Below are 246273 nucleotides of genomic sequence, written 5' to 3'. Positions count from 1 at the left end.
TTCTCCGTCTCCCCTTAGACCAAACATCAACAAAAATACCCATGCAAAACGGGAGAAGAGAGAGAGAGAGAGAGAGAGAGAATTGCTATAGACAAACTACAATTTGTAAATTTAATGGTGGTCTGCCTCCTTTTCGTATTGAAATGGGTTGTTGCAACTGTTTTTGTTAAATCCGTTTTTCAAAATTGCAAAAATGTTTTATAGTAAGACAGCATTCTCGGACACGATGCAGGGCAAGACGGCAGAGAATTGTGATATATATCCCGATGGTACAACATCGAGATGGGAAAGTACGAAGTCATTTGTCTGTTCAAAAGGACGTTTGATTTTTATTGTATGTTGAAAACAGTCAGGAAAGTGATATGTCGAACCATGTTAACTACAGGGTATAGTACCAATGACAATCTAAACACGAGAAGTTACCAATTATAAAATAATGTTTCATGTCAATTTTTTTTACAGATTTAAATGGTACTGGTGTTTTAATCGGGGGATCAGATTAACAAGAAGAAGGCATATTTCGATGGATTAATAATATGCTAACACAGTACAATGGATGGGCAAGTAACAATGAACCTATCAACAGGTTGTGCCGAAGACAGCATGGTATTGTGGGGACCTTATAACTTTTACTGGGGAGACATTAGCTGTGGAGATGCCAGACCATTTCTTTGTGAAAGCTGATTCCTAAAATGTACATCACGTTTTCTCCATATAAGTTACAAAGTACAACTTAAATAATCAGATTATTTATTTATAGGCCTCCTATAGGAAACAGCGACCACGACATCCTAATGATTGATATAACATCAAATGCAAAGCAAACCAGGCGAAAGATTAAATATGGGGAACCACCTTGACACAGAATTTGGAAAGTTCAACAACAACCAATACCCCAGTATTAATACCATGTGGTCAACAATAAAACAACTAATCACAGAATCGATAGACAAACATATTCCAACCAAAAGAAGCCTGGCAAGACACGGCCATCCTTGGATGAATACTCAGTTGCGTCGATTAAGTAAACAGACACCAAAGCCAAACAGACTAAAGATGCAAAGGACTGGATGAGATACAAGAAAATCAAATCATACCTACAACGAGAATCCAGAAAGGCCCACACGAGCTTCATGCAGAACATCGTCAGTCAAGACCTCCATAAAAACCCTAAGAGATTTTGGTCGTATATTAAGAGCAGAAAACGAGACTACTGGCATAACAACGCTCAAGAACAAAGACGGATATCTCCACAGCGACACACCATCAAAAGCTGACATCCTGAACACACAATTCCAGTCTGTATTCACCAACGAAGATTACACAAGCATGCCAGACAAAGGTCCTAGCCCTCACCCAACAATGAATCCCATCCATATCAGTGAGAGGGGTGTAGTCAAACTACTCAAAGGATTGAGACCTTTTAAAGCCACAGGACCAGACGATATAACAGCACTCATACTAAAAAACTTGGCAGACCATCTAGCACCTTACCTTACGAAATTGTACCAGCTTTCTCTAGACCAAGGAACAATACCAGATGACTGGAGAAAAGCCAACATCGTAGCAGTGTACAAAAAGGAGAGCGACATGTTGCTGCTAATTACCACCCTGTTTCTCTAACCTCAATTGCCTGCAAACTACTAGAACACATAGTGCATAGCTCCATTATGGATCACTTCGACCGAAACCAGATCCAAACGGTCATGTGAATAGCAACTCCTTGTAACTGTGAACACCATAATGCAGCACATTGAGGATGGAGATCACACAGACATCATCCTATTAGATTTTTCTAAGGCATTTGATAAAGTGATGGATTTCTACAGAGTGAGAAATAACTCGCTTGTGTGGATTAGGCAGTTCTTGACCGACAGATCGCAGTCCGTGATACTCGAGAACCATAAGTCAGACCAACTCAACGTAGTATCCGGAGTACCACAAGGTACAGTCATGGGCCCCTTACTTTTCTTAGCATACAACAACGATCTCCCAGAAGCAACATCCTCTGACGCCAGACTGTTCGCAGACGACTGTCTCCTCTTCCGTCGCATCCGCAACAACAAAAAGCTGCAGCCCTCCAGAAGGACTTAACATCATTGGAAGACTGGTAGAGGAAGTGGTAGATGAGTTTCCACCCGGAAAAATGTACAGTCATTCAAGTCCCAGGAAAGCGTCAAATCCATCAGGTGACATACTCACTACATGAACAATCACTGGAAGTAGTTGATAGTGGGAAATACCTGGGATTAACCATCAACAAGGACGAAACATATCAACCAGACAACTGGGAAGGCCTCTAAGATGCTTGGTTTCCTGAGGAGAAATCTTGGCAGGTGCACCACCTCGACTAAAGCCACAACTTACACAGCCCTTGTTAGATCAGTCCTCAATTATGCGGCAACAGTGTTGGACCCGCACCAGATAACTACCATACGAGAAATAGAGCAAGTACAGCGATGAGCAGCCCGCTTTGCTTTCAACTGCTACCAAGACAACTCCCCAGACTGCGTAACAAAACTTTTAGACAACCTCCAATGGGAATCTCTCCAACACAGACGGTGGAAGCAGACTCTTGTCACCAACTGATTGCCATTGACCCAGAGAAGTTTTACACAGCCGGCGACAGCAGAACCCGAGGAAACCACAAACTTAGACAAACAAGGGCCAAGAAAGAGAAATACCAGCATTCCTTCTTCCCAAGATCAGTAAGATACTGGAACGGACTCCCATCACAAGTAATGGAGGCGGGATCCTTAGAAGAATTTAGGGCCAGATTGTGTACCATCCCCTGGAACCCTACACAGCACAAACTATGATAGACCACATCTAAACCTGTATATATTGTTACTAATTGTTAATATCTGTACATACTGTCCACCTTTGGACTTTTAAGTGCTTGCGGAGAGGTTTCCTATACGTTTGTGCATGTGCCCTAGTCAATGACACTCTAACAGAGGCCGACTCGTTAATGGGAAGAAGAAGAAGAAGAAGACTGCTCTGCATTTGCTGTCGTAATACCGCCGAGCGTCTAAACTCTTCTATACCCTGTTGCTGAGTGTAGCGACCAAACTATAAACAATCACAATAAAAAAAAAAAGTATGTATAATATTAGATATATGTGTCATTTACAGAATGATTTCCCATAAAGGCTCTTCATTTTCTGTCGTAATACCGCCGAGCGTCTAGAATGGGTTCTATACCCTGTAGCTGCACGTAAGTACCGATTCTCCTTCAGGGATACGAGGGCTAACTGAAAAGGATAGAGTAATTGGGAACTGCAACACTGTAGTGTTATTATTGTCTTCGTACCAGACCATCTTGTGAACCTACCCATTCAAATCATCAGAAATAGACGAAACTGGCTATAGGACAGTCATCAAGTATTTGCAACTGAATTAAAGAACTAAACCCAACACAGATACATGCCGATCCATAGTCTCCACTTTAGGGGGTGATATCGGCATGATCTCCACTTTAGGGGATAATGCCCCTTCCTTTTCCACAGTAAAAAAGTGGGCTGCGGAATTTAAGTGTGGCCTAGAGAGAGCCCTGGCGGTGACAGGCGTCCTGGAAGGCCATCAACAGCAACCATTCACGAAAACATTACCCGGGTGCATGAGATGGCGGTGGCTGATCGACGATTGAGAATTTGACATATTGCCAGTGCCGTGGACATGAAAGGGTTGAGCACATTATCGCCAACGAGTCAGGAATGACAAAAGTTTCTTCAATATAGGTGCCAAAGCTCTTGACTGCGGATCAGAAACGTGTCAGATTCCTGACGCCCCGTGACAATCTGCGCCGTTTTGAAACTAATCCCGTCAGACTTTCACCTGTTTTACAAAAATGAAAAAGGAACTAGCCGGTTGTCATTTCCCTAGTAATGATGACATCACGTACGCGGTGAACGTCTTTTTGAGTGTGGTTGAAAAAAAATTATAAAACAAAATGACAGGCTCGCGAGAAGTCAAACAAAAACTTCCCGAATCATCATCAATCTTACGCGTATAATAGCCTAAAAATACCCTGACAGATTTATGTTTATAACCGTGTGTCAACATCATTGGCAGCCAAAAGAAACGTCCAAAATCAATTCAAAGGTGAGCAAACCTTCACTGTCACCTGCTCCCGACGACTTTCTACCTTGCACACCGGTATTCACTTGGGTCATCAACCGCTTTATTTTCAAAAATTTGCATGCACATCGCGAGAATTTTTAAACAAAAAGTGACAGTGAAACGAAATCATGAGACTGGATGCCAAACCCGACGACGTGATCATAACGATTGCTGATGTCCCTCTTGCAGCTTCCTCATAACAATCCTCTCAGATTCGAAAGGATACATACCATTTTGTCAAAGCACGCATTTCGGAATGAAAATACGAGATTTAAAAATATATATATGTATATATAATATATAATCTATATAATATATAGAAAAGTGAGGTTTTTAGAAAGAAAAAAACTAATTTCATCTTAGCTAGCGCTTTCACCAACTCTGGGGATCATCAGGCATTTAATAATGAGATGGTATACAATTACATGACGTCATGGCGTTATTAATACATAATATACATGACAATTATAATATCAAATATAAATATTTTACAATATCAAATTCCAATATAAAATTATGCAGCATTTAATTTAGGGTGATACTTTTTAATAAAATGCCGTTCTTTATTTTCTAGCAAATTATTATCCGACCAATTGAGTTTATATAAGGGGAATACCCTAAATTTTCCCTTTCCACATGTATCTAGGTGTTCGCTTAGTGGAATCATTCTATCATTAGCAATGTGGGATCTGTGTAGGTTCATCCTTATGTTCAGTTGTGATTCGGTTTTGCCTATATACTCTTCATTATAACCTGGACATATTATCAAATATATCATATTTTTACTTTTACAGGTCATTAGATTGTTTAACTTTAAAGTGTACATTTCCATTAATTTTTACTGTTTTCCCTTCATAGACCTCAAACTTGAAGACATAAACCATGAACATTTAACTTTTACATCTATATATATAAAGCTGCTCTTTGGTAATATATAATTGAAATTAAAGATGGCAAAATAAAACTACATTTTCATGCTAACGTTTTAACCGCGATAGCGGCTCTTCAGGCAATTATTAAACAATAATTAAATTAACAATTAATTGAATTATTGTTTAATATTAAAAAATACGTTTCTTGACTTAATAGTCAATAAGCAACAATTGACCATTAATTTCATTAATTAACTTGCTTAATCTATCCCTTTATTATCTTCCATTCATTGTTCCTAAATTGTATTGTACCCATAATATACAACAGATTAACACACATGTATACATGTTTTTAGTCCGTTACCTATATACTATGTAACCATAGACAGTGGTAACTATAGCCAATTAAAATCACAGTGTTGCTATGTAAATATACTCTTCAAAAAAAGTAGGGGATATTCAGAAACAATAGAAAACAGTGGAAATGCACTGCTGTTTTTATTAGAGGTAACCAGTGTATGTTAATAACAGGCCAATTGCCTACACATGATTAATTATTAAACAATTAAATTAACAATTAATTGAATTATTGTTTAATATTAAAAAATACGTTTCTTGACTTAATAGTCAATAAGCAACAATTGACCATTAATTTCATTAATTAACTTGCTTAATCTATCCCTTTATTATCTTCCATTCATTGTTCCTAAATTGTATTGTACCCATAATATACAACAGATTAACACACATGTATACATGTTTTTAGTCCGTTACCTATATACTATGTAACCATAGACAGTGGTAACTATAGCCAATTAAAACCACAGTGTTACTATGTAAATATACTCTTCAAAAAAAAGTAGGGGATATTCAGAAACAATAGAAAACAGTGGAAATGCACTGCTGTTTTTATTAGAGGTAACCAGTGTATGTTAATAACAGGCCAATTGCCTACACATGAACATAAACAGTTCATATGGGCGGCTTATCTGGCGGCCCCATTTCACTCGCAAAGAGATACACCGTCAAAAGTGAAATTGGACGTTTTTGATTTTTGTCTTATTAATGAGTAATTGCTCCACCAATCCTCAGACATTCAGCAATTCGTCGTGGCATGCTCCTAATCAACCGTCCAATCACGATTTGGCGCAATCTGACCCACTCCTCTTGCAGTGCCACGGCCAATTCTTGCAGTGTTGTCGGTTGACGTTGACGTCGACTTCGACGAACACGTTTCCCGATCATGTCCCAGGCATGCTCTATAGGTGAAAGGTCAGGACTCATGGCTGGCCAAGACATATGGACACTATGGGGACGCTTGAGGTAGTCCTTCACGACACGAGCGCGGTGGGCACGGGCAATATCATCTTGAAAGATGAAACGTCGACCTGCACGTTGAGCAAAGGGCAGAACTATCGGTGCAAGTCCGTTCTGCCAGTCAGGGCATAACAGACCCACGTCACGCTGTCTGACGTTAACGTCAGGATGACGCTCATATACACGCCCCCAAACGCAAGAATGCATATCGGTGAAATCCAGAGTAAATCTGGACTCACCTGAGAACATTACACGCGCCCATCGACGATTACCCAAATTTTTACGCTTCCTACACCATTGAGCCTGTTTGCCATGTGCTGGCGAGTTAATGGAGGCACAACACGCGGGGTCGTCGCGCATGCAAATGGGCTGCATGTGGCCGATTTCTAATCGTTTGGGTTGTAACTTGAATTTCTGTAACTTGGTACAAGTTTAAAGAAAGCTGATTGGCCGCTTGTCCCCGATTTCGCAGGACCTGTGTAAGAATGTATCGATCCTGGGCTTATGTAGTGGCTCTAGGACGACCTGAACAAGGTCTATCATCAACATTGTGTGTTTGTTGGTACCGGTTCCACAGTCTGCTGATCACAGACTGTGACACATTAAACATGTTGGCTTCTGCTCGCCGTTTAGAACCCATTTGAAGCATGCCAATAGCACGTAGACGTTCAGCATGTTGAAGACGTCTCATTGCAAATTAAACGTAAGACACTAAAGCAAAGATACGCTAAACAGTAAAATCTTATGCAAGAACCGATAGGAAAGCAAACATGGATAGGATAAACCAGCACGCAGCAGTTTTCATCAACCCTTCCTTGAAGTGTCAAATTTGACAATGAACCCCTCCAAAGTGTTTGGCGCTATTGCGTGTCGCGCGTGCAACTCAGTGGTTCTGTTGGGGCGATAAGTTCTTCATCTGTGAACATACTCTCAAAGCATGTCAAGTGTCCATGACAATTTATCATATCACAACCTGCATAGGTATTTGCATTTCAATATCCCCTACTATGGTGTTCTTCTATATGCAATGACAGTATTTATGAATAGTTCCAAGACGGACGAAGGGTACTTTAAAATGTTAGAAATTATATCCAATCACAGATCTGTACTCACTTCATTTGGTACTCCATGTAGAGATGCCTATACAGATCTGCCCTTGTTATATTGGATACCTAAACTACATAAAAATCCCTACAAGCAACGTTTTATAGCAGGTTCATCCCGTTGTTCCACAAAACCACTTTCAAAAGTATTGACATCCATATTAACGGCAGTGAAAGAGGGTATTCAAAAATAATGTGACAAAATATACTCTCGTAGTGGTTTTAATCAAATGTGGATATTAAAAAATTCCAAAGAATTACTTGATGGTTTACAATCTAGATCACTTGCTTCAATCTCATCTATACAAACGTTTGACTTTTCTACCTTGTACACTAAAATTCCCCATAGTAAATTAAAAGCTCGGTTAAAAGACATTATTCACAGTGTCTTTTCATCTAAATCAGGAAATGTTAGATATCAATATTTAGTTGTTAATTACAATTCCACATATTTTGTCAAGAACCATAGTGATTCCAAAAATAAATTCACCGCCAACAAGATAATTCAGATGTTGGATTTTTTAATTGATAATATCTTTGTTGAATTTGGAGGGGAAATTTATCAGCAAGTGGTAGGTATCCCCAATGGCACCAACTGTGCACCTTTGCTTGCTGATTTGTTTCTCTATTCCTACGAAGCCGATTACATACAGGCACTTGTAAAATCAAATAAACGATTAGTCAGACATTTTAATTTCACTTACCGATATATCGATGATGTTCTATCACTGAATAATACAAAATTTAGTGATTATGTAGAATTCATATATCCTGATGAGCTCGAAATTAAAAACACTACTGACGGTGACAATCACGCTTCCTACTTGGATTTGCGTCTCGATTTTGACAATTGCCATAAAGTTAGTGTTAAATTGTACGATAAACGTGATGACTTTGACTTTCCGATTGTTAACTTTCCATTTATTAGTAGTAACATTCCAATATCACCAGCTTATGGAGTGTTTGTGTCTCAACTAATTCGTTACGCGAGAGCTTGTTCATTTTATTCTGATTTTTTAAGTAGATCGAGGCATTTGTCATCTAAGCTTCAACTACAGGGATACTTGCGAACTTAACTTATTAAAACCTTTAAAAAGTTTTATGGCCGTCATATTGACTTGATTGGTAAATATAAAATGTCTCTCTCGGCTATTATTCTATACTATTCAAAAAAAGTAGGGGATATTTGATTTTGGGGGCATAATACTAAAATATGCAAATGACTACGAAAAAAGTCACTATAGAACCTAACAGAAGAAACATTTCCAGTTACATGTGACGCCAAAACGCACCAATAGCTACCGCATGGAATGCAGGTGATGCTTGGGATCATCATGGGGGTCCAATCCAAGATTTTCACGACTCTGACTTTGAATGTTACAGTCATTGTGGCATTGAATTCCAGGGTGGAAACATCAGTTTAATTGTTTTAGTGACCAGAAAACAAATTTTGATATGCGTCGGCTTACCCAAAATGAAAGGTTACGTGCCCTTGGCATGCTACAGATCGGCACAACACAGGCGGTTGTGGCGCGGACGATGAATGTTTCTCAGTCTGTCATAAGCAGGCTATGGTCCAGATACCGTGATACACAATCTGTACAGGACAGACCACGCTCAGGTCGACCAAGGGCGACAACTCAAGCCCAGGATCGATTTATCCGTACCTTCTCCTTGAGAAATCGTGTCATCACAGCAAATCAGATCAGCGCTCGTCTTCAAACAGACACTGGTGTGAGAGTGAGTGGCCAGACGATTCGGAATCGACTGCATAGGGGTCACCTTCGCGCCCGACGTCCTCGCGTGATCCCTTGTTTGAGAGATCATCACATTCAGGCAAGACGTCGTTGGTGTAGGGATCGTCAACACTGGGATAATCGACGCTGGAGCAATGTGATGTTTTCAGATGAGTCAAGGTTCACTGTTGATTTTTTGGACAGACGTAGGAGGGTGTGGCGTCGTCGAAACGAGCGCTTCCAAGACGTTAACGTCATCAGACATGATCGATTTGGGGGTGGTTCTGTTATGGTGTGGGGAGGCATCACTGTTGCTGGAAGAACGGCTTTACATGTTGTTGCAGGGCGTGTTACAGGCCAGTACTACCGGGACAACATCTTGGCAGTCCATGTTGTGCCGTTCGCACGACGTCATGGCCGCCGTTTCATCTTCCAGGATGACAACGCAAGATGTCACAGGGCCAGGATCGTTACAGGTTACCTCCAACAACAGAACATCACCACATTACCTTGGCCAGCACTGAGTCCCGACCTCTCCCCCATCGAGCATGTCTGGGACATGCTTGGACAGAGGTTACGTCAACGTCAACAACGTCCTGCCAATGTCCAAGAACTTGCTGCTGCGTTGCAACAGGAATGGGACAATCTGGACCAAAATGACCTTAGACGTCTCATTAGGAGTATGCCACGTCGGATCAATGCTTGTTTGGCAAACAGAGGAGGATTTACCCGTTACTGACTTGGTTGTGATGCTGTGGTAACTTTGCTGTTTGACCAAGGGTATCATTTTACCTTTATAATGGTCAGTCTGTGCCTTACTTAGTCTAACGATCATTTGGAATAAATCGATGAATGTGAACTTCATTTCATTTTGTCATTTGTTTCTTCGTCAGTTTCATTAGGTGACTTTAATAACACTTAAAAATCAAATATCCCCTACTTTTTTTGAATAGTATAGATATATTTAATTGACGCGTATACTATCTCCCTGATAATGTCTGTCTACTACATCGTTAACACTGTTCATCACGTGCATTTTGCATACCGATACTCCATTGGCCAATCACGCTATTTTACCGAGATTTCGCCTAATAATTTGAATGCAGCTATGGCGGGTGTGGCGCCAGGCAGGGTATGCTTACTCTTCCGGACACCTGTTACCACTGTTTGTCGTGTATTTTGTACACGGTGAACAGTCCATATGCTGATTACACTATTTTGCCTTATTACACTATTTTGCCTATACCGTTTTTTTAGGACTTCGAATTTTGTCTAATGGTTTGGATTGTTCGTACATGGTTTTATTTTATTAAACCAGTGTTGAAATCATTTTGTGTCGGCATACCTTTTATCTTTTCATCGTTTACCGTGAAACAAAGTAGTGCAGCTTTCCGGTTGTGCTAATTAATTTGGATATATATATCCGTAGTAAGCGCAATAAAAAAGTCATTATTGATTATTGGATGATCTAAGGGACACGTTATATAACAGAGGCACGTGATAATCTCAATACTTCCCTTTATTTGAGTGAATACAGGTGGGAGCATTTCTTTTGCAATTTGTGGTTAGTCAAGCCATAAAATGGGCTAGATTGACTGGCCTATTTAGTCGATATCATTAACCGCGAAAATCTTGGTATGTCAGTTTGTTTTGTCGTGTTAGCATGACCTCATATCCCTAGTTATATAGTATTATTTATTACTAAGCCATATGGTTTGTATTACTACTCAATAAATATGTGTCACCTAGTTTTAAACGACATGCTTTCATCTTTTTTTTTTTATGATCCACGTAGAAGAAATGTTGGTGTCAGTTACTTGTCTGTCCATAGATTGGGTAATGGTAGTATATAAAAGACAATTAAATTTCCCCCAAATATCGCTTCAATTCACTTTATATTTTTCAATTGCCGGCTGAGCGGAGTGAGACTAATAAAAATACTTAAAGTAACAATTACATCATTTTAATCTTCGAATCTCGTTTAAAATTATACAAACTCGAAGAAAATCACAATCCCACAAAGTTTAGAATAATGTAGTCTTGTAGACATTGCAAACTTATACAGATTAGACAAATAAATTGATGAAGGCAATATAATGATAATTTGATGAAGGCAATATACATTTATTGTAAATCCCGACGTTAATCCAGAAAGGGGGTCCCTTTGTAGTGCAGATATAGAAAGCACTTCTTTTTCCCCCCGTTTACCCCTTGAAAATGATCACGGAGCCATGTTGGAATACACTGTCCCCGGGGTCAATCCCAAATATTTAGTTGACACATTCATTAATTGTAATTTTATCTTTTTTTATAAAGCAGAAAATTCTGATGATTGAATTTAGTCAAGGTTTTGATGTAGTGACACTATATACCTAGTTTCATGTCTTAAAGCATCGATCAAACTAGATGCTAAAAAATTTGTTAATCAATATGGTGCATTCCCCGACTGAAGAACAAAAGGGTTCACCCTCCCACGTCCTTATGCTTCACAGTTCACACCAAATTTGGTGGAAAAATCCGTTAAAAACCCCATGTTCCGGTACTGAGAGCGAAATGCTGAAAATCAATTTGGTTCATACTCTCATATCATAATGCTTCACACCAAATTTGGTGGAAAAATCCATTAAAAACTCCATCCTATATCGCGTTAAAGATGTTTTCGATAAAGGGGATAACTCCGGTACTGAGAGCGAAATGCTGAAAATCAGTTTGGTTCATACTCTTATCATAATGCTTCACACCAAAAGTGAAATAAATCCGATAAAAACGGTAGCCTCTACAGCGTTTACAAGTGCTGACAGACCGACATGGGCGACGATACGCCCATAATTATGGGGCGTACAAAATTGCAGCTTTATAGCACAAGCCGAAAATCAAGTCGCAATCTATGTCACGGAGAGTTTATTTACACAGGAATAAACTATCGCTTGACATGTAAACAACAAATTAATCATTTACAGTTTTTCTATGTATCTCTCATGGTAAACCGTTCTTCTTATCAACTGCTTCAATTTATAGCCTCATATAACATCCTTTCGTATTCAATGAAACTATCAGTAAGTTGTAAATGGTCTGTACTAACACATAATCCTGGAATATGTTTAACCAATTCTATCATTATGTAAAATTGATGGCCACAAAACATTAACAATTTGCCTGGAATTTGACAGTCCCGGGTCATGGGATTTCAGAAAACGTCCTTTAGGCGTACGGTCTAAGCTAATAAATACTTTCGAACGACTGTGAGTCTGACTACTACGGTGGTCTATATCAGACATAGGTTAATTTTTATACGCCCACATTTTCATGTGGACGTATTATGCCGTCGCCCCTGTCCGTCCGTCCGTCCACAATTGTTTGTGGACTCTCTACAGGTCACAATTCTTATCCGATTTCGACGAAACTTGAAATATAGGTTTATCCCCAAAAGATCTCGGCTGCTTTCGATATTGGCATGTATCGGATCGAAACTTCATGGATTATGTCCCCTGTTTGTACGAAAAATCACGTTTTTAGCTTGTGGACCCTATAGAGATCACAATTTGTATCCGATTTTGTTGAAACTTGAAATGTAAGTTTATAACCCAAAGATCTCGGTTCCTTTTGATATTCGTGCATATCGGACCGTAACTTCCTGAATTATGGCCCCTGATTGTACGAAAAATCACGTTTTTAGCTTGTGGACCCAATAGAAGTCATAATTTTTATCCGATTTAAAAAACCGTTCTATTATATCACCGTTACACCCTAAGGATGACTGAATTCGAATTTCGTGAAAATCGGCGAAAATTGACAGACAAAATGGCCGCCATTCCTTCCTAAATAGCGTAAGAATATGGTATATCAAGGTTGTGGAACCTATAGGGGTCACAATTTTTATCCGATTTTGTTGAAACTTGAAATGTAAGTTTATAACCCAAAGATCTCGGTTCTTTTCGATATTCGTGCATATCGGACCGTAACTTCCTGACTTATGACCCCTGATTGTACGAAAAATCACGTTTTTAGCTTGTGGACCCTATAGAAGTCATAATTTTTACCCGATTTAAAAAAACGTATTATTATATCACCGTTACATCCTAGGGACGACTGAATACGAATTTCGTGAAAATCGGCCCAAAATTGACAGACAAAATGGCCGCCGTCCGTTCTCAAATAGCGTAAGAAAATGGTATATCAAGGTTGTGGACCCTATAGAGGTCACAATTTTTATCAGATTTTGTTGAAACTTGAAATGTAAGTCTATAACCCAAAGATCTCGGTTCCTTTCGATATTCGCGCATATCGGACCGTAATTTCCTGAATTATGGCCCCTGATTGTACGAAAAATCGCCTTTTTAGCTTGTGGACCCTATAGAGGTCATAATTTTTATCCGATTTAAAAAAACGTATTATTATATCCCCGTTACACCCTAAGGACGACTGAGTTTGAATTTCATGAAAATCGGCCCAAAATTGACAGACAAAATGGCCGCCGTTCATTCTCAAATAGCGTAAAAATATGGTATATCAAGGTTGTGAGCCCTATAGTGGTCACAATTTTTATCCGACTTTGTTGAAACTTAAAATATAAGTTTATAACCCAAAGATCTCGGTTCCTTTCAATATTTGCCCATATCGGACTGTAACTTCCTGAATTATGGCCCCTGATTGTACGAAAAATCATGTTTTTAGCTTGTGGACACATTAGAGGTCATAATTTTTATCCGATTTAAAAAATCGTATTATTATATTACCGTTCGACCCTAAGGACAGTTGAGTTTGAATTTTGTGAAAATCGCCCCAAAATTGACAGACAAAATGGCCGCCGTTCGTTCTCAAATAGCGTAAAAGTATGGTATATCAGGGTTGTGGACCCTATAGAGGTCACAATTTTTATCCGATTTTGTTGAAACTTGAAATGTAAGTTTATAACACAAAGATCTCAGTTCCTTTCGATATATGCGCATATCGAATTGTAATTTCCTGAATTATGGCCCTTGATTGTAGGAAAAATCACTTTCTTGTTAGCTTGTTCTCTATCCATCTCTCGAAAATGTGGGCGTATCCTTCCTGGCAGCCGCTGGTTTTATTTTATTTTTAAAAAAATCTATATTACGATTTTTATTAATTAGTTTTTTTAAAATATTAGAGCGGGGTCGGGTACTTTCGGACAGTTAAGCCCACCTGTTCATAACCTCGTTATTTCTGAGTGGAAACTGAAAAAAAATACTTATATGAGATGTTACGAATGCGATTATACGAACTGGAAGCAAAAAATCCAGCTAAGTGGAGGCTCGCGTGTGCCGAATGAAGTTGAACTACACACGCGCATTCGGGTATTGTCGAACATGTCGGATGTATTCGGACAACATTTCGGGTCTATCCGGACATTTTTACTTTTTTAAAAAAAAAAAATTCTCGCACTCTAAATGTTTTATTTACACTGTAAGTTAATTCAGAGATTTTTAATTAGTTGTATACTGTACAAAAAAGTAGATTTTATTGAACAAATTTAACTGTACAATTGAATAAAGTAGATTTTAATGAATTTTTTTTTAACCAAGTAGCACAATTTAAAACAATTAGAATCTGCCTAACAAATCAATTTCATCTAGAATTTAATTCATTATATTAATACAACTCACTACCAATACAAATATTTTAACCATGCTGCCAGAAAGTTAGTAAATTAACAACAGTAATCGCACTCGAAGTATAAATTCTCGATCTCCTCCTCGTCGAAGCCCATCAAATCTATGATGTGTACACATCTACGATGAAACCACCGTGGACATTTGTTGCACCCTATCCACAAACTAGCGTCTTCCTCTTTGTATGGTAGATCACACCTGAAACACATATTTGCGTTGACCTCGGCTATATCATCACCTGAATCATCGTCAACGGAGAAACTTTCGCTTGAATCCGTGTCGTCGTTTAATTTACGTTTTTTGGTTTCTTTTTCAAGCTTCTGTAAGCGTTTTTTCTCTTCTCTCTCGTTCTTGTTTCTCTCTCTTTCTAGTTTCCTTTGTTCTTTAAGCTTCTCCTTTTCTATTCTTTTCTCCTCTCTCTCTCTCTTTCTCGCTATCTTGGAGGCAATTTCATCTTCTTTGTCCTGTTTTTTCTGCAATAACAAATTCCTAAACTTGTCACCGGTTATGGCTTTTGGAAGGGGGGTCCTCTTTGGGCCATTAACTTTAAGCGCGACTTGTGGTAATTGTAAATTCTGTTCAAACGCTGAAGAAACGAATGATGCAACTGGTCCAATAGGAATCGCGGTCCATTGTTCTACATTTCTTGAAGATGGTAGGGGTGTAATGTCGGCAGTTACGGTGAATGATGATGATGATGATGGCTGCAATGGAAGTGATGACAAGGGACCAAGAGGTGCTATGGATGCACCGGGTGGCGATGATGGTGCGTTGTTCGGAGATAGTAATGAAATGGAGGAAGTTGACGGCCCGACATTAGAAACAAGAGTTCTAGATGACGATGATGCGTGAAGGGGGGAATGTTGACGGTCCGACATTAGAAAAATGGGTAGTAGATGATGATGATGTGTTTTTCGGAAAAGTGGACGGTCTGACATTAGAAATATAAGTAGTACTAGTAGTTGATGATGATGATGATGATGATGCGTTTTTCGGAAAAGTGGGCGGTCTGACATTAGAAATATGAGTAGTACTAGTAGTTGATGATGATGATGATGCGTTTTTAGGAAACGTAGACGGGCTGACATTAGAAATATGAGTAGTACTAGTAGCTGATAATGTTGATGATGCTGTATATGCAGGACCAAATGAAGCTGCCAATGATGATGATGATGATGGATGCATGGATATTGGTGTTGATGAGTGCCCAGTAGAGGAGGATGGTGGAATAGGTTGCTGAGTATTTTGCCTTATAAATATCTTACTGGGGTCCATTTTTGAAGTTTTCAAAACCATTGACGGATCCATAGGAAAAAGGCCCGCATCCTTAAACCCCTTTACAGCGTTCTCAATTGTAGTAGCCCTGACCCAGGCCCCCTTGAAAGTTTGTGCAAAAAGCTGTTTTGTTACGACCTGGCCAATGTGATCGGATTGAAATTGGCGCACGGACTGTTTCCACATTTCTTTCAGGGTGCCAAAGAGACGTAAATCACAAGGTTGCATTAGATGCGAGGCGTGTTCCAGTAAGCAGTATAGAACTATACCATTCTCCCTGCAAAGATCACAGGCATCTAATGTAAGATGGGTAGAATGCCCATCGACAAAGAGGACAACGGGTCGACGGACACCTCTCTCTACCACTTCTGGTATGAACATATCCCGAAGCCAAGTAGAAAAGAGTTCGCTGTCCATCCACCCGTTCTCCGTCCTGCCAAATGATGCCTCTTCAAATCCCTCAAGAGGATTATACGAAAATCGCTGCCCGGGAAAAACAATCAGAGGCTTTATGTAGTGTCCCGCAGTACTCATGGCTGCCAAAACTGTTATTTGTGTTTTGTCTGACGAGGTGAAATTATAGATATTTTTTTGGCCTCGTTCTGCAAGAACTTTACATGTTTTTGAGCAAAGAGGGAAGCCGGATTCGTCCGCGTTGTACCACCTGCTCGGGTCGGCATATATAGTGCTGTCTTTTATTTCTATAGACATAAATTCATTGAAGTCATGAAACCACATAGTGACCTTTTCTGGAGTCAATAAAGCGCGCTCCTTACCAAGCTGCATTGTTGTACGGACAGATATATTTGGATGGCGTCTTATAAATCCATAATACCAGTCCTTGCCAGGCATATTATTTTTAAACGGGGTTATTCTTGTATCTTTGTCTAATATACTTTTAACCTTAGCTAAAAGTTCACACTTTGTCCTACCATACCCAATTTTGGACATATTGATGACCCATTCAGCCAAAATATTTTCTTCGTCAGGGGACAAAATGGTTCTTGGGATGGGAATTAAAGGAGTTTTTTCCTTTAATTTGTCATGCAGGGTGCTTTTAGGAATCCCATATGCAATAGCGGCCTTCCGCACCGACATGGTTTTATTGTTGACCATCTGCATAGCCATTTTCATCTCCCGATATGCATACCTTAATTTTAATTTTTTAGGATCTTTGAGTCTAATCTGATGGCTCATACTGAAAATTTTTTTTTAAAAAGACTAGCTATTGATATTTTTTTTTATTAATTTACAATTTTAATAAAGGATACGAAAAAGACAAACAAAAATATGAAGATATAGATCTACCAAAAATTAGATAAAAAAAAAAAATACGACGAAAAAAAAATTGCCCGGACAGACCCGATTGACTCGGAGTTGCGGAGTGTAAACTCGGACAAAGGATTGTATTCTAATCGAATGCACCCTAGCTTAGCCTCGTTTTCATAGCAAAGGACGGAACATAATGTAAACATAATTTATGAGAAAACAAGAATATAACAGTAAAGTAGTCCGTAGATGACTTATATTTATGATCTAGGAGCTTAGCGCATGCGCTTGCAGCAACTCAGGCGGAGTAATTTATGTTTGTTGACCAATTAAATACTAGCTCAGCAACAGCAGACGAATTTTCTCCGACGGTGAAGGTCACGAGAAAGACAGGTCGCGCATGTTGGACGCTTTTCGTCCAATCAGAATTGATTTAGGATTGACAGAAGATAACGTCCGAGTGGACCCGACAGTCCGAGGATACCCGACCCCGCTCTACGTAGTATAAAAACTATTGTTTTTGTAAAGATTATTATTAGTTTTAAAAACTATTGTTTTTGTAAAGATTATTATTAGTTTTTATATTTTTTTCTTCGGATTATTAAACCCTATACTCTCCGAAAGGTATTTAGTTCAAAAGGTGAATGAATAACTAAAACTTTAAAAAGGATAAAAGGAAGTGACGTCATCGACGAAAATAAACCAATATTAGACATCAAAGGATTTTTTTTTTTTTTTCAACCAATTTAAATGCGGTGTTCACCAATTTGTAGCCTCGTATGACCCAATTTTAATAAAATGGGGTTTAACGTCCTACTGTTCTGCTCCGAACTGGGAAATTTTCCCCGGACAGCGGAACCACGGCCTACTCTTATATATAGAATTCCAACTGCCAAGGGATCTTTTACGTGCACGCCAATGTGTACACGGGACTGCGGTTTCTCGTCCCATCCGAACTACTAGACAGCTGTCCTTGTCAGGCCCTCCGTCCTGCATCACTGACAAGGGGAAACCACGCCGGAAAATCTAGATGAACTTTCTCGGCCAATGCAGGGATCGAACACCCGACGTCAAGGCTAGCGGGCCAGCGTTTTACCCACTTAGCCACAGTAATCACTACCCAATTTTAAGCTCAAAAGTGAAAGAGTGAAAATTCTGAGCGTAACTCTTTTACTTTTGAAGATTTCGACTTGAAAGTTTCAGAATACATTACAAATGGGTGGATTAAGCCAGAAATGTCAACAAAAAATTTCCGATTATCTCCCCGTTGAAAATGAAGTCAGATTTTCAACTTCTTTAATTTGGCCATATTTAAAAATATTTGTCAGTCGTAGTCGTCTATCAACTTTTAAGAGCAATCTCATAAAGTTATAATTCGCCGGAAGTGCCACCATTTTGAAAATGTAAAGCAATCTCCAAAATCCTACTCGTCCTACAATTTGTATCCAATTTTCAATATCGTCATATTTTTGGGAAAGCATTCACAATTCGCAATTGATCGGCGCATTTAGAATTTTGATATTTGACCTAGATTTTTTTAAAGCGACGTCATAAAATTGATTTTTTTTTTTAAAAAGTGCAAGACTTTGAATCAGATAAAATGTCAATGACAAACGATAAATTGGGTCATTTGTGCATATTCTGAAAGTTTTATCAAAAACACAAATGTAAACAAATGTTCTGTGCAACTTTTTAAAAAATATTAATGTGATAGATTACGGTATAGCAGGGTACAGCACCTTTAATATTGGCTATGTTTACTTTAAATGTTTACCAAAATATATGTTTTTGGCTTCTGCACTGAAAATAAGACATTTGAGTATGTAATTGTTTGCCAACGAATTTATATAACATAACGTATCTATGAAACGATTGTATCACAATTTGATGATTTACAGGTGTCCTTAAAAACATGTGGGCCTTTTGGAAAATCAAATCTTACTTTTATTTTTTCAAGATAGCCGTGGTGGCTCTGTGAGTAAGGCACTGCCTCGCTAACCAGGAGGTATTGTCCGAGACAGTTCCTCATGGCAAGGTACAATGTTCAGTCGTTCAGATGGGACAAAAATTGCGATCCCGTATAATAAAAATAAAAAACTTTATTTAATGAGGCAACTTATTTAGTTTGCAAAAAAACTAATCTTCCATAAGTCCCTCCTAAGCTACAAAGACATATATACATGTAATATCAGGATAAATTCAAAATCATTTGAAATGCAATAGCATTTTAAAGTGGGAAGTTTGGGAAGTCACTCCTAAACTACAAAACATATACATTATACAAGTAAAATATAGAAGGAACACTATAATTGCACACAAAATAAGATAGAATGCAGTTGCAAGTTAAATATACATGAAAAATAATAAGTATGTCATCAGTTGAATATCATGGTTTCTTCAGTACTGAATATAAATGAGTTTTCAGTTTAATCTTAAAATTTTCAACATTTTTACACATCTTTATATCAAAAGGCAGATTGTTCCATAAAAGACATGCAGACTAATGAAAAGTACGTTTCATGGATTCCGTTTTGCATTTTTGAAGGAAAAGAGATTTACTGGTCTGTGAACGGAGCAAGTTATCAGTTTTGGAAACAAGAGATTTTTCAATAAAATAGGAGTTTAGATAAAGTGGAGTATTAAATGTAATAATTTTGAATGAAAATTTTATTATAAAGAATCCCCTGTGTAAGGGTAAGCCAACCGAGTTTAGTAAATAAAGAGGTGGACGGAGTTTCAATTGGTGCATCAAGAATAATTATTGCTGCCCTCTTTTGTAATTTTAAGAGAATGTTTAATCTACTTTGGTAGCATTCCCCCAAATAATAGAGCGATAATCAAATATTGGTAGTTTGTAACTATTATAAAACAAAATTCTTGTCTCGTAAGGTAAATGATCTTTTATCTTATTTAGGAGAAATACTTTTGCTTCAAGTTTTTTTTAGACATATCTGCTATCTGTGCTTCCCAATTAAGGTCTTGGTCAATTTGAATTCCAAGTAATTTTGCGGTAGTAACCGTCTCAATTTTCTCACCATGGAGTAATAAAGTTAGGTTTTTCTGATTTCTTTTGTGTTTTGATGAAATCAGCATTGATTTTGTTTTCGAAGGATTGATTACCATCCCGTTGTTTTCACACCATTTAGCAATCAAATAGAGATCATTTTGGAGATATTGGCAATGGATAAAATATTTTTGTGAGAACAATGCAGGGTACTATCATCAGCAAATTTTCACAAATTTTGATGAAACTTTAAATGTATGTTTGGTTCCTTTCCATATTCGTGCATATCGGATTGTAACTTCTTGGATTATAGCCCCTGATTGTACGGAAAATCGCGTTTTTAGCTTGTGTTTCCTCTAGAGGTTACAATTTTTCCGATTTATAAGGCATTCGAATATATCACCGTTACCCCATAACGGTTGAGTTCGCATTTCCTGAAAATCGGGCCTTAAAGTATGTAATACTCAGGCTAGATTTAAATCATAATGCCACCTGCGGATTTCGCCAAGGTCACGAGATGTAGCGCCAACCTTAACCCAAGATCTAGCCCTTACCCTAACCCATAATCCTCTGCAACAATCACGCGCCATAACCCTGTTTACATCTCGTGGTCTTGACGAAATCTGCCGGTGGCTTTAATATTTAGATCTGACCGTAATACCCAGGTTGTAGACCATCCGGCGGTTCGATTTTTTTTATCCAATTTTGATAAAACTTAAAATATATATTTATATCACTTGTTTTTGGGTGAGTTCAATTTTCTTACGCATCTGCCCCTGCCTTTTACACAAAATTTGAATTATGAAAGAAGTTTGTGGACCTTTCACGATGAACTTAAACTGTGTGTTAAGGATCAAAAGCACTTGGATGGGTTCGACTTTGGTAGCATCAGACCTTACCTTCTAGGGCTATAGACCCTGCTTTTCACGGAAAATTTGAAATATGTACGGATTTTGAGGCCTCCAGGGGGAGGAGGGGGAGGAGGGGGGGGGGCTAAAATTGTTGTCCAAATCTGATGAAACGTAAATGTATTACGGATCAAAAGGTCTTGAATGAGGGGGTAAGCCCTATTGATTTTACCTCTTCTCCATCCATTTCTTGCAAAATGTGGGCATATCTTGCATGGAAACCACTTGTTTTAACTGGTCATAACTGATAGCAGTGAATTAATTGATGGATAAAGGACACAAGGAAAGCGTATAAATATAACTCTATCCCGTCGTTTTTCTAATTACCCAATACGTCAAAGATACAATGGACGTGAGATGGACTTGAAATAAAGATCGGTTGTTCAGTTATCTAATCGCGACCCTAGCATACATGAATCGGTATAGAGCACAGCAGGGTTTTCTTCTTTTGAAATTCTACGTTATAGAAGTAAGTAGTGGGGGCCTGGGTACAGGCCCTCCCTTAGCAACGCACGTGCTTCCTTAGCAACGGTGTTGCGCATGTACAGACCACTTCCGGCCCCCTTAGCAACGACCACTTCCGGGGAAGGTGTCACTTCCGGTGATGACGTTACGTATGACACCACCCTTAGCAACGACCATTTTCGGTGATGACGTCATAATGACGTGATGTAATAGGGGATTTCCTCGGGGGATTCCCTTTTTCTCTCGCCCTTTCTCAGGGGTCCCCCTTTTCTCGTTTTCTCTTGCCCTTTCTTGGGGATTCCCTCCCCTTTCTCGTTTTCTCTCGCTCTTTCTCGGGGATTCCCTCCCCTTTTCTCGTTCTTTCTCGTCTTTTCTTGGGAGTTCCCTCACCCTTTCTTGGATTCTTGGCCCAGGGGGGTTCCCTTGGTCAGCCCTGGGGAGTTCCCCAGCACGCTTTCACGAATAACATTTTAATAACATTTTTAATAACATTTTAATAACATTTTTAATTATAGAACAATAGAACAAATCAACAATTAACAAGAACGTATTTATTGACATTTTTGAAAAAGAACAACACGTTTGTCCACCCAAACGATTTAAGGTGGAAAATGATTTTGAGCCCATTGGTTCACCAGCACATCATTTTGCCGGGTATTGGTGCCAAACAATTGCAGGCACCGTTTCGAATGGCAGATAAAAAATAAACAGTAATGTCCACACACAAAACTCGTTCAACTCCGTAACCATTGGGGTTGATGGGTAGTGGGTCCGTGACGTTGACTGAAATCGGCAAAGGCGTGTCCATAGGTCTCAAGTGGGCATCCGTAAGAATCGAAAAAATACAAGTGTCCAGGTCCTTCACACATAAACACGGTCCAGTGTGTGCCGGGGTCTTGTTCGTCGTCGGCATTGACAATGTAGGCTAGAGGATAGGTATGGGGTTGCAGCCGGTACAGGTGATTCCGGGACCAGACACCACCAAAAACGTCCGAATGATGACACAGATAAAGGACTACCAATCCATGATGACTCGGTGGTTACGATCGATTTCCAAGACATTGTCGTATTCGGCAAACAGCATAAGATTGAGAGCGCTAGTGGGGGCTAACGAGGGCTACCGAGAAGCATAGTTCTAGAGACTAGTTCTCGGTCGTTGGTCAAATCAAAACAAAACAGCGTGTAACCCTTGATATAATCGTGGAAACTGAGATCCAAATCTTCTCGGGTGTTGAGAACACCTACGCGATTCATTAAATCCATGTACGGTGTGATGGCCAATTTATCGCCAAAGTTGAGATCGGCATAATCATCCATGACTATTCCATCTATGGTCAATCGAATGTGCTTGAGGTTATGATGATGAAATCGGAACGGGTTCCTGGTATTATGTCCATCGTAAGCTCGGTTACTGACCAACCCCACAAATAGACGCGTGGGTAAAGTTTCGTTGATGAACAGTTTGTCCAGGACGTGACTGGTACGGTTACTCGGCACGACCACATCTCTGACGACCATGCGTTTCAAAGGATACTTGGCATTTTTGGAGTTGGTTGTTAATCCGTGTGTACGAGGTGGGAGAAAGAGTGACGAACGGAATTTCCAAATAAGCTCTGATGAAATCAATCTTATAGGGTCCTTTATTGTTGGTATGCATCAGGAAAAATTTAGAGGATTGTTTTTCCAAACCCAGACGTAGATCGACTTGGTCCACTAAGTACCTCTCTTGTAAAAACATATCTAAATGCAACCGTGATTGTAATTCCACCACCTGGCGAGATGCGTTTGTAGCGCTCCACCAACCCGGCATTGGCAGGTTCGGGGGCCTCTGCATTGACTTTGATGGGCGAGGATTGATCAAATTCGCCGGCTGTATCCTTGTGCTACAGGACTTGTCGGTCTAAATGGTTCGTCTTGGCTTGTTTTCCATAACTCGGTAAATTCTCTAGGTAAGCGTAATTAGGTAGAGGAGACGTGATCAACGTATCAGAAGCTTTTCCCAGCCTCAATTTCACATCTTTAAACAAAGAGTGCATCCAATTATTCACGGGACCCACGGGTTCGTCTGCCGGTGGATTGGTACCATCCTCTTTCACCACCTTGAGTTGCAGATGCAGGGTTGTATTGGCCAAATCGATGAAATCCGTACTGGCATTGTTCACCAGAAATTCAATCGGTCCATCGTGATTCAGATCGGGTGTGATGGCGTATTTTGGTTACTCGGGTAATGGCCGTGTGTGTGTCGGGCACTTGGAAAAATTGTTCCAGTTCATCGCGAGCACAAGGACATGAACCGTTACGCATTGCTGAAGCCATGATCGAAGATGTCTGGTCGTTGACGTTTGGCTCGTGAAATGACGCCAGTGGATTTTCCTTTCCTTTTTATGGAATTTTTGGTTTTGGGCGGTCTGGTGTCTATTTGTCGGCGTCGGTATTTGGGTGTTTTGGAGGACATGACATCGGCTAGTGTTTGTCGGAGACATGGTTTAATGGTGTGCTGGAACACATTCTTCAAACTCTGGCCCACACTTTGTTTTCTCGCTATCACACCAAGGGCTGCTTTTCCCAATTCTCCAAAAGTCTCTTTGATAAAAAAAAATTGGTCTTTAAGGCGTTCTTTCCAGCTTGCAGAAAGGGTTTCGCAATGTTCAGTAACCCCTGTAAATGCCCCGCATCCTTTTGCCACAAGACACCTCCCCGGTAGACGTTGATGGGCGTGGGCGTTTTCATGTTGGCGCCCTGTTGGCGTAACACACCACGATAAAGTTGCATTATGCTTTTTATCGGAAATGTAGTTTGACGACGACTTTATCTTTGGTGATGACACTTTGTGGCCAAGACCGTTTCTTATATAGAGGCCAATGGTGGTGATGCTGTCGTACTTGAAGGGCTGATAATGGATGACCGTCGGGCGATGATAACCGTGAGAACTTGGAAAGACATCCAGCAAAGGCGCCACCATATTCCCCACCCGTTGGGGTTCCAAGAGATCTGCATACAGATAAAACATGGTGTGTCCCACATTGATGTCAAAGGTGTCCGGGGCCACGATGACATCCCTCTGTTTGAAAGACGCTAAATGGTCCAATCGGGGCATAATCGTGGTATAAGTTTGAGATATTTAAAGCCGTCTTCCGTATTGATCTGCAACTTGACCTTTTTCGTGACTTCGTCCAACAACGAAGGATATGATCGGTTCTTCTTTGATCGCTTTGCTGTAGGCATCTATTTTGGCTTGATAATTCTTCTCGTGTTCTTTTTCGATTTCCGTGAGTTCGGGATTGTCCGGATGTCTTCGTTTAGGTTTGGCATGCAACGTTTCGAGCGTCAAATGAGCTTTAAACAAAGCGCGTAAAAGCGAATTTATCTCAGCCAACAAGTGCTGGAAACTGTTGTACGTTCCTCCAGGACGGGCTCTTCGACCATCTCCCATTTGTCATTCGTCGGTATGTTGTCTGGCCTGTGTACGTCTGGATTATAGGGTCCGATCATCACCATCATAAGACTAATTTCGCTACTTCCTTCCGAGAGATTGTTTCACGTCGTGAGAAACGACACGGAAGCCAATCCCAATCCAAATCTATGGGAGAATTCAGCAGCGTACGGTAACTGGACATTGTGTTGTCGGGATACACTTTCATGGAACTGTCACTAGGCAATGTAAGATAAAACTGGCGGGGATTTGTCATTTTTGGGGGTGGTATTGAGGGCTGGCGCCGGAAGCAGATAGCCATCGTTAAAGGACGCCAAGGACGAGAGATCAGATAAATCGGCCTGCCACTGATGATCTACACCGGCTACGACGGTGGATAAACGAGCGAAACATTTTCGTATGGGTTTATGCAAGGTGTACGTGCGTTGTCCCCGTAACCAGGCCCGGACACGTTTCAATGGAACCCTGGTAGCTTTCTATAAACGGGTGCCTTCCCTGAAACCCGCAGGATGTTTGGGGTCGTAATACACTCGAGCCATTTTCTTGTCCCACGGGTCTATTTATACTGTTTACACACTGGGTACACACTGTTTACAAGTCTTTATTTTGCAAGTTTTTTTTAAAACTTTACAGTGTTTAGTCTTTATTAAAACTTTACAGTTTTTACAAGTCTCTGAAGGGGATCCAACGTGGTGCTAATCTTCGACTGGTTTGAAGACGTTTCCCTTTTTGTTCTCGAGGGGTCGTCCAGCGCACCTCCAGGGGTGTACGTGTGGTCTGCTGGGGTGTCCTATGAGGCGGTGTCTTTTGTCCTTTGTTAAACCCCGGAGCTGGCGACACGGTTTTACGACTTCGCATTAAATCGTTGACGATATCGTAAGCATTCGTTCCTTTGATCACTTGACCATCACGTACCAATTTATAATTTTCGTTCCATTCCAAAGGTGTCTTTTCTTTGATGTGTTTTAACAATTGTTTGGCTTTAGAACGATACGTGGTAGGAACCGATTCCAGGATCGATTGCGAGACATCGGGTTCTTGTGGTGGTTGTGGTGAAGGTTGAGGCGGTGGTGGTGGTGGTGAAGGTTGCGGCGGTGGTTGCGGTGGTTGCGGTGATTGGGAGGTCGCGAGTTTCTTTTGCATCGTATGAAATCTTTCAAACAACTGGCTATACTTTTGCATTTTATCGGCATCGGGCATACGGGATTTCAAGACGGTATCCACCTCGGTCGACACTTCTTCCATGATACGACGAATAGGGTCCCGTTCCCACACGGGTTCGTACGGCTTCATTACCGTGACACTGGGTTCGTCCACCAGAACCAATTTCATTTTCATCGTCGTCGTTTCAGCTGCCGTTGTATACAGGGAAATATGCTTTTCCAAAGGGCCGAAGAACCCAATAAACGCCTTCGTTGATGCTACGAGGTTTTTGAGGTTCCCTAAGAACGCAACACAAGTTTTAGACGTTGCAAACGTTGTTTTTCGCGGGGTGTCAGAGGTAAGGTGCCTTGTAGTAAATTACCAATACACTCGGATAAACAATTTACCACGTCCCGGGGCGCTTGTCGAATCAGACGTTTTCGCCAAGCTGGAGATCCGTTCAATAGCACATTCAGAGAGGTAATACTGCGTGGTGACGTCTTGGTTTTTATACTGGAGGGCCTTTTATAGTAGTCTTAGGGGGTCTGGATACCAATCTGGATACCAATTTGGATAGGTAGTCCTACCGCACGACCCACGGCCTGACCGACGGTTTTCAGGACTGGAAGCACAAATTTGACAATTTCACCCCAAAATCCACCGCGTTGAACGATTCGTCGTTTTGTTCTCATGGGAGTTTTACGATTTGCCAAAAGAGTTAAAGATTCGGGTAACGGACTGGAGACCTGGCGACAATATTCAGAAAGAGTCTGAATAAAAGTATTAGGAGCATGTCTTAGGACTTGTTTCTGCGAGGGTTTGGGCAAGGCCCGTAGCGACCGAATGATGTTGAGAGATGGGTAGGGATTTGGTATTTATATCCTATTTATACCCTTTCTATCGTCGTCTTCTGACGGGTCTCCGGTTTTTTCTGGCCTTTTGAAAACGTTCTTTTCAACGGATCAAGATTCAAATCAGGATGCCTCTGAAAAATCCCTGTCCACCGGGTTTCGTGGTCATGTTCAATTTATCGTTGACAGATAAACCATCTCAAGTCAGTTGTTGCAATCTCTCTCGATTTCTTTCTACCCATCGTTCGTGTTGTTTGTGTAAGGGTCGTATATTTCATTTACTGACAGATGTTTCAAACGGTTAATAAAGCTCCTCATTCCTTTCAATTCCTGCCGTGGTGGTTGGCGGGGCGCTGGACGGCGTCTGGCGACACCATCGTCATCAAGACGTAGAGGTCGGCGCGGCGCAAGGCGACGTCGACGAGTGTCACTGTCCGTGACTGGAATCTGATGATGGCGTGGCACACGTACGGCTACGGGGGATAAACGTAGATCTGGAGCTAAATTGGCACCCACATTGCGCCGTCGGTTGGGTCCTGCGGTTTCTGTTGGTGTGGCGCCAAATGAATTTTGTCCTTTCCAGGCGGATGGTGGAAATCTAGCACGGGGTACTCCGGGAGGTGGATGACGACGAACGGTGTTCTTCACACGAGCCATGCTGACATCAAATAAAGGTGAACATCCCAGGAGCCTTTTTATACTTTTTTCACATAGACATGGGAAAGTTCTTCCTCCGGTAAGATACGTGTACGAAGACGTAGTTCATCGGGCGTATCGGGTTTCAGATCGATCAGTAAATAGCTGCGAGGGGTACTCGTGGCATCCGCAAAGGCTTCTTGCATAAATTGACCGTGTCCCGGATGCATTTGTCGGGCCAAGAAACTCATCTGCGAGGCAACGTGAAGATTTTTTTTTTTTAAAGAGGACCACATAGTGAGCATTTAAACTGATGGTCCTTGTTTAACAGATTTTGCACAATGTAAATTACGCTCACATTTCTATGATGACTTTTCTTGGTAAACCAACGTTCTAACGTATCGGTGTCTTCTCCTATCAAATCATCCACCACTAAACATTGGGGCCCTTGGACTTGATCCATCACTTCGTCCAAGTGGCCAACCCACGCGTATAGGTATAAGGAAACTGCTTGTAACTGTCTTGACATTCACCATAAGCCACGACGATGCGCTCAGAGGGAGTATCAAAGAGCGATGCTTGAAGAAACTTCTGCACAGAGACCTTTTTCCCCACACCCGTTGGCCCGCTCACTAACATCGTAATGGGGTGCTTGAATGACACGTTCATGGTGAAATAACTTTTCCCTTTTAAGACCGCCCCCTTTTATACTACCCCTGGCAAAAAAACAACAGACAAGATGTGTATGATAAAAAAAATTTATGTAACATTAATTTACAATCTATTTATTATACAAAATTTCAAAGAACTTTAAACATGTTGAACACATAACAAAGAACAGCAACCACTAACAAGCAAATAGCGAAGTCAAAAAGCACAAATGTTCATAACGGTAGTTCACAACGGTAGTTCACAACAGTGGTTCACAACGGTAAAGAGTATTCCATGCGCACCATATGCGCATACAGTCACGGAGATCGCGTCAGCACACGGAACCGATCATCTTTTGTAAATCGTCGTCGTCGACCCAGTCTTGGGCCTCTAGTAGAGTTAACACCAGGGGTGCCCATTCGCTGTTCATCCAAGGCGGTGGTGGTGGAGGAGGATGCTCTGTCATACCTCGATAGCCACCTGGAATGATGAGTGTATGGGCTAATCGTTGAGCATCTTCAGCCGTCAAGGAAATGGTAAACGGCGGCACATCGAGTTGAATCGGACAACGAACCAAATCTTGCTCCAATCTAGTTGCTGTCGTAGTACAAGGCTCGGACGTAGGACGGTGTAACGTCTTCTTTCTCTTTTCTAAATTTGCTTGAACCGTCGATAGAGTTCGCTGGCCTCTTCACACCAGTACCCGTTACGTTGATCGACGTTGAACAGTTTGTTGGCAAGGGTGCTAAACTCGTCGATGCTTTCGACGTTGAACAGTTTGCTTGCAAGGGTGCTAAAGTCATCGATGCTTTCTTGGGACTGTCTACAGGCAAACAATCCATGGCCAAATTCGTTACAGTTGAGACATCGGTGTTTAGCTTCTTTTTCTTGTTTTTTTGAGACTGGTAACGGGTCGACGGGTAAGGTTGGTAGCGTTGGGGACAGGTGAGAGCCCAGTGTCCAACTTGTTTGCATAGTTAACAGGTGTCGTAGCGTTTACCCGTGTTGACTTCTTTGGCTTCTCTCTGACTTTCTCCTTGACTTTCTCTTTGAGTTTCTCTTCTTTGAACTTCTCTCTGGGTGTTGACTTCTGTCGTTTCTCCTTGTGTGTTGACTTCTCTTTGTGTGTTGACTTCTCTTTGTGTATTGACTTCTCTCTGAGCTTCTCTCTGAGCTTCTCTCTGAGCTTCTCTCTGAGCTTCTGTTTGCGAGGTTGAGGCTGCGCGTTGTGGGTTGTACCAATGTCCATTGTTTCCACACCCGAAACAGTTGTTGGACTGTTTGGGGGGTTCTGGTGGTCGTTGAGTAACTCGGTCAGTAGCTCGGTGAGTGGCTCTTTGTGGACAGTCTCTCTACCAATGTCCATTGCTTCCACACCCAAAACAGTTGTTGGACTGTTGTTCTGATGATCGTTGAGTGGCTCGTTGAGGACAGTGTCTGTACCAATGTTTATTGCTTCCACACCCAAAACAGTTGTTTTTCTGATGATTGTAGAGTGGTTCGTTGAGTGGTTCGTTGAGGAGTTCGCTGAAGATCGTACTGTTGTTCATAGGTACCATAAGAAGTTTCCATACTACGTCTGTGTACTTGAGTAGCTGTCTCCAGAATGAAGTGCCGATGTTCTGGTTGGTGTTATATCCCCCCAAATCACGTGATCGATGACGTGGCATTCGCTCATTGGTCACAATAGACAACATCCAGATTGTTGAGCCGCGATTCATTGTTGCTTGTGTCATTTCTACTCCATACGTCTTGACTAAACGATCCAGTACATCAAAAATAATCCGATCTTCCTCGTACCAGGTGACGGCTTGACAACCTTGAGTCTTTTTGTAATAAGCAAAATTAATCCGATCTTCTTCGAACCAGGTAATGACTTGATAGCCTTGGCTCTTTTCATAATAGGCCTTGCAAAGGTGTGTAAGAGGGTACACCGTGTCCAACATATCACTTAACAACATATCTTCTCTATTCATGTTTTCTTCTGATCAAGGCCGTTTTGAAACCCGGTACCACTTCCCAGTGTTGTCGCAGAGCGTATTCTACATCGACTGTCCATTGGGGATCTACTTCCCATTCTTGTACCTGTTGTCGCGGCTCTTCCATAAAACTACCCAATACTTTCTCGACGTCCTCGTGGTTGTGGTCATCTAATACTTGATCTAGATGCATGTCGACGGGGTGTGATGTCTGGCCAGTGGTGGGACAGACTCCGAAACCCAGACAGGAATGATACCGTTGACTCGGGTGATTGTAGGCTCATCCAATGCAAAAAGTATATTGGTGGTGGTCTATAATGGGTAAATAACGATGACTGACGCTATACGTCAGCCATCTCTGCCTCATTTTCTTCCTGATGGTATCCATAAGGTAAAGTGTTGCTGGGTTGACCGTCTTTGTCTAATAACACAAAACGTTTGTTGTATACGATTTTATAAACGTTTTCTTCCACACGTGACCATGGACGTCGATCACGTGACCGCTCAATCTTGTGCGGATTGGTGACTGTGATTTTGTCTTGGGCTAAACCAAGGACCATCTGTTTCACGGTGTCGAAATTTAACAGTTGACTATTACGGTAGTTGAGCGTAAATCCTCTGATTTTACACACCGTTTCGCCGTTACTCGGTTGATAAGCGTAATTCATCGGTCAACCGGATACAAACTGACGTATCGACAGTGTGTCGGGTAATTCATTCTTCCATTCGCCTAACGAGCTTCCTTCCGGGGGGTTCCATTGATTGCGATCGTATTTTAAAATGACACTGTCCGTATCAGAGTAGCACACACGTTCTCCCAGTGGTTCCAATACCGAAAACAATTTCAACAGGGCTTGGGCTGTCACAAAAGCCGCCACCACGACGTTGGTAATGGGACATGATCTCACGGGTTCTTCTATTTCGATCTTTTCCACCATAATCATGTTTTCGTTCACGACTCGAACATCTTTGATGGTTTCGGTGACATCCATCATGAGTGGAAAGTAGTCGGCAGGGTCTGTCATGTACACTGTTTGGGTAAAATTGTCACGTTGTCCGAATTTTCCCCATAAAGTGTTCAATTGGAGCTTGCTAAAACTTCTCAGGCCTTTGTTGGGTATCATGGCTTCGTGATCTAGTTGAATGTCTTCGTACACGTCTTGGATGAAACGTCGTTTATCGTCGTCCGTGAAGCAATCGTCCGGATATCCACTAGCTTCCATCTTCTTTTTCAAGTAATGATCAATGTATCCAGCAAATAATCCTCCAGACTTGGATTGACTGTCGTACTGGCTCCATTAGCTCCAATACCACACTTCGTGCACGACGAGGACTTGATAACCCATCGCCACGGCCTTCTTTAATTCCAACGACACAAAGGTTACTACTCGTTCCTTCTGCTTGTGTGTACAGGCGACGTAGTGCGTGATCTCACTTTTCTGCATGTGTTGTTCCACGCAGCTCCGACATGGCGAAAAAGTGAGTTTGCCGTTGTATCGAAACGGGAGTACGGGGTGATAGAGTTGACGGGATGGAAGCACGGAACACTGAATGAGACCTCCAGTGTGATGATGTTTGGTTCCTTGAGAGGAAATTTACCGTCTTTACACACCCAAGGGTAAAGGGATACCACGTCCACGTATCGGATGCAACGGCTATGATTTGTGTAGACTTGCGAGATTTTCTTCCTCTGGGAACTGTACCGTGTACCGATAAATAGACAAACCATTTCCCCACGTCGTCCAACGTCCGAAACACCCATTCGCGTTGACCATTCCAGAAAGGATCACAGTAATCACAGGTGTCTGATGATGCCATGCAGAAATGACAATAGCACTGCGGCACATGTTCTCCCATATCTTGGGTGCACTCAAAATCATAAAACAGAAAATTTGTCAAATCTTTTTCTTGGAGTCTTGCTAACTCAGATCGATAGGCGATTTGAGTTTTGAATAGAACACCAACGGTCTCCGCGTTGATGCCATTTCTTACAAACAGAACACTCGTATTCGTGTTCGGCCAATGTCCTGTGTCTTTTCAGAATATCCCACTCTTTCCTGCACTGTGGACATTTCGTCCACCGTTGACAGATTGTTTGTGTTCCTGGTTGCCGGGGTTGTAGGTATCGTTAGTAACATATCAGATTCGGAAAACGTAGCGTCTTCCAAAAACGGGGGTCCCGACTGTTGGCAGCCGTGACACATGGCATGACAATCGTGTCGATCCGGATGATCGTAACCTTTCTGACAGGCCTCACAGAAATAGTTTCTTTCAAAAAAAGCAGGCATGGGCGTGATGACGTCATAATGATTGGCGTGATGGTATAAATGTAATACCTTAGGCCGACCACCCACGATCGTGTCGATCCGGATGATCGTAACCTTTCTGACAGGCCTCACAGAAATAGTTTCTTTCAAAAAAAGCAGGCATGGGCGTGATGACGTCATAATGATTGGCGTGATGGTATAAATGTAATACCTTAGGCCGACCACCCACGACTAATTTTGTTTTCCAAAGAGTTGTCGAGAATAAACATTGATCTCATATCCCTGCGGACCAAGCATACGTTGGTATTGTTCCCAGGTCTCGGGGCCACGACAGGCTTCGTAGGCAGCTCCTACCTCCTCAATTAAACGGTGGGTCTTTCGTGTCTGTCAGCTGCTGGGTCCACAATATTTGACTATTCTTCTTCTTTCTGCTTCCAATTCTGGAGTGTCGTTCTTGTTAGCATAGTGTTTGGCCACAATGGCTCTCATCCGTTTCAAATAGTCTTCTTTTTGATAATAGGCTGTCCCTTTCCATTAGGCGGGGCTACGTGACACACGTGTAACCTCAGGCGTTCATCCATCTTAAATTCTTCGTTGGATTGTAATATTCGGGCCAACGGATCCAATATATGATTTGGTCTGACATCCTGCCACGGTTGAAACGGTATCCATGCCGACGTCTTGAGTTCCGGGTGCGATACACTAAAGTCGTTGGGTTGACATCCAACCAAATTCCCAAGATCATTTAATATGTTATCAAAGGTATCATATAAAACTTCTGGAACGTCAGCTGGTAAAATCCGGTCCCAATTCTGATGAAAATCAATGTTGACATACAAACTTTCCGTGTGAAAACGTCTAGAGCGGCTCTGGTGTCCTAAACGTAGGGTGTAGCCTGGTGTGTTCGCCATTCGCACGTCTCACATGTCTTGTACTCTTTTTTACTGTCCATACTGTTAAAAGCTGACACGGTACCAGTTTTCGCGTCGTTCATAGCTTTTATAGCTTATAATTAGGCTTACAGTGAAGCCTAGCGATTTTTTGTCTTGTAATATTACAAAATCCAGGCTCTCTCACAGGTCCGCGATAAAAGGACAAATAGGCGTGTGAAGCTTACACTTCAATCATGGAAAATTCTCTCAAGCGAGAGAAGCGCTTTGTAAACGTATGGCAGGGGGAGTTTCAGCAACTCCTCTCTGAACAGTGTGCCGAGAGTTCGGCATGGGAGGCCGAGAAAGCGGCATGGCAGGCCGAGCTCCATCGATTGGAGGCCTTGGAGTTAGATGCTCACAGAGAGGAGTTGTTGGACCTCTATCGGCTACAGGCTGATGGAGTACTTCCCCTACCGCCACCCCCACCGCCTTACAGTCTATACCCTCGGCTGTAAGGCAGACCGGCCACCGGCCAACCAACGGCCCTTTTCAGGGCCACCAACTCATTCAGAAAGAGTTTTCATATTCTAATTGCAAACAAACAAAAACAAAAATCATATTAAAAATCATAATAAGATCCTATTTCGCCCATTCGTGTCCATTTTTTAAGATAATATACATATTATCGCCTAATATAGTATACATTTCAAATGTATTTTAAATGTATTTTAAATCTGTTTTCAAGAAGGGGGACTCTTTGCTCTCGGAAATTTCGATCCTGTTATTTTGCATAAAAGGCCGACCGATCGCGCTTTTCTATCATTCCACCATGGGGTCTTATATTATGTTGGAAGGAGAAGGAGGTGATGGACGGGGTGTTGGTCATTCCAGAGTGTGCAACACAAACTGTGCCAGATAGTGCAACACAAACTGTGCCAGAAACTGTACCAGAAACAGAGATCGCCCTTGAGCCAACGGATATTATAGTCATAAGTGATAGCGACGACGACGAGTGGTTAGTGGCCAGCGACCGTAGTTGGACACCAGCACAACCCTTCGGGCCACTGGTTCACTCCGAAGATCCATTCTGGGGATATACACCGACCACTTCACCGACACCATCGACACCCTTATACGACCCTTTTACTGATACGTGAACGCTGAAGACTTGGTACAAACCCAGCACGCGGACGAGGAGGACGCAAAGTTCATAAGGCGTATCCGCCTTGGTTAAGCGATTAACCAACCAAGGGCCACCCAACTTATTCAGAAAGAGTTTTCATATTCTATTTTGATTTTAAACAAAAAAAAACATCTAAAGCTAAACGTCCTTTCTTTAAGTTTGTTTTTGAGAAGGGGGGGGGGGGCTCGTTGTTCTCTATGAGGTCCGCTCTGAGGGGGCTCGGAAATTTCAACTCCATTTCCCTAATCCTGCTCTGTGTTCTAATCATATTTATCAAAAGGATGCTCTCTATGGGGTCCGCGCTAGGTGGGGGGGTGCTCTGAGATTTCGATCCTATTATTTTGCATAAAAGACCGGCCGACCGGTCATTTCATCATGGATTCTTTCAACATGCTCGAAGACTGGCTGATGGAAGAGGTGTTGCTAGAAGAAGACATGTTGGGAGTAACAGAGACAATAGAAGCCAACACGTCAGAAACTGGCTACGAGGCTGATGATGACGAGGGAACATACAGCGAAGATGAATGGATGTTCGGCGACGAGGAATGGCTGGTATCAGACCCATTCCTGACTGCAATGGCTGACGAGATGTATAGCGGGTTGTATGAGGAGGCGTTCAGGCCGAACGCCGCCTCTACGCTAGCTTGACCAACCACTCCACCGCCACCATCCATATTCCAACCATTTACCGATATGGAACGTTGAGGAGCTGGCACCAGCCCGACTCGGCCACGCCACCACCGACACCCCCGTCATGAGACATGTCCGCCAACGTCTCGGTTAGGCAGTCTTTCAACCAACGGCCCTTTTCAGGGCCACCAAATCATTCAGAAAGAATGTTCATATTCTATTTTGTTTATATCTTTTATAAGAACCTTTATAAGAACCTTTATAAGAACCTTTATGAGAACATTTATAAGAACCTTTATAAAAACCTTTATAATAATTCAAATGACATTTCTGTTAATATACAGTTCACATAATGTAAACTGGCATAATATGGTTGTATTTCTACATTACGTTTGATGTAATCTTACATAAGCCTTATATTCATATGCATTTAAGTTAACAAACCATGTGATATTCAAAGTATTTTAAGTATACTTATAACTGTAAATATATATATACTTTTAACAGTTTAATAGTGATCTTTTACGTGCACGCCAATGGGTACACGGAACCTCTGTCCCATCCGAACGACTAGACAGCTCTCCTTGTCCGGCCTGCAACACTGGCAAGGGGGGGGGGGGGGGCACACCGTAAAATCTGGATGAACTTTCTCGGCCAAAGCAGGTATCGAACACTCGACCTCCAGGCTAGCAAACCAGCGTCTTACCCACTTAGACACCGAGACCCCCCCCACCCCCATAAGTGGACTATAGACGAAAAGTAATGAGGCCTTAAAAAAAGGTCTATTAATGTTAAAGTTCTAAAGAGATGTACAATTACACGTTTCCTGTAAATTGTATGTAGCAGGAGTATCGCATGATCTACTCCAGGTCGGGGTTACACATAAACAGTCGAGACGAATTGACAACACAACAGTTTATTTCGGGACAATATATACACTTTACACTAAAACAAAACACTGAAAAGATACAAAACGATTAGTTACAAAAGTGAATTATTAAATGAGGTATATATTCTAATTATAACCACTGGAAATAAAAGACTAGCTGGATACACAGGACAATGGAAACTGGCTAAAATATTTAAAGAGAATATAACACCCTACTAAAATATTTAAAGGGAATATAACACCCTACTACACTATCCCCCCAGCACAAGAACTGGCGTCCCGACACGAACAGACTTAGCCAGTCTATGATCTACCTTAATAAAAGCAACATAATATATCCAAAATTATTAGCACAACCGTAAAGCTGCACTACTTTGTTTCACGGTAAACGATGAAACGATAAAAGGCATGCCGACAAAAACTGATTTCAACACTGGTTTAATAACATTTTAAAGTACTTTTTGTCCGTCTTGGGACTATTCATAAATATTCATTGTATAAGATGGACAATATAGTATATTTATACATATTTACATAGTAACACTGTGGTTTTAATTGGCTATAGTTACCATTGTCTATGGTTACATAGTATATCGTTAACTAATAGAAAACATGTACACACGTGTGTTAATCTGTAGTATATGGGTTCAATTTAAGAACAATGAGTGGAAGATAATCATGGGATAGATTTAAGAAAATTAATGAAGCTAATGGCCAATTGTTACTTATTGACTATTAAGTTGAGGAACGTGTTTTTTAATAAAATGGTTTTCCATTAATTTCCTTTTGGTGGTGTCATCGACTTTCATTTTATAAAAAGGGAAAATTTGGAATTTTACTTGTAGGTGTTGTGCACATTTAAAGATATGTCTATTTACAAATAAGGGCCCATTTTCAATATTACAATCCCGTCGATGGTTGCGTACTCTATCCCGTAGATGCGTGGACGTCTCCCCTATGTAGAAATTTAGACAAGCATTGCAAGTCAAGACATATATGAGATTTTTTGTGTCACAATTCATATTGTCGTTGACACTAAACGTACACTTATGAAAATTTTATTTGTTATTTGGCGTAATATGGTCGCAACATTTACATCGAAGATCCGCGCATTTAGATACATAAAAGCCGGTCCTTGTGATAGATGAGTGAATTTTGCTTTGGTTAGGAGGCGTTTCAGATTAGGTGGCTGTCTTTGTGATTTAATGAATTGAACATTATCAAATTTCGATCTGAGGTTGTCCTTTGATGCCAGGATTGCCCTGCTCTCGTACATTGTTTTAAAGAAGTTGGGATGTTGGGGGTTATGAGTAGCGACAAAGGTAATGATATTATCCGAACTGTCTTTTGCTTTAGTAGCCCTCAGTGTTTGGATATCAATTGCCAAAGCCTTATTTATCCCAACTTCTATTACCTCGAGGGGGTAGTACTGTTTCAATAAATTTCTTTTTAGCTCACCTAATCTGACAACCCGGAGGTCTTCATCTATCACAATAGTGCATAGTTTTCTAACTAAAGAAAAGGGTATATTATTTTTGGTATGGCGTGGGTGACATGATTTATATGAAAGATAGTTTTTGGTATCTGTTTCTTTAGAATACATATCCGTTATAAGGAGTTCTCCCCTTCGTTTCACTAGAACGTCCAAGAATGCGATTTGCAGATCGTTCGTTTCAATTGTGAATTTGATATTTAGATCTAAATCATTCAACTCACAAAACCAAAATCATAATCCATAAACAAATCCAAGTCGCCATCAAGTAAAACTGTAAGCAACTGACAATGAAATTGATAACCTAACTAACGATGCAGAAATGGACAATTATAAAAGTAGATATAGTCAATGAAAATCAAACCCAAACAGTATTCCTTAAAACCCAAGCATCAGATTTCATCCACCCCGGTGGCTTTCGTTGACGTTTTCCAGGAACAGGATCTTCCGACGAATTAGAATCAAGCTGTGAAAAAGAACTATCTGACACAATTGGAACAGAAATGTCCAGTGGTAAAATATCTGGAGCTTTATGCAAAGAAATATCAATATCAGTAGAACAATGATCATCAGAAACCAAATTACTATCATTAATATTAACCACAGACCCATTTGCATCAGAAGACTGAAAAACAACACTACCTGCATCACTGGTACTGACCTGACTTATAGGTTCATCAGAAATACTGCACTCAATTGACGAAGTAGTATCAAGTGACACTTTAGATCGGGGAGCTGGAATAGGGCGCCCTGACGAACAAATAGGTAAGAGAAGATTTCTGTGAAGGGTGCGTCTTTCGGAAGTTCCATCTTTTTAAACAATATACACTGGAATGTTGAAATCAGGCTGCGAAACGACAGTGTAACAAATATTCTCCCACTTATCAGTCAATTTATTTTTTCCTCGAATTTGAACGTTTCTTACCAAAACAATAATGTCTCCATTATGAAGGTTAGCGCCTTTAATTTTGCATCATAGTGAAACTTCTGTCTATGTTGAGCCTTTTCTATGGGTTGTCTAGCAATTTCATTAAGCAAATTGAATTTATCTTGCAGCTGAGAAGCAAATTGTGTATATGAAGAATTAGTATCAGAAGAATAATTGTCACCAAGAATTATACCCACAGGAAGTTTTGGGTCTCTGACAAACATTAGATAAAAAGGAGAATAAGAAGTGGACTCGTGTTTTGTAGAGTTATATACGTATACTCAAAATGAGACATAATCTTTCCAGTGAACATTCTGATCTTCTGTGAGTGTACCAAGCATATTTAATAAAGTTCTATTAAAACGCTCACATAACCCATTACCCATCGGATGATAATGTGTTGTTCTAGATTTATTTATATCTAAGATACTTGTTACATAGTGTGAGAGACAGTGGAAGGTTAAAGATTATAATTATCCTATGACCGCATGTGTAATAAACTCTCCACTGTTCTCTAATTGACCACACTATTGTTCATTTAATAAAGAACCAGATGCTGCCATATGTATCCTGGTCACGGCACCAAATTATGATTATAACATAGTTTGAGTTAATAGAAATAAAACATGATCTGGATGCAACATTTTATTCTAGCATACTAGATATACTATAAAGTCGTACCTGGTCAGCCGCCAAAGCTGTTCTCATTTACATGAAAAACCAAAGCCAATTTATACTAAATTCACTTTGATAACACGGGTAATTAATAATATGGAAGGATAGGGTGATTATATTTTTTTTGTTTGTTTCACAAACTGTTGGCAATGGAGGTATTGTTACATAGTGTGAGAGACAGTGGAAGGTTAAAGATTATAATTATCCTATGACCGCATGTGTAATAAACTCTCCACTGTTCTCTAATTGACCACACTATTGTTCATTTAATAAAGAACCAGATGCTGCCATATGTATACTGGTCAAGTTAGATAATCCGCTGATCACTAATGACGTTTACTAGCGTTAGCTGTCACACATCAATTGTTCTGAAGCCTGCCATATGCTTATAGTGAGATAATCTATCAATGACAAATGATTTAATTATGTAGTCTTTACATAAGTCCTTTTGTTCCATATTATTAATTACCCGTGTTATCAAAGTGAATTTAGTATAAATTGGCTTTGGTTTTTCATGTAAATGAGAACAGCTTTGGCGGCTGACCAGGTACGACTTTATAGTATATCTAGTATGCTAGAATAAAATGTTGCATCCAGATCATGTTTTATTTCTATTAACTCAAACTATGTTATATACTGCATACTTCTTTAATAATATTTGATTCAAAATTTCGACCCTGATCAGAATGAAGTCGTGATGGTAAGAAATGTTGTATCAAAATTTTAGCGGTCTGGTTTCTTGTTGGTACTGCTACAGGAAATTTTGTGAAATGATCAGTTATAATTAAAATATTCTCAATACCACCTTTAGATGGTTCCAAAGAAAGAAAATCAGTGCAGACTAGTTGTAAAGGTTCTGATATTGAAATACCGACTAAAGGAGCACGAATATTCCGTTGTGGAGACTTTCGACGGATAGATCTGTCATAATTTTCTACATCTCTAGACATATGTGGCCAATAAACTCGAGTACCCATATGACCCAAATTGTCATGAAGTGCAGAAAATTCCAGCTGACGAAGTGAAACAGGTGATACAATTTGTAGAATAGGGTCGGATGAAGATGAAGATAAGAACTTTCTATATAAAATATCATCTTTTATAATTAAGTTATCCCAGGAACGAAGTATAGCAGCTGTGTCCTCACAACACTATGAAAATCTGCTTGAATTATGAACTGAATCCCTACACTATCTTGTAAACTTTTGACTTATCCATTTAATTTGAATATTCCACAGGAACATCAATAATAGAAGAAACAAAACAATCTAGAACATTCTGACTAAAAGAAAAAGTTTCAATTTTACCAAGATCAACGTCAGTGAAATTAACTATAGCAGATACTACAGTATTATCTAGACTTGCAGCTGGAAGTCTTGATAAAGCATCAGCTGCAACATTATGTATACCAGGTAAATACTCTAATGAAAAATCATAAGCTGAAAGATCGGCTAACCATCTGTACCCCAGTAGCATCCAATTTAGCTGAAGAAAGAACATATGTTAATGGGTTGTTGCCTGTCTTTACTCTGAATTTGTTGCCATATAAATAATCATGAAATTTCTTGGTCACTGCTCATTTTAATGCTAGGAATTCAAGTTTATGAGCAAGATAATGTCTTTCGGTGCGGCTAGCGTAAGCAATTACACGCCTTCTTCCATCTTGAACTTGATACAATATTGCACCTAAACCGTGAGAACTGGCATCAGTGAAAAGTTGGAAAGGTAACGAAAAATCTGCATAAGCTAAAACTGGTGCTGAAGTTAAACATGAAATCAAGGTATCAAAAGCTTTCTGATGTTCTGGTAACCAATGAAAAGAATTTATTGCTGACTTTGAATATGTATATTTCTTGGAAGTGTGCTCACCAACAAGTAAATCAGTTAAAGGTTTAGCTATCCTTGAGTAATCTTTAATATATCTTCTAAAATATCCACAAAAACCTAAAAAGCTACGTATTTCAGAAACATTTGAAGAAATCGGCCAGTTTTTGAGTGTAGAAATTTTGTCAGGGTCAGCTTTTACACCATCTTCTGAAATAATATGTCCCAAATATTTTAATGAAGATTGTAGAAATTCACACTTAGATGGTTTTAATTTCAGATTATGCTTCCTGAGACGAGAAAATACAGACTCTATACGAGCAAGATATTCTTCGAATGTTTTGGAAAAAACAATAATGTCATCCATATATATAAAAGAATGAAATAGATGAATATCAGCCATACACCGCTCTAAACAACGCTGAAAAGAATTAGGCGCGTTGGTTAATCCGAAGGGTATAGCATTGAACTCACAAAAGCCGAAATTGCCAGATGTAAATGCTGTCTTGTGTTTATCCTCTTCAGACATTTCTATCTTCCAGTAACCACTGTTTAAATCTAATGAAGAAAAATATTTAGAACCATGAGGTGAATCAAGAGTCTCTTCTATCCTGGAAAGTGCATATGAATCATGGACTATTCTGGAATTGGGTTTCTTATAATCCACACAAATACGTAATGAACGATCTTTCTTTCGTACTAGAACTACTGGAGACGCAAAGGGGCTAGTTGAAGGACGAATGACATCTGCTTTGATCATATCATTAATGTGGTCTTTAACTTCTTGAAGCATTGAAGGTGGTATTCTGCGATGTCGTTGCTTAAAAGGGGTGTCATCAGTTAGTTGAATTCTGTGTTTAATAATATCAGTTCTGCCAAAATCTGTGTCGGACATACTGAAACCGTATTTATAACTATGTAAAAGATCTTTAAGTTGATTAGCTTCTTCTTCTATACATTTTGAATGAATAGACTGAAAATTAAACAAATCATCGAACGGCTTTACTGAAGAATTATTTGATGATAAAAATGGAGAATTATTGACGACGTCTACTTGCTTTACCAGGAATAGTAATGGGTCTGTCTGAAGAATTTGTGATGTTAATTCTCACTTTATTAGAAGGCTGTGTAAAATTACATTTAACTATACCAGGAACAACATGAAGAGAACCAGGAAGTGATATTTCATCTAACGCCATATAACATTTACCAGGTAATGGTTTAATTAATTTTGAACTACCAGCCACAAGCATTGGCGAATTTGCAGGAATCTTAACCGGATTTGAGCTTGACTTTAAAAAACAAGGAACTTTACTAGATTGATGAACGTGTGTAGTTAAAAGTGAAAATGTGTTACATAAACTTGAAAGAATATTTGTACCCACTAACATTGGAGTCTTAGCATTAAAATAAATGAAATGAAATGGAGTTTAACGTCCTACTGTTCTGCTTCGAACTGGGCTAATGAAGACGGGCATACGCCATACAGTGTGCTATGAGGCAAATTTTGCCCGGACAGCGGCACTACGACCTACTCTTATATCGAATTCCAACTGTCAAAGTATCTTTTACGTGCACTGCAATATGTACACGGGACCTCGGTTTTTCGTCCCATCCGAACGACTAGACAGCTATCCTTGTCAGGCCCTCCCGTCCTGCACCACTGACAAGGGAAAACCACGCCGGAAAATCCCGATGAACTTTCTCGGCCAATGCAGGTATCGGACATGCGACCGACAGGCTAGCGAGCCAGTGTCTTACCCACTCAGTCACCGTGGCCTCCGTACTTCAAACCTATTTAAGAGGTAATCGTAATTCATAAATACAGTATTTACGAAGTTATCTTTATTCGGGTAAGAATAACCGCTTCCAAAAAATAAAGAAATTATCAATTGTGTGTTGAGTAGAAATTTAACACCTTTTCGTTCTAACCTTGAATAAATGTAAAGTTCCTTTTATTGTATGTCCAAAGTACACGCACAGCAAGCGTGTCTGATCGAGCATTTAAATCGGTTAATATATTCATCGTCCCCGGATAAAATTAGATTACACAAGGATTGTAATAGACATAATGACGTGAAATGGTTATTTGCCCTTGATCACACTGCTTTACAGACAGTTAAAAATTCGGTCAGTGGGAATTCAGGTTTTAAATAGCAAATACTAATAGCTGGTCTACTTGATCGCTTTGTACAGGAATGTGCATTGATAGCGGGTTGTTTGGTGTCTATATCCTGTATATAAACTATATTCAGTGAGAATTAACACACTAACACGTTTCTTAACACCTATTACAGAAATAATCAATTTTTATTGCACTGCATTCGCTGGAAAGGGTAATAAATCTGAAACATCCGACTGAAACAATTGCCGAAAAGATAAATAACATGAATAAGTAACGTTGCGTTGTATTTAAAACATGAAAGCCTACCATAATTTAATTCAATAATGAGGAGTAAGTACCCCGGGAACCCTTATGTGCCAGGGGCAACGTAAAAGGTACACGAAAAGAACTATCGAGGGTTCTGTATAGGGTAATGATACAAACGGGTCGACAATTATTTAGGATTGTTTGACCGCCCCCCCCCCCAACAATTCCGCAAGAGCGACACCAATAGCTATAGAGAGAACGTAATCTCGGGTCAAATGACCACCAGAGAGAAAGTGAATCAGGAGTGACGCCATGGCACACTGACTATAGTTAGAAATGAAATCATATAATAATATATATATATATATATATATATATATATATAATATATATATATATATATATGTATGTATTTTGTCAACCGCCAGTCAAAATAAAGTGTTTAAATTAGTTTATTCCAATGTGTTGTTACCATTACTGATGTAACAAAACGATTTAAATTTTCGCTTTTAAATATCAATCGGGTATCGGTTTCTTTACAAATTCAATGTCGTTTTCTTGATATAATAGTTTAAACATAGATAATAAAAAGTGAATATATTGAGAATTTCAATCAAATAACTTTATTCTGAGCGAAGCTATAATAAATGTTTGAAGTTTTGACAAGGAATAACGTAAATACCCTCGATTGTCAAGTATCGTAGCTACCACAATAACTTTTAACAAAGATATGGCAGACATTTTCTAATCCACTCAATATCTAAGCCACCCGATGTTCTAGATAGTTGATTATGGGCGTGCTATGTCTAAATAGTAATTTATTTTACATGTGAAGCCAGAAAAGAACTACAATAGGCAGACGTAGCGCTTACATAATGAATATCAAAATTGTAGAACACAAAATCAATTTTATCTCAGCTTTAGAACTGGGCCCGGTTTCACAAAAGCTTAAATCTTCTTAAAATCGTCTTAGACTAAAATTCCATCCTAACTTAAGACAGATGCGTTTACAAAACGATTTTAAGCACTTTAGATAAAATCCACTAAAATAATATTTTAAGTTAAAATTTGATCTTAACTTTAAAGTAGTGGCGTTTCACAAAACTATTTTAGCGACAATTTTAACTAAAATCAATTTTAACTTAGGACAGCCGTCACCCTTTCCTAACTTAAAATCACGGCATAAGAAACATTGATTAGAGAGCTACGTTGTTAGATATTGCAATAATGTTAATATTGCCAATGGCCCGGGTGACATAATTTTAACATGCTATCATTGGCAAAAATAATTCTCATTCAATTTCTTTTCATTGCACGGGAAATATATAGCTGCGGCCCACCCGTTTATTTTATTGTAAGGCAATATAAGCAATTAGATGACACCCCAAATTAAAACCTCAAGAACAAAAATCCCTCAAAACCCACCCTGTAAACAAAACTTTTTGTTAATATTTTTTATATTAACATATGATTCAAGTATAAATACCATTTTCAAAAACAACAAAAAAAAAACCCCTAAAATAAATCTGAACCCACTTCATATATAATGTCTATAAAAAAAATTATCTTTGTAGGCCTAATATTGTTTAAAATTGCCAATTTGTTGGTATTAGAAGGCCTTCAGTCCTATAATAGGCCTACTAGACACGCCATTATGCAAAGTATTTACTCATATGGTTTGGGGGTTATGATGATTTGTAAAAAGATAACCAATAACCTCAAATGTGTTTATTGAAACATTTTATAGGCCTATTTGAAATTAAATTTTAATATCATGAATTCATATCACTTCTTAATAAAGGCGTTTGTTAATAACACAGCGTAAATCAGAGAAGTTTTGAATAGGAGTCAAGGGTATTTTATATTGGGGAAAAATCATTTTAATTTAGTAAGATAGATAGGCCATTATCCAATAAGGAGTATGAGACTTTGGCATTTTCAAAGTATTATTGAAAGGGTCCATGGGACTGACATTTCAAATCTAGGCATTGGCTATTTCGTGTATTAGTTTAAAAGTTGTTAAATACTTTTAAAATTCGACAATAATTTACAGTCTAGATTAATCGTTTGAGTCAGATATATCACATGTTTGTGACAATTCTCAATAGTTTCTGTTATTCAAAATACCATAAAACTACGAAATTCAAGCGATTTAGTTTATCGATACGCATTATTTCCCTTGAAGCCTGCGAGTAAATCAAAGGCCAAGGTCACGAAAGCGACATGCAAATTCAAGACCAACCCAACAGTAAATATCAAAATGAATAATACGCAATAAACTTATTTATTTCATCTCTCCAGGACTGTCTGGCCAATGTGCAGGCATTGCTACAAGGTATGAAACTCTCCTCATTGGTATTGTAACCGTTAGTTTAACCTGGCAACATTTTTCAGTTCCGAAGCGTTTATGCCCCCCTAAGTGCCCTCGCCAGAATTGTGCACTGCGCAGGCGCAAGCAATTTTAACTAAAATCTTTAAAAATTGGATTTTAAGTTACAATCGATCTTCGTGAAACGCATAAAATTTAAAATTTCATTTTGATTTTAGTCAAGATCTAATTTAGTGATTTTTGTTTAAGTTGCGTTAAACAGGGCCCTGTCCGTGGATCTAAATGGTTGTATAATCAAAGAGGTTTAGTAATTTTGAGTAAATGGATAATTTGAGCAAATCTAAATTTGTTAAAGGCTACTGTAACTTTTAAAATATTTTAAATCGGTGGTGAAAACCTATCAGTGTATTTAATAACACATCTTGTTTCAAGTTATCAGTAGATTATAGATCTAATTCAATTAATACTCGTTGAAATAAATAAATATGAAAAGCAGTTGAGGCTAAGTTAGCAGCTATGTCAATATGAAATATAAAATGTTGAGTTAAGAGTGACATATTTTAGTATAACCTAATTTTAAAAACTGCACAACGCTGCGCATGAACAGTTGTTTAAATAAGGCTAGAAGTAGACATAAATAGCTTCGAGTTTGTTCCTAGTTTAAGTAAAATGAATAGAATAACATGATTTCACTCAGACCCGATTTCTTAATCGCGGTTAAAGTACACATAGAGTTTACTTAGTGTATACGCATGGTCTGTATTGATAACTGATAGCAAGTGCCGGAGGACCGCACCACACCCAAACAGAGCCTATGACACAAACCTGCAGACAATGGGACATAAAAATTACATAGATTGCAAGCAATACGTAAAAACCAAATACATCAAATCAAGTGAATGGGTCCAGGGGCTAGTGGTAAGCGTCCACGGAGCTGTACCGTCCTGGGCCTGTAATGATAAAGACTTAACTCAATATGAAAATCAAACTAACAATAAAACAGAAAACCTTAGTAATGAACACAAGCAATACGTAATAGAAATGATGCGACCGGTATCGATCTTTACGGTATTGTCTGCTGAATGGAGTTTCTTGAAGGCGATAGTCTGCCAGTTAGAACGACAAAAAATTACCAATAATACTAATAATATGGGTGACTTCAAGGAAAATTTAGATTGGCAAAACCGTATTTAGTGCAGGTCTAGATTTGCAACTTTTTATGAAAATGTCTCAATGAATTATGAACGAATTTGAATGACATTGGTGTAAAGTGTATGTAATAAACACTGGCTTCGAGTACATCCCAAATTTATGTGCGGTTTTATGTGCGCTTTCAGGCAGAGTCTAAAATAAGGTTAAATTCTCAGAGCACGGATTTAGAAGCCGGTGAAGCCGACCGCCCGCGAGCGCCGCAGTCGCGAAGCGCGCCGGCTGGGGGTCTGGCCTCCCCCAGAAAATTTTGAAAATTGAGAGCTTGCAACCGGCATCTGTGGACTATTCTGGTGCAGTTTACATAGGAATTTATTTTGTCGCGAGCAGCTTTTTTCGCATGAAAACTCAGCACTAGGACGACAACACACACAGGAGATTTTAAGAAAGGTTGTACTTGCCCCGGGGTCGAACTGATCTGATCTAATCTGTGCAACTTACCACACCACAAGAACACAAGAAGAAACACCCAATTAGGGGTCAGGTGACATCGCTGACTACACTTTTTTCGAGCACTACACCATTTTTCAGAGCACGGTTTTCTTATTTTCGAAGCACGGATTTTTCATTTCGAGGCACGTTCGTGCTCCAAGGCACGTTATTTTAGGCCCTGCTTTCAGGTGAAATTCTATTAGTACATGTATATGTTATTGGCGGCGGTACAGATCAAGTTCGAGGTTCATCCTGTTTGATACCACGCGCTTTCCGCGGGTGAAAAGTTCGGTCTTATGTAAATGTAATGGGACCGTCGTTTCCATGTAAGTCGATGAGCGATTTCTTCGCTAGCATTGTTTTCTTGCGGGCGTTTTTTCTCTAGTGAAGTGTGCGGATGCGGATGGTTACATTCTGGCGTACAAGCACGGGTTCTCTTCCACTAAAGCTGCGTTCACACTGCATGCGCATTCAATGCGAATTCCGGAGGCCGGTCTCCGGAATTCGGATTGGTTTTTCCCGGGTTAAAAGCGGTGCGTCACATTACAGTTTACTCGGATTGAATTCAGAATGAAAAGCGCCACACTGAATGCGCAGTGAAGGTCAGTCGTATCCAAGATGGATGCGCCAGATATTCGTATTGGTGATCTTATGTTGCTTATGTTTAATTTCCTGAGTCAAGCAAGGCTACATCAGCAACGCCGGGTCTAAGATCTTCGACACCTTGCCATGCAGCGCCGGGCACGATTTCGTTGGCACCAAAATCAAATGCGTTTGCTATACAGTGTACATCAACTCTTGACTCTTTACTAACGAAGATAAATTTCATAATTGAAATATACTATTCAAAAAAAGTAGGGGATATTTGATTTTTAAGTGTTATTAAAGTCACCTAATGAAACTGACGAAGAAACAAATGACAAAATGAAATGAAGTTCACATTCATCGATTTATTCCAAATGATCGTTAGACTAAGTAAGGCACAGACTGACCATTATAAGGGTAAAATGATACCCGGGGTCAAACAGCAAAGTTACCACAGCATCACAACCAAGTCAGTAACGGGTAAATCCTCCTCTGTTTGCCAAACAAGCATTGATCCGACGTGGCATACTCCTAATGAGACGTCTAAGGTCATTTTGGTCCAGATTGTCCCATTCCTGTTGCAACGCACCAGCAAGTTCTTGGACATTGGCAGGACGTTGTTGACGTTGACGTAACCTCTGTCCAAGCATGTCCCAGACATGCTCGATGGGGGAGAGGTCGGGACTCAGTGCTGGCCAAGGTAATGTGGTGATGTTCTGTTGTTGGAGGTAACCTGTAACGATCCTGGCCCTGTGACATCTTGCGTTGTCATCCTGGAAGATGAAACGGCGGCCATGACGTCGTGCGAACGGCACAACATGGACTGCCAAGATGTTGTCCCGGTAGTACTGGCCTGTAACACGCCCTGCAACAACATGTAAAGCCGTTCTTCCAGCAACAGTGATGCCTCCCCACACCATAACAGAACCACCCCCAAATCGATTATGTCTGATGACGTTAACGTCTTGAAAGCGCTCGTTTCGACGACGCCACACCCTCCTACGTCTGTCCAAAAAATCAACAGTGAACCTTGACTCATCTGAAAACATCACATTGCTCCAGCGTCGATTATCCCAGTGTTGACGATCCCTACACCAACGACGTCTTGCCTGAATGTGATGATCTCTCAAACAAGGGATCACGCGAGGACGTCGGGCGCGAAGGTGACTCCTATGCAGTCGATTCCGAATCGTCTGGCCACTCACTCTCACACCAGTGTCTATTTGAAGACGAGCGCTGATCTGATTTGCTGTGATGACACGATTTCTCAAGGCCAAGGTACGGATAAATCGATCCTGGGCTTGAGTTGTCGCCCTTGGTCGACCTGAGCGTGGTCTGTCCTGTACAGATTGTGTATCACGGTATCTGGACCATAGCCTGCTTATGACAGACTGCGAAACATTCATCGTCCGCGCCACAACCGCCTGTGTTGTGCCGATCTGTAGCATGCCAAGGGCACGTAACCTTTCATTTTGGGTAAGCCGACGCATATCAAAATTTGTTTTCTGGTCACTAAAACAATTAAACTGATGTTTCCACCCTGGAATTCAATGCCACAATGACTGTAACATTCAAAGTCAGAGTCGTGCAAATCTTGGGTTGGACCCCCATGATGATCCCAAGCATCACCTGCATTCCATGCGGTAGCTATTGGTGCGTTTGGGCGTCACATGTAACTGGAAATGTTTCTTCTGTTAGGTTCTATAGTGACTTTTTCGTAGTCATTTGCATATTTTAGTATTATGCCCCCAAAATCAAATATCCCCTACTTTTTTTGAATAGTATATTATGAAATGGGGTTAAACTTCCTTCTGTTCTGGTCCGACTCGGCTTATAAAGACGGGAATTTTCCCAGGACAGCGACGCTACGGCCCACGCTTTTATCGAATTCCAACTATCAAGGGATTTTTTTACGTCCACGTCAATGTGTACACGCGAACTCTGTCTTTCGCCCCATCCAGACGACTAGAAAGCTGTCCTTGTCAGACCCTCCACCCTGCAACACTGACATGGGAAAACCACGCCGGAAAATCACGTTGAACCTTTTCGGTCAACACCGACCCCCAGACTAGGGAGCCAGCTTCTTACCCACTAAACCATCGTGACTCCCAGTTCATAACTGAACATACATAATGTAAAGCAATACATTTTGTTGTCATTTTTATCCAGCTATATGCAATACATGCTAGAGACTAGACTCGAGACGACTAAAGCTTACCTGCCCTGCCCCCAAGGTCTAGACCATGAATGGTCAGCTGTGATCTGAACACACCTATCTTTGTATTTGAAATGTGGTCGTGTATTGTCGTCGCCCCCGCCCGACGCTAGAGGCTAATGTTAATATCTAATTGACTTTAAATTTATGCACAGTGTTTAAGGTCATGGATGAAGAAGCAAATTGAATTTGAACGATATACGATAATTACTGCCAGAGTTATAGCTCATCATATTTATGCACAGTGTTTAAGGTGATGGATGACGAAGCCAATTGATTTTGAAGGATTTACGATAATTACTGCCAGATTTATGGCCCACGATATTAAATGTTAGTATAGGGCATGGCCCTTATTCACGAAAACTTAAACTAAGATACAATCGAAATTTTAAGAAATACTGCAATTCGAATGGCTGACCAGTAAAATCAATTTGCATATATCCAATGAAGTTGCAGTATTTCTTAAAATTTCGGTTGTAACTTAGTTTAAGTTTTCGTGAATAAGGGCCCAGAACTCTTAATCAGAATTTAGTGTGCTTCGTTGCCTGACAATCTATTGTTAGCTGGTTCTGTTACCGCAGCATTTGTTTCAGTGACGAAAGGGATGCAGATATGTAGACTACACCCCAACATGCCCGCAAAGTTATCGTTTCCGGTAAAATTGTAGATCTGAATCAAGCGTGCCACACTCAAATCTTGACTGCGAATAACTCGATTCATAATAATTGTTCCGGGTTAAATTCGGAAAAATATACGGATTCGTTAATTCAGATTCAGTTCGGTTTTTGTCGAATCGAGAGTGACGCCAAAGTCCGGAATAAGGCTTTATTCTGAATTCAATTCAGATTCAACCCCTAGTGTGAACGCAGCTTTTGTCAATCAACCGTTCTCGATAAGCGACTTCTTCGCTGGCGTTTTTTTCTCAATCAACCGCTCCTGTTCCTACAAATTCAGCATGCAAATGGACGATGTTTTGGGGCATGGTGTAATTATAAAAAGACGGCAACTGAATGTAAAGAATGTCGGGCTCCATGTTGTAAAGAGAAATCCTCACTTAAGAGAAATTACTGTCATTGTCTTTTTTTTTCATTATTGCTGCAAGGTGTATAACATATATTTGATGTGTAAGTTGCAACCTATTCCGATCTATGATGAATTCATATTTTACAGGGAAGTGTATTGCTTCACCATGGAAATGGGCTTACGTGGAGCTCAGCATATGGTGTGATTACCCCTGATCGCAATAACGTAAGATAGTATAATGCGGTTGAATCAGACTATTAGTGACAGCCACCGAAAGAGAGAAAAAATCCCTTCAGACAAGTATTTTGCAATATTTTGTCTCAAATGTATATTTGAGATGTGTTTTGGTAGTGTTGGCTTTCTTTCCATGCACCAGAAGGTGTATAACAAAATTTCAGTTGGGTAGTAAATCAAATAGAACATGACAATCTATACATACAGAAGCTGAAAGGGTGAACTGTGTTACCTACGTTGTTGAGCATTAATGGAAATAGATGCATATGTAATCGCAATGTTTCCAAAATAATGGAAATAGATCCATATGTAATTGTAATGTTTCCAAAAAGATCAAAGGGAATTTTATCTCCTTGAGTATTAACAAGGTTATGTAATAAAAGGACTTCATCAAAATATAATCGCTTATAACATCAAAAAGATCGGATGGTAGCTTGTATATGTCGTGGAATGAATAAAAGAGGCAGGAATCATCAGATCAAAAGACGTCTTCCTTTTACCAAGCCAACCCACCTTTTCACCGCCTAATGGTCTATTAATAATTCCACCGCCTTGAAATATCACCAGAAAACGTGACTAAATTACCATGCTAAACAGATTATTCAATTTATCTTCTTACCGACCTAGTGGTAATTGTTTAAAAAGGGTATCATAATCCACTTTAGTCAAGAAGTTACTATCAGAAATCAACACTTTATTACAATTCCATAAAGATAACATGCTAACGACGCTATCCGACTTTGTTAACAAGAAATAGTGGACCTAGTTATATCAGCTTGGGTGTCATAATACTGATAATTCTTTGGGAATAGAAATGAATGTTAAATGTCTTACATTTCTGCATGGAATTGGCTAGTTAAGCCGGACAGACGCTAGGCAGTTGACTATGGGGCAATTTAAGCCCCGATAGCTGCGTTACGGTCTAGTCTTATTTCAATTTCCAACTGTCTGTGTGTCTTTAACGTAAGTACGCCAGACCTCGTTTTATCGGCTCACGCGATCGACTAGGGGCTATTTCTTGTCAGGCCACCACTGACAGACAAACCAGACTAGAGAACAGATCTGGATTAAGTCAGTGTCATGCTAATCGAGCCACCTCTCCCAGAATAAATATATTAGGCTAATTTACTGACTATAATGTCGTCAATAGCAACTAGTTTCTCCGGACTTTGTTCAACGTATAAAACATATAGCATTGAAGTTAGAAACAAAAACACGAAAATTTAATGTTTTATTTTACTCATTTAAGATGAAAATAAATTCATGTTGGCTTTGCACAGTTCATGTGGTTTTTTTAAAGAACGTGAATTTAACAAACAAACCTTGACATACTTCAAAAATAATCTAAAAATATATTAACCAGAAAAGTTCAGTTCAAAAGGGGAGAAATGTTTTAAAATGCGGCTAAAGGTCTATAACTATTATTTATTAATTTATTATTTATTTGTCTATTTATTTATATATTTTTTTGTAGATATATACGCAACCAACATCACGATTCTAGCGAATGCTCATATATATATATTTACCCATTCACCAGTTTTAAATAAAGTGGGTTGGTTGAATAAGTCGGTGAAGATTTGATTGACACATGCATGTAAATATAGACCTATTATAATTACAGATATAAACCGGTAGATCAGCTGTTTAGCTGGGTAGTCAGCTGTTAGACGAGAGAGAAGAAGCCGGTAACTAGACCTCTTCAAGGATAAAATATGATGGCAGATGACATCCAACCGCCTCTCTTCTCTGATCCACTGGCTGATCCTATAGTAAAAATTACAGATGCTGCCAAAAAGTTAAAGGTAAATAGCTTATTTTTATATGTGAAATAATTTTAAGTAAGATCTAATGCAATTTATTTTTTAAATTTAATGTATTGTGGTTTAGACCTGTATTGGTTTTTGGCAAGTGGTCCCAAGAGAAAGTTTTATCAAAACAATATTTCATAAGATAATAAGTTGTATTTTATTATTTCAATACAAAAAGGTCGAACAAATGACACCCAAGATAGTTATTATTTTGTAGCTCTCTGTGGACATTTGTAGTGTAGCCACCCTTGTCCGTCGGCGAAGGCCCCAGCATTTACTACATAAATGAAGGGTTCTTAAAATCGATATACATTACATAAAAACTAAAATCATTCAAAAGAAATATTTTGGAATCTAATGAAAGTATTATGCCAACAGTTACTCAGAGAGTGTTTCGCAGCTCTGATGCTGTCTTTCAGGGTTTAAATGTAGCGTGTAGGCTATAGGCCGAAGTTTTCCACTGTCTCGGAATTTGGATCATGTGATCCTGAATGCAATCCTTAGCCGCGGAAGTTGCTGGGCCTTTACGAAAGGAATGTTCGCTATATCGAACCTAATGAAGTACAACTTTGAAATATGTCAAAAAAGTTTCTCTAGTCAAAGGCTTCATGTCGTCCGTAACGAATTAGACTCTGCCAGGAACAATCTTTCTCCGAAGGTCAAAATAATGCAGCATTTGTGACACTGGTTTAAATTTAACATTTTCATATATAGTAATTTGGATTCTCGGAGACATAAAAGTCATAAAGGAGCTATCTCCTGCAAAAATTACATCTTGTGGGCATAAGTTTATATTATAGTCAAACTTCCATCTTGTGGTATACTCACCAAACCGTAAGAATTCAAAGGCAAGATTTAATACAGCTAATAATAATTTGTCAATATAAGGAGAAAACAACCCCTCAATAAACGCCGTTACATAGAATAAAGTAGCTCAATTGTTACTGGTAACCATTTCTCACTGACAGGGGCCCGTACACGTTTAACAGCTCTTAACATGTAAAATAGTTTTTATCCACAGTGTACTGTCCCCTTGCTTTATATAATAAAATCTTATTGCTGCCATATTTGATCTAATTGAGGTATGAGCCAGATTTAACATAGAATGAAAAAATGCAATAAACTGAACAAATATATATTCATTAAAGGGGAATTACGTAAGATTTAGATAAATAGCTGGCAATTCTCGCTATATTTCAAAAATAGATAATGCAAAATGATATTGAAGATTTCATTCAAATTACTTTATTTTGAGCGAAGTTATCAATAATTATAGAGTGCATTGATCGTAACCACCGTACTGGTTATTCGAGTCTTACCCTCACTTCTTCATTTTAAAATTAATTCATTAAATGGCCAAAATGTTCTAATCTACTTAAAATCGGAGCCATCCGATGTCATCGAGGGTTAATTGTGGTCTTGGCATGTTAATAAATGTCTAATTGGTAAATTATATAACATTCAAGGCCCAAAGAAAGACATGCGATAGGCAGATTTAGCGCTTACATAATGTAACATTAAGAGTAAAGTTATATGAAATTAAAAAAAAAAACGTTTGAAACATTTAATACCAGATTCATAAGTTTGTAACGTAGCAGGGGGTAATGCTTGTTCCAGTGACCATTGACTTCATGAGCAAAGACTGACTGACAGATGATCACGATTTGAAACGCTGCAACTGTACACGAGTTAAATCGTGATAAAGCATCGGCTAGTTCGTTTTTGTATCCAGGTACATGTTTAGCATTAAAGGAAAAATTGTAACGCATGGCACACAAAGTTAACTTTCTGACTAACTGTAATTGCAACAGTAGTTGAATTATCGCAATAAAATGTAACTTTCTTTTTATCGCATAGCCTACCCCATAATATAGCAGCAAGCAATATAGGATAGAATTCTGATTTGAACAGAATAACTTGGCAGGCTAAGTGCCACTAAACCAATGTCCTTGATAAAAGCCCTCAATGCCTTTAGTGTTCGAGGTGTCTGTGTACAACTCTAAATCAGTGGTGGGAGTGAACCACTGATCAGAAAGAAACAAAAGAACGCCCTGGACGTACAACGCGAGCAGCAATTTAAGTATGTTTTGCCTAGTAACATTAGCATCATTACAAGGATGGTCTACGGTCAGGAAGTCACAAGTTTCGCCGAGTTTTTTTATAATGTGGACGTATTATGCCGTCGCCGCTGTGTGTGTGTCTGTTGGTCGCTTACAGGGCGCAGTTCTTTATGGATTGTCTTGAAACTTTGCATACTTATACCATAAGGATGATCTGATGGTTTTTGGTGCATGCCCTACCCCCAGGGGCAGAGGAACGCCCATTTTTGTATTTGTCACCTACGCCCATTTTCTCTTTGTTTCTTATACCCTAAGCATGACCTCTATTATTTTTTGCCGCATGCCTGACCCCCCCCCCCTCCCGGGGAAGAGCCATGCCCAATTCTTGTGTCTGTGTGTCGCCTACAGGCCACAATTCTTGACAGATCCTTTTGAAACTTTGCATACCTATTTTTATACCCTAAGGATGCTTTTTTAGGTGAATGCCCGACCCCCAGAAGAGTCACACCCATTTTTTCCATCTTTGTGTGTCTGCATGTTGCCCACAGCCCACAATTCTTAATAGATCATCTTGGAACTCAATAGCCTAAGGGTCGCAACTTTTGATTTTGGTGCATGTCCCGACCGCCAGGGGCAGAGCCACGCCCATTTTTTTAGTGTTTATCGTATACAGGCCGCAATTCATCTTGGAACTCGGCATATGTATTCCTTTTAGCCTAAGGACAGCAGCTATTGATTTTGGTGCATGCCCCGACCCCAAGGGCAGAGCCACGCCCATTTTTTTGTGTTTAGCGTCAGAAGGCCACAATTCTGAATGAATTATCTTGGAACTTGGTATACTTATTCCTTATATCCTATGGACGGCAACTATTGATTTTGGTGCATGATCCGACCCGCTTGGGTGGTGCCACACTCCTTTTTGTTAATATTTTGTCTGTAATATTTCGAACATGGGGGCGTCATGAGCCGCTATATGGGAATTGCCAAACGCACCTTGTGCTGCTGGTTGCAAAGCTTGTTGTTGTACTAGAATTCTAGAGGACTGGTCATGTAGCGACTGCAAAATTTGAGTAAGATTCCGGACATCGTTCTGCATTTCTTGAAAAGCGGTGCCCTCTTTGTTATTGTTGACTGTTATAATTCCCGTTTCCGGTTGATCAACTTCCGCTTTAACATCCTCAGATTCAGAACTACTCACATTCGCTGTAGGATTCATCTAGTAAATTTTCAACAAATCCTTTCTAGGCAAGCTGTTCGACAGAATAATGCCCAAATCTTCGAGATTACGTTTCAGCACATTAGTCGTGATATTCTCCGAGATATCTGCGCTGTTCCTCCGCCGAATTATTGTGTCGGCGTAACCCAACTCCAAACCCATCTTCTACCTGTGAAAAACCCGTTGGTCCGACGGTTTGTCGAAAACGCTTCATTTTTCTTAGTGACTAAGAGATGGTACAAAAATATGTAAGAAGGTTTCTCCAACATGATTTATGAGCGTGCCATTTGATTCGCGGCATAGGAAACTGTTCAGACGCCACAATACTATACACATGCTCAACTTTCTACCATGTGCTCATGTCGGTCCACGTGATGTAAACACTATTGACATTTTGCACCTAAACATTATTATTAAAATTACATTTCATCAATATTTTGTATACGAACAAAGCTAAGACATTTTAACATGGTCGTATCTGTCTGTCTGTCCGTCCTTCGTTCATTAAAATGAAGAAAACTATCTTCTTTCGTTTTTTTTCACGGGTGATATATTACCAGCCATTTAATCTAGATTATTATTGTGCAGATTGTTATAAGTTAATATTCTATATACCAAAATACGTATACTTAAAGATACTTTCCCGCGTACAAACTGGGTGATTTGATGATATATTTGGACTAAAAACATATTCAAACTAATTAATCTATCAACATTTCGCTTTAAATCCTTCTCAAAACCTTGTATTTGCGAGGAAATACCCCTGCTATAAAATAATCTATTACAAGAAGTCATGTTTGTGTGACGTGATTTGGCTGACGCGGTACCTAGCAACGGATGCAAAGCAGGGGGAGAATTTATTGCACATACAAGATTATGTCTTTAATCGCTGTCCATTTATCATAAATATCGAAGCCTGATTAATTCTCGGATTATCCACTACCCACGTCTATGTCCGTGGTTTTTATTTCAGAAACTGTTGTACGTTTAAGCTCACCATCAAGTTTATCAACATATACGTCAAGTGGTCACTACCGCTGAGAGGTCAGACAATCTTCGCGTGCATCCTTTGACGTCACTCGAGCAGACATCCCTAATCGTCGGGTTGCCGGTTAGGGAAACCCTTACATTGTTGTCCTGCATGTGCTCCATGGGCATTTTTCAGGGAATCCAGTATTTTTCTAGTAAGATTGTGTGTTTCTACTTTCCATGTATACCAAAATTGCCAAACTTTTATTGGAAATAACCACCAGATAAATACTTTGGCGGGTAAGTATCTTTAATTGATGCAAAACAAAATGGAGAAAAAGCAATTAATTTGTCCTTTGTCAGTGTGGAAATGGGCAAATTCGTTGTGGCATTGTTGCCTCCATAAAGACTAAACAGATTTGACCACATAGTTACAAGTTCCGATGCATTGATACCACTCTATGTTCTCTTCTTGGGAGCCCCGGATGTCCGGCTGCAAGTTCGCGTAGCCTACCGTTTTCTATCCATCTTGACAACAGTTTCAATTTCTATACCTGTTAGATCGTTATAATATTAAATAAATTATCCTCAGAGACATTAAGGTACATAAATACAGAGAAGACATAAACTTGACAGTTAGTAAATATCTCAAATTAATCAATATGCAAACGGTGAAGTAATATCAGGTGTTACCCAGCTACAAAAACTGCAATGATGGTATACAGGCATACTATAGGAATTCATAAAGCCTTCATAACAATATTAATTTGCTGCGTTACACCACCTTCCGTCCCAGGGATAGGTCCCCTTTCCGAAAACTTTCTGAACTCGGCACGAGCTTTAATTTATAAAAATATAATTCAAATATTGTGCGAAGCCTATAGAGGTTATGAGAGGAAGAATCTACTCCACAACCTCCCTTAAAGAGTTACATCCTGCTGCAACGGATTTATTTCAAATGTTGCGTAAAGCATTGGGGTCATGAGGGGAAGGACTGTATTGATATTCAGAATTCCGAGACCAATCGTAATGGAGTAAACTAACCCCCTACACGACGCGATGGAGGCTACAGTTTTTTTCAGATTGTTTTCAAATTAGGCGTTCAGCAAGGGCTTACAAGGGGTCGAACTCTATGTATATGCCTTCCACTCCGGAGTACCCGCCCCCCCTCCCGTCTTTTTCGGAAGACCGTATGAATTCGATAGAGACTATAATTTTTAACAGATTTTTTTTTGAGCTAGGGAACACGATATAGATCAGATCTTGAAGGCATAAGGGATCCTTGTTAAATTTGGTCAACATGTAAGTAAGAAATTTAAATGTATACATAACTTTTCTCGGTGGCTAGAATGGAATGAGGAGATGTTCAGTAGATATAGAATTGCTTAAAAATTAGACAAAAGTGGTCGAGACAAGTTTCATCACTAATTTACGATATGGGGAAGAATATGAGCATATTCCTTCAACCTGAATAATGATCAACCTTAATAATACATTAGATTTTAAGTGAAATTCTATTTACAATTTATTCCAAGAAGTTTTCTCCATCATCCACAATTTTAATCAATTGAAAGTATTCATAAGTTTACAGATCTAGCTAGTCTTAAATCTTGCTGTAGGGTACATAATATGGGGTATAGAATTGTTTTTCGGGTTGGGTTTTTTTTTTGGAATTACACATATTTATCTTAAGCCTTATATATATATAGTTAATCTATCTGGGGCAATAGCTAAAACACGTTGATCTTAACTCGACAATTCTCAGCAGACATAAATGTCAATAGGGACCCCATGTTATTCGTAAATTCTGCTGGTAGTTGTCCAGTCCGGAGTCATAAATGGCGATTATGAGGAAATTTTAATCATAAGTCAACATAATGCAGATCTGTAAACAAAGCAATAAATACAAGAGCATCGCTAACGCCGCAATATACGTCCACATTCCTGCTTAACTGGCGTGGTTTCGATTCCCCGGAGTACGTGACCTGTCCAACCTGGTGGTTTTTCTCCGGGTCCTCCGGTTTCCCCCCATTGCTAAAGACCCCTACGCGCAAGTGAATTATTGAAATAAAATTTAACCATATGTTAGTCCTGAAATGACCTAGTTTGTGTCGAGTGGACGTTAAACCCCATCTCTCTCTCTCTCTCTCTCTCTCTCTCACACACACACACCCCCACACACACACCCACACACATTTCTGCTTTGATTGATATGGTACTTTTTAAAATGAAGAGAATGAAATATAAAATGCAAAGAAGGCTAGGCGTTGGGTTTGTTTTGCCAAATTTAAAGACAAAATATTTTTTTAAAAAAAGTGGGTGCGACACTGCCCCAGGGGGTCCGGGCATGCACCAAAATAAATAGTCGATGTCTTTACGGTATAACATCCATAGTTGCCGTCCTTAGGGTATAAGGAATAAGAGTACCAAGTTCCAAGATACTCCATTCAGAATTGTGGCATTCAGGCGCTAAAGGCAAAAATTGAGCATGACTCTGTCCCTGGGGGTCGGGGTATTCAGCAAAATCATTAGTTGACACCCTTAGGCTATAAGGAATACATATCCCAAGTTCAAAGACGATCCATTAAGAATCGTGGCCTGTAGGCAACACACAGAGACACATATCACCAAAAAACAATTGGTGTCATCCTTAGAGTATAATGAATAGGTATGCAAAGTTTCATGGGGATCTGTTAAGAATTGCGACCTGTAGGCGAAACACAAGACACGCAAACATTTGGTGTGGCTCTGTCCCAGGAGGTCGAGCATGCACCAAAAATAATAGAGGTCAGCCTTAGGGTATAAGGAATAAGTATAAACAAGTTTTCAAGACGATCGATTAAGCATTGCGGGCTGTAAGTGACACACAGGCACACAAAAAGAAAATGGGCGTGGCTCTGCCCTGGGGGGGGGGGGGCATGCACCCCACACGATAGTGATGCCCCTTAGGGTACAAAGAATAAGTATGCAAAGTTTCAAGATGATACGTTAGAAAATGCGGCCTGTAGACGACAAACAAATAAATACAAGAAATAGGCGTGGCTCTGCCCCTCCCGTCTTCATTAGCCCAGGTTAGGAGCAGAACAGTAGGACGTTAAACTCCATTTCATTTCGGCTCTGCCCCTCGGGTTCGGGCATACACCAAAAACAATAGGGGTCGTCCTTGGGGTAGAAGGAATAAGTATGTAAAGTTTCAAGATGATCACTTAAGAATTGTGGCCTGTAGGCGACACACAGGCACACACACAGGGCAGACGACAACATAGAACAAAATCAGTGCTGATAGAAATTGAGACAAGCCAACAGTGTGGCTGATGTCCCCCGCCGAAATCCCAAAACAAATAGATGACACATATTAATTTATCGCACATTTACTTTTTTTCAAAAGTATCAAGCAATCAAACTGATTATCAACTATACACTTAGTTGCATCACTCTCTATCAGATAGAATCAAAGTTATCTTGTCCTAAAGCATCGACCAATGAAATTGATTAGCTCAGCTTAGCTTTAACTCGAAATGTTAAGCATTGAACTGAGTCAAGACATTCACCTAATGGACATCTACATCAAGTTTAAACAGTCTGTCTCAATTAAAAGCAGAGTTGTTATATTCCAATGTCTTGACCAATCAAATTGCTTATCGCTTCTTAGCCTAGGCCCCCTTGTCAGTTGTGCAGAACGGAGGGCCTGACAAGGACAGCTGTCTAGTCCTTCGGATGAGACGAAAAACCGAGGTCCCGTGTATACATTGGAATGCACGTAAAAGATCCCTTGGCAGTTGGAATTCGATATAAGAGTAGGCGATAGTGCCGCTGCCCGGGCAAAATTTCCCTCATAGCACACTGTATGGCGTATGTCCGTCTTCATTAGCCCAGTATAGGAGCAGAACAGTAGGACGTTAAACCCCATTTCATTTCATTTCATTTCTTAGCCTAGGCAGAAAATTCCCATCGTCATATTTAGTTAAGGTAATAATATAATGAATCTGTATTCGGGGTTTCATCACTCTCACTTAATTATACCAAGTTATCGTGCCCCAAAGCATCAACCAATCAGATTGCTTATCTCTGCTTGCCGTAAGCAGAAAATGTTTATTATCCAACTAGATCAAGGCATCCACCAAATGAACGCTTACACCAAGTTTGAACATTCTACCTCAATTAGACGGAGAGTTATTGTGTCCCAAAGTCTCGACCAATCAAATTGCTTATCGCTCTGCTTACCCTGAGCAGAAAGTGCTCATTATCGAACTTAGTCAAGGTATTGGTGTAATGAAACTATACATCAAGTTTCATCACTCTCACTTAATTAGAACTAAAGTTATTGTGTCCCAAAGTATCAACCAATCAAATTGCTTATCTCTGCTTACCCTAAGCAGAATATGCTCATCTTCGCACTCCATCAAGGTATTGACCTAATAAACACATACACCAAGTTTGAACATTCTAGCTCAATTTTACTCAAAAGTGTTTTCTAACCATTAACCATTAGAATTCTGCAAAATCTTCTCCCAAAGTCCACGAAATGGCATTTCGGGCACTCTAGATTCAAACATGTCCCCGACCCCCCTAGAAAGCTCGCACCTGCGGTGCTCGGCTCGTGGCTGCGTCACTCTTATTAAGAGCCTGTGCATAAGTCGGTCTCATTTTTGCCCCCCCCCCCTCTCAAACAGCATATAATCGGTGAAAATGATTTATGATTAAACATCCGAGGTGAACGTGAAAAACTACAACACATCTTCAGCAGAATTTAGACAGATCCATATTGCGAACAGACTATTAACCCCTCACATACCACTATCAACAAACAGGGCATCTAAAAAGTACCAATGGGATGTTAATTAATAGTTAAGATACGCATATATATTATTAAAATAAAATGGAAATAGAACAAAAGAAGAAAAAACAATTTGATGAAGTAAAAGAGAATAAAATATAATACAACATTTCAAATTCAACGATCTTTTTTACATAATGTAATATATACTCTTCAAAAAAGTAGGGGATATTGAAATGCAAATACCTATGCAGGCTGTGATATGATAAATAGTCATGGACACTTGACATGCTTTGAAAGTATGTTCACAGATGAAGAACTTATCGCCCCAACGCATCACTGGGCTGTACGTGTGACACGCAATAGCGCCATACACGTGGGGGGGGGGGGGGGTCATTGTCAAATTTGACACTTCAAGAAAGGGTTGATGAAAACTGCCGCGTGCTGGTTTATCCTATCCATGTTTGCTTTCCTATCGGTTCTTGCATAAGATTTACTGTTTTGCCTTACTTTGCTTTATGGTATCTTTGCTTTAGTGTGTTACGTTTAATTTGCAATGAGACGTCTTCAACATGATGAACGTCTACGTGCTATTGGCATGCTTCAAATGGGTTTTACACAGCGAGCAGTAGCCAGCATGCTTAATGTGTCACAGTCTGTGATCAACTGTGGAACCGGTACCAACAAACACACAATGTTGATGATAAACCTCGTTCAGGTCGTCCTAGAGCCACTACACAAGCCCAGGATCGATACATTCGTACACAGCTTCTGCGAAATCGAGGACAAACGGCCAATCAGCTTTCTGATTGTATATTGTTCAAGGAAGGGTCACTGGTGTGTACTAACGTGGCCACATCCTGGCACCGATAGTTCTACCCTTTGCTCAACGTGCAGGTCGACGTTTCATCTTTCAAGATGATAATGCCCGTGCCCACTGCGCTCGTATCGTGAATGACTACCTCCAGCGTTACCATATTGTCCATATGCCTTGGCCAGACATGAGTCCTGACCTTTCAATGATAGAGCATGCCTGGGACATGATCGGAAGACGTGTTCGTCGACGTCAACCGACAACAGTGCAGGAATTAGCCGTGGCACTGCAAGAGGAGTGGGTCAGATTGCTCCAAATCGTGATTGGACGGTTGATTGGGAGCATGCCACGACGAATTGCTGAATGTCTGAGGATTGGTGGAGCAATTACTCATTATTAAGACAAAAATCAAAAACGTTCATTTCACTTTTGACAGTGTATCTCTTTGCGAGTGAAATGGGGCCGTCAGATAAGCCGCCCGTATGAACTGTTTATGTTCATGTGTAGGCAATTGGCCGGTTATTAACATGCACTGATTACCTCTAATAAAAACAGCAGTGCATTTCCGCAGTTTTGTATTGTTTCTGAATATCCCATACTTTTTTTGAAGAGTTAATCCAGGAAGTTACGGTCCCGATATGCGCGAATATCGAAAGGAACCTAGATCTTTGGGTTGTTAATATACATGTTAAGCTTAATCAAAATCGGATAAAAATTGTGACCTCTGGTGTGATTTTTCGTACAACCAGCGGACATAATACATAAAGTTACGGTCCGATACATGCTAATGTCGAAAGAAACCGGGGTCTTTGGGAGATAAGTCTATATTTAAAGTCAAAATCGGATAAAAATTGTGACTTGTAGAGTGTCCACAAACAATTTTTGAACGAATGGACGTCGGGACGGACATGGGCGACGACAAAATCCGTCCACATGAAAATGCGGGTGTATCAAAAAGGATAATATAGCCAAACCAGGGCAAATTGTCTGGTCAGATCCTGGTAAGGATAGTGCGTGCGTAATATATCCACAGTTGGAAAGAAACTGCTAACGTTTGCCCATCAGTAATCAGACTATGAAGATGATTATAATCTTCAGAATCAACCTAACGATAGCCAGCCGTATGTGGCGAATAATACCAGAAGTGGTAGGACTAGAACTATGAGACGACCAAGGCTTTATAATTTTGTCAATTGTTATGGTGAATATTAACCGAATATTTGTGACATTTATATTGTTATACTCCCACATTTTCATGTAGACGTATATTGTCGTCGCCCCTGTCCGTCCGTCCACAATTTGTTTGTGGACACTCTACAGGTAATTGGCATGTATCGGACCGTAACTTCATGGATTATGGCCCCTGATTGTTCGAAAAATCACGTATTTAGTTTGTGGACACTCTAGAGATCAAATTTTGTATCCGATGTTAATGAAACTGGAAATGTATATTTAAAACCCAAGGAATTCGGTTCCCTTCGATATTCGCGCATTTCGGATCGGTTGTGCTCCCTCTAGAAATCACAATTTTTATCCAATATCACCGTTACACCATAATGGCGGTCGAGTTGGACTGTCGTGAAAATCTTTCTGAAACTGCCAGACAAAATGGCCGCTCCTCGTACGCAAATAGTGTAAATGGATGGTATGTCAAGGTACGTGGACCCTCTAGAAGTCACAATTTTTATCCGATTTTGATGAAACTTTAAATTTATGTTTATATCACAAAGATCCCGATTCCTTTCGATAATCACGCATATCGGAACGAACTTCTTGGATTATGGTCCCTGATTTTTCGAAATATCGCGTTTTTAGCTTGTGGACTAAAAGTCACAATTTGTATTCGATTTTAAAACCGTTTAAATACATCCCCTTTACACCCTAATGATGGTTGAATTCGAATTTCGTAAAAATCCGACCTTAACTGCCCGACAAATGGCCGCTCCTTGTACGCAAATGGTGTATAAGTATGTAATACCAAGTTTGTGGACCCTCTAGAAGTCACATTTTTTATGTTTATAACATAACCCAAAGATCTCGGTTCATTTCGATATTCGCACATGTCGGACCGTATCCGAAAGGTTGTTGGCCAAAATTGATAAGTACCCTTTAGTACCCTTTATGCCTTCAGGATATCTAATGTTTGCCGTGTTCACAAGCTAGAAAGCAATCGGTTAAAAACTGTATCCTTTTCGAGGAAGGGGCTCCGGAACGTTGACTATCGATAGGGTTGGACCTATCACGACCCCGCGTTCAAAGTTTTTTCAACAAGGGATTCTTGGGGGGGGGGGTCTCTCTTTTGGTCACACACGCCGAATATCGACAGGATTCCTCCTCTCATAACCCCAATACTTCCCATCAAATTTAAAAAAGGCCTTTAAAAACTGTAGTCTCGATCGCGCGCACAAGAGGGCAAACTCTGAAACGGAAGGTCGCAGAACGATGATTAGCATATAATTCCCTCTTCTAGCTTCCACATTCAAAATTTTCTCTGGCCTCTTCAATACCAAAGTTTATGTCGGTCGCTAACCGGTTTTAGATCTGTTAAAGTTTTAATATTTACAGCAGGTACAATATTTCCAATTTCTTGGGAGTGAGCCATTTTTTCTAAACACCTTCAGAACATTAAGTTCACTTTCCCATTCCACGTTGTTCACGACATTTTAACAGATTATGCACTTCACCCAGAGAAACTAGTAAACAGCCATAAAACCCGTCGCCTGTTGCGCCCCCCTCCCCCAAATAAACCCCTCGTTACCAATAGTTTCTAACGCCCCAAAATAATAACAGTGCTACCCCATACAAGATATACCTTAAACTCCCCAGTTTTCCTTCTCTTCTTAGCCGATTCTACAATTAGATCATTTTGTACAGAAATGTTCGTTAGATTTTCTCTCGTCGGCCCCACCCCAAAAGGTCGCACATCTGTTTATTGTCGACCGGGATCTGCTAGAAAAACTTATTTATGTCTACGGTTTCCCTATACTTCTTTATTATATCTATTAATTCTATTGTAAAACCATTTATCCAACATTGCCGCTCCTCCATCCTGCTGTTGATATCGTTGTATCTATAGCAGTGCACAGACAGACTGCGTCTTGACGAGTCGGTGACTTCCAACCAAGTAAAGAATAGCAACTAGAATTACGGTAACTCTTCAGGGTCCAGGGCGGATAATTCGATGATCAACACCAAATATGCACAAAGGCCTGTTTAAAAATATAGCCTCTATCGCGTTCACAATGATATTTCGAGCACGATCTCGGAGCACTGAATATGGATAGATCAACTTCGAATGGCTAGTTCTGTTATCTAGCGGTGGTAACTAACCCAGTGATTGATTTCCTATAAAAATTCGGTTCCGTCTAATTGGATATAATTTGCTTGACAATTTACATATTCAACAATCGACAAACAGTGAATCTTGATTATTGACTCACTGTATTACGCGATATTCTCTTGTTGCAGGTGCTTGGCTGCGTACTGGAATTAGGTTTGTTTGAGGAAATGGAACAGTCTTGTAACGGGGTGTCAGTTCCAACCCTGGCTATTAAACTTGCATACGACGAGGATGTGTTACAGAGAATAATGAACACGCTTGTCTGTTTACAATTACTCGAGAAGACAACAAATAATGGTATGATTTTATGACTTAATGGAATGTTAGTAAAAGTAACCAGCATCCAGTTTTGAATCCCTTATAATGTCATCAATAAAAGTCCCGGTTTTTTCATGTTCTCGTGGTGCATCATCCGAAAACGCACAGTATTTTTATGAAGTGCAATTTGTTTGATAATGAAAGAAAGAAACTGCTAATTCTCTGCGGAACTTTAGCATCATACATCTAAATATGCTTCTTTCGGTTGATTCTAAACACTGACAGTAACGTTTACATCTATACTTTATTATTGCAGGCTCTACTGTATATCGTAACACGCCTGCCACCAGTAAATATCTGATATTATCCAAGAAACCTACTCTGATACACTATGTAAATAGCGAGATCAAAATGGTTATGACAATGTATGATAATATTTCTACCGTTCTTCAAAGGGGTAAGTACCCATCATAATTGTATTCAGGGACTTCTGCTTTATATAACGCTTGAATAAAGAATGATTACGGATTTTAATAAATAGAACTGCGATTTTTTAAGGCAAGACCGACAACATCAGTGCAGCCTACGAAAGATCATATCGTTGTCAAAACATATGAACAGAACTAATTTAGAAACAAGGAACACACCACACGCTTGACTAAAGAATGATTACGGATTTCAATAAATAGAACTGTCTTTTTTTTAAGGCAAAACCGACAACTTAAGTGAAGCCTACGAACGAGGTAAAATGGATGAACTACACATCATATCGTTGTCAAAACAAATGAACAGAACTAATCTAGAAACAAAGAACATACCAACACAGGTTCCTCTTGACAAAAACCAAAATCCAGTTTCAACAAACGTAAAGCAAAAGAATCAACTTTCACCAATAAATTTTATGTTAGCAATGGATGGTATCATTACTCCCACAGCATCAGTGATTACCAAAGCTTTTGATCTCAGTGGACATAAAACACTCTTAGATCTTGGAGGTATTTATTACTGTACACTTTGAATTCATTTGGGAAGGGAGTAATATGACTATGGAGAATCCTACGTTATTCAACTGAAAATTTACACTTTTCTTTCTAAACATACAACTAACACTCAGAGAGTCAAGGCATTTTTTCTGTGAGGGTTTTCAAAATTACCATATAATTGCAGCCCAGAGAGTACCAAGCTGGTTGAACACGGACCACCCCATCGAACGAAAGATACGAAAATCTGGTTTAACTTATCATATATTTGAACTTAATAGAAACCTGGGGATTTTTACCGAAGTAAAAATTTATTAACCATATTCGATATTGAACAAACAGAAGTGATTAAGATTTAAAATTTGTTTAGGAGTTTATTGATAACTATACAGCAAAGATCTCTAAAGCTTTTTTTTTTTGAAACACACTTATCTCCCTTTAACTGAAAATGAATGTCATTAGCCCTATAAACTATAACCCCCCCCCCCCCCCTCCACCCGTAATGACTTCAAGACAATAACCAATAATAAATTATTTAGCTTGAATACATATCTGGTAACAGGTAAGACTAACTGTCCGAAACACTACCCATTAACGCAAATGAAAACAAAACAAAATAAATGTTTCCAATTCGTCTTTACAATACAACGAATCTGATTTCTGTACTCAACAACGAAGGTTGAGTATAAATCGCAAAACGTAACATGTCACTCTGAACTGTATGGCGCTAATATGACTACACTCAGATTCTGTGTCGATTGGTATGTTATTTATGACTGGACTCACAAGTTTGAGATTCGAGTTCTGCACTACATCTACTTGACTCGTTTTTGCATTAATTAAACCGCTCCTACTTTCGGATTCGACAAAAAGGTGGGATCATGTCACCAATTGTGATCTAATTTGGATGGGTACAATCCTAGATGCGATATTTTTAGACGTAGAACAATAAAACTGTTTGACGTATTCTTGAGCCAGTGATCCTGAATAATGTTATATTTTTGTAATTCGCGTATTAAACGTGTCCATCCACGTACACAGTTTCTGAAAATGTAACTTAAAACGAAGTACTATCGGAGTACTTATGGGGGTCGTAAAACCTTGACGCTACACTCAAAACTGATTGCTTAGTTATTTCACGTTTGTCTATCATTGATTTTACATGACAACGCCAGGGACAATGTGAATTGACAATATAGGGGGTTGTGTGGGCTCCATTAACAAGACAGGAATGGTCGTGCACGCCAGGCGTAGAACTCTTGTTGTTTAAAAAAAAAGCCCAGGAATGTGGTACCTCACTAGGAGGTAATTGAGACTGATAACAAATTTGTGGAAAAATTATTTTTTTCTAAGCTCAATATCGCGTTGAACTCTTGTTGCAAAAAACACCACAGACCAAAAACACAGAGAGATAAGGGGACTGGACAGAATGTTTTGTAATAATTTGATTTGTTTCAAGTCCAATATCTTGTGGAACTATTGTTGCAAAATACATCACAGACTAAGAACACTTTATCAAAATTACATTTCACAGACTTCAAGTCCAATATCTTGTTGAACTCTTGTGCAGAAAAATGCTATTTTAAGTACGGATCTACTAGTTCTTTAAGCACGTCATGGTGATTCTAGTGGGTGTACCTTATGATACCCTTATCCTTATTGCCTGGATGACGGCTTCAAGTTGCATCTCATGCCACCTGCGAAACGTAATATCTGAACAAGGGACAGCTGCTGCCACCCTCTTTATAATGATGATTCCAGTTCTGTACAAGGGGGAGGGAGTGGTCCATTGTCTATATCCGACGGCCAATGACATTTCATATGTGCTTCCGTGGATTAAATATGGACTCCTAGCAGGCCATAACCAGGCCTTCTCTGTCTGATGGAAGCTGAGTTGGCGGCTAATTACTTTGAAGAACATTACTGCCGAATGTATACAAAATCTGCTATATTTATGCTTCTGACAATTTCCATCTCTTTCGCACCATCTTCATAGACAATGGGTCGATATTGCAAGAACGCGATTTTAAAGACCCTATATAAATGTATACCAGATTCCCAAGTCAGTGTACATACTTCATTTTGAAAATAAGTGAAGGAGGTGGGGGGTCGTCAATCATTTGTATGGAAGATCAGTGTTATTAAAATAAATATTTATAGATAAACCTCGAAAATAAGTGAGACATTATTTGGTTCATTTTGTCAGGTGCCTTTATTGAACCTTTTGCACCCAATCCAACAACTGAAAATGGAGTATACACACGGGCCGCACTATCATTGCTTTCTAATCTTAACTACATTTCAGGTTGCTCCGGATATCTAACAAATGAATTTGTTCGGAACTACCCTGGTTTGAAAGGTGTAGTCTTTGATTTACCGGACACAGTTAAACTGGCAAAGACACTACAAGATGAGGATATGAAATCTCGTGTTACATATGTTGAGGGTACGTTACACTTTTGTTGCTTTCTTCTGCAGTAAAAGTTAAAAGTATGAAGTTATAAACACAGAAGAATGAGTATACCTCACCATTATCATGTCAGAATTATTCCCTTAGAACCCGTTAGACACTTGTATTTAGGGGATTCTTCCCACGAACAATAAGACTGATAGCTATGGTGGCTCGTTGAGTAGGGCGCTGGGACACTAATCAGTATATGAACTACATCTCTGCACCAACATGGATAACCAGGGTCCTCTCCATACACCACTGACAAAGGGAATCAAGACTGGAGCATCTCAAGGTAATTCCACGGCCACCAAAGTCGTCGAACGGGTACCTTCTGAGTAGTGAGTTGGACACGGTGGCTCAGTGAGTATAAATAGGGTACTCTAAAGTCACGTTTCAAAAGTTTGTTTGCCCAATATGTAATCTAGTGAATATAACTTGTCAATTTTGTGTGGACCGTCACCCCAGCCCAATGCAATTACAGATGTACCCGAATCTCATGGAAATCTTCACAACCGCCCCCTGCGACCACCGAGAACCACGCTGCAGTCTTTATGGAAATCAAAATGGCCGCCTTGGCGAAAACCAATCGATGAAAAGAATACCTTTTGTTTTGCTTGTTTTAAAGGAAAGGCACAGCATTCAACATAAGTGGGGCATATTTCGGTGTAGTTGGTCAATCAATTAACATTTATAAGAGTCAGATAGAAATGAAATGAAATGAAATGAAATGGGGTTTAACGTCCTACTGTTCTGCTCCTATACTGGGCTAAGGCCAAATCGGTTCAGTGGATAAGGTTCGGTCCCGGTGTTTTCCAGGGTGGGTTCCCCTTGCCAGTGGCACAGGACAAAAGGGCCTGGCAAAGGGCAATGTCTAGTCGTTCAAATGGGACGAAAACCAGAGTTCCCGTGTACGTAAATGGACCTTTAACAGTTGGAATTCGATATAAGAGTAGGCCATAGCGCCGCTGTCCGGGCAAAATTTCCCTAATAACAATGTTTGGCGTATGTCCGTCTTCATTAGCCCAGTCGGAGCAGAAAAGTAGGACGTTACACCCATTCCATTTCATTTCATGCTTCTAGGTCAGAGGAATCTGAAGGTGGTATTCTTCGAATCAAGCAAAAACTATACAATATACAAAATTAATGCTGTTTTGTCTACACTACACCCGCGGTGGCTATGTGAGTAAAACGTTGGCTCGCTAATCTGGAGGTCCCATGTTCGCCCCGGTGTTGGCCAAGAAAGATCATCGGGATTTTCAATTGTCAGTGGTGCAGGGCGGAGGGTCTGACAAGGAACAATGTATAATCGTTTGGATGGACGAAAAACCCAAGGACCCATGTACTCATTGCCGTGCACGTAAAATAACTCTTGAAAGATGGAATTCAAAATAAGAGTAGGCCGTACCGCCAAAAGTGCCCTCATAGGAAACTGAACGATTTATGCCCGTCTTCATTAGCTCAGTCGGAGCAGAAAAGTAGGACGCTGAACTCATTTCTACGCTACACAAAGCGGATTAAATAGATGCTGGAAATGGTCGAGACTACGTTTCAATCGAAACATCGGAGCTCAGAACTTGAAAATATCACGTAATGTCTCGGAGAGTCGTGTTTATTAGGTCACAAAATTTAGCTCATCGTATACAATTTTGGCAGCAACTCAGTTTTTATTCACCCACATTTTCGTGTGGACGTATATTGTCGTCGCCCCTGTCCGTTTGGACTTCCGTCCACAATTTGTTTGTGGACACTCTACAGGTCACAATTCTTATCCGATTTTGATAGGTTTATCTCCTTTCGATATTGGCATGTATCGGATCGAAACTTCGTGAATTATGGCAACTGATTGTACGAAAAAACACGTTTTTAGCTAGAGGTCACAATTTTCATGAGATTCTGATGAAACTTGAAAGCATGTTTATAACCCAAAGATATTGGTTCCTTTCGATATTTGCGCATATCGGATAGTAACTTCCTGAATTATGCTTGTGCTCCCTCTAGAGGTCACAATTTTTATCCGATTTAACAAAACGTTTGAATATAACACCGTTACACCCTAACAATTTTTATTCGATTTAAAAAAAAAAGTTTAAACGTATCACCGTTACACCCTAATGACGGTTGAGATCGAATTTCGTGAAAACCGGACCAAAACTGCCGGACAAAATAGCCGCCCCTCGTACGCAAATAGTGTAAAAAAAACATGTAATACCAAGGTTGTGGACTCTTAAGAAGTCACAATTTTTATCCAATTTTGATGAAACTTAAAATATATTGTTATATCCCAAATATCTCCGCCCATTTCGATATTCGCGTACTTCAGACCATAACTTCCTGGATCATGGCCCCTGATTGTTCGAAAAATCGCTTTTTTTTATCTTGTTCTCTGTCCATCTCTTGCAAAATGTGGGCGTATCTTGTCTGGCAACTGCTGGTTATATCTGAAACTTTCAGAGCTACTAAAAAGGCCCTTTTCACATTTTGACATGCAAATACCCTGTTAAATATTACATGGTCCGTTTAAAGTTTCCTATTCTGTTGTATTTAGGTGATTTCTTCAAAGATAATTTCCCTCAAGCTGACGTAATACTTTTAAGCCATATTATCCACAACTGGGAAAGGAACGGGGTTGATGTTATTCTGGGAAAAGCTTTCAGCCGACTACCATGTGGTAAGTTTTATCCGTTTTCCGTATATTTTACTTTTGATGGCCATTTTTTTACATTGATTTGTATGCGGCCACATTTTCATTTTGGCTTATTTTTGGGTTATTTTGTTTGTTTTTTGTTGGATATATTTGTTGTTTTTTTTTGGGTGGGGGGGTATTTTAATACGGACCGGGGTAGCGCGGAACACCTTGAAGGAGGTGTTACAATTTGATAAAAGCTTGTAAGAACATATACTATGCAAACTATAGTTGCGATGTCTAGATAACCATAAACGTTTGACATCCTCCTGTAGCTGCAGACATTATTAGTATATTGATGAAACTTAAATTTTGATTGGCGATTAAACTTACTTGGATTCTTACTTACTTTTTCAGGCGGGGCATTAATACTGGCAGAAAAGTTCTTAAACGAGGAGAAAACTGGGCCAGAGACGAGCGTGCTCTTTGATCTTTCCATGAGTTTAATGTGCAAAGGAAGAGAGAGAACTCAGACAGAATATAGACAGTTGCTTTTTAGTCACGGGTTCAGAAATATTGAAGCAAAAACAATTGAAGGTTTCAACTATCATGACATCATTATTGGTCGTAAACCATTTTAACATCGGAAAAATGTGCATGTTCTCTATTGTATAGTGGTTGTTTCATTTACCACTTATCAGCAGGTTCTCAAAATGTTTTAAAGAATACGTTAGATCTATTAAGTATTTTTTTGTTTCAATATCTGAATCGTTTAGCCGTATACAATTTTATTGAAAATGCAAATATTATTGTAAATCATCACAAATTCGCATCTCCATTCACATGGACAACAAGCTATCATATCAAATCCTCAAACTCCCCAAGCCAACTGAAAAAGACACCAGTTTCTACATAGGTACCCTAATCAAAGACGTCATCAATGCAAATGGTAAATCTCGGCCATCAGTACCTCTATGCGAAAGGATATGCCGACCAACAGAAAACCACATCAATCAGAGAACATCAGCCCAAACTCACCAATATTGACTTTGTTGTATCCGCACACCTTAAAAATAACCGACGCCATAGTGTTGCCTGGTCAGCAGTTAGAACATTAAATTTAACAACAGATATTAACCTGGGGTTGTTTAAAGCTTTGTTAATTTATAACGACTCGTTAACATGGAGTAATCGGATCGTAGAGACTTTAACGGAGAGAAAGTCTGTCGCTGGAAGCCCCGTTAACTTTAACATGTCGCTAACTTGCCGTTGTATTGTAGCACTATCCGTCCGGCTACATATCTTTTAGTTTTGGCCTGACAGTGTTTTCTCACGATTTCGAAATCGAATATGTAACAAATATGTAGCAGGAACAACAATAGTTTATCTGAACGTTTTTATGTTACATCAGTTAAGCAATAGTCTACATTATAATATTTAAAATTACACGTCTTTCTCTCAAACCCCTCCAAACACCAGAGCGAGTTAGCTGATGGAAACCTCTACATACTGGCTTTCTCAGAAACAATGGTTGTCTGGTGTCTTATCATTCGAGCCCTAAGCTCTCTCTTTTATAGGTGCCTACCCCTAATTGATTTACGTCATAGACTGACAACAGCTATATTTCACCATACCCTGCATACTGGCAAGGATTATTACCTAACTTTGTTAACAGATATGATATACATTTTATAACATAGAAACATGTAAATGACCAACATGTGTATTAAACATACATTATGCAAGAGCTAAATCTGTCTATCGCAGGTCTTTCTTTAGGCCTGAAATGTTATCTAAATTATTAATTAGACATTAATTAACCTCTCCAGCCCATAATCAACTCTAGATGGCATCGCTAGCCTGCGATCTTTAGTGGATTATCAGCCGATTTACTGCATAACTTTCCTTCGCGATTTAACGATTAAATGGATAATCGAGACTATGCTGTTTATCGTACTGACTTTAGTAATAATTATCGAACCTAGGCGAAAATTTCAAACGCTTTTTTCTCGGTTCTTAGTGGATCAATTTGAATGAAATTTTCAGCAAATTGCCTTTACATTATCTAGTTTTTAACTATTATAGTGAGAACTGCCAACTCGTTAAGGAATCTCCCATAATGTATCTTTAATCTATAGCTCAGTTAACGTATCAAAATAACCTGCATTACTTGCTAAATTTCTTGATTATGAATTTATAATCAATAATTTGTAAAGATAACAATATTGTTTCAGTCACCATATTGTTACAGTATTTAACGAAGTTGTTGAGCCCCGTTATCGGCTAACGATGGCATTTGTCGGCTCTTAGTCGAAGTATGCCCTTAGCAAACAGTCCTAAAATTCTAGAGTTGCGGTCAATCTCATTTTCTATAGGTTGAAATTATATAGTTTTCTACAGAGCGGCCCCAATCATTCTCCCGTTACTGTAATGCAGAACCTATAGTTTTTCCTACAGATTTATGGTAAAGTTTCTGTATAGTTTTCTATAGATTTTTTATAGTGTTTTCTGTAGGAAATTCTACAGTTATCTTTTGTCTTTATCAAGTTTTGTGTACAGACAATAATGTCCCACTATCTTCAGTTTCATCTATGAAGTACATTAAATTTAAAATTGAGCCAATAACCAATCAGTCTATTTGCTAGCGGATAATGAAATTGACTTTCCAGCAACAGAAATTTAATGGACAGTAATAAAGAATTCTACGACCAGTTAATCCAGAAATAGATGATTATAACTGATATTTATCCATTACATTTATTATTTCCAAATATCTTTATAACTATTTCCTAAATAATTTTATATATTACTTTTAATTGATACATAATTTATTGATTTTACTCAACTGAAATTCTACTGTGGTACAGTATCATGATAATTATAAACTGTAAAATAATTAATAAATATCCATAGCTTATAACCGAGTTTTAAAGTCACATTTTTACATACAAGAATGTTTTTATGATTTTACCCTTTTTATGCCTCCTTTATATGTAAATAATTGTGATTAAATCAACATGTCCATAATAGCCAATGTATTGGACGTTAAAATGGTAATAAACTACGACAACAATCAACACCTGTATCAGTATTATGTCTGAAAACGACTTATTGTAGAACCCTAGTCCAGATTAAATTACAGTAGTTTCCTTCCATAAAACTGCTGTGATTATTTTATTGTGTTTTAAAACAGTAGACTATATAATCAATCGAAAACTTATTATCCACATTTCGAAGCCACGAATGTAGTTTCTGATATATATACTCTTCAAAAAGTGTAGGGGATATTCAGAAACAATACAAACCTGCGGAAATGCACTGCTGTTTTTATTATAGGTAACCAGTGTATGTTAATAACAGACCAATTGCCTACATATGAACATAAACGGTTCATATGGGAGACTTATCTGACGGCCCCATTTCACTCGCAAAGAGATACACCGTGAAAAGTGAAAATGGACGTTTTTGATTTTTGTCTTAATAATGAGTAATTGCTCCACCAATCCTCAAACATTGAGCAATTCGTCGTGGCATGTTCCTAATCAGCCGTCCAATCAGGATTTGGGGCAATCTGACCCACTCCTCTTGCAGTGCCACGGCCAATTTTTGCAGTGTTGTCGGTTGACGTCGACGTCGACTAACACGTCTGTCGTGGTCAGGACTCATGGCTGGCCAAGGCATAATATGGTGACGCTGGAGGTAGTCATTCACGACACCGAGCGCGGTGGACACGGGCATTATCATCTTGAAAGATGAAACGTCGACGTGCACGTTGAGCAAAGGGCAGAACTATCGGTGCCATAATGTGGTCACGGTAGTACACACCAGTGACCCTTCATTGAACATTATACAAGTCCGTTCTGTATGGTGGCTGAAAGCGTCCATTTAGATCGGCGTGTTTCTAGATACAACGCGAGAGTCGCCGCTAAGCCAACACGACGACAAAAGCGCCGATCGGCGACTTTTTCGTCGTACTACCTTATCGGCGACCCGCGACTTTCACAACACGAGAGTTGCCGTTAAGCCACGCGCCGAAAAAATCGGCCCCTTTTTCGGCGCCTTTTTTGGCGACTTGCTTAACGGCGACTCTCGCCTCGGAAGTTTATAGTTAGTTACATGCGCAATGGCTACATTTTACTTGTATATATAAAATCAGAATGGAGGAGATTTTGGATGAGTTTGGGCTGTCGAGCTATATCAACTTTTTCAGTGACACTAGGGCAAATTAAAATTTATGAGTGTTACAGACATGTGTATCAAAACCTGTTTAGTTACACTGGAATTAGATTTAAAATGTACACGTTTTTATATCACTAAATATTTCCCCATAGATTTAATGTTAATTCTCGTATCTTAGACCGGCTCTAACTTTTTCTTAAAGTTTCGTTGGGTAGAACGCTTTCTGCCACAGATGGAGCAACATGTGGCAAATTCTTGCAAAAAAGCATGTATGGGGTTTACCATGAAAAACTTGAAATACACAAGCTGGAAGTAGGGACATGTAAACATGCCATTTTCGGCCCTACATTTCAACCTAGCCGACCTCTCAAAATCATGAATATTCACCAAAACCTGGCAGAAAATGTATTTTCAACCCCCTTTCTTCGATTCTACACCAAAAATCGCCATGCAAAAGGGGGAAAAGGGAAAGGGAGAGAAAGACTAAAAATAACTTTCGCCCTACATTGGTGGGTGACAGCGTAGAAATATTCGGTGATCTGTGTGCGTAAAATGTAGCCATTGCGCGTGTAACTAACTATAAACATCCGAGGCGAGAGTCGCCGTTAAGCAAGTCGCCGAAAAAGGCGCCGAAAAAAGCGCCGATTTTTTCGGCGACATTTTCGGCGCGTGGCTTAACGGCGACTCTCGTTTTGTGAAAGTCGCGGGTCGCCGATAAGGTCGTGCTGGCTTAACGGTGACTCTCGCGTTGTATCTAGAAACACGCCGATCTAAATGGACGCTTTCAGCCACCATAGTTCTGCCAGTCATGGTGATTCCTCCCCACACCATAACAGTCCCACGCCCGAATCTGTCATGCTGTCTGACGTTAACGTTAGCATGACGCTCATTTACACCTCCCAAACGCGATCACGCCTATCGATGAAATCCAGAGTAAATCTGGACTCATGTGAGGATCACTGGTATTTGACAAGCTCAAACTACATGTAGTTTTAAAGTTAGAGTATTGCCAAACCTACATGTTATATCATCTAGAAAGGCACTACTTCCTCCAAATTTATTATGGTGGCCATCTCTTAGATCTTCAATATTCCCGCCGAGAATAATGCTTGCAATACCATATTTGGAGGTAGTATGGTGCTTATCCAAAATGAAGAGCTAGCGTAGTAGAAAGTATTTCTTGCGCTTTTATGAAGAGCAAGGGTAGTAGGTTGTATTTATTGCTCCAAAGCTGCCTGGCTATAGTGATTTTCACACACACTAAGAAGTCAAAAAAGTAGTGTCCAAATGTCGTTTGGGAGCCACTGGGTAAGGTGTTGGCTCACTAATAAAAGAAGTTCCTAATTTTAAGGGTGCGAGCGTTAGACCAACAATAAACTCCCCACCCCAGCCCCTTAAAAATTGTGGACAAACAAAAATTTTGTAGTGTGATGTGTCACAAGTTTATAGGCTGGAGATTTTAAAAATAAGTAGGTCGAATTAAGATAAGGAAAAATAAAACGTGACAGGTTTGTCGCATTATAGTCAGTGATAATATATGCACCTACTAAAATGTTATATTTTATAGCCTCTATTTTGACTGTTTGGTTCGTCACCGTAGAGGTAAATGTCTATTTTTCTTGTCTTAAACACGTTAAAATCATTATTGAGATACCGGACATGATTTTTAAACGTTATGATGAAAATGGAGTTGAAAGAATAATGGGGTTTAACGTCCGCCCGACACAAACAAATTCATATCGGGACTATATGATTCAATTTTATTTCAATATTTCGCTTGTGCGTAGGGGTCTTTATCAGTGGGAGGACCCGGAGTTAACGCACGAGGATGGACAGGCGACCCTACGCCTTGCAACGTACAAGCGGGGAATCGAAACCACGCCATTTGACTCAATGGCAGACCTGATTATGAATCGCGCACGCGTTAACTATTCGGCCACCCACCCCCCCAAATGGTTTTGTACACGCCTTCCGACAATAAGGTTTAAATCTACATTAGAAAGTGTACAACAAAAGCATATATTGTTCAAGCTCTTATCATCATCATGGGTTTTACATTTCTTGAACCGATTTAATTATGTATATTTTAGGGAGACAACTCGTGGCATCCTACCAGCTGGGAACATTGTCGTACAAATGTTGATTGTAACAATACAAATGTGTTGTGTTGTTCTATCACACCAGCTTTAGGTAAACGTCAGATAGATTTCCCAGTTTACGTCAAATACTGTTTACCTTACAAGATAGAATCGGCACCATGGTGTGAGCTAAGATTGAAGTATGATCCGACCACACCCAACTACTATGGTTTATGTCCTTGCGGACCCGGATTGAAATGTTCACCTTCCAATGAACTTAATCCCATTCATTATCCACCAGAGAGATTTGGTAAATGTAAACCGGCTGTTTGAAGCTTTCGTAAACAATAAAATGCTTTCTTCTCTTTGTCATATTTTTTATGTGGACTCAATTGGGGTGAGCTAACGCTACCTTCCGTGTGGTCACTTTCGTTCGTCAACGTTTTATGAACGCTGATCAACTGGTTTTATTGTACTTGTAGAGTCGTTTTAAAGTTCAATTTGCATCTCCTCGTTTATTTTTTGACTTACGAAATCGGTAAATGGCGGTAGATTTTGGTTGAAGTTATGAGAACTCAGAAGGATTGTTCAATGGATATCGAGCACAGTTTAGAAATAGTGGAGATTTTGCGGGCCTACTGTCCAGAACGAAGCTGTTCTACTTATTCAACATCTCGCCCTACCACACCCCAAATCCAGTCTAATCCGAACTCCTCATTGCCAAACTGCGGATGCTACTATATACCGAAAATAATGTCGCATACGTCCTTTAGCGACAGAAAAATTTGTATTATGATGACCCAGCGTTGCTATTTTAATGGGGTTTTTTATGTTTAGAAAGAACTCTTGCGAAAATATATTTCCATTTAATACAATAAAAAAACATAACATCCTACACATTGAACGCATATAAATAAATAGAAACTCAGACAGTTGTTTTCAGTATGTGAATTCTGACATGATTGCGGTAACCATTATGACGTTATAGCAACATTATCTATGTATTTATGCAGAGACCGAAATCTGTCAAAATCCTTGGAGTTATCGTGGATAAAAATTCCATATTTGCAATTTTGTCGTTGTTGAATATAAGGGAAGTGGGAGGCTGTTAGGCGGACCAACACGGTTAAAATTAGCCAATGCTGTTATTTTTCACATTTAGACTATTGTAATAATCATTTAGGGAATTTGCGAAAAGCTGTCATCGGTTCTCTTCACTGCTAAAATGATTCTTGGACAAGCCAAATTTTTTTCCAATTCATATGAACTCTGAACAATTACATTTCTCCCAATACATGTCCGTGCTGAATATAAAATTATACTGTTTAAGTGTTTGAATAGTATTTCCCTCTGACTTCCAACCCAAATCGATCTTATATTTCCAAAACAAAACATAAATCTTTTGCTAACAGGTCTTTTAGCGTAGCCGGTCCAAAATTCTGGAATAAAATACCCAGTAGCCTAAGTGTACGGGTTGCATACCCCTCTCTAAGCCTGTCTGGCTGCCTGGACCCTTGTGTAGATTCAAAATACCTATGTGACTTTATCTAATAAGTTCGATCCAATAAATATCAGTATTTACTCCGGGTTATTAAAGTTGTAGAAACGCAGTTACATGTTTATAGCAAAAGAAATATCAGTACGTTGTAACACACAATACAGGCTAAACTATACCTCTTGATTTAAGAACAACATAAATAAATTCTAGACACCTTTCAAATAATATATACTTCAAACTTTTGTTTACATTATAAGTGGATGTCACACAAGCATGGATTGAGATATACAGGTATGGTTGTATGGTAGAATGGAAAGACTTTACCTTCAGGTGTGTTATAAGCCTCGAGCACCAGGATCTCGTTCTAGTGTCACGTACAAATTTATTGAAACAATACAAAAACATCTCGCTCGGTATAATTAGACATAAACGGAATATTGTAAAGTTTTATTGCTCATCTTGATATCTTTACATTGTAATAATGAGTCGATAATCCCTTATCCCTCCAAGGCACGTGTCAAGATTAAAACGTTGGTGTTAGAAATCATGAAAATGCGCAAATCTATTAATATTCTTTTCAAAAATTGTGTACGTAATGAATAATGTAAGTTTTAGAAAATTGAAACATGGCTAAAATTATTTTTTTTAAATCAGTTAAAGTATTTTGTCATGGTGTGGGTGGAAATATATTAATCCAGGAACCATTGCAATTAGACAATTCCGAGCACTTGCATCTAGATATAAAGCAATCGTTGTAATGGAGATCTTTCGCGTGACGGATGACTCTCAAGTACGAAGTAGTGTGTGTACGGAAAGCATAATCTACGTATTTTCCTTAATACGTTCTCTTTTTTTCGAAGACGGGGGTGTGGTGGGGTGGGTGGGGTTCAACTGAAAGTTTAATTTCAAGTATAAAAGTGATTGATATTTATTTTTTATTTTTTTAAAAAGGCGTCAATTACTTCTATAATGTTAGGGATTCGAAATTTACTTCATGCAGAAACGTTATTCAGTGGTTGATTTCACTCATATTGTCACTAGTAATTTGTGTGGTAAACATGTTCGAGTCTATAATCATCACTACCTATGGGATATTGACCTACCCAAATGCTAAAAAAGACGGCTGTCTCAATTTCTTGAAAACATTTAAAACATTCGGGGATACAAATAAAGGTAATGGTTTATGAAACATGCCCTGGTGGAATTCAGTTGAATAATGTCATTATCGTAATGGCGTCGCGTTGGTCCTCTTAATAAGCTCATTTCTAGTACAATGCTTAGTAATTGTTCGGTCAAATATTTCGATAATTTCTGCCCATGGCACAAAGCTTTTAATCGTTCTAGCTTCTAACTCAATATTGAAACAAGGATTTTTCATAATACAATAGTTACTCCCCACAATGCGTTTGTAGTGAACTCGTTGTCCAATACAAGGGCATTCAAGCTCCGTGCTAATTTACTTTTGTTCTACGTCAGTTAAGAACTTTGTGTTCACCTCACTAGCTTTATGAAGAACACCAATCCGCGCCCCGGGCCAAGATCAAAAATTATTTGGATAATATAATGTTGATCAGTCAACAACGGTCTGACGTTTTCATTCAAGTTAATATCTGTCGAGCTAATATTGGTTGAAATATACACCAATATTTGTACCAAAAATCGTAGACAGAACCTAAATTATAGAAAATGTTTTTTCAGTAAGCGCTAATATTTTCCAATATAATGTGTCTATTTGAGACAATATTTGATAAATCAGTGTTGATATTATTTTAATAATAAACAGTAACGTTGCTCTGTATAGGACACCAGACATCCACACAGATCTATAAATATACACATTTCGTCTTGAATATTTTAATTTCAGCTACTTCATAGAATACTGCACCTTTCTATTTTTAATTTTAGCTACTTCATCAATCTGTACCTTTCTATTTTTAATTTTAACAACTCCATCAAATATTCTACATTTCTATTTTTCGGACAATATCAAATATCAATATCGAAGTCTTCCAGTTACTTCCCGTAGATTAAATCTTTTTATTTTTTTTATTATTTTTTAAAATTAAAATCTAATTTCGATCCTTCTTAATACATTTTATGTATTCAAAATCTAAAGAATTCCCAAAAATGGTATTAACATGGCGCCAATTATAGTTAATCAAGTGATCAGCAGACGCTCTTAATCCCCATTATGAAATGATATTATAATAAAAAGAAAACTTTATCTCCAATTGTTTTTTTCTATAATGAAATGAGCAAGTTCATCAATGGATATATAGCGTCGGTGTCGTACACGGGGCATGGCTTGCTTACTGTTACTAATGTAATGATTGTAGTCTGTGGTCATAAAATCCTATCACATCTTAAAATCTCATAAATGTATTGTTAAAAAAAAATAAGGATATGAAAGGAAAACGTTCGTTCATTCAAACTATTTTAATCCCTGTGATGTACCGATAGGAATAAAATGGCGCCAATATTAGTGAATCAGTAGACGATCTTATACGGATTATGATCAAATATGTGACACAATGTTTTTTCGTTACTTATTATATAGGATCGTGCAATTTAAATAGATTATGAATTATGGCGGTGATTTTGATCTTGATGTAAATTTAACAAGGCTCGTTATGAGAATACGTCCATTTTGAATAGTCACATAAAGAGCAATTAAAATATACTATAATCCTGAAATAAGTAAATTATGATCAATAATCCTAAACTATTAGGAATTAACATGATGATGTCTGTTAATACGATTATGTAGATCAAAAGTGCCGTTAATCCAAATAAAATTCCGTATCTTGCTCTATCTAGAAAAATGCAAATTTGATCGGAAAATAGAACGCATATTATTACGTCCACTCTGTCAACTGCAACGAATATCGAATAAATTAATATAGTTGAATTGCAACCAATGTATGCTATTATTTTGGTTGGTGAAAATTACTCTTCCAATATTCATAGTTTCCCAATATATAACCACCCCACCCCTTCTCCTTCAAAACATAAAACAAACATTACACGAATACAACAACACAGGCGATTTAGAATCTGGTATGGTATGTTTACACGTATATTGAATTAAAAAGTACAGGGCGGGGGTAATGGGAAGAGCCTTTATTTTAGGTCGACATAAAATCAGTTATATCGCTAAATTGGGTTTTATCTGTAAGTGGATTTTCTTTAAATATTGTACGCTGAAACAGACTAAAATCTGAATGACAGCGATTTCTAATATGACAAAAAAAGTGAAATCGCTCATAAAGTGCCAACAACATGAATGTCAAAACAAATACAATATCCATAGTTACAAAATCCTTCTCACAGATGAACCCATTGAAGAGTGGTACCAGGTGTTCTGGAAAGGGTAAGCATACTTACCTCGCAGTAGATTATTGAAAGGTTTGAAAATAATAATTGTAGCATCGAGTGTAACAAAAACAAAACAGAATGTTTAATGTAGTAATGATTTTAAAAGGTGAAAAATTAATTAGATTATGAGAGTTAATATTTTACATCAAAGTTACCGCTAATGAATGGGCGACAGTTACAGGTATATTTATTAGGAAACATAATTGTATTAATTATGGAATCAGATATTGATTACGTATTTAAACTATTGTACAAGAGCAACAATATCCGCTTTTCACTCAATTTTAATGTTTATAAAATCGCATTGTTCATTTCGACAGTATGTCTCTTCTGTGTCTTATGGTATATTTGATATTCCATTCCAAAAAATATTATATTTCTAATTAATAAATCCTTAAAATACCCATCCCAATTTATAAACATCAAAGACTCCGGCGTATTTAATACTATTAATACGGGTTGCCAAATACATTTATTTCAGGTCAGGTACACAATATTGAAATAAGTTTATATCATTCACTTGTATAATTCTGGCATGAATTAGATGTTCTTGTATCTGAGACTGTCTATCAGTGAAATGTTGATATTTGGCATTTCCATCTTTGTAACTAGGTTACATGTTTGTCAAGTTGTGCCAACAATCAATTGATAGTGATAATTATATACTTATACATGATTTATGTAGAGTAATATATTACCTACATAATAACCCACGTTAATAGGCCTTTAAAATGGGTTTCATTATGCTTTTGAAATAAAATTAGCAGTCACAGTTCTATCGTTTCAGAAATTCGAAGTCATCTGATGAAGAACAATGTAACAATCGTCGTAATTTTAATTTCAAGTGAATGTTTTGTGTATACTCGTTAAAAAAAACTTGAGTTTTTAAGTAGGAAATTACTTAGTTATCACGTGGGTTATTATGTAGGTAATATATTACTCTACATAAATCGTGTATAAGTATATAATTATCACTAGCAATTGACTGTTGGGACAACTTGACAAACATGTCACCTATTTACAAAGATCGGAATGCAAAATATCAACATTTCGCTGATCGACAGTCTCAGATACAAGAAAAACCTTTACGCAACCACAAAACAACATCTTACATATGTGTTTGCTTCCAAATGTACCTTAACACCCCTAAAATTAGGTGACTGGAAGAATTGAAATGTACAGTAGGTATGTCTATGGATAAATTTCATCGCAGTGTTGATCGTTTGTGTCAGATAAAGAATCAAGGGCGTGAAATCCCCGCTGACACTAATATTGGACAATAATAGGTAAGGTGGCCGGCCATTCTTCTCTGCTGACGACTTGAACTATTTTATCAATTAAACAATTAGAGATTTATGTATAAAGTATGGTAGTGAGAGAAAAGCGGGTGTGAGATAGTCTATTCAATATCTCCAAAAGACTAATTTGTTAAATAAATAACGATAAGTAGTCATGATTACATTGTTGATGTACCGTGTCACCTGCAGGCTACATTCCATTTAAAGGAAGTGACATCATAATACACAGGGATTGTCGAAAAAAACAGGGTGGATTTTATAATGAAAAATTATTTCAAGGCACATCTATAACCTGGTTGTTATTAGCAATTTGTTGTTTTCCTCAATGTTACTAATATTGATTACGGGTGCGGGATACCATGTGTTTTGAGTGAACGACATATCTGAAAATATCAGATTCTTTGATTGTTTTAAGGGTGGACGTTACATAGTGGAAGGTGGACGGTGGGGCCAAGGTTTTTTTCTATCCGCATTGATTATACCAAAGATCAATCAGCAGGAAATCCTGTTTTAGCTTGATTTTATTGTGACGAATTTTAACACCATATTATAAAATGGCATTTTATTATATACAAGAATGTGTTTTTCTTTACACATTTTTTTGTTAGTCCTTCATGTGTAGGATAAAGCCCGAGACTGGGGAATGAAAGACTGAAGAAAATAACCAGAGAAAAAGAAAAACCGAGACCGGCAAGCCGAGGTTTTTCTTTCGTAGTGTTTTTCTGAAGTCTTTCTTCCCCAGCATATAACCGAAGTCGGGACTTTATCTTGCTTATAAACCGTTTATGTTTACATGTACGTAAAATGAGAATATCCAAGAATTACAGTAAGAAAAACCTTATTTCATGTTTTCTAATGGAAAATAACAAAATATCCTGGAAGAATAACTAGTTACAGGGTTAAAGAAAAATTTCCAGAAGAATAACCTCAAATTCCATTGTATATAATCAAATCCCAAGTTATTCCGGGCATAGAATATAACCCAAAGAGATTTACGGTTATAGGTTTATAAATGTAAATAAACTTAATTACACCAAACTGTCTATAATGTCATAAACAATGTAATAAATTGTAATAAATGAAAAGTAAATAGGGTTTAACGTCCTACTATTCTGCCCCGACTGGGCTAATGAAGACGGGCATACGCAAGACAGTGTGGTATGAGGGAAATTTTTCCCGGACAGCGGCACAACGGCCTACTCTTATATCGAACTCCATCCGCCACTGTGTACACGCGACCTGGGTTTTCGTCCTATCCGAACGACTATACGCTGTCCCTTGCCAGGACAATTGTAATAAACAACAACACCAAACAGAACTGGACTAACATCAAAATCTCTTAGTGCTGGCACAAGTAACAATTCACTTTTTTTTTCTTTTTTTTTTGTTAAAGGCTGATTTTCGGAAATTTTTTATTGGCGTGTAGCAACGATATTAGGGAATTTTCTTTTTTTTGTGGGGAGCGTGGGCTTTTTTAAATGGGCACATCGATTTACGTTTCAATGTTACAGCTCTGGTTTTCAAAATATGAGAGTATTGACCAAGATCCATTTACTTGGTTTGATGTAGTCGTTTGGTCCTCCAACATTTACGCTCAAAATTTATTTTTTCGTTGGGTTGACCAGTCCATGACAGTGTCATGGGATTATATTGGCAGCTTGGCTCTTTGGGTCTGAATCGTAAATACCTAAACTCATCAGTTACAAACCTTTCCAAAATTTATAATAATGCTTAATCATGATTTTTTTTAAAAAAATGAGTTAAGTATGGAAAGTCGTTAATAATAAATACTGAAGCTGTATAATAAGTATATGCTGTGATATTCAGACTAAAGATATCAAATTCCAGGCTATATAGGTTTGGAATTTGTACCATGAATTTAGATAAAATACTTTGATGAAAATTATTAGTTTAATTGTAAAACTCGTATTAACAAAAATACAGAACACTTTTTCTCTTTTTGTCCAATTCATTTCACTTCGCCTGATTTTAGTTACCACTATGCAGATGTTAGTTGACAAAACATACGTCTTGGTCCTGATGATGACGATGAAAATAATGGCATCATAGTGAGTGACTGTATTAACAGGGATGGTGACACTATATTAGAGACTTTTTAGCAAGCGGAATTTGTCCCACCCTGACGATACGGATACGTGATACGTTGCGTCAATGTAGTTTTATAGTTTTGGGGAGCTCTTTTTCAATGATTGAATTCCTGTCTTTATCATGTTTAAAACCACATCAGATATACACCTTCGTGTTCTAGGATACACATAGATTCACAAAAATGCTATGACACAACATTCTAGGGTCTAAAAGTAGGAAAAAAGCCGGTAAAAAGATACCATTTGATATGTGCCTTTTCGTTCGTTCGTTTGTTCGTTTCTGGAGTTGAACGTCCACTTCCACCAGGGGGTGATATCATAGACAAGGTGCCTTTTCCGTATGAAAGCTGTTTTCTACGAGCTGTCGTCGTGTCCGTGTGCCGCGTCACGTATGCGAACTATACAGAAATTGATGACGTCACACGTACAATTGATATGGATATGTGATACGGGCCAGGAATTTTCGCTTGCCAGAAGTCTCTAATATACTTATCCTTATTCTTATGTAAATTATTATACATTTTATGCAATTTAAACATGCCATTTGGAGACGGATTGATATAAGCTTTATAGCTTGTTTCCGAATCCATATAATTTATATTTATTATATATTGTGTATTTTGTGTAATTATAAATAATAAATAATTACAGTTTAAACCAACAAATATACAACATCTTTTTTAATAGTCTGTATTTTGTATTATTATAAACTATATAACAAATGTATCTTGTAATAAACAACACAATACAATGAATTCACTCTGTAAAAGTATGACCCCATAAAACTGTTATCAACGTGTAAGTAAATCGACTGTTTTTAAACATGTCTTTCATAATGTGGTTTTGAAATGAAATTCAGTTTTAACAAAGTGCTTATATAACAATAGCATCGTATATGAAATTACCTTAGGCTCACATAATTTTCGAAAATTCAAGCGCTAAGGTCAAATCAATTTGGTTATTTCTTCGCGGTCTTAATAAATAAATATCCACCCTAGTTTATTGAACAATGTTTTGTTTAAAATTCAAAAATTGAACTAAAAGCTTTTGCGAAGACCATTAAGTATTTATTGATATCAAACAAATGTTTCCTGAAGAAATAGTGAGCAAAACTTTGATAGGTGTTCCATAAGAAGAAATATTTATATTAATGTGGCCTAACCTATTTTACAAGAGTGCTCGGTAAACTCCATGAAAATCACTAAACATGCATAAAATGAAAGTTAATTTAATTCGAACATTGTCCATTTTATTTTATATTCTCATTACTTCAAATAAATACGTGTAGGCTACTACTTTGCGAAACAGGAATTAAATAGTATACTACTTTTATAATATGTCAATATTTATTGAATAAATAGTGTCAGAAAAAAATAAAATGCCTCGGGTTCGAATACCGGCGTGGGAAGAGAGGAACTGCCCCTATTGAAATTTTACTCCCGGTTTCTATGTGACAGGAACAGTCTCTGCTTAGCTGAAACGACACCGATGTCCTTTCTCCCCCCCCCCCCATCCCCAAACAAAAATAAACCAAACCCCAACAAAAATCAAAAACATTATTTAAGAGTACAAAAGTGCTTGAAAGTTTTTGAAATATGCGTGGGGTCATATTGATGTGATGTTCTGGGAAAACGTAACAAATGAATTCCCACAATATATCGTTAAAAATGTATGTTTAACAATAATATGTCATATATGTCAAGTAAATTAGCATTCTGTAAGTTGATATTGTTAAACTAACTCTAACTTTTACTAACACCTTCATATTTTAATTTTATCACCAGGTATGTTTATGTTACGATATTAATCTTGTTAATTACTATTGTCAAGACAAAACAAAAATCTCAAATACATTATTTTAAACATTGGTTATTTCTTTCAAATATATGTTGCTTATTTGTGCGTGTGAATTTCGTGATTGTTTAAATAAAATACCATATTCCTTCTGCTTATTGCCTAAACTATACTTTAAATATCAGATTTCAAGCCTATAAAGGGAAAAATGCATGTCATTAAAACCTTGAAAGTCACAGATGAAAGACAAACTATAAATGTTACAATATATAGCCTACTGTTTCTGTGTATATCTATTATTTACAATTATATTCTTTTTCCTCATATATCTTATACTTATACTTATTTTTAAATTTTCATCTTACGGCACATTTTAAATAAATTTCGATACATTAAATTACACATGTAGTCAAGTCAGTAACCCCCTTTTTAAAGATTTGGTCTATATAAGTTTATAAAGCTATAAATATAATGGATTTAGTCGACTTAAATTAACTCAAGTACAACTCTAATCCATTGAGATAACATACAACGTAAGAAATTTTGATGTCGGATAAAACTTTTTCATTAAGCGGGAATGTTTTACTTACAGCTAAAGAAATTCTCATGTAGCAAATACGTGCTGAAAAACAACTATCTCGTAATCCCCGTGCACTATGACATGTCCCCATAGAAAGGTAATACGGATTACAGATCTACTAATTAATTAATCTCTAATCAAAGACACCGCCTTGTAAAAAAGGCGGACGAGGTACACTACCAGAAGCTGGTTTATCTACTTAGATAGGTTCTCCTAATTTACTACTAACTCTATCAAAGATCATATAACCTAACAATCATAATTCGTGAAATTCGGTGTTAAAATCATTAATCGTATCAGGATGGCGCCAGATAGATTTTGAAGACATCAAATTGTGTATAAGATAATGTAGCCAATATCGAGTTTTAAAACTGTGCCGACATAGAAAGTTAATGTATTAGGCTGTGCTATACGCTACCATTTTCCCCATAACATGACATCCGATTATGGCGATGAAATCTACAAAAGTTGAATCGGACATACAAACCGTATCACAAAATAGATGCTTTTGGATTTTTTTATTATAAAGATATTATTTTATGTGAGATTTTATAATTATAAAATAAACATTTCTATCCATTTTCTAGTTTGAGTACTAACCGCTAGTAAATACCTTTCTTTTCGAATGTTTGCTCCAAAATTTGGTAGCATTTGGCTCACATAAGAGCACCGACGATGTCTCGTCACAGAAGCCCGTAGCTACAAGCTATGTATTAACTTTTGATGCATTATGTTTGCGTCTATGTTTAGCTGTGTAGTTTTCCTGTATATTATTATTGGATATTAATCCGAGGTAGTTTTAAAGAAAAATTGATAACAAATTCATTTACCATTTGATGTGATCCGGTATGTTTAAATTATATTCTATGTGAAATATGTGACAAATCTAAGAATCCGTCGCTGAAATATACAAATATACACGTTTTAACTTTCAATTTACGAATCGTACAAATTTGTTAATGGTTGAATGGTCACTTCTTAAAAATACCCCTCTCTAAGTAAATGCGTGCTAGGATTTTGGATAGTTATATGAGATTTTAAGATTATTTTTAAATATGACATGAATCAATCAATAGTATTTATTTTTATGGTAAGAGTGATAATGTATAATTAAGCATTAAGTTATTGAATATAACTCAGTGATCTGATGAAATGTCTATTAATTAATAACATACAGAGTTGCACAGAAGGAAAATGAACAGATCTACATGTTATATTATGCTTACTATATCATCGCCGCCCACAATTTATATAAATTCCATAAATGAAATTTAACAAAGAATATCATTATCGCTTTAGTTTGTAAAGTTTACATAATATAGAAGAAGAAGAAGAAGTGTTTATTAAAGTGTCACACGATGTACATTTACATATCATAATCCAGTTAAAAACTTAATTAAAAAGAACATCGCCCGGCCATGACGGCATATGGGACACTGGACATATAACCGCATGGTGTGAGCAATAAAATGAGATTAATGATGAAAGAAGCCGGTGGAAAATGATATACTCTAATCTGTATTTCATTTAAATCCCGTAGAAGCGAGTAAATAGTCAAATCGTTGATCTTGACGCCATCAGAAGTCTTAAAGACCATAGAAAAGTGTTGATTGGATTTACACTTATTCCTGTTGAAAACATCGTGGAAGGGCCACACGCTTCATTATAGTATAAAATTGGATGTACCCATAAATTTCAAGACATTTTTATCAAACGAAACGAGGGGTAAAATATGTTGATCGCCTTTTGAAATTATTAAAGCTGGGGGCAATTATTCCGATAAAAATATATGATGAAATTTTAAAATGACCTATTGTCCTTAGGTTCAGACCATTCGCACCCAAGTAAAGACAAATTATCACCGAGGTAAACTTTATACAGATTTATGGAAGGAAATTATCCAGATACCGTTTGGCTGTGTGTGATCAGAACAGCTTAGTTTTATGATTCAATAAGCTCCGTTACCACCGAAGTCCTCACCGCTCCAATATTTTTTGCACTAGATCTTCTTCCATACTAACAACCAATATGTACACTTGACATGAACAATGATGGTGGTGGTGGTGGTGGGTTGGTGCTAACTGGGGATTAATTCGATGACTAACATATTGTACAAATCTGCTAGCGTACTGGGGGCTATGTGACGATGGGAGAAGTCTAAAATGTTTATGGGGTTATTTACGCTCTGTTGAGATACGCGCTGTCACGTCGCGAGATAAGCGTTGCGAAAGTGACATAATTGTAAGACTTGCATCACCATTTCTAAGATCTTTCTGCCTCCCAACCCTAATACATACGTACAAACATAAACGACTTTGTGCCAGTTTCAATGGACATCGTCCCACACGCGAATAGTCTCTCTGTGATTGTTGATTATACCCAATTCTTTGAGCTGTAGATTCAAAACGTGATCAGATTTTTAGGTTAAATGAACATTTTCAATCATAATGTTGTCTAAGGACCCCCCCCCCCCACTTACACCTCAAAACGTATGAGTAGTCTAGACTGTACCCCTTTTTCGAATATCAAAAATAAAAGAAAATAGAAACTGAACTTTACCGTGTTTTATTTAACACATAAATGGCATAGGTTTTTGCTTTATACAAATACTGTAGTTTATACAAATATTTAACAATTTTTCTTTTTACAAAATATATTTTAACAACCGAGAGACTCTATTTTTCTTTTTACAAAATATTTTAACAATCGAGAAACTCTATATTCTATACAAAAATAGTACATGTATATACATACAAAATATAACAACCAATAAATAAAAAATGGATTTCAGTTATAACAATTTACAGGTTAAAAGTCTCTCAGCATAGTTTTACAGTCATTGAAACAATAGTTAAAACACTGTCTTTTCTTAAAACTCTGTTCTGCACCGTCAATACATACAAGCACACTTTAACACTGTGGAGACTGAAATCTTAATTGCGGATGGGACGAATACTGTGAGCAGTTATAAGCGGGTTGCTGAAGTGCGGGATAATTGGATAAAGATGAACCGGAGCTGGGTACGGCTGAAACTTGAGACATAGGTAAATAAGATCCTGATAAAGTATTTCCTAGTGACGAACCCAACGTGTTTCCTAAACTGGAGCCAAGAGTACCTCCTAGGCTTGAACCGAGAGGATTACCAAGGGCAGAAGTAAGGCTACTGCCAAGGGAAGAACTCTGTAATGAACTTGACATACTAGTAGATGGATAGTATGCTGAATAGGAAGAACTTGGTGTTGGATTCCATGGCTCTTTCATCTGGAAGCCGTATTGTTGATGCTGAGTAAGACCTTGTGGCAAGGATGTCAATCCCAGGGGATTCAACGATGGATTACCGTAAAATCCAAATGGTGCGTAGGCGTTCATGGCTTGTAGAGCTGCGTTTTCGTGACGTTTAGCTTTGGGTAACTTGAAGCGTTTAGCTCTTCGGAGGAAGCTACCATTTCCGAACATATCACCACAAGATGGGTGAAGAGACCAATAATTACCTTTTCCTGGTCGCCCGGGTCCTCTGGGAACTTTAATGAAACAGTCATTCAGTGACAGGTTGTGTCTGATTGAGTTTTGCCACCTTTGTTGGTTCTGCTTGAAGTAAGGGAATCTGTTCATGATGAAGGCATATATTTCGTTGAGGGTCATCATTCCATGAGGAGATGATTCAACAGCCATGGTAATCAGAGCTATGTAGGAATATGGCGGTTTAACATCAGCAAATCGTCGATTTCTCTGTGAAAGGGTTGAAGTTCCAGAAATTGACTGCTCAGTTTCTTCCTCAGATTCTTCTGATCCCAAGAAATTTGGTGATTTCGATGAATCTCCCTGGTTTGAAAGCGGACTGTCGCTGCTTCTGGCATCTGAGTCACTGGTGTTACTAGAGGGTGACGATAAACTATTTTGAAGAGTTCTTGATGAGGTTAAAGCATGAGCCTCGTCTAAACTTTCTCCAGACAAAATATTCTGTGTCGTTGGTTGCTGGTATGGTGGATGTTGAAGAAAATTGAGAGGGTTGTACTGTCCACCCATCATACAAGACGATCTTATTCCTAGGTTTCCATCCATCACGGGTGTTGTCTGCATAACCATATTGAGTACTAAGGTCACAATTTAGGTTAAAATAAACTCCTTATTTCTTCGAACTTTAGCTAGATTTCTATGCTTTGAATTTTTGTCAAATGGATTAAAATCTCAATACTTGTTCTTGTTGAAGTTTGTAGTTGCAAGGCTGAAAGCTGTTCGATGAAGTTGATCCGAATTTACGAGAATATATACCCCATGTCGTGAGGATTAATCGCTGGTCTTACTAACACTCTTGGCCATTGGTCAAGTTCGTAATCCTCTATTATGTTCTTTATCATAACAAAACCACGTTGGTCTTTTTGTTTACTTTTGGAATTAATGATAAATGACCAAGTCACTTTCGCCTACCTGATTGGCTGCCGGGGTGTTATGTGACCACGCCCCTTTAGTTAAGCCGCTCCCCCTTCTCAGTCAAATTTTAATTATTACTGGATTGTTTTTACAAGATGTGTTTAACGGGTAAGAAATATTTTTGTATTCTGTTTTATTACAACTTTAATAACATTTATGTAGATCAATCAATATTTACCCGATATTAGAATTGGGATTTAGAAAAAAACAAAAAATATTTCTTGTTTGTCATGTTAGAGATTTTTAACTTCATATTTGTGCATTATCTTTAAGCTACTAACTGGTTTAACATATTTTGTTCACGGTTATTCATTGCCCGGCAAAGTTATTCGAGTTTTACAAAAGTATAAATATGATGTAAACGAAAACCAGTCGAGTGTTTGAGACTGGTGAGTATTTGTCGTGTTGGTGGTGGGGCAAACAATCATTGAAAACACCCATTCCAATTTACACATTATTAAGAAAAAAGTCCAAAAGAAAAAAAACTCGAAGAAGGGAAAAATTAAATCTTAATTGCCACTAAAACATTTGATTTTAATAGTATATAGTAGATTTAATAATTGATTTTATTTTCGATGAAATTTGGAAAGCCATTGTAGCTTGCGTTTTAACTTGAAAGAGAAAAAAAATCCATCCTAGTGGTGGTTTAGAATGTCAGTTTAGTATTACTTAGTTTAATTTAAAAGATTTCTAATGTACCAAATACTCCAGATAAATTGAAGATTCTTTTTAATTTATTTGCTTGTTTAGTATATCGGAGGGTAATTTGATGTATAAACATATTAAAGTGGTTAGTAGGTAGTATATTTACTATACAAACAATGAATATATTATTTGTTTTTGTAGTTGATATATTTACCAGAGAGTGTTAAAACTAATACTTAATTTTCGCACTGTATACAATATCTATTGTATTGTATTATTAGTGTTTATACAATATATTGGTTTTTATCTATAAAAATATATACACACGTGCCGTAAGTGTGATATAGAAAGTACACATAATTCAGTTATTTATTTATTTGAGTTAAATAATTTGAACCTGCATTAGTGAGCTAAAAATATTTTCATTTAGATTTTAGTATTAACTGAATAAATGGGAAAATGGGAAAGTTAATATTTTATGGTTGCTATCACAATTGTGGTTCTAATTTATACAGCATGATTATAATACTTAAAATAATTTACAAAGATCTTGATATGTCACCAGTTTATAAATTGTATTCCAATTCTTATCAGGAATTTAAAAAGACTTATGTCGTTGCATATTTGTATTTGAGACATTTTCGTAATCATTAAATATTCATCTAAGTTTTACACAAAATTATAATTTATATTTGGCTTTTGAAGTAAACGCTAATTGCGCCTATGTCTAACAAAAATGAAAATTATCTAAACTGATGTGATTAGCATAGAATTTATTCAGTCGAATATATTTTGTCAGGCAACAATAAAATATATGTAAATTTTGAATGTAGTCTACCTAGTGATACGAGGCGATAAAGGGATTGATGTGGAACGACGTTTGAAAGAAAAAATGCACAATATGAAAGTTATGTATTTATCGATTTGGTAATTTCAAAACGTTCGATAAAATAAATCGGTTCAATAAAACAAACTTTTGCATGTATAGGTATTACGTTTATACTAATAGCTCTTTATGTACTGTACTTTTGTTTATTCAAGGTTTTTAATTTAACAAACGTGATCAAAGAAAGGAGCCGCTCTCCTTGTTAATTAAACAGATATAGTGGTGTAAATCTTTTTAAATCAAATTAAAGTTTATTACTCGAGGTTTAAGCAGAAGAATAAATAGTGTTTATATTGACAACATATACTAGAAACTACACACTTAATGATGTTGATTTTACACTGAATTTAAATTTCTATATTACGCGAACTGTTAAAACAAAATCTCACATCTGTATTATTGTAAGGTATTGAACCACTATTTCGTAGAAAATAATGAGATATATAACACGTAGGAATTTATTACATTTATCTATAAAGTCACATGGAAGATATATTCTTGAAATATTAAATTTGTGATACATTCATAAGGGAAAAAATATTCTCAGAAAATTAAGAGGGGAATGATTTGGTGGTTGGAAATCGAACTTGATATCTTTTATCTTGATGATTAAGAATAAAAGTATAAATGAATCGTAATGGGTTATTTTAACACTATTTATTCAATAAATATAAAATAAAGATACAGTATATAAATCTAGGACCTGAAAACAAACCGGAGCTTATATAATGTTTTAAGGATAAATGGAGAAAAATAATATTTTTGTTTGTAAATTGGATCTATGAATATATCAACAAACACTAAACTTTTGTGGATATTTGACACAGATGTTTTATTTTTTAGGACACTTTAGAACATTTATTTGATTAAAACTAGATGTCAATTACGTTTATTTCTAGGTTTTATATTGTACAATGTAAACATCCGAAAACATTAAACAAAAATAAATTATAATCTAATTTAATTAAAATGTTGTAAACCATGACACAAATATACCGGATACAAGTTTCTTGGATACTTGTTTTGTGGTTTGATAAAGACAAGAGAATCGGGGTCGAAACGTCGCCAATAAAAACAAACTTTTCAGTAACCCGTTTTCCATACAATTTTGTCATGTGTTATTCTAAGTCAGTTATCATATTCCGCTTATAACAGTTTATTTTTCATACCATATACTTGTATGTATATTCATTTTTCTCGATGGTTCAAAATCACAAGAATAGATGAACCCTGACCTCTCTCATAAATCAAATTAATTTTCAAATTCAAGTGGGATTTGACACATAGGCCAGTTTGTAATATACAGTATTTTGTAGTGGAGTTAATTAAGATGGCATCTATTCATATTTTCTTCCACCTGTATAAATGTTGATATTTAAGATTAACAAATGTTTAACACGTTAGGTGTAAATCTGGGTGTGATATTTTTCCTACTGTAAGTGACATCATATTTCCGTAAAAACTGGTGGAAAATCTTAAACAGTAAATTGACACTTTTAAGTTATGAATTTTATAAATAGAAATATTTATTCTCAGCCCACACAATGAACTATAGAATTAACAGACCTTTACAAAGCAGAGGTGCGAAATCTTTTTTCTTTTAAACTTTAAAAAAAAAACGAAATATTATGTGTCATAGAAATTCTGATGCCATACATTTTTATACCGTATTAACTTTTATTAATTAATTATTAGACGCATATAAATCATTGTTTGGCTATTTACAATAACAAAACTATGATTGAAATTATCGTAAATTTATGATTTATTGTTGTGATATTTCAATCTATGAGAAATAAATAGTCCAGTACTCAAAAGACTAAGATGATTTTAGTCTAAAATAAACATTTATTTTCTAAAATGTTGTTCTTTTTTAACATAATCTTGAATTGGTTACCCTTTGACCGGAGTCCATTTGCTACTCGGTATCTTCTGTTTCTGAAATCCAAAGCTCAAACTATCATCCTATTTAGTACTGGCGGTTGCTATGCACGCGGCCGTGCATGCTTCATATTTATTTATATATATATATATATATATACTCTTAAAAAAAACTAGGAGATATTCAGAAACAATGCAAAACTGCGGAAATAGAGGTAATCAGTGTATGTTAATAACAGGCCAATTGCCTACACATGAACATAAACAGTTCATATGGGCGGCTTATTTGACGGCCCCATTTCACTCGCAAAGAGATACACTGTGAACAGTGAAAATGGACGTTTTTGATTTTTGTCTTAATAATGAGTAATTGCTCCACCAATCCTCAGACATTCAGCAATTCGTCGTGGCATGCCCCTAATCAACCGTCCAATCACGACTTGGGGCAATCTGACCCTCTTCTCTTGCAGTGCCACGGCCAATTCTTGCAGTGTTGTCGGTTGACGTTGACGTCGACGAACGCGTCTCCAGATTAAATTAAACACACACTAAAGCAAAGATACGCTAAACAGTAAATCTTATGCAAGAACCGATAGGAAAGCAAACATCGATAGGATAAACCAGCAAGCGGCAGTTTTCATCAACCCTTCCTTGAAGTGTTAAATTTGACAATGAATCTCTCCCACGTGTATGGCGCTATTGCGTGTCGCACATGCAGCTCAGTGGTTCTGTTGGGGCGATAAGTTCTTCATCTGTGAACATACTCTCAAAGCATGTCAAGTGTCCATGAATATTTATGTTTGACAATTTCCGGCATGGTTACATTGGTGATTTTAATATACTGTTACAATAATTTGTCTTTTAGGAACCTGACCCGCGCCTTTATTTTCTCAGGTGAAAATTGGAGTTTTAAAGTATATAACAGAAACGCTATAGCTGTTAGTACAAAGCTTAACTCAGTAATAATTTAACCCCCAATAAATCTAAAATTTGATCACAAATATCCTCAATCATAACACCATTTTCTATTGGAGGGTAAATTCGACGTTCTGAATTCGCCAATTTAAATTTGGCCATTGTTAAAGTTGTCCTTTTTTACTAGTAATTAGATGTTGTATTGGAATTCAATGTTCTATTTAATTACCTTGTTTATACGTACTAATTGTTAGAGTATTGTTGATAACAAGTTGTTCAAGAATTACCTACTTCACTAACACTTAAAACTGAAGATGTCATATAGCTACCCCAGGCTAGGTTTAAAACATGGATCAATAAGGTTTGAACACGTGAATTACCTGGGACCTGTTTCAATAAAACTTAAATCTACTTAAAATCGTCTTAAACTAAAATTTCATCCTAACTTAAGATAGATGTGTTTCACAGAACAATTTTAAGCATTTTAGTTAAAATTCACTAAAATAATATTTTGAGTTAAAATTTTATCTTAACTTAAAATAGTTGCGTTTCACAAATCTATTTTAGGGACAATTTTAACTAAAATCAATTTTAACTTAGGACAGCCGTCACCCTCTCCTAACTTAAAATCACGACATTAACAAACATTGATTAGGGCTACGTTGTTAGATCTATTGCGACATATAGATAGATTTGGAATAATGATAATATTGCCAATGGCCCGGGTCACATAATTTTAATGGCCTGTAATACTAGACATGCCATATGCATAGTATTTAGGCCTACTCATATATTTTTGGGGTTATGATGATTTGTAAAAGGATACATTAATAATCTCAAATGTGTTTACTGAAAAATGTTATAGGCCTATTTGAAATTAAATTTTAATATCATAAATTTATAATGAAGGCTTACGTTAAACATACATTATGCAAGAGATAAATCTGCCTATTGCAGGTCTTTCTTTAGGACTGAAATGTTATATAAACTATTATTTAGACATTTATTAACAAAACAAGGCCATAATCACCTTTCGATGGCATCGGATACTCGAGATATTAACTAGATTAGATCAGTTCGCCATTTGAAAATTTAATTTAAAAATGGACAGGCGACGTTTAGTCTCGAATATACCAGTGCATTGGTTACCACAATGCACACTACGAACAGTGATAACTTGGCTCAGAATGAAGTAATTTGAATGAAATTTTCAATGGTTTATTTTTACATTATCTATTTTTGAGCTATAATAGCAGTGTTCGGCTCTTTATCTAAATCTTACATAATGTATCTTTAATAAAACAACATAAATCAGATAAATTTTAGGAGTATTGCGACTGGTTGACGGAATGCATTGCCGTGAACTTTGATCCCACCTTTCTTTGGCAATGTGTTTCTTACCTTCCGATATAATATCTACTGAACACCATGGGCGTCACACATGTGGGGGGCGGGGGGGGGGGGGGGGGGTCCGCCCCCCCCCTGAATATACTTGACCCCCCCCCCCCCAAAAAAAAATTTTTTTTACATAGTAGGCCCTAACTCCTATTTATTTACAACAATTATTAGGATTAATTATGTTTCTATCTGTATAAAACCTGTACATATCCCAATATGTTGGTGTGATGTTTTAGTTTAACCCCGTAAAATATGCCAAAACAGTGTTTACAGAAGACTGAAACTTTTAAAAAAATTTATGGGGTTGTCCCCCACTCCACCCCACAATGGAGGGTACCCTCCTACACTCTCCCTATCACGCTACATCCTGCCTCTGGCGTCACAGATTGTCAACATTTTATATAATTTCATTTGCGCCCCCCCCCCCCAATATATATTTCACGGCTACGCCTCTGCTGAACACCGATAAATTCCATAGCTGGTTACCCGAATGTAATCCTGCTCTACCTTATGCATGGAGATTTTTGTTGACTTTTAGGTGTAGAGTCGAAGAAAAGGGCTTGGATATACATTTTTTGCCAAATTGTGGTGAATATTCATCATTTTGAGACTGGAGGATAAGAGAGTTAGTTAAGCGGTTGGTTAGGTTTATTGTTTACTAATATGCTTCTGCCAGGCTCAAGTTTTCCAAAAGGTTGCCACATGTTGCTACATCTTTGGTAGAGAGCTCTCAACCCAGTGGGAATTTGAGGATAAGCTAGAGTCGGTCAAAGAGACCAGAATTAACATGGTGTACTGCAGCCTCGTGGAATCAAACTAGTAATCCATTCCCATTGACTTCAAAGTTAAATCGAAGAAATTTCTTGGCCTGTAATTTTTTTTTTTTTTTTTGAACAATCCGATGATCTTAATCTTTATAACAACAAAAAGTCCAATATGTCTTGCTAGGTCCCGTCAAAAGATTCTATAGGCAGTGATGTCATTTTAGTAGACGATCACCCTAATATATGTCTGTTTACTGCCTGTTCCTTACGCCCCAAAATCATGAATATTCACCAAAACCTGACAAAAGATGGAAATTCAAACACTTTTCTATGATTCTAGACGAAAACGTTCACAAAAATTGCCATGTAAAAGCCGTTGAGAGGGGGGGGGGGGTGGAGAGAAAGGGGGAATTGCCATAAATAGAGGCACTACATTCGCCATCACGAGATTAGGGGAAGCAATTACTAATTCTGGTCATTTTCCCGGCTCCGACGTTTCCCCACATTTTCGATGGGCTGAACGCTTTTCACGCTTTGCTCTAGATTCTGTATGAGGTTGACCAGTGAAAACGAGAATAGAAAATGTTGACTTCATATAGCCTATACACGATAGTATTTACAAATGCCCTTACTGCATTTCTTTATGTTCTTCCACAAAAAGGTACCGATGAGTAAAGGGGAGACTCTAGTTTCCTTTCCACCTATAGAGTAAATTTAAGAAATGGTTATTTAAGTTTTTTTAAATAATGAAATTAATTAACAATTTAATAGAACTAAGGATGAGACCCCCCCCCCCCCCACATTCAAAAAAATTGTTAACGCAATAGCCTCAATAACTTATGAAATGCATCATGCAAAGCAGTAACAGAATTGTTGGACGTACAATAGAGTCTGGTTATTTCATCTTGCTGCGAGGTAACTAGGCACTGCTTGATTACCACTTTGGCACTCCTGGAATTCTCTTCTACTGTGAAGAGATAATTGATTGAAATAGTTTTCTGTCTTTACCAATCAACGGGTTCGTATTATTTGCGAGTTGATTAGTAGGTGATTTATCTTTAGTTTTCATTTGTAGAATGACTTTATCAGAACAGTGAACATTTGTTTGTAATAATAAACCACTAAATAATTATACAAATATATATATACATCGTTAATTAACCATAAACAAAATTATAAGATAAATAAAAGGAATGGAGTTTAACTTAAGAATAACATAGTTTTTTTTATTTATTTAGAATGGCTACATGTGCGTTGTGACTGACATGGAAGATTTTTGTCCGGACTGTTGCGTGCGCGCCAAATCGGTGCATGGATTCCTTGCTTTACTACTTGGGGGTTGGGTGGCCCACTGTAAAAGACCCCTACGCGCAAGCGAATTATTGAAATAAAATTAAACCATATGTTAGTCCCGGAATGACCTAGTTTGTGTCGAGTAGACGTTAACCCCCCCCCCTCTCTCTCTAGCTCTCTCTCTCTCTCTCTTTTGCTTTTCTACTTAATCCAACCGTGCGATAAAAGTACAATCTACATGTACATGAATGACATATAATGCAGCTACAAAATAATTAAAAAGTTAAGTCTACAGCATCACCAAGACCAGACTTTCCTGTGAGGGTTGTATTGGGTTAGTATGGGGACTGATTTGTTTACGTGTTATGTAGGGGGGGGGGGGTCTTCTTTTGATTTTTTTTTGTTCCCCGTGATTTTTCGAAGAGGAGGGGGGATCTTTTGAGTAGATTACCAACACGGTTACTCTAATACACTTTTAGGACTGGAATGCAGTACTCATGTGCAAACCGTGTGCTGGAATAGAAAAACATCGGTCGTGTATCCATGGTTTACAGTTACACCCCTTACTACCATAATAAATTTGCTTGCCATCTTTTCAATAAAATTTCTCTGTTCTATTTGTTCCCATTCTCTTGCCATCAATTGTCTATCGGATTGTAATTTTATAAATGTTACTGTAATATCTATTTCTTTGACGTCTGATAATGGTTGCCTAGAACATGTTGGTTGGTAACAAGACTGTTGAAAGTTAGGACATCGTGCACTTTCACTTCAATCTGACAGACGAAATATCAATGCCGCTCACTTCATCTCCCCGACCTTTCAAGAGAGCTGTCAATCAACAAGTCACTATTATCAAGTCAGTTAACTAAATTGAGTTTTAAAATAAATGTTTCCATTGAAACTTGTAAGAATTAGTTACTATTAATATAGTAACTACATCAGCCACATATTTTTAGCGTTCCGAATATCCGGTATGGAAACCATACCGCCTTTAGTTACCAATGCCAACAACTGAAGACTGGGTAATCTGAAAGCTAGTCGTGTAATGCACGCGTATAGCTGTTGGTAGGTGTATAAGATAAATATTGTATGTAAGTGTTGGCCTGATAGTAAAGAGGTGTTATATGTATAGTCAGTGTGTGTAAGAGCAATAATTAAAGATATAAAACGGTCTCAAAAAGAATGGTATGTACAACTTTAATAATCATGTAGACACTTTTGAATATTAGACGTGTTCAGGAACAAAAAAGTTAATTTTAAGTCGTCTACCATCATGCATAGATCGATTATGGATTATTAATAGCTAGCACGGCGTAGTATGCAGCTTTTGTAAAATTGAAGGAGCGTGAAATAATCATGCTAGAATAAAGGCCCAAGCTTATACATTATTTAAATCAATCATTTCTAACTTACGTTATGGCCAATAAATTTATATGTGGTAGTGTTCTGCTACACTTATTATTAGACAAATATAGTAATGATAACTATGCCAAGCCAGTCAATTATCATGAATTTTTAAATACTCGGATGTGCTTAATGACAGTCTTCACATTAAATTAGTGTGTATTTTTTCACTTTTGAAATACACGTGACAAACTTGGCTTGTGGTGCCTTTAATCAATGGCTTTGTTTAAAAAAAAGATAAGAAGAAAAAGAACTAATATGGTTTCAAAGTGATTCTTAATATAGAAATGTAGGGATATTGTAGAAAGCCTGACAAGAAGAAATCGATCAATATATAAACTTTAAGAATAAATGATATATAACTGCATTAGCACTGTTTGTTTAAACGAATTTACGGTTCATTAAACTATACAGTCTATCTTTGAAAGAATAAATGATATATAACTGTATTAGCACTGTTTAAGATTCATTAAACTATACAGTCTATCTTTGAAAGATGATTTCGAAAAAAATACACAGTATGCATCTATTGCACTTGATCCATTTAAGCAATGTTCTATGCTCTCGATGATCATTAGAATTCATCGCAATTTCCAGATTTATTTACTCGTTTACGTTCAAACTCATTATTATAAGACAATTGTTGAATCATATAGGGATATTAGCAAATACTGACACGATTACTCACTTCTACTTCTAACTTCAAATAAGGACTGGGCCTATAATATTTTGCCAAATGAAATGAAGTGAGGTTTAACGTCCTATTTATTTTGCACCGAGTGGGATAATGAAGTAAGCATACGCCATGTAATGTGCTGTGAGGGACATTTTGCCCAATCAGCTGCGCTACGGCCTACTCTTATTTCGAATTCCAACAATCAAGAGTTATTTTACGTGCACGCCAATGTGTACACCGGATCTCGGTTTTCCATTCCATCCGAACGACTATTAGTTTGTTCATTGCTCGGCCCTCCGTCCTGCACCACCGACAGCGAAGGGACCGAACTTCAAATAAGGGTTAGGCCTATAACATTTTGCGAAATGAAATGTAATGGTGTTTAACCACAGGCACGTGAAGGGATTAAAATAAAATTTCTTACTACTGTTTGACTATTACACTATTAATAAAGTTTATCACCCGCCATTTTGGTTTGACTTATTGGCGACATTTCGCCTGCTATCATCTCACAATACTCACTATTTCTAGCACTTTCCGTCCTTTTTATTCCCAACGAGATTTCATATGATCCTTATACAGCTTCCAATTTAATTAAATTTGTCATTTTACAGCGTTATAAAGACATTTTATTTTAATCCCTTCAAGTGCCTGTGGGTTTAACGCCCTACTCTTTCTGCACAGACTGGTCTAATGAAGATGGCAGTGTGCTATGAGGGACATTTTGCCCGGGCAGCTGTGCTACGGCCTACTCAAGGATTACTTTACGTGCACGCCACTGTGTTCACCGAACCCCGGTTTTTTGTTCCATCCGAACGACTATTACGTTGTACAAAGTGATCGAACACGGACTTCCAGATTTGCGAACCAGCACCCTTATGTTCTAGTAAATATTTATTCACAATAAAAATACATAATTCAGTTTCATTCTATAAGAATAATACCACGCCATCTAATATGTAGCTTCTTAAAATATGACATATTGTAATAGATATTGTAGGCAGTGCCAGTGAAAGGATTTTCTATGTGGTTTTTTTCCGGTGGGCGATTTGATCTCCCAGAAGATGTCACGTAATCAAGTTTACATGTGTTGTTTTTTATTTATATTCTTAAAGCCATGATTTTACTCACACGTTTGTTAATTACAGCCACATGTTATTCTTTGATATAGAATCAAAACCTAAAAATTTATTTTCTGTTCTTAAAAAAAAGAGTAGCGTTTGATATGATTAGATATGTGTAGCACGTGTTTGTGTATATTTATTTACTGTTATTTAAACATGGGTTATATAACTTGTATTACCTACACCTGGTAACCGTCATATACAGTGTCAGTAAGAAAACATTCCTATATTCAGGTTTTACAAGTTCTTGTCTTATTTCGTTTTCTCTCCACCAAACATCACGTTCCAAAAAATACAAGCAACCCCAAATCTATGGGAAATACAATAAATACGCTTTTTTATCCCAATTAAAATAAATATAAAAACACATTCACAAAAGATGAAGAAGCGTATCTATAAATACATTTATGTATAGAAGCCTATAACTACCATTCAAAATGAAAGTCGAAAATAAGAAATTAGGAAAAACGAGGGGCGCTATTATCGCGGTGTATTATTTCTTAATTTCCTATTTTTTAGGTCGATTTTGGCTTGTATAGCGTGCTGTCGCCTCACATTTTGTCGTAACTTGTACTTTTCGACTTTTCGACTTTCGTGTTTTGAAAGGGCGAAAAGTAGAAATTACGAATGGTATTTATAGGCTTCTATATTTATGTCTCTCAACAGGGAATTTGATTTCGTTACTCTTATCAAACACAATTTTTGATATATTTTTTTCAAATTTGTCGGGATTATACGATAGCCTTAAAGAGAAACTGTTGGAATTTTAGATTCTCCCATCAAATATCGTAGTTACTGTCCCTAATGTTTAAAACATGCAACACGCCCCTTTTAAATGCTGATTTATGTGGGGTTTATTCGTTGACTGACAGCACTACATTTATGCAAATGATTATATTAACAGATTGGTTATTATTATATAATTTCAAAAAAAGTAGGGGATATTGAAATGCAAATACATATGCAGGTTGTGATATGACAAAAATCAAAAACGTCCATTTTCACTTTTGACAGTGTATCTCTTTGCGAGTAGATGGGGCCGTCAGATAAGCCGCCCATATGAACTGTTTATGTTCATGTGTAGGCAATGGGCCTGTTATTAACATACACTGGTTACCTCTAATAAAAACAGCAGTGCATTTCCGCAGTTTTGTATTGTTTCTGAATATCCCCTACTTTTTTGAAGAGTATATTACATGTACAAAAGAGAAAACGTCAAAAGGAACCGTAACCACGAAAAATTAAATGAAATGAATTTGACCGTCCTACTTTTCTGCACCAACCTGGATAATGAAGACGGGCATACGCCATAGTGTGCTATTAGGGGCGGGGATTTAGCCCGGACAGCAACTGAATTCCAAATATGTCGAGAGTTTTTTGACGTGCACGCCAACGTTTACACGGGACTTCGTTTTTTTTTTACCATCCGAACTGCTGTACCTCTTTCCTTGCCAGCAACCTCACTTGAACACTGACAAGGGAAACCACGCTAGAAAATCCTGGGGAACTTTATAGGTGAACTCAGTAAATTTCTTGTTAATAAGCCTGCGCATTTCCGTGGCTCCTACGAAAAAATGGAGTTTAGATTTAATTTGCGATCGGTGTTATAACATATTTTGTGGAAATATTTATAAGAATCTCCAGGAATTAGAACACAGTACCTCCCAAGACGGTGAGATATTTTGAACAGCGTGTATCATTAAGATTAAAGTGAAACTTAATATTGAAGTAGAGAGAGAGAGAGAAACAGTATAATTAACGTCTATTAAGGAAAGCTGTGGGATTATTTTTAGATATAAAAAAAGTGAAAGGAAATTTTGTAAGCTTTAAAAATAATTTCTTTAATACTTCAAAATACCATCTGTAAAGGCTCTTCTGATAAAACACGCCTCTGTTTATCCGACACTTCTAACTTTAGTATCCATCAAAACATATAAAATTTCAATCACAGACCATCATATACGTCCAACAGTTATCACTGCTTGTTTAAGAGGGACTTATATTCATGAGTAAAATATTTAACCTCTTATTGTCCATTATAATAAGCGTGCCCAATTAATCGTTACTAACTGCCCATTTACCATAAATATCAAAGCCTATGAAATTTTTAGATTAACCTCTGCCAACTTCCTTTTCCGCCGTTTAATTGCAAAGTCTGCAAGGCGTTTAAATCTTTCATTGTTCTCAAAACCTCTAGCAAAACTAAGCGCTCCCTACGTCATTCAAGCAAACAACAAGAGACAAGTTGGCCGTTAGTGATACCCTTAAATGTTTGTCCCGTGTTTTTCTAGTAAGATTGTATGTCTCTATTTTCCATACATACAAAATTTGCCATACTTTTACTGGAAATAACTACCCTATTAATACTTTCGTGGAAATGTATCTTTAAAAAATGAACGAAAATAAAACGGAACGAAGTATTAATGAACACATACAAAGGCTCAATTTCTACAATCGATCAGCTTAAAGGGTCGTTTTCACACAGTCTACTCCCTGAAAATAGTCTAAGATTATAAATTCGTTCAGATGAAATACTGTATTCGTAGTTCCAAATCTACCACACAAAAATTTACCAATGAAACAATAGTCCATAATTCTGAAGTGTGATAATATTGTTTATTATTAAGGAGTTTTGCTAATGCTTGCTACCCTTGCCTAGGAAGTGTGGATCTTGCCTGATTATGATCCTCTCTTGTATTGTCATATAGCAACCTGACTTTTGTTTTAAATTTGAATATAACGGAACAATGTATAGGATGTTTTATTATTGTTTTAGACAACCATTGTTTGAGGATCCATTGTATTATGGTTGATAAAGTATTCCAATATAACAATTCATAAAGGCCTTTGTATTTTATATGTTATTCGATAATTTAAAAGTAAAACCCATCGCTCTGTCCGCCGGGGGAATATCGTGTAGAATACCTAATGAGTCTCTATATTAAAGACATTAGTGCTTCTGAGTACCATGCTGGTTGGTAAAAAATGTTCTTTTTTAACGTCATCTATTTAATGCGCGTTCAAATTAGATTGTGTGCAACATTTATGCCGATCCGTCGCTGAAATATACACGTTTGAACTATCAATTTACGAGGCATATAGATATTTTATTTGTTTTTCTAAGAAGTTTAATGATGCATTATCTAAGATTTAGATAACGTTCTAGCTGTAACAATCAAATCACTTCATTCTGAGCTGAGTTATGGCCGTTTGAAGAACAGTGTAGTCTCGATTGTCATTGTTACCTTTGTTCCGATAATAAACAAAGTCTCGATTACCCATTTTTAAATTAAATTATTAAATGTCAATTGTGTTTAAATCCGTTGAAAGTAAAATCCATTCGATGGTCTGGAGAGCTGATTATGGGATTTTCATGTGAATAAATGTCGAATTTATGATTTATACAAATAAAATGAAACGGGGTTTAACGTCCTACTATTCTGCTCCGATGATTTATATAGTATACTCTTCAAAAAAAGTAGGGGATATTCAGAAACAATACAAAACTGCGGAAATGCACTGCTGTTATTATTAGAGGTAACCAGTGTATGTTAATAACAGGTCAATTGCCTACACATGAACATAAACAGTTCATAATGGGCGGCTTATCTGACGGCCCCATTTCACTGGCAAAGAGATACACCGTCAAAAGTGAAAATGGACGTTTTTTGATTTTTGTCTTTAAAATGAGTAATGGCTCCACCAATCCTCAGACATTCAGCAGTTCATCGTGGCATGCTCCTAATCAACCGTCCAATCACGATTTGGGGCAATCTGACCCACTCCTCTTGCTGTGCCATTGCCAATTCTTGCAGTGTTGTCGGTTGACGTTGACGTCGACGAACACGTCTCCCGATCAAATTAAACGTAACACACTAAAGCAAAGATACGCTAAACAGAAAATCTTATGCAAGAACCAATAGGAAAGCAAACATGGATAGATAATCCAGCACGCGGCAGTTTTCATCAACCCTTCCTTGAAGTGTCAAATTTGACAATGAACCCCTCCCACGTGTATGGCGCTATTGCGTATCGCTTGTGCAGCTCAGTGGTTCTGTTGGGGCGATAAGTTCTTCATCTGTGAACATACTCTCAAAGCATGTCAAGTGTCCATGACTATTTATCATATCACAACCTGCATAGGTATTTGCATTTCAATATCCCCTACTTTTTTGAAGAGTATATTTGAGGTCAAATGAAAGAACTTCTGTTAGGCAGATCTAGATCTTACATAATGCATCTTTAACGAGCGCAGGCACAAAATATCTTACTCTGAATATGTCGGTGGTTAGATTTTCGACAATTTAGCGAATCTGTGTGGTTAGCTTGAATACGATATTATTCAAAATTAATTAAATTTACAACGTCGATAAGAACACAATGCGATTATCTAAACAACATATAAAATAGCATCGCTGGGCTCATCTAATTCTAGAAAATCCAGCAAAATATTTTGCTTCCGCTTCGGAAACTGAGTCTAGTCCAGAACTGTACCATCGAATGTGGTGGATCGGTGCGAATCGAGTGTGTTTTGGGTAAAATGTTGATAATGGCATGAAAAACGAGTTATTTCCGTACATATGCACAGGCTTGTAAATGAAGCGGTAACCGCATTTCCCCAAATGATCTTTACCCTAAAATAAACTGTATTTTTCATCCCTGTTGCTTCATATCAGTTGTGAATGACATTGAATGTAGAAAGTAACAAACGATGTTTAGTCATGCTAATAGTATAAAAACATACGCACCAGTTTACACGTTGGCTACACGTCAAAGAACCCTTGATAGTTGGAATTCAATGAAGAGTATAGGAGGAAACGCTGCGAACCCTTGCGCACTGCTTGGAGCAACTTGGCAGCTCCGTTGCTACAGAAAAGTAGGACGTTGGCCCCATTTCATTTCATATACTCTTTATTTGACATACCTTTACACTAGTACTAAATAAATATCTTAAACTAAAGCATCAATTCTCTAAACGACCATCAATCATTTGTCTTGAAGTAATGATCTTGGATTGATCTATTTGATTGCTGGACCAATAGGTATGATGGACGCCGAGTATTTGGTGTGGTGTGTGTGTGTGTGTGGGGGGGGGGGGGGGTATCATTTAATCTAGAATATTGTGCAACGCTCTTTATTAAATGATATTTTGTAATTTTAAAATAATGTGGAATATAGAGATAGTCAAACCCATGCAAGTATGAATGTCTCTTTTTAAGACTATAATAAATTGCTGTAGGTATATGCTAGGCTACGGTATTATTGTAACTTTAACTTTAACTTTATTAAATGATATTTTGTAATTTTAAAATAATGTGGAATATAGAGATAGTCAAACCCATGCAAGTATGAATGTCTCTTTTTAAGACTATAATAAATTGCTGTAGGTATATGCTAGGCTACGGTATTATTGTAACTTTAACCATGAAGCGAGAAAAACATGGCACTCAAATGTAAATAAAATCTTATAGTTGTGGGTGCCAATTAGTGTCAAGAATCAATTTCTCCTCATGTTATACCCGAAAACACTCGGTGTGTTATTACTTTTCCCGCATTTGATTCGGTGACGCATGCCAGTACCATTAAATAATACGATGAAAATATATAAGATAATTAGAAACCAGATAGTTGTTTGGCGTTTCAATAATTTTCTTAATACTGTTAATTAATCAGGAGATTAGAATAGGGTTGTAGTTAGATGTTAGTTGCGAAGCAACCCTCGAAAGTTGGAGTTTAAAATAAGAGTAAGTCGTAAAGTCGCTGCCCTGGCAAACTTTCACTCATTGTCAGGGCTTGTGAGTGGTCCAAGTATTTGGTATGTCTTATGTTGTGTTAAATCTCAGTTTCTGTGTTTTAGCAAAGTAACCTTCCGTTACCCCAGATATACGCCAAAATGACGCTGACCATGTATCTTTGCCAGGGCCCTGCTCACAGCACACTGTATGGCGTAACCCCGTGTCTTCGTTAGTAGGACGTTAAACCCATAACTGCTTGCATATCGGAAATGACACATTTAATTTGGTACGGTATATCATAATATACTCACTCGGGTATCAAGATGTACGATGTCCCAAATAGCACTATCCCCTATCGCGCAAATCGATTCGTTTCAGATTAAACAGTTTTGTCTAGATCAAAAGGTCGTTTTCAGAAGTTCTTGAAGAAATTCCTGGCTAGCATTTTGGCTGTCATAATATTAAGGGCCCAAACACACATACACACCACCACCACTCAAGGAAACATTGGGGTGATTACCTGCAGATACTGTCAGACGCACCATTAAATATCAATTATGTAATTTTAAAAGTTTGTGCTTATAACACTGCTGACATTATAGAGCTACTTTAAGTGGAACTTATTTTTATTAGTAGTAGTAGTGTAATAGGGGCTAGAATCCGCTTGTTTAAAGTGAACTGTCTTAGTAGTTTTTGTTTGAGTTATTTTTTATCTTTTGAATGCTAACTGTGTATATATATTGTTTGTTAAGTCTGCTCCAGTTTGTAGTTATTTTGAATTATATGTTAAAGATACATTCCCGGGTAGTTATTTCCAATAAAAGTATGGTATATATGAAAAGTACACTCTAAAAATTACAAGAAAGAAATTTGCAGTCGACCTTCGCGACTGACGTAAGGGGTACTTCATATATGCGTCGATCGAATGGCTAGCGGTTGTGTGGACAATGTTCAGTGGTTTCTACGATTAAACGGCAGAAAAAGAAGTTGACAGGGGATAATCCAAGTATTTTCTTAGGCTTCAATAGTAAATGGACAGCGGCTAACGACAGACAAAAGCTGGGGGAATGGGTTCTTCATCAATCAAGTTACATAACAAACACGGTTTCTTCAAATAAATTCTTGCATCACGGGGTTGTTTTCTTGCAATTGAAATGTTTTGAAGGGGGTTTGAAGTAAACTTTTGATAGATAATTTAGTTTGAATTTGTTTTTAATCTAAATACATCATCAAATTGCCCAGTGTGTACGCGGGAATGCTTTCCAAAAGTTAAATATACCGCGACAGATAAAAAAAACGTAATTAGGTTGTTATTGTTGTAAGTTTAAACTATATTTGAGTTTCATTTTCGTTTTTCTTAAGTAAAAAAGTGTTTTGAGGTTGCAATTGACAGCCTTTTCTGTTTTAATTTGGACAAACGTGTAGTAGATTAAAGCACCATAATATGTAAGTAATTTGACGACGTTTAAACACGATGAGCCTTTGACGATAGGTGGGAACTTCAACGATGAACTCGAACTCGGGAATATTATCTTTAGTATAGCTTATCATAATAAACAAAGCCTGAGGATACTAATAAGAAACGAGGTGTATTATTTTGGTCTATACGCATATCGTGCCATTTTTGACTGACAGATGGAAATATATAACGTGATTGAAACATGTCAATTTCAAAACAGTCTTGATAAAACGTCTTACCAGATTCACCCCGAGTTGTTTCAGTCATGTAAAAATGTTGGATTTCTTGTGATGAGTTCATCTCTGAGTTTTTCTGCAAAGTTTATGTTATGAGTGCAATGTTTTAGGGTGAATTCCTCGTGTCGCTGGATTGTTGTTACATAAAACAAAGTTGTATATTCTTGGCATCAATTCCCCAAGTATAACATATCTAAATGATAAAAACAAATGAGAAACACTTTTCTTTCTAATATATTCAATCGTTTAATGTTTGGTTGGCGTCCTGTTTCATCCATACAATGTACTATGTGTTGGATTTAATACCATTGGTCTGTTGAGGGACATGTAATATAATATACAATACAGGATAATGTAATATATGCGTTTCATCAGATATAGCTTGAAAGTGTCTTGAAAACGTATTGGGGCTGTATACTTATATACTTGCTTCAGATACATAATTGAACACACTGTTTAAGGTTTCTTCTGAAACTGAGTATTGTCTCAACTTTTTGTGATGGGTTTCAAGCTTGCCGTATCCCGGCAATTACATCACTTTTTTTTAAGTTAACGTTGAGTGATATTCGTGTCCTCCTTTTTAAATATACCAACATCAATGAAAGACAATTACAGTATAGTTTAGACTAGAAATTTTGAATGAGTTCAGTTGGTGACATCTTGTCAACATTTGATTAACTCAAATCATGTCATGTCAGATGTAAATGTCAAAACCTTCTTTTAAGTAAAAAACATTTATACGTTTTATAGCTTATACTATTGGAACAACACAAATCCTGGTTCTGTGCGTTTGCCCCTATGGTCAGTAAAAGCAACCCGCGGCTGCCAGGCAAGATACGCCTACATTTTGCAAGAGATGGATAGAGAACAAGATAAAGGGAACCAAGATCTTTGAAACATGTATTTCAAGTTCATTTAAATCGGATAATAATTGTGACCTCTAGAGGGACCACAAGCTAAATACGCGATTTTTCGTACAATCAGGGGTCATAATTCAGGAACCGAGATTTTTGGGTTTCAAGTTTAATCAAAATCAGATGAAAATTGAGACCTCTAGAGTGTCCACAAACTAAAAACGTGATTTTTCGTAAAATCAGGGGCCATAATCTATGAAGTTATGGTCCGATATAGGCCAACATTGAAAGGAACCGATATCTTTTGGAGATAGACCAATATTTTAAGTTTTGTCAAAATTGAATAAAAAAATATGACCTGTAGAGTGTCCACAAACAAAATTTGGACAGACGGACGTCCGGACGGACAGGTGCGACGACAATATACGTCCACATGAAAATCTGAACACTATTATAATTGGATTTCAAAGATCTGTATGTAAATGTACAGTACAGCCTATATAGGTTGAACAACTTTAACTGACTTGGATTGGGTTTAACGTCCTACTATTTCAATTTGTCCTTTGTGACAAACGTAGGACATTGAAGTATTGAAATTCATTTTTTACAAGTCAGATCATTGGTCTTAAATTCAGATTCACATCCAAATATAGATGGTCAAATACCAATATTAATTTTGGGCAATAAAACTTCTTATGAATTTATGGGTATAACTCGTGAGACAAAACTCCAATCCTTGATAAATAAATTTTTTTAAACGATTTTAGAATCTGACCACCAATTCTTCCGAGCTAAAACGTTAACTGTAACATTATATATGGCGTTTGATGAGGGTAAATAAGGTTAGATAGGTCCTGGTGGCAGTTTGTGGGTACATTCAACAATAAGGTTTCAAAGGATACCATACTTTACCATGTAAACGCTATTAAAATTCCATTTCTTTTTAAATTTCAGACTGATCATCATGTAGCCTAGAGACGGTCATCATGAACCATTCTGGCCAATTCGCCATTTCCCTAGTTCTACTATTGTTGGCAGCGGCTGGCTATTTAGTGGCCTTGGCAACAACATCGTGGTCAATTAGTGGTCAGTTATTAGTGTTTGGACTATGGCAATATTGTTTTCTTGATACTAAACCTGATGGAGAGAAAATCTGGAAGTGTCTGACAAACAACACAGGTATTAATTAGCTTTTATGATCTCCATGAATTAATTACCATGTTTCCGCCATCCTTTTATTACGATGTGGACCCAATGTTAACTGGTCAACTTTACGCCAATGTTCAAATTAAACAATGTATTGTTGTGAGAATAGCTGTATTGTTAAAATCTTCTTGATCTCGGGATAAGGAATTCAGTACACATTACCTGATTACGTTTAATGTTATGGTAGTCAGTCGCTAAATTACAGAATGTAAGAAGTTCCTAATACAAAGCTTATACAAAGAAAGTAAAGCTGGTCTATTCCATATCAGTTAGTGCTGGGGCTATTCGCCATAGTTTTAATATATCCCAAATTGAAACACATCTACGATAGTCGTTCCTTTGAATTATTTGACTATTCAAATAATTATGGTTAGTCGACTTGAAAACTACCAATAATTGAACAATTTAAAGGTAAATATACTCACAATATATTGGGTTTTTTTGTATATTCAAATTATTATGGTTAGTCGACTTCAAAACTACCAATAATTGAACAATTTAAAGGTAAATATACTCACAAACATTTGGGGGGGGGGGGGTATATATATATGTCTATATCTGGCCAAAATGCCCCCATTATAGACACGGACCATCTATATATATATATATATATATACTATTCAAAACAAGTAGGGGATATTTGATTTTTTAATTGTTATTAAAGTCACCTAATGAAACTGACGAAGAAACAAATGACAAAATGAAATGAAGTTCACATTCATCGATTTATTCCAAATGATCGTTAGACTAAGTAAGGCACAGACTGGCCATTATAAGGGTAAAATGATACCCGGGGTCAAACAGCAAAGTTACCACAGCATCACAACCAAGTCAGTAACGGGTAAATCCTCCTCTGTTTGCCAAACAAGCATTGATCCGACGTGGCATACTCCTAATGAGACGTCTAAGGTCATTTTGGTCCAGATTGTCCCATTCCTGTTGCAACGCAGCAGCAAGTTCTTGGACATTGGCAGGACGTTGTTGACGCTGACGTAACCTCTGTCCAAGCATGTCCCAGACATGCTCGATGGGGGAGAGGTCGGGACTCAGTGCTGGCCAAGGTAATGTGGTGATGTTCTGTTGTTGGAGGTAACCTGTAACGATCCTGGCCCTGTGACATCTTGCGTTGTCATCCTGGAAGATGAAACGGCGGCCATGACGTCGTGCGAACGGCACAACATGGACTGCCAAGATGTTGTCCCGGTAGTACTGGCCTGTAACACGCCCTGCAACAACATGTAAAGCCGTTCTTCCAGCAACAGTGATGCCTCCCCACACCATAACAGAACCACCCCCAAATCGATCATGTCTGATGACGTTAACGTCTTGGAAGCGCACGTTTCGACGACGCCACACCCTCCTACGTCTGTCCAAAAAATCAACAGTGAACCTTGACTCATCTGAAAACATCACATTGCTCCAGCGTCGATTATCCCAGTGTTGACGATCCCTACACCAACGACGTCTTGCCTGAATGTGATGATCTCTCAAACAAGGGATCACGCGAGGACGTCGGGCGCGAAGGTGACTCCTATGCAGTCGATTCCGAATCGTCTGGCCACTCACTCTCACACCAGTGTCTGTTTGAAGACGAGCGCTGATCTGATTTGCTGTGATGACACGATTTCTCAAGGCCAAGGTACGGATAAATCGATCCTGGGCTTGAGTTGTCGCCCTTGGTCGACCTGAGCGTGGTCTGTCCTGTACAGATTGTGTATCACGGTATCTGGACCATAGCCTGCTTATGACAGACTGAGAAACATTCATCGTCCGCGCCACAACCGCCTGTGTTGTGCCGATCTGTAGCATGCCAAGGGCACGTAACCTTTCATTTTGGGTTAGCCGACGCATATCAAAATTTGATTTCTGGTCACTAAAATAATTAAACTGATGTTTCCACCCTGGAATTCAATGCCACAATGACTGTAACATTCAAAGTCAGAGTCGTGCAAATCTTGGGTTGGACCCCCATGATGATCCCAAGCATCACATGCATTCCATGCGGTAGCTATTGGTGCGTTTGGGCGTCACATGTAACTGGAAATGTTTCTTCTGTTAGGTTCTATAGTGACTTTTTTCGTAGTCATTTGCATATTTTAGTATTATGCCCCCAAAATCAAATATCCCCTACTTTTTTTGAATAGTATATATTGATAAACCGTCTGATAAACCGTACATGTTTCCAATACATTGCTGTGAACACCTGGTATCTCACCTGGGTAATTTAACGTGACTAACAAAAATTTGTTGTACGTTTATATCAAAATGAAAATTAGAAACCCACCAGTAGAAATTAAACTCACGTTATCCATCGATTCAGAAAAATCTGCAGTTTTTGTATTTTAAACAGATTACTTATTAAACTAATATCTGAGACTAATCTTGTTATTGGTAACATTCTAGCGTCGTTGACGAAGGGCGGACCCGGTGGCTAGTACTGGGGCTGCCAGGGCACTGGATTGCCGACTGGGTTAGAATTCCGGCGTGGGCTGATAAATAGCCTTTTAAGTTTTCATTTGTCTGAGGGGGCCCATAGAGCGGACACTGAAAGTGTATCTAGTCTTTGGGTCGGACGAAAAACCTCGGGCCCACCCGTGGCCACATTAACTTTTATGTAAAAGAACCCCCAATGGCTAGAAACAGTAACCACATGATTAAAACTACCTAAAATGACCGCGGTATTGTGTTGTTGAGGCGTTAATCATCCATTTGATTCCTTTTGATTTTGAACTTTTGGTATTTAAAAGTTCCTCTCCTATCTCTGCATCTCATTCTATACACATATATGTATTTATCTACATTGAGTAGACGCTATCTTTTATCTATGTTAGCCACTTTACTTTTCATTTTTACGTTGCTTCAACATCTTTTTTTATCATTTATTTACAATTCGTGATAAATATTTATATTGTAATATGTTCGTATAGAAGTGAGATTTAGTGGAGATTAAATCTAATATAGTATAAATATTTTGCCTGTATATAACGAGGGTTATTCAGGGACATATAGATATAATAAGATGGTAGTAAAACCCATATTTTATATATTATAAGATAGAACAGGTGTAGTTATTAGCAGGTTGAAGTCCAGTACGTTTAACTTCAATATCTATCTTAAAGCCATCAAAACATATGTTAAAATAATTATCTCTATTTGCATATATTATGGATTTGCATCGAATCTGCACATGTGAACTTAACAAACCTATGAAATGCAAATAGTAAAATATATAATTATATTGTAAGATAAATTAACCGATGAAATACATTTTAATCTAGTAAATAAATATAGGGTACATTTACTATGATTGCAGACATACATTTTGTGAAAAATTGCTCTTGCATCGTTAACAGAAAGGTAGTAGTTTGCCAGACAAGGAAACATGCTCACACCGACAGCCCTGTGCATGTGGTCATGAAGGTTGTCAATGCTTCAGTGCTTGAGATTTTAAAGAAGAAATGTCATTTTTAGCAGGAAAGTAATGTGATATACTCTAAATTTATTTACATTATCACTTTCAAAAAGGAAATAAATGTAATTAATTTTATATAATATTCAAAATAAACCTCGACTCACCGAGATGTCACAATTCAAAACACTGACCTACATGAAGCAATTTGGACGAGCGTCTGCTGAAGTCCTTGAAAGCCAAATATAAAATATCTTAAAACATAAATCTCAGCAAAGGTTTAAAAAATCTGCCGGAAACTTTTGATACAATTTAATTTGAAAGAACATTATATAACTTAAGAGACATAGGGTCAAATATTATTTTACCAACTAATAAACCACTAAAGCCTCTTGAAAATGTTAACGATTTAAATTCTACGAAATAACACGTGTCTGAGAAAGAAAAAAAATAAAACAATCCCCGGTAGGTGATCACATCATTGGTATATATACATCGTTGTTAGTGATTCTCTGTCTTTAAAATACATTTCAAATAAAGCAATTTTCGTTGCATTTCCCCCAGTTTTATTACCACCGGTATAATACATATAGTGCCATATGGCAATAACATGGTTGAATTAAAATGTACCGAAATCGAACAAGACCTAATGATTTGTGTCAGCGAGCAGAAGAGCCCCCAAGTGAACATGTATTTTTTAATTAAATGAAAGTAACAGATTATCTGATGTATTTAACAGCTGTTAAGATGGTTGCCTGTATTATTCTAGCTATAAATAATCGTATGGTATATATCTATGTTTAACGCCTCGTTCTATACTTCATTAAAAACCAGTTCTGCCAACACCATAATTATATACATACAATAAATAATTCATAACTAGAATATTATTAACAATATTAGACACAAGATGACAATTTTGTCGGCAACATCACTGGCCCTTTAAGTTAAGACTATTATTTTGAATTTGTGCGACCCGGGGACACTCACCTCCACAGGGCCCTTGTGGGGGTTTTTTTTGTCATTTTTTCGAAGGTTGAAAGATTTTTGAGAAGGTTTACAGAGATTGCCTTACTGAAACATATATTAATATACATTTACTCCAAATATTTCTACGACACTCATGTTGGTAGTAGACCTTAGGGTACAATAGAAATGATACGAAATTTAACGTCCTTCTACAATGATGGACATTTAACTCTGGGGATTTCCAATGATGACATGTTCACAGATGTAGAACTTATCGCCCCAACAGAACCACTGAGCTGCACATGCGACACGCAATAGCGCCATACACGTGGGAGGGGTTCATTGTCAAATTTGACACTTTAAGCAAGGGTTGATGAAAACTGCCGCGTGCTGGTTTATCTATCTATGTTAGCATTCCTATCGGTTCTTGCATAAGATTTACTGTTTAGCGTATCTTTGCTTTAGTGTGTTACGTTTAATTTGATCGGGAGACGTGTTAATCGACGTCAACGTCAACCGACAACACTGCAAGAATTGGCCGTGGCACTGCAAGAGGAGTGGGTCAGATTGCCCCAAATCGTGATTGGACGGTTGATTAGGAGCATGCCACGACGAATTGCTGAATGTCTGAGGATTGGTAGAGCAATTACTCATTATCAAGACAAAAATCACAAACGTCCATTTTCACTTTTGACGGTGTATCTCTTTGCGAATGAAATGGGGCCGTCAGATAAGCCGCCCATATGAACTGTTTATGTTCATGTGTAGACAATTGGCCTGTTAGTTTAAACATATTTTATTGACAAATATCAAAAGGATTGAGCACAAGTTTCAAAAACTTAGAAAAGCCCTTTCCATACATAGAAATGATAGACATTATTTAATACAAACAAGATTGCGAAATAGTATATACAATAATAAATAATTTATAAGTAATATAAGTAAAGTCAGATGAATTATATCTCAAAGCTCTATATAAAATAAGTGAAGAGGTGATAAAGAGAATATAAAATTATATTTAAAACATTGAAAAATAAAGTTTAATAAATGGGATATAAATGAACTGATGCATGTATAAAATGATAAAAAAAAATAATAAAAAATAAAAAAATGGGGGGGTGGGGGGTGCGGGGGAAAAAAAAAAAGTTTTCCACCAAAAAAGCTAAAGCTAATAATTTATTCTAAGATGTAACTACTAACAATAACTTTTATTTAAATCGTTTTGAAAGTTTGATATATTTGTGAACTTCAAGGAAAAGGTTTGTATTCATCTCAATTGACAATTCTGAATTGCCGCACAATAGGATATCTATATTTATCACAGAATAACTTGACAATGTATTTAATAGTTCAGCACGAATTACATCATATAAGTGACATTGCAGGAAATAGTGTTCGGCATTTTCTATAAATTTGCCACAAGAACATGTGGGATCATTCACAACCTTTATTTCATACAAATCATTTTGCAACGAACTACACCCATGCCGTATTCTAGTGTGAATAATATTTTCATGTCTATTACCTTTACAGTAGTAGATTGGCGCTTTATGTATTAAGGAACGTAATTTTTGTTTGTATAGATATTTGAAGGATTTAAGAGTGGTTGATTGCTTTATGGGGTCCTCTAATAATTCCCAATCTCAAATTGTTGTGGGGAAGTACGAAGTTTGGTGTAATGCTGTTCTACAATAAGGATATCTATATTCGCTAATGTTTCTTAAATTGTATTTTTGTGGTGTTTGTTGATAATATTCTAGAATGTCATATAAGTATGCTGGGTTTCTCTGATTTTTAATTTGAAAAAATGTAGTTAGTCGCTTTTGTGTACGTCTGTCTGACAATTTATTCCATCCGGTTTCAAAATAAAGCGCTTCACGAGAACAAGTTTTAGTTAGTCCAGTCACAATCCTGGCAGCTTCTAGCTGTACCTTTTCAAGTTTTTCGGTATTGGAAACGTTACACCCATCCCACACTTCACATGCGTATTCCAATTTTGGCCTTATGAATATCAAATATACGTTATTTAGAGTTTGTCTATTAAAGGTGAATTTTAGTTTACGCAAAATATTTAATAATTTTGAGGTGGACGAGATAATAGTTTCTATATGGATGGTCCATTTGGCGTCATTTGAAAGGGTAATGCCCAAGTGTTTGTGACATTTAACCACTTCAAGTGCTTGATTATCGAATATCAGACTCGGATAATTTTCTGTTTTTTTTGGAGCTAAATAAAATAGCTTTTGTTTTGTTTGGATTAAAGTTTATAAGCCAATTATTCGCCCAAATGTTGAGATTTGTCAGATCGTAGTTTAGGGACTGTTCTATCTCTGAAACTGACTGTTTGCTACACCCAAGTGCCGTGTCGTCTGCAAATAATCTAGCCACATTATGGAGTACATCTTGCACATCATTGATGTAAGTCAAAAACAAAAAGGGGCCCAAAACTGATCCCTGGGGAACTCCTGATTGAAGAGTAATTTCTGATGACACAGAGCCATTTACGAATACCCGTTGAGTCCGGTCTTGGACATAACTAGACAACCACGTAATTAGCATGCCTGAAACCCCATATTGACTTAATTTGTGTATCAAACCAGGTAAATATACGCGGTCAAACGCTTTAGATATATCGCAAAAAACATAGCAGGAATATAGTTGCTTATCTATTGCAGATGAGATATCATGATACACTTCTAAGTTGATGAACAGTAGAGTAGTTCGGTCGAAACCCTGATTGGTATTTGTACAAGAGATTGGTTTCATGAAAATAGTTAAACAGGTGTTTGAAAACTACCTTTTCTAATAATTTACTCAAAGAACTTAATAGGCTTATAGGTCGGTAGTTTGAAACTAGAGAGCTGTCTCCTTTTTTATAGAAAGGTAGGACATTTGCTTTTTTCCAAATTGTTGGAAAAACGCCTGATTCTAGTGATTTGTTAAATATATATTTTAATGGTACACATATTGAGGTTTTGGTATATTTTAGTAACTTGTTACTAATATTATCAAATCCATTGGCTTTTTTCAATTTCAGTGTACTTATAAGATCTGCGATTTCCTTTTCTTCGACTAAAGGAATATCAAGTTGACAATTTGTTCGCTTATTGAATTTTGGTAATTCTCCTTGCTGAGTGTTATTTGAAATGGATCCGAAATAGTTGTTAAGTAATTCAGCTTCATCAAAATTTGAATGAGCAATTCTTCCATTGGGGTCTAAAAGTGGAGGAATATCATTTGATACATTTTGGCCTAATACTTTCCTTAAATTATTCCAGTAATTCTGGCTATTTGTATCGTTAGAATTCAAGAAATTTGTGATTTCTTCTTTGTATTTTGTTTTTAACGCTTTTTTAAAATTATTTACTTTATTTCTTTGAACTTTGTATTTTCTTAAATCGCATTCATGTTGTGTTTTCAAAGCTTTTTTGTGTAACCTGTTTCTGATTCTTATCGCTCTACGTATTTCTGTATTGAACCACGGTTTTCAGTTAGTCTTATAGTTATTGATTTCTTTGGTATGCACAATGTAATATAGCTATTTAGAATTTCATAAAATTTTGAACATACTAAGTTAATATCAGAATTTACAAAGGTACTCTCCCAATCGTGTTCTTTGATAAGAGTATTTAACCTATTATAATTACCATCCTTATATACAAATATCTCCCGTTTAAAATTGCTGGAACTTGAAACTGGAAAATCTAATAATGCATAAACACCCTTATGATCGGATATGTCAGGAGTGACATTAATCGTTTCACTGGAACTAATCTGAATTTCATCATTTACTAAAATTACGTCTAATAAGGTTGTTGACGGTCCAGTAACGGGTGTAAGTTCATCAATAACATTTCTGAGATTATTTAAAGATAAAATATCCCGTAGCTTGCAGCGTGGTGCTAGCAAGTCATCATTTAGATCAAATAAAATTACAACCTTAAGCGTGGTTTGATAGGCTAGTTCAATGGATCTTTCGAACAATGACCAGAATTCAATTGTGCTGTTTGGCGGGCGGTAAAATAAGGCAACAAGTAATACGGTGTTTGGAAATTTGCATTCCACCCAAATACTCTCTATACCTGTAACCTCAAGATCATCTCGCCGTTTGCAATAAATGGTTTTATTAACATATAATAATAATCCGCCACCATGCGACGTCCGATCCTTCCGGTATGGAGAATGGTAACCGTCCCATTTTAGATGAATCTAACACATAGTTATCCAGATGAGTCTCAGTGAAACTACAAATATGGTAATCATTGACATCGTTGTATATTGTTTCAAGTTTGTGTCTTATACTACGTGCATTTAAGTGATAGACTGATAGGTTTTCATTTGAATCGTGATTTGAAGGTCCAGGATTTTTATGAACGTCTCCTGATCTTAGAGCTAATAAGGCTAAAACAGTACTTAGCAGACATAAATTATCAAGTTCACATAAAACTATTAGAGATATTATTCGACATTGCCATTTCTCAGATGCCTCGTGCTTTACTGTGTAGTAAATGTCAACTATTACAGTAGCAATGAAAATATTTGTGCTTGATAACGATAAGAGGATACTTGTCGAAACGTCGTGCTTTTAGAATAAACTAGTGATTGTATCCCATAAAAACTGTGTTCTGTTAAAATATAATGAGTGTTGCACTTGCGCCAGTATTGCACGAGGGGACTGAGAAATCATCAAACAGTTAGATCTTAAATATTTAGTGGTTAGTTTTGGTGGATATAGAGACATGAGAACATGATGTAAATAACTAGTAAACAAATAAAACATACATACAGACAAAAACAGTGAATTATTTACAGTTAAAGCAATAGTATAATACATAAACATTGAATGTTTCGGTCATAGTTAAGTTAATATAACAATATCGTACGATGATATCTAAAGCAGGCAATTTTAACAAAAAATGAAGATGAAGGTTAAAGTGATAATACTTAGAGGGTGGTCAGGTGGTCAGTTTAACACTCCGATATGCAATTTTGATGCAATGGCTGAGTTCCCATAATTAACAATTATTTAGATAATTGGCTGTTTATATTTCAGTAATTTAAATGGAATAAAAAACGAAATCAAAAGTTTAAACTGAGATGATAACCCAATTAGTTAATATTTGAATGGAACTTTTAAGTAGATAATTGAGAACTTTTAAAAGATACGCCCATTTTAAATGCATAAATAATGTGGGCATAGTTTTATACATTCGATTTTTTTATATCATAATTAGTTATATAATAATATAAATGTATAACTACATGTAACTATGTATTATAAACTAAACAGTGGTCTAAGCTAATATTACTCTGTAATAGTTAGACAATAGGGAACCAACAAGTAAAATACATGTACATGACTTTACTTTACAGAAAGATTTTGTCATTGTTTTAAAAATCTAAGGAAACTTATTATTACATGAAGGATAATTGGGGCAATGGTGAATGCATGAAACGATTTGAGGTACTATCCAGTTGGTCATCAACTTAAAGATACATTATGGGCGATTAGATAAAGAGCTGGCATCTCTCACTATAATAGTTAAAAACTAGATAATCTAAATGGAATTCGATTATCCATTTCATGATTAAATCATGAATGAAAGCTGAGCAGCAAATCGGATCCTACTCCAGTAAATATCGCAGGCTAGCGATGACATCGAGAGTTGATTATGGTCTGGATAAGTTTTAATTAATGTCTTAATTAATAATTTAGATAAAATTTCAGGCCTAAAAAAGACCTGCAATACGCAGATTTAGCTCTTGCAATGGATGTTTAAATATAATTAAATACGTATACATATTTATGCATTTGTAGACATTAAGAAAAACGGGAAAAATCAGTACACAATAAGGTACAGTAGTTTGGGAATGATATTGATGAATGAAATTGGTTCAAAAATATAAAGATACTGTCAGGCATCATTGTTTCTTTTTATCAGGCTGTGGGGTCGAGGCAAACCCGCCAAAATCTCGTAAGGATTGTTGTTTTAATGGCCCAACTCTGTTATCATCGTCTATACAGTCGGAAGATGTGTTGATTGCAGAATGTGATAAAGTAGCTTCGTTGTAGTTAAACAAAGACTTATTAGCTTGTGAATTTACTCTGTTTGTTGATGTATGAAAGTTATCGAAGTCCTGCTCACAGGTTATGACAATATTTCGGTCGTCTGCTAGAGGTCGTATGTAAACTCGACCATCATACGTCCAACAGTTTTTAATTAGCTTTGATTTAAACATATCACGACATCTTTTGTAGAGTGCAGCGCGTTTACGAGTGAGGGCTTCATTGATAAAGATCTTGTGAATCTGGGTGAGGTTTCTCTGTTTTGGCCTGTTATTAACATAATACACTGGTTACCTCTAATAAAATCAGCAGTGCATTTCCGCAGTTTTGTATTGTTTCTGAATATCCCCTACTTTTTTTAAGCGTATATTTTGAGGAACTTTCTCGGCCATAAGTTGGATCGAGTGTAATTGACATTCACCACGAACTGTCCAACAAAAACACAGACAATTCCTGCCACATCACATCTTGTTTAACGGGATAGCTTAATAACAAGTAGTATCAGGTCTTCTGAAAAAAAAAGTAAGCATATCACGCATCGTGAACGACACCCGTATATTTAACCAGGGTACTACTTCATAATGTAACGATACATTTTTGTTTTAGAAAATTTACCTATCAGCTAATCCACGAAACTCGCTATTGTAATATACTGGGCCAAATTAAAAACTTGACACTGATGAATTTCAACAAATTTTTTTTTCTGGTAAATCAAATAAATTTTAAAGTTTTTCTAACGATAGTAAGTAGTAAGAAGCCTTTAATTTCATAAAATTGTAAAGTCACGTGACTTTTGAGCATATAAAGATGAAAAACCTGAAAAACACGTGCAAACACAAACTCGTGAGGTCAATCGATGCAAGTTTGCTTAAACTGAACACGCACACGTAACTTGAACAGGAAAAACAAATTAAAATTGTTATTTTCATCTTTGTTAGAAAATGCCGCGCCTTTCAAATGTAGAACGTCTACGTGCTATAGGTAGGCTCTATACTGGTCAGTCTGAGGTCACTGTTGCAAGAGCCTTTAATTGTTCACACCAGACAATAATTAATCTTAGAATGAGAGTGCTTCAAACTGGAACTATTTCCGACCGCCCAAGGGCGGGAGCGTCACTCCAGGAAGATCAAGCAATACGATTACGTCATCTTAGAAACAGATTTGTCACTGCAACCTCCACAAGTAGAGAGATGTTTGGTGGAAGGGTAACTGCACAAACGTGTGACGTCACTCCAGGAAGATCAAGCAATACGATTACGTCATCTTAGAAACAGATTTGTCACTGCAACCTCCACAAGTAGAGATATGTTTGGTGGAAGGGTAACTGCACAAACTGTTCGAAATCGCTTGCAGGCTGCTGGTCTTCGAGCTCGGAGGCCATAAAATGGACCAATATTGACACCTCTTCATCGCCGTAACCGACTTGTGTGGGCCACAAGACACATAAGATTTACTCAAAGACAGTGGAATTCGGTTGTCTTTAGTGACGAATCTCGATTCACTTTGAGATTTGCCGATGGCAGGGCCCGAGTGTACCGCAGACGAGGTGAACGTTACGCTCAAGTATGCATCAGAGAAGTTGACCGATTTGGTGGCGGCAGCGTCATGGTTTGGGGTTCTTTTTGTGCACATGGACGTTCTCCTCTTGTTGTTGTCCAAGGGAACTTAAATGCTGTCCAGTGTAGGGATCAGATTTTGCAACCTGTTCTTCTTCCGTTTATGCAGAGACATGGGCCTAGACTAACGTATCAACAAAACAAGCTCGACCCCATACAGCAATTGCTACCCAGAATTTTTTAATGCCGGTGTCCAAGTCCTGGATTGGCCGTCGCTTAGCCCCGACCTTAATCCTATTGAACACATCTGGGACGAACTGGGTCGACGTGTTCGTCAGCAAGTGAATCCACCACTGACGTTGCAGGACCTTCAACATGCTCTTGCTGAGCAGTGGCGACGTCTTCCTCGGATAGTGTTTACTAATGTTCTGAGATCCATGAGAAAACGTTGTGTGGCAGTACGAGACGCTACAGGAGGCCACAACCGTTACTAAACACTTTACTCCGTGAATTTCATTTTGGGGGGTACTGTGACATCACGAACGTTATCAATGTCAAGGACTTTCGGCGAGACGTATTCTTGCTTTCTGTTGATGTCAAGGTCGTCTGTGAACAACATAACACTAAAATAGTTGCCTTAAACCAAATATTAAAAATCTAGTCCCAAAAATCCCGAGTGTCAAGTTTTTAATTTGGCTGAGTATATATAAATAGAACATAAAATGTGGACTGGTGTTGGTTTTTATACTCGAACATTGAAATATGGCTGTATGTTGTTGTTACCCTTGTCTGCTTGCCCACCCATCCTTCTCATCTGACTGAAATTTAAACACGTAGAATTGTGTTGCTTTTTAACATCTTGAACAGCTAAGTGATCACCGTGGATATAAGTGCATTACATTATTTCTGGTAGATACTTGCTTTGTAAATTATTTCATTACCTGCGACAACTAGGGCCATACTATATACCGGAAAACACCGGAAACACAGGAAAACACCGGAAAACAACCGGAAAACATCATTTTATACTGAATACCGGAAAACACCGGAAAAACACTAAATACCGGAAAACATCCTAAATACCGGAAAACACACTAAATAGGTAACCCGGAGCCTGGTCCTCTGTGTGCGGTTTTGGACCAAGTGAGCGCCGATGAAGGAAGGTCAAGATCATTACGATGTTCGTTTTACAAATAGCCCCCCCCCCCCACCCAAAAAAAAAAAGAAATAAATAAAAATTTCCAATTTTTTTTCTCTAAAATTTTGTTGATGCCTATTATGTTTTGAATGTTATAAAAGACGCAATCAGTCTACCTCCATCATTGAACATATTTTATTTTATATTTTAATTTTAGTTTTCAGTAAATTTCAGTAGATTTCAGTGTTTCAGTATTTCATTAGATTAAACACTGCCCTCGGAGGGCCCCATTATATGCCGGTTGCACCGATCTCCTGGTTCTTACCAGTAACGGTGGCATCAGGGTGGTACGAATTAGTGGAAGGCACGACTAGGCCAACTCCTCCCTAGGTAACAAAAAATCGCATCATAAAACAGCAAGTATCATCAAAAGCGAGTTAATAAATCTCTGAATAGTTCGAGTTGAAGTTCCAGGTTTAACCGCTATGTGTCCTAATCACCAAACGAAATGGATGCCACGCAATTCTCGGACAGGCTGTAATCTGAAAAGTGTTTATCCTTTCCAAGAGCTATCCATCTCGTTGGAAGGGCTAAAAATATACTTGTTTCTGAGCTTACTTTCATTCCAGGGTCAAATATAATCACTTGAACCATAATAATATTCAACATATTCCATCATATTCCGAGGGCCGCACACAGGATTTTTTTCTGGATTACTTTTCGAGCTTTTTTCCCCAACTTGTTGACCAGTTTTCCTTGAGAAAACCCCAACTTTCGCCAAATTGTCCATGAGAAAACAACATAATCTATCTTACTGCATTGATGGGAAGTGGTAAGCTGGACGTCTGTGAAAAGGGTTGATCGATAAATTTTCAAGGAAGCAATTGTTGTTTTTGTTTGTGAAATAGAGGACTCTAGCCGATGAGGCTACTTCCCCCCCCCCCACCCCGAGAATCTCAGCCAACCAATTTGTTTTATGTACTACTATCGTAATAAAACATTACTATTTTAACCACTTCCTGGTGGCTGAAGACTTACACCGAATGCGTATTCTGAAAAAAATGTCCCCGAGAAAATGATTTTTCCGGATCGATATTCGAGATGTCTTCTTTTGCACAAATTATGCTGCACTGTGTAAGAACTTGCATCCTTTGATCTGAAGATTGTAGATGATAAGTACCATTTGCACTATTTCAAAGTAAACCTGCATTTTCGTATATCATCCCGTAATTTGTGATTAATGACAATGACTGTGGAAATAATATGGGTTGAGGAACGGAAGATCTATGTTCGTCACGTGACTGGACAATTTCACCCCCGTCCCACCCTGACGATGATCCCTCCCGGAGCGGCGCGGCGCGGCGCGCTCTCTAAAAAAATCTCGGGCACAGTTTACTATTCTAAGTTTTCCGGTAGCTATTTAGTAACCCGGAGTTTGGTCCTCGTGTGTGGTTTTGGACCAGGTGAGCGCTGATGAAATAAGTTCATTAACATACAAGCGAGCGACCGCCTACGCTCAAAGAAAAATTTCTTTTCAGATTTTTTTTAACAATTTCTTCTCCTAAATTTCTCTCAAAAAAAAATTCAAAATTTTTTGCCAGTATTTTTCTCTGTAAAATTATTTTCTACGGAATGTTTTTTTGTAAAACCAATTTTTCGGAAAAATTCGAATTTTTTTTTGTGACAGAAAATTTTTTTCAAAAAAAATCGGAAATTTTTTTGGGGGGGTGGGGTGGGGTATTTGTAAAACGAACATCGTAATGACCTTGACCTTCCTTCATCGGAGCTCACTTGGTCCAAACCCGCACACAGAGGACCAGGCTCCGGGTTACCTATTTAGGGTGTTTTCCGGTATTTAGGATGTTTTCCGGTATTTAGTGTTTTTCCGGTGTTTTCCGGTATTCAGTATAAAATGGTGTTTTCCGGTATATAGTATTCGCGACAACTACTATTGGTCGCTGGAACGGCTTACCTGATTTGGGTCCATGTTTCGTTGTCTTGTAACCTATCTATATTTTTGTTCTTCAGATTTTACAATGGTGTCCCAAGCATTTTCAATTTTAGCAGTAATGTGTTATTTTGTTGCCTTCCTGTTGTATGTGGCATCAGTTCTCATGCCTAGTTTACATAGATGTCGACCAATGATAATGGCTCTCTGTCTACTTACATTCTGTATAGGTAACATATTTTATATATTTCATCTCACAATATTTTCTAATTAATGCCCAGTCCCAACAAATTTTGAATTCACCACTAGCTGTTAACTAACAGTAGAGATATCCCAGTGATTTGATATTTTGGGGGATACCGATGTTTCAGGCATGGGTGCGTACTGAACAATTACTGAATTCAGTATTATTGAACGTTTCGGCAAGTATACGCTCGTCTGTATCAGGATATTTGATGTAGTGTTTTCTGCACTACTATCCACTTATTGTATTATTTGCTTGAAATAATGTCAATCCAACAAATTATTAGTTGGGATAAAACGAACTTTTATGCGTAGAGATTGGTAAAATGGTCGCATACTATGTAATAAATTCGTACGCCATTCAATCATTATTTATCAGTCAAACATTTTACAGTAGTTGGGTTTTTTTTCTCGTGTTTATTCATGTAGCTGGTATCAAGAAAAAGTGACACATATAATTTGTAACCCAGTACGTTACCCTATAAAGATTTCAAAAGTGGATTTAAATTTGGAATAAGTTCTTTCACCTGAAGAAATTAGATAATTGATTTTAAATTAGACTTGAGTGATACCATGCTACATAGCACCTACTATATATCTCTTTTATAGTAAAAGGACACAAGAGATTAATATGTTTATATGAAGCATTGGATACAATATCAATATTGTTCTTCTACATGAACGACTTTATTACCAGATTGTCACCATGTATTAAATATTTATATGACTAGGTTTGTTAGTTCATGAGTTATTGGCGTATGTAAAACATATTATTTTATTAGATGCGTGTTAGCTAGTGCATGGAAATATTGGAAGCAAATGACATATTCCTTTTGGTTCGAATCTCGAACGGTATAAAAAAAAAAACCAACAAATAACCGGTTGGTAAAATTTATTTTTCCCAAGGCCTAACAACCCAGACTAAAAAGATAAATGCAGACATTAGGGCCATACACACAATAAGAAAGTAGTCTTACCAAATTGAAAAACCAGCGGCTGCCAGACAGGATACGCCCACATTTTTTCAATAGATAGATAGAGAGCAAGCTAAACAAAAAGCGATTTTCGTAACATTAAGGGCCATAATTCAGGAAGGTACGATCAGATATCGAAAGCAACCAAGATCTTTGGGTTATAAACATGCATTTCAAGTTTCATCAAAATCGGATCAAGATTGTGACCTCTAGAGGGTCCACAAACCTTGATAAACCAGATGTTTACACAATTTCGGTCCGATTTCATAAAATTCGAACTCAACCAACAATACGGTGTAACGGTGTTATATTCAAACGTTTTTTTTTAAATGGTTAAAAATTGTTAACTCTAGAGGGACCACGAGCTTAAAACGCAATTTTTCGTACGATCAAGGGCCATAATTCAGGAAGTTACGATCCGATATGCGCGAATATCGAAAGGAACCAAGACCTTTGTGATATCAGCATAAATCGGAAAAAAATTGTGGCCTCTAGACGGTCTACAACCTTGATAAGCCACATATTTACATCATTTGCGTTATAAGGGGTGGCCATTTTGTCCATCAGTTTTGGTCCGATTTTCACGAAATTCGAACTTAACCATCATTACGGTGTAATGGTCATATATTCACACGTTTTTCTTAAATCAGATAATAATTGTGACCTCTAGAAGGACCACAAGCTAAAAACGCAAGTTTTCGTACAGTCAAGGGCCATAATTCAGGAAGTTACGTTCCGATATGCGCAAATATCGAAAGGAACCAAGATCTTTGGGTTATAAACAAGTATTTCAAGTTTCATCAAAATCGGATCAAAATTTTGAGCTCTAGAGGGTCCACAACCTTGATATACCATATTTTTACACTGTTTGCGTTCGAGGGGCGGCTATTTTGTCCGACAGTTTTGGTACGATTTTCACGTCATTAAGGTGTAACGATGATATATTCAAACGGTTTTTTAAATCGGAATAAAATTGTGACTTCCATAGGGTCCACAAGCTTACAATCAAGGGCCATAATTCCGGAGGTTACGTTCCGATATGCGACGACAATATACGTCAACATGAAAATGTGGACGTATAAAAAAATATATTAATTATGATCGATGACATAAGCTATCGTTATCTAAAGCTACATTACTTTCTATTGATTTCATGCTTGTACCTTTACAGATACAAAATGTCTCGAGGGTCTTATATGTCTATGAACTTCGTGATTAGGATGGTACAGTGACAATATTATTATGGTTATATTACAATTTCGTTACCGTTTTTTCCCCTAACTGTTGTCTTTGTAGTATATATCTGTATTAGAGCAATGTTCTCTTTATTTCAGTGAGTCTACAGATTATGTCAATGGTTGTGTTTGGTGTTAAGATCGGACATTATTTCAAAAAGTTAGAAGATAAACACTTTGACATTTCACTGGAGCCATTAACCATATCCTGGTCATCTACCATTGGTATTATCTCAAATATTTTAGCCACGGCAGCTGGTGTGTGTTTATTTTTAGAATTGCGTAATGTGGCAGTGGAAGAACTTAATGTTTGATAATTCCAGGGCATGATTTATTCAACGAAAAGATAGTGCTATGTAGATTGGAAATATATTATTTACTATTGTATTATGAATGGTTGTGGATTGAAGACAGCGTTGGGCGTGAGAAATAATAGAAATCACAACAATGATGCCAAGCAAAACAAGGACAAATATTACACTATCTCGTGTGTATTCCTGAACCTCGTGTATATTTTCTACATTTTGTACTTTTGCTTTTTTTTATATAATTGAAAGAAAATAACCATTACCGTAACAGTTTAATTTCGTTCATTTACTATTTATCATTAGTTGATGTTTATGTGTACCTAATGGGACATAAAACATAAACTTTATTACACCCTAGAGAATATCAATTTATATCTTAACTACCTTTTCCCGGTCTGTCTTTTAATATGGATTCTTTTTAAATTCTAATTAATGAATCTGAACTTTTCTTGGTATTATATTGCCTCTAATCTTATTAAAATCAGATTTTATTTTGTGCCGTTCCATTAACAGATAATTGTGTCAATAACCAAAGGGGTTCAAAAGACTTTATGGAATTGTTTGCATCACGGGTTTTGATGGGTAGGTTGAACTGGGGTCGTTATCATGTATTATTAAATGTGGGCTGTAAGGTTTGTCTTTAGGCCCGGGTGTAATTGAGTGAACCATCGAAAAATAAAACGTAACGAAATATAATTTTAATTAGACCGTAAACCCTTAGCCAGTATGTTGTTTTGTCTTTAACAATACATGTTACTGCCATCATCCATCACATTATATATAAACAAATGCATTAAGAGAAATAACCACCTTTATTATATACACTTTATAAAGGAATGGAAACAAAAAGTTGAGTTGTAGTTGGAGAAAAGATGTCTTCAGCTCTCTTTAATAAAATGTATTCATCAAGAGCCGAAGTATTTAGCAGAAGTCAAACCCGTACATCAGTTATACTGGGTCAATGGCAGAAAAAAATATGTAATCTTGATAAAGTATGGAAAAACATCTGCATCACAATATTCAGCATCGTCAACAATAGCGCACACAAAACGGTTGGAATAACCTGGTCAAAGAACATATATTGTTTGAGCAACGTAAATGTCAGCAAATAGCCAGTTAAATAATAACTATAGGCAAATTTGTCAGATGTTGCCATATTAGACCGATCCTTCACATTCTAGACCATCAATGGTGACGTATGATACTTTAGCTGAAAAAAATAATTAAAAATAGTCGGGCTTAATATAAATTGGGACATTGTCAAACTATTTAAATCTGGAATACAAGTTCGTACAAGTACTCGAACGCTAATTAACATTTAATTCGATTGGGACATTGTATCGGTCTGACAAACTAAACAATACACTGTTCTCAATCAGTGACCGTATATATGAAATAAACATTTAAATGTGACTAAATATATATTTGAGTCAAACTGAATTTCAGTAATATTTTGTAATTCCAGGTATCAAACCACCCTCTAAATACAATCATTAGGTTTCTTACCCTCAAGGTCAAATTCGAACTTGGTAATCGGCAAATCACCTTTGTTTCTGACATAACCATCATCAATTCGCCATATTTCGTCATTGGAATCACAGTTACATAACGGAGAAGTACCATTGCAGACCTTGTTGACACCACAAGCACAATTACCTTCCCCCGGTGTACCACCGGGAAAATAATCAGCACGGTTATGATGCCGGGTATAGAATGCTGCTTTTAGTACACCGTTGACGTGTATACTGCTATTAAAGCACCTGTATTCTACATATTGTCTACATGTTTGAGACTGTGATATTATTGATTCTGTAGTGTCTTGAGTGATGGTGTAAACCAATGTTACCTCTGTAGTACCATTTAATATCATGTCTGGTTGTAGGTCATGAGCTTTAATAAAATAAAATTTAACCACATCTTAGTCCCGAAATGATATAGTCCCTCTCTCGCTTTCTCTTTAGCAACACATGCGCTATGGTCAGGTTTACAAAATATGGCGCCTTTTTATACAGACAATAAAGGACGTCGATTAGGTTTAGATGACTACACCCTTTACAGATCTGTATAGATTATTTAATACTTTTAAAGTATACCGCACACGCGACGACTGTATTCTAAAAAAATCTTTGGGTACGCGAACCAAAATAATATAAAACAAATGAAGGGCCATGGTGATTCAGTCAGTACCGAGCTGGCTCCTATATATTTGTCAGTGGTGCATAGAGAATATCTGTCAAGTCCTTCGGATGAACCCAAAAAACAAGGCCCCGTGCACGTTGACAGTTGGAATTCGGCCAAGATAATGCAGAAACGCCATCCAGACAAACGTTCCTCTTCACAAGACCGACTGGTTTAGAAAATTAGGACGTTAAATCTCACTTCAATTTCGAAAAGAAATCTCTTGTGACAAAAAATAAAAATTGAACGGCGCCACGTGCATGCACAGGCAAGAAAGAATCTGGAAGGACGAGATTGGAATACTATCGAACACCGGACGAAGGACCATGAACGGGCATAGTCCCAGTATGCCTTTGGTCTGTTGAGCAAAAAACAAAAGATGGCATTTTTCAGTTTGACTGTGAGCGTCTTCTTTCAATAATGTTCAATAATGTAAATAATCATTGATTCACATGGCTCTGTTAAGATAACAATTAACACAATCATTTTCTTTATTTCTATATGAATGCCTTGCAATGCGCTGAATGAGATAAAGTTTACACTATGGAGCTCGTTTATTTTGGTACCATTTCAACGATAGAGCACAACCGGCCTTATGAAAGTAACGAACATGATAAATTAATTCGTCAGTTATAAAATATATTCTATATATAATTGGAGTTTATTTTTCGCGAGTCCCGTACACAAGGAACCATGCCTACGCGACATCCTCCAGGGCTTTCTCGAGCTATGTTTTATTCGGAATATATCAGATTTTCCACGGCGTAATGCACGCTAAAATGTTTCCGAGTTTATAATTTTACATATAAGTAAGAAAACAAAATCTAAATTTTAAACATACATTATGCAAGAGCTAAATCTGCCTATTGCAGGACTTTTTTTTAGGCCTGAAATGTTTTCTAAATTATTAATTAGACATTAATTAACTTATTCAGGCCATAATCAACTCATGGAGGAGGGAGACTTATCTTCGAACAACCAGTACGGTGGTTGAAACTATTGCACACGTCTTGTCAAACCTTCAAATGCTAATATCTTCGCTCGCAATTGAGTAATTTGAATGAAATTTTCAAATTATTCATTTTACATTATCTATTTCCCAACTATTAGAGCAAGAATGTCTAGCTCTTTATCTAAATCTTACATAATGTATCTTTAATGATAAATATTCTCCCTGCTTGGATTCAATAGGATTAAAACGAAGTCCATAAAAAGATTTAGCAGAGGTCAATTTTTAAGAAATCTGAAGCAATAGGACATAGTGATGTATGTGGCGTGTGTGTGTGTGGGGGGGGGGGGATCCCGAATGCGAGAAAAGGTTTGAATTTCGACATGCCTTATAGCCGCTCTTACTTTTGAACATATCCCGTTTATATCGTCTGCAAAGGATTCGTCATAATAGAATCATATTGCTTTTAGAGATAGAACTTTTACAAAAAGTTTGCAAACTGTGATTCCCAAATTTCTTAAATGAATTAAAAAGGTAAAATACCAACTTACGTATTATAGTATAGGTCAGTCCCCCTTCTTCCTTACATGTAACTTCAACTTGTGAATTTGGTCGAGGAGCAATTATAATATTTGATGTTATGTTACCACCCAACAGCATAGTATCAAAGCAGTTTTTACCTAGAAAAACAGAAATATCAAACCGGGTGAAAAAATGTTGTATTTTTAAGATTCTTTTGACAAGAACAATACAATTTGTTTTCATCATAAAGGAGCTAAGCCACCTTGAGTGAGGTCAAAAAATAAAATATTGAATTGGGTTGACACCAATTGGCCTTAATATTGGTTTAACTCAAAACATTTAAATTATGTTGTTTTGTGGAGTAAATAAAACTTTGTTTTACGAATTTTAGATGAAAAATATAAAATAAGATAGGCCTATGACTTTATTATCCCAGAGGAAATTTATTTAACCTAGTAAGAGACATATAATAGTAAACTATAATAAATCATGTAATTTCAAGTTAGATAATACAACAATCTCCCCTCAGACAAAGTAGCACATGTCACAGGCGCCTGTAACGTTGAAAATCTCTTCCAAAATAACATTAAGCCGTGGCGAAGTAAAAGAGGTTGTCAAATAACTGGTCTGAATCCGGTTCTCTAATTCAGAGGTTAATTATGAGAAATGACATCCCCAACCGACCTGGCCCCTTCGCCAACCGGTTTGAAAATATACATCACCTACTTACAACATCGGTTATATCTCCACATTGGCATCATTGGAATCAATAATCGATTTAGAACTGGTATAGTAACAATCAACTTTTCACATTCTGTAAAAATCTTAGCTGCAGTGCTTGATATGGAATTGGCTATGGCTCAACAAGTTTGTGATCTCTCTCTCGCAAATGTTTCTCCCACATAAAGCACATTGGAAAAATAACACACCTCATAACGAATGAAGCAGTCGCTTGTTATCAGGACTTCCGAAATATTAACTTAACCAACAACTTCAAAACTCTGTTGCCAGAAAGTAACTAAAAATGATTCGCGTTGCCATATTACAACTGGCTTCCAGTATTGACTTCAACTGCTTTCTTTGACATACCAATTTATTCACACCTGTGGTGTATAAACCTTTGCATGCGAGAATGAGTAGGATGAATTAAGCACGCTTTGTGGATTCTAGCATGTTACAAATGGAATTTATTATTATATTATTAGTATTTATCTGGCGACAATTTTGTTCCTTTTCCAATGAATAAATTTAAAATACAGAATTCACATCTTGGATGGAACTTTCTATAATGATTGGTAAGTGACGACGATAGAATTTAGATGACGCATTGCTTTGTCTCTTTGATTTAAATGTTAACAATTTACCTCTTTAATTCAAATGTTAACAATTTACCACTCAAAGCCATTAAAAACGCAGTGCCAAATTCAAATCGAGATAACAATCATCTGTGGATAATTTCATGAAAGAATTCACTACAAATGCACAAAATGAATTCTCTATTGTTATCAAATAGATACCTTGAGCATAACCCTAACACATAACTCTTCCCGACTCGCAGCATATGTTTATATCTTCTGTCTCAATTCTTGTGTTACATTAACATTAATATTAATAAAGCGATACACGACCAGGAATGTACAGGAACATATCGTAACTGAGAAGGTTCTGCATTACTTCTATATTTAAAAAATACTGGAAACTGTATTGCACCTCTCAATGTATGCACACACCAAAGATTGGGGATCAATGGTAATAGTTGACCACAATCTACTTATTCGGGTGGGACAAAAAACCGAGGTCCCTTGTATGCATTGAAAATTTTATTATGCGGAAATCGCTACTGACATATCGGTTATATCTCTACAATACAGAATTAAAGAGTGCCAATTGGAATCAATAATTTATGTGTGGCCGACATCAAAGAGATCTAGCCGTTTTAATTTAAAGGTTTCTTTTATGTTTCAATGGTTTCTAGATCCTGCGTCTAGGATTAAACATATTCATTTCCATCCAATTGATAATAATATTCCGGTATTTATCTGACGATCATTTGTTGGTATTTTTATCAAAAGACTGAATTGGATGCAGAAATCTGATCTTGGGTGAATAGTTCTATAATAATTGACAGTCGCGCGGGTCACCTTAATCACCAGAAGGGATAATTAAAGTCAAAGGTTCAATAAAACGAAAAGCTATCCCGAGTAAATTTTGCGTGAACTTATTAAATGATAAAATATTAAATTATTAAAACTCAATCATGACGTTTTATGAAGTATTTATGTAAGAGTAAGCATACTCTGAGCAGCGTGCGGATCAGCAGCGACAACTATAACATTATATAATTAATTACTAGAAAAAATTTGTTAATGACAAATATGTGCTTTTAAGAATACAGAAATTGTAGTTCAGCAAAGTAGGTTCGAAGGACCGTTGGTACTCATAGGAATATAATACATTTTACACGGGAAAGCTTACCATAATAACACACATCTTCGTCAAGTTCGGACCATGTAGCATTGCCTCGACAGATTATAGATGTATTACCAAATCTGGGTAGATTACATGTGTAAGTGATTATTGTTCCAATGGCTGTTGCATTCGCATCGTTCGTCATTGAGCTCGATGTAGGTGGTGAAACACATTCTGCGATAAACAAACAACACAATATATATAATATGAAAAAGGACAGGGGAACGGGGCCACCATAAAATAATTTCTAAATGATCTATATCAATCTAAACAAGACTGGGAACTAATTTCATTCCGTTTATGCTGATGGTAAACATTGTGAGAGAAAAATTCACAATGTAACGAGAAATGCTAGCTACTGATAATACGAGAAGGCGTTTATTGGAAATGTCATTCACTTATTTATTAAATATTCGCTTATCTGTGTTAATAAATCTACGCTGATGAAATAATAATAATTATTATTTACAGTTTATCGACCAAAATTAGATTTCAAGATAATTTAATCTCTGAGGTTTTCTCTAACTTAAATATGAATAGGCAGATTCGTCTGAATTGTTGCATACTTTGTAATGTAAACACGTCCGGCGTAGTCAAATGAAAAAAAGAAAAAGAAACTTTGCCGATCAGTGGCGATAGCCAAAGTTTATTTTAATGACAAATATGTGCTTTTAAGAATACAGAAATTGTAGTTCAGCAAAGTAGGTTCGAAGGACCGTTGGTACTCATAGGAATATAATACATTTTACACGGGAAAGCTTACCATAATAACACACATCTTCGTCAAGTTCGGACCATGTAGCATTGCCTCGACAGATTATAGATGTATTACCAAAACTGGGTAGATTACATGTGTAAGTGATTATCGTTCCAATGGCTGTTGCATTCGCATCGTTCGTCATTGAGCTCGATGTAGGTGGTGAAACACATTCTGCGATAAACAAACAACACAATATATATAATATGAAAAAGGACAGGGGAACGGGGCCACCATAAAATAATTTCTAAATGATCTATATCAATCTAAACAAGACTGGGAACTAATTTCATTCCGTTTATGCTGATGGTAAACATTGTGAGAGAAAAATTCACAATGTAACGAGAAATGCTAGGTACTGATAATACGAGAAGGCGTTTCTTGGAAATGTCATTCACTTAATTATTAAATATTCGCTTATCTGTGTCAATATATCTACGCTGATGAAATAATAATAATTATTATTTACAGTTTATCGACCAAAATTAGATTTCAAGATAATTTAATCTCTGAGGTTTTCTCCTAACTTAAATATGAATAGGCAGATTCGTCTGAATTGTTGCATACTTTGTAATGTAAACACGTCCGGCGTAGTCAAATGAAAAAAAGAAAAAGAAACTTTGCCGATCAGTGGCGATAGCCAAAGTTTATTTTAATGACAAATATGTGCTTTTAAGAATACAGAAATTGTAGTTCAGCAAAGTAGGTTCGAAGGACCGTTGGTACTCATAGGAATATAATACATTTTACACGGGAAAGCTTACCATAATAACACACATCTTCGTCAAGTTCGGACCATGTAGCATTGCCTCGACAGATTATAGATGTATTACCAAAACTGGGTAGATTACATGTGTAAGTGATTATCGTTCCAATGGCTGTTGCATTCGCATCGTTCGTCATTGAGCTCGATGTAGGTGGTGAAACACATTCTGCGATAAACAAACAACACAATATATATAATATGAAAAAGGACAGGGGAACGGGGCCACCATAAAATAATTTCTAAATGATCTATATCAATCTAAACAAGACTGGGAACTAATTTCATTCCGTTTATGCTGATGGTAAACATTGTGAGAGAAAAATTCACAATGTAACGAGAAATGCTAGGTACTGATAATACGAGAAGGCGTTTATTGGAAATGTCATTCACTTAATTATTAAATATTCGCTTATCTGTGTTAATAAATCTACGCTGATGAAATAATAATAATTATTATTTACAGTTTATCGACCAAAATTAGATTTCAAGATAATTTAATCTCTGAGGTTTTCTCCTAACTTAAATATGAATAGGCAGATTCGTCTGAATTGTTGCATACTTTGTAATGTAAACACGTCCGGCGTAGTCAAATGAAAAAAAGAAAAAGAAACTTTGCCGATCCGTGGCGATAGCCAAAGTTTATTTTAATAAATATACGCTGATGAAATATTAACCCTTGTCGGTTCACGTTGTGAGAATCACATAGCAGGTATCAAGGGGTTTACGTACAGATATATCTGAATTAAAAGGCAGGGTTTTAGTTTTTATTTGCATTCATATTGTGTACTATGTGATAAAGAGGTAAAATGGCAAATCACGTTTGATACAAAAACCATTGAATATTTGGAATTCATCATTTAATTTAGGGTATTTGTAACATACAGGTGTTAAAAGAGAGAATACTCTGGCATACGCAATATGGTATTAGGCAGCAAATACATTAGCAAAATCTCTACTGTGAGTTGTAAGTTAGGGGTCCGATTGGACCCCTTGTTCCCTTCAAGCGTTGGACCTGATTTGCATGTAACAGAACTCAGCATGTGGGAAGCAGATGAATACCAAACTCTTCGCTACGTGTAAAAATGTATAGGAGACAAAGTCACTAAATTTCAGAAAGCAGTGCCCCAGTAGTTATTACAAAACACTATAAAACATGTGCATGAGGTCCACGGAGACCCCACGAGCACCGACAAGGGTTAAGTAAAAAAAAGGAAAAAAAATCCAAAGCACCCCCCGTAATGCGTTAATCTATGGAAGGGTATCGCTGCCAATATTAAATGCTCTGCGACAATGTCGTTTCCATTGATTATGTGTAAAAAGTACAATGAACAAAGTCCTAATACCGATAATGATAAAGTCAAAACACCTCTAAGGCAAGAGTTAAACACCCCCACTCTTTCCGGTCTCTCTATAAACAGAGTTGAGTAGCCTACTTTGATCTATTAAAAAAAAACAATATTTAAGGATTGTGCCCAACAAATAAATAATATATTTAAAGAGAGGAATGACTATACATCTTTTAGTATGGACATAGAGAATTTTTGATTAAGCCCTGTATCTTTATTTTAGTTTATCTAAAATATGAATGTGCCAGAAAATTATTTGCATATTTGATAAGAGCAATCAGTTATAGGCAACATGGTATCTGGAATTTCGTATTTAGACCAGTATTTTAACTTGAATACCCCTTTAATAGTGTGATATTTATTGGATATAAATTATGAAAATACGATTGTACCAGAAAACTATTTACATATTTACAAACAGAAATGAATGTGCTTTCCACTAATATGTAACATGATACCTGAAATTTCGTATTTGGACATTGCACAGCCAGCCCCCCCCCCCCCCCCGGTAATCATCATAAAGTGCCATCCAAAGTGTCAAGGTGAGTAAATTTTTATTGTGTGCTAGGCTGATTTCCTGAATATCCTTGTTCTGGCTTATAGTGTGCCAGGTTTCCGTATATGTTAATAAGTCACGCGAAGCACAAATGGGATGTGGCAGAGAGCAAATGTAAAGTGTAATGAGAGAAATGTAAAATGTAGACACGTCAAAAAAAGCATTTTCCCACAAAACATTTGTCATTTAACAATTAACATTTGACGTTTTACATTTAACTCTTGCCTTAGAGGTATTTTGACTTTATCATTACCGGTATTATGACTTTGTACATTGTACTTTTTACATATAATCAATAGAAAAAACATTGTAGCAGAGCATTTATTATTGGCAGCGATACCCTTCCATATTAATCTAGTTCAGTTTTCTATTTCTGTCAGTTTCATTTTCTTCAATCGAAAGCTAATAATTATTTATAATAATAAAGACTGAATTTATAAAAATCATTAGAATTACGCCACAAAGAAAACGTAGATTTATAAAAAGACACTTTGGCTATCGCTTCTCGTATTATCGGCAGATGGCATGGTTTCGTTTCGTTGTGAACTTTCGGGTAGTTCTAATTTTTACAACAGAATAAAAAATACACGGGAAATAAAGAAATCCCAATCATCAAGTCGCATTATCCCTATTTTTTTTGGGGGGGGGGGGGTCAGGACACTTCGTCTATGTTGTGAAATCTAAATTAATTGTACGCCACATCAAGTGCTTGATGGAAAAATAACACAGTGGTGACAGTCAAGAAAAATAATCATTTCAAATGTTTACACAAAAATATGTGAACTGTGTGATGAGAAGTGAATGTTCTAACAATCTAATTAAAATATAGATTTATATTTCGTTTCGTTTTTTATACTTTCGATATACGTCAGTCATTCAATTAACCAATTAGCGACCGCCATGTATTCTTTTATCTACTTTTGCTTTGTTTTGATTTCTTATGTCGCTAATGTCTACCCACAGTTCCGCGCAAAAAAGGTCAAACGCTCGATTCGACAGACCATTTGATTGGCTGACCCCTCATTTCAAGCAGAACACGAGTTAAATAACAACGCTTCCAGATCCAAGTGTAGTAAAGACAAGTAAAGTCGAAATTTTGAACTATAAAAACGAAACGAAATAGGATCTGTGTTTTAATCAGATTGATGTTCTAAATAGTAAATGAAGTTCAGCACAAGCAATGAAAATTCACTAAGGTTTCGATGATTTTCCAACTGATTTATAATTCATCAGCTCGTAGGCAAAGGTCATGTAGTATACTATATAGGCCTACCGCTTAGAAAGAGGTTACGTCCGTGTGTCGCGAGTAGAATCGTACCTGCTCCGTGGTTTTGCCAAACATCATTCTGGGACAATGGCGATATCTTAAAGGACAATATTGGTGTCAGTCATTATCACATATGTGATAGAACTGGTTTAACACGTTCCAAATATTATTCAACACAGAGATCATTGCTACGAGTTCTATCGCATAATATGTGATAATGACTGACAGCAATTTTGTCCTTTAAAGTTGCTTCACATAAAAGTCAGCTCTGGTGAGCGGCTGAGATAAGACTGCATTTAGCGTCATTGCTTATGTAATTTCATAGCTGTTGTAATTTTTGTATTAGTGATGTATCACTGATATATAAACACGTATTTAGAACAAAGCCGTTTTCCTTAGTTATAGTATTAAAATAACACAGCGTGAAGTCTGAGACAATATTGAAGTCCAACGAGAAGTCCATGATTTTGAGAACTATTACACCGATTCGATAGGGGGGGCGTTATTGGGATAATATTACCACATTGTATTTAGTACCGGAATACACGATTGTTCGATTTGCTGTCGTGACCAAAGAATGTTGCCTTAGTTTGGCTCAATACCTTATTTTTACTGGTTTCAAAAAAAAAAGAGACCTGAGTCATGATATTTTTTAAAAATGAAATGGTATATATAGTTATACATAATATACAATATAGTACTCAACAGCTTTTTGTAAAATATAAACTTGACTAAATTGTGTCTTTGCGTAAATAATAATTGTTCACACTTACCGTCAATACAATTAAAGTTTGGTATAGTCCAGTTACCGTCTGTTTGACAAGTAATGCTTGCATTTCCAACTGGTCGAAAATCACATTGTAATAACAGGGATTTACCAACCTCTCTTGTTACAATAGGTGGCAGATAACTGTTCCTAGGTTTTTCAGGTAGATTAGGGCAATCTGAAAATAACGATTTACAAGTAGTTTATGTCGAAAATGAAAGAAATAAAAACAAAATAATGTCGATTGGGTAAATCAATATATTGAGAAAATACAATCAAAATATTTGATTAGGCTTAGTTGCATATTCACAATAGGGATTAGTTAATAGGGATTCGGGTCTATATGTTATGTAAGTCTAACATGTAAAGACAAAACGATATATTATTGTATGATGTGTTTTTTGTTGGGGGGGGGGGGGCGTATTTTTTCTTTCTCGATTTAGTTCAGGGACAGAAGAAATAAGTTCGACTTACATTGGTAAATATAACCGAGAAAAATGTCCGCATAACAGCCCGCATCTTTATTCCCGCTTGCCTTAAAGATGGGTTCCCAGATAAGTATTTATCGGGTGGTTTAATATTTCCAATAATCCAATAAAAGTATGGTAATTTTGGTATATATGGAAAGTAGAGATATCCAATCTTAGAAAAATGCTGGATTCCCCGAAAAACACTCATGGAGCGTATACAGGACAAACATGTAAGGGTTCCCCTAATCAACAGCCCGACGATTAGGAATTTCTGCACGCATGATGTCAAAGGTCACACGCGAACATTGAGCGCTTGATGTACAAGTTGATAAACTTTATGGAGAGTTAGACGTACAGCACTTTCTGAGTTAAAAATGGCGGAAAAAAACGAGGGTAGTGGATAATCCGAGAATTTAACTAGGATTCGATATTTGTAATAAATAGTAAGCGATTAAAGACAAGACCGTCTTATGTATGCAATGAATTCTCCTCTGATTTCCAAGAGGTAAGTCACGTGACGTAAACATGACCTGGTTTGATCGACTTTTTATAGCACTTAGCAGGGCATTCCTTCGCAATTACGATGTTTGAGAAGGATTTGAAGCGGAGAGAGAGAGAAATGGGGTTTAACGTTCACTCAACACAAACTAGGCCATTTCGGGACTAACACATGTTTACATGTTTTAATTTTATTTCAATAATTCGCTTGCGCGTAGGGGTCTTTAGCAGTGGGAGGACCCGGAGAAAACCCACGAGGTTGGACAGGCGACCCTACTCCTTGCCACGTACAACCGGGGATTCGAAACCACGCCAGTTGACTCAATGACAGACTTTATGGTACAGCGCGCACGTGCTAACCATTCAGCCACCCATCCCCCAGGATTTGAAGCAAAGTTATGACAAATTAATTAGTTTGAATATGTTTTTAGTCCATATATACCATTAAATCACCCAGTTTGTACGCGGGAACCCATCTTTAATATTGTTTGTAACATTGATTTGTTGTGGCCATGGGGCATTTTCTTTTTGTTGATCACACAATTAAGAGACGTACACCTTTATAGGTAATATCTATGGATAAGTGGCACGTCCGGCGTGCTTCATCACTACTCGAAATAACACATCAAATCAATTCAAAACCCTTTTTTCATCTAAAATCAAAGATTTAGCTCTCATTTAAATAAAAGGTTTTTACCTGTAAATACACAAGCAGTATTATGGTTTATAGTCTGTATGCAGATAGTTCCAATAGGACAAGTAACATTTCCACAAACATTCAGCTCATTCTAAAATTTTAAAAAAGAATTAATGGTGTTTTAATTATAAGATAAAACAGTACATAGGGTGGTTTTCTCCATTGGCGTATGTAGAATTCCCGGTGTACACATAATTTTAAAATGATATAAATTGTTTCCCCACCTACTACACCTAACTTCATAGTCAGCACGATCTGGTTTTGAACTCGGTCAATAGTCTTCTAGCACTGGCTAGTTGAAGTTAGAATATGGTTACTATTTCACTAATCTCAAGGTAAATAATTGGGAATATGACACAGCAATTTGTGTACATAGCTGATGAAGCAGCTAGACAAAATATTTTTAACAAGCCACATCACCCAAAAACTGGTAGGCCTACAGAATAAAATTTGCCATCTGAGAATTCCAAGTTTTGATAATGTTGCAAACAAAACAATTCCACTAAGTTTTATAATATTACTTCAAGAATTTGAATGTAGACGGAGTGACGACTTCTCAATTTGCATAGTCTCGGTCACCCAGAACATCCTAGTCGTCAACGTACGGAGGGCACTGATCTTTTTAATAACTGGATAGCTTATTGGCTGAGAAGTGTGAAGTCACCGGAAGTACTAATTCCGCCATGTTACCACTCGCAAAACATTGCTTTGTATGGTTGACATAGTTGCATTTACCTCAAGGTAAACATCGATAAAATAATGCCGTTATAAATTTTGAAATAATCATAAATTTTCAAAATTAACTAAAAATATTTCTGAATGAAATATGCGACAGTTTATGAAAATAAAAAAAAAAAAAACGTGAACATTGCCGTTTACTTGGGCATAAGTTGGACTTTCTTGTCATTCATAACCATAATTAGGTCGCATGATAATACTAATAGACGTAAATCAGGCCTATTATTTTAATGAAACTTTTCACATCACAGAGGCAGGAAGGAGAACGGTATAAGGCCTATAATACATATAAATATATATATATATATATATATATATTCGAAATAAAGATATTTTAGGGGGAAAAAATAGGTTTTTGCGAGTACTTTCCGCTTTATTAAGCTTCTTCAAGCAAATTTTACCAATTCCAACAATTGATATGACGTAATAACGTCATGGTTACAACAATGAACTATAATGGCTATAATATGCACGATAAGATAATATGCATACATTATGTATCATTAACAAAATGATTAATTAAACATTTATAATTTACACAACTACAATGTTAATACAACAAAAAATCAACACCTTGAATTAAGCAATGGTTTGAATTTTTCAATAAAATATGATTCCTTTGCATCTAATAGATCGTTGTTTTTGCTGTTTAATTGATATAACGGAAAGACATTAAAATTGCATTTGCCACAAACATCGAGGTGTCGGCTTAGGGGTATCATCCTGTATAGCGGATTAAGAATATGTTGTCGATGGTGGTTCATTCTTAATCTAAGCATATTTATGGTCTTTCCGATATATCTACCCTTACCGCCCGGACAAATTATTACATATATAATGTAATCAGGTTTACAAGTCATTGGTTGTTTTACATGAAATGTAAAATTGTCCGTGATATTTATGGATGAACCTTCAATTATGATTGAACACGTTTTACATTTGGATTCATTACACTTGTTGGTTATAATAATAATAATATCGTCATTTACAAAGCGCGTTAATACTGAAGAAAACAGTTTCTAAGGCGCTGTTGGTTTTTATATTCACTGATTATTTACAGATCAGGGTTTTGAAATAAGAATGTTTTGAGCTGAGATTTAAAATGGCCCACAGACAGTAATGGATTCATTGATTGTGAGAGTTTATTCCATAGACTATGCCACAATCCCAGTTCCCACTCCGTTTGAATAAGGGGCAAAATGAGCCTGGAGAAACAACAGCACGCGTTCGAAACTTACAATCCGAACAACTAGATTTTTAATATGGTTCCTCCTTATACCCTAATGAACAACATCAGCCACGAACTGTAAAAAGATCGACATGGTTCTCCCATATAACCGCCAGGCCAATGTACAACTGACGCTAGAAATGTTTCCACTACTGATTTGACTCCAGCAAAAGTAATAAGGACTTCCTTTGGGTGGGTTTTGTAATCATTTGTTTATAAAAAATTTTACAGACCTGTAACTTTCATAATTTCCACAATGAAATAAAAGTGAAACAATACCACATAATTCTATACTCGAGATTTTACGTGGTTAACACCATGGCCACATGTGTACATAAAAAATGACTATGTGAATGCTTCCTACTTCATTGATTTTGAAAAAATATTCGCTTGATGCTATTTTACTTTCGCAAAGCATCAATGGGTGTATCAATTGTAAAGGTCACCACGTTTACCCTACTATTGCGGCTAAACTGACGGAAGTAACGACAATATACGTCCACATTGAATTTATGCGTATAAATTGCGATATTTTTCGCTTAGTTCAATTCGAAATAGCATATACATTAAAGGGCGATAAAAAATTTGGATTCTCTCTGGTCGGCAATAATATACGTCATAATATTAACATTGCCGAGAAATTGAGTCCTGGGTACACAATTGATGGATAACACTAATTCCTTTACGTAAAATAAATGTTTTGGACTTTTAAAAAAGAAATTCGAAAATTCGTATCAAATTTAATTCAAATTTAATTAAAGTTAATTTAAAAACAAAAGCCACAGATTTCGAATTTTCATCTTACAGCAATTCCTGATGTGTCAATTTTACAATCTTTTAAATTAGATAAATTACGTTACCATAAACATATATATTACCTGAGAAAAGAAATGTTCGATTTCAGATTTGGTGCTGAACAGTGACCCCGCATTAGTTTCTAATTGATTTACAAGTTGAGTTTCAAACAAACTGCAAACATCACCTTCCTGGCCGAATGATTGGCACATACTTCGCTGTAGACAGTACTTAGCACAGTGCAAAACACCAACGTTTTTGAAGATATTGAAAGGATCACTGTTATATCTTTTATTCCTGTGTGACAAAGAAGAAAATGACAACTCGATAGTGTCATTTAATGTCGCTTGAACCCTTGAATGCAGGATTGTCATCAGTACGCTGACTACAAGGATACCATCCATTTTCTAAAAGTTATCACGATGAGAATGCAAAAGGGTGTTTTCAACAGATTTTATATCCGACTTCTGCTTTCATGGTGTTATACTACCACATCAGGATCCAACTGACTCCATGGCATGAAATGCTTAACAGCACCGGATACAATATTAACCTTAACAAAGATTAATCATTTGGAACACGTATAAACCCACCAATTCCTTGGGGATTATAGAGCAGTTCTTGGTAACGGAACAATCAAATTTTACAATAAAAATACTGAATTATTTATACCTTCTATTTCAAGTTATTACTATTTTTCTTACACTATAGTAATGTTTTGTCTACTTCTGAAAAAAATTCTCCCGGTTAATGATTTCTCATTGAATACTTCTTTATCATGAACAATATATATCCAATAAAAACCCACACGACATCGATTAAACCATCTCTGCATGTTCAATGTCTTAACACAAACAATACAAAAATGATGAAATGAGTCAAGCACAATAAAGTACTTTAGTTGAGCGGAATTCTGGGGGCGAGGGAGTGAATATGCCGCTAGTTAAAAAAACATGCGAAACAACATAATTACTACACATTCCCTCGTCGTTCGTTTAATTTTAATTACACCGATCGTAGATGTTTAGAATACAACTTGAATTATCAAAACATAGATGAGTTTGGATGAAGGCGGGGCGAAGGTTGGGCAGTGGTTTATGTTGATATAAATGATGACCCTCTTGTTAGTAAATATTAATTTCTAATTTAAAAAACACCCAACTATTTAGTGGTGTCATCACCACCACCATAGAGAACAGACGCAAGCCTGGAACGCCAAAGACAGACCACTCTGGCATCAGAATACCCCCCCCCCCCCCGTTTCGTGGCAAAATCTCATACCGGATTAGAAAGTTGATGAAACAAGAACTGGGCATAGATATCACCTTGGCAAGCGGCACAACCATTGAGAATATATTAAAAGCTAATGGTAAAACACAACAAACCAACCACCACAGTCCATAGGATGTATAATTGAAATACCTTGCTCGTGCAATGAAAATAAAAGTATGTACGTGAAACGAAGCGCCCACTTGATGTACGAATAAAAAAGCATAAGTCACTAGCTTCCACCAATCCCTCAGCGGTAGCAAAGCATATTATGCCATAAATTTGATCAAGTTTGTGTTCAACGTAACAATATTTTTTCGTATGTTTCGACATCATGAGTGTTTAAGGATGAGATTTTATTTTTTAGACCTTGCATTTATTGTATTAGTGGGGTAACTGTTATTATTTACGTTTACGGTAATAAATCTTGAAAATCCAGCATAGGCGGCGTTTGGATTTTTGTATTCTAGTAGTTTATTCATCCCTTGATTCAATGAAACAAAAAACATTTTGCCACAAAATCTGGTTTGGGTGCGTTTTGAAGCAGCGTGGACGTACCACTTTTTCTGCGTGCCCAGTTAGCCTAGTGTGCGATATTTTAGTATGTTTAAGGTAATAGGATATTTTTTTTCTTGGTGTGTGTGTGGGGGGGGGGGGGGGCTCTATTACATATATTCTTTGCATTAATATGTCGTAAAATGTTATTTTCTAATATAAAGGTAACAATTCTTTTCATGATAATTATATCTAGGTTTTTATTGGCGCTAGGAATATGTGTGCTAACTTCATTAATTTCAGTCATAGTCCGGACTTTTTTCCGTATGCAAATGAGGTTCGTCGTAGATCCCATATACGGTATATGTTCTACTATATAACTATTATACTGTATTTTGTATTATTGAAAAGTGTATTCTGTATTTTAACACCGTGACATTGGTATTGTTGAGCAATGGAAATTGCAAATTATAAAACTAAAATACGTATTTTGAACTACTGACATTTGCAGTTTGCACCGTGAACAATGAAATAAAATAAAACCAAGTACGAACAATCCAAACCATTAGACAAAATTCGAAGTCCTAAAAAAACGGTAATCAGCATATGGACTGTTCACCGTGTACAAAATACACGACAAACAGTGGTAACAGGTGTCCGGAAGAGTAAGCTTACCCTGCCTGGCGCCACACCCGCCATAGCTGCATCCAAACTATTAGGCGAAATCTCGGTAAAATAGCGTGATTGGCCAATGAACTATCGGTATGCAAAATGCACGTGATGAACAGTGTTAACGATGTAGGAGAGAGAGATAGTATACGCGTCAAATAAATATATCTAGAATAATAGCCGAGAGAGACAAGTATGGTGGCCTATCGTTATCATTCAGGATTTAACAAAATTTCTTTAAAAACCTAAATAAAATGAAATGAAAATGAAAAGCAAAATCAAAATCAAAAGTAAATTAAAAGCAAAAGTTCAACCAAAAGCAAAAGTTCAACCAAAAGCAAAAGTTAAATCAAAACTAAAAATTAAATCAAAAGCAAAAATAAAAATAAAAGTAAAACCAAAATGTAAATTAAAATCAAAACACAAATGAAAACTAAAATCATTTTTAAAAGTAATTTGAAAAGTTCAACCAAAAGCAAAAGTTAAATCAAAACTAAAAATTAAATCAAAAGCAAAAATAAAAATAAAAATAAAAGTAAAACCAAAATGTAAATTAAAATCAAAACACAAATGAAAACTAAAATCATTTTCAAAAGTTATTTGAAATGTAAAACAAAAGTAAAAGTAAAAAGCAAAATAAAAATATTTGTCGGCCTATCGCTATCATTCAACTTTTGTTTACGCAAAAGTAAAATAAAAATATTGTAGTTCGTCTATTTATAGCAATTCTCTCTCTCTCTCTTTTCTCCCCTTTTGCATGCCCATTTGTGTTGATTTTTTGGTCTAGAATGGATGAAGAGGGTTTGAATTAACATTTTCTGCCAGGTTTTGGTAAATATTCATGATTTTGAGGCGGAAGGATAAGAGGGTTATCGGGTTAGCTACGGCGATATGTACGGCAACTAGTTACATGTTTTTAGTATGCTTCTTCAAGTTTGTGTATCTCAAAATTTTGGTGGTCAACCTCATACAAATTTTAGTGCAAAGACATGACCATTTGTTCCTCTGTCTGTAGTGGAAAGCATTCAGCCCAACGAAAATTTGGGGAAAAGTTGGAGGTGGGCAAATAGGCCAGAATTAACATTGAAGTCAATGGGGAAATTAATGGTGGTCTGCCTCCCTATCATTCAACGTCCTTGACCCCAATCGGTAACCGTCGGCTATTTCCGACCGCTTCGACTCGACGGTTTGTTCTTTCGCGGTACAAATAAAACTGAATCAGAACAGTATTTTCTTATGGAATGCGAAAAGTATAAAGATTTGCGAACACAATATATATATATCCAACCGTAAACATTACTGATCGAACCTTTTGTTTTAATAATCTCTTCAATCCATCTCTTCAATCCATCAAGCATCATTGCCCCGATCAGTGTTGCAGAATTTGTGATTTATATGTCTACATAATATTAATTATATTACCCGTATCTATTTTATGCGCGCATGTTGTTTTTGTATTTTTTTTTGTCCTGTTTTTATTTTCTATATTATGTATACTGTATGTATGGTTTGTATTGTCTGTCTGTAAATTGATGCCCGTGTATAAATTTTTCATCTTTACATATTGTATATGGCCGCCCTAAAAGGGCGTTCCGATGCAATCAAATTCTATTTTGTTCTTTTCTATTCTATATACATATTTACACATTCGTTAGTGTAATGGTAGACGTTACTGATTAAGCGTTGCACATCCCTCTACACTACCACCGCCTTTCGATTGGTGGCCCCGAGACGTAGCTATATCCAAGGCCAGGTTGTCGCTATGACTTTTTTTCGGAGAGAAGAAATGAAATGGAGTTTAACGTCCTACTCCTACTGTTCTGCTTCTAAACTGGGCTAATGAAGACGGGCATACGCCATACAGTGTGCTATGAGGGAAATTTTGCCCGGACAGCGGCGCTGCGGCCTACTCTTATATCGAATTCCAACTGCCAAGGGATCTTATACGTGCATGCCAATATGTACACGGGACCTCGGTTTTTCGTCGGAGAGAAGAAGCACTCCGACGCTCACGTTGGGCAAACAATGTGACAAGATACCGCGTCAAGAAAGTTTGACGTCATATTCAAAATGGATGCCTCCGTGTCTTGCCACTTTGGCGAGACAAACTTCGATTTAACTGAAGAATTATCCAGGGACCCGCCCTGGTTAAGCTGGGCTTTGAGTTTGGGAGTTAACAGAAAAAACCCACGGGTTATGCAATGTGACTATAGCGATGATATCAATATCCGATTTTCTTATGGGAAAATCGTTCGGATGGGACGAAAAACCAAGGTCCCGTGTTCACATTGGCATGCACGTTAAAGATCCCCAGGCAGTTGGAATTCGATATAAGAGTAGGCCGTAGTGCCGCTGTCCGGGCACAATTTCTCTTTGATCGATAATTCTTCAGTTAAAGGAGCTAAATCGATAATATTTGGGACGTACAAATTGACACAAATGGGTCGCAACGTACATAATAATGTAATATGAATGTAAATAAACAGATTTACATTCAATCGTTTCCGTTTTTACTCTAATTTCAAAGCAGTTATGTTCGGTGAAATACGCCAGAAGTCTCAATCGAATGGCAATCTCTTATAGCGTCTGGTTATTCCAGTCTAAACCGATAGTATTTATTGCGCATGCTCTCCAGATAAGAATATGGGGTCTCCGTTTTACATGACCTGTGGAATATGTCTAACCCCGTTCTTCGAGTCGCTTGTTACAAATTGCGCTGAAACGCATTATGGCACACGAATCGTGTACCAATGTTTATTTTGTCTTAAATATTGGATATCAGAAGCCCATCTTTTCCCGATAAGATCGGGGGGTTGGATGGCTGAATGGTTAGCTTGCGCGCTGTATCATAAAGTCTGTCATTGAGTCGACTGGCGTGGTTTCAAATCCCCGGTTGTACGTGGCAAGGAGTAGGGTCGCCTGTCCAACCTCGTGGGTTTTCTCCGGGGCCTCCGGTTTCCTCCCACTGCTAAAGACCCCTACGCGCAAGCGAATTATGTAAATAAAATTAAACCATATTATGTTAGTCCCACACAACACCAATGTTGATTACAATTGACAAATAATTCGTGTTTTCAATGTTTATTTTGTCTTAAATATTGGATATCAGAGGCCCATCTTTTCCCGATAAGATCGGGGGGTTGGATGGCTGAATGGTTAGCTTGCGCGCTGTATCATAAAGTCTGTCATTGAGTCGACTGGCGTGGTTTCGAATCCCCGGTTGTACGTGGCAAGGAGTAGGGTCGCCTGTCCAACCTCGTGGGTTTTCTCCGGGGCCTCCGGTTTCCTCCCACTGCTAAAGACCCCTACGCGCAAGCGAATTATGTAAATAAAATTAAACCATATTATGTTAGTCCCACACAACACCAATGTTGATTACAATTGACAAATAATTCGTGTTTTCAATGTCGAAGGTTTTGGATGATATTGAGTTAGCTACTTTAAATCGAAGTTTGTCTCGCCAAAATGGCAAGACACGGAGGCATCCATTTTGAATATGACGTCAAACTTTCAGCTGCCTGGATTAGGGGGTTCGGTTCTTGACGCCGTATCTTGTCACATTGTTTGCCCAACGTGAGTGTCGGAGTGCTTCTTCTCTCCGACGAAAAACCGAAGTCCCGTGTACGTAAAAGATCCCTTGGCAGTTGGATTTCGATATAAGAGTAGGTCGTAGCGCCGCTGTCCGGGCAAAATTTCCCTCATAGCACACTGTATGGCCTATGTCCGTCTTCATTAGCCCAGTTTAGGAGTAGAACAGTAGGACGTTAAACCCCATTTCATTTCATTTCATTTCTTCTCTCCGAAAAAACTCATAGCGACAACCTGGCCTTGGGTATAGCTACGTCTCGAGGGCCACCCATCGAAAGGCGGTGGTAGTGTAGACGGATGTGCAACGCTTAATCAGTAACTTCTACCATTACACTAATGAATGTGTAAATATGTATATAGAATAGAAAAGAACAAAATAGAATTTGATTGCATCGGAACGCCCTTTTAGGGCGGCCATATACAATATGTAAAGATAAAAAAGTTATACACGGGCATCAATTTACAGGCAGACAATACAAACCATACATACAGTATACATAATATAGAAAATAAAAACAGGACAAAAAAACAACATGCCCGCTTAAAATAGATACGGGTAATATAATTAATATTATGTAGATATAAATCACAAATTCTGCAACACTGATCGGGACAATGATGCTTGATGGATTGTGTTCGCAAATCTTTATACTTTTCGCATTCCATAAGAAAATACTGTTCTGATTCAGTTTTATTTGTACCGAGGGAGAACAAACCGTCGAGTCGAAGCGGTCGGAAATAGCCGACGGTTACCGATTGGGGTCAAGGACGTTGAATGATAGAGCGATAGGCCGACCAAATATTTTTATTTTACTTTTGCGTGAAAAAAAGTTGAATGATAGCGATAGGCCGACAAATATTTTTATTTTGCTTTTTACTTTTACTTTTGTTTTACATTTCAAATTACTTTTAAAAATGATTTTAGTTTTCATTTGTGTTTTGATTTTAATTTACATTTTGGTTTTACTTTTATTTTTAATTTTATTTTTGCTTTTGATTTAATTTTTAGTTTTGATTTAACTTTTGCTTTTGGTTGAACTTTTCAAATTACTCTTAAAAATGATTTTAGTTTTCATTTGTGTTTTGATTTTAATTTACATTTTGGTTTTACTTTTACTTTTATTTTTATTTTTGCTTTTGATTTAATTTTTAGTTTTGATTTAACTTTTGCTTTTGGTTGAACTTTTACTTTTAATTTACTTTTGATTTTGGTTTTGATTTTGAATTTCATTTCATTTTATTTAGGTTTTTAAAGAAATTTTGTTAAATCCTAAATGATAACGATAGGCCACCATAGAGACATGTTATATTTACCAATCAAATCAATATGGCGGCCATAAAACTTTTTAAAGGTTTTAATAAGTTTAGTTCGCAAATATCCCTGTAGTTGAAGCTTAGATGACAAATGCCTCGATCTACTTAAAAAATCAGAATAAAATGAACAAGCTCTCGCGTAACGAATTAGTTGAGACACAAACACTCCATAAGCTGGTGATATTGGAATGTTACTACTAATAAATGGAAAGTTAACAATCGGAAAGTCAAAGTCATCACGTTTATCGTACAATTTAACACTAAGTTTATGGCAATTGTCAAAATCGAGACGCAAATCCAAGTAGGAAGCGTAATTGTCACCGTCAGTAGTGTTTTTAATTTCGAGCTCAGATCAGGATATATGAATTCTACATAATCAATAAATTTTAGATTATTCAGTGATAGAACATCATCGATATATCGATAAGTGAAATTAAAATGCCTGACTAATCGTTTATTTGATTTTACAAGTGCCTGTATGTAATCGGCTTCGTAGGAATAGAGAAACAAATCAGCAAGCAAAGGTGCACAGTTGGTGCCCATGGGGATACCTACAACTTGCTGATAAATTTCCCCTCCAAATTCAACAAAGATATTATCAATTAAAAAATCCAACATCTGAATTATCTTGTTGGCGGTGAATTTATTTTTGGAATCACTATGGTTTTGACAAAATATGTGGAATTGTAATTAACAACTAAATATTGATATCTAACATTTCCTGATAAGATGAAAAGACACTGTGAATAATGTCTTTTAACCGAGCTTTTAATTTACTATGGGGAATTTTAGTGTACAAAGTAGAAAAGTCAAACGTTTGTATAGATGAGATTGAAGCAAGTGATCTAGATTGTAAACCATCAAGTAATTCTTTGGAATTTTTTAATATCCACATTTGATTAAAACCACTACGAGAGTATATTTTGTCGCAGTATTTTTGAATACCCTCTTTCACTGCCGTTAGTATGGATGTCAATACTTTTGAAAGTGGTTTTGTGGAACAACGGGATGAACCTGCTATAAAACGTTGCTTGTAGGGATTTTTATGTAGTTTAGGTATCCAATAATAACAAGGGCAAATCTGTATAGGTATCTCCACATGGAGTACCAAATGAAGTGAGTACAGATCTGTGATTGGATATAATTTCATCCTTACTAAGCGTAGAGCGTTTATAACGTGGCACTGTCGATTGATTTCCCGAAATTAAGTTCTTTGAACAGGCAGTATATTGGCAACGTTATCCTTCCATACGAATCCGAGTGCTGGAATACGGGTGAGAGATTCCGTTTGGTGAAATTGTTCAATACATTTCATTTAGGCCTATAACTTTTTAGGGGTCGCTTTGGCACATATGGGCCGTTTTGACTGTCCCGGTATCCAGTAAACCCACTTCAAGATTTTAATTAAATATTTATTTTACATGCTGGACTCTTGGCTTTTATAGGATAGACTCAACGGAATGTTTAAAAAAAATGTATAAGGCCAATCGGCCAGATATAGAACTAATTTGCGGGCCAGTTTAGGAAATATTAGCAACCTCTTATTGCTTGTTGTTCGAGACTTTATGCAGAGTTAACCCCCCTTTGTTTATAAATCTTCCAACTGCACGTGTAGAAAACATTTCTGGAAATTGGGCAATATAATATCCGAATTTTACCTATTTATTTTATGATATCGTGTAAGTAAACACAGTAAGAATACTTACAAATTCTTGCGTCTTAAATATATGTATAATATGTAACAGGCATTGCCTGAGTAGAACGAAGCTGATTATTGTTAAATATAAAACCTTCATAATTAATTTTCTCAAGTGATACAAAAAATGTTAAATAATTTAGTTTTTATTGAGATCTAAATTTTATACATTAATTTTGCTTTTAAAAAAAGAACAAAAAAGTGTGAGAATTATTTTCATTGACGTAAAAAATATGTGACGTCATTGATTAGACGCGTCATAGAAATAGTTCTATGAATGAGGCGCGTAATCTAGCTTGGGCGAGATTTGGTGGATAGAATTATTTTTGTTAGTTACGTGATCTCGCTTGGGCGAGATTTGGTAAGTTGACATGCGCATTGCCTGTTTTGCCCAGTGTATCCGGTGTGATAGTTTGAGTTGACTCCTGGTGTGTGTTTTCTCCTGGGCACTTGCGCATGTCCGAAACTGATGTTTGCCTTAACAACGAAACTATATCTACTTCCTGCAGTGTGAGTTGGTTCCTGACCACAGCAAAAATACAGGAAAAAATATATCATGTACTTGATTAGAGTTTTGTCATTAATAAAATACTTGTTGACGTGATTAGCTGTTGTTTTAGTGATCAGTAGTTACACGATCAACGGATCTAAGTTGATTGGCTTGAAATTGATACTTCGTTCGTGATTTGTTGCTGTTGGTTTTTTTTTTAGTGATTAGTCGTTCTACACACGTACGATCAGTGGAAACCATACAAATTGATGATTGGCTTGAAATTATCAATTAATTCATCACGAGCATCCATACAGCAATTTTGTTTTTCAGAATTTTTGCTAGTTTTATATAGTTAACGACCCATACATCTGACAGTCCGTGCATTATTACAAAAGTTCCTTCTCCAGATGTTCTGCTAGATGACCCGTAAATCTAACAAACCACTATTTCCATTGTCCCTTATTAAAGCCGTTAATCCAAGGGAGCCACGGTGGCTCGCTATTCCGGAGGTCGCAGGTTTGCTCCCAGTGCTGGCCGAGAAAGTTCATCATGATTTTCCAGATTGGGTTCCCCTTGTCAGTGGTGCAGGAAAGAGGGTCTGACAAGTAGTGAAGTACAACTGTCCAGTCGCTCGGATGGCACAAAAAAACGAGGTCTTGTGCACAAATTGGCATGTACGTAAAAGATTCCTTGGCAGTTGGAATTCGATATAGAGTAGACCGTGGCACTGCTGTCCGGGCAAAATGTCTGGGCTAGAACACCGTATGGCGTATGCCCGTTTTCATTAGCCCAGTCGGAGCAGAACAGTAGGACGTTAAATCCCATTTCATTTCATTTCATTATTATACACAGCTACCTTTCCATACAGCGTTACCAAGAACCCCTAATATTTTCGTGCGGAAAAAGAAGTTTTTGTAAATTAGTGTGATGCTATGTAAATATTATAAATTTCCCACCCCTCCTTAGAATATTAAGTAAATGCTGTTTGACACCTGTTAATACACATGTAGTAGTAGTTCTTGGTGTTTAACGTCTGCTTCCACATAAGTGATAAATGTAATTTATAGTGGAATGGCTATACATGTACAATAATATAAGTATTGCGTATTTGTGTTAATAATAAATATTACCCCAAACCCTCATTTCGGTGAGGATAAAATTGTTTAAAATGTGTAAATCTGCTTGACTGTAGTGTTAATTCTATTGCACCATATTGGATTGTATACACCTACATAACTATTTTAATAATCTAAACACGGGCACTCTGCGTTTCACCATTTTCTGACCAAGCAGTGTGTGAAATTACCCACGTAAGGGTCGGTCCTAGCCAAGGTAGTGGCCTTTCAAATTTTGTATGGGGTGAAGGCCATAAGTCAAAGTCAAATGTCTAAACACTGACTTTGAAAAGTTTGAGTTCAGTTTTCTGTAACACAACCATGACCCACGACTTTGACCCTGGAGGGCATCGTCTCTGCCTTCACCTCGAACACTGACCTTGATAATACAGCAAGAAAAATGGCCATGGCATGCATAAACGCAAAGACCCCGATATTGATGGAAAGTTCGGACTCAAGGTCAAAGTCGAGGTCAGCATGACCTTTCATATTGACCACATCCATTGACTTCTCTTCAAACCCGGTCTCTCTGCGTTTGACAGTTTTCTGACCAAGAAGTGTGTGAAATGATCCAGTAAAAGGTCGGTGGTCCAAGCCAAGATGATGGCCCTTAAAATTTTGTATGAGTTGAAGGGCGTAAGTCAATGTCAAATGTCCAAAAACTGACTTTGAAATGCTTGAGTTCAGTTTTCTGTAACATGACCTTGACCCACAACTTTGGCCCAAGTATCGCTTCTGAAGGTCGTCGTCTCTGCTTTCACCATAAGCATTAACCTTGATAATACAGCGAGAAATAGGGCCATGGCAAGCATAAACGCAAAGGCCCCCGAGATCGATGGGAAGTTTGGAGTCAAAGTCAAGGTCAAGTTTGGTTAGCGTTGATTACTGGAGGTCACCACGATCTTTCATATTGACCGGGCCCATTGACTTCCTTTTGAACACGAGCCCTAAATGTCAATGATCCAAGCTAAGCTGATGATGGCCTTTTAAAATGGTTACGGGGTGAAGGTCAAATATCCCAAAACTGACTTTGAACAGTTCGTGTTCAGTTTTCTGTAACATGATCCTGACCCACGACTTTGGCCCAATTATCGTTTCTGAAGGGCGTTTTCTCTGCTTTCAACTCGAGCATTAACCTTGATAATACAGCAAGAAATAGGGCTATGGCAAGCATAAACGCAAAGGCTCTGAGATCGATGGGAAGTTTGGAGTCAAAGTCATGGTCAAGTTTAGCGTTGATTACTGGAGGTCACCATGGCCTTTCATATTGACTGGGTCCATTGACTTCCTTTCGAACACGAGCCCTAAACATCGATGATCCAAGCTAAGCTGATGGCCTTTTAAAATGGTTACGAGGTGGAACAGGATGTAAAACCCAACACAAGCATGAACGAACGATGAAAATCCGCTTAATCCTCAGTATTCACAATCGATCACCGCGTTAGTATTATTCGATTTAATGAATTTTATGATCGTCAGTTTACTGGTACAGGTACGAGCAGGACAGCATGTACAACCAATTTAATCAAAATCTTTAAAAGGGTATATTTATGTGGAGTTGCTTACAATAATTTATTTTAGTGGGAACTAACAAATTTTTGCTGCAGCCCGACAGCAATTTGAAAAAATTGGGCCCACACATAGGCATACACGAATCTGAGGATTTAATTATGTCCACTTAATCAGAATTCAGAAACACGTAAGCTATGTGCACTTTGATAAAAAATTTAAAAATCTGTCAACTGTTTGTTATAGATCTATTTATTTCAACTATACAAAAATAACACTGAAGTTTATGGTAAATACCCTTGAACATTCAGTCATGTGATCAGTGGACGTATTTAAATAGCGAAGATCTTATTCTTAGCACACATGCTAATTATGCAGTGATTTTGAAATTTATTTGAAAAATTATTTACAGTACAAAGTCGATAGAGGACTGATCCTACATGGGACTTCCAACACACTACTTTCATCTTTAAAAATATCGAGGAGTAATCAGCACAAAGTTGACAATCTGCACATCGGTTTGATACGCGCGTATTGCAATCTGCCCAAGGAGTGAAGAATGTTCTCAACATGTGTAAGCAAATGAGTTTTTGGTTCAAGAAAATATGCCATTATTTTTTCAGTGCTATAATATGAAGCGAAACACACCACAACAAGTATCCAGTTTACAGCAGACCCTACCCAATGTGCGCAACATCTGTATACTAGCTCATGTAGACCATGGTATGTAGCTTACTCAGTATGCCTCCTGTATCCCATCAGCATTATCATCTTAATAGAATAACTATTTCAAGCATAAAATATTTATCAATTATCTTTTATACGCTCTTTTAAAGGAAAACTATACCTGTTTCAGTTATTTTATACTTTTATCTAGTATTGAAATAGTTTAAACCATATGTTCAACTCGATGTACAGATTGTTTTGGAACACATACTTTTTTTTTAAAAGAAATTTTGAAACTTCATTTTCTTCTACATATCGATAGTAGCATTTTTGCAAGTATATAGCTGATCATATTTTCAGAAATATTACAGTTAATAGAAAGTTTCGGGGGACTGTGAGACGCTCACAAACAATTAAACAAGACAAACCTACGGACAAGACACAATATACAAACACCACAAACAACAAATGCACAAGGGGGCCACAGTGGCTAAGTGAGTAAGACACTGGCTTGCTAGCCTGGAGGTCGCAGATGTTGGCGGAGAAAGTTCATCAGGATTTCCGGCGTGGTTTCCCCTGGTCAGTGGTGCAGGACGGAGGGCCTGACAAGTATAGCTGTCTAGTCATAGGCTGTAGCTCCGCTGTCCGGGCAAAATTATGCTCATACCACATTGTATGGCATAAGTCTGTCTTCATTAGCCCAGTCGGAGCACAACAGTAGGATGTTAAGCCCCATTTCATTTCACAAACTCATATCGAATCAAATGAATGGATCCAGGGGTTAGCCGTAAGGGACACTGCGCTGTACAGTCCCAGGCCTGTAGAGACTTCACTCAGAATGAAAAAAAACCAAAAAAAACCTAACAAATCCAGAAAAAAAGAGTGTCATGTTGTTTTTATACTCGATACTAAAGGGAATGTGCACTCTTGATTGTGTAAGCGACGATAACTCCTCTCAGAATGAAGTAATTTGATTGAAATTTTCAACATATTCCCTTTTGACCCACGCCTTTCCTAGACAGCAAGGAACTAATAAAATGTTTATCTCTGTCCGTCCGTCACACTTTTTAGGACAAAATAACTTTCCTTCTAATTGAGCTAGAATCTTCAAACTTGGTGTAGGTGTTTATTAAGTCCATGCCTTGATGGAGTTCGATAATGAGCATTTTCTGCTTAGGGTAAGCAGAGATATTCAATTGGATTGGTTGATGCTTTGACGTTTCAATCGTGCACATTTTCCACTAAAGCTAAGCAGAGATAAGCAATTTGATTAGTTGAGACTTTGGAACACAATAACTTTGGTTTCAATTGGGTGAGAGTGATGGAACTTCAGTTGGTTAACATGTGCACTTTAGATCATAAGTTCTGAGACTGAGCCAAGTGACTTGGTTTCGATTCCCTGCTTGTACGTGAAAAGGAATAGGGTCGCCGTCTAACCTCGTGGCTTTTCTCCTGATCCACTGGTTCCTCCCAAAGCTAAATGTGCAAGCGAATTATAGTTGTAAGTGTCCAGTGGGTGTAAAATCCCATTTATCTCTTTCTCTCTCTTCCTCAAATGTTTTGAGTTGTAAATGGCCCACTGACAATAATTGACTTTGGTTGTTTATTCCATAGAAAAGGTCCAGCATAGGAAAAAGTATGTTTTCCAAGTTAATAGTTGGATGTAGATGTTTTGTCTGAGAACGGAGGTCTCTACAATATTTATTTGTCTCCCGCCCTTCGAAGAAAGCAGGGGACTATTAAAATGGGTTCGTCTGTCTGTCTCTCTGTCCATCCATCCGTCACACTTTTGGGACACAATAACTCCCCTTCTAATTGAGCTAGAATGTTCAAACTTGGTGTCGTTGTTTATTGGGTCAATGCCTTGATGGAGGTCAAAGATGAGCATTTTCTGCTTAGGGTAAGCAATTTGATTGATTGAGACTTTGGTGCTCGACATCTTTGATTCAATTGAGTGATAGTGGTGAAACTTCGTGTATAGTTTTATTACATCAATACCTTAACAAGGTTCGATACTGAGCATTTTCTGCTTAGGCAAAGTAGAGACTTCAATCTGATTGGTCGAGACTTTGGAACACAATAACTCTCCTTCTAATTGAGGTAGAATGTTCAAAATTAGTGTAGGTGTCTATTACGTGAATGCCTTGACATAGTTTGTTCATGCGTATTTTCCACTAAGGCTAAGCAGAGATAAGCAATTTGATTGGTTGAGACTTTGGAACATGAAACTTTGGTTTTAATTGGGTGAGAGCGATGAAACCCTTAGTATAGATTCATTATATCAATACATCGACTAAATTCAATAATGAGAATTTTCTGCTTAGACGAAGTAGCGATAAGCAATTTGATTGGTCAAGACTTTGGAACATTACAATTCTGCTTTTAATTGAGGTATAGATTCATTATATCAATACATGGACTAAATTCAATAATGAGAATTTTCTGCTTAGCCGAAGTAGCGATAAGCAATTTGATTGGTCAAGACTTTGGAACATTACAATTCTGCTTTTAATTGAGGTATAGATGTTCATTAGGCGAATATCTTGACTGAGTTCTGTAGCACCATGGGTCTTCTGTCCGACGTGGAGAGCGGACGTTGAACAAACCGGTCACCACATCCTATGTATGGCCCATGCATCTTTTCTTACTACATATCTTAGTAGCCTTGTAATCGTCTAGAATTTGTCTCTAGCTGTCTTTGCTTCTGCTTCATGTTGTGTATTTACTTCTTACTCTTTTCTTAAGACGTTTGTCTTTCCAGGAATAACAATGCAACAGTTCGTTTTTACATTTTATATATCATAGCTACTTACATATGGTACAATGTATAATAGAATAAAGTCATTCTCTCAAATGTCATCCAGACAGACTTGTTTGGCGAGTCTGCTGATAGAAATTTACCAACTTATAACTCTTTTTTATGTAATCATCTGTCATTCATTCACTAATTAGTGAATTAGTTAGTAGATTCACATATATGTAGTACATCAACTTATAAGTTGATATACTACATATATACTATTCAAAAAAAGTAGGGGATATTTGATTTTGGGGGCATAATACTAAAATATGCAAATGACTACGAAAAAAGTCACTATAGAACCTGACAGAAGAAACATTTCCAGTTACATGTGACGCCCAAACGCACCAATAGCTACCGCATGGAATGCAGGTGATGCTTGGGATCATCATTGGGGTCCAACCCAAGATTTGCACGACTCTGACTTTGAATGTTACAGTCATTGTGGCATCGAATTCCAGGGTGGAAACATCAGTTTAATTGTTTTAGTGACCAGAAAACAAATTTTGATATGCGTCGGCTTACCCAAAATGAAAGGTTATGTGCCCTTGGCATGCTACAGATCGGCACAACACAGGCGGTTGTGGCGCGGACGATGAATGTTTCTCAGTCTGTCATAAGCAGGCTATGGTCCAGATACTGTGATACACAATCTGTACAGGACAGACCACGCTCAGGTCGACCAAGGGCGACAACTCAAGCCCAGGATCGATTTATCCGTACCTTGGCCTTGAGAAATCGTGTCATCACTGCAAATCAGATCAGCGCTCGTCTTCAAACAGACACTGGTGTGAGAGTGAGTGGCCAGACGATTCTGAATCGACTGCATAGGGGTCACCTTCGCGCCCAACGTCCTCGCGTGATCCCTTGTTTGAGAGATCATCACATTCAGGCAAGACGTCGTTGGTGTAGGGATCGTCAACACTGGGATAATCGACGCTGGAGCAATGTGATGTTTTCAGATGAGTCAAGGTTCACTGTTGATTTTTTGGACAGACGTAGGAGGGTGTGGCGTCGTCGAAACGAGCGCTTCCAAGACGTTAACATCATCAGACATGATCGATTTGGGAGTGGTTCTGTTATGGTGTGGGGAGGCATCACTGTTGCTGGAAGAACGGCTTTACATGTTGTTGCAGGGCGTGTTACAGGCCAGTACTACCGGGACAACATCTTGGCAGTCCATGTTGTGCCGTTCGCACGACGTCATGGCCGCCGTTTCATCTTCCAGGATGACAACGCAAGATGTCACAGGGCCAGGATCGTTACAGGTTACCTCCAACAACAGAACATCACCACATTACCTTGGCCAGCACTGAGTCCCGACCTCTCCCCCATCGAGCATGTCTGGGACATGCTTGGACAGAGGTTACGTCAACGTCAACAACGTCTTGCCAATGTCCAAGAACTTGCTGCTGCGTTAGGAGGATTAGGAGTATGCCACGTCGGATCAATGCTTGTTTGGCAAACAGAGGAGGATTTACCCGTTACTGACTTGGTTGTGATGCTGTGGTAACTTGGCTGTTTGACCCCGGATATCATTTTACCCTTATAATGGTCAGTCTGTGCCTTACTTAGTCTAACGATCATTTGGAATAAATCGATGAATGTGAACTTCATTTCATTTTGTCATTTGTTTCTTCGTCAGTTTCATTAGGTGACTTTAATAACATTTAAAAATCAAATATCCCCTACTTTTTTTGAATAGTATATGTGAATCTACTAACTTGCCAAAGATATTAATTAATGAAATATAATGCCACCATTAATTTCAAGAGAAAAAGTTCTACAATATTTATACAGTTCAATGATTAATATTTCCCATTAAAGCTAAGCAGAGCTAAGCAATTTCTTTGGTCGATGCTTTGGTACAAAATAACTTTGATTCTAACTGATGGAGAGTGATGAAAGTTAGTGTATAGTTTCACTCACTACCAGGCACTTCAAAACCCGAGTTTGATAGTGAACATTTTATGCTTAGACTAAGCATAGATAATCAGTTTGATTATTCGATACGTTTGAAAAAGATAAATGTGCAATTAATTAATATGTGACATCTGGTTTGGTTTTTTTTCGTATTTCGGCAGGGAACAGCAGCCTTACTTTTAGCTTGTTTATACATAAGATGAGGATTAATTATATTCATTTAATTTTATTTGCTTTGAGTATGGCGGTGACCAAGGTGTTGTCCGTTGCGCTGGTGGTAGTGGTTGTAGCTGTAGTGCAAAAGCGGGTGGCGTGTCAATGTTATATAAATTATATTCGTTGATTTTTGTCTTGGTGGAGGGCAATATCTTTCATTTCTTATGTTAATTACATTAAAACATATTTCTTTGAGTTAAAATTAAATGGGGTTTAACATCCAACTGGGCTAACAAAGACAGGCATACTCTATATTGTGTCTAATGAGGGAAATTGTGCCCAGGCAGCGGCGCTACGGTCTACTCTTTTATCGAATTCTAACTGCCAAGGATTAAGTCCGATTCGATCGAATATACATTTTCCAAGGCCCTCTTTCCTGCACCACTGACAAGGGGGAATCACGCCGGAAAATTCTGGTGAACTTTCTCAGTCAATGCGGGTATCAAACACACATAGTTTCCCGAGAGGGAGAAAAGTGTGATATTATAAACCCATGATGTCATCGATATTTGCTTCCAAGTGAAGCTTTTTGGGGGAATTCATATTGCATTTTGAATGGTGAATTGTCACGTCTGTAACTTCCAAAACCCTAGGTGGATTTTCAGTATGATGTGCAGGGAAAGGTCATCTACAAGTTGGTACCAAAAAACCTTCTAAAAGAATTTGTGGTGGGTCTTTCAGTATTTTGACTAGACTATAAATGTGCATTGGCCATGAATGGGGCGGGATCAGTTCCCATTGGTAAGCCAATCGTTTGCTGTATTATCTAATCCCCAATCCCGAATATGGCATTGTCAATAAGAAGGCTTTGGAATGTAACTGTGTCGAAAGCCACAGTGTCGACATTCCATTTAACCTCCTGTGATTTAATGGCCATTAAGTTTCTGCCTTTTCCAAATGCGCCTTTGAAAGCTTTATATTAAACAAACCAATCCAAATTATCTTTGAGATCTGAATGTTGAAGCATAGTATATAAAGTAGAAATAATGATATGTTTTTCTCCTACCGTATTTAAAATTATTTCTCAATATTTGATTTGAACCATTATTAGCGCTTTCCAGAATCGTTTATTGTAATGCATCATTTACATTGCTTCTTTCTTGAAAACAGGGCCTGGTTTTCTGTTTTGGGGAAAAAAGGATTTATATCCTAATTATGTATTTAATACACATTTACTTTTAATGCTTATAGTCTTTTGAAATATGATTAGCTTGCCTTGTGAAATTTATTTTGTTACCAACAGGAAAGACAACATTGGCTGATGCCCTGGTTGCTAGCAATGGAATTATATCCCAGAGAATGGCTGGAAAGGTATATTAGTCATAATGTATTTTTATTTAGGGTGCCCAAGACAAGTACAGGGCGCGATTCCTAGAAAATTCTTAAGCACGTTCTTGTGCTTAGATTTAAGTAGACTTTACATTTAAGTAAACTTACCTTATTTTGTGTTCCCAGAAAATTCTTAAGAACGTTCTTGTGCTTAGATTTTAAGTAGACTTCATTGTAAGTACAAGAACGTTATGATGCGTTCCAAGAAAAAACTTAAGCACAACTTCGTTCTTAAACATAGTCAATCTAAGCACAAGTCCCAAGCAAGGTATACTGCTTGCTTACCAACCTTAAGCTTGTTTCTGCTTCAAAAAGATGGCTGACCGTAGAGTTATTCTACAGCATTTCCGACACCTTTTGATACCAAAGAGACAATTACAAGACAGAGAAAATCCTTCTCCAGAAGAAATTTCAAATTAAGAATGCTATAGAAAATTTCGCTTCTAGGCCTACCCTGAAACCATTTTATTTATTTGCCAATTAGTAAACAATAGGCTACAAACACAAAGGCTACTTTAAGATCAGGCGCTCTCATAATTATTCAGTTAGTTTGTATTTGTCTGCGTTTTTTTTATCTTATGGCACATTTTATATGTGAATAGGGGACATGTCAAATGTATCGAAATGAACCATATATATATATATGACGTGAATGAAGCAGACGGCAAATTTAAGACGTAATTCGCATACCAAAGTTGTTTTTGTGACATTAAAGAGCATCGTAGTCTCAGTTTATGGTAAACTTTACCACTCACAGTGTGCTTAGACTTATACTTGACTTGTGCTTTCGTAAGAATGGTCTTGAGAATTTTCTAGGGACGGTATTTTTATAAGTTTCTTACGTAAGAAAAAGTGAAGCATGACTTTGTGCTTACTTTAAGAATTTTCTTGGAACCGGGCCCAGGTAGTGTAATTGATTTTATTCTAAACATGTAACTAAGTAGAAATGGTTCTACAACTGACATCTTCCAGCTTGACTTCAGCCACAGTAGTGGATGACTCTAAGGCCTTCTTTCATTATTGGTCTAACACCCTAGATTTCCAGTTGGTCTGGCCCAAAAAAGGAATGCACACAGCTTAACATATGATTAACTAATCCACATTGAAATAACAGTGGAACCTTACTACATAATTTTATGGTTTTGAACAATCCAACGGTTACTTGAGATTTTACGTGGGTAACGTATATAAAAATTGTCACTACACACTACGACAAATGAAACTGTTCGGTGAATATTTTAATGGTTCATACTTTATTGTTCGAAAAAAGCGGGGGACTATTAAAATGTCTGTCTGTTCGTTCCGTCACACATTTTTGGACACAATAACTCTCCTTCTAATTAAGCTAGAATGTTCAAACTTGGTGTAGATGTTTATTAGGTGAATACCTTGATGGAGTTCGATTTTCTGCTTAGGGTAAGCAGAGATAAGCAATTTGATTGGTTGATGCTTTGGGACAGGATAAATTTAGTTCTAATTAAGTGAGGGTGATGAGACATCAATACCTTGACTAAGTTCGATAATGAGCATTTTCTGCTCAGGGTAAGCAGACCGAGAACAATTTGATTGATTGTGACTTTGGAACACAATATCTCTCCATCTAATTGAGGTAGAATGTTCAAACTTGGTGTAGGCATTCATTCGGTGAATGCCTTGATGGAGTTCAAAGATGACCATTTTCTGCTTAGGGTAAGCAGAGATAAGCAATTTAATTGGTTGATGCTTTAGAACAGGATAACTTTGGTTCTAATTAAGTGAGCGTATGGTGTAGAGTTTCATCACATCGGTACGACAACTTTGGTTCTAATTAAGTGAGAGTATGGTGTAGAGTTTCATTACATCGGTGCCTTGACTATGTTCAATAATGAGCATTTTCGACTAAGTCAAAGTAGAGACTTCAGTCTGATTGGTCAAGACTTTGGAAACATGGTGTCTATGAGGAGAATGCCTTGACGGGGTTCGATCATGCACATTTTCCAATAAGGCTATGTTGAGATAAGCAATTTCATTGGTTGAGGCTTTGGAACACGATAACTTTGGAATTAATCGGGTGGGAGCGATGAAACTCTGAGTATAGATTTGTTACATCAATACCTTGACTAAGCTCGATGATGAGAATTTGATTGGTCAAGACTTTGGAACATAACAACTCATCTTTTAATTGAGTTTAGAATGTTTAAACCTGATGTAGGTGTTCATTAGGTGAATGCCTTGATTGAAAACAATGATTAACATTTCCCGCTAAAGCTAAGCAGAGCCAAGCAATTTTTTTTGTCAATGGTTTGAGACAAGATAACTTTGATTCTAACTAATGGAGAGTGATGAAACTTAGTGTATAGTTTCGCTACCAGGTACTTCAAAACCTTGACTGAGTTTGATCTAGAATATTTTATGCTTAGACTAAGTATAGGTAATCAGTTTGTGTTTGATTGCTAGATACTTTTGAAAAATATATATATATGCAATTAATTAATATGTGTGATCTATTTATTTGGGGATATGGGCAGGGGACATCAGCCTCCCTGTTCGCATTTTTGAATTAAAAGCATTTATTTCAATATAAATTATGACATTATATGTTAAAAATTATTTTAACTTTTCGGTGCAGAAGACCAAAATCAAATGACTTAGACATTCCAAGAATTTAAACAGAAAAAAATTGTCATATTTTCTGAGGTTGGTAAGATTTGAACACAAATAGATGACTGTCAGAATTTTTGTGTGAGATCCCTAGCCCATCTCTGTTCAGCATTGTCAGATATACCATACAAAAATTAAACATGTATTTTGGCCTAAATGAGAAAAGTCAATAAAATGTATTATGATATGAATTATTAATTTAAATTACTGATTGACTATATATATTTTACAGATGAGATATATGGACAGTAGAGAAGATGAACAAATAAGAGGAATAACAATGAAATCTAGTGCTATCTCTCTTCTTTATAACAACGGTAATAATATATTTTATTTTGGCGACAGTTGTTGAATAAGCCAATTGATAAAACAATCTATTTTCAGTTCTGTGACAACGAAATGAAATGAAATGAAGTTTAACTGTTCAGCTCCTTCTGGGCTAATAAAGACGGCAGCTTGATCAATAACAAAGAGTTAGTTATCACTACAGTAGTAGAATCTGTATGAGCAGCCACTCATATTCAGCGACATCTCCTTGTAAGCGGTCACGATAAATTCCCCCCGTAGAAATTCTGTTGTTTCATCTCTTTATTAAACGGTCACTCCTCTAACGCGGCCAGCGGTCACTATTTTACTAATAAATTCAACAAAACATCGCCCATTCAACGGCCATTGTTGAATGATACCATCTTGTCGTTCTTTGTAACACCCCCGCTAATCCCGTGAGTAGTAGTTAATTAACTGGACCCCCACTGATCAGGTAAAAAGAAATGTAAAAAAAACAATCAACCCTGGATTATCTGTTAATTAATCTTTTGTTTTATTAAACGACTAACCTGATCATTGTTTTCACGCGTAACGACACATTATTTGATACTGATTGAATAAAATAAAAGTACCGAGTTTTGTCACGATCATCTAGTATCTCTCTTAGCGCCTCCTATAATGTTACATACAGAGTTACACCCCCTGTAAATAGGTGATAAAATTAGCAATGTTTGTTTGTTCATGTGCTTTTTTGATAAAATAAAATGAATTCATCGATTTTCTTCACAAAAATGGATAAATATTATCGAATGCATCACAGTAGTATCGAAGGTTGGTACAAAATGACAAGTTTACAGAAGTTATGTCCGAGATTTGAGTAAAGAATTTTCATTCGGCGCAAGATTCAGCGACGGTCAAATTTACCGCTTCCAATGCATTCAAGCGTAATATTTAATTTATGTCGGCACAAAAAGCACCAAGATTTTATTAAGAGGCCACTCCCGTTAAGTTATGTCCGAGATTTGAGTAAAGAATTTTCGTTCGGCGCAAGATTCAGCATCCAAGCGTAATATTTAATTTATGTCAGCACAAAAAGCAACAAGATTTTATTAAGAGGCCACTCCCGTTAAGCGGTCAGTTGTGAAAATTCCCTTGGGTGGCTGCTTAATGCAGATTCTACTTTAGTTGATAAAGAAACCAGCTGATCATCATTTGCATTTTTCAGATAATATCTTATAATTATCTTTCACTGCTTTTTTCATGCGAAAATGTAAGCAAATTGATTTTTTAACATTTAAGTTTATATTGCCAGCAGAGGATTTTAAATTGATAAGATACAGCAAAAAATGATGTTAACTAACCCACTTCACATGTCGCTGAAAGTGTGTATAATATTTATAACATTATCTGAATAAGAATTATATTTTTTTCTCGCCACAACACAAAGTTGCTACAGGTTCAAGTAATTGACTAATGAAACTCATTGAATTGTAGCATGTGATTGGTTTAACTAAAATAATTACGCTTTACGGCTGGTTATTGCCATTTTAGGCTTTGTGGAAACGGTGTTTCAACAAGGATTGGTAAGAAATGGATTCAGGATAATCAGACACACATGAAACCGTAGAAACGTTGAATTTGAGCTTCAAACTCAGTGCAAACAGCGTCATTACCAGTGATGGGATTTCAAAAAATTTCATGTCGGACATTTTTTCCCGAAAATAAAGGGGCATAACTCTTACCGTAATTTAAGTAGACGTTTTCAAAACACAATTAAGAATGATGTGTCAACAAAATATATTCAAATTCATATGTAAAAAAAAAATAGGTGCACCTCGTTATATTTCATGTTTAAAACCCGTACGGTATTCAAATTTATGTCAATAATATTCCTACAAAATTACATGACATCGTAATACTATAGAATTGGCAGCATGCCGACTGCTGCCGATCTGTTTCAAACTCCCCCAAAATTACCGTATTTTTCGGGTCATACGTCGGTACATTTTTCAGCAAAGTCCGACATTCGTCTGATACTCCGTTTAGATTTATATACGGAAGGTAAAAAAATGACATCCCGAAATTTTTATTTTCTGTAAACCGTAGTTAACGACGCCCTAATGAGCGAGTGTAACTAACTTCTAAATAATTGCATTCGACTGTAGCACGCGCTATTGTCTAAAACAATTAACTACTTACGTCATTCCAATCGAAATATTCGTGAACATTTCTTAGCGTGTTTATTTATTTATTTATTTAAAGACATAAACCCCCTTCAAAATATGATCATAAATCCGACAATATGCTATCAAAATAGAATCTTTTCTCGAACATCAGGCGTATTGGATTCAGCACGTATACATCTCTTAATTTCACGTGTCTTGCGAGATTTGTACTTTCATTTTAATTACTGAACTCTATAAGCGCCATGTGTGTGAAATATCTTTATTTAACTTTTGCTACCACAGAAAATATATCACAGCCAAGTTATCGGAAACAATGTATGTTGATTTGAGGTGTTATATACTATCAGGATATGTGACATATATGACTAATTTCTACGTGTTATTGTCCGACACAAAGGAGATTAAAACGTGAGACAATGGTCAATGGAAAAATCACGGGTTAATCAGATTAAGTTTCTAATCACTCTTATTGGATTGATATATCGTCCGACAAAGGAGAAGCAATGACTTCTGTTCAGGATTGATTTGATGAATTGTCCGATAAAGAATTAGTTCAGCCAATCAAGGCAGAATAGTAGTTAATCAAGGTAGGTGTGTAAGACGATATAACACGATAAATAGTCGATCACTTAATTACCTAATCAATCCAGCCTATTATCAACGATAATCGGGTTGCACGGTAGTTATACACTCAGTACACTATATTAATTTTGGAATTTGAATATTATTCACCATGTCTTGATGTCCGATTGGGCATATTCCCGGTCGGACAATTTTGGGCGTTTCGAAAAAAGATTCGGACAAGTCCGGAATATACAGGTAAAATCCCATCACTGGTCATTACGGTATTATCTATGTGCACACTCACCGATAAGATAATCATGCAGTTTTCAATAATTGTTGGGGAAGGCCTGGGACATAAATATGGCTCAGAGCTATAAAACATTATTTATTTTACTTTTTTTTTTTTTCACTCAGCTAAAAATCCATTCATATTTCAATGGCTTTTTTACTAGCTTGAATCTGAATATTGGAGAAAAATTAACTGAGTAATTTCTTGATGCTACACTAAATTTGACTAACTCTAAGCTGAGTAAAACAAGTTTTTGTGGCTGGCCCATGGGCTAGGAGAGGGATCAAATGAACCTGTGAGTCACCAAACTATCATTTCGATCAGGCCATCATTACATTAGGCCTCTATACAAAAATTAAATTTCTCATCATTTTGCAAAATAAGTTTTGGCATGGCAAACCAACATAAATAGATTGAAGAATGTTCGATCAACCACTGGTTATTGCTCGTGTCTAAGATTGACAGGCAAAACAAGGCTACATGTAGGTGAAGAGAGTATATATAGTAATTGACATCCCCCTAAAGGCAATGTACAAAATAAGACCAAAAATATTGTTAATATTGTATTTATTAACAAGACCAACAGCGAGATAATTCTAGAAAAAAAGTCACAACAAAACAATGCATAATAGTATGTTTAAAAGATCTCAAGTTATTTGCGACAGCAAAATCCAATTAAGAACTCATTTGTTCAAAATATCTTATGTAGACTAAATTGAATAGACATGTATATAGCTTATTGCTCTTAAAAGCACTTTGAGCATGCTTATGGGTGATTTGGCGCTCAAGAACTGGACATTTATTATTATTGCATGTTCATGTTGTTCAATCAGGAAGCTTATGATCAATATTCATCAATATCAGCAGCATCAGTTTCTGATATCGGATAGTAACTTCCTGAATTATGGCCCTTGATTGTACGAAAAATCGCATTTTTAGCTTGTGGTCCTTGTAGAGGTCACAATTTTTATCTGATTTATAAAAAATATGTGAATATATCACCATTACACACTAAGATCATGGATATTTTTGATAATCGCAGATACCCCAACTTAACTTCCTGGATTATGGCCCCTGATTGTTCGAAAAATGGCATTTTTAGCTTGCGGATTCTCTAGAGGTCACAATTTTTTTTCCCGATTTTAAAAACCGTTTAAATATTTCACCATTCCACCATAATGAAGGTTGAATTCGAATTTCGGGAAAATTGAAATGAAACTGCCCAACAAAATGGCCGCTCTTTGTACGCAAATTGTGTAAAAGTATGCAATACGAAGGTTGTCAAGCCTCTAGAGGTCACAGTTTTTGTCTGATTCTGATGAAACTTAAAACATATCTTTATATTCCAAAAATACCAGTTCCTTTTGATGTTTGCATATTTCAGACCATAACTTTCTGGATTATGTCCCCTGATTGTACAAAAAATCGTTTTTGTTTTTTAGTTTGTTCTCTATCCATCTCTTGCAAAATGTGGGCGTATCCTGCCTGGCAGCTGCTAGTATGTTTTCTCGAGCGAATGAGCGAATTCAACATCTGGTGTGACTCGTGTCAGACATCACAGAACTTTTTGAGGTTCGCATCTTCCATGTAATTTCTGCGAAAACATGCTGGGCTTGGCCCAGTAAATTTCTCTGAATTAGAATTGTCCAAAATTCGCTCGGCCATTCCAAGCGTTTGGCCACTTTCTCAAAGTTCAGGAAGAAACTTTCCACATCATGCTCATTGAATTTTAGCATGCAGTGAAGGGCGACACTCAATTCAAACTATCTCTAATGGTCATTTCCAATTCTAATCTCTTTATCATCAGCCCGTGGGCCATTTTACTTTTCCGAGTCTTTGTTTTTTCCTCTATTTCCCTTTCTCGTATTTTTTCCTCTATTTCCATTTCCCATTATTTTTCCTCTGATCCTTTTCCTCTATTTCTATTCCGTGTCTTTTTTCCTCTATTTCTCTTTCTCGTCTTTCTCCCTCTATTTCCCTTTCCCGTCTTTTTTCTTCTGTTTCCCTTTCCCGTCTTTTTTCTTTTATTTCCCTTCCCCATCTTTTTTCCTCTATTTTCATTCTGCTAAAATCAGCTTCAATTCCCGCCCTTTCTAATTCAACTTTCAACTTTTCTATTTCCAAGGCAACTGGCTAGGTGAGACCTCCCGGCTTTGATTCATCCTCTTCAGACTCTGATTTTACTAGGTTCACATGACCAAAGACAGCCTAACAAGGACAGCTACCTAGTCGTTCGGATGGGACGAAAAACCGATGTCCTATCCTTAGGCAGTTGGAATTAGGAAGGAATAAAAGTAGGCCGTAGCTCCACTGTCAGGGCAACATTTCCTTCATAGCACACTGCATGGTGTACACCCGTCTTTATTATCCCAGTCGGAGCAGAACAGTAGGACATTAATCATTAAACCCTATTTCCTTCATTTTCCTGTGGGGTCAAATTTACCTTCGCCTGCCATTTCGCTATCTACTGAATCAGAATTTAGTTCAAACTAATCAAAAAACTTTCTCAAAATGACAATGTGTCTGATCTTGGTTAGCTTTTTGGTGAGGTCCCGGACACCCCCCAATTCTTACAATCTGCGATTATCGATTGTAGTTTACAGATTGATGAACCATCCAATACCTCGATCAGACAAATCTACGCAACAACCAATTTAATAATATATACAAATGATAAAATGGTATTGGGACAAATGATTATAAGTACAAGTATTCGGTTGAAATCTTCTTTGCCCTCGGTGCTTCTATTGCTGTGAAAAAGTAGTTTGTAGACAGTCCTTTACAGATGTCTTCTCAGCATCTCCGTAGTAATTCCCAAGTTGGCAGAGTTACATAGGATCTTGAAAACTGACAAGATGAATAATCTTTGAATCAAAATAATCCAATATGGTAATAATCCACAACAGTAAATTTAAAACAAGATAACAACAGAGAGATCAAGTCTTTTAAAACAGCACAATGAAAAAATCAGAGAGATGATTTCTCCCAAAACAACACAATCAGTGCAACAGCACGAAATGGCAATAAATCAAGAACACAGACCATGTGGGTCAAATAGAAACTTACAACAAACACCGAGTTGTGTACGAAGTGCTTAGAAAATTCTGCCCTAGGACTGATCTGGTCCAGCTTATATAGTTTTTAAACGCCCACATTTTCATGTGGACGTATATTGTCGTCGCCCCTGTCCGTCCGGACGTCTGTCCACAATTGTTTGTGGACACTCTGCTGGTCACAATTTTTATATGCCCACATTTTCATCTGGTATATCAAGGTTGTGGACCCTTTAGAGCTCACAATTTTGATCCGATTTTGATGAAACTTGAAATGCATGCTTCTAACCCAAAGATCTTGGTTGCTGTCGATATTTGCGCATATCGGATTCGGATCGTAACTGCCTGAATTATGGCCCCTGATTGTACGAAAAATCCTGTTTTTAGCTTGTGGTCCTTCTAGAGGTCACAATTATTATCTGATTTACAAAAACGTTGAAATATATCACCGTTTCACCGTAATGTTGGTTGAGTTCGAATTTTGTTAATATCGGATGAAAACTGCCAGACAAAATAGTGTGAACATCTGGTATATCAAGGTTGTGGACCCTCTATAGGTCACCAAAGATCTTGGTTCCTGTACCTTCCTGAATTATGGCCCTTTATGTTACGCATTATCACTTTTTTTTTAGCTTGTTCTCTTTCCATCTCTTGAAAAATATGGGCGTATCCTACCTGGCAGCCGCTGGCTAGGAAATTCTAGAAGTTTCCAACCATTTCTAGAACCCTCCAGAACCGTACAATCGTTTCTTAACACTGTTTCCAGAAGTTTCTATGATTTCTAGAAGTTTCCAAATGACAATTCTAGAAAGTTTGATCGCCTGAAATGGTAATAAACGATAGATTTCGATGAATTATCATGACCTCATCACATCTGGTTATTCATAACATGACCAGTACTGGTATCCCACATTGTTTTCACAGATATGTAAATGCCATCACCTAGTTTTAACTTATTTATACATAACTAACTAATTCCCAAGAAATAAATCAGCTTTTTCTCAAGACTCCATTTTGAAATTCAAATGTGTCATTCTCATTTGACCTTGCATAAAAATGAATCACGGTCTTGCCCAATCAGGGCTTTCAAAGACATTGAACTCTATTACCATGTAAGACTTCAATATGCACATGTAAGATATTGTAAAATATATAGAGAATCTCCTACGAGTCTTTTTTGATATCAAAAAAGACGATTAAGACATTTTATTTATCATCCAATCATTTCTTACATGCAGTATAAATAAATATAATTCTTTGCTATAGATTTAACTTTTACTGAACCTGATTACATTATGGCGTAGTGATACATCATTTTTTGACAGCAATTCAGCCATTGCAAAGTCCTTTATATTGACCCAGTATTCCCATCAAGGTCATTTAAATAAAAATAGTTCTTTTTTAATAAAAAAAAAGAAGTTACTTTTAATAAAAAATGAACTATTCTTTGAAAATAAAAAAAAAGTAGTTCTTTTTCAACTGACCAATCAAATTCATGTAAAGCAATATAGATATCGCAGTAGATTATGAAATTTATCACACAAGCAATACCTACTGTAGAATGTATTATTGGGTGATAAATTTCATTGTCATATTGTGGCAATCAAAAATTTTATTCAAATACTATAGGCTACAAAACATATTATCAATGAAAAATTGAAGGCATACGGTTTTTTTAAATTTTGTACTTCTCTTTTAAAGTGTATTAACAGTAATGAGATGTCTTTTTATATATATTTTACTAGATGATAAAGATTACTTGATCAATTTGATAGATTCCCCAGGACATGTTGATTTCTCTAGTGAGGTATCAACTGCTGTTAGACTGTGTGATGGAGCTTTGTTAATGGTAGATGTAGTTGAAGGCGTTTGTCCACAGGTACTGTAAATGGATTAAATTATCATTTATGTCATGAATGTGAAGAAGCTTCTTTCTTATTGGCCATCAGGTTATTGTTGAATTTTTTTTAAAATGTGCTATTAATGAAAAATATTTATATAAATTATCAATAAGTTTAGATTTAATAGGAAATTAATTTTACATATATCTGACTTGAATTAGGGAGCATTATAGTACAAGCACATTCAAAATGCCTTGTGTTTTGTTATGAATCAGTTGATGTTTGTTCATCATGCTCAGAATAATATGATAGTGGAACAGTACACTACTTAAATCCAGGATGCACCACCAATGTTTTTTTTTCGATTTTGAACCAGCCAACTTGCAACGGAATGTCAATCTGATTAATTATTAACAGACACAAATTAATATAGAGATAAATTCTGTCTTTTCGTAGTTTTAATCTGAAACAGTAATGATGTATTGTCAGTGAGCTAACATTAAAGGATTGCAGTGGTATGTGTCTGAAGATTTGCCAATCAACAAAGGAAAGTGCATCTAAAACTGTCCATACCTCTAAACTGATGATGTCATACTCTCAAGGAGTTCTATTAGCTAGATTACATATTTTATTAAAGGTTTTCTGCAATTAATAAATGTATTTCTTCAATTTTGTTTTGTTCCCCAGACCCATGCTGTTCTACGTCAGGCTTGGTTAGAAAATATAAAACCAGTGCTAGTCCTTAATAAGATAGATCGTTTAATCACAGAATTAAAATTCTCTTCAACAGAAGCTTATATTCATCTGCAACAGATATTGGAACAGGTATTAAATTCTAACATGTAATATATAAACGCTGCCCATAGTAAAACTGTTTCAGTGGCATTTAGTAATTGAACTAGAGTGTACAGGTCACAATTCTATGGAATACAATTACTGCTTTTTACTGAGCGACGTTTCGACTAGGCTTCTTTGGTCATTATCAAGCTATGATAAAAAATGAAAATATGACAGGACAGTATATACATGTACACAACAATGGTTAGTTAATGCTGACAAACCAGGGATCTCCCTTAATTACGTGTACCTAAAGGTAATCTGATTTAATTAGGCCCTTGGGTACTATATCGGCATCCCTGCATCGCATCAAGAACGTAAGATTATTACATACATGTACATATACATGTATTCAATAGAATTGTGACCTGCTGCCCATAGTAGACTGAACTGTAATCACACATCAGTAATTTAATACACAGATTGGTCGAACATATTTCTTACCTGAGTTACAAGTTTGAATTCCAATTGGCACAAGACATAACATACTTGTGTGAAATAGGATTTTTTTAATGTCCGCTTTCATAGAGGTGATATCACAGCTAAATAAAATACTCTCACTAGAAACAAATTTATATGGTTTGAACATTTGTCAGTCCATTGCAAATCATCGGAATATCTTAGGTTTTTTTTTTAAAGAGAATGTGTTTGTTGTTTAAATAGAATGACTTGAGATGTTGGTCTGTCCATGTTTATAACTAAATAGTTATTATATATCAATTTTTGTAGGTGAATTTATTAACAAATGAACTATATACATCAGAAGCTATGGGGAAAACATCAGCTGTAAGTTATATTTTTTTTGGTTCATTTGTTTTCCACATAGACTGGCTGAGTGGTTTGACATTTATGCTCTAGTTCCCACGATCTGTTGTACTGCATCAAAGGTTAGATCTCTGGTTTGTACATGACAAAAATAGTCTAGCCTGTCTTACCTCATGTGTTTTGCTCTAGGTTTTTTTTATTTGTTTACGGGCGGTCACTGTTGTTAGGTGGGTAAAATGCTGGCTCGCTAGCCTGGAGGTCGGATGTTCGATCCCTACATTGGCTGAGAAAGTTCATCCAGATTTTCTGACATGGTTTCCCCTTGTCAGTGATGCAGGATGGAGGGCCTGACAAGGACAGCTGTCTAGTTGTTCAGATGGGATGAAAAACCGAGACCCTGTGTAAACATTGGCGTGCACGTAAGAGAGTCCTCGACAGTTGGAATTCTATGTAAGAGTAGGCCGTAGTGCCGCTGTCGGGGCAAAATTTCCCTCATAGCACACTGTATGGCGTGTGCCCATCTTCATTAACCCAGTGTGGAGCAGAATAGTAGGACGTTATACCCAATTTTATTTCATTTCATTTCATTTATTTGGTTTATTTAACGTCCCATTGGACATGAAAATTATTGAAATAAACATACACGATTGTCCTAAACTGAACTAATTTGTTTTGAGTAAATGTTAAACCCCATTTCTCTCCCTAGGAACTGATCTCTATCATGTCAATGTTGTTCACTTGAGTGATCAGTAAGAGTAAGTAATTCATCCAATTTTGATAATAATGTTTTATTTTGTTTGGTTTAATTATAAGGTTGCAGATGAGTGGTCAGAGTCCATAAGTGGAGATGCTCAGGTAATCCTATTATTCTTTGTAACCATTCTTTCATTGTTAACATCACAAATCTAATCTTAATAACAGAGCAGTCCCAGATTTCACAGAACGTCATAAATACAAATAACTATAAAAACCATGATGGCCCCTGATTGTACAAAAAATCACGTTTTTAGCTTGTGGTCCCTCTAGGAGGTCACAATTTTTATCTGATTTAAAAAATTGTCCGAATATATCACTGTTATACCATAATGACGGACTAGTGTGAACTTCATGAAATTTGGACCGATACTGGCCAACAAAATGGCTGCTCCTTGTTCGCAAATAGTGTAAAAGTATGGAATATCAAGATAGAGGTCACAATTTTGAACCGATTTTGATGAAACTTAAAATATATGTTTATATCCCAAAGATCACGATTACTTTCGATATTCACGCCTATTGGAACGTAACTTTCTGGATTTGGGTCCCTGATTGTTTGAAAAATCGTGTTTTTAGCCTGTAGACCCTCTAGAAGTCACAATTTTTTATCCAATTTTAAAAACCATTTAAATTTATCACCATTACACCCTAATAATGGTTGAGTTTGAAACTACCCAACATAATACCTGCTCCTTGTACGCAAATACTGTGAAAGTATCTAATACCAGGGTTTTGGACGCTCTAGTAGTCACGATTTTGATCAGATTTTGTTGAAACTTAAAATATATGTTTATAACCAAAAGATCTCGGTTTCTTTCTATATTCGTGCATATCGGACCCCAAAGTCCTGGATTATGGTCCCTGATTGTACAAAAAATCACGTTTTTAGATTGTAGGCTGTCTAGAGGTCAGAATTTTTACTAGATTTTAATGAAACTTAAGATATATGTTTATATCCCAAAGATATTGGTTCCTTTTGATATTGCCGCATGTTTGATTGTAACATCTTGTATTATGGCCCCTGAGCGTATGAAAAATCGCTGTTTTGGCTTGTTCTCTGTCCATCTCTTGCAAAATGTGGGTGTATCTTGCATGGCAACCGCTTGTTGTTTTCTAGTCATATGATTGGACAAAATTAGAAGATGAAGAAGAAGATAAGAATATATTTTTTTCACCTGATAGAGGAAATGTTATCTTTGCCAGTGCTCTAGATAGCTGGGGTTTTACGTAAGTATATTACATTGGACTATTTCATTACATTAGATAAATAAAGATTTTTGATTTAAACAATATTTTATTCACAAACGAATAGGATTGAGCAACAGGCTTGACGCCTATATCAGGTCTTTCCATAGATACAAAGGTATAATAAAGAGGGGTATGTTATTTATAAATAAAGATGAGAATTCAAAGTAACCCAATTTATTGTAACATTATTTTAATTTCAATTTATAATGAAATTTGTTTTACAAATTTACGTTGTTGCTAATGCTCATGTTTTAATAAAATAAAAAATATTTTTTGTTTTCAGTATATCACATTTTGCTGAAATGTACAGTAAAAAACTAGGTTTTAGTAAAAATGTTTTAACTAAGACCATTTGGGGTGATTATTATGTCAATATGAAGACGAAATCTATACAGAAAGGTGCACAAGTAAGTTTTACTGTAACAGGTTTTTTCTTCATAAGAGCTTTCATTTTTTTTTAGTGACTTGCAGTTGTTTTTGGAGATGTTGAGAATTGTCTTAAAGCAAACATTGTTAAAGTATTATCATAGTTAACCTTATAGCAAGAGTTTTACTTATTAAAGGCCTAAAAAAAATCAGAAAAAATTTAAGATATAGATTTTTCTCTCTAGCCAACCCGCCGTCTTCATTAGCCCAGTCGGAGCAGAACAGTAGGATGTTAAACCCCATTTCATTTCATTTCCTTATGGCGGTATATTATATTCAAAATTCTAACATGCTATCGTCTAATTTCTATTCATGTAATTTCTAACTTCTATTCATGTAATTTCTAAATGAAGACAATGTATTTATAATCCAACTTAATTATTTGCTCAGTGAAAATTTTAATTGTGTTTCATCTTATTTCTATTATTAAGACGAAAAATATCTACGTGTGGTACTTTATTGTCGCTTACATGTTAAGCATGAACATCGAACAAATTTATAATTTTGATACTTCTACTTAGAAACCATCATTATGACATCATAAGGTGTTGCCACCGTGTGCTCAATTTGGCAATTGCATGAGAACCTCATCGTGACCATTATGTTGATACAAATGACTCGCTCTTCGTCAGATTGAATGGTTTGGCGGAGTGTTGAAATTGAAAACAACATCGAACGTGATATGGTTTGCAAATATTATTTCAAATATAGACCCCCATTCTGTATCAATGACAAGGGAGTGAGAACTAAGCCGGTTATATCATAGAAATATATTTATATGGTAATTAAATAACATCGTCAACTAGTATACACACTGGCAAAACTAAGCTTTTCAATATTTCTGACATTATTAGTTCCGTCCCTGTGATTTGCGGAGGCTGCCATTATTGTAGGCATGGGCAATGTCTAGTTTTTTTGGATCGAACGAAAACCCATGGCAGCTGTAATTCGTAATAAATATCCCCCATGGCACACTGTATGGCGTAAGTCCGTCTTCATTAGCCCAGTTGGTATAGAAAGGTAGGATGATAAACCCCATTCCATTTTGGTTTAATTTCATCAAGAACACCAGTATCCAGACATGTCAACCCCCAGGTAGGGCTGTATGATATTCTTGATATAGTCATTTATCGCGATATGGTATTTTCAGACCCAACTACGATATCATGTTGCCAAAAATCGTTGATATAGTGGTTTATCGAATATCGCCATAAACTTCAAATATCGAAAAGAATTATCATAAAAATAGATAATAAATACACTATACATTAGTGGAAATTAGTCGACGGCAATAAACTATAATAAAACTAATGTTTTGAGAATCGTTAAATGTTGAAAACACTTGCGCACTGCATCGTTAGTTTTACTTTGTTTTTAGTCGACAATAAATTGTCAGTTGTTACTACATGTAAGGCTTAGGCCTACTAAACACCTGAAATTTCCCACTACCGCGGCTAATTACCAGGTTATAAATAGGTTGTCATATTTTTAAAAAACAAATATTTTTAGAAAACTCTACGAAACTTAATTTCTGAAAGCAAGAATAAAACGATCTATAAATACCGCAGCCAATTGAATGCTTGAATGGAAGATAGTCCGGATCATTTAGTATTTGTTAAACTGTTTGAACTTACAATAGAAGACTTGAAGACCGCATCTACTTACTTCAGCTGCACGTGATATTTGAGAATTTTCTTACACTAGGCCACAAGCAGACGCTTTTTAAACATCAGCGGTTGTATTTAATTTTTATCCAAAAAGGATGTTGTTTTGTTCATTTTGATAAATCTATATTATGAAAAAAGCAAAGTTTAAAGTGTATGAATAAAGCAATTCTTACCCACAATTCTTACTCACACTGTAGTCAGCTTTAATGCATTTATATTTAATTTATTTAATAGCAACTATATCGTTAAAAAAAATGCCAATATCGATATCGTCCCTATTTGCAATATCGTACAGCCCTACCCCCAGGTATGAAAAAACAGGAGACCAGCAATGAAAAAACAGGAGAATCCAGGAGATTTTTTTTTTCATCAAATAACTTCATTTTTATTGATCATAGGCTAATACTAAATGTCTTTTTAAATTTTACACTGTGCACTCATTTTTGCTGCATACAACAATGAACAAATGAAAATTCCCTTTGGGTTTCGGGTCAATAATTTAAATGACAGAAAAAACATTTTTTAAATATTTTGTAAAAAATTTACATAAAATGCTACTCAAAAGACTTTAATACGGTACTCCAAAAAGTGTTTTCAGTCACATCTGAGTGACATCATAATAAATAAGAATCGGTCGTACAAATTTTACAACTCAAATTTGTGAATATTAGCCAGTTAAAACTTATATAAATCGTAATAATTTGAATGATAATATATAAAATATTTATAATCATGATAATATCAGATAAAAAGCATTTAGTCGAAAGTAGCAAATTTCAGTCTGCAAAACCGATAAATCCCGTTTTCTATGGCTGTAATCGTGTGAATGGAAATCCCCGGAAACGTGGCGTCAGAGCGGTATTTTCCCGCAAGTGTCTCCCGTACATAAACAGTAATTGCACTTAAATTTTGATAACTTTTGAGTCAGATTATTTGCATCTATTGAGATCGATATCAGAGTATTATAATACAATCGCTAGTAATATATTTAACTGAAAAAGTAATCCAAAATCGCAGATTGAAAGTCAGATAAATTTCAGTCAATGGCTTCCCATTTCATGCCAAAGTCTTGTGGCATGGAAAGAACCTTGTACAGGTGTCTATTTTATTTGGTACGCTCATGTACTTTGATACAATTACAATATACTTTATTTACAATACTAATCACAAATACGCATTGGGCTGTCAGGCGTATTACCATTGTTAGTTCTGAAATGACCTAGTTTGTGTGTTGAGTAGAGTTAAACCTCTCTCTCTCTCTCTCTCTCTCTCTCTCTCTCTCTCTCTCTCTCTCAGCACTCGGTCCAGCCATTCAACCAGACCATCAACATTATGGTCCCGACCAGATGCTCAATCGGTTAGATCTAATTGATAAGGGGGTTGGATGGCTGTATCATAAGGTCTGCCTTTGAGTCAGCTGGCGTGGTTTTGATTCCCAAGTTGTACGTGACAAGGAGAAGGGTCGCCTGTCAAACCTCGTGTGGGTTTTCTCCGGTTCCCTCCCACAGCTAAAGACCCGTACGCGCAAGCGAATTATTGAGATAAAATTGAACCATACTTTAGTCCCGAAATGATGTAGTTTGTGGAGTTAAACCCCATATCTCTCTCACCAAATGAGCACGCAGTGGGGACACCAAGCCACTTCATAATGATGGTTGCTAGGCAGAAGTGTGTAAAAATTCTAATTTTGTTTGATGTTCATGCTAAACGTGTTAAGTGTCAATGAAGAAGACGTTTTGGTCTAAATAATAGAAATAAGATGAAATAGAATTAAAATTTACACTGAACAAATAAAGAAGTTGGATTATACACTGTCTTACATGAATAGAAGTTAGAAATTACATGAATAGAAATTAGATTATAACATGTTAGAATTTTGAATCTAATGTACTGTCATATTTCGTAACCAGCCAAATTTTTTCACAAATGAAATTTGGGTCATTCCATATCAACTGAACCAATGGTTCCAAAACCCTCCCAAAAAATTATAAACAATATATGTTTTAGTATATGGCCTTAAACTAACAAATCCGAAATTTTACCTCTCTAGGTCAAAAACTCGCTGAGATATGGCAATTTGAAATTAGGGTGCTGAAACGGATCATAAATACATTTTTTTCAGGTTTCCAGGCACTTTAAACTCACATTTCTCATAGGAGTAGAACTCTCTAATTGTGTAATTATAATCTAAGACATCAGTTGGTGTAGATTACGGATTTAGCATCGCACTCAATGTCCAATGTATACTTTTCGCGCCACCATGGCAAAATGTGGAACAAATGAACTATTCACTTTTATCTTCAGGATTTCCGCTCTGGCAAAGTCACTATTGTATACACAAACTCCAAAATTGGCATAGTTAATGTCAGTTTGTCTTTTATCAATTTGCAAAAGATTCTGAGTCGATGGGATATATACTTTTCCAAATATTCAGTCACGAAATTCAATGCACACTGAAAACGTACAAAAAATACCGATTCTGAAAAAGGTTGATAATGAAACTTCATTTACCCTACTATAACATACATTGAAGTTCATCTTGTGTATTTAATGGCTTATATTTTTAATTGGCACTTGAAATCTGTTTGGTGATGAAGTTTTAATATCTATTATCAAAATTGTTGACTTTTCACGTTGATTTTAAAATAACCTAAACCCAGGGGATGTGCAACTTAAGAATTCCCATTCTGATCATCGGGCATGATGGTGCCTCCGTTAGGCATAGTGCCAATTTTGTCCGCAGGTTTAGGAATAACGGTCAGCTAGCTCCCCTACTATCATTAGGTGAATGCCTTGATGGAGTTCAATGATGAACATTGTCTGCTTACTGTAAGCAGAGATAAGCAATCTGATTGGTTGATGCTTTAGGGGCACGATAACTTTGGTTATAATGAAGTGAGAATGATAAAACTCTGAATATAGATTTATTATATCATTACCTTGACTTAGTTCGATGGTGAGAATTTTCTGCTTAGGCTAAGGAGCGATAAGCAATTTGATTGGTCAAGACTTTGGAACATAACTCTACTTTTACTTGAGGTAGAATGTTTAAACTTGATGTAAGATGTTAATTAGATGAATGTCTTGACTAAGTTCAATGTTTAACATTTCGAGCTGAAGCTAAGCAGAGCTAATCAATTTCACTGGTCAATGCTTAGGGACAGGATAATCTTGATTCTATCTGATCGAAAGTGATGAAACTTAGTGAATAGTTTGATTGCTCAATACTTTTGAAAAAAATAAATGTGTGATTAATTAATATGTGTCATCTCTTTATTTTGGGATTTCGACGGGATACATCAGCCTCAATGTTGGCTTGTTCCTTAAATCCTAAGGAACATCCCTATTGTTTGTGGTGAATGCCCAACCCCCAGGGGCAGAGCCATGCCCAATTTTTGTGTTTATCATTTACAGGCTGCAATTCTGAATGGATCAGCTTGGTACTTGGCATATGTATTCCTTATAGCCTAAGGGCTGAAGCTATTGATTTTGGTGGATGTCCCGACCCCCAGAGACAGAGCCACACCCAATTTTTGCCTTTAGCGCCTGAAGGCCACAATTCTGAATGGATCATCTTGAAACTTGAGGACGGCAACTATTGATTCTGCTCCCCACCCACTCTTTGTTGATATTTTGTCTGTGAATGATATGCAGGTTGCAATTATTAACAGATTTGGATCCAATTCGAAATGTTCCAGCATAGGGTTGTACCTATATATATTGGGCCATGTCCAACCCCCAGGGGCAGAGCCACGCCCAATTTTTGTGTTTTTTGTCTACAGGCTGGAATTCTAAAAGGATATCTTGGAACTTGGCATATTTATTCCTTGGTGCATGTCCGGACCCCCAGGGATGTGGTATCACACCAACTTTTTTGTTCGTTTTTATCTTTAAATTCTCTACAGGTTGCAATAATTAACAGATTTTGTTCAAGTTCAGCATATCAATCATTTCAATAACAGGGTGGTACCTATTTATATTGTTTCATATCCAACCCCCAGGGGCAGAACTACGCCCAATTTTTGTATTTATCGTCGACAGGCTGCAATTCTGAATGGATCATCTTGGAACTTCGCATATTTATTCCTTATACCATAAAGACATGAACTATTTCTTCTTGGGCAGTGTCACACCCACTTGTTAATATTTTTTTCTGTAAATTTGGCAAAACAAACCCAACACATTCTTGTCATATTACAGCCATTTCATATTTCATTCTCTTCATTTTAAAAAGTACCATATCAATCAAAGTAGGAATGTGGACATATATTGCAGCGTTAGCGATGCTCTTGTTTTTGTTTATCGCCCAAGGGCTGCAATTCTGAATGGATCATCCTGGAACGTGACACTGCCCCTGTGGGTCGGGCATGTACCAAAATCAATAGTCACCGTTCTTTGGAAGTCAGGATTGCAGTCTGTGGACGATAACACAAAATCTGCTGTTGCTATGGCCCTGGGGGTCGTGCATGCACCAGAATAATAACAGTCATCCTTGGGTATAAGCAATAAATATGCAAAGTTTTCAAGACAATCCATTAAGAATTGTGGCCTGTATGCAAAACACACAGAAACACAAAGAAAAAATGGGTGTGGCTGTGACCCTGAGGGTTGGGCACGCCCCAAAAACAGTTTTCAGTTGTTCAGTGATAGTGTAACAACAAGAAATCTGCTGTTGCTATGGCCCTGGGGGTCGTGCATGCACCAGAATAATAACAGTCATCCTTGGGTATAAGCAATAAATATGCAAAGTTTTCAAGACAATCCATTAAGAATTGCGACCTGTATGCAAAACACACAGAAACACAAAGAAAAAATGGGTGTGGCTGTGACCCTGAGGGTTGGGCACGCCCCCAAAACAGTTTTCAGTTGTTCAGTGATGGTGTAACAACATTACTATACTTTAAAGGACAATATTGGTGCCAGTCATTATCACATATATGTGATAGAGCTGGTTAAACACATTCCAAATATAATTTTATCTCAGAGATCATTGCTAATTCAGTTTTTCTGAATCGGAAGTGACGAACGCCAAAGGAAAACATGAGTCACCTCTCTAACAACTCTACTTTTAATTAAGGTAGAATGTTTAAACTTGATGTAGATGTTCATTAGGTGAATGTCTTGACTCAGTTCAATGATTAACATTTCGAGCTAAAGCTAAGCTGAGCTAAGCAATTTCATTGGTCGATGCTTTGGGACAAGATAACTTTGATTCTATCTGATAGAGAGTGATGAAACTTAGTGTATAGTTGATAATCAGTTTGATTGCTTGATACTTTTGAAAAAATAAATGTGCAATTAATTAATATGTGCCATCTATTTATTTTGGGATTTCGGCGGGGGACATCAGCCTCACTGTTGGCTTGTTTATAAATTTTTGGGAGGAGCTCATGTTCCCAACTTTCCGAAATTTGATCCACTTGACATGGAATGACCCATTTATACTTGGATGTGCATAGATAATGATAACATGTCTTTACATTTATATAGTATAGTATATACTTTTGAGATGTATGTGAGTAATCTGACTTAAAATATTACATTTTCTGGATTATTATATTTATTAGTTTAAAGGAAAGAAACCATTATTTGTGCAGCTGGTATTAGATAATATATGGTCTGTATATGATGCTATATTTATAAAAAGGTTTGTATTATGATGGTGCTTCTTATTCATCTAGGGGGTGGGGGGTGTTTAATGCATGCACTTTTGATCATAAGGCTTGTCTTGAGTCCAGTGTTGGTAGTTCAATCACACAAGTGACAAGGTGTATAGTATGGTCTCCTGTCCAACCTCACCGGTTTCCTCTGGTTTTAACATCTTAAGCTGTGAAGGAGTACCAGAAAAACCATCTCAATAAAAATGACAAAATATCTACTTAAACTGTATTCAATTAATAAAGATAGAATATTCGTAGATACTGTACTTTTCGATAGTTTTATATATCTCACTACAGAATATATTGAGATATGATTTATAGTGTTGACAATTTTATACCTCCAAAATTAATTATGCCATTTATTCTACCCCTTAAAATGAATTTTTATCTGAAAATATATCCAAATAAAAAAATATATGCAATCAAATACATTTACAGAGATAAAGATATGATAGAAAAAATCCAAAAAACTCTGTCGTTAAAAATAGCGCCTAGAGATGCTTGTCATAATGATGCTCGAGTACAGTTACAGGCCCATACTAGCCAGTGGTTACCTATTTCAAAAGCTGTTTTATGTAAGTCAATAATAATAGTCACATTATTATATGAATACGCAAAAGATTGATCAGTGATGAGTTTAGTTAGAATATGGAATCAATACTTAATTTGAGGGGGGTTGGATGGCTGAATGGTTAACACGTGCGCGCTGTATCATAAGGTCTGTCATTGAGTCAACTGGCGTGGTTTTGATTCCCCGGTTGTACGTAACAAGGAGTAGGGTCGCCTGTCAAAGCTCATGGGTTTTCTCTGGGTCCTCCCACTGCTAAAGACCCCTACGCGCAAGCAAATTATTGAAATAAAATTGAACCATGTGTTAGTCCAGAAATGACCTAGATTGTATGATTGGACATTAAACCTCTCTCTCTCTCTCTCTCTCTCTCTCTCTCTCTCTCCTCACTCTCTCATTTATCAGTGATTTGAATGCTAGATGCTTTATAAAAAGGTAAATATGCAATAAATTAATATGTGTCATCTGTTTATTTTGGGATTGAGGCAGGTTATTTATTACAACTATTGTTTGTTGTTTATTTATTACATCTATGTTTTGTTGTTTATATATTACATCTCTGATTTGTTGTTTATATATTATTACTTGTTTATTTATTACAGCTATTGTTTGTGATATTCTCCCTTCGCCATTACAAATCAGTGAAGAAAGAACAGAAAAACTCATGTGTAATCAGGCTCAAAGATTTGATTCTCTACCCAAAGAAACACAGGCGTTAAAATCAGGTTAGTAATATCCATGTCTACTCCTCATATGTATGGAGGGTAAGAACAGTTGTCATAAAATTATCAACTCACTGTAACAAATGGTATTATTTAATTTTGTGTATTTAGCATCCTTTCACATTCATTTAATATCAAATCTTTTTTTAAAAATTCATAAAAATCGTTTAAGATGACCAAAAAATCATCCAACTTGTACTTGTTTCCAGTTTAAAGCTGACCATTCAATTTTGATAATGAGTGTCCAATCACTGTTAAAAAAATAAACAACCCAATTGATAATTGATGTATAACAATTAATTTTTGAACAGTGGTCAGGAAATTAAATACTTTGGACATGCATTATAAAAATTAATCTGTCAGCTTTAAGCTGCACACAAGTACAAATTAGATGATTTTGGGTGATTTTAAATAATTTTTATGAATTTATAAACAAAGATTTGATATTAAACAAATATTAGTGCTAGATACACAAGATTAAATGAGACCCGGTTTACAGTGTAGATTTATCAGTTTTATGGAGAGTAAGAGGCTAAGAACAGTTTTCATAAATTTATCAACTAGATTTATCAGTTTTATGCAGGTTTCCCTACATGGTTTAAACAGAGATACATGGGAAAGGGTATAGTCTGCATTGTATTTGTACTGGAAGAATATTTATCCTTTAAACCTGCATTATGCAAAAGCTAAACTGCCTATTGCAGGTCTTTCTTTAGGCCAGAAATGTTATCTAAATTATTAATTAGACATTAATTAACTTATCCAGACCATAATCAACTCTCGATGTCATCGTTAGCCTGCGATATTTACTGGATTAGGATCCGATTTGCTGCTCAACTTTCATTTATGATTAAATCATAAAATGGATAATCGGGACTATGATTTTTATCATATCGACTTTAGTAATGATGATCAAGGCTTGGCCGAAAATTCTCGGTTCAGAGTGGATCAATTTGACTGAAATTTTCAGCAAATACCCTTTACATTATCTATTATAGTGAGAACTGCCAGCTCTTTATACCAGACTGGTATGAACAGTCACAAGTCTTACATTTGGCCTACTTTGATCACAATCACTTATTGTGAAATAATTCCAATTTCCAAATCTTAATACTTTGCGGCATTTATTTGCCTTCGTTTTTATATGCCCACATTTTCATGTGGACGTATATTGTCGTCGCCCCTGTCTGTCCATCCACAATTTGTTTGTGCACACTCTACAGGTCAGAATTTTTATCCAATTTTGACGAAACTTGAAATATAGGTCTATTGCCCAGAGATCTCGGTTCCTTTCCATATTGGCATGTATCGGACCATAACTTCATGGATAATGCCCCCTGATGGTCCGAAAAATCACGCTTTTAGCTTGTGGTCCCTCTAGAGGTCACAATTTTTATCCAATGTGAAAAAAACATTTTAGTATATCACAGTTATACACTAATGATAGTTGAGTTCTTATTTCGTGAAAATGCTATACTAGGCTACTTTAAAAATTTAGACATAATTTGTGTCAACAAATAATAACTCATAATATAGTTCTAGATGTGGCGGAAGAATGTCATGTGATTGCCATTGTTGACAAACAGGTCATGAAGCTATCGCATGAACCATTCTGCAGGTGCTGATCACTCTAGGGAATTATATCGTAATCAACACTTAAAATATGATAATCTCGACTATATTAATTAATGATACAGTAAATAATTAAGTTCATTTTTATACGCCAACATTGAAATGTGGTCATATATTGTCGTCGCCCCTGTCTGTCCGGCGTCCACAATTGCTTGTGGATGCTCTAGAGGCTAAAGTTAATATCCGTTTGACGTTAAATTTATACACAGTGTTTACGGTCATGAGACGAAGAAGCATATTGATTTTCAGTGATTTCTGATTACTGCCAGAGTTATGGTCCTTGATCACTTCAAAAAATCTTGTGGGCGCTCTAGAGGTCATAAAGTTAATATCCGATTGACTTTAAAGTTATTCACAGTGTTTAAGGTCATGAGACAAAGAAGCCTATTGATTTTCAGCGATTTCCAATAATTATTGCAAGAGTTCTGGCCCTTAATATCCGATTGACTTTAAATTTATACACAGTGTTTAGGTCATGAGATGAAGAAGTCTATTGATTTTCAGCAATTTCTGATAATTACGGCCAGAGTTATTGGCCCTTGATCACTTCAAAATATCTTGTGGATGCTCTAGAGGCTAAAGTTAATATCCGATTTACTTTAAATATTAACACAGTTTTTATGGTCATGAGCTGAAGAATCCTATTGATTTTCAACGATTTCTGATAATTACTGCCAAAGTTATGGCCCTTGATCACTTTGAAAAATCTTGTGACGCTCTTGAGGCTAAAGTTATCATCCGATTGACTTCAGATTGATACACAGATTTTAAGGTCTTGAGACAAACAAGTATATTGATTTTCAATGAATTTTGATAACTTGAACAGCAAAATCCATGATATTATATGTTTCGTGTACTAAATGTTAGCATGGGGCAGAACTTTATAAAAACCAAGCAAATTCTAATGATTTTCTGATAATGAGTTGTTACTCTTAATCAGATTTTAGTGTATTATAAATGTTTCATTGCAGAAAAAAGTAAAAATATGTGACAACTCTTGTTGACTGCCCGGACGATTTAGCTGCTGTGGGCGTATGTTAACATACGTCATTGCTACCGCCACATAAAATCACATGATTTCAAAATGGCATATATTTGAATGTCATGTGATATGCATGTGATCGCTGCATGGTGTTGCGTGAAAAAAAATATTTTGTGAATGTTTGGCTTCAACGCAGACGACCCAAATGTTTGATTTCACGAACATTTTGTCAAAACATTTTCGTTCATGTTTCTTTAACCCGCAGACGGTGAACAAATTGATCAGAACAATGCATTCATGGATGTTCGGTTAAAATGCCCCATTGTCAGCATTTAGCTTAAGAAATAAAACACTGATCACTGTATTACTGATCAAGGTGCTCAAACAGATGTAAAGAAGAATAAATTATATACATATCTATACATGTATATCTACTATTATTGCTTTAACTTTTTCAGATTTTCTAGCCTGTAATTGTGGTGATGATTCTCCAGTTATTGTTTTTGTATCTAAAATGTTTCCTGTTGATAGAAAAATCTTACCACAGAATAGACAAAGGTAAACTATTGGCATTATATTAGGCCACACAAGAAAAAATATTTTGGTTCTCAGATACTGCTGCGTCAGGAAGACAAATAGAAATAAAAGTTAAACATTTCTGCATGTTCATATTTCCCGCAATCAAGGGAAGTAACTCTTTTAAAACATTTCTTGAAAAGAGGAACTGAACACTAAGAGTCAGCTATCAAATACATAACCATGGGAAACACTATTGACAATGATGAACGGCACTGGAAAATTGATTTTTATACGCCCACATTTTCATGTATATTACAAAACCATCTTTTATAGTATCTAACGTTTCGTAAGTCTAAAAACCTACTTCTTCAGAGAATACAAGCTACACAACTGTAGCTGTGGACCCTCCAGAGGTCACAATTTTGATCTGATTTTGATGAAACTTGAAATGCATGTTTATAACCCAAAGATCTTGGTTCCTTTCGAGATTCGGGCATATCAGATAGTAACTTCCTGATTTATAGCCACTGATTATATGAAAAATCATGTTTTTAGTTTGTTGTTCCTCTAGAGGTCATAATTATTGTCCGATTTAAAAAAACGTTCGAATATATCCCTGTTACACTGTAATGTTCATTGAATTCGAATTTTGTGAAAATCATGCCAAAACTGCCGGACAAAATGGCCGCCCCTCGTATGCAAATAGTGTATAGCATCTGGTATATCAAGCTTGTGGACCTTCTAGAGGTCACAATTTTTATCCGATTTTGATGAGAGTTGAAATACATGTTTATAACCCAAAGGTCTTGGTTCCTTTCGATATTCGCGCCTATTGGATCGTAACTTACTGAATTATGGCCCTTGAATGTACAAAAAATCACGTTTTTAGCTTACCGTCAAGGTCACGATTTGTATCCGATTTAAAAAAAAAACGTGAATATATCACCATAACACACTAAGATCTTTGTTCCTTTTGATAATCGTGTATATCCGAACGTAACTTCCTGGATTATGGCTCCTGATTATTTGAAAAATCGCATTTTTAGCTTGCGGATTATCTAAAGGTCACCATTTTTCTTTTCCGATTTTAAAAGCTGTTTAAATATTTCACCATTCCACCATAATGAGGGTTGAATTCGAATTACGGGAAAATCAAAATGAAACTGCCTGACATAATGGCCGCTCTTTGTCCACAAATTGTGTAAAAGTATGCAATATGAAGGTTGTGGACCCTCTAGAGGTCACAATTTTTATACGCCCACATTTTCATGTGGACGTATTATGCCGTCGCCCCTGTCCGTCCGGATGTCCGTCCGTCCACAATTTGTTTGTGGACACTCTACAGGTCACAATTCTTATCCGATTTTGACGAAACTTGAAATATAGGTTTATCTCCAAAAGATCTCGGTTCCTTTCGATATTGGCATGTATCGGATCGAAACTTCATGGATTATGGCCCCTGTTTGTACGAAAAATCACGTTTTTGGCTTGTGGACACTATAGAGGTCACAATTTTTATCCGATTTTGTTGAAACTTGAAATCTAAGTTGATAATCCAAAGATCTCGGTTCCATTAGATATTCGCGCATATCGGACCGTAACTTCCTGAATTATGGCCCCTGATTGTACCAAAAATCGTGTTTTTAGCTTGTGGACCCTATAGAGGTCATAATTTTTATCCGATTTAAAACCAGTTCAAGTATATCACCGTTACACCCTAAGGATGGCTGAGTTCGAATTTCGTGAAAATTAGCCCGAAATTGACAGACAAAATGGCCGCCGTTCGTTCTCAAATAGAGTAAAAATATGGTATATCAAGGTTGTGGACACTATAGAGGTCACAATTTTTATCCGATTTTGTTGAAACTTGAAATATAAGTTTATAACCCAAAGATCTCGGTTCCTTTCGATATTCACGCATATCGAATTGTAATTTCCTGTATTATGGCCCTTGATTGTAGGAAAAATCACTTTCTTGTTAGCTTGTTCTCTATCCATCTCTCGAAAATGTGGGCGTATACTGCCTGGCAGCCGCTGGTTATCCAATTCTGATGAAATTTAAAACATATCTTTATATCCCAAAGATCTCAGTTTCTTTTGATATTTGCGCATTTCAGACCATAACTTTCTGGATTATTGCCCCTGATTGTACAAAAAATCCGGTTTGTTTTCAGCTTGCTCTCTACCCATCTCTTGCAAAATGTGAGCGTATCCTGCCTGGCAGCCGCTGGTTCATTAAACGTTTCACTATTAGTTCACGGGTTAGTATGAGTTTTATATATAGCTCGGCTCTCGGAGAAGGGAGCTGATTTAAGTGAGGACCCTGAAAGCTCCTGACATCCATTCTGTTTCACCAAAATACAATCTGTAGGATTCGTTATACTCATGATATTCCAAGATCTTCCAGACAGAGTGATATTTTCATTAAGGACTCCATATCAATGAATTGCTCTCGTACAGTGTTGTCAACCTACACACTGTGCCAAGAGAAGAAGCCTTGATTTCAGATTCTTGAAACCTGTATTCGACAACTTTCTACACCACTGGATACATCACTACAATTTGATACCATTATTCCTTTGATCAAGCAATCCCTGGAATCCACATATTTCACATGGGAAAAAAATATTATGGACAGATCCATGGTTTACTGGTGGGAAGTTCTTTATCCCCGCTTATTTCCGAAATTTACATGATGTCACCAGAAGAAGTCACTCTAACCACTCCTTTTCAACCTATATTCTGGTTCAGAAAGATGGATAACACATTCATCATGTTACAAAAAGAAGATGATACTGTCGTCCCCCTGAATCACTTGAACAACCAACATCCAAGAATGAAGTTCACAATGGAGAATGACACCAACAGCAGCCTCCCATTTCTTAATGTAATCGTAAGAAGAGAGAACTCATATCTCAAAGGTTTTAAAGAGGGTGTTCTTAAGTGATGAAGAAATGGTTGTGTTTTTTCTTAATCAGTTTTTGATGACATCTGAGGTTGGTCAACGTATGCACGAAAGTTGATCGTAGTATGCAAAAGTCAAATTAAATCGTTATTTTGGTGATTTCACCCATGCGTCCCCCGTTTTGTTGTTTTTATCTGGGATAGAAGGGGATGTCGCATTCTTAAGTTAGTGTTATGTTCTAGCGAACCAATAGTGAAACTTTTAACGAAAAAAATTAATGTTGTACGCGGAAATTGAATTAACTCATCTCTCAGGGGGGTAAAGGGAGTGTTCTTAAGTGGGGAAGAAAGGGTCCAGGGGTCTTCTTAAGCAGTCTTTTTGGCCACATCTGAAGTTGGTCTACTTATGCACGAAAGTTGATTGTTGTACGCAAAAGTCGAATTAAACTCGAAATTTCAATGTTTTATCTCCCCCCCCCCCCATGGGAAGAGGACCTGCAATTTAAGAATCAAGGTTCAGAGTATCGGACACCGCTGTCCAGTGTCCACTCATCTAGCAGAGCAGAAATTTTCGAAACAACCTGAACCTAGCTCCCTTACTAATATATCACCGTTACACACTAATGATGGTTGAGTTCGAATTTCGTGAAAATCAAACCAAAACTGCCTGACAAAATTGCCGCTCCTCGTACGCAAATAGTGTAAATATATGGTATATCAAGGTTGTGGACCCACTAGAGGCCACAATTTTGATCCGATTTTGATGAAACTTGAAATACATGTTTATAACCCAAGGATCTTGGTTCCTTTCAATATTCATGCAAATTGGATAGTAACTTCCTGAATTATTGCCCGCATCAATTTTCTGGGCAGGATTGTGTGAGAAGCAGAATATTTTTTTTTTGGGGGGGGGGGGGTCGTCTTATATATCCAGACAATTTCTCTCACAGCTGTTGTCAGGTACATCTAAAACCGTTATGTCCAGACCTGGCTACATGACCATGAAATCAAAAAAAAATTGGTATAATTGTATATTTTCTGGATTTTTCGTTTTTTATGGCCAAGTAGCATCTGAACCCTACCAATCAACACAAAAAGTTCTTTAACTCTACCAAATTTGAGCTGTATATCTTCACTAGAAAGGTAAAAATAAGATATCTGAAACTCGAGTAAATTATTGATACATATTTTGTTTCGAAAACTTATCGGTAATTCATGAAACTCAAATGCCCGTATCCTAATCAATTTTCAAGCTACGGACCATAAATTTTGCATAGTTTCTAGTTTTTACATGTAAAATAACAAATATATTTTCCAGATTTTTTCGAGTGGGTCAATTTCCCAATTTTCTGAAAATTGACCCATTTGACATGGAATGACCCTATAATAGTGCACCATAAACAAGCCTGGGCACAAGGCACATGTCATAGACTTTGCCAGACACAAACATATATATTATAACATACATTGTGGAATAACTTTGAGATAGATGCCTTATGTCCAGACTTGACCATAATTCAAACTGTTATCAAAATGATCTAAAAGGGGTAAAAAGGGTGACAGTGTTTTTCCTTTGTAACATATATGTACATAGAGAGTTTATGAATTCCATGATCTGCCAATCAACCAATGATACTCGGCAGACAAGTGGCCTGTCATGCACAAATTGTACTGTTTGACATAGTTCTCTAAATATATTTCAGACCACTGACAAAAGAGGAACTTCAAGCCAGAAGAGAAAAAGCTGTACAAAGACATGCTGAGAGAATGAGTAAATTAAAACTTGACGAGGAAAGTATAAATGGTACACCTATACAAGATGTTAATGATACAGGTACATAATATACAGGCATTATTATTTTATAAACAATATTTATTCAGAAACTGAAGGGATTGGGGAACAGGCAAAGCCTATATAAACCCCTCTCCCGGTTATTGTGAAATACCAACTAGAATTAGTTGTATGGTTTACTAAACCTGACAAAATACCAATTCGATTTAATTGTATCGTATACCAAGCCTAACAAAATACCATCATTTTGTTTAAAGAAAAGATATTGTAGGTAGCTCCAGTCTAGAATTGATCTGTTATCAATATTTTATTTTGACCTAAATCAAAGAGGTGTGTTACATTACTGCAGGTCAAGAAGAAGAACATAATGATGATGACCAAGTTTTTATAGCGTTTGCTAGAATATATAGTGGTACAATAAAACGTGGACAAACATTATATATATTAGGTCCTAAACATAATCCAGCTACAGCTTCATATGACGTATGTATCTAAATCAACAGGCTTTACTTCTCTTAAACAATTAATTTATGAAAATCATTAAGCATATGGCTAGAAATGACATTTGAATTGAAATAATGCTGTGAGATTGGCTATGATATGTGTCTTGTTGATCGAATGTTATTTAAAAAGTCAACCCATTTATATCTCTTTATAGTTAGAATTTCATAAAGGGTAGACCACATATTACCTGTCCATAGAAATATATTATTAGTCTCAAAATGATCTGGGCATGTTGCCCACACTGAAATGGCGATTTGGTTGTGCACTAATAAAAGATAAAATAGGAAATAGCCCTGTTTAAACACCACTTCTCTCTCTCTGTAACCTTAATCTGTAATGTCATCAGGGATCTTAATCGGCTGTTGTTTGCCGCTTGAAGTTCAATCAGGCCGATTGGTAAAACAAAGAACCAGCCACTATGGTATCATAAATCCGTCTACTTTCGGCTAAATTACAACGGGTTAATTATTACTTGTTAATTAAGAAGTCAATTAACTTTCTTGTCGGCTACAGCAACAGTCATACTATAGCGAGAATCAGCAATGTGGTTCATAATCCGAATAGCTTAATTAGCACATTTAATAGTAATTTTGATAAAGAAATGCCATGTTGCTGTATTAGCTTATTTATTTTACAGCATTTTCTGATACTGGAAATAGTAGAAAAATGCTCATATTTAGATCATTGACTTATGAAATGCAAACGTTTCATCAAATAAACGAAGACAGTAATTTATTTTTGTTGAAGTCTAATTATATTAAAGGGAATGGAATCTTATAATTAACCCATTTCCTATGGGACCTCATTTGACCCAATTCTGGCCGGTTCATTTCAAAATGGATTAAGAACCTTGAATGTCATGCATACTTGATAAATGTGTATTTTCTTATAGATTGATCCTGCTTTAAGTCTGAAAGATCTATCATCTAATCAACATATTACATCATTTACTGTTAATAATTTATATCTATTTATGGGAAGAGAATTAGAGTTAATGGAAGAAATACCAGCTGGAAATATATTAGGTTAGTAATTAGACATATTCGTTGAATAACAAGAAATATATTTAAGGTTAGTAACTAGAAATGTATCAGGTTAGTAACTAGAAATTTATTAGATTTACATGTAGTAAACTTCATTACCTTAAAGCCCAGTTGCAATTATAAAAGTGGTTAGGGGACTGAAAACTGGACTAGTTTGAAACCTTGTATCTATTGTCAGCTGAGCTAACAAAGATACTATCAAGACTATCACAAACAATATTAGTTGTTTTGAAAATTGTATATTGTGACCAGTTTTTGTAGTTGGTCAGAAATGAAAAATTGCTAGTAGTCCATATTAGTCTAGTCCAAAAAGAAGACAGAATAGAGGTCACAAAGGGAATATGGAGGTTAACTGATGACTTCTCATGTCCAATATTAACCCAATGTCACATGGTATCAAAAATTGGGATTTATAGAATTATCATCAAGACCTCTCTTTCCTTCTTTGCAACAGATAGCTATTCAATGATCACCATATGAGGAGTTAAATACATTAGTACAGTAGAATTTTTACAAGCAGTCACTCCCATTCAGCGACATCCAACCAACCCCCGCCCCCATCCTCCCCGATAGATATTCTATTGTTTCATCTCTTTAATAAACGGTCGCCCCTCTAACGCGGATTTAACAAAACAACGCCCATTCAGCGTCCATTGTTGAATGATACTTTCTTGTGGTACTTCATGGCACCTCCGCTATTCCTGTGAGTAATAGTTAATTATCTGCGCCCCCCCCCCCCACTGATCAGGTAAAAAGAACTGTGAAAACAACAATAAGCCAGGGATTATCTGTTAATTAATCTTTTGTTTTATTAAATGACAAACCCAGATCATTGTTTTCATGCGAAACAAAACTTTATTTGATACTGATTGAATAAACTAAAAGTACCGTCAAAGCCAAGTTTTGTCACGATCATCTAGTATCTATTTTCCACATCTACTTTGTTGCTAAACAGAAGTTTTATAGCCTCCTATATTACTTACAGAGTTACAGCCCCTGAAAATCAATAACAAATTCAGCAATGAAAGACATGTTTTTTCAATAAAATAAAATTAATTCATTGATTTTCTTCACAAAATTGGATAAATATTCTCGAATACTTCACAATGGTAGATAATAGTATCAATGTTGGTACAAAATGACACATTTACTACAGAAGTCATATCAGAGATTTGAATCAAAGAATTTTCATTCCAAGCAAGTTTCATTGATGTCTAAATTTACCAATGCAAGTATTGATGTTTGCTCCCAATGCATCCAAGCATAAAATTTACTTGATGTCAGCACTAATAAACACTGAGATTTTATTAAAGTGCACATAAGATGGACATTATTTTTCGGTACATATAGCCAATGGTTACTATATTCACTTTACGGCAAGTTTAAACCAATCTGATTAAAATTAATTCGGCTATCTTCACTCAGTCGCAAAAAGTGACCTCCCGTAAAAACAACTTTGCCAATTATCGAAAACACTCTTAATCCCCTCAGACGCCAGTGACGTCACAGTGATCGAATGCATATTCAGAATGTTTATGCCTTAATTAACTATATACAGCCGGCGTGTGTATTCATTAATGCTTGTCTGATTCCTTAATCCCCTAATTAAATAAAACAATTGACTACGGAATAATTTGTTTTGTAATTTATTTTTATTTAAGATCCAATTTAGCATTTTTTTCATAATGTGCCACCCTCTCTTCTCACAACAGCAATTTTAAAATTGTCTCTACCATCGTGTGCAGTCCAATCAATTCAAGATACATTTCCCTCAGAAGAGTATTGTGGTTCTAATTTCCTCAAGTAAAAGAGTACATGAGTAAAAAGTTGTGGTCATGCAAAATGTATCATAAAAGTCAAACATGATTTGTAAATGACGTTTCGTTATCAGAGTAGCCAACTGTATCTCAGTTTCCTGTAGCCATCGTACGGCGCCTTTCTTTCTGCATGTGGATTTGACTTTATTACTCTGAAATAGACTGTAAAATGAAATAAGAAAAAATAACTCAATATACATTAGAATTAATAGTACAAATAAATTTTGTTGTTAACCATCTAAATTGAATAACAGATTGAGAAGGGTCATCTAACTATCTTTATGTATTAATAATAATATGGCAAGTGTAGTGTCGTTAATATCTGTCATTAATCAATCCAACTAAAGTTGCACAGACATGGGGTCATAAATTAATTTACACCTCGATGTGGGATTAAGAATGCTGATTATTTGTTGATTGGCGTTTAAGCAACATTGAATTGACTTGATATGAAATCTGAATATATATTATTCGATGGATAAATGGTTGTGATAAGATTAGGTTATATGTCTAACATCGTTTAACTTCTTTATAATAAAGGTATTTTACAATTACATTGACAGTTTAATCACTCACAAACGGCATCAGGAACTCCACGTATGATCACACATATTTGATATTCATGTACATGAATCCCATGCAATTTTCGCGTCAATAATTTAACCTCAGTTACTACGCCCATAGTATGCATGGAACCGTACATGGTAATAAGATTCCCGGCGTTGATTGGCTGAGAAATGAGAGCGATCTATTGTTATGAATAGTCATCAGAAAATTCCATATTTGCTGTGAATCTCAAATGGAGTTCCGGTAAAATTGTTCTTTGTGTATAGAAACGTGTATTATTTTTATTATATGTAGCTAATAATGTACTTTATAGAGAATAGTTTGGGATATCAAGTATTATAGGGTTATCCAAATTACTAGTTGCCACGTGGTCTATTTCAACAAAAGCACCTTAAATGGATCTACGGCATGATACAGCATTTTAAATTCACTCTAAAATATTCCAATCACAAATGTCTAATCTATAACAACGCAAGACGATAATTCGGTGATAATGATTGGGCCAGTCACATGTTAATTGGACAGTCAATACACACTTGTCAACTGGTGGTGTGTATAGACAGTGATATATTGTACAGACAGTGATATATTGTATAGATAATGTATATACTATTGTACAGACGGTGATATATTGTATAGATAATGTATATACTATGTGTAGTTCCTGTGACGTCACCATCCAATCAACCAGATTAAGGTCGTAATTGAAAAATTGAAAGCGTTTTGGCATGTCGGATACTTAAACGTTAATAGCCAAATTAATTTTAATCAGATTGGTGTGAACTTGCCGTAAAGTGGATATAGTAACTATTGGCTATAGGTCCATGCAATTTAGATTTTTCACCTTATGTGGTGTTTAAGAGGTAACTCCTGTTTAACGGTCAGCCATGAAATTCCCTTGAATGGCTGCTTGATACAGATTCTACTGTATGTGTAAACTGTATGAATCACTAAAAGTAAAATATCTAGACACTAGAGTATAAAAAAATTAATGAAAACTTTAAAATACTAATTCTGTTGTCATAATATATAGTTACCTCAAATTATTGACTATGTGCTAGTGATGTTGATAAAAAGTAGTCAGTAATATTTGACAAGAATTTCAAATGACTAGGTTAGCGGTATTGAGAGTATCGTATGTTTGTAGGTATAGGAGGTTTAGAAGATCATATATTAAAATCAGCAACAATATCATCTACTATATATTGTCCAGCATTTACAAGTATGTACTTTGATGCTCTACCAATAGTTAGAGTTGCTATAGAACCAAAACAAGCAAGTAAGTCATTATTAATTTAATTTTTTATACACCCACATTGAAATGTGGTCATATATTGTCGTCGCCCCTGTCCGTCCATCTGTTGGTCCGGCGTACACAATTGCTTGTGGACGCTCTAGAGGCTAAAGTTAATATCCGATTCACTTTAAATTTATACACAGTGTTTAAGGTCATGAGACAAAGAAGCCTATTGATTTTCAGCGATTTCCGATAATTACTGCCAAAGTTATGGCCCTTGATCACTTCAAAATATCTTGTGGATGCTCTAGAGGCCAAAGTTAATATCTGATTGACTTTAGATTTATACACAGTGTTTAAGGTCATGAGACGAAGAATCCTATAGCAATTTCCGATAATTACTGCCAGAGTTATGGCCCTTGATCACTACAAAAAAATCTTGTTGACGCTGTAGAGGCTAAGGTTAATATTCGATTGACTTTAAATTTATTGGAAATTGTTGAAAATCAATAGGATTCTTCATCTCATGACCTCAAACACTGCCTATAAATTTAAAGTCAATCGAATATTAACCTTAGCCTCTACAGCGTCAACAAGATTTTTTTGTAGTGATCAAGGGCCATAACTCTGGCAGTAATTATCGGAAATTGCTATAGGATTCTTCGTCTCATGACCTTAAACACTGTGTATAAATCTAAAGTCAAGATATTTTGAAGTGATCAAGGGCCATAACTTTGGCAGTAATTATCGGAAATCGCTGAAAATCAATAGGCTTCTTTGTCTCATGACGTTAAACACTGTGTATAAAGTTATGGCCCTTGATCACTTTGAAAAATCTTGTGACACTCTAGAGGCTAAAGTTATTATCTGTTTGTCTTCAGATTGATACACAGATTTTAAGGTCTTGAGACAAACAAGTATATTGATTTTCAATGAATTTTGATAACTTGAACAGCTAAATCCATGATATTAAATGCTTTGTATACTAAACGTTAGTAAGGGGAGAACTTTATAAAAGCCAAACAAATTCTAATGGTTTTTTGATAAATACTTAATGAGTTGTTACTCTTAATCAGATTTTAGTGTATTATAAATCTTTCATTACCGAAAAAAGTAAAAATATGTGACAACTCTTGTTGAGTGCTCGGACAATTTAGCTGATGTGGGCGTATGTTTTGTGGCCTGGCAACCTATCTTTTTTACTCTCAATCAACTTCAGTTTAGAATGTAAAATTTGGCAAAACAGGCCCGACACCTACCCTTCTTTGCCTCATGTCATATTACAGTCGTTGCAGCCATTTCATATTTCATTTTTTTGTCCCCCGCCTTTCGAAGAAAGCAGGGGACTATTAAAATGGGTTCGTCCGTCTGTCTGTCCGTCTGTCTGTCCGTCTGTCTGTCCGTCTGTCCGTCCGTCCGTCCGTCTGTCCGTCTGTCTGTCCGTCACACTTTTTGGGACACAATAACTCTCTTCCTAATTGAGCTAGAACGTTCAAACTTGGTGTATGTGTTTATTAGGTCAATGCCTTGATGGAGTTCGAAGATGAGCATTTTCCGCTTAGGGTAAGCAGAGATAAGCAATTTGATTGGTTGATGCTTTGGGACACGATAACTCTCTTCCTAATTGGGCTAGAATGTTCAAACTTGGTGTATGTGTTGATTAGGTCAATGCCTTGATGGAGTTCGAAGATGAGCATTTTCCGCTTAGTGTAAGCAGAGATAAGCAATTTGATTGGTTGATGCTTTGGGACACGATAACTTTTAATTGAGCTAGAATGTTTAAACTTGGTGTATGTGTTTATTAGGTCAATGCCTTGATGGAGTTCGAAGATGAGCATTTTCCGCTTAGGGTAAGCAGAGATAAGCAATTTGATTGGTTGATACTTTGGGGCACGATAACTCTCTTCCTAATTGAGCTAGAATGTTCAAACTTGGTGTATGTGTTGATTAGGTCAATGCCTTGATGGAGTTCGAAGATGAGCATTTTCCGCTTAGGGTAAGCAGAGATAAGCAATTTGATTGGTTGATGCTTTGGGACACGATAACTTTAGTTCTAATTAAGTGAGATTGATGAAACTTGGTGTATAGTTTCATTACAGTAATACCTTGACTAAGTTTGATAATGAGCATTTTCTGCTCAGGGTAAGCAGAGCGATACGCAATTTGATTGGTCGAGACTTTGGAAAACAATAACTCTCCTACTTTGATTGTTAGACTATAAGTAAAGATATACTGTTTGATTGTTCAATACTTTGTAAAAGATAATTTGTGATAAATTTATATGTGTCCTCTAATTATTTTCCTATTTCGGCGGGGGACATCAGCCTCACTGTTGGCTTGTTTATTTTAAAAAGTACCATATCAATCAAAGCACGTATATTGTAACCATAGCATTGCTCTTGTTTTTTTTTACTCTCAATCAACTTCAGTTTAGTTGTATTCTCCCTATCTGGGTTTAAATCCATAGACATTTTTGATTGCCTAATTCTTACAACATTGGTTCAAGACATGTAAGCTTATGCCCAGTTGACCAGAGCATTCTCAACTGACCAATCAGTATGTGAACTGATCACAAATGTTGCTTTCAGTTCACTTCAATTACATTGTAGTTTGATAAAACAATTAATTAGAGATAATATGGTAATTATTTTTGTAATCAATAATTGATAAAGGTAGAATTATCATTAATGGTTATATAGATCATTTAAATTAGTGAAACCTAGAATCCTATTGAATTTCACCAATTGTTTCACTTTGTTGCACATTGTAAATGCTCCATCGACTACAGTTATCATCCAATCTGTATGAAATTCATACACATCATTTAAATTAGTGAAACAAAGAATCCTATTGAATTTCATCAATTTCCAATAATTACTTCTAGAGTTATCGCACTTGTTTAATAAGGTTGAACCTTGTGATTGCTTGAATGATGAAAATGATCATCCAATCTTTATGAAATTTATATACATCATTTGGTTTAGTGAAAAGAAGAAGCCTTTTGAATTTCAGCAATTTCCAATTATCATTTCTAGAGTTATGGCCCTTGTTTCACTTTGTTGATCCTTGTGAATGTTCAGATGTCGAAACTTTTCATCCGAACTGTATGAAATTTATAGGCATCATTTAAATTAGTGAAACAAAAAAGCCTATTGAATTCCAGCAATTTCCGTCAATTACTTCTGGAGTTATGACTCTTGTTTTACGTTGTTGAACCTTGTGAACGTTCCAATGACAAAGGTTATCATTCGTTCTATATGAAATTTATATGCATTATTGTCTCCCACCTTTCGAAGAAAGCCGGGACTATTAAAATGGGTTTGTCCTTCTGTCTGTCTGTCTGTCCGTTCGTCACACTTTTTGGGACACAATAAATCTCTAATTAAGCTAGAATGTTCAAACTTGAAGTAGGTGTTTATTAGTTCAATGCCTTGATGGAGTTCGAAGGTGAACATTTTCTGCTTAGGGTAAGTAGAGATAAGCATATGATTGGTTGATGCTTTGGGACATGATAATATAGATTCATTATATCATTACCTTGACTAAGTTCGATGGTGAGAATTTTCTACTTAGGCTAAGGAGCGATAAGCAATTTAATTGATTGGTCAAGACATAACAACACTGCTTTTAATTGAAGTAGAATGTTTAAACTTGATGTAGATGTTCATTAGGTGAATGTCTTGACTGAGTCCAGTGAATTACATTTCGAGATAAAGCTAAGCAGAGCTAAGCAATTTCATTGGTCGATGCTTTGGGACAAGATAACTTTGATTCTATCTGATAGAGAGTGATGAAACTTAGTGTATAGTTGATAATCAGTTTGATTGTTTGATACTTTTGAAAAAAAAAAATTGCGATTAATTAATATGTGTCATCTATTTATTTTGGCATTTCGGCGGGGGACATCAGCCTCACTGTTGGCTTGTTTAAATTAGTAAAACAAAAACTCCTGTCGAATTTTAACTATGTCTGTAAAGTACTTCCAGAGTTAAGGCCCTTGTTTCAGTTTGTAGAACCTTATGAACCCCCAAACCACGAAAATTATAATCTGGTCTGTTTGAAATTGTCTTGTAAATGCCCCCAATTGCCTACACAAGAATAAATATGCGACAACCCCTGTCGACTACTTAAACGATGTAGCTGCTGTGGGAGTATGTTTCGTTGCCTGGCACTCTATCTTTAAACCAGTATAATATATCACCATAATGACAATTGAGTTTGAATTTCGTGAAAATAAGACTGAAACTGCTCGACAAAATGACCGCTTCTAGTACGCAAGTAGTGTATTGAAATAGTGTAAAAGTGTGTAATACTAAGGTAGTGGAACCTCTAGAGGTCACAATTTTTATCCGATTTTGATGAAACCTAAAATATATGTTTATATCCAAAAGATCTCGGTTCCTTCTTGGATTATGGCCCCTGATTGTACCAAAAATCATGTTTTTAGCTTATGGACACGTTTGAATAGAGTGAAAACCGGACTGAACTTTATGCAAATAGTGAAAAAGATGTAATACCAAGGTTGTGGATCCTCTAAAGGTCACAATACTTTCCAATTTTGATGAAACTTAAAATATATGTTTATATTCCAAAGATCTTTTGATATCAGCATATGTCGGGCTGTAACATCCTGGATTATGGCCCCTTGTTATGGTAACCACTTGTTAATAATTTTGTACATAAAAATACATTTACCGGTATACCTTATAAGTCCTGTTGCTAGTGAATTGTATCCAGATTCATAGTATATTATATTGTGGGAAGTCTGCCATTTGTTAATCAAATTCAAATCTCTGCTTAAACATACATTCCAACAAAAGTATTTATCTTTTGGTTATTTCCAATAAAAGTATGGCAAATTTGGTATATATGGAAAGTATAGATGCCCAATCTTACTAGAAAAATACTGGATTACATGAAAAACACCCATGGGACAAGCACTAGGCAAAAATGTCAGGGTATCATCTACTAGTCTGGTAAAAATAATAAATAACCTAGAACAAATTGCAACCGAATTATTCTCGATGGAATCTGGTAGAGGGGTCCCTGAAGGTCTCCCAAACAAAAATGGCCCAAAATAAACAGATAGGTTTTCGAGTAGTTAGCATAAATCCAATATGTCCGCCATTGGCACCTGAAAACTTAAATATCTCGGGAATGGGTGAGATTGGAGAATGTAAATATATTACGGGTAGATAGGAAAGTGATACAGATGACTCAGAAAAACATATCTAAAAGACGTTCCTGTGACGTCATACCGTCATACGGCCAATAATTAGCATAAATCCAATATGGTCGCCATTAAAACTTAAAACTCCAATATCTCGGGAATGGTTGCGTTTGGAGGATGTAAATGTATTACGAGTAGATAGGAGGTGCAACCAAAGAACTAGAAAAACAACGCCAGGTGACGTCCTTGTGACGTCATAAGTCATACTGCTAAAAATTAGCATGAATCCAAAATAAAAAGATAGGTTTTCGAGTAATTATCATAAATACATTGGCACCTTAAAACTCCAATATCTCATGAGTGATTGATTTTATAGGGTGTAAATGTATTAGGTGTAGATATAAAAGTGGTACCAAAGAATAAAACAAGCATAATCTATGACGCCCCTGTGACGTCATAACGTCATTCGTCCAACAATTGGCATAAATCCAATACGGTTGCCATTTGAACCTTAAAACTGCAATATATCAGGAATGGTTGAGTTCACAGGGTAAATGTATTGCGGGTAGGTAGGAAAGTGCTACCAAAGAATCAGAAAAACATTGCCAAATTACGTCCATGTGACGTCATAATGCCATAGTCCAATCCAGTGATGGGATTTTGCCCGTATATTCCGGACTTGTCCGAATCTTTTTTCCAAACGCCCAAAATTGTCCGACCGGGAATATGCCCAATCGGACATCAAGACATGGTGAATAATATTCAAAATTCCGAAATTAATATAGTTTACTGAGTGTATAACTAGCACTCAACCCAATTATCGTCGATAATACGTTGGGTTTATTAGGTAATTAAGTGATCAACGTACTTATCGTGTTATACCGTCTATAGTATAAACCTACCTTGATTTAACTACTTAATCTGCCTTGATTGACTGACTTAATCCTTTGTCGGACAATTCATCAATCTAATCTTAAACAGAAGTCATTGCTTTCCTTTTGTCGGACTATTCATCAATTCAATAAGAATGATTATAATTTTAATCCACCTGTTTACCTCGTGGTTTCTCATTTGTCGGGCATCTTAATCGCATTGATGTGAGCCGACATCATCTATGATAAACTAATCATAGATGTCACATATCGTAAGAGTAAATAACACCCTAAATCAATGGACAGTCATTTTGTCTACGATATCTTTTACGTCTTTTAAGAATCCATATAGAAATTCTCATCCACAGTGGCACTTTCCCTTGATCTCGAGCGCGGCACAAATATTGCTTAACATATTATTAGGCAGTGCTTACTATGAAGCTGTGTGATGTGTCACGTAGGCTATTAGTCTCTATTATCCAGAAAAATATTCTACGAATATGTTGAAGACTATAAGTTTCTGGGTGACCGTGACTAGTACGCACCCAGCAAAATAACAAAAAGGGGAGGAGCTACCAATAGCTATTAGAGCAGAAATTCTAACGTATTTGTAGGTGGGAGTTAAGAAGCATGTCAATCATTCTGCTGTGTTGCCTATGATGCCTGTCACTCTGTCGTGACTATGAAAGAGTGTTATTCGCTGAAGTTAGCTATGCCTGTTTACAAGTGATTTAACTATACTATTCAAAAAAAGTAGGGGATATTTGATTTTTAAGTGTTATTAAAGTCACCTAATGAAACTGACGAAGAAACAAATGACAAAATGAAATGAAGTTCACATTCATCGATTTATTCCAAATGATCGTTAGACTAAGTAAGGCACAGACTGACCATTATAAGGGTAAAATGATACCCGGGGTCAAACAGCAAAGTTACCACAGCATCACAACCAAGTCAGTAACGGGTAAATCCTCCTCTGTTTGCCAAACAAGCATTGATCCGACGTGGCATACTCCTAATGAGACGTCTAAGGTCATTTTGGTCCAGATTGTCCCATTCCTGTTGCAACGCAGCAGCAAGTTCTTGGACATTGGCAGGACGTTGTTGACGTTGACGTAACCTCTGTCCAAGCATGTCCCAGACATGCTCGATGGGGGAGAGGTCGGGACTCAGTGCTGGCCAAGGTAATGTGGTGATGTTCTGTTGTTGGAGGTAACCTGTAACGATCCTGGCCCTGTGACATCTTGCGTTGTCATCCTGGAAGATGAAACGGCGGCCATGACGTCGTGCGAACGGCACAACATGGACTGCCAAGATGTTGTCCCGGTAGTACTGGCCTGTAACACGCCCTGCAACAACATGTAAAGCCGTTCTTCCAGCAACAGTGATGCCTCCCCACACCATAACAGAACCACCCCCAAATCGATCATGTCTGATGACGTTAACGTCTTGGAAGCGCTCGTTTCGACGACGCCACACCCTCCTACGTCTGTCCAAAAAATCAACAGTGAACCTTGACTCATCTGAAAACATCACATTGCTCCAGCGTCGATTATCCCAGTGTTGACGATCCCTACACCAACGACGTCTTGCCTGAATGTGATGATCTCTCAAACAAGGGATCACGCGAGGACGTCGGGCGCGAAGGTGACCCCTATGCAGTCGATTCCGAATCGTCTGGCCACTCACTCTCACACCAGTGTCTGTTTGAAGACGAGCGCTGATCTGATTTGCTGTGATGACACGATTTCTCAAGGCCAAGGTACGGATAAATCGATCCTGGGCTTGAGTTGTCGCCCTTGGTCGACCTGAGCGTGGTCTGTCCTGTACAGATTGTGTATCACGGTATCTGGACCATAGCCTGCTTATGACAGACTGAGAAACATTCATCGTCCGCGCCACAACCGCCTGTGTTGTGCCGATCTGTAGCATGCCAAGGGCACATAACCTTTCATTTTGGGTAAGCCGACGCATATCAAAATTTGTTTTCTGGTCACTAAAACAATTAAACTGATGTTTCCACCCTGGAATTCAATGCCACAATGACTGTAACATTCAAAATCAGAGTCGTGCAAATCTTGGGTTGGACCCCCATGATGATCCCAAGCATCACCTGCATTCCATGCGGTAGCTATTGGTGCGTTTGGGCGTCACATGTAACTGGAAATGTTTCTTCTGTTAGGTTCTATAGTGACTTTTTTCGTAGTCATTTGCATATTTTAGTATTATGCCCCCAAAATCAAATATCCCCTACTTTTTTTGAATAGTATATTTCGGAAGTTCTGCATTCATTTGCTGCCGTATAAACGAAGACACGTAATTCTAAAGGAATATTATGGTTGTGAATTTGATGCCGAAGCAGGATCGACAAGCTTTCATTCAACATATTACGAAAATGCTTAATTTTGTAGGACATTTACTGACATAAATTTGAATGCCGTACGTGAATTAAGTGTGAAAAATAGCGAGGTCACCGATTTTTATTACGTACGGGATTTGAATATTTTGTTGACATGTGGTTTTTAATTGTGGTATGAATTGAAAACTGTACGGGAATTAAATATGAAAAATAGCGAGGTTCACCTATTTTTATTACGTACGGGATTTTAATATTTTGACATGTGACTTTTAATTGTGGTACGAATTCGTCTGCTTAAAAAATGATAAGAGTTATGCCCCTTTATTTTTGGTAAAATGTCCGACAAGAAAAATTTTGAAATCCCATCACTGGTCGAATCATTCATATAAATCCAATATGGCCGCCTTTGGAAATCTTAAAACTCTAATATTTTATGTATTATGGGCAGACAATGTGAAAAGACGTAATGATTAAACAAAGAACCGGGACAATTCTTCGACAATGTTATGATAATTCACGAAAGGGGGATTTGGAATTTGACTAGAAGAGATTTATCAAAACAGCAGCCACACTATTATCTGCTGAAAGATTATTAAACAAAATCAATCACACCTCCAGAAAAGTATTACTATACCTGGACCAGAAACAATAAAGTTTTTGGGTGCATTGACAAATTTTGCATCAATTTTGCTGAAGAATACACAACCACTTTCAACTGTTTAAACGATCCTATGGCACCACCCTATTTATCCGATTTGATTAAACAATATGTGCCTTTTCGTTCCTTACGTTCATCTCATAAAAACCAACTTGTATGTCCAGTACAGAAGTCAAAGTTTGGTGAGAGAGCTTTTGCGTACGCAGCACCAAAAGAATGATACACATTGCCTCTGGAAGTCCAAAATAGTCCAAACTTGGCTATATTTTGAACTATAAATTAAATGCTTCACTTTCCATTTGTATATTGTAACTTGACTATTCCTTTGTATATTTGTATATACATTGTACATGTATGTTTTTTATAATCATATCTACTTTGTAAAGCGCCACAGAGCATTTAGACTGACTGAATGTTCAGGGCCATAGAAAATGATTATTATTATTATTATTATTATTATGTTTGGTAAAAGCGGCGAGACCCCAAGCAATTTTAGACCTATTTCATTCAGCGTTCGCGATACAGCTACATCATATTTATGGGCCAGGATTTCTGATCGGTACTTTGAATGTATACGGCTTCTGTACCTCTTATTTGAAATTAAAGCAACAACGATGTAGTGATGCCAGACTTCCATGTTGTGGTTCCTTTTTGATCGTAAAATAAAACTACTGGTTAGTTCGTTTCTACAGCTTTCGTTGCAAGGGTTCTATGTTCCACGTTCTCAATAAGGCTCAATTTCACTCAACACCCTCTTTTATAACCCCCTAATTTCTGCACGTCATAGACTGACCTAGGCGTTCATTTCCTCCCCAAATATGGAATAAGCACCCCCATTCTCCCAAAACCAGGGGGAGAACGTTACCTTATTTGGTCTATCAACCACATGCCACAAACAGATAGGATATTTTGACAATGGTAAGGATTTTACCAAACTATCACTGGTTTTTTATAATGTGAATAAAAATATCATTCATCTTCATTAGTGTGTGGGATTTGACCCGCCAATTTTTATTAACTAATTCACCCGACGCCAACTTAAAGATTGAAATTCATAGTCAACGATTTGCATGAACCTGAACCAATTGTATACAGGATACTACATCGTCATTAAAAGAAGAATTGTTAGCAGAAGAATTGTACAGTCCATAATTGAAATCCAGGTCTATCAGAAACCTGTTAAAACCTTTACAAACTTATGACATGTATATAGATATTCAAGAAATATATGAATTGTTTGACAAGATGATACAAGTAATACATTTCCACCCTCTAAACTCAACCATTCACAAGAAACTGGATGTTTATGGTTCCAATGGCAGCCATATTGGATTTATACTAATCATTGGACTATGATGTTACGACTTCCCGGTGACGTAATATGGCAATGTTTTTCTGATTCTTTGGTAGCACTTTCCTATCTACCCGTAATACATTTATACCCTCCAAACTCATCAATTCCCGAGATATTGGAGTGTTAAGGTGCCAATAGCGGCCATATTGGATTTATGCTAATTTTTGGTCGTATGACGTTATGGCGTCGCCTGGCATAGTTTTTTCTAGTTCTTTGGTAGCACTTTCCTTACATTCTCCAAACTTAACCCTTCCCGAGATATCAGGGTTTTAAGTTTCAATTAATTATTGGCCGTATGACGTCACAGGAACGTCTTTTAGCTATGTTTTTGGTCGTATGACGTTATGGCGACGCCTGGCATAGTTTTTTCTAGTTCTTTGGTAGCACTTTCCTTACATTCTCCAAACTTAACCCTTCCCGAGATATCAGGGTTTTAAGTTTCAATTAATTATTGGCCGTATGACGTCACAGGAACGTCTTTTAGCTATGTTTTTCTGAGTCATCTGTACCACTTTCCTATCTACCCGTAATACATTTACACCCTCAAAGCTCAACTTTTCCTGATATAATGGAGTTTTAAGGTGCCAATGGCGGCCATATTGGATTTATGCTAATCACTCGAAAACCTATCTTTTTATTTTGGGTGATTTATGTTTAAGAGACCTTCAGGGGCCCCTCTACCAGATTTCATCGAAAAAAATTCTGTTGCAATTTGTTCTAGGTATCCACTCCATATGGCTTATCTTTACTCGACTAAACTGGCAACCCGACATATTGTCTGTCAGCTTATTGTCTGGGGTTTAAAGGACAATATTGGTGCCAGTCATTATCACATATGTGATATAGCTGGTTAAACACATTCCAAATATAATTTTAACACAGAGATCATTGCTACGATAGCTGAGTAATACAGGTTTCCTGAATCGGAAGTGACGAACGCCAAAGGAAAACACGAGTCATCCCTCTATCAAAATCTTACATAATGTATCTTTAAATATTCTCAAACAGAAATGATTTTCAAATGTATTACGTTATAGTTTATTGCAACGTATCTGATTCTGCTATTTGAGCTTCATGAATGATGCTGGTTGCTTAGATTGGATGTAGAATTATAAACTAAAGGTGAAGTTTGAGAAATTCTTTATATTGACAAATAAATTATTGTCTCCAGTTGTCACAGAAACAGACATTTTTTTTTGCTGTCTGTATGCTGATGAACCTTAAATTGGCATTGTGGATGACATTTCAGACAAATTGAAGGACTATCATACAATTTATGCATCCACTTGGAACTGCAAAACAGTTTAGCTTGCCACAGAAAGAAGACTTTTGTTGGATGGACCTCCTGGAAATATCATCTGCTGAATTGAAGCACCCTTGCTCCATTCTTCTTCTTCCAGAGGATACATAATTGATACAAATGATGCAAACAAAACTGTAGAAGTTTAAGTGACAACTGGAGACAATAATTTATTTGTCAATATAAAAAACTTCTCAAACTCCACCTTTAATTTATAATTCTACATCCAATCTAAGCATCCAGCAAATGATGTTTAAAGATACATTATGTAAGATTTCGATAGCCATTCTTGCTACATTGTATAATAGTTCGAAAATAGATAATGTAAAATGAATATTGAAAATTTCATTCAAATTACTCTATTGCGATGCGAGCGAAGATATTAGTCTTTGAAGGTTTGACAAGACGTGTGCAATAATTTCAACCACCGTACTGGTTGTTCGAAGCTAAGTATCGCTCCTCCATTTTTAGGTTAAATCAAAATATGGCTGAACTGTTCTAATCTATTTAATATCGGAGAAATCCGATGCCATCAAGAGTTGATTACGGTCTGGATAAGTTAATTAATGTCTAATTAATAATTTAGAATGCATTTCAGGCCTAACGAAAGACCTGCAATAGGCAGATTTAGCTCTTGCATAATTTATGTTTAAATAGCAGAATCAGATATCTGTTGCAACAGGTTATGACATATACATTTGAAAATCATTTGTTTGAAAATATTTAAAGATACATTATGTAAGATGAGATAAAAGACTGACTGTTCTCGCTTTTATAGTTGACAAATAGATAAAGAAAACAGAATATGCTGAAAATATCAGTCAAATTACTTCACTCTCTGAACTGAAATATAAATGATTCAGTTTACAGCTAGCCTAGGTCCTCATTACTAACGTTGGTACGATGAAGGCTTATGGTCTTTATGAGTTAATTAATGTCTAATCAATAATTTAGATAACATTTCAGGCCCAAAGAAAGACCTGGAATAGGCAGATTTAGCTCTTGCATAATGCATGTTTAAGTGACAGCTAAAGCTTTCTTGTCTCTAAAGTTAAACCTTATCCAATCATGACTGAAAAAAAAAAAATCCAAATTTGAAATTTTTATCTTCAATGTCATCATTTGATTTATCTAATGTAAAACACTTCAAAATAGTAAATGGTATGTATGCTTATTCAACATTTGTGGAAAAACAAAATTTTTTACATCTCCAATTTTTTCATATATGAAAGGCATGATGCTGGGCTTCGATTCTAGATGACCTTGACCTCTGGCATCAGAGAGCAACAAGGTCAGATGAAAGGTTAAAGGTCAGGTCAAAAGGTCATGATACTTAAATATACTCCTATATACACAACGAAACCATTTTTGGAATCCCTGGACAATTCCCTGTTTATTGGTACCAATTTCATTGTGATCCGTCCATTAGTAGCTGGGATATTGGCCTTTAAAGATTAGAAGGATCGTTCGTTTTAACCCATTTTCGCAAATTTCAGTCACCCATAGCAACCAAACCAAACTGTTCATCTGATTTCGTTAAAATTTGGGAAATCAGCTTTGCCACCCCACATAAACATGTACATAAAATTTCATGAAAATCCAAGGAGGTGGGGTTAAACCCATTGGGTGATTTGACATGGAATGACCCCTGATTACCTTGATCTCTAAATTAGATGAATTATTCAAAAAAGAGGAGAAAGATGCTGCATATGAATACTATTCAAACTTTGAGAATTACAAGAAGACACATGAAATTTCTATGAGTGATTATGTCAATGAGTTTGAACAAAGATATCAGAAAGCTAAGAAATATCAAATGACTCTCTCTGATTCAGTTTTGGCCTATAAACTGTTAGACAATGCTAATTTATCTGTGAAGGAAGGAGAAACAACTTGCTTTGACAGACTCTACAGCCGATGGAACCTTTACATCAATGAAATCCGCCCTGAAAAGAATATTTAACAGTGGTCTACTGACAAATAGTACTGATAGTCAAGGCATCGCCATCAAGGAAGAATCTGCAATGTACACTGGATCATCAGAGTATTATTTATCCCCACAACGTTTAGATGAATCAGGGAATTTCCGAGGTAGAATTAACAGTAATATTCTGGTACCAGATATCAAACAAACTCAACACAAAAAGGAACGAATCTTGTAAGATTTGGAAGGAGAACAAATTGTGCTATTTGTAATTCAACTTTTCACTGGGCTAAAGACTGTCCACACAAGCAAAGTGATGTTAATTATTCAAAATATGATGATGCCTTTGATGACGAAAAAAAGAGACATGCAACTTTATTTTATTTACTAAAAGTTATGAGCCATCTAAAAATGAGGTTTTTATGGCTGAATGTTTTGGGTGCATTGTTTTGGACACTGCATGTTCACGAACTGTTTGTGGCAATAAATGGCTATTATACTAATTCCTTAAAGGATAATTGGAAATCAAAAGTGGCTGTAAAATCAAGCAGGAAAGAATTTAAATTTGGAGATGGTGACCAAGCAACAATGTTTGACAAGCCAGTACAATTACTATTCACGTCAAGTGGTCATTATTGTATCAATCTACGAGAAAATATGGTCCAGAAAAGTCCAGATTTTGAAGAAACTCTTGTTATTGATGTTAATTTAAATAGATCTGATAAGTTAAAAATTTTGAATAAGCTGCACAAACAATTTGGGCATGCAAATAGTGTTGACTGAGAAAAGTTCATAGACAGGACAATAAAGAAGACAAAATAATAAGTGAGTACCCATTAATAATACTCAACAATCAAATGATAATGACACTATTATTGAAGATGAGGAAGTTGATGACATAATTCCTCACACAGATGAAAATAAAATTCTGCATGTAAATCACAATCAACAAGCTGTTAGGAATGAAATAGACGATCAAACTGAAACAATTAATGTAAAGCCAGAACAATTGATAACATTTAAAAATAGTGCTAATGAAGAATTCAGTGCTAAAGTGATAAATCGAGTAGGAAAAATATCTGGTATCAATAGAAACTGGTTTAACGTTGAATACAAAACATCAGACACTTTATCAGAGGTAAAACAATCTGTAGATTTATCTCAGATGAAAGATTTAACGATTACACAAGAAAATCCCACTCAAAACGATGAAGCAAATGTGATGATCCTTGAAAATATTTCCTTTGAAAGTAGCAAACATGTGGAACTTAATAGTTGGAGACTAAATTCTGTGTACCAAGAAGTTGATGATAACGGCCAATCTTACATCACAAAAAGATGGGTCTGTACTTTAAAAGAAATATCTAATGGAATCAAGCCAAAATCACAACTTGTTGTGAGGGGGTTTGAAGAGCTAGAAGATGAAAGTGTTCAAAAGGACTCCCCTGCATGTGCCAAGGAATCATTACGTGTCATTCTGGCAATTTTAGCTCAAAATCACTGGAGACCTTTTTCAATGGATATAAAAAAAGCCTTCCTGCAGGGAAAATCTCTTAAAAGAGATGTATTTGTAAAACCACCAAAAATGGATTAGGCGATGCATCCCTGTATTGGTACAATACAGTGAAATCAGTTATGATTGAACTTGGTGCAAACATTTCTAAAATAGACCCAGCTGTGTTTTATTGGACTGGTGAGAAGGGCGAACTGAAAGGTGTGTTAGCATGTCATGTTGATCATTTCATCTGGGGAGGTATTCCTGAATTCGAGAGTGACATCATTACTAAACTTCGTAAGTTCGTGAGAGATTTGCTTATGGCAAGGAAGAGAAGAACGGCATTTAAATATGTAGGCATAGACTTGGAATTTTAGTGATGGCAATATATTTTTTAAATCAGAATAATTACGCTAAAAGCCTCACACCAATCAAGATTCCAAATAACAAATTACAACAGAAGGAATCCTCACTAACACGGATGAGATAACTACATTGTGCTCTAAAATTGGTCAGATTCTATGGATAAGTCATCAGAGTCGTCCGGATTTGATATTTGATGCATTTTGTCTTGCTTCACGGGTAAAAGATGCCAAAGTGAAAGATTTGTTAGATGTAAACAAACTGATCAAACGTGTTAAATCAGAATTTACAGGATGGGGGCATGCAAGGTGGACATTTAATTCTTTTAAAAGGAAAAGGAAGAAAGTTTACACCAATATCCTGGAATTCTAAAAGAATTAGATGTGTCGTTCGCAGTACACTTTCTTGAGAGACACTAGCAATGGCGGATGCCGTTGACACTGGAATTTTTATCTTAATTTTATATTCTGAACTAGTAACTGGTTGTACAGATCCAACAAAATTACCTTTAGTTTGTGTTACTGACAATAAATCTTTATTATAAGCCATTAAATCTACAAAATGTGTGACCGAGAAAAGACTTTGACTAGAAATTACCGGAATCAAGGAAATGGTGAAATACAATCAAATCAAAGAAATTATTTGGTCCGAAACAAAAAGTCAATTAGCTGATTGTCTAACTAAACATGGATCATCAGCTCTTGTACTCATGAAAACATTACAAGACGGTGTTTTGAAACTCAAAATTTAATAGTGATGCAAAGTGTAAACTTTCTATTTTAAACTCAAATGGTTCAACTAGCGTTCCAAGTAGAATGTGTTCAACTATTTATTTCATAGTGTTAAACTTACAATTTTTATTTACCTTACTTTAATTAAAAACTTTTATTTAAAGAGACAGAGTGAAGATTGATAACATCTAGTTTTATTTGGAGTGGTTTCCCTTGAAAAAGTTCTGAGTGGAGCTTGACTTTGTTTTTGTAATGGAAAGGTCATTTCATTAAAATGTGTTGACAAGACAAAGAGTCTTAATTATTGAGTTATTATAACGTCCTACTGTTGTGCTCTGACTGGGCTAATGAAGACAGGAATGGTAAATGGGCAGTAAGTAATGACAATAACATTCTGAAAAATGGACCCTCCCTCAATCAAGTTAGGTGACAAACATGGCTTAATTAGTTTGGATATGTTTTTACTCCAAATATATCATCAAAGCACACGCCGGAAGGTATCTTTAATATATTTTTGAATTTGCCCAGGTTTCAAAAGTTAGGTACAACGTTGTATCATCTGCAAATAAACATATATTAGAGATATAGATAATATTTTCAGTACTATCATTGATATAAATAAGGAAAAAACGTGAATCCAATACTAATCCTTATATAGGGAACACCTGCGATTGTATTATTCAGATTAGAGCTGCCGCCTTTAATAATGACTGGTTGTTTTCTGTCTATACTAGTTTCCCTCGAATACCGAAACAACTCAGTTAGGTGTTCATCAGACAGTCGTATATGCTTCAGTTGCTATGTATGCAATTTAATAGATAGCATATTGTGTGTGACCTTTGATAGTTCATTCCATATAGCAGAATTTAAAAAATCCATGGCTTTTCAATTTTTACTGAGAAGAAATGAAAAGAGGTACATCCAATTTTATTTCACTTATATAATCTAGGAACCATATCCTGGAACTTGAAGGCAATATTGCCGTTTGATCCCCTTGACCCCCTGTAGCTTATATGATTACATGTCATTTGGGACTCACGTCATTTGGGACTCAAAAAAATATGACCACGACATTTGGGACTCGGGTATACGTCGTTTGGGACTCGGGTTTACGACGTTTGGGACTCGGGATAATTTATTAGAAATAAGCCAATTCAAAACACGAAAGAAAATATTTATGAACATGAAACACGTGGTTAGTAAAAGGCTCAACCAAACGATAAAACATTAGTTGCACTTACGGTTCTTTGATAATCATCTTTGATAATCATCAGTTCTCATAAAAGTTATAAATTTATTTAAAACGAATAATATGCTGATGAATTTATTTGAAAATGACCTACACAAAAAACAAAATAAATATTTACATGACATGCAATCTTTTTTTTACAAGCCCCTAGAAATTGTTAACGATAATCCGTGAGCTGCACGTTGACATGCTTGTCGTAGATGGCAACACCAATCGATAAATTAGTTCGTACAAGGCAAAGTTTTTTTGTGGAAAATATAAGAAATGGCAACGATCAAAGCGGGATAATTAAAGCTGATTAACTGATAATCCCAATGTTATTACAGTATGTTCAAAAAAACCTAACGGTTCTTTGGTGGATGAGGAAAAACGTGAGTTGTCAATCATCGAGAATGGCGGCCGTGTGTTGATTGCAGTTATACCGTTTCACGAAAAAACATTATCAGTGGTCGGTCAATCAAGCTCGTTTACTATTTGATAAAAGAAAAACTCGAATAAAACTCGAATAAAACAAAACAAAGGAGAACTAGCAGTGTTAATCGCGGTCTCAACAATCGCCGATCAACTAGTAAATAAAACGAAAGACAACTAAGACAGCTGTTACTATATATCTCATAAATAAATAGTCCCAACTGTCGTTTATATTGAGTCCCAACTGTCGTTTATATTGAGTCCCAAATGTCGTTTGTGTTGAGTCCCAATTGACACCAATCAAGTCCCAAACGTCGTCAACTGAGTCCCAAATGTCATTTATGTTGAGTCCCAAATGACGTGAGTCCCAAATGACGTGATACCGCTTATATACTATTCAAAAAAAGTAGGGGATATTTGATTTTGGGGGCATAATACTAAAATATGCAAATGACTACGAAAAAAGTCACTATAGAACCTAACAGAAGAAACATTTCCAGTTACATGTGACGCCCAAACGCACCAATAGCTACCGCATGGAATACAGGTGATGCTTGGGATCATCATGGGGGTCCAACCCAAGATTTGCACGACTCTGACTTTGAATGTTACAGTCATTGTGGCATTGAATTCCAGGGTGGAAACATCAGTTTAATTGTTTTAGTGACCAGAAAACAAATTTTGATATGCGTCGGCTTACCCAAAATGAAAGGTTACGTGCCCTTGGCATGCTACAGATCGGCACAACACAGGCGGTTGTGGCGCGGATGATGAATGTTTCTCAGTCTGTCATAAGCAGGCTATGGTCCAGATACCGTGATACACATTCTGTACAGGACAGACCACGCTCAGGTCGACCAAGGGCGACAACTCAAGCCCAGGATCGATTTATCCGTACCTTGGCCTTGAGAAATCGTGTCATCACAGCAATTCAGATCAGCACTCGTCTTCAAACAGACACTGGTGTGAGAGTGAGTGGCCAGACGATTCGGAATCGACTGCATAGGGGTCACCTTCGCGCCCGACGTCCTCGCGTGATCCCTTGTTTGAGAGATCATCACATTCAGGCAAGACGTCGTTGGTGTAGGGATCGTCAACACTGGGATAATCGACGCTGGAGCAATGTGATGTTTTCAGATGAGTCAAGGTTCACTGTTGATTTTTTGGACAGACGTAGGAGGGTGTGGCGTCGTCGAAACGAGCGCTTCCAAGACGTTAACGTCATCAGACATGATCGATTTGGGGGTGGTTCTGTTATGGTGTGGGGAGGCATCACTGTTGCTGGAAGAACGGCTTTACATGTTGTTGCAGGGCGTGTTACAGGCCAGTACTACCGGGACAACATCTTGGCAGTCCATGTTGTGCCGTTCGCACGACGTCATGGCCGCCGTTTCATCTTCCAGGATGACAACGCAAGATGTCACAGGGCCAGGATCGTTACAGGTTACCTCCAACAACAGAACATCACCACATTACCTTGGCCAGCACTGAGTCCCGACCTCTCCCCCATCGAGCATGTCTGGGACATGCTTGGACAGAGGCTACGTCAACGTCAACAACGTCCTGCCAATGTCCAAGAACTTGCTGCTGCGTTGCAACAGGAATGGGACAATCTGGACCAAAATGACCTTAGACGTCTCATTAGGAGTATGGCACGTCGGATCAATGCTTGTTTGGCAAACAGAGGAGGATTTACCCGTTACTGACTTGGTTGTGATGCTGTGGTAACTTTGCTGTTTGACCCCGGGTATCATTTTACCCTTATAATGGTCAGTCTGTGCCTTACTTAGTCTAACGATCATTTGGAATAAATCGATGAATGTGAACTTCATTTCATTTTGTCATTTGTTTATTCGTCAGTTTCTTTAGGTGTCTTTAATAACACTTAAAAATCAAATATCCCCTACTTTTTTTGAATAGTATATACCGGTAGGTTTAAACATGACATAGGTTCTCAGTGTTTAAACACTTGTCATACTGGAAGATGTTAACATTAGACTAGTGTATCAACTCCCTGAAAGAATTCATCCCAAAATTTAAACCTACCACAGAATGAGCACTTGAATTTACTCTCCAATATGAGCAAGGAAACTGTCTAAAATGTGCTCTCTGAGGCATAAAATGGGGAAAAATCAATTTCTGAGGTACTATTGGGTTCTGAGGTCTGTCAACGTATTTCTGTTTTTCGGGCATAGTAATCATACTCTGCCCTGTGCATGACTTGAAAGTTTATTAATTACAGATTTATTATTAGTAAAATTAAATATATACTTTATAGGTAATATGAAAGCTGTGACAGATGGATTAAAGTTATTAAATCAAGCTGACCCTTGTGTTATAGTTAGTGTACAGGAAACGGGTGAACATGTTATAATAACAGCTGGTGAAGTACATTTACAAAGATGTATTGATGATCTACAAGAAAGGTAAATATAACATTGTTTCATTAAACCTTGGTATCCAATATTGATACCAATATAAAGGTTATCTCAAGTACTGTGGCCATGACGACTGAAATCCAGGCCCATACTATTATTCCAGTTAGATATTAGTGTTTGGTGTAATAAATGAGACAGGGCAATATTCTTCTTTCTAGAACATCCGGCCGGTATTACTTATCATTTGAGTAGTTTACATAGCTGACAGAATTTTATTGTACTTAATTCTACACCTTTTCTGTTATTCCTATTTTTATATGCCCACATTGAAATGTGGTCGTATAATGTCGTCATCCCCGTCCGTCCGCCGGTCCGGCGTCCACAAGCAATTGTGGACGCTCTAGAGGCTAAAGTTAATATCTGATTGACTTTAAATTTATACACAGTGCTTAAGGTCTTGAGACGAAGAAGCCTATTGATTTTCAGCGATTTCCGATAATTACTGCCAGAGTTATGGCCCTTGATCACTTTGAAAAATCTTGTGGACGCTCTAGAGGCCAAATTTAAAATCCGATTAACTGTAAATTTATACACAGTGTTTAAGGTCATGAGACGAAAAAGCCTATTGATTTTTAGCGATTTCCAATAATTACTGCCAGAGTTATGGCCCTTGATCCCTTTGAAAAATCTTGTGGACGCTCTAGAAGCCAAAGTTAATATCTGATTGACTTTAAATTTATACACAGTGTTTAAGTTCATGAGACGAAAAAGCCTATTGATTTTCAGCGATTTCCAATAATTACTGCCAGAGTTATGGCCCTTGATCACTTCAAGAAATCTTGTGGACGCTCTAGAGGCCAAAGTTAATATACGATTGACCATAAATTTATACACAGTGTTTAAGGTCATGAGACGAAGAATCCTATTGATTATTCCAATGTGTTGATATTTTCTCAGTGTTTAATGACCTGTCTAACATTTTACTTTTACATTTACCTGTCTATAAAACGTTTTATGTATATTTGTCTATATATACTCACCTATGTGTGCTTATTGTGTGCTTATTATATATCTTTCCCTTTTTTTCTTCACCTATGTGTGCTTATTGTGTGTTTGCAGACTAAAGTAATACCATAATGACCTCGCAAAAACCTAAAGCAACTCGCTCTTTTGTGCGAAAACAATTTGGGGAGGAATTGTATATAGAAACAGCTGGAATTGCCAGTGGAGTCTTACCTTTCAATAAAGAGTCCAGTGGCAAATCCATCTGTTTCTATATACAATTCCTCCCCTAAATGTTTTTATGCCAAAGAGCGAGTTTCTTTAGGTTTTGGCAAGGTCCTTACGGTACTTTAGTTTGCAAGCACAAATATGTGAGAATATAGACAAACATAGCCTACATATAGACAAAATATAGGTGAGTATGTGGATAAGTACACATAAAATGTTTTCAAGAAAATGTAACGGTAAATGTTAGACAGGTCACTAATAACTGAAAAAATATCAACACGTATGAAATTTGTGAAAATATTGTCGCCATCTTGGATTTACGCTATTTTGGATTTTTAAATCTTAAATTTAACATCACCAATGAACTCACCGACCTGAAAACCCTAGCATAGAGTCAAGATGAGGTTTATACAGGAAAAATAATGAAGATTTTTAATGAAATCTAAATTATCACTCTCAGTTTAACCTCCACTATCTTCAGGGGGTGTGTACAGGGGGATAAGAAAGAAATATGTTCATACATGGGTAGGGTAACTACAACTTTTGGGGGGGCCCCGAAAAAATTCATATTTAACACCACTGCACCAGCCCCTATTATAATCATCTTAACAATACTACTACTACTCTCAAGCCAAATATTAATATAGTTCAAAGCAGTATACGCTCTTTAAAGGACCCAAACTGTGGAATTTGTTACTGCGGTCCTTGAAAATCCTTGAATATCCTTAAATTTAAAATTTCATTTTCAAGGTCTTGAATATCCTTGAATTTCGCGGAAATAGGAAAATATCCTTGAATTTCAGTTGAGATCCTTAATTTTGTTTCAAATGTCTTCAATTCCTTTTAAATATGAGATTATAACGATAGTTGGAAATGTTTTGGTTATTTTTAACATGAAAAATTGTAACTTTAGGCTAAAAAATGTCCTTGAAAATCCTTGAATTTGACGTATATTTATCCTTGAATATCCTTGAAAAAATGTTTGACGAAGCCGCGGGAACCCTGAAAAACTTTAAATAACCAAAATTAAAAACCTATAAGGAGATCTCTTATGATATGTGTTCTGTACATGTATATCTCCATATTATAAACATGTACATATTGTATATTTGTTAATACATGTTATATCTATATGTATTCAAACTTTCTGTTATATGACCCGCATATACATGCATGTACTCCAAAGATCTTGATTCCTTTCGATATTCACGCATATCAGATCGTAACTTCCTCAATTATGGCCCTTTTTTAGCTTGTGGACACTCTTAGAGGTCACAATTTTTATCCGGTTTTGATGAAACTTGAAATGTATATGTATAACCCAAAGATCATGGTTCCTTTCTGTAGTCGCGCATATCGGACTGTAACTTCCTGGATTATGGCCCCTGATTGTACAAAAAATCGCATTTTTATCTTGTGGTTCTTCTAGAGGTCACAATTTTTATCCGATTTAAAAAAATGTTCAAATATATCACTGTTACACCATACTGACAATTGCTGTGGAATTCCGTGAAAATTGGACCAAAACTGCCTGACAAAATGGCCTCTCCTCGTACCCAAATATTATAAAAGTATGGTATATCAAGGTTGCAGGCCCTCTAAAGGTCACAATTTTGATCCTTTTTTATACGCCCACATTGAAATGTGGTCGTATATTGTCGTCGCCCCCGTCCGTCAGTCCGTCTGGCAGTCCGGCGTCCACAATTGCTTGTGGACGCTCTAGAGGCTAAAGTTAATATCTGATTGACTTTAAATTTATACATAGTGTTTAAGGTCTTGAGACGAAGAAGCCTATTGATTTTCAGCGATTTCCGATAATTACTGCCAGAGTTATGGCCCTTGATCACTTTAAAATCTTGTGGACGCTCTAGAGGCCAAAGTTAATATCCAATTGACCTTAAATTTATACACAGTGTTTGAGGTCATGAGATGAAGAAACCTATTGATTTTCAACGATTTCCGATAATTACTGCCAGAGTTATGGCCCTTGATCACTTCAAAAAATCTTGTGGATGCTCTAGAGGCTAAAGTTAACATCCGATTGACATTAAATTTATACACAGTGTTTAAGGTCATAAGATGATGAAGCCTATTGGTTTTCAGCGATTTCTGATAATTACTGCCAGAGTTATGGCCCTTGATAACTTCAAAAAATCTTGTGGATGCTCTAGAAGCGAAAGTTAATATTCGATTGACTTTAAATTTATACACAGTGTTTAAGGTCATGAGACGAAGAAGCCTATTGATTTTCAGCGATTTCCAATATTTGCTGCCAGAGTTATGGCCCTTGATCACTTTGAAAAATCTTGTGGACGCTCTAGAGGCCAAAGTTAATATCCGATTGACTTTCAATTTATACACAGTGTTTAAGGTCATGAGACGAAGAAGCCTATTGATTTTCAGCGATTTCCGATAATTACTGCCAGAGTTATGGCCCTTGATCACTTCAAAGAATCTTGTAGATGCTCTAGAGGCTAAAGTTAATATCCGATTGAGTTTAAATTTATACACAGTGTTTGAGGTCATGAGACGAAGATTCCTATTGATTTTCAACGATTTCCGATAATTACTGCCAAAGTTATGGCCCTTGATCACTTTGCAAAATCTTGTGATGCTCTTAAGGCTAAAGTTATAATCCGATTGACTTCAGATTGATACACAGAGTTTAAGATCTTGAGACGAACAAGTATATTGAGATTCAATGAATTTTTATGACTTAAACAGTTAAATCCATGATATTAAAAGCTTTGCATACAAAACGTTAGCATGGGGCAGAACTCTATAAAAACCAAACAAATTCTAATAGTTTTCTGATAATTACTTCGTGAGATGTTGCTCTTAATCAGATATAGTGTATTATAAATGTTTCATTACCGAAAAAAGTAAAAATATGCGACAACCCTTGTTGACTGCCCGGACGATTTAGTTGCTGTGGGCGTATGTTTCGTTGCCTGGCAACCTATCTTTCTGTTTGTATCACAAAGATCTCAGTTCTTTTCAATAATCGTGCATATCGAAACGTAACTTCCTGTATTATGGCCCCTTACTTTTCGAAAAATCACGTTTTTAGCTTGTGGACTCTCTAGAAGTCACAATTTGTATTCAATATTAAAAACATTTTAAATATATCAACGTTACAGCCTAATGATGGTTGAGTTCGAATTTCGTGAAAATCTGACCTAAACTGCCAGACAAAATCGTATGTACATGTAATACAAAGGTTGTGGAACCTCTAGAGGTCACAATATTTGTCTGATTTTGATGAACCTTGAAATATATGATTATATCCCAAAGATCTCAGCTTCTTTCGATATTCACACATTTCAGACCATAACTTCCTGGATTATAGCCTCTGATTGTATGAAAATCGGGGAGTGGGGTAAGAGCTTGTTCTCTATCCATCTCTTGCAAAGTGGGTGTATCTTGCATAGCAACCGCTGGTTAGATTTGCAATAAAAAAAATTGGATCCCCATGAAATGTATCCTTGAATTGATGGTTATTTTATTTAGAACCTCAGATTTTGAAGGAATATATCCTTAATTACTTTTATACCATTCTAAATTAAATGCTCTGATTTTCTTTCAGATACGCAAAAGTAGAAGTTTCAGTATCTAAACCCATTGTACCATTTCGGGAGACTGTAACCCTTCCTCCTAAAGTAGACATGGTTAATGAGGCTATTATTGACCAAAATCAACCAACAAAATCAAATCGCTTGAAACAGTTCGAAGATGATGATGAAGTGAAAGGGGAAGGAATCGTTGAAATATTTACGCCTGATAAAACTTGTCTTATTCGTATTCATTGTGTTCCTCTGCCTAAAGCAATAACAGAACTTCTAGTTGAACATTCAGATCTTTTAAAGGCTTTACATAAAACAAGTAAAACAGACGATACAGAAAATGTCTTAAACTCGACTGCTGTTCAAAATCTCATTGATTTTAAATCAAAAATAGAAAATAGTTTTAATCAAGAACACAAATCGTGGAAAGGTGCATGTAATCAAATATGGTCATTTGGTCCGAAGAAAACTGGTCCAAATATATTACTCAACCGAATACCAGATTATAACCGGCCATCTGTATGGAGCTGTTTAGATCCAGCGACCAATTCTCAGACAACATTTCAAGATTTAGACAGTTGCATTATCAATGGATTTCAAATGGCTACATTTGCAGGTCCAATGTGTGAGGAACCTATGCATGGTGTTTGTTTTATAATAGAAAAATGGGAATATTTAAACTCAACATCAAACAGACAAGTAGACGATAGATGTGAATCAAGTGCAGCCATTCCTAGAAAGAGAGAAGTATATGGTCCATTGTCCGGTCAGATTATGTCTATAGTGAAAGATGGATGTAGAAAATCATTTGAAACACAGCCTCAAAGATTGGTTGCTGCTATGTATAAATGTGAGATACAGGCTACAGCTGATGTTTTAGGTAAGTACAACAAAAATTTATTTTTTACAATTTATTATAGTATGTATCTGCAGGAGGGCCACACCAAACATAAACAAACCCCAGATGACAAATCCGCAGACAGATGCACAATATACACACATTACAAACAAATGTATATATCAGGTCAAGTGAATGGACCCAGGGGCCAGCTGTAAGTGTACACTGTACTGTACAGTCCACAGCCTGTATACAAACTTCTTAAAGGGGATACTTGAATGAAGATTTTGTAATTGAATTCTCTCAATCTCAAAAATAGTGACAATCACGGGAAAAGGGGTATATCAGGCTACAGCACATGCGTCGACTGAATAAGAAAATATCCCAACCAACCAAGCATGATCCTACTCACACCACCTCCCTTTATTTTTCTAAAAACATAGATGTACAAAAAACTATCATGAATGTGCTGATAATAGCCAAGTGCCATAAGGAACATATTTACAAAAATATATAAACAACTTGTTAAATCAGTAGATTTTATTATACATGATGTTAATTTTGTAGGTAAATTATATGAGGTATTGGGTAAAAGAAATGGACGTGTACTATCAGAAGAAATGAAAGAAGGAACTCAGTTATTTATTGTAGAAGCTACTCTACCAGTTGTTGAAAGTTTTGGTTTTGCTGATATTATGAGAAAAAGAACTAGTGGCCTTGCTAGTCCTCAACTTAAATTTAGTCATTGGGAGGTAAGATTTGTTTAGTTGGGGCATTTTAATTCACAGGCGTTCACTGATCTCCTTAGTAACCACTACAAAATATAAATGACTTTAATAAAAACATTTACTCAGGGAATGATGGGTTAATTTTGCATAATATCTCATTTAATTAAATGTTCATAGATAAATGATATTGCTTCAAAAATATTTTCTTCACAGCAATGAGGAACTGTCTGTAAATAACAAGTGGCATGAACCTGGATACAACCTGTACACTGTATGTGGACAGCTATATTTGCAATACTATTGAGAAACAAGATTACTTTATGTGTTTGTTTTAATTTTTTAGATAATCGATGTGGACCCATACTGGGTGCCTACCACAGAAGAAGAATATCTGCATTTTGGAGAAAAGGCTGACTCACAAAACTGTGCTTTGACTTACATGAATAATGTGAGAAAACGTAAAGGTTTGAAAGTTGAAGAAAAAATGGTTGAACATGGAGAAAAACAAAGAACTTTAACAAGAAATAAATAACAACATATTTTCAAATTTGCTGTTATTTGAGTAAAAATAAGTACTTTCATCAGAAAGAAAATAGTTGACTGTTTGACAATAAATAGTCCAAGTGGCATGCACAGCCAGAAAGGAACTTTTAATGTCTTCTTACGGTAATACTTCAAACAGGACTGAAAATCAACTCGATCCAATCCATTGAAGCTATTGCTAGTGTGCTCCACAGTGAATGTTCACCCTCAAGTTTCCAAGTGATTACACAACAGAGATGCAGTCTATTAACCTATAAATAGCCATCACACGTCATTAACTATACATATATCAAATAATATAGCCCTACAAAATCTAATGTTAACGATTCTGAATTATAGTATTACTAGCAGGATACCCGGCTTCGCTCGGGGGTCATAACTCCGAAACCGGAAGTGGTAGACTAACGCCACCTGGCTTATGTTACTCCCCGGTCCAAGCTACCCCTATACCCCAAATTTCAGACTCGGGGCAGACCTAGTGTAGCCGCCAACCCCGAACAGACCGGCTTCGCTCGGGGGTCATAACTCCGAAACCGGAAGTGGTAGACTAACGCCACCTGGCCTATGTTACTCCCCAGTCCGAGCTACCCCTATACCCCCAATTTCAGACTCGGGGCAGACCTAGTGTAGCTGCCAACCCCGAACAGACAGACAGACAGACGACAGTCACAAATATATACTATTCAAAAAAAGTAGGGGATATTTGATTTTGGGGGCATAATACTAGAATATGCAAATGACTACGAAAAAAGTCACTATAGAACCTAACAGAAGAAACATTTCCAGTTACATGTGACGCCCAAACGCACCAATAGCTACCGCATGGAATGCAGGTGATGCTTGGGATCATCATGGGGGTCCAACCCAAGATTTGCACGACTCTGACTTTGAATGTTACAGTCATTGTGGCATTGAATTCCAGGGTGGAAACATCAGTTTAATTGTTTTAGTGACCAGAAAACAAATTTTGATATGCGTCGGCTTACCCAAAATGAAAGGTTACGTGCCCTTGGCATGCTACAGATCGGCACAACACAGGCGGTTGTGGCGCGGACGATGAATGTTTCTCAGTCTGTCATAAGCAGGCTATGGTCCAGATACCGTGATACACAATCTGTACAGGACAGACCACGCTCAGGTCGACCAAGGGCGACAACTCAAGCCCAGGATCGATTTATCCGTACCTTGGCCTTGAGAAATCGTGTCATCACAGCAAATCAGATCAGCGCTCGTCATCAAACAGACACTGGTGTGAGAGTGAGTGGCCAGACGATTCGGAATCGACTGCATAGGAGTCACCTTCGCGCCCGACGTCCTCGCGTGATCCCTTGTTTGAGAGATCATCACATTCAGGCAAGACGTCGTTGGTGTAGGGATCGTCAACACTGGGATAATCGACGCTGGAGCAATGTGATGTTTTCAGATGAGTCAAGGTTCACTGTTGATTTTTTGGACAGACGTAGGAGGGTGTGGCGTCGTCGAAACGAGCGCTTCCAAGACGTTAACGTCATCAGACATGATCGATTTGGGGGTGGTTCTGTTATGGTGTGGGGAGGCATCACTGTTGCTGGAAGAACGGCTTTACATGTTGTTGCAGGGCGTGTTACAGGCCAGTACTACCGGGACAACATCTTGGCAGTCCATGTTGTGCCGTTCGCACGACGTCATGGCCGCCGTTTCATCTTCCAGGATGACAACGCAAGATGTCACAGGGCCAGGATCGTTACAGGTTACCTCCAACAACAGAACATCACCACATTACCTTGGCCAGCACTGAGTCCCGACCTCTCCCCCAATCGAGCATGTCTGGGACATGCTTGGACAGAGGTTACGTCAACGTCAACAACGTCCTGCCAATGTCCAAGAACTTGCTGCTGCGTTGCAACAGGAATGGGACAATCTGGACCAAAATGACCTTAGACGTCTCATTAGGAGTATGCCACGTCGGATCAATGCTTGTTTGGCAAACAGAGGAGGATTTACCCGTTACTGACTTGGTTGTGATGCTGTGGTAATTTTGCTGTTTGACCCCGGGTATCATTTTACCCTTATAATGGTCAGTCTGTGCCTTACTTAGTCTAACGATCATTTGGAATAAATCGATGAATGTGAACTTCATTTCATTTTGTCATTTGTTTCTTCGTCAGTTTCATTAGGTGACTTTAATAACACTTAAAAATCAAATATCCCCTACTTTTTTTGAATAGTATATATATAGATTTAGATTGTTTATCTGCTATCTTATCAACTATACTGTTAGGAGAGGCATCAGTTGGTTTAGTAGAATTTATATCTCCAAGATCGTGTCTTTACCAAATATAATAGTATTTTTCTGTTGCTTTTACAAGGTTCCTGAACCTTCGTTGACTTGCAGTGCTTGCAAGCTTCTAAATTCTGGTTTTTGTCCTAGCTTTCAGTAATGTGTATAAAATACTCTCAATAATCCAGGCCTGTCACGCAGCCAGTTGACTGGTTTAGCGCAACTAATTTCAGGCCAAGGGTTGTGAAATGAAATGAAATGGGGTTTAATGGCCTACTGAATGGTTGTGTGTGGTGTTGGGTTGCAGTCTATTTCTGTTACACTTTAAATGGTTATAACTTATTAAATGCAGCTCGACCATTTAGTTATGATAAATGGGGGGGGGGGGGCAAATTAGGTATACAAGGCTTGTTATATATATATATATTGTTGACTAATGTTGTGTGTAACTTGCCCATCAATTTGAATGAATTGTCTTTATTTTTGGATACTGTTTATAAAAGTATTTCCCTTAATTTAGACTATTGTTATTACTAAGATTATTATTATTCTTATTTTGATTTTTCCAATCCACCTATTTCTCAGCAGCTATAAGAGACAGAAGTCTGAAGTTTGCATTTCATTCGGGAAAGTTGTGTGTTATGAGTGCTTCTCTACCGATTTTTCTGATATTTACATTTTTGAATAGCTTTAGACATTTCTGAGCAGATAGCAGTTCAAAAATGTCGAATTTAGAAACTGTGTTGCTCTCATTTTTGTTGGTGAAAATTAGAAAATTTTCTAAATAATTTATTTTTTGGAATTTTAAATTCTGATTAAATTTTGGGGTAGCTGAGATCTCAATCAGATTCCAACAATATCAAGTTTTTTCAGAAATGTTAACTTTGATTTTTCACTTTTTTTCCCATTTTAGTCAAATTGTAGAGTTCTTATTTTTTTAAAACAAAGCCTAAGTTTTTCTGAAACTTCAGGAATATGAAGTCGAATGTCCAATCCAGTCCTTAAACCATAAATGAAAAAATTGAAAGAACGGAAGTAGTCCCAAAAAGTGACAAAATTCTGAAAAATGGATGCCTGTGCGGAAAATTGTATCAATTGTTTTTTTACCGAGTAGTTAAAGTTATATATCGTTTAATAGCCAATTGAATTGTCCATCAGATGGTACTAAAGCAGCAAATTTCTATTAAAGATTAAAAAATTTATGTGAACTTTGCAAAGTAAGGATTTTTATGATTTCAAGCAAGTTTAGGCGCCATTTTCTTGTAAAGTTCATAAATCTGGTCTGCCCTCTGTTTGCCCCCCCCCCCCCCCAATAATTTTGGAATATAAAAAAAAATTATTTGTGATACGTTTCGGTAATCAATACCTTCTACGGTGATTAAATCCCACATCCCCACTCAGTCATAGACTTGCATGTTGTAGAGTCTGAGTGATTTCTTACCAAGCCCATTCTGCTGTAAACCTACTATAAACAATAACACGTGAACCACTTGAGAAGTGCTTTTTACGATCCTCAAAGTTTTTGGGTATATAAGTTCAAAGCGGCGAGAATATGCATTCACTTGATACACTCACTCCTTTCGTTTGACATTTCCCTCTCTGTTCGGATAAGCTGGTGATTTGGCGACGAACAGTGTCTGGTCAGCTCTATTTCTGAAATACTGCCCGGCTGCGTTTCCTGCTGTCTATTTCACAAAATATCGTGGCGAAAATATTAATTCACTTATTCGCGCATATCGGACCGTAACTTCCTGAATTATGGCCCCTGATTGTACGAAAAATCGCATTTTTAGCTTGTGGACCCTATAGAGGTCATAATTTTTATCCGATTTAAAAAAACGTATTATTATATCACCGTTAAACCCTAGCATAAAAATATGGTATATCAAGGTTGTGGACCCTATAGAGGTCACAATTTTTATCCGATTTTGTTGAAACTTGAAATGTAAGTTTATAACCCAAAGATCTTGGTTCCTTTCGATATTCACGCATATCGGACCGTAACTTCCTGAATTATGGCCCCTGATTGTACGAAAAATCGTGTTTTTAGCTTGTGGACGCTATAGAGGTCATAATTTTTATCCGATTTAAAAAAAAAAACATATTATTATATAACAGTTACATCCTAAGGACGGTTGAGTTCGGATTTCGTGAAAATCGGCCCAAAACTGACAGACAAAATGGCCGCCGTTCGTTCTCAAATAGCGTAAAAATATGGGATATCAAGGTTGTGGACCCTATACAGGTCACAATTTTTATCCGATTTTGTTGAAACTTGAAATGTAAGTTTATAACCCAAAGATCTTGGTTCACTTTCAGTGCAAATGACCTCATTTGATCTTTGACCCCGAATATCTCAAAAAAAGCCCCAACGGCGGACTGATTTCCATTCTACGGAAAATTTTACTTTAGAAATGTTGTGTTTGGTTTTGTTCCCATTTGATGTGCTGTTTGTATTTCAGAGGAGAGCCAAAAAAAGCTTCCCTCAATCAACGAATTGAAAAAATCGCTTCCCTCAAAAAACTCTCCCAATTTTGATAAGAAGGGTGATTTAAAAATTAAGGAGAATGATCTGATATTAAACAAACATTATGCAAGAGCTAAATCTGCCTATTGCATGTCTTTCTTTAGGCCTGAAATGTTATCTAAATTATACTAAGAAGCAAAAGAAACGTCCGGTTGGTATGTTACTCTGAATAGACGCATTGCATAAAACTTGCCAGATGTTTTTATTGTATATTTGTGACTACATCTCCAACTTTACCTGAGCAATAAAGGCTCCTTCCTAAACACAGAATTGAACCCAGGAAATGTTCTTAAAAACGCAACCGGACTTCTGAGATGTAAATGTGTTCTCCATGATTTTCATGTAACTCATGCTGCACGTGCTGTTCACCGGGACCAGCCCTATAAAATGCAATCCCCAAGCGTGGTTGAATCATTCACAATACGTCAGCAGCATGCCATGACTCACAACAGCTCAGAGGAACCAGGCGCTTGGAAGACTCGACGCTGGCCACACTGCCCAAGCCGTTGCCAATCACTTCCAGGTCAATGTTCGGACCATCTATAGGCTTCAGTAACGCTTTCGGGTCACCAACACTACGGATGATCGCCCCCGAACTGGTAGACCAAGGTTTACCACAAGGCGACAAGACTGCCATGTTGTGCGACAGAACGTGCAGAATCCCTTCACACAGGCATCTGAGACAGTGGGAACACGCGGAGTACCCATCAGTACCAATACAGTGCGCCAACGTCTCACCAGAGAGAACATCCATTGGTGTAAACCTTACTGTGGACCGATCCTCTGCCCTCGCCATCGACGTGAACGTCTACACTTTGCCCAACAACACCAGAACTGGCGACACATGCAATGGAGAACTGTTCTGTTCACAGATGAGGGTCGGTATTGCGTATCAAATGCAGATGGCAGGACAAGAATATGGCGTCGACGTGGCCAGTGTTATTCTGACCAATGTGTCATGGAATGAGACTCATGGGGAGGTCCAAGCATAATGGTTTGGGGTGGAATCAGCCTGTACCAGAGAGTGGGTCCTGTGGTTTTCCAAAATCTTGGTCCAGGGAGAGGAGGTGCCATCACAGCAATCGATCAAGCTCTCAGACCCCAAGTCATACCACATTTCGCACGTCATCGAAACAACGTTTTCCAGCATGACAACGCTCGTGCCCACACCGCCAGAGTTACTTGGGACTTTCTACAGCAGAACGGTGTCAACGTTATGCACTGGCCAGCCCTTAGTCCGGACTTAAACCTGATTGAACATCTTTGGGAAGAAATTCTGTGGAGACTTAATAACGTCGCACCGAGACCAAACACAGCCGATGAATTGTGCCAGGCTTTTCTGAGAGTGTGGTTCCAGGTGCCAATGGCGTTCATCAATCGTTTGGTCCACTCCATGTACAGACGCTGCTTGCTGTTATTGACACTTGCGGTGGACACACCAGATACTGATGTATAGACTGTACTCTATACCTTCTCGTAATGTCTTGGAATTGTGATGAATTAATCACTAATGTGTCAACATACTGTTCACAAAAAATTGCTTTGATCCATATAGTAAGTCGTTTTCAAGAATGATTTGATTAAATTGCCTCTCTGATTTTGAAATCGTACTGACATTTTTTATTTTTTTTTGCTGTTTAGACATTAATTAACTTATCCAGACCATAATCATCGCTAGCCTGCGATGTTTATTGGATTAGGTTCCAATTTGCTGTTTGACTTCCATTCATAATTTAATTATTAAATGGATAATCAAGACTATGTGTTATATCCTACTGACTTTAGTAAGGATGATTGAAGCTAGGCGGAAAATTCAATTGCTAAAATCTTTGTTCATAGTGGATCAATTTGACTGAAATTTTCAGCAAATTCCCTTTACAGTATCTAGTTTTTAACTATTATAGTGAGAACTGCCAGCTCTTTATCTAATCTCCCATAATGTATCTTTAAGGAGAGCGATTAGTTATGTGCATGGGAAATGGGGGTCATTTCTGGTTTCATAAATGATAATAAACCCCCAATGAGTATGTAAAGGAGAGCGATTTTCAGTTTTAAGGGGAAGGAAAAAACCTCCCCTCCATCGACATTCAGGTGAGCGGCAGGTGCTCGAGAGCGATGGCTCGCCTTAAAAAACAATGACTGCTAATCGGTAGTCTTATGTATGAAACCATTGTACAACAGTCCGAAATATCAGGAGTAGGAGAACAAAAGGGATCGAAAACGGCGTATTTCATAGTTAAGAGAAACATGCAGTAAGAGTGGATAAAATCTGTACGTATTGGCAACGTATAGAGTGCTTTTTTCTTTCACAGTGACGATATTTGAACTAAGAGTGTTTTACTGTTAACCAAAATATGGAATTAGCTCTTCTACAGTGAAAATACGTCAGTGGTGCAGAACGGAGGGCCTGACAAGGACAGCTGTCTAGTCCTTCGGATTAGATGAAAACCCGAGGTCCCGTGTACGTATTGGAATGCACGTAAAAGATCCCTTGGCAGTTGGAATTCGATATAAGAGTAGGCGATAGTGCCGCTGCCTGGGCAAAATTTCCCTCATAGCACACTGTATGGTGTATGCCCGTCTTCATTAGCCCAGTATACGAGCAGAACAGTAGGATGTTAAACCCCATTTTATTTCATTTCCTTTCAGTGAAAATACGTCATTTTAGTAAGTAACAGTTTGCCCTGAAATTAAGGTGCCTGTTTTTTTGGGGGGTTTTGTTTGTTTTTTTGGGTTTTTTCTTCAATGACATATCACTTAAAACCAGTGTATAAAAAGCTCTCCATTGAAGCTGTTTAAAATTGTCTGCTATATCACCAGTTAATATACAGTGACAATATTTGATGTATACTAATGTCCAAAATAAAGTATACACACTTAAAATAGGACTAAGTTTTGTTTAGATTAAAAACATTTGATAAAACATTACTGAGTTTGTCCCTTGCGTCCAAACTCAACATTTCTAACCTCTCAAAAAAAGGGAAACAATGGAAAAACAACTTTGGTTGATGCAGCACAAAATGCACAGTGTATACTTTCTTTTGGACATTATAGTATATATAGAGAATCTCCTACCAGTCTTTTTTGATATCAAAAAATATCAACACAAGTTGATAAAGTAACAAAAAACGAGGCTCTGCAGAGTAGGAGATTTGATTTATCACCCAATCCCTTCTTACATGCACAAATAGATAAATATAATTCTTTGCTGTAGATTTCACTTTTACTGAACATTACGGCGTAGTGATACATCATTTTTTGACAGCAATTCAACCATTGCAAAGTCCTTTATATTGACCCACTTTTTCCATCAAGGTCAATTAAAAAAAAATAGTTCATTTTTAATAAAAAAAAAAAGGGGGGGGTTACTTTTAATAAGAAATGAACTGTTCTTTGAAAATGAAAAAAAGTAGTTCCTTTTCAACTGACCAATCAAATTCATGTAAAGCGATATCTCCGAGGGAGATATCGCAGTAGATTATGAAATATATCACACAAGCGATATCTACTGTAGAATGTATTATTGGGTGATAAAAGTGTTTTACTGTTAACCAAAATATGGGGTTGCTGATTCTAGAGTGAAAATACGTCATTTTAGCCAGTAACAGTTTCCCCCGAAATTAATATCCTCGTTTTTCTCACAGGCACTTGAAGGGATTAAGAATAAAACTTCTTACTACTGCTTGACTATATACTAGGGTGTAACGGTGATATAATATTACGGTTTTTCAAATCGGATAAAAATTATGACCTCTATAGGGTCCACAAGCTAAAAACGTGATTTTTCGTACAATCAGGGGCCATAATTCAGGAAGTTACGGTCGGTCCGATATGCGCGAATATCGAAATGAACCGAGATCTTTGGGTTATAAACTTGCATTTCAGTTTCATCAAAATAGGATTAAAATTATGACCTCTATAGGGTCCACAAGCTAAAAACGTGATTTTTCGTACAAACAGGGGCCATAATCCATGAAGTTTCGATCCGATACATGCCAATATCGAAAGCAACCGAGATCTTTTGGAGATAAACCTATATTTCAAGTTTCGTCAAAATCGGATAAGAATTGTGACCTGTAGAGTGTCCACTAACAAATTGTGGACGGACAGGGGCGACGACAATAATTTATTATACGTCCACATGAAAATGTGGGCGTATAAAAACGAAAATTGCCTATAGAGAAGGCTTTTTCCATGGTTAGCCAATAACTATTTTCTTAAATTTTTATATAAGGCTAGCACATGAAACTCGCTCGATATTTTTGTCGCATTGGGGAGACATGAGGTATTCAGAGCAAAACATGTTAAATGATCTTTTTTTTTCAACTATATTAATGAAGTCGATCACCAGCGTTTCATCCGAAGGGTGACCGACTTCATTCTGGTGATGGAACTGCATCTCCTTCTCGGCGTAGTCAACCGTCGGTATGATCACCTAGATGCAGTATGAACTCTTGTTAACAACGTATGGCGGACTTGTTTCAGCAACAAGTTGGATAGTGGTTACAAACAAGCGGTAAAGTCTTTTGAAAGTTCATATCATGAGCTAGGAATTCCAGTGACGAGCAAAAGTTCATGCTATATTTGACCATATCGACCGGTTTGTGGAGAGATGAACACCTGAACCAAATCGCGATACCGGACTTTCGCACTTTATTTAATCTGGACTGCTTCATGCTACAACGGATTATCTATGAAAACATCCAAACCAGTATTGATGAGACTTTATTTGTTTGGCTTATTATTGCCAAGTTAATTTTCGAATAAACTTAGCTCATCTACACTGAGAACGTTTTGCTCCACATTCAAGAAATGTTAGGTTTGACATTTTACATGGATTACTGCGTATGCAGGCCGCAATTCCGAATGGATCAGCTTGGAACTTGGCAAATGTCTTCCTTATAGCCTAAGGGCGGCAGTTATTGATTTCGGTGCAAGTCCCGACCCCCAGGGGCAGAGCCACGCCCAATTTGTGTTTTGCGCCCAAAGGCCACAGTTCTGAATGGATTATCTTGGAACTAGGTATACATATTATACCTTATATCCTAAGGACGGCAACTATTGATTTTGGTGCATGACCCCCCCCCCCCCCCTCTTGGGCTTTGCCGCACCCACTTTTTGTTATTATTTTGTCTGTAAATGATATATAGTCTGGTCCATCATAGGATTGTACGTATTTATATTAGTCCATGTCCAACCCCCAGGTTCCGGTGTAGTTTCCCCTTGTCAGTGATACAGGACGGGGGGTCTGGCAAGGACAGCTGTCTAGTCGTTCGGGTGGGACGAAAAACCGAGGCCCCGTGTACACATTGGCGTGCACATAAAAGATCCCTTGGAAGTTAGAATTCGATATAAGAGTAGGCCGTAGCACCACTGCCCGGGAAAAATGTCCCTCATAGCACACTGTATGGCATATGCCCGTCTTCATTAGCCCAGTTTAGGAGGAGAACAGTAGGACGTTAAACCCCATTTCATTTCATTTCCAACCCCCAGGGGAAGTGCCACGACCTATCTTGGTGTTTTTGTTGGGTTTTTTTGTCTACAGGCTGGAATTCAGAATAGATCATCTTGGAACGTGGTACTTCACTACTTGGCATATTTATTCCGGTAAGGACAGCAACTATTTGTTTTGGTAAATACTCTACAAGTTTCTATAATTAACAGATTTTTTTCAAATTTAGCATATCAATCATTTCAATAACAGGGTGGTACCTATTTATATTGTTCCAAATCCAACCCCCAGGGGCAGAGCCATGCCCAATTTTTGTATAATTTATCATAGGCTGCAGTTCCGAATGGATCATCTTGGAACTTTCACTTTGCATATTATTCCTTATACCGTAAACACAGTAATTATTTATTTTGTTTCATGCCCCGATCCCCCTGGGGCAGTGTCACTCCCACTTTTTTTGTTAATATTTGCATCGAGATTTTACTTTAAATGGTGATATTAGAATTTTAAAATGTGTCTTCTTTCCTCAAACTCGCTATCTTAGAATATCGAGTTGTGCCCCTTCTATCTATTTCAACCAATCATCTTCTTTGAAATAATTTTGCTCGTAAATATAAATAAACAAATATGGCCGAAGAAAGTAAGTAAATTCGCGGTTTTATAAATAACATCAAATATTTCCAATTTTTTAAAGATTTATTGATAATATTTTATATAAAGATCAACAGTAGAAGTAAAACTTTAATAAGAACAGTGCTAGTTTCCCGCAAAATTAGTTTTAAGCCAAGAATTTATACACCAAACAGATACCGACATGAATAAACAAGTTTGTTGTTTCGCGTTTACATTAGGCCTAGGCCCTAGATCTAATTATTAATTACATTTTGGGGATTCGATTTAGATATTTTATAGTAATTTTTTAAAAGCCTGGGTGGGAAGGTGACGGGGTGCAAATTGTGTACATATCTGACAGAAAAATATGGGGAAATCTTTTCAAAACTGCTAAATGTTGGTATACCACTCCACTGCTGTCTTTAAAAATAAAATGAGTTTAAAACCGAGAATTACTTAGTCCTTCTTAATGACTAGCCTAATCTGCCCAGAAATGAATGGTCAATTCCGGCGCAGTTTAGATGTGGTGTTTTACCCCTTCGTGTTGAGACAGGGCGGTTTATAGGTGAAAAGCTCGAAGATCGAACCTGCCAAATGTGTGCACATAACTCAGAATAACTGTACAGAAGATGAAAAACTTTTTATTTTAAACTGTTCCTTATATAGCGATCTGCGACAATACTGGTTTTATGAAGCGATATCAGATTTACAATTCTCACAAATGCAAGATAATGATAAATTAATATACCTCATGAACAATATTAGCGTCGATGTGCTAAATTTTTGACTCGAGCTTACCTAAGGCGTAGAAACAAACTTTTCAATTGAAATTAGAAGGAATGCCCAGAGCTCGAAGAGACATTACTGATCATTTGTATGAATTCTTATTATATTAGACTTAATTTGTAACTAATATGAAAATAAGGCTTTTCCCCCATATCGGTTCTAAGGCTATTTTGGAATCCTTACCGTCTATTTTTCACCGTGATTCTTCTTTGTTCACCAAAAGATATCATTTCTTGCCACATCCAACGCAAATTTATAATCCAACACTATTTTCATGTAGAATTGTGCGGTGATCAAGAAGAAACGGCCAATGACATTACGGCTTTCACAAAATCAGTAGTGTTACTATTTTAATGCAAAGAAACCATTTCCAGGCATATAGAACAAACTTAAAATGACCAAATAAGTTTCAGTCTTGTCAGTCGGGGAGATATTCGTATCCACACTACTATGGAAACAAACAGACTGCTAGTGAGTGTACTGTTAAATACCATCTAATTTGTTTAAAACTGAAAGATTCCCCTCTTCCAACTTTATTTCCAACTTTAATTGAATAGAAAAATTAGAGACATATTTAGCCAGAATTGTTATAGACATTATTCTAGTTGTCGCCGGCGACCAGTAGATTTTATTTCTACTTGTCATTTGAAAATGTTACTTGGATTCGACAAGTACAGACAAGCGTTATTTCGACCCCTGCTCATATTACATTAATATGGGCTTTTAGAACCATTTTGGTCTATTTCATGGTTCCAAAAAATAGGGCCATATGCCCTTTAAACATACGCAGCCCAATCTTGTGAAACAATTTTCGTTTATCTGCGAATATATAATTGCCAATAAAATGAATCAGGCGTTGTTTTTATCCAAATTGACACGGACATTCATAATTACAGTGCATTAGTTCTGTGCAACTGTTATCAGGTTAGTACTTTGATTTACTGCTGTACACGACATAAAAATTAGGACCGCCTTCATCTTCATCATGACGTAAAGATGTCAAAATGTTGGGCAAAGCTAGCTGTCATTGCTTTGATTTAAAAGAGGTGGTTTGTACACGTACCCATGTCAGGTAGGATTATAATATAAATTATATGCTTAATTGTCCCCCGCCTTTCGAAGAAAGCAGGGGACTATTATAATGGGTTCGTCCATCTTTCTTTCTGTACATAGACACACTAAATCTCCTTCTAATTGAGCTAGAAAGTATGTTCAAACTTGGTGTAGGTGTTTATAGTGATGTACGTATGTATAACATGGTAACTGGAATTTTGTATTAAGACCCCCCACTCTCTCTCTCTCTCTCTCTCTCTGAAAGAGAGGACTTACTACATTTTTTGTATAGATACACAGAATTCTGGATTAATCATTGTAATATAGAGTTTGGTACCATCCAAATTTGATCATTTGTCAAGGTTAAGTAAATGTCTTATTATTTATAGTAAGCTGGCTTATATAGTGTGCCAGGTTTATCTTGGCATCGTTTCTGTTTATGTTAATAAGTCACATGATATCCTACAAATGTGAAGGACAAATGAGATGTGGCAGGGAGCAAATGTAAAATGTAATGAGTGAAATGTAAAATATTGACCCATTAAAAAACAGCATTTTCCAATAGAACATTTATCATTTGACACATTACATTTGACATTTGTCCCCCGCCTTTCGAAGAAAGCAGGGGACTATTAAAATGGGTTCGTCCGTCTGTCTGTCGGTCCGTCAGTCTGTCCGTCACACTTTTTGGGACACAGTAACTCTCTTTCTAATTGAGCTAGAATGTTCAAACTTGGTGTAGGTGTTTATTAGGTCAATACCTTGATGGAGTTCAAAGATGAGCATTTTCCGCTTAGGGTAAGCGGAGATAAGCAATTTGACATCAGCCTCACTGTTGGCTTGTTTACATTTAAATTTGGCCTTAGAGGTATTTTGACTTTATCGTTACCGGTATAAAAACTTTGAATATTGTACTTTTTGCATATAATCAATCGAAAAAATATTTTAGCAGAGCATTTAATATTGGCAGCAATTAGCAATACCCTTCAATTACAGTAGAAGTCACAATTTTTACACAAATCGTGTAAAACTAAAAGTAGCCTATGTAAATACCAAGGTTGTGGAAGTCAAAATTTTTATCCGATCTTGATGAAACTTGATGAAATGTATGTTTAAAACCCAAAGATTTAGATATTCGTGCATAGGACTGTAACTTCCTGAATTATGGCCCTGGTATGAAAAATCACGTTTTTAGCTTGTGGTCTCTCTAGAGGTCACTGTTTTTATCCGATTTAAAAAAAAAACTTTTAAAAATATCACCGTTACACCCTAATGAAGGTTAAGTTCGAATTTCGTGAAAATCGTACCGAAACTGCCCGATAAAATGGCTGCTCCCTGTACGCAAATAGTGTAAAAGTATGTAATACCAAGGTTGTGGACCCTCTAGAAGTAAAATTTTTATCTGATTTTGGTGAAACTTAAAATGTATGTTTATATCCAAAAGATCTTGGTTCCTTTCGATATTCGTATAGATCGGATCGTAACTTCCTGGATTATGGCCCCTGATTTTATGTCCGTGTTTTGCAAAATGTGAGCGTATCTTGCATGGCAACTGTTTGTTTAGCATTTCCATGGATACCAAACAAACCAAGGTCTACAGGCAAATAGTGACAGTAGATCAGTAAAGTTAATCAAGCTATGTTTTTATCATAGTTGATATGGACATTCATAATTACAGTGCATTAGTCATGCACAACTCGTTAAGGTTCTCTATTTTGATTGGCTGTTGTATACAACATATATTTAACCCCTCCTTCATGAGGAAGACATCAAACCTATTTTGTTTTAAAATGTCAGGCAAAGCCAGCCAACCAGCTATTATCGCTTGGATTTGAAAGATATGATTTGTACCCGTGTCAGGTAGGATTATATCCCCGGTTGTACGTGACAAGGAGTAGGGTCGCCTGTCCAACCTCGTGGGTTTTCTCCGGGTCCTCTGGTTTCCTCCCACTGCTAAAGACCCCTATGCGCAAGCGATTTATTAAAATAAAATTAAACCATATGTTAGTCCCAAAATGACCTAGTTTTTGTCGAGTGGACGTTAAAACCCCATCTCTCTCTCTCTCTCTTTCTCTCTCTCTCTTAATTTGTAGTTGGATGTGGCAGAAATGTAATAAATAACAATCAACAAGAACATCAATATTGAATGTATTGATTGAAACGGACCAATATTGAATTCTAATTTGTGTTTTTCATTGAATATTATGAATCTCATTGAGTTAGCGCTACATGTATACAACCTTTGATATAAGATGTATATGAGAGAGAGAAATGGGGTTTAACGTTCCCTCAACACAAACTATGTCATTTCGGGACTAACACATG

General features: G+C 37.0%; 6 protein-coding genes and 1 long non-coding RNA gene across 9 annotated transcripts in view; 4 read left to right on the top strand and 3 right to left on the bottom strand.

The window, feature by feature from the left end:
- Window positions 1-14714: 14714 nt before the first annotated feature.
- Window positions 14715-17156, bottom strand: LOC126817869 (uncharacterized). The gene is made up of 4 exons (XM_050545041.1): window positions 16853-17156; window positions 16268-16759; window positions 14982-15192; window positions 14715-14721 (listed from the first exon to the last, which is right to left on the bottom strand). Exons 1-4 carry the CDS (start codon window positions 17154-17156, stop codon window positions 14715-14717), a joined length of 1014 nt encoding a protein of 337 aa, XP_050400998.1.
- A 36044-nt stretch (window positions 17157-53200) lies between these two features.
- Window positions 53201-75932, top strand: LOC126819648 (acetylserotonin O-methyltransferase). Of its 2 annotated transcripts, XM_050547802.2 has the most exons (7): window positions 53201-53360; window positions 66671-66839; window positions 67117-67257; window positions 67508-67795; window positions 70086-70226; window positions 72778-72900; window positions 73273-75932. In XM_050547802.2, exons 1-7 carry the CDS (start codon window positions 53271-53273, stop codon window positions 73494-73496), a joined length of 1176 nt encoding a protein of 391 aa, XP_050403759.1. In that variant the 5' UTR covers window positions 53201-53270; the 3' UTR covers window positions 73497-75932. The 2 variants fall into 2 exon arrangements, with proteins under 2 accessions (XP_050403759.1, XP_050403762.1); XM_050547805.2 differs by lacking the exon at window positions 66671-66839.
- A 16743-nt stretch (window positions 75933-92675) lies between these two features.
- Window positions 92676-93563, bottom strand: LOC126817868 (forkhead box protein B1-like; the record flags this gene model as incomplete). The annotated part of the gene is made up of 2 exons (XM_050545040.1): window positions 92676-92881; window positions 92957-93563. Coding segments are annotated over 2 exons (813 nt in total), but the record flags the coding sequence as incomplete, so codon positions are not given.
- Window positions 93564-103049: 9486 nt separating this feature from the next.
- Window positions 103050-133433, top strand: LOC126819658 (uncharacterized). Its single transcript, XR_008787979.1, has 4 exons — window positions 103050-103166; window positions 114424-114648; window positions 129843-129992; window positions 132314-133433. It is a non-coding gene; the product is annotated as an uncharacterized LOC126819658 (long non-coding RNA).
- LOC126819644 (uncharacterized) lies at window positions 133320-149028 on the bottom strand. The gene is made up of 9 exons (XM_050547791.2): window positions 148608-149028; window positions 145764-145854; window positions 144106-144276; window positions 140162-140329; window positions 139404-139571; window positions 138647-138814; window positions 136201-136329; window positions 134029-134412; window positions 133320-133732 (listed from the first exon to the last, which is right to left on the bottom strand). Exons 1-9 carry the CDS (start codon window positions 148926-148928, stop codon window positions 133680-133682), a joined length of 1653 nt encoding a protein of 550 aa, XP_050403748.1. The 5' UTR covers window positions 148929-149028; the 3' UTR covers window positions 133320-133679.
- An 8391-nt stretch (window positions 149029-157419) lies between these two features.
- On the top strand, window positions 157420-231362 carry LOC126819641 (elongation factor-like GTPase 1). Of its 2 annotated transcripts, XM_050547781.2 has the most exons (22): window positions 157420-157538; window positions 161296-161395; window positions 167521-167588; window positions 170479-170563; window positions 178351-178484; window positions 179134-179271; window positions 180013-180069; window positions 180862-180903; window positions 181922-182031; window positions 182336-182459; window positions 189713-189792; window positions 190244-190380; window positions 190976-191098; window positions 194168-194267; window positions 198836-198966; window positions 199274-199407; window positions 200321-200453; window positions 204003-204134; window positions 224257-224404; window positions 229173-230029; window positions 230555-230739; window positions 231059-231362. In XM_050547781.2, exons 2-22 carry the CDS (start codon window positions 161305-161307, stop codon window positions 231245-231247), a joined length of 3198 nt encoding a protein of 1065 aa, XP_050403738.1. In that variant the 5' UTR covers window positions 157420-157538; window positions 161296-161304; the 3' UTR covers window positions 231248-231362. The 2 variants fall into 2 exon arrangements, with proteins under 2 accessions (XP_050403738.1, XP_050403739.1); XM_050547782.1 differs by lacking the exons at window positions 157420-157538; window positions 161296-161395; window positions 167521-167588; ... (13 more) ...; window positions 200321-200453; window positions 204003-204134 and adding an exon at window positions 220564-220691.
- A 10726-nt stretch (window positions 231363-242088) lies between these two features.
- Window positions 242089-246273, top strand: part of LOC126817867 (jouberin) — a 22422-nt gene continuing 18237 nt past the window's right edge. Inside the window, exon 1 of the mRNA XM_050545039.2 lies at window positions 242089-242137. Within this exon, the coding sequence (XP_050400996.1) occupies window positions 242125-242137 (13 nt within the window). The 5' untranslated portion in view covers window positions 242089-242124. The remainder of the gene's footprint in view (window positions 242138-246273) is intronic.

This window comes from Patella vulgata, chromosome 4 (genome assembly GCF_932274485.2).
Source record: "Patella vulgata chromosome 4, xgPatVulg1.2, whole genome shotgun sequence".
NCBI lineage: Eukaryota > Metazoa > Mollusca > Gastropoda > Patellidae > Patella > Patella vulgata.
Note: the sequence above shows the minus strand (reverse complement) of the source record. Positions and strands in the feature narration are given on the sequence as shown.

Excerpts from the sequence above, each read along its gene's own strand:
- LOC126817869 (XM_050545041.1), bottom strand. The coding sequence starts at position 17,156 with ATGTCGGTGCGGAAGGCCGCTATTGCATATGGGATTCCTAAAAGCACC. Across the intron at positions 16,760-16,852 it reads CCATCCAAATATATCTGTCC|AAATAAAAGACAGCACTATA; the intron begins GTACAACAATGC and ends TTATGTCTATAG. Across the intron at positions 15,193-16,267 it reads AATGCAACCTTGTGATTTAC|AAAGAATAGAAAAGGAGAAG; the intron begins GTCTCTTTGGCA and ends AGAGAGAGGAGA.
- LOC126819648 (XM_050547802.2), top strand. The coding sequence starts at position 53,271 with ATGATGGCAGATGACATCCAACCGCCTCTCTTCTCTGATCCACTGGCT. Across the intron at positions 53,361-66,670 it reads ATGCTGCCAAAAAGTTAAAG|GTGCTTGGCTGCGTACTGGA; the intron begins GTAAATAGCTTA and ends CTCTTGTTGCAG. Across the intron at positions 70,227-72,777 it reads TCGTGTTACATATGTTGAGG|GTGATTTCTTCAAAGATAAT; the intron begins GTACGTTACACT and ends TGTTGTATTTAG.
- LOC126819644 (XM_050547791.2), bottom strand. The coding sequence starts at position 148,928 with ATGGATGGTATCCTTGTAGTCAGCGTACTGATGACAATCCTGCATTCA. Across the intron at positions 145,855-148,607 it reads TCGAACATTTCTTTTCTCAG|AATGAGCTGAATGTTTGTGG; the intron begins GTAATATATATG and ends TTAAAATTTTAG. Across the intron at positions 140,330-144,105 it reads AAACTTTAATTGTATTGACG|AATGTGTTTCACCACCTACA; the intron begins GTAAGTGTGAAC and ends TGTTTATCGCAG.
- LOC126819641 (XM_050547781.2), top strand. The coding sequence starts at position 161,305 with ATGAAGCGAAACACACCACAACAAGTATCCAGTTTACAGCAGACCCTA. Across the intron at positions 230,030-230,554 it reads GGCTACAGCTGATGTTTTAG|GTAAATTATATGAGGTATTG; the intron begins GTAAGTACAACA and ends TTAATTTTGTAG. Across the intron at positions 230,740-231,058 it reads TTAAATTTAGTCATTGGGAG|ATAATCGATGTGGACCCATA; the intron begins GTAAGATTTGTT and ends TTAATTTTTTAG.